This window comes from Lutjanus erythropterus, chromosome 11 (genome assembly GCF_056507025.1).
Source record: "Lutjanus erythropterus isolate fLutEry1 chromosome 11, fLutEry1.hap2, whole genome shotgun sequence".
NCBI classification, from domain to species: Eukaryota; Metazoa; Chordata; class Actinopteri; order Lutjaniformes; family Lutjanidae; genus Lutjanus; species Lutjanus erythropterus.
In genome coordinates, this window is record NC_139327.1 from 24,575,613 (window position 1) to 24,859,202 (window position 283,590).

General features: G+C 39.3%; 3 protein-coding genes across 3 annotated transcripts; 2 read left to right on the forward strand and 1 right to left on the reverse strand.

The window, feature by feature from the left end:
* Nucleotides 1-23,823: 23,823 nt before the first annotated feature.
* On the forward strand, nucleotides 23,824-146,811 carry rtn4rl1a (reticulon 4 receptor-like 1a). Its single transcript, XM_084729781.1, has 3 exons — nucleotides 23,824-24,378; nucleotides 141,769-142,223; nucleotides 143,711-146,811. Exons 1-3 carry the CDS (start codon nucleotides 24,366-24,368, stop codon nucleotides 144,599-144,601), a joined length of 1,359 nt encoding a protein of 452 aa, XP_084585907.1. The 5' UTR covers nucleotides 23,824-24,365; the 3' UTR covers nucleotides 144,602-146,811.
* A 57,973-nt stretch (nucleotides 146,812-204,784) lies between these two features.
* On the reverse strand, nucleotides 204,785-264,870 carry LOC146319188 (replication protein A 70 kDa DNA-binding subunit-like). Its single transcript, XM_084729783.1, has 17 exons — nucleotides 264,719-264,870; nucleotides 264,143-264,190; nucleotides 262,847-262,925; nucleotides 262,212-262,320; nucleotides 262,017-262,108; nucleotides 261,826-261,924; nucleotides 249,599-249,890; nucleotides 246,576-246,678; nucleotides 246,380-246,448; nucleotides 241,540-241,732; nucleotides 232,286-232,422; nucleotides 231,550-231,698; nucleotides 227,346-227,475; nucleotides 216,586-216,762; nucleotides 216,329-216,436; nucleotides 216,010-216,096; nucleotides 204,785-205,182 (listed from the first exon to the last, which is right to left on the reverse strand). The coding sequence occupies exons 1-17, from the start codon at nucleotides 264,749-264,751 to the stop codon at nucleotides 205,081-205,083; spliced, it is 2,007 nt and encodes a 668-aa protein (XP_084585909.1). The 5' UTR covers nucleotides 264,752-264,870; the 3' UTR covers nucleotides 204,785-205,080.
* Nucleotides 264,871-265,864: 994 nt separating this feature from the next.
* Nucleotides 265,865-273,816, forward strand: smyd4 (SET and MYND domain containing 4). The gene is made up of 10 exons (XM_084729784.1): nucleotides 265,865-266,086; nucleotides 266,353-266,497; nucleotides 267,408-267,497; nucleotides 269,481-270,444; nucleotides 271,549-271,800; nucleotides 272,005-272,183; nucleotides 272,307-272,454; nucleotides 272,538-272,654; nucleotides 273,390-273,513; nucleotides 273,625-273,816. Exons 1-10 carry the CDS (start codon nucleotides 265,950-265,952, stop codon nucleotides 273,746-273,748), a joined length of 2,280 nt encoding a protein of 759 aa, XP_084585910.1. The 5' UTR covers nucleotides 265,865-265,949; the 3' UTR covers nucleotides 273,749-273,816.
* Nucleotides 273,817-283,590: the final 9,774 nt, after the last annotated feature.

Sequence of the window (283,590 nt, forward strand, 5' to 3'; positions counted from 1 at the left end):
GAACAAAGCACTGCTTAATGCACCAAAAAGAGCAGGGGAGATTTTAACAGCTTATGGCAGCTTAGGATCCACAAGGTAATATGTAAATTTGATTTGCTAGTTCTTCTACCAAACATGTTTGGTGCACAACCAAGACATTTTATGCCACTGTGGGAATACATTTTAGTTTAATTATTGTCTTTATTTAAAAGACAAGCCTGTATATTACTGTTTATCAAAAGCAGCAGTTCATAAGTTCATTAGGTTGTTCAGCTAAAACCCAAACTGATTTTTTTTTTACTGAAAAAAATCTTAACAAACAGCAAAAGCATGTACAATGAAAACAGAGAGGTTATTATGTGTTTTGTCTGGTATTGTTGGCTTGTGAATTCCCTGTGGTATTCAATTAAACATTATTTATACTCTGCGTTTGAATTATTCATGAAGCTTATGAAGCTTATTATTGCTAAAATGTTTGAGTGAAAACTATTATCTTATTATGTAGGAAGTTTGAAAACGACATTTGAAAATGCTAAATGTTAAAGATGGGATGCGCTATTTAAAACAATTTGTGAGACAGCACTGCATTCTGGAAATATTAAGTACTTGCAGAGGAGGAAATGTTGGGGGAGGCTAATTACTGGAGGGAGATGGGAGTTATGTGAATTATAGTTGTTTGCTCTGGTCTGTGATATTTTGCTGTTTATGAGCAGAATAAATGCGTGAAGCAGTGAGGTGCCGAATGGTCGCTTGGCAAAGAAAACGCTGCACTCTGTGGTGGGTGATGTACTCAGCTTGCAAATGTTTTCTTGCAGTTTTCATATCAGTAAGATAATTGCGCCGTCCAGCAGTCCTTTTCCAGCTTCCTCTTTAATGGTGACACTTTTGCCCCGCAAGCAGTGTTTTTACCAAGTGCTGCAGAGAGGCTGGAAGAAACGTAGACAACATGTCCACATAAAAGAGGACGGGTGGTGATATTACAAACAAAAACTCAAAAGTATCGACCTAAAGTCTGCATGAGCTCGCCACAATACACACGACAATTTTCACACATGGATCCACATAAGATATAATCATTTTAATAAAAGGAGTCTTTTATAAAATACTCTTAATAAATATATTGAAAAGACTGGTAATACTCTAATTGTTCTTATTGTCAACAAATCCCAAGGCAACTATGACAATATCCCACTAATGACCAAAGCCCAATAAAGCTTATTCTTCTGTGGCACAGACCTCCATTTTTGTCCATAAACTATTACCAACATATCAATATTTCACACTGTAGCAGTTAGTTCCTTCATTATAATGAACATGAGCTGTGTAGTTTGTTTTGAGTCAATCCAGCACATCATCCTGCTGTCAGAATGCTCATAAGTGCAGAGTGTGTAGTAATTCACAGCTGAAAATAGTCCCCTATGAATTAAGAATTTACTTCTGTTTGAGTGACATTATAAAAAAGTAACTTCCTGTATTACTTGACTTTTAAATAAATAAAACTATATATTGTATGACCCATTTATAAAGACAAATATTTTCTGTAGGAATGAAGAAAACTATAGAATATGCCAAAGTTATCCTTTAAATTATGGTATATTCACTTAGAATAAGATCCAATAACTGATCCAGGTGGGGAAGCTTTGGAAAATAAAATATTTTATATTAAATATTATTGGTGGCAGAGAAAAGCATCTATCTATCCATTACATTTACACCTTTACATCAGGTGACTCTGTAAAACTAAACACTGTATTCAGATCAAATCGGGCATTTAGTGCAGAGTTGTGCAGCGATGTAGGAGGTTTCTCACGACTCGTGCTCCCTCTCTTCATTCAGTCTCTACCTTGCTAGACTACTGCTGTGCACTCTCTCTCTGAAAAAAAGGGCTACAAACCAAAAGCTTCTTGATGTGCAGCCAGACCCCAGATGTCGAAACTGGGTACATGATATAAACCAAGTGAGGACACAACTGTGAGAATATCATCATTTAGTCCATGTACCCCGCCTGGATAGTGCCCGGTTTCAGTGATATTTCAAGCAGATTGTGGAGCAGTCTGATCACCCGTTCTTGATTGGCCACCACAGCATGACACTGGGTTGCGTTTCTCTTTTGCCATCATCTACAGTGGACCCACCGTCGTGGCCTAAACGAACTACCTCCATTCAGAATGAATCAGATGGCTGGCATTTTCTCCACAACACCTGCCTGAATGTGTCCATATAGATAAACCTGCAACATAACATTTACATATTATTGCATTTTAAGTTGGTGGTGGACCCCAGGCGCTGAACACCGGGTGTCCACTGCTCCTAATATTAGGATGGGTTAAATACAGAGACCGAATCTGACTGCGTAATTGCACTCTGTATGATTGCATACTGTATGTCACATTAAAGCTGACCTTTATTTACATATCCAAAAGTTATGGTGCAACATTATCTTTCATTTGGAGGTGTGTCTCCAATTTTTCAATAAAATTATTCAATAAAAACAGCTGCCTGCTGCAGCTGAAAACAACATTATTAGAGCAGAAAGAGTGAACCAAACTGGTTAAGTTGTGGACCAGACAGTAAATTTGCTTAAACTCACTCTGAAGCTCCATAAAGCTGAGGGGAGCTCCATATTCAGATCATAATTTGCTGGAGGTTCATCAGTAAAAGTGACTCCTTTCACATTTTCCTCTCTCAGACCACTTGAATTTCACTATGCTTAAAGGATATCGTTGAACTTTTTCTCAGTGACACCAAAAATAAACTGCCTATCCCTGCTTTAAGTTGATATGGTGAAATTGGTAAAACTAATTTAAAAGTTGTGGAGCAACATTATCATTCAGTGAAGTTGTATTTCCGTCCATCCAATGAATTTGAGTCCAATATTCACTCTCTTTTAGCTCTGTTTCTGGTCTCCACCACCTCCTAAGTGAAATATCTGGCTCTTTAGTCGCTTAATGCTCCACTATGTTTACCAGCTAGTCGGTAATCAGGTCTGTCTGCTGTTTGGTGTTGAGTTTGAACAGTGGGAGTTTACGGTGTTTTTAATTTAAAAAAAGCTGCCTGCTGTGGCTGAAAACAATGCTGTGAGAGCGGTGAGAGTTAACCAAAACAGTTCTGGGCCAGACAAAAAATAGCTTAAACTAATTCTCAAGCTCCATAATCCAAGGGGAGCTTCATATTCTGGTGATAATTCTCTGCAGGCTCATCATAACAAGCAACCCCTTTAACAGTACACACTGCCACTTGACAGATATAAAAACACTGATCACATCCACTTTAAAAGCAGCTCAGTGTTAATTAACAGAATAATAACTGGTGTTTCTTGGCCTTTAGGATTCAGGTTTACAATCTGTGTGCCCCCATTTGTCTTCTGCAACCCCTTACATCTCTTGTGCATGTTTCAGTATGAGAGCAGGAGCGTGTTTGTCTGTATCCGCACACCTCAAGGTGAAGGCTGTCCCACAGGGACCAACAGATGCATATTGCTGTGAAGCTCCACAGTAAACACACATCTTTGTCTTCCTCTCTCCCTCTCACGCTCTCCCTCTCCGTATCTCATTTCCCCAAACCCTGTAAAACAAGATAGACAGCGATAAAATACAACAGGGAGAGAAAGATAAACGATAGGACAAGTGAAAGATATGGATTGGGGGAGATAAAATAACTCCTTCATTTGGGTTTGGTCTCAGAGGAATAAATGCAGTGTGTGGGCAGGCACTGCTGCCGGTTTACAATCTCGCCTATAGTAACCGCTTTATATAATCTATTGAACATTTCCATCCGCAGCTGTGGCATTGTTCCCACCTGGAAGGAAGTCCAACTGAGCAGTCGATTGACCGCAGAGGAGGAAGTTGCATTGTGAGCTTGCTTGGTGGTCTTAAAATGTTATGTGACAACCCTGTCTTTATATCATTTTCATCAATCAACACCCCGCCTTCCCCCCAGTGACTCACTTTGCCTCCCCAAATGACTCACTGCCTCTTTGTGGTTTTCTGGTATTACTGGTTTTATAATTCAGCTGCAATTGTGGGGTTGGAAATGACATAAACAAGGAACGACATACTGAAATGCAAAGAAATAAAGCAAATGAAGGAGTTCGCATGAAGTGAAGGCTACAGGAACTGAAGAGTAATTGAAGAACATACTTGGTGTGGAGTCCACAGTGAGGACACAGTGAAATGTAGGAGAACGCAACTACAAATTTGCTGTGGTTAACAACATGGTGGTCGATAAGCCTCATCATGTTACCCTTCAGAAGCAAAAAGGGGAGATGGGAGATGGGCTGCTTGAGGTTGAGTGTTGGATTGTGTGTGTGTGTGTGTGTGTGTGTGTGTGTGTGTGTGTGTGTGTGTGTGTGTGGTTTAGCACTGCTGCAAATGAAGGCAGTGGAAAAGAAGTACAAGTGTATGAAGAGTGAGTAGGGAGTGGACCTTTCAGCTGAAAAGGTCGTCCAAATAGCTCCAATTTTCAGGCTAATCAGAGAGGGACGGCGTAGACACTAATCGGCTGGTCAGAAGGTCGTGAAAGGTCACTAAAAGGTTGTAGAGGTCACGGCGGCCCGGCGCGGATCACCTGTCCATCATCTCTGCGAATGACCTATCCTTGCAAGGTGAGCAGGGGAGCGAGACAGAGAGGAGTTATTAATGTCTCTGTGTTGCATACATTTTGCTTAGGTGAGGCTAACACAGCATTTACTGAAAATAGGCACAGCTCATCTGGTCAAGGAAGAAATTAGCCTCACAAGAGCAGATAACAAGAGGGGAAGCAAGTAATTTATAGCAGTGATGCAGGGATGCTGGGAGAGACACATGGGAGGGCAGAGGTAAAAAATACATTTGCAATTAAACAAATCCAAAACTCAGATAACATGCTGGGAAAAAAGGACTGAACAGGGCACATAATCTCATATTAACTAATAAATATATTTCTCAGGAAAAAAGAACAGGAACATAACAAACTACCAATTAGAGGGATTCAGATAGAAGAAGAAGAAGAGTGCACTCAGTAGTGTGCAGATACTTGGCAACAGATGATGAAGCACCTACTGCAATGCCACCAGAACTACCATATGCAACCAGTGGAGATTTGCAAAGTTTTGCCAACATTAACATGACTCCTACATAAACTGCAGTTTACATGCTTGCCCGTCCAGACTCATATAATGTATGTAGTGAATGTTGTGAAGGAATTTAATATGGATACTCTCACTATGTTGACCTGTAACTTTGAAGGATTTTAATAAGGGTATTAAGTGTTTGGGCTTTTTTTGGGGCAAAATGTAGGGCTGACACCTTGTGGCTGGTGGGTCAATTGGTTGGTCGTTATGTTCTTGTCCAACCAAATTGTTATTGGTCAGACAGTCACTGGTGTTACTTTAATAAGGAGAGAAGTGCTTTGTAATCCATCATTGTCAGGGGTGTGAAATATGCAGACTTGATTTATTTTACTTTTGAGAGGCTGTTTACTCAACATTTACTGGCTCCAGACTAACTGACAGCATATCAAAGTAGCAGCACAAATCACTACAACAGCCCCCAACCTCAGAGGACAGAAGTTGAGAGGATAAAAACTTTATTTTTGATGACAACATGTGTGGATTTTACTCTGCCTGAGTATTTTCTTAATGAGTGCCTGCTGGTAATGTTTCAAGCTCAGTGATGGATAAATACCAGCTGTTCACGACCCAACTTCAAAGTGGAAAGCTGTGAGTTGTGCTATGTTTTATGCTGTTTTACTGTTTATTCCATAGGTTATCATGTTGAATTTGGCGTTAGCATGTTGCTAATGTGGCTACAGGCAAGGGTAATGTTGGACTTATGTTGTAATATTGAGGGACACTTAAGAGAAACTGTTAACGTTAAACCTCATTTGAAGCAACTGAAGAACAAGAGTACTAGCTCAGAAGCTGCAACTGTTTTTCTATTTTGATTTTTGTGGAAGTTTATACTGCAGCGTGAGCTGTGTTAGCACTTAACCTTGTTTACATACAGAAACCGGTGTCACCCTCATCCCCAGTGTGTGTGTAATACATATGTATGTGTGCACTTAATTCACTATGGCTAATTTAGTTGATAACATGCAGTTTATTTTCCCCACCAACCAACTGACTGGTTGAAGAATAGGTAGAATTTCAGTCATCCAAGATTTTCTTCGGTCGACTACAGCCCTAGCAAAATGGAAGTTATCACTATGCATGTGCCATTCAGGTCAATAATTTCCAGTGAGAAACACGATGTCTTCAATTAGATACTAGTTTCACAGAGGAGTACACAGAACTGATAGAGAGCTGAACATTATGTCACAGTGAAGTTGACCTTTCGAATATAAAATGTCATCACCTCATCATTTTATCCTATTGTACATTTCTGTGGAATTGTGTCATAACAAATGTATGAATTCTTGAGTAAAGGCCAAAAATGTGTTTTGTGAGGTCACCATGATTTTGACCTTGAGAATGGGATGGATATGAGGTCACAGTGACTTTGACCTTTGACCGCCGACCACCAAAATCTAATCAGGCCATCACTTCTTGTTCTTGAAATATCACATTCACTCGAATGGGATGACCTGAAAACATAATGTGTCTGGTCATTAAAACATGAAGGCATAAAAGTGATTTTTCTTTAAAAGAAAAAAGTTTTTTTTTTTTTCAAAGTTTTGAAAAAATTCAGAATCATAGACTGTGCACAAAACAACTGAGCAGATCGGTCCAGTAGTATTTGAGATTAGCAGTGGGTTAGATGTTGGTCCAGTGATCAGATATACATGCATACATGCACGCACACACTCCACTCTCTCCACTCGCTCCCTCACACACTCACAGAAGTGATTACACGGTTTCCCTAAAGGAAGCTAATGTGAAACGGTCAATCTGAGAGACTTCTTGACATTGATTGAAATCTGAAACAGGATCCCTGATGACCTTTTTCACCTCCATTACACAGCTCCTTATCAATACAAGCAACTGCTACAGTTCACGAGCAAAAGGCCACATTTCTCTCACAGATATAAAAAGCCTTGTATGATCAGGGTGTGTTACAGTTTGATATTTCCTGGTATTTACTAAAGAGCTTGATCGTTTTACGCACCAACCAGCTTTAATCATGAAATACAATCCCCGAACAATGGTTGGTTACCTGCCAGAGGTACCAGTAAGTAGATAATACTAAACAATATTTGGCAGATGAGTGACTGGATGGACAGATGGCGGGTGACCGGTGTTGACATCAAAATCAGGAAAAAGACCACATTTAGGCAAAAGATATCACACACAGGAGTCAAACCTGTTTCGGAGATAATTTATTCGCTTTATATTGTTGCATAACTGCAGATCCTATTTTGATAGGAAATAGCTGTTGACAGGAGGTGTGGATGTTATGAATAAATGGATGAGATGATCTGTTTGTTTTTATATGAGAAGCACTTTTTTTTTGACTGGCTGATGCTCAACTGTCAAGTACCAAGAGGTGGCTGTTTAAAGATACCCTCCAGACATGTTTTAAGGCATTTAAAAGCACTATGCTTTGAATAACAATTAGTGTCAGATGTGGTTAAATATTCGTAAAAACACATCTACTCCTTCTCCATCACTGAAAAATCTAGAATCTATGAATAAAAAGACTGTTTTATGTGAACGTGCACTGGCTTCAAGTTTCCACATTAGTCTTGTACAAGTTGCATATTGGACCATTATTGGCTCAGAATTGGTTGTGATGTTACCAAAATCTTATTTGTTAAACTGAGATTTAAGAGAACTGTATTTGAGAATTTTTGTTTAAAGTGGACAAATTATGCTTTTTGGAGTTTTCTCTTTTCTTTATGTGTGTGTGTGTGTATATATATGTATATATATATATGTATATATACATATATATATATATGTATATATATATATATATATATATATATATATATATATATATATATATATATATATATATTTATATATATATGTTTTGCGTTATATCGCTTTTTGTGCCTGTGAAAGGTCTGCAAAATCACAAAGTTCATACTAAAGGGTGTTACTCAGTCCGACAGGAAACACTCTTCCTGAACTGCCTGATCCACCTCATTTGTAATCCCGCTTTTGTTCTGTTACTTGATGACATCACTATGTAACAGGTTCGCATTATGTGCAGCTATTTTGGAAAGGAATTTGGAATGGGTGTGGGACCTTAAAGAGACATGAGCTAAAACTGAGTGTTAGATGGAGGGTTAATTCACCATATTAACACAGCACCCACTCTCCTCTGAGGTCACACTCAGGGTGGGAAGCTCAAACGGGGTACTTCTGTGTTCCAGATTTCAATGAGCAGAATCTGACAAATTGTTATAATTGTTATAAACTAAAATAAGATATCTGACAACTCATTTCCTGCCAAATCCAACATTAACATTCAGCCACGTTACTATTAATACCACCAGCATTACAATACGATAGGAAAGAGGTAAATTAATCCTGAATATCAACGCATGTACCACTAAGCCTGGATGTAAAACACACAGAATATGTAGAAATAACAGTTTTGACATTATGTTAAATACGTCTATGTATTGTGCTGCAGAGATATTTATTGAAGTTAGCGCGCTGATCAGCTAGCCCTGATCCGTCCTGCCTTGTAATTCCACTTTGGTATCTTAAGTGGGGACAGTGAGTCATTAGAGTGTCTATCCTAGCCACAGTCCAACATAGAGAATAGAGAAAAGAGAAAGTAGCACTGCCCCGAGGGCAAAAAATAAACACATTCAGCGGCAAAGAAAAAAGTGATAGAAACAGAAAAAGAGATAGGCAGTAGTAGCTCAGTCTGTAAGGACTTAACTTGGGGATCAGAGGGTAGGCAGTTCATGTCCAGCTCTGACCAAAACCTATGGAGAAGACTGATAGCTGGAGAGGTGCCAGTTCACCTTCTGGGCACTGTTCTGCTTTGGGCCTGTTTCTGGGCAGCATCCATTTCTCTACCACCTCTCCTACACAAATTGCAGTCAAAAAAAAAAAAGAAAAAAAGAAAGAACCCCAACTCACTCAAGGTGGACCAATAAAGGATGTTCTTCTTCTAACATTGCCATTTCTTTCCACTCTTGGAAACAGCACTTGGTCAGTGAAGGGATTAAGTTTGAGGCTGAATTTTTTCAAAGTTTCTTACAGACTGAACAACTATTACTGTTAATACTGGCTACTTTGAGATAGATAAGAAGTAGCTAACTGTATAACATCACTGACAGTGTTAATATGTTTGCTAAGTTAGCAGTTTGGTGAAAGAAAGCAATGTCCTCCTTGTTTCTAACAACGGGAGTGAAAACTCCAACTTCCTGGTGATATGCTGCCTAAGTTTGTTTGAAGTATGAGTTCAACACATGGCCAGTTTTTACACAAAGCTCCTTTAAGGTCAGCAATGGTAAACTTTCTCCCTTCAGCAGATGAATTTGAGAACAGCTTTCTAGTGTCGAGCTCTGCGTATCCATCATTCTGCACAGTGAAGGTCAAACATCCAAGTGAAGTGTTTATACACAGAACACAGTTTTAAGTGGAAGGTTAAGATCTCACTCGCCTATCTGCCGCATTTCCAAAGTAGATAGACAATCAGTCAGTGAGTTTTTATTGTCATTTCATACCAAACATTTGGCTCAACTCATTACTAGACTGTCAAATGTCAAACATACAGCGAGATTATCTTCCAGGAGCTTGTATAGAGAACTAAAGAAAGACATCATGCCATTATATACATGTACAATAAGTGAAATGTATTTATGTACTTACTTGAATTTCACATAAATTGTTCACCAGACAGCAGACATAAGAAACAACTTTTGTAAAACCAAAACATCCGCAGCACCAAATGTAAATTTAACCCATGCACCCTGGTAACTCTGTGGTTAGCACAGTTGCCTCAAAGCGAGAAGGTCCCAGGTTCAGGGCCTTTATGTGTGGAGTTTACATGTTCTCCCTGGGTTTGCATGGGTTTAAAAAAAAACATGTAGGTTGGGTTAATTCTCCTGCCCTTGACCAGGGCACTGGCTTAGAATTGGAGCTTATCCAATGGCTGCTGCACACTGCTCACAGTGAAATGCAGAGGGCAAATTTCACTGTAGACCGTACATTGCACTGTGTATGGTTGCGTAAGTGACGTTAAAACTTGATTCCATCTATTCTCATTTGTATATGTGAATAGCCACTCAGTGTTAGTGCATTTCAACCGCAGACAAATCAGTTTTATGTGTGGTTTCCAGTAAAAAGAGTAATAGAAAATAGATTTTTTACATTTTTGTCTTTATCTTAAAAAAGGGATTAAAGTCAATACTGGAGAACCATTCCATGCATCCTTAGACTGTATATGTCACCCATTGGTTTTTAGGCTACAATTGTAGCTTAGTTTGTTATAATGGCAACCATGATCTTGTTTTTTTGAAGCCAGAACTGACCATATTTAGATTGGAACTGGGGAGGAAACACCTCTATCCTGATCCGACAGAGAACCTGAGGACTCGCTGTGGTAGCGACTTGTCAATCACAAGGTAGCCACGCCCTAAACCACACCCTGCTTTATCGTCTATTTTACTATAAATTGAACCATAATTTACTAAATAACCACCATGTTGTATTGAAGAAGATGGGAAACTAATGATTGAGACCATAAACTCATCAGGAAACCTTTTACTGAGGTAATAAATCGAGTAAGAAGTAGTGTCATTTTCTCATACGCTCACATACATTCAGACTTATTTTTGCAACCAGTGAAGTCCGCATTGGCTTCACTTTTCAGACCTGGAACCTATACTCACTAGGGCTTGGCAATAGGGCTTATGAATAATATCTCAACAATTTAAGCTATTCCCCAATATACAATATATATTTTGACAAACACATCTTCTCTTAAATAACCATAAATTCTCAGTGCAAACATCACTTGAGTCAGTTTTCACTTATGCAATAGTACTCACCAGTAAACACACTTTGATTAAACGTTCCCTTTAAATGACTGGTGTTTAGGATTTAGTGTCATCTAGCAGTGAGATTACAGACTGCAACCAGCTAAATACCTCTCACCTCACCCTCCCCTTTCAAGTACGTAGGACAGGCCTATTAAATTATTTTATTATTATTATATATTTTTTAAAAGTGCCAGATTTGAGAAAAATAAAGCACCAAGGGACAAACTTAAGAATTTAAATGTCTAATAAAATGATGATCTTAATGATTATTTTTTCATACTTAAATAAATTATCAAAGGGCCAAATTCTGCATGGTGTGGGGGAACCTATGGTGGCTGTGAAAGTCAAAAACACAAGAAAGGTCCTCTCAAGAGTGAGTGTTTAGTTGGTCCATTCAGGGCTACTGTAGAAACATGGCGGTTCAACATAGCAACCGAGGACCCGCTCCCTCCGTAGATATAAACAGTTCATTTAAAGGTAAAGGAAACTCAACTGTTCTTTTTTTTGAGGTGATTGCACTAATGAAAACATACTTATGAATATTATATTCCCTTTCTGCCATGCATATTCTGCCAATACATCTCCATAAATCCTACACACTGGGTCTTTAAATGTATAATACTGTAGCTTCATGAGCAAATTCCCTAACACATAATTCACTCTACTGTAATCACATTTAATATCGTATTTAATCATCCTAAATTTTTTATGCATCTCCAACCCTGACTACATTTTTGATCTTCCAATCTTCAGATGTATCAGATCTCAAACATCGACGAACAACTTTTCAGACAACTGTGAGTATTGTTTTAAAATAACATCAAACTTTTAAATGACGTATTACAGTCATTTAATGCTGAGTATCAACACTGGACCATCAGAAGACTTATTACTGATTGCATTACTCAAGTAAATCTTCAAATCTGTCATCATCTTAATTTCATTAAATATGCACATTTATTCTAATAGGGCCCAAAAGCACATCACTTTCAAGTATGAAATTGATGTATTAAGCTAAGTATCCAGCACCCATACAAATCACTCTGCCTTCCCCATTTGCTCATGATGAGCTGCTGAACTTGTACAACATAATAACCTGGACACATGAGAGTTGTATTTGACACATTTTTTATGACTTTTTAATGCCAAAAACGAGATGCATTATATTTATAAAGGAATGCAGAACATCATCTATTAGGCCACTTACACAGACATTTGTCTCACTTCAGCATAATCAAAACAAATGTGTCGTGTGGATCTTTGCTTCACATAGGCCCATGTTTTATACAAGAGTCCTTTTAATATTCTTGCATGCTTTGACCTGCCATTTACAATAGTTTTAAATTTAAAATGTCCAAAGAAACAACAAATCATGAGAGTTATAAAATAAACAGAGCCCGGGCTTAATGAGGTTTGAGAATTGACTGGAGCACTGGAGAACTGACTGCAACACTAGACAAAAATTATATATATTCCCTTTCTTGTACACTAATAAATATTTGCCTGTGTGATATTTCAAACTCAAAACATGAAAAACTGAGGGTCTCTCGACCTGGACTGAAGATTAATTTCCCCTCAAATTTTATGGTTGTTTTATTAAAAGCAATCAATTCAGTCTGCAGAAAGCTCAAGTAAGAACAAAACACTATTATGCTGCAAACCAGAAAATTTGCTTGTACTATTATTTTTTCTGTAACATTTTTTTTTGTTGTTGTTGTTGATTGGAGAGTTGTTTGTCCATTTAGAGCTGATTTGGCTCTAGGGCAGCTATTCAAAAACTATGTAAAAGTTAAATTAACTCTGATGGACTGATACAAGCACTGCTGAAGTGTTTATTTTTACATTGCAGAGAGGAATTATTAACTCTCATGATTTGCATTCACAAACAGATAGTATTCCTGTGCCAGTTCATAGCCAGGTTAATAGATATAGTGCCTTTTTGCTGTATTATTCCTATACTGTGTTGCAGTTTAGAGAAACTTCCTGTTCATTGTGCCCAAATCACTCAGAAGGAAGTCTATTTTAATGATTGAATATAGGACACAGACATCCGACTGCTGTTCCTAATGAAGCTCAACTCTTTGGGGGTGGGAAAATGGAAAGATAAATGGGTTGGAAAGAGGACAAGAAACAGATGAGATGCAGAGGAATGTACAGAAATGTTAAAGAAATAAAGAAACTCAGAGAAAGATGGGGTAAAGAGGAGAAGAAAAGAGTGCATGGGGCTCTGACACGTCTTCAACTTGTGGGAATGAAAATGTTGTGGACTATATATCCTTCAGTAGTCTCATTAAAGCTGCTACACACCCACAGTCCACCCACACAGATCTTTATGTTGCCTGATTAGCAGTCTTCTCAAGACTTTGTGTGAATGCGGTTGATTAACAGCTCCCTCACTCTGCTGTTAGTTTTGTTGCACCTGTTAGGGCAGGACAGTTTACACCGACGTCTTTCTGATAACTACACAGCGTTGACAGACAATTCCCACCTGAGCTATAACAAAAAGCCTTATTTGAGCTCCACCAAACCTCAACCTGACTAGAGGTGTAATCAGCCACAGTAACTGAATTCACCCGTGTGGGTGTGCGCAGCCTTTAAAGCTACTACAAGGAATTTTTGAGTGTTTATGAAACTGTCTCAGTTTAATACTGATGCCTCTATAGGACCTTCACAAACAAGCAAGACCATCAGAGAGGAGAGTGTCTGTTTCTAGTACAAAGGGGTGCAATGATTAGTCAACATAGACTAAAAAATCGATGACAAATTAGTTGCCAATGAATTTAACTGTCGATCATTTGATGGTTGTGTCATCACGTGTTTTTAACGCTGTGGAGCTAACTAAACGTTTTTCCGCAGCAGATGGAAGTAGTGAGAGCGCTATCTTTATGTTCTTTCCCATTTCAGCCATGCACAATAGTGGCTGGGAGAGGACTGGTAAACAAACCAGAGCAAAATGGCTAAATTCTGGGAACATTTCACCCTCAACATGGAAAAGAAAAAGGATTTGCAAGGTGGATGTTACTTATTACGCCGGTAAGAGGAGGCACGTTGAGCATGTGGACATTGTGGACTCGGACTCGGCTCAGTTAGATAGCTTGTTAGCTCGCTTGCTGTTAAATACCAAGACAACTCTGTCTATACCTGCGTCCAGGAGTCCAGAATGAAGAACAAAAAGTGTCAAAATGGTTGTTAGTTGCAGCCCTATTTCAGTGGCTGCCACTGGCTCAGATTCTCCTTGAAATCAGATGAAAAAAGCCTTTGCCAGTATGTACCAGTAACAGTAACAGTGACCAGTTAAAATAGCACAGTGTGAGATTTTTATTTCCATCATTTTATTTTGGGGGGTATTTTGTATGTTTGAGGAAATCAAACAATCATATTTACAAGTCAGGAACAGCAGTACTCATTCTAACAATAACTTCTTTGTATTCTGAACAGTTATTTGTATGATTATCTACTGATGGTGTTAAATTTACTAGTTTTGCTCAGTGTAAAGGTTTGTAATCAAGTATTCTGCTTAAATGGCTGCACATTGTTGAATTTAGTGTTTATACATGCCCTTTATGTTTTTTTTAATGAATTTGCAGTTAGATATATCAGTAGATGTCCAGGAACAAGACTGTACAGCCACACTATAGCAGCTCAGCGAGGCTGTGGCAGAACAGGCTGCATTGTCACAATAACCGTGTTTCCATGATTGCATTTTTATGCACATTTTGAAGTAAGGCGTTAGAAAAAGTTGTTGAAAAGGGCACATTCGAAAAAACTTCCTTAGTGTTGTTAAAAAAAAAAAAGATTTTTTGCTCACTCAAAAGAGAAAAGTGCTTAATGGGATATGAAAACACTTTTCCCAAAAAAGTTCTGATGTACCAAATATTTAACTCACATGACTGATCAGCTGTTTCTGCTCTGACAGTCTTCTCATGGGTCCCATGGCTCTATAATAAATTCAGGATCGCTCTACACTGATCTGATGTGACCTTTCTCATATTAATACATTAAACAAACAATATGTCATATTTGCATTGTGTTTTCATCATCATACAACAAGTAGTTCTGACCACACAATCTGACTGGTCAATTATACATTTAGAATGTGCTTTATTTAAAATGACAGCACACTGTGTTCATCACTAAAAATATTACTCCGTCCAGACAGGAAACGTTTTTGACTTGTTTTTATTCATGAAAGTGAATCACAAAACATGGCGGGCCTATGTAGACTATGACCTCCTGCTAGGCTATTTCCTGTAGCTGTGACTGTCACTAATGAACACAGTTTATTGTGCTGCTACACCGCCCCTTAAATACAGGTGAATTCCCTGTATGCGACAGGCCAGAGAGGGCACAGAGAACATGTTGTTTTCAAAGGATAAACGCCAGCAAATGTGGAATATGGATATTTTGGAAATAAATCTTTTTTCAATAAATTTTGACTTTTGGACTTTACAATGCTCTGGAGTTATTGCGAATGTCTGGATCACACAAAATCTCTGTTCAGCGTCTTTCATCAGCTTCATCATGCTTAAGGACCCTGCATCACTGTTGTGCTAATAATGACATTAAAGCACACCCTCTCGCTGTTATTCACCATTTGATGCTCTTTGAATTGTGTCATCTCGTTTCGCCCTCTTCTCCTGCACTGATAGCATGGTTTCCCAACTGAAGGATTTCTACTACCTACTGCTTATCTCAGTGAACCAAGTCTTAATAATCGCATTACGGTAGTGGAAAGAAACAAGCATTCATTTGCATTTTCTTTGGTTGATTGTGACACATTTGGATGGAAACTGCGGTTAAGCAGGTATAAAATTTATCATGTTTATCGTCAGCTACAGCTAATTAGTACTAAACACAAAATACAAACACAATTACAAAAGTGATTTCACTTCACCCTAAAGGGGTCATGAGCGTTTGTACCAAACATCATGACAATCCATTGGTAACTGTTGAGACATTTCACTCCGAGCTACAAACGGGAGCCTGTGGCTGTAGAGGAAAAGTGAGGAGATCACCAGAGTCTTTAGTTTTCGTCCTGTGGGAATCATGAACTCCTGCACCAGATTTCATGGCGGCTCCTTGATGTTCGCAGTAACAACTTTATAAGGTGACAGTGTGTCAGCGTTTCTTGGCTGATACAAATTTAGATTTTTTTTTTCACTCTTATTTTTGCTCTTCATGTTTTCTTTGTCTAAATTATTTAGGTGGAGGCACTTACAGGCAGTCATCTCTTGTCTTGATGCTAAGACCCAGTTTTTCCTACACTGTACCCGAGGAATCCTTTTCTACCAACTAAGACTAAGTTATGATGAATCTTACATTTGTCTTCAGTTAAATTATACACTATTCTACACTCTATCAAAGCTTGTTTTGTATGTGTGTTTGACCAAATACGAGACATCTGGAGATTGCTTTTAGGCATTAAAGAAATGGATGCTATCTGTGGGGGGGGGCACAGCTTCATCATATTTGGTGACCCCTGGTGGGATTCTCTCTCAGGCCTTACAGTTCAGTTGAAATTCAATGTTCAGCACACAGTATGACTCTAAGAGAATCATGGAGCGTAAGATTGTAGGTATCTTTTATTCCTAAATTCCTTGCCTGGGCAGATAAGTGTACAAAAAGGCACATGTCCTGCACCAGTATGAACAGCCTCTGTGTTTTTCAATTTTATCATCACTTTTTTTTTCATATTTCTTGTCAGTATACACTCTGATACTATCTATCTATCTATCTATGCTATTTTACCTGAAACTAAGCTCTTTTTGATGCTAAGCTGACATGTGCCTCTTTCATTCCCACTCGACACCGTGAACACTTGTTCTTGCACTATGTAAATTGGGTTGAACAAGTACAATCCCCTGTGAGAAGTGCATAACACTTTACAGAACTACATCACACACCACCAACTATGAGTCCTCAGCTAGCTATAAGTAGAAGCTAACTTGGTCAGTACATGATGTCTGTACTTGTCAGTACAGACATCATGGTGGAGGGGAAGAGACCGAAGAGGACATAAAGAGAAAGTGACCAAGCAAGAGGCTTTAAAAGAGGCTTAAAAAAAAACAAAACACCTGTTTGGAACATTCGGCAGGTTAAATGATGACAGGTGAGAGTATAATGTTTGGGTATGAACGGCCCAAATGATGCTGAAAGGCACATACAGGTACGAACAGATTTTGGAGCAACATATACTGGCATCCAGGCAACGTCTGGACTGTGGTGTTAGTCTGCAGCGCAGATCTGTCTCCCACTGAAAATGCGCGGCACATTATTAAGTGAAAAATGCAACAAAAGAGACACCAGACTGTTGAGCAACTGAAGTTGTATATCGAGCAAGAATGGGAAAGAGTTTTGCTTTCAAAAATTAATCAATTAACATCCTCAGTTCCCAAACACTTGCAGAGTGCTGTTAAAAGAAAAGGTTATGTAACACAGTGGAAAATATGCTCCCATCCCAACTTTTTTTGGAATGTGTTGCAGACATCAAATTCAGAATGAGTGCATGTTTTCCAAACACAAAGTTTATCAGTTTTAACATTAAATATCTTGTCTTTTATGGTATTCTATCGAACATAAGTCCAAAAGGTCTTACAAATCATCGCATTTGTTTTTTTTTTTTGTTTTTTTATATTTTCCACAGTGTTGCAGCTTTTTTTGGAACTGGAATTTCCATTTCTGGATTCCCAAAATCATATAGTCTCAGATCTGTCACAGGCTATAGCATGCAAATAAATAAATTATGTCACATCAAAAAGTTTCTTTAGTCTTTATCAATTTTTGCAAACTTGCAAACCTATCTCACCTAGCGTGTAATTAATTACAGTGTCCAATGTACAGTATATTATGTGAAATATAGCCTTTATCATGTCTGCAACATTTAATTACACATATACTCTACATTCAGATGCTTAACAAACAATGTACATGGTATGAAAATGCTAAGAGTAGCATTTTCCAGCAAACTTCCTATTTTTCTTTTTTGTATTCTTTTTGTTATATTTGTGTCCATCTCTGTTTCAAAAATTAAAATTATGCAGTCATACTTGTGTAAAATTATTAGTTGACATGGTTCTTGGTTCATGGTTCTGACACTGTCTGTGTCGGTTCCAAATTCTTAATCTGTTCAGTGGTGTAAAAGTGAATTGCACTCCAAAAAACTGTAGCAGCACCGGGTCGCCAAAAGTACCAGTTGTTGTAAAACAGGGCTTTAACGGCAGGTAAAACAGTCAGTTAAGAGGAAACAGACAAAAACTCATGAGCTGCAGAAAAAACATATCCCTCTACACAGTCTGCTCATACAGAATAAATCCACCTCAGTGTACATTCACGCCCACATTTAATCCTAAATGCACAACAGTCACATCACAGATTCCCACTGTATATTTAATTTGCATGTTTGCTTGAATTCCCATTTTGTATTCTACAGTTAAAGTTCACTGTCTGTTCAGGCTATGTTGTTTTATGTATGATTTGTGGCTAATGTGCAGTTAAAATATTAATGCTAATATGAGAACAGTTTTTAATTCTTAAGAAACAGAGAATATGAAACACTGAGTTGGAGAGGTAAAAACAGAGCAAACATGGGAAGATTCTGGATTCTAAAACATTTGTCACAATTTAAACAATAAATCCCTCATCAACAAGCAGGCAAAGTGATCAGGCATAAAGACTGGACGACACAAAGATAAAGCTGGCAGCAGAGAGAAAGCAGAATGTGTCAGTTCTACCCTCAAAATGAGATGACAGACAAAGATTTTCTAGTCCAGTGTAGCAAATATAATACAGAAAGGGACCAAATCTTTGCAAAAAATACAAGTCAAATTCAGACAGAATGATACTGACCAAATCAAAATGCATTGCCTCCTGGGAGAGAAATCCTACCCAGAGACAGCTAAATATATCAGCCCACGGCACAAAAAAAAAAAGAGTAGACCATTTGAGAAGGAAAACTGTAATTGCTGTCATCAGCATTTGCCTGTTTGTTTCCGCTTTCAGTAGTCCTCCCATGATTGAAGCTAGCCAATTACTGTTTTGTTACACATTCAAATACACAATCAGGAACATTCATCGATACAAACTGTCAGCATCATTCAAAGAGAGTTAGCCATGGATCATTTGCTCGGGCAGTTTCACAGCAGAGTTCATTAAACTTTACAACTGCAGATGAAAATTGGAGAAAAAAAAATAAGACTCATGTAATCTGAACCAACAGGTAGCCAAAGATGAGAAGAGTACATCTGCCATTTGATTACCGGAAAAACTCAAAGTAAACGCAATGCAAACAAGAAACAGACAATACAAAGTGGCAGCGACGATACCATCTGGGCAGTGCGCGTGACCAGAAACTGTGAAAGACATGAGGTAAATTCAGACCGAGTAACCACAATCTGGCCATTGAGACTGGTGGACATAGACAAACCTGGCAACCCAGGGAAAACAGCAGGTGTCAGTTCTGTCTACGAGAAGAAGAGAGAAAGACACTTCCAGCTCCACTGCAGCCTGTATAAAAACATAATGTCTGTACCAAAAAATTTGGTTCTCTTGTGTAAAACAAACATTTGCTGTTATTTACTTTACTACATACATACACACACACACTCAGCGGCCACTTTAGTCAAGACATGATGCAGAGCCAAATAAGTGGAGCTGCCTCTCTGGACCTATAGAGACAGAGCGCAACGCATCGCACTCTGAAAACCACCCCCACCGGCTGGGAAAACAATTGGCACCACAATCTGCAATCAGGGGCTGAAATGCTAACAAGATGACTGTAACTAGCCCAAAACATTACATTCCAGCGAGTCAAAGGATTATTTTAGCATATTGTCTATCAGACAGGAAAAGATATACTGACAAACTCAATATTGCCTCTAAATCTCGGTGCCCCTTCTCCTTACCTTGCTTTTACTGAGGAAATGATGAAGTGAAATAGTTTGATATTAACAACTATTTTATTGAATCACCAGGTAAGATTATTATTTAACATTACAAACAACCTCTCTCCGTTATATTCCCAAACGGATGCATACACAGGCCGCTATGGACACCACAGGTGCTTTCTGGCGTCTGCTTGGAGGAAGTGCTCTACATGTGTACAGTAGTTTGGTGTCTAGTGGCCACATGTAAAGGTCCATGGACAAGTCCACACAGTTACACTGTTACAACAAATGGACAGCACTTTCATATACACCCTCTGGATCCTTGTACACTTGCAGACATGGAAAGCATAATATCAGCTTAACTTAGTCACACTGAGTGTCAGGATCCTACAGTTTTTCCAACCATCCTGCTGATGTTTCACGGATGTATCCACTTTTGTCTGTGTCCACTGCATAAATCACCTTGGGACTCTATTGCCTGTTGGTCTCAGAGGCCAGCCGTGCGTAATGAGAGACTAACTCATTCACCTTGGTACTGTATTCATTGTCATCAAACTAGACTGTCTTTCTTGGGTTAAGAATGGACCAAAGTTGGACCTAAGCTGCACCTTGAGGAGGAGTGGGACCAGGCCAAGCTCCACCGACTGGCTCTGCAGAAAACATCCTCTCACTTTATTACGTCCACCTGTAAAATCTATAGCAATACAACAATCACAAATTCTACTTTTACAAAGATAATTATAGTGGTTTGTGGTGGTGTTGAACTGTACAGAGTGCGTGAATCTGGGCCGCCCTGCCAGTGTGCCACCTTTCCGAATAACTGCATGTGCACATATGTATTCAGGCCTGCGTGTGTGTAAAAAATTAACAAGTGTGGAGTGAAAATGTCTCAATTTCCCCCTAGGGGGATTAATAAAGTATGTATTCTGCTGTTGTACTGAATTGCATTAGATTGTACATATAGAAGGTGATATGTTAATTATTAAGAGGGAATATGGACCTGGTTTGTTTCGTTCGCCTGCAACAGGTGAAATGACTCATGAACAGCTCTTATAGCTTTAGAAAATATTTTAGATCAAGACAAAACTGGCAGAAGGGTGGGTTGCAAAGTTACAGTCACAATTAAACTTGCCACTTTAGCACCATGGACAGCGCCATGGGTTAGTCAATACCCAGCACAGTTTAGCTACTGACATTTCAGAGCCATGGTCAGGGCAATAAATCTTTCACAAACCTCAGTAAGAAAAAGGATCAATGAGTCTGCACTGCACTCTCTCTGCCACTAGGGGATGGAGAGGGGGGGTGACAAGTTAACAAGGGGGATGCATTTTGGTCATTTTGAAAATTTCCCACCATGTGTACCCCCATTAAAGCTGCTGAGTGAAAGCAAAGAATGGGCTCTATAAGAAAGTCGTATTATTATATGACATATGAATAATATTTTAATGTTGCAGCTGAGAGAGGGGAGCCTATTTTAACCCTTTTTTTCATTGTGCCAAATGGTTCAATCCACAACTATGCTTTTTATAAAATGATCAAAAGTTTTGTATGTAAAATCTTAATCTGCAAGTAGAAAGTAAAGTAAAAAGAAAGCAGGACTGCACAATTAATCAAAGTATGATCAGAATCACAATACGGCCAAGTGCAATATCCTAATTGCAAAAGCTGCAATTTTTGATGAAAAACGTGTGACACATAAACATCATAATGAGGCTCTGTAGTGCTGCAGAGATGCTCTGGCCTACAAATCTTGTCTCCAGATGTGATTTTTGGAAGAGGCCCAATCAAATATCACATCATCATGATTTTAACAGATTTGTTCAGTGAAAATGGTTCCCCACTCAGCATGAATCATCTCAATTGAAATATCTGTTAAAAATAAACAAAATATATATTTTTTTTACCATATCATGGAGCCCCAAACAACACTGTAGCTGTAAGATAAATGTGAGGGAAGGACGGCAATATTTCTCTGTGAAATGTTAAGCAGAAAAATAGAGTGGCATAAAATGGAAGGTTAAGTAGATGCAACCTAAAAATTTTACTTAAAGTTGACATGAAACGGAAATCAGTGCTATTTGCTAACGCTATGAGTGTTAATGCAACATACAATACCAGCCATACAGTGACAGCACAATGGTCCATTAACCTAGCTGACTCTTCCCAGACTGGAAACTCGGTGAGACTGGGACTGAACACCACCTTCAAGACCCTATTGTCCACTAACAGCAGCTAATTTAGAAGAAATTCTGACCAAGGGTTGAAGCTGAGCAGCCAGGGGACATCAGAGGGAAAACCTGAAAGCATTTTCTCCATAAAATATGATCCAATTTCGATCAAGTCAGCGAATAGAGTCATTAAGTTGTGTTTTTGCACGGTAGAGATTATCAGTGAGGCTTGGCCTCTGGCACATTGTATGCTCTGTAAAGCTAATGTTAGCTAGCCGTTGACGCAGTCCACTGCCTCGTGCATTATCTGCTGTCACAGATATCACTTCACGAAATGGAATAAATCCTAGCCAGCGACCCATAACGACAGTATTTTGGGGAAACACAACAAGATTTGAGGCGGCGAACACGCGGAGACACACTGATATACTGTACTCTTGCTTATAAACTAACTCCTAGCTTCTCAAACTGTGCATGTACGTGTACCACTGGTGGTATGCAAGCTCCCTCTAGTGGTACATGAAAGAATGTGAGAAATATTTTTTAATATTAAATAAATTCATTTAAAAAATGATAAAATACCAATTTTTTTTTCTAAATGAAATACATTAAACATAAGAACACTGAAATGCTATTTAAAATAGGATTTATCTTTCTTATATTTTTGTTTCAATGTCAGTCTGATTAACAGATGGTAAGATATTAAGTAGAGGTAAAGTGAAGACACTGAAAATGAATATTTCAAGTGCACTGTGGCTCTAAATGGAAACTGTTACAAAAATAAGTTCAGATCAGAAGGAGGATATTTTAAGCGAGCCGTGTTGAAAATGAAGTGGACAATAGTGAACCGAGCACCGATGTTAGCAGCTACTGAAAAAGCACCAGAGACGTGTCCGAAGCCCCTGCAAGCACCAAATGGCACCAAACAGTGAGGTGGTCCTAGAAAGCTCATTTTTTTCTGAAGACGTGCAAAAGTTTGAGAAACACCGAGCTAACTAATGAATCTCTGCACAGCTAAAAGTTGAAGAGTGATTGACAGGTGAATGTCATGATATTATTAGTTGAAACTGGTTGGTTGTACTTTACCTAAGCATCATATTTTGTTTTAAAGGAAGAAAAAATGAACAACTTTTCCATGAATATATTTTTGTATATGTTTTGGCATGTATTTCTACATAGGTGCACGATATGAGCGGACATGTTAACAAGAAGGGTTACTCTCGCCTTCAGTACAGAACTTGAGTAAATGTCAATGCATTATTGAACTTGCATTGTAAACCTTGTCTAACATACTTTGGCAATACTGTAGCCTACTCAATTTAATTATGACCATTATGAAATTTGTTTTAAATGGATTTGATCAACAGTGAGACAGAGTGAGGGTAACAGAAGGAGAGAAAGGGAATAACTGAATTGTAATTGAAGCGGTTGGTAATATTGGCAACATTCAGGACCATTCAGCTGAATTGTTGAAGTGAAATTGAATTGAGGGAGACAAAGGAGACTGTTGGAAATGAGTGTAAGAGTGGAGAGACGGTGCAAGAACTGATACAAGGAGGATTTTAATATAACTGCTTCATCAACATATAGCTGTGGTTCTTTCCTGTCATGCCAATAAAGCAGAGCAGCCTATTTGAATTTGGAGAGGAAGAGGAGAGAGAGAGAGAGAGGGAGGGAGAGAGAGAGAGAGAGAGAGAGAGAGAGGGAGCTGTTCTGGCTTTCATCAGTCACATCTCGCAGTGGGAGGGGGATTGAAGCGGCTGCCTCGGAGCTCTCCGGTAACAGAGACAGTAGACGGTACTGACTCACACCGACCGACCATCCACACACACACACACACACACGCACACACAGACACACAGCAGCAGCAGCAGCACATTGTCGACTCTACCTGACCCGCAACCTGACAGGAGGAAGATGATGAAGACATAAAGGAACTTTGCTCTGCTTTTTTGGGCTCTCTTCATCAGCTCTTGACAGCATATTTCTCTTAAATAAAGTCAGAAATGCATGTTATAGATTCATAAACACCAGATGGCGGTGAGTTGATATATCACTATCTGAGTGTGTCGGGACGGGACAAGGTGTTTTTTCCACTCACCTCTTTCGTAACAGCCGCGGACGAGAAAACTTCGTCTATTTTCGTCCTTAATTTTTTGCCAAACATCCTCCGACCCCCTTTTTTTTCCCTTCCTCCTCCTCAACCACCACCACCACCTCCTCCTCCTCCTCCTCATCCTCCTCCTGCAACCGTCTTCACTTGAGAAAACAGCCACCGAGGAGACAAGACTACAGCCTGCCTGCCAGCGGTCAAAGGGAATCAAAAATAACAATTTCGGCTCAGGATCGGAGCCTCACAAGGATGCTACTCCCGCACAGACACCACTAGACGGTCCAAACAGCCGCTGCCAATATGTTTAGGCGAGGTAAGAGAAGGAGGGATTCACTTGTTTTTTTTGTTGCTGGAGATGTGGAGCGCGTCTGGCTGGAGCTGTGGTTGTGTGCGCGAGTGTGAGTTGGTACAAATTCTTGGAGTGTTTTTTTTGTTTTTTTTTTAATTATTTCGTAATTTTGGCTAAATGGAGTCGCGCAAGGAGCCTCTCGGTGCTGCTTTAAACAACTTACCCGCCGCTCTTTATCCACTCTGACGGCCGGGAATGGAAAGTGAATTAAATATTTATCCACTTCATGTAAAAATTATTCTTGAAATAGCGAAGCGCTGCAGCCGCACTGCAGTTTGGAGGACTTACCTGCTGGTGCCGCGTGCGAGTGCGCGCGAGAGAGAGACAGAAACGGGGATCGATTGAAATTGTTTGGGGGGGAAAAAGTTGATATTTGTGCTTTTTGTTGCAAAAGTTTGACCCGTTTGGACACTTTATGTGCGCGCTGTGTGTGTGCTTACATTGGCGTGAGAGCACGAGGCGGCCAGCCGACCAACAGCAGGATATTTTGACTTTAGTCTTCACTACAGGGAGAGAGAGAGGAGAGGGAGGAGGGAGGAGAGGGTGACTCTCTCCCGGTGGAGGAGCAGCAGCGCGCACAACACCCTGTTTACTGTCACACTGACACACTGGCTGTTTTTGTGGTGAGAAAACGTATTAAGTTTAACCACCGTGACCTTGTCTTGGTGTGTGTGTGTTTGTGTAGGTGTGTGTGTGTGTGTGTGTGTGTGTGTTGACTCCTCAGATTGCCTCCTTTCTGTGCAAACATGCGCACATGAGCGTGCACGTGTGTGACAAAAACGAGGTCTAATTAATTCGCTTTTAATAAATCCTAAGAAACCGGTTCACAGCATGTGTATACCACGTAGGACTGAACAATATATCAATATTAAATTGATATTATGATATGAGACTCAATATCATCTTCAGTCTTGGACAGAGCGTGACCGATATGGGATTTTTGAGACCGATACTGATTTCATAGGGGAAAATTTTACTCATTTTATACAGTTTTCAGCTGAATTAAATGATTATGCACCTTTTTTTTTTTTTTTTTTTTACTGCTGTGACTTTACAAAGGTACTCAGAAGTAGGGCTGGGTATTGATGCTCAGTACCTTTAAGGTATGAACCAAAATATTCCAGTACCAAGTATCGAAAATTCTCCAGTCAAACGCTGCCTGCGTTCGATCCTTTCTGTACCCAGATCTAGAAAAAGTATTTGTATAGTTTTGATCTCTGTGTTCACATTTTAAATGTGTAATTGGCCCACTAGTCTGCAGTGGTGAAGTCGAGCACGGTGTATCGGACAGAGTTGGCGAGGCAGAGCACCAAAATAAAAGAACAAGTATCAAATGAAGTAATCTCTTGGTATCAGTATCACTTTAAGGATACTATTATTGGTACTGGTATAATTTTTTTTTTTTAAATGAGCCCTACTCAAAGCTGTTTTCTTAAATAACATTAACAGGTGAAATAATTTAATATATACAAGTGCCAAACCAACAGGAATACTGAACATAAAGAATAAAAAAATAATAATTTAATAAATATGTCAAAAAACATACTGTGTGGTATCTATCAATTGCTGAATATATTAATATTGTCATTCAATTAGGAGCAGGTTGTAAAACAAGTAGCAGCTTTTCAGCATTTACACCTGCCAGTGAGCTCCTCTTGTCCAGATAAATATTTCCCATATCGGTAAACGTAAGTGCCAATACCGCAATATCCTAAATAGGCCTATATAAGGCCAATATTGAGCTGATATATATTGGTCAGTCAACAAATCAAGTAGGCTCTAATTTTGGATAATGCTATGTCATAAGGGCCTGATCAATACTGGATTTTTGGGAACGATGCACAAACACAAATTGAAAAACAGATGTAAATATATTGAACTTGAATCTAGAAAAAGGATCAGATATACGTAAAATGTTGCCCATAAAACAAAGAAAAAAACAAACTTACCATACTGTTCTAGCTGTTACTTTCTTTTAACCATTTAGACATTATTCTCACATTACTGATGAATATTGATCAAAAATCTCGTGTTAATATTTTGTGAAAACATCAGTAGTCATCCCTACAAATATTGCCGCAATATTGCTAAATATCAATACCGATTTTGGTAAAAAATATTGTGATATTTGATTTTGTCCATATTGCCCAGTATTAAGTGAAATTATAATGCAAGGAGCTGCAACAATTAGTTGATTACTTGTCAACTATTTAGGTAATCGCCAATTATTTTGATAATTGATTAATCATTTTGAGTCATCGTTTAAGAAAATTATGTACAAATTCTCTGATTTCACCTTCTTAAATGTGAATATTTTGGGTTTTTTTACTCCTTTATGACAGTAAACTGAATATATTTGGTTTGTGGACAAAACAAGTCATTTGAGGACGTCATCTTGGGTTTGGGAAACTCTTATCAACATTTTTCAACATTTTATGGGTCGAAGAACTGATTGATTAATTAAAAAAAAAGATTGACAGAGTTAGTTGGAGCCCAAGTACACACACACACCACTGGCACATAAGTATTTGTGGAGCGGTGACTCATCTGCCAATCCCCCCCCCGACCCCACCACCCAATAAATGCAGCGTGGCGTCAGTGAAAGTCAGATTGTCATGGTTTTGTGATGAGTGAAGCGCACGTCTGACTGAACCCTGCAATACATAATAGAAAAACATTCTTTAATAGAGACACAGGAAGTCTGTCATTTGTCATTCCAATGCTGCTTCCAATGTCGAGGAGGGGGAGCAATGCTCATACATCCGTGCACATCATTATCTATTAGCTCACTTGGTTGGCCCGAGTCGGGGCACAAGCTGGGCGATCTCCTCATTAAGGGTGGGACCTAATGGGCTTGACAGAGGGCTGATTAGTGCTGTCGTCCTGTGTGTGTCTGTGTGTGTGTGTGTGTGTGTGTGTGTGTGACCGAGCAAAAGAGAGAGCTTGCTGGCTAGAGGGAGACAAGCTTTAATTTTAATCTTCCTGTAATTTCAGATGGATAGCACCCACCCACCCACACACACACACGCACACACACGCACACACACACACACACACACACACACACGACGCACAGTGATGATGGCTGATGCGTTGCTTTGTATCTCCTCCTACAAATATGTGTCTGTCAGTAACAATAATAAAATTCAGAGTAATTGTGCAGTCTGCCTGAGATACAGTTATCTATGTCTGTCACCTTTACCCACAGTATCTCTCTGCGGTGGGATGAAACAAGAGCGAGAACGGGAGGAGAAGGAGGAGAAGTGTTTTTGTGTAATGAAAACTCCCTCTCTCCTCTCTTCCTCTCTTTGTCTGTCTCTCCGTTCTTCCTCTATCTCTCTGCTTGGCCAGTTCCCGCTGCCGTCCTCAGTCTGAGAGCAGAAACAGAGAGAGAGGAGAGAGAGGAGAGAGAGGAGAGAGGGGCCTGGCAGGCTGATTGGCTACTAGCTGGCTGGTTTGGGTAGCTGCCGAAGCTTTGTTTCCCAGCTTGTTTGAAGCTGGATTTGTTTCCCTTACTTGACTCTGCCTCTGCCTCCAACTCTTCAGTCGTCTCCCGTTTTTATCTACAGCTTTTCACAGCCACACGTACACACTCTGACACTGTGCGAACAAAAAACATGCCAGAAACCTTAAAATTTGTTATGAAAAGAAAAGCACTTTAATTAAGAAAAGCACAAAAGAATGGCTTTATTATGCTCCGCCACTGCCTGGAAAAGTGCACACATTCACAGTTGCATTTGGATTTTTATGTTTTCAGCTAGGCTTGCAATGAACAATTGTTTGTGTTATCGATTCATTTGGCAGCTATTTTCTTGACTAACAATTTGTCTATAAAATGTCAGAAAATTGCTTATTATAATGTCCAGAAGCCCAGACTGAACTCTTCAAGTTGCTGTTGTATTCCTGTACATGTTTACTGTCTATGCTGGCACGGTGGTTGGCACTTTTGCTTTACAGCAAGAAGGTTATGGATTTGAATCTCTGTTTGGACATGGCCTAACTGTGTGGAGTGTGTTCTCCCCACGCCTGTGTGGGTTTCCTCCAGGTGCTCTGGTTTTACCCACCACCAAAAACATGTATGCAAGGTCAGTTCTTCAGTCAGTACCGCTGATAAAGTGCTGACTTAGAACTGGAGTTGGTCTCTAAGCTCCTGCTCGGGTGGTTTAAATGCAGAGAATAAATTTGACTCTATAATTCTACTCTGTAGAGTACTTGTCCTCTGTATGATTGTATAATCACAATAAAGTTGACCTTTACCTTTACCAACAATACAAAACCCAAAAATATTCAGTTCACTATCACATTTGACCTAGAACAGCATGAAATTCTCATTTTTAAGAAGCTTAAACCAGCAAATATTTGGCCTTAAACTTGAAAAGAATGACTGAAATGATTAATCAGCTTTCAAAATAGGTGCAGTTTCTGTCGATGGCCTAATTCATTTATCAAGCATCCACGTCAGCTCTGTTTTCTCCAAACTCCATCATGTTACAGTCTAAATATATTAACGTTTATAAATAATTGAATCTACTACGTGGAACTTTTATATCTTGTTGATTTTGGACGCCCCCCTGTGGACAAAAGTGTTTCCCGAGCCACAAAATATACTGTCAAAAATAAAATGACGTAAATAAAAAATCTCCTCAGACTCGTTTTATCTGATTTTAAGGAGAATTCGACCTAGTGACAGGCAATAAGAAGAACTATACAGAAATAACCACAATAACCATCTTCTCACAGATGGTTAACTTTTTTAGGTCATGTTGAGGCATCAGTAAAAAACTGAGACTGTTTCATAACCAGTTAAAACTCCTCGGAGCAGCTTTATATGACACTTTTCTGTTGTCTTGCTACATGTGACTACAAGCAAGGATTTGTGTGATGTTCTTAATCAATCAAACCCACTACTCATCGAAGTTTCTTTTCTTTTTTAGAAAAGTGCTTTGAAATTTGATTGAATGAGTTTTTGGCCACATCAAATGCACAATTACACTCACAAAGCGCAGGATTTCCTGACAGTGGTGGATCAGACAAACAAATCTACAGTCATTGATCAATACAAAGATGTTTCTTAAGGTTTTAAAAGCATTTCGACGGACAGGCTTTTCTGTAAAGAACTGGAAAATGGCTTTGCGCCATCATACTCTGCTGCACCCCAATCATTCCACTTTCAAACGAGGCAATAAAATCCCATGCCGTTATGGCATACTCTTTTAGAATAAAATATACAGTAAAAGTGATGGCTTCATTTTGAGGCGTTCTTGGGAGACTCCTGAGAATATTTATTAATATAAAACTGCTATGCTCTGGAATTTTATGTTAGGAAGTTTCAGAAATGTCTGAGATTCAAACCCTAAGATAAGAGTATGCAAACATTTACAAAATGGCCTGTGGAAATACATTTTATGCATTACATTCTGTTGGCTGAGCTGGTGTGAGAAATGAACACAATGACTTTGAAAACATTTCAATGCATTTTGAGTATAAGAGATAATATAATCTGGTTTGGTCCACTGAACTGAGCTGTGTCAAGAATTAATTAGTGGTTATCAATCATCAAAAAACTATTATTTGAAATAGATTTAAAGGTCAAGTGTGTACATATTTAAAGGGATTTATTGGCAGAATACAGCAGACATGGAGTATCATATTGGTAGTCATGCTTTTATTAGCATATAATCACCTGAAAATTAGAATTGTTTTGTTTTCGTTACCTAAAAACGAGTCATTATATCTACAGAGGGAGAATTATATGCAAAAAATCATCTTGTGAATATTTTTCCGGGGAGTGCAATTACAATATGAGTCACAGTTTTAGTGGGAATGGTAATTTTTCACTTATTTTTCAGCCTGTAGTTGTTTACATTTTGACAACATTAAAGGTACGCCAAATTAATGATTAGGTGTTCATGTTTGCAATATACCCATGGATGTACTGAAAACTAGCACTGGATTCATTTAACACTGAAGAAAACCTAGAAGTGTGACGATTCTCTGGGAAGTCCTGGCATGATATAAAGAGTTTCTTCTTTCTTTGATTTCCTTTGAGCATCTCTCTTTTTTGATTAAACATTGCACTGATAATATTTTGATCGATTGTTCAGCGCCGTTGAACCAACATGTTTCTACAGTGGACCAGAATGGACAAAACAAACAATGGCTCTAGAAATAGCCTTTTGTGTTTTTCACAAGTTTCTTGGCCACTGTAGTTTCTCCTACATGCTTGGAGGGGGAGGGGGAGGGGGAGGGGGAGGGACGCTCACTGCCCCTAATTAAAAGTATGCAGAATTAGCTATTAGGAGTTCGTGTCTGCAATAAAACCATGGATGTACTGAAACCATCACTAGATTACTTTGAAACTGAAGAAAACTTAAAAGCATGATGATTATCAGGGAAGTTCTGGCTTGTTATAATGAGCGTCTTTATTCTATGTTTTATGGACATTTATTCACAATGGAATTTCAGCAGTATGTTACGTCTCTCCCTCCTTTGACTACGATCTACATAATTTATGAATACAGTAATTAACAGCAACTCAACAACAACAACACTATGGATTATGTCACATTAAGACACACAAATTAAATTTCTATGGCGCACAGCCTGATTTTAAACAGAGTTTTGTATGTGCAGTGTTAGTTTGATATTTTTGTGGAATAATGTCATGAAATACATGTAAACACCTGTGAATAACCACAACTCCTACTTCTTGAGTCATGAACTTGAACTTCCAAAGGCGCGACACCGTCTCTTCTACTTCCCTTCTTATCATTACTTCTTAATTTGATTTCATCTCCTCGCCTTCGCTCCCGCCTCGCCCTCCGAAGAATATACTGTAATCCACGAAAAAAAATTTGCAATATCTGGAGTAGTGAAATGTTCTGCGATATTACCTTCAGCCATGATAATATATAACTAACTTCAGCTCAGTACTGAAATTCACTGATCAATATCAATATATGATGGTGAAATTGCAAGTCACTGTTCATTCAGACTACAGCCTCAACCTCGCTCAAGGGCCAGTGGCTTTCTCTGGGCCCAAATGTGAATAAAGTCTGGCCTGATTATGAAACTTTCCAGCAGTGTTACAGAGTTCCCGTTCAACTTGAGCCTAACCGACTGAGAAGTTTGTCCTGATTCAACCCAAACACTCTCAGCTCGTACTGTATGTTCATGCTGAAATGTTGTCCTGTGTACAAGTCATTAATGCTAATTAGGCTGAAATAAAGTGTCGTCTTCAAACATGCTTGAATTTCATTTGACGCTGTTATAAATATATTATCATACGGTGTATCTGATGGCACTGCGACAAAGACTAATGGCACATCCTTTCTTTTGTCTCTCTGAGCTGACAGTTGCGTTGGCACACATACATTTTGCCCGCAGGCCATTGTCAAATCTACACTCAAACAATTAGAAGCTGCTGTTGCTGTTTTGTGTCACTCTACGTGTGTGTGTTTGCTTGCATCTATGATAGCCTTGGTGGATGATAATAACATATGGATTAGTGACAAAATGTTTATTCGGGTCGTGAAGCACCAAATGGTGGGATAATTGAGTGCTGAGATTGATCCAAATTTGCTCTTGCAGTGCCGCCATCCTGAGGCAGTGGACAGATTTCACCGATTAGGCAGAGGGACACAATATACAGCGAGTGTGGATATATTATATTAGATAACTAAATCATCTTGGGATTTGATGACTGGAATGGAATTCATATGATAATCAATTACATCTCTAAAGCAAGTCACAGTGGAGAACAGGATGAAACGCATCACCACACTCACCGCCACACACACAGCGAGCGAGCGAGCGAGCAAGCGTCCGTGCGATGGCCGTGCATATCAATGACCTTTGCAACTGCTCCTTCTGCCTCCTGCCTCAAGGTCAAACACAGACTCCCTCTTTCTTCTGCTGTATCCGGAGCTCAGTGTGGTCTGCCTGCTGAATTCTATTTTATCATTAAGTTGCACACAACAATTTTCCAGAACGTGCAAAGCATTTGCAATCGATACACCGTGCTGAAATGCGTTAAAATAATTACGGGGACCGATGTTTTACAGCTCTGAGCTTCGAAACTGGCAAACTCTCACAAAGACAATGCGAAAAGAAAAAAGAGAAAGAAACGGTGAATGAGCAGGAATTGTTTTGATGTTAAATAAACAAACACCAAGTGCAACAAATTATGCAGCGCAGACCATGAAATGGCATTTCACAATGGCCCTGTGGTGTTTTATTCCAACTTTCTTGCTAAACAAAGCTCTATCACACATTTATCTTTATGTGCAGACATACAGTTTTTACACTTTCAATATTTTTCACTACAGTATGTTACATTAAAGAGATAGTTTGGACTATTTGAAGTTCTTATCCATATTCAGTGTATTACCTACAGCAGATGGCAGTCAACACACCCTCGGTTTGAAGAAGCAGAGACGAATACCAACATGGAAGCCATCCAATGAACTGCTGTGGACAGGGTCAGCAACAAAAGGTGTTTTAGCCACTTGAAAAAGTTCCACCTAGAAAAAAAAATCATTATCAGTTTAAGTGTACACCGTATTGATATTATTTTCAGAGCTTAACCTTGCTGTCAGACAGCCTTTTCTGTTGGGAAACTGCTGTTATATAAGCCAAATATTGCTTTCTCCAAACCAACCAAGTAACAGCTCAGTAGTTTTACCTCACAGAACACAAGAGTTTCGGGCCTACAGCTGTCTTGATCTGCTACTTTGTTTGTATTATTGTGTAACTCAAGTTGAGTTGAGTGAGTGAATCTGAACTATTCTTTCAAACTAACAGTAGAATGGCTGATTTGACCGTTTGGTTGGTTTAGAGAGAGCTATATTTAGATAATATAACAGTATATAGCAGTAACAGTATCAGAAAAGGCTGACAGACAGCAAAGTATAGCAATGGAAATATTCTAAATGTAGTGCACACATAAACTGATATTGATAGTTTTAGATGGATCTTTTTTAAGTGCCTTTTGTTGCCAACCCTGTCCAAAGTAGTTCATTGCTTAGCTTCAGTGCTGATACTCCTCTCTGCTCCTATAAATGAGCAACATGTCGACTGGCATCTTCTGTAGCTACTGATCTCTTCTCATCATAGGTATCTCATACAACCCCTCTTCAAATAATCCGGACTATCCCTTTAATGGAGCCAGCCATAGCGAAGAAAACAACACTCTGCACATTTTTACATTATTCAAACAAGAAAAGCGGTGAACACCATAAGACTAACACAGCAAAATTAACAAATCAGAAGTGGTTTATGCCTCAATTGCCTCTAATTAGACTCTCCTTGTTTAATTGCAGCTGCAGTGGAGTTATAGCTGAATTGTTGGTAAATATGGTGCTTATGAATCTCTGCGGTTCACCTTGAGAGCCAGCTGCACAGCGCACACACAGCAGGAAGGTCCTGTGTGAATAGAGTGCCCAATCAAATGAGACATTACTCCCTAACAGGAGCCCCGTGGAGGCCTCTGATTGCAGGTTCACTTAGCAACAGCTCGGGCTAGTTGTGCATGTAATGTGTGTGTGTTTGTGTGTGATGCATGGGTGTGTCTGCTCTGCATATGTGAGTGTGAGAACGTTTTTTGATGAAATATGTGTGATCACATGGCGAGAACACGGCGATCATAAGGGTTTTGTGCGTGTGTGTGTGTTTGTGGGTGAGCCTCAGGAATCATTAGTGTAAATGTCAGAGCTGGAAGACTAGAAGAGTTATACTGTATACCAAGCAGATGCTGATGCAGAAAGAGAAAAACACACAGAGACAGAAAGATGGACACAGGAGGAAAATGAGCGATTATTTGCAAACAGACTTCACCTGGAGGATAACAGGAAGCACAGAGAGAGAACCAGTGGCGAGTGAAAACTGAGCTGAGGGGAGCTGATTGTGTGTGTGTGTGTGTGTTTATTTTCAGTTTCTCCCTCTCGGGCCCAGGAACTTTGGTATTTTCGTGTCTCCAGAGGGAGAGACAGTTGGACAAGCCAATGGCTTCCAGCAGCGTCTTTGTTTGTTAACTGAAGTGAATGAGCCTCTATTATTTGTTTTATTGCTGGTATGTCTTATCTAATAAGCCAGAAAATGAAAGGAATAGACATTTTTGAAAAGAGGTGTTTCTTTGCCTTCTTTCTGGGAGTGAAATGAGAAGATGGATATAAATGTCATACTGTGTATTAAAGCTACGACACAGAACATTCATATTTTGTTCATTTTGAAGCCCCTTGTGGATGAAAGCCCACCATCACCACTAAATCCTCCTAAATGACCGTTTTTATCTTTTTTATTTAACCCACACATATATAGAGATTTAAAAATGATCATTTGTGACTGTATGGGGAGTCGGCCTACATGTTTGACCTGTTTCTTAAAGGGAAGTTTCAGCACTTTTCTGGTGGATGCCCAGTCAGTGTTGATGGTACTTGTAGTCAACTGAAGGAATAAATTCCTCAGTGGTTTTATATTGACCAAGAAAACTGAGATTTCCTCCTCATAGAGCCATGCAGCAGTGCACATATGTACCGTGCTGCCGTGTTAATCAAGCCTTGAACTGCAGCGTCTTTTTTGGAAGTCCATGATGACAAATCAAACACTGAATGTCCTCTGTGATTATTTAGCCATTTTTCCTCTTGAAAACAGTTATTGTGAGCATGTTGTTATCCATCCACTGTCGACCAAGGCTGTATTCCTGAGTTGTGTGTGACAGCTCTGATTCTTAGGCTTATTAAGAGATCAGTGCGCTTTGAAGGTTGACCCTTAAAAATAAAACTCAGATTACTGTCACAACACTACAGACAGGTTGCTTGCAGGCTGCAGGGACACTGAACCACAACATTATACTGACAATACTAAACAATCTAAACACAACCAGGTGTTTAGAACTCTGTCAGTTGTCTGTCAATGTAAATTTAAGCCAGTTATCTTGAAAATAAAAAAAAAACACTGCTCTAAAAGTACACATCCTGAAGTTGGAGTTCAGTGACTGCCTGCCAGACACCATTAACATATTGGTCAGTTTAACTGTTGATCTACTCCTTCTACAAACAATGATTTCTTACAGCTCATAAACAGACACTAGATTTTGTGGCATCACCACTAAATGCCACAAAATCCTGCACACTGTTTCTTTAAAGCGCCAGATTGATTTCTCAACAATGAGTCTCATTTTCCCAAAATGTTCAACTAAAGACATTTATATTGACCCACAGGTAATTGTCAACTAACTGACATTTGGCTTTAAGTGCCATATTTGTTTATTGTTGCTTGATGCATTGGCCAGAAAGTAATGGCTGCATTATCGATGAACGCGCACCACATAGCATGTGTCTGCACCACCACACCCCACCAAAATAAAAAAAGGAAAAAAAAAAAAAAAATCAAATCCTTTGTGTCTAACTCCCATGCAGGATATATCTCCTCTATCCCCCTCTCCCCTCAAATCTTCTCTCCTCCCATGTCTTCTCCTCTGTAGCTGGTTCGCTCTGTACCTGTTGAATAATTGATAGCTGTTTTGGTTTCCGATAAGGCGTTTGGGGTCCACAGCTCTCAGCAGTATGGGCTTGCTGCTTTCCTCACAGCAGATCACACGGCTCAGTCCATCCTTTCACTCCCCCTCTCTTCCCCTTCTTCACTCTGCCTCCGCCATCCTTTTTTATCTCATCTTTTTTATTATTTTTTTTATTCCACATGCCAGTTATTTTGATATATTCTGCCACTCACATTCTCTCTAATATGTTTGCATGCATGTACTGGATTGTAGCCCGCAGCTGCTGTTCCAGGTTTTATTCTATAAGCTTTTGATATGTATCTTCTTCTCCTGATTACAAACAAACATAAATAAATTGATTTTTTTTTTCTGAATATTACCATGGAAACAGAACTTGTAGAGACAGAAAAATAAGTAAATAGGATAAGGTATTTAACACGCCCCCATACACTGGCTCATGCTATCACATGCAGGTTGCTGCATTTGATCTGAGCTTCACCTCTGTGTTTCCAATAGCTAGACAAACACAACGCGAAAGATTTTCAACTTTGAAGTGGCTGAGTCATCAGAAAGGTGTGTCAAATCATTTGCATGCCAATTAGCTCCCTCTGTACTGTCCATCATAACTCTGCTGGTTGGTTTCAACCTGACACTGCTGTGCCTTTGAGATCAGGCCGAGTCTTGAGGCTGTCCTCACGAGGAAACAACAGGATTACTTGTTTGTTCATATGCCCTAGGCAGTGTTCCTCATTCATTTGAATGGGACCGCTCGGTTGGTGCAGTGAGGGTGCCAACGCAGAGGGCTCTGGCAAGAAAATGCTGAACCTGGCTCAGTGTTTGCCAGAATGCTTTGAGATTTGATCAGCCAGATGCTGCATTGGCCAATAAAAAAGAAGGTACAAGCACACATTGCTGTAGGTTACCTTGTACAGTTGTCACAATACCAGAATTTTAAATTGGGCTACAATGGTAGTCTAAAAACTTGATACCTCTGTCTATACCTTGACAAAAAGGGAAAAAAAAAAAAGTCCTAGACACTAAAAATAGCACACTGACACTCACACTGCTGGTAGAGAAAAAGTCACTGAACACTTTCTGGTTTTGCTGCAAGCCAAATTCCAAGCAGGACAATAAAGACTGAACTGAACTTGGGTCTTGAATGAGCACTTGGAACATTTTTTAAACACACAATAACTTCTGCAACTAAAGGGCTCTCTCACATTAAAGCTACTGCAAGGAACTTTCATATGTTGTTGATTTTGGAAGCCCCTGTGGACAGTGGTGGTGTTTCCACCATAATGACCACAAAATATAACATCATTAATAAAAATTAATTAAAGACAAATATTGCACTACAGTACTGATTTTAAATTCTAGTCTGTAAAAATGTAAACACAGGCTTGGTTCCTCTGATTTCACAGAGGATCTGACCCAGTGGCAGACATTAAGAACAACTAGACAGAAATAACCATGGATGGTCTTGTTAACTTTTGTAGGTCATATAGAGGCATCAGTGTTCAACTGAGACTGTTTTATAACTAGTTTTTAACTTAAAAACTACTTGTAGCTTTAAAATAACAAGCTATAGTTTGATGACATCTAAAGCCATGTGGGATCATGGGAGTTGTTGTCCTTATTGTTGTGACTGGGTAAGGGCTGCATCTACCCTCTCAGCTCCTGGTCACATCATCATAACCCAATTTGGTTTTCAAATAAAAGGCTTACAGCTGTTACCAGCTTGTAGTTGCATTATGAATGCATTTTTTTCTGTAGCACTGCTGTTTATAGTAAAGGCTGTCTCAATGAGAGTGTGTATGCCAACAAAACCACACAAAACTTGAGTTATTAATCACCCAGCCAAATCTGTTTTTTTGCACACTCTGTCTTGCAGCTTTATTGAACACATTCAGACATGTTTGAGCCTCCAGAGCCAGAGAAGGGTGACAGGTTTTACAGGTTGTTAAAAGTGAAGTGAGCTGAAGTGAACTGCTGGGCTTGTTTGGACTGAGAGTTGCTTAAGGTACGTTTGTAACTGCATGTTAATGAGGGTGACAGGAGGGGGAGGCGGTGTCGCTCATGTATTGATTAACGGGGCTTATATGGTCTTGGGTAACCTTGGTTCCGGCACATCACCGAGCCTTGTTTTATTTTGGGTCTGCCCAAAATACGTTTACAAATTACAGAGTTCTCAGTGTTTTCCTTTACACGGACTTTAACCAGGTCATTTGTGTCCTAACAGTGCCTCAACCATAGTTGCTGCAGAACAGAAAAAAGACATACGAATCATATTTGTAACAGTGATCTGCAGAGTTTTGAAAGCTCTGACAGTGTGGTCCTGTGCAAAGAGGCACCAGATCAGAAAACACTCGTATGTGTCTTTGTGGAAGGGAATTACAAACAATGTATTGTGTCATTCGGTTCGGAGGATGTGTTGGTCTCTGTTTGCCTCATGTTGTCCTGATTTTTGAATGTTTTCAGATGTCAAATTATTTAGCGGTGTTATTCTTGACCGATGAACTTGCAGTTTGAATTGCAGATGATTTTGCCCCCATGGAGTCCTGCTGTCCTCATTATGCATTTAAAAGGCTCACATCAAAATTCTCTTTTATATTAACAAATGCTGTACATTGACATTCAACCTCATGCGATTCATTCACATTAAAGCAGTGTTTTTATAGTTAAAAGTCGTTTTTCATTTATTATTTATGTTGTTTTGTCTGGCCCCTGCAACAAATAGAGCACTTGAGTATCCCAGAATGTATTGGTGTATTAATATGCATGTACAAAAACTGCCTTACAACCTTTCTTCTTTATTTGTTCTTTTCACTTCTGAGCCTCTCTGCTCCTCTGACTCCCTCTCCTGTTCTGCTCCCTGTGTGCAGTAAAGTGTTTAGAGCCTGTATTGGCTGTTACTCAGCATGTGGGGAATTGAAGGAGATGGGTTAAAGAGGGAGAAGAGTTCATCAAACCCAGGACAACAAGTCAATTCATCCTGATTTACCGCATCACTCCCCATCTGTCCCACAGTGTTCCTATACATACACCTGACACGTGTGTGTCCGCACATACATAATCGCTCGAACAGACACATGCGGACACACACAGCGACTTACTCACAAGCTCTCTTTTACATTTCCTCCCTCCCTCTCTGTACTGCGGTACAGACAGACAGGAGCGGCAGCAGTAGCGGGTCTTACATAACTACATCACTGCATTAACGAGCCCATCTGCCTCTGACTGGTGCTTACACTTCCAGTTAGAGCTCTGTTAAAATGATACACACTTAATACAAGTGCACAGAATATGAGAGCACCTGAACTGTCCGCACAAGCACACTGACCAGGTGGAAACAGACCAAAGATTCCCCTTCATTTGTCTCTACTGAGCACATTTTCACCGTTCAAAGTGAGACCTACTCCAAATAAATGCGTGTGCTTGGTAGTTTTATTGCCACTTTTAACTGTGAACTTACAATTGAGGCAAAAAGCTATTGGCGTATACACTCAGTTGCCATTTTAATAGGTACTCCTAACTCAAGCAATTACAGTCTAATACAACGGTCCTGCAATAAATCCTGCCTTCATAGAGGGATTTAATGTTCCATGTTTGTCAAAACTACAACAATATTACTACAACCTCAAAAATGACCAACAAAGACATTTCAGAAAAACTGCATCACCTCTGCATCTCTGTCTTGTGCTGAAATAATAGCGATGTTTCCATCCAATAGTATTGAAAATTTTAACTGAATTTAGAGTAAATTGGCAAATGAAAACATGAATGAGTTCTTCTTTCAACCCACTAAAGTTATGGGATTGTTAGGAGGAAAACAAGCTACGTAAGGGATCGGTGGCAAGACACACTACAACAAATAAAGATGATTGATCCAAAAGCATTCAAGTTGTCCACTGCAGATAGAACCAGGCCAAGGCATAAGTACACTAAGAGCACTTAGGGCTTAGGGCCCCCTGGCCACCAGAGGGCACCCAAGAGAGCGTGAGTTTAAAAAAATTCTAAAGAAAAAAAAAAAAGGCAGCAGTGTCTGAGATGTGATGAGACTGATCCAAACATGCACAATGAAGCACTGTGGTTCATTGACAACAAAACAAAACAAACAAACAAAAAACACTTTTCACTGTTTTTCTCACAGTTTTTTCTCACAAAGTTATGACTTAACAATCTCAAAGAACATTCGTTTTTTTTCCTTGTAAATTTGTGTGTTTTTCTTCTATTACATTTGTGACTTCTATCTTGTTTTTTTCCCCCTCAAATCAGTTCTTCTCCCTTGGCTTTTTTTTCACCAACAATGGCCCTAACATGACGTCACTGTCCCATATAGACATTCATCTGTGCTTTTTTAGCGATCTTGGTTGAACACCAACAGACTTCCAACACACACACACACACACACACACACACACACACACACAAAGACAGAAACACATACGTCACACACACAGACATTTGCCAGGACCCACCAGTGGGTTTAATGAAGTTCTTCCGGATCCTTTTTTTGCTTATGCTAAATCCAAATCCTGACTAAGTTCCTAAATTAGCCCTAGAACAAATAGGGAAGAGCCAAAAATGACTTCACAACACAAAAAGCCCACGCATAGGTGCACCAGGCGGCACAACACACAGAAACACTGACGCACGAAAATGGCTGAAATTAGAAGAGGCTTTTATTTTGTGGGAGTTTGTGTTTGATGTGTGCTTCAGAGTGACGAGGGGAAGTAAAGATGGAGCGATGTGAGAGAAGAGGAGTTGAGGGACGTGTGAGAAAGTGTTGTTTGTCTGCTGCCACGGCATGTTTGTGTCTTCAGCTTGAGTCCTCATTATAACACCGCGGCACTTGTGTGTGTGTGTGTGTGTATATGGGCGTGTGTTTTCACGTGTGTGTCTGTGTGTGTCACACTTGCTCTTACGTAACAATCGGATGCTCAGCTGGGGACACTGTACCGATGAATCCCATGACGCCCTTTTATTGGATCTAGTGTGGAGGTTTTCTGGAACACAACTGAAAAAGTAATCAGAGACGAACTTTTACCAAGATGGAAAAGTCATAAATGTGTACTCAATCGAATATTCAAGTAAATCAGCACCATTATTATACATCGCTGCACAATCCCACAGTCGTTTTCATGACGTTGCATTTATATTTTAGGCAGCACTGGGGCTCTTTCCCAGAATGAGTGAGTCAGAATACTTCAGATGGGCTTTTACATATTTAGTTTTTAGCTGTTTTTTTCCCTTTGCCATATTGAATTCAAGCCTGGAAATGCTATTTTTATAGCTGGATAATAAAATATAATAAATGAAATACTATATAAAGTATATTGTACATTTTAAGACAACCATGATGCCATCTGCTCCACATTCAGCAAATTGGAAATGATTTGTACATGATCAGCTCAAGGTAGAGGCTGCAATAATCCATAGTGAGTTTTCCTTTTATGAAGCAAGCTTTGATTTTATGTCAGTAATCATTCAAATGGCGTCTCATGGCTGGGAATGAAACATCTCATTTATAGCATGTACACAGTGGTACAGTACATTTCCCTCTGAATCATGGAAAGATTACTGCAAGTAGATATCACATAAGAGTGGAGCTGAATGTTTCCCTGGGGTTACTCTTGGAAATAAGGGTTCCAAAATAGTTCTAGACTTTCTACGCAGGGTCATTTACTCCTGAGAACCTTTTTTTAAAGAGAGGGTTCATCAAGGGTTCTCTTTAAGACTACTCATTGCATTAAGAACCCCTTTTAGAAGAAAGAGTTCTTAAGAAAGATTGTTGAAAGCGTGGGTATTAAAATATTTTTACTGCCAAATATATTATATATTTTAGTTGGAATCCCTTTAATCAGTTAATTTCACTTGTGTTCTTTACCATCAGTTCATACCATACAATAGTACACTCTTAGCGATATTCAGGCCAGGTCATCTATGCAGCGCTGCAGGACCTCATTAAAATGCTGTTTTCTCAAACATTTTTTCTTTTGCCAAAAATTGCAATTTGGTCCTGGTTCTGTGATTTAGATATTGCACTTGTTTTTATTGCAATTTCGATTAATTGTGCAGCCCTAGATTTTATATTGTGGTCGTCCATCATTTTATATGATGGATGACAGTTATTAAAAGTGACAGTTACCATTATTTCACACCAGTGCTTTCAACAATTCCTTAAAGAAGTCTGTCTTCCAAAAAGGATTCTTTGGATAAAAAGGGTTCTTAATGGAACCCCTACTCTTACAAAGAACCCTTGACAAGGGTTGTTCAGATGCAAATGGTTTTGGGTAGAACTTCAAGCTTCTGAATTAACCCTTTTGGGACCCTTATTTCTAAGAGAGGAGCTCTGCTCCAGTTTGTAGTGTGCATTGTAGCGATGGCCCACATTTCCCATCATGCCTACTCTGCTGGCCTGAGTAGTTTGGTTACATTGGTTATTGTCATTTTTGTGCTGGTTTATAGTTTAAACAACACATCGGATTCAATATTTTTTTTGTCTCATCTGTAGTGTGCAATATGGTTCTTCATAGAACCCTCAGAAGACAATCTGGACATGGATGAAACCCTTGGAATACAAAAACATTCTCAGTAGAACCCCACTGAATAGCCTGTCACAATCTCTCTTTAGCAGAAGACAAAATCACTGCTGTTTTCACTGACTGTGAGGAAACCCCGGCTGTCAACCCTGCTGACTGGATGGCTGGTTGATCCACTGCAGTCTTTGGGCCAAGAGAGACTTCTGAGTGCAACCATTACACTACAGAAGGGTTCTTTGGAGAACCTTCCCATACAGTAACTTTCAGACTTTCAGTGCCTGCTCAGGTACAAACAACAGGCCTGAAAAGTTGGTTCCCAGCTTCATCCAAAAAATAGCACGTTTTCCTTGAGAACCAAAGTGGGCATGTCACGTTCCACAGGTTGCTGTGTGTAACGCCCTCTGTTGATGACATCCTTGATTACAATGCTTCCACTGAAAACTAGTGCAAACATGAACCAGTTCACTGGGTAGAACAAAGGTTCCAAGAATTTAAACAGAACCGGTTCAAGAACCAGAGCTAATATGGTGCAGAAATGTCTTGAGCAAGTTCTACATCAAACCTTTATAAAAGGCTCTACCAGGAACAAAAAAAAGTGGTCTGAAGAACCCTATATGGTTCTAGTTAGTACCTTTATTTCTAAGAGTGTACAGTATTTGCTGAGAGAGACAACATTAAATATAGTGAGCTTTAAATAAAAGTGTCAGGATGGTATAGCCATTGTTGATAGAGCTGGTTTATGGGTGTGCTGCTGTCCAGTGTAAGTGGTGTTTATGGGAGACGTGTCCCTGCAGCATCTGTGTCAGAGGCTACCGGCACGGTTAATGTGGAGGTTTGGGGTTAGAGGATTATTACCACAACGTGTGCTTGTCTCACAGTCTTACAGAGTGTTGCAGCGGTGAGAGGGAGGAAGGGTGAAGACATCCACAGTGCACCCTCCGAACTCTCTCACCCCCTTTAACCAATACTGCATTAATCTTCTTAAGCTGTCAGCATGACCTAAAACTGATGATGCACAAGTGCGCAGAGAAGAGGGAAAAACTCCCAGCGAGTAGACAACAGCTTGTGACTAATAGTGAGTTTAGCACAGCTCACCAAGCTCATAACTGAGTTGTAGCACCGTCACCTTGGCACAATTCAATTACTGCTTTGAGAAAGGTGCTTACCTCAGATGTTTCGGCTCACTCATAAGTCAGTCCAACTCCCCGCCTGGCGTGAGTGCGAGTGTGTGTGACCTCGCTGTGAACCAGGGCGCACCGGAGAACGCCGACTTTTGAGACCATTTTTATCTCCAGATGTGCAATTTAACAGATGGCACCACCGGCTCATAAGTTAACGTCAGCTCACCCCCACAACGCGAAACACTCATGCGGTTCTGCAGGTGTGAGTTAATGAAAGGTGCGTGTGCAGAAGCGGTGTGAAGCAAATGCTGCAACACCGTGGAGGATGTGTGAAATAGTGAAGAAAGGAAAGAAAAGGAGACAGAGGACGAGAGGTGTGGGCAGGAGCAGAAACATTAATACGCTTCGACTCCACAGGACAGCATTTTTACACCTTTGCTTGCACCTGATATTTAGTGATATAATGACCTGAGAGGTAATCAGAACACAACAGATGCCTGCCTAATAATACAGTGAATTCCAAAAAGCCTGTATGACCTGTGTTGTTGTTATGATTACAACAGTGCTACTGCCCCAATAAGGATCTGGCTACACTGCAGCACAGCTGTCATGAAGATGGGCTGCCTGCCCAACTACACCAGCTGTGCCAGCCCAACCATCACTTAATCACCCTGGGAGGAAGGGAAGGAGGGAGGGGACAGGAGGATGAGTTGCGAGGTTAAAAAAAGAAAGAGCAAGTTGTGAGGGTGAGGAAGTTGTAGTCAGAAGAAGGGGGTTAAAGGAAAGCTGCAGAAAGCAGAGAAGAACAATGGAAAGAAACAGGTGAGGAGGAGGGGGAGAATGCAGATGCTTAAAGGGATAGTTCGGATTATTCTAAGTGGGGTTGTAAAAGGTTTCTCTATTTGGCGTATTACCCATAGTAGAGGCGGTCAACACGCACCCAGTTTGAAGCAGAGAGGAGTACCAGCACTGGAGCTATGCAATGTACTATAAAAAAATCTGTATCAGTTTAGGTATATGCTATATTTAGAATATTTTTATCACTTTACCTTGCCATCAGACTGCCTTTTCTGATGGGAGACCGCCGTTCTATAAGGCAAATATTGCTCTCTCTTCTTAAACCAAACTCCATAGAAAAAATCAGTAATTTTACATCACAGAACACAGGAGTTGCTGGACTACTGCTGCCTGGATCTGTTAGGTTGTTTGTGTTATTGTGTGACTTTCATGTTTTAGATGGGTATTTTAGATTCACAGAAGTCACTCAGCAACACAGACAAACTAACCAGTTGATGCAATGGTAGACCAGCAACTGCTGTATTCTGCAAGGTAAAATTACTGATTTCAACAATGGAGTCTGGTTGAATGAGAAAGAGGGATATTTGGCGTATATAACTGTGGTTTCCTGTCAGAAAAGGTGTCAGACAGCAAGTTAAAGTGGTGAAAATATTGTTTTTTAGATGGGCCGAAAATGGCTAAAATACATTTTCCTGCTGTCTCTGTCCACAGCAGCTTAGCTTCTGGTACTCCTGTGTATATCTCATAAAACTCCACTTCAAATGATCCAAACTAGCCCTTTACACAGGAAGAAAAAGGTGATGGGTTTTAAACATAAAGGGATGCAAAGAAGCAGGAACTGATGTATAAGAGAAAACACAGAGGTGTGAGACACCAGAAAAAGTGGATCAAGAAGTGAACCGAGAAGTCATGACGGATGAGTGGTGTGGTGTCGGGAAAAGAGTGATGGCAGTGCGAGTGATAACACGAGGAGAGAAAAGGTGAGAGAGCGATTTGTAAAAGTAGGTAGGGAGCTGAGGTGAAGGAAAACGGCCTACACTGTAGAATGATGAAAAGGACAGAGGGCATAGTGTGAAAGAGACGGAGCGGGATGGAGGAGAAGATGATGTCAAACATGTTTTAGGTCGATTTCTCAGCCGGGTCGGATCAATACCACTGCAATCAGTCTTGTAATAGCAAGAGCAGTATGCAACCACACAAAATGCAGCACACTCACTGTATTTAGCAGACGGTAACTTTTGACAAGCCGCTTCAGTGCAAAGACCAGGCCTCGAGGTCTGACCGCAGTTAACATCTCTTAATGAACTCGACCAAATGCCACCGTAAACATTAAACTGAGGATGCATCAGTTGACCTTTGAAACAAAACAAACATCTTTATTGTGCTTCTCTGTCTTTCTCTCTTTGTCTCCGTGCACCGCCTATTTGAAACTCAGCGATGTTGTTTCCTGTGAACTTTTATGACTAAAATGTCATCTGCAGCCTTTGCAGATGAGAATGAGCTTGGTCGGTAAGAGTATCATGTTCAGCAGTTTGAGTAATTAGTAAGGTTGGGACTACACACAATTTTTGTTTGCTTTTCTAGCACTAGACCATGGGAAAAAGTTGAATCATTCACTTTTAGAGATTGTGTAACTTAATTAAAATGTACAAAAACAAAACTCATTACATGTCAGTCAAATTTGAGTTTTATTACAGCTTTATTGCTCTACTCTCCCTCTCTCAAAAATGTTTTAGAAATAATCAAAAAGGCTTCTCTTAATAGCCTAATTAGCTATATACCCCTAATTAGCATAATGATTTAATTAATTGCCAGAAACTGAAAATAACTACAATTTTGCGGTCATCCAAGTCTAAGTCTATATTTGTGGTGTCCAGAAATCCCAAAGTCCTGAATGTGTCATAACATGTTGTAAATATTTTTTAATGAGCAATTATGTGCCCCCCCCCAATAACCCACCCATGTATATTACTGCAAGCACAATAACACAGTAGTAACAACATCTTTAAATAAATACAGTGTTATTGATGATTAATATGGTAATAAAGGCATGACACTGGGTCTAGAAATGTTGTCTTATATTTTACGTGCACTTTGCACTTCATTAAAATAAACTTATTCTGGAAAGTCTGTGACGATTTTTGATTTTCTTCTCTATTTCACCTGATAATGAGGTAATTATTTTAACTGCTTAAATTGCCCAACATGCAACTCTTAGAAACCAAATTGAATTTCATCCACTGGGCCTGTAGATGACATTTTAATCATAAAAGTTTATAGGAAACTCCATTACTGGGTCCAGGAAATTTCCAGTAGACTGCTATCTACTGACCGGCCATTCCTCTCATGCCTTTTCTCTCTGAATACATGTGACTAACATCATATCAGAGCAAATTATCTGTCCCCAGGGCAAATTTGTGCCACACTGCTCAGGATTTAGGGCAATGGGATGAGTACATTTGTCTGTATTGTAAAGACAGGTTACTCTTATCTTCACACTGACTGTGCTGAAAGGAGAATCACTGACACGTGAATATTAAACTTTGCTATCAATGTAAACATGTTTTATTGCCAAGATTAGTGACATAAGGGAGTTACGACTGGGCTCTAGTGCAGGCTATTATAATGGGGCCTTGTGCACGCCAGTGATTTAAGCTTTGACATCAAAATACATGATGGTGATACATGATTCAATTATTTGAACGTTTTTATATAGTTTGTGTAGCATTGTATTTTTCATGGATTACTAATGACTATTTGACCGAAAAAAAAAAACAAAGAAGGAGGAGAAGAAAAGAGGAAAACCATGACAGAGATGGGTTTGCTGTTTTTAAGGGAACGTAAACCAAATGGCACCATTTTAAATTTAATGTAAGTTCTTGTTTGAACACAGGAAAGTGTGTTTCCAAGGTCAGAATCTGGGCTGATTTTATGCCCAACATATTGTTGGAGAGGCCCCTATCTATCTCACTTTGCCCGAGTGCAACTGCACTGCCTGCATTGTCTTGATTTATGCTCCAGGCCAAGATAAATATATCCTGTAACTTAAAGGAGAAGTTAATAGTGTAACTATTGCATGTCCAAAAATTGAGCACTGTTGTCCAAATAGCAAAGACCACTGACTGTATATTAACTGAGTTGAAATCCTATTTAATATACAGTCTGTGGTTTAGACTAGAGACTTGTTCCCCGCCCCCTCCTCCCCAGACACGAGGAAGTTAAGGCAGGCTGCAGGAACATCCTAGATGTTAGAGAACAGCAAGTCCTGCACTGTAAAGTGTCTGACAAAGTAAGTTAATCCTGTTATCTTAAAATCCAAAAGAAACTGCTCTGAAAATACACACTGGAGTTAAAGTTCAGTGACTGCCTACCTTACTGCCTGCCAGACTCCATTAACATATTGCTCAATTTAAAGTCTCCTCCTTCTAAAAGATTATGAATGATGAATGATCATTTGGCATTAATTTGAGTTCCAATTAATGTGAAATTGACAAATGATAACACAAGTTATGGGCTGGAATACAAACTTCAAAGGAGGCTGTAGCATTGTTGTCACAAAGTGAGTATTTCAACTTAGGATGTTTCCTTACTCTCTGATGACATATCATGGTAATTTTATTAAAGATTCCTCCTTTCAAGTGAGTTTTATGCCCTAACCTGATCAGTCAGCAGCCATTGATCAGAGCACATCCTGGAGAGCTTTATGTTTGCCTTGAACAGAACCACAGACACACACTCATTGACTCAGAACTTGCAAAAACTAATTGATATGGACAACTCCCAGGAACTGCTGCGGTGCTGCAAAGTCCAGTTTAATTTATTTACATGGAAAATTACCTGGGGCCTTGAGGACTGCAAGGAACAAAATATTGATTTATCCTGCTAATAATGGGCATCAAAATAAACTCATTTTTTGTGCTGGAAAACAGAAGACTAATCCGTTTTTATTCACTATTGTGAAAAAACGAATGAAGGATGAAATGAAACATGAAAAATGTTATCAAATTGAATAATGGTTTCTTGCATCCTGTCATAAATGTAAAAAAAAAAAAAGTGAAACAATTATAAATATGACACTAACACAGAGTGCCAGGGTTCCTGCCTACCTCTCAGGATGTGTTTTGGTCTGTATTTGCCTCTGCCTCCTCCTACCTGCCCCGTCTCTTCCCATCTGTCTCCTCTGCTAGTCTGAGGGACCTTACACGCTCCGCTCGGCAACAGATCAAGACAGCTACATCTTCTCCAAATGTCATTTCACAAGCATTTCCCCAGACACATGGAAGAGGTTTTTCATGTAGTCACATGTGCATGTGTGTCGCTGGTTGTACAACGTGTGGGAGTCGAGTCTGCTCCTGAAGACGCCACATTTTTGTCCTGGATCAGTCAGAGTGATAACCAGTTATGTCTCATGTGTGTCATCTGTGGGTTAAATAGATGCCATATGTTTCAACGGTGAGAACAGAGGCAGGATGTTCAGGTAAATAAAGCATTGTGTTATTAAAACGGTGGAGTCAGATATGGAAGGACCTAATTCCTTCTTAATCATCCTAACATGTCACCAGAAAAGAGAGTAATAACATGTAATCCACTTCTTCAATCCCGTCTCAGTGCCACAAGTTGTTTGGATGCTTGCTTGGTGTTTTAATAATGGAGTGTCTATTTACACGCAGGTGAGAATAGGCACATGGCAGCTATCCAGCTATTCACACCTGACCCCCTTAGTCTAGCTATAAATAGCCACAAATCTGCTGTCAGCAAGAAGCTGCAATGCATGAATGGGTAGGATCCTCCTCTGGTGTTCAACTCCTGTCCTGGGAAAGTAAGATTTTAGTCTAGTGTGAAAGCAGAAGTCAGTATGAACTACATTTTTAGACTTTGTTGAATGATTAGAGTTGTTTAAATTACTGTTTTCAATTTTCAGGTATAGACAACAAAACTACCTGGTTAGGTTTAGGAAAAGATCATAGTTTGTCTCTGCCATGTGGGTGTTATGTGGCTATTTACATCCTGGGTGAAAATAGCACTGTGACCACGGACAACTGGGTACTTGTCTCTGCCATGCTAGGCTCTATATACTGGCTATAAATAGCCACACTGGCTATTCCACCCCACGTGAGAATAGCATCTGCCTTTTAATAATGACAAGAACACTTCAGCAGAGGTCGATACATTGGATTAAATGTGTGAAGATACTAAAACTAGAAACACGACTCAGTGAGCATTTTTCCATTGAGAAGACATTTATAAATAACTATTGTCACTGGTGAACAGAAGTTCAGAATAGGATCCAAAGTGGCAGATTTTGAAGATGTTGATTGAACATTCACAGACCATATTTTACCAGGATTTGTTCTTCAGTGTGTAAATAACAGCCCAGCATCATGTTGGACCCTAACAAAGAGACTACATCCAAATTTCTTAAAAAAAATAAAAACTTTGACTTACATATCTCCTTCCTGCTCATTTAATTTTTTTTGTTCTTCTTTATACTACGTCCTGGTGCAAATACCAAACACATACAGATGCTGACTAAACAGCAGGATTATTACACAGGTGTGCCTTGGAGTGGTCACAATAAAGGGACACTCTAAAATGAGCAGTTTGACTTGGAAAAAAAAAAGCAATTTATTAGTCACTGAACTATGGCTATTTCACCCTAGGCTACAGGTTTTTTTCCCAGGAAAAAAAAATTCTTCAACTCATGAAAAATGGCAGCAAAAACAGAAGTATTTATATTTTTGTTGAGTGTACTTTAAAAACCTCTCCCATTAAATCCTACATCCTGGCAGCCTGTATAGTTCTGTATTTATCATATTTTATATCAAACACTTGGAAATTACATCTACCAGTTTAATATAGGCCTACAGTGTCTATAAAACCCAAATATATTTAGTTTAATACACTAATATACAGAGAAAAGCAGGAAATCTCTATATTTGAGAGGCTGAAAACAGCATTTTTCTGCCATTTTGCATGAAAAATAACTTTTAATGATTAATCAGTTGACATAATATGTTAAGTTTGGTTTATTTTACCATTAGCCCAGCTGGACAAGTGAGTTGCCAGATTTACTAGCTTGGCCTCTAGATTTCAACTAGAAATTAACATTGAAGTCCTGGTTGGTTCTCACTCGAAAAACACACAACACAACTCTTTGCTGTGTCATTACTTTTCCCCTTTTTAACCAGGTATTGTCTAGACACCCCCACCACACTGCAAACACCCCCCCAATTTCTCCTTCCCACTACAATCCCTCTGTGTTAACCCGAGAGCCCCCTTCAATCCAGAGGCGACGGAGCACAGGCTTACCTTAAAGAGTTAGCATGGTAATACCTTCTGGAATCGGAGTCAGTCAGCCAGGCCGTAGCAGAGTTAAGCCCCTGCTCTGCTCACATCAAAGGGGCCGGGCCGTCCGCAGCAATCTCCCAGAGAGGGAGAGAGGATGTAGGAGGGGGGGGGGGAGACGGAGAGGAGGAGGGGGGCTGTCATATATTCCCTTTATCACGGGGAATTTTATGGTTCAGACCTGTGATTCTGAGGGGAATTTTATGGCCTAACCAAAGATGGGCAGCTTCAATTCAAAAGTAGAGCTGTCTCATCACTTCCCAAGATGTGTGTGTGGAGTGTGTGTGTGCGGTTGTGTTTGTGAGTTTGTGCCAACTTTACCTTTCTTTACTTTAAAGGCATATTTTATCATCCTGACAGCTTATTGTTTATCAATCCTGCTTTGTACGAGCTGATTCATGCACTGCTGTTGCCTTCCACTCAGACCTGCATTTTTAATTGAACACTTCTCCACAGGGGCAGGTAGAAAAATCAATTCATTTTGAGGGACAAGGAAAGTTGTGGTGCAGGTAGAGTTGTCAAGATACCAGAATTTTAAACTTCAATACAAAACTAGTATGAATTCAATAGCTCTTTCAATGCCACTGCAAAAAAAAAAGTCCTATGCACACAAAATTGGATAATTTCATTCTCTTTTTAAATTAACAACCTGCACACAGTGCTGGGACAGAAAAAGTCACTCAACACTGGTTTTGCTGCAAGCCAAAATTCAAGTGGGACAGTAAAGACTGATCTGAAATAAGGGCTTGAATTAGAACTTAGATCATCTTTTCATAGCTGTAACGTTCTCAAGGAGCGATATGTAGCAACTGTGCGTCCAAGTGCAGTCTGCAATCCAAAAAGCGAGTTAAAGCCACAGACTGGAACACTTCAGGAGCACAGGACTAGCACAAGTTTATCATTTTAAAATAACGAGCAACAAAGAGTCCTACTCTGTAAACTGATGATCTGTTTATAACTATCATTTGTTCTTATTATTTTGAGTTCAGCGACTGCCTGTCTCACCCCATTAACATATTGCTCAGCTTAACCGTTACAAACATCTACTCCTTCTAAAAGATTATTAATGATTTTTTTTTAATCATACACAGACACTTACTCATTCAGCAAACACCCGGCATTAATTTTACCTCTAATTAACATGAAACAGTAACACACAAGTTACAGGATGGAACTGAAATTTCAAAGGTCACAGCGGCTGTCGCATTGTTGTCAAAGAAGCAAGTATGTCACGGCAAGTTTGGCATGTTTCCTGATGATCTGATCTCTGGTGACATATCATGGTCATTACATTATTTATTACAGTAAATATATTACAGATTTCTCCTTTGAAATTGAAAAAGTATCAAAATGCCAGTACTTTTGACAACCTTAGTTGCAGGCTGTCCTCTCTTTCCTTGGACATCAGCTGTGTCATTTTAATGTCCACCAGATCGGCACTATTACTTCTAGATGCACTCGCGATGATTTATGGATGGATTATCAGATTACGGATGTTTTCAGAGCTTGACAGAGATGTTATTACAGGATGACGTAGCCACAGTGACGTGTCATGCAAAAAATGTTGGAGTAAACGCACCAGTTACATTGCGCTAATGAATCATGTTCCCTAGAGATTATTCACATTCAGTTTTAATTATGAGATGGTCTCACTACACAATAAGCTTCTTATCTGACTGCGAGCATCAGTTTATTTCTAAATGAGCCACTGATATCCAAAGCACACACACAGACACACAGACACACATATACAGCGTCTAATGCAACCATTTCTCTCTAGAATTATGAGCAAATCCTTAAGTGCTAATTAATTAGCATTAATTTACAGTCCCTGAAAACACATTTTCTCAATCAGCTTCTTTCTATGAGTGAGTCCTACACCAACACACTGCATTCTGCCAAAGTTTTGCATCACGTCACATGATTTCATTTATCTTTTTGTCCTGAATTTTCTCACTGGTACGCTCGACAACAATTAGAGTTCAGCGACATTTTAATCATATCTCATGAGATTAGTTTGCTTATGTTATACCAGCTGCTGTCAGTGACATCTGATCAAACCAGTCTTGATGGAGATCAGCTGAATTTTTTAAAACTTCTAACCACAGACATTTTTCCTGACATTTAATGTTGATTGTTGTTCATTTAGTCATGAATATTTAACGTTATAGAGAAATCGTTTAGTTTGTCGTGGGGCTTTAGTACATTTTGGGAGAAACATTACACAGATTGCTTTTATTATGTTAACATAATAACAAAGCATTTCTTTTGAATATGTGCAAAATGTTTTCTGCCAGTGCCAACAATTTTGCAGAAACATTCACACACCCTATCTGCAAAGAGACAGGAGATGAGTTCCTGGGAGAAAAGATTGGCGAATAATTACATATTTAATCACATAGACACTGACTGTAATCATTGTGGTCATAAACACACAGCGACTGTGTCCTCACAGTGTATGTCAGCTGTCATTAATCATAAGTCAGTGGCACACATTTAAATATTTCTCCACATAATTAGATTTATGCAGGTATTGACCGTGCACTTTACATCACCAATAACAACAACTTTCCCAGATGAACGTAATGTCACACAGCAGTGTTTCCAGTAGAGCTAAATACCAAAAACTTCAGTGAAATTAAGTTTCAGTCAAAGGGCAAGAGCTTCCCACTAGAGCTGCCATTTTGAACAGCATTTACAGAGGCAGAGATGCCAATTTCTTCATTAACAGTAGCACCAACAGACCGTGCCATAACAGATTGCATATGTGTGGTCAGACATCAGCACTTAGTGGATATTCGACACCAGCCCACAGGGTCAGATGTTTAAATGTCTGTACTATAAATACCACAAACTAAAACACTGTACCTTAATGACAGGATGCTAAGGATGCTATGAAATGTATTAGGGCTTCTGATTATTTTTTCAATAAATTGATTAGTTGTTTTGTCTGTAAATGTTTTTAAATGTCTAGTTTTAATTGATCAGCTGTCCAAAATACAAAAATATGCAATTTGCAGTGAGTTGAATATCATCATATTGGAGGAGGTGTAACAAGCACATTTATCGCAGTTATGTTTACAATTAGAAGATCTACAATTGTGCATAAAAATTGAATCATAATCTTAACATCAACCAGAGATTTGATCTAAGAGGGTTAAAAAGGCAGTTTTCATTACAGATTCATTTTTTGACAATTAATTATCAACAAATTAACAAATTGTTTCAGCGCTACAGTAGGTCTTTATTTAGAATTTAGATTTCTTTTTTTTTAGATTTTAAAGCTAGTGCAAAGAGCTTTCACATTTTGTTGATTTTGGAGGCCCCTGTGGACAAAAGTGTTGGCGTTTCCAAAAAATAAAATTAAATTATCTAAAGATAGATCTCCTCCTGTGTTTTTTAATTAGCTAATGTACAACTCACTGTAACTCTCCCTGAGAAAAATTTAAACAGAGAATCTAAAGAAATAGCAGGTTGTATCATTGATAGTCTTGTTAACCTATGTAGGTCATATAGAGGTATCAGAAATAAATTAAGACTGTTTCATAACCGTTCAAAACTCCTTACAGTAGCTTTAAATGACTTGTTCAATTAAATCGTTTTCTGTAGAGTTTGTGGGTTATGACACAAGTTAGAAAAGACAAACTGTCCTGACTGGTGTGGGAGGTCATTTGATCTCTAAGGAAGGGAGAGATGACCAGTTCAGACTGGGTGGAGCAACAACAGGTCACACGTCTCTGTTCCAAGAGCCCAGGACGGTGATATTTTTCATAATCCACGTGTGCTTATTACAGTAAACACAGTGAAACAGTTTTCTCTTTGGTTTCTTGTGCAGAGAGTGATGCATAAATAGAAGCTTAGTCTACCATAGTGCTAATTGCTAAGTACTCAGTGTAAGAGCATCATCACAGTAAATAATAAATGCACTGACGTATTCTCAGATAAGAGCTGTTCACTGTGCTGCATTCTATTATAGAAGAGGCTAGACCCCAAAAAAGTGCTGCATTATTTTTAGTCTTTCAAACTCGACTGCAGGTAGACTGTCTGTCTCAGTCTCTCTCAAACACACACACACTCACACACACATGACGACGACAGAGTATTGGCCATATTGAATGAAGTTAATTCTACTGAGTATGTTCATTGACTATGTCACCATGGTATCTTGAATAAACCAATCAATTCCCCTTCATCTATGAGGAAGCTAGAGAGGCACTAAGCCTGTCTACACAGTGACATTGTGCATTAGGAGACAGACCAATTAAGAAAGGGAGACAGAGCTCCGGATGGGGATGAGACAGTGAGGAAAAAGACTGAAATGTGGGAAGACGTCTACACAGAGAGAGACTATGCATAAAGTCAGATTGATGGTGTTTAACAATGAAGTGATGGAAAAAGAATGATCTGAATAGATGAGAAGGAAAGCCAACAGGAAGAGATCGATGCAAATGAACAACGTTAGAGTGTATTGGAGCGGAGAGTGGATTTTTGCAGTGGTCCAATAACTATCACTCTTCCAGCAGGGAGGGAGACGGTACAGTGGAGTGGATGCTGCTGTTTTAGAATATATAAGCACAGCTGTCGCCTACAGCTAAAGCAGAACGATTACAGCTTAACTCCGTAACATCTGCTGCTCCCGGGCCGGGGGCAGCAGACCGCTGGAAAATACCGAAGAGACAGGAATTAAAGACAAGGGGTAGGTGCAGGGCAGGGGTCCTCTACGCGGTGTCGGGGTGTCCATCTTTATCTGTGTCACCTCTACTTGTGATCTGCGACGTTGTCCCACTTTCTAGAGGTGGGAACGTCAGGAGAAGAAAGACTGAAACGGGGAGAGTGAGACGTGTAAAACACTGACAGATGGAGAGGAGATTTTGCACCAAAGCCACAAGGGTCTGCAACACCACCCTGAGAACTGATCGGGTGTGAGCGTGCATGCATGAGTACATCTGCACGTGGATGGTGTGTACGTGTGTGATATGTGTGCAAAAGCGGAGGTTTGGCCTCATTAGGAGCTTGTTTGGGTAGGACTGGGCAACGCTACCGTGAGAATGAGGATCAAGAGGGAGCAAAGAGGAAGCTTGAAGTATAGCGGGGATTGAAGGCAAGTCTCTGCGAAGACTGCAAGAGAAGGACATCAAAGAAATGCAAGAAATACAAAGTTAATGGGCTCGCTCATATGTGCAGGGCCATTCATGTAGCCTTGGCTGAACAAAACCTTTTAAGTGAGTGGAAAAGCAATGGGGATCCAGAGGAAATTATTTCATTTCCCATAATAGATACATTTTACAAAACCATAAATAATTTCAGTTATTACATATAATGGCTACTTTGAATCCTGCAATTAAAATAGTGAGGCTTAAGGTCTAAAAACAGTCCTAACACTCCAGGACATAAAGTGTTGGAATGACTAACATACCGATGACTTCACAAGTTTTAGAGCTTTTTCAGTAAAAGGGCCAAAATTGTTTAAACTGAGAGTGGTGCTTGAGAAGAGGCCAAGAGATCATTCAAATCTAAAAAGGTTTATCCCTGTGATACCATGAACGTGCTCAGCACTTTTCCTGGTAATCTACCAATCAGACTAAGGACCATTTGAAGTCCCCAGGAAATGTGATGTAACTGCGGAGCTTTGGTTTTGATATCTAGTAATGTAGTTCACAGTTTGAGCTGAGGGTGACACAGATAAAAGTTTGTGGGGCTGTAGTCAACCAAAGAAAACTCCCTGACTATCTAAATCAGCTACACTGAGTGACTCTACCTGGTAGCCCAAATGGGAGCTAATCAAAGTAACACAGCATTGCCAAGCAAATGAATTCCTGCAGTCTGACCATTTCGTTTTCACGTGGAGCTTTATCGTTACCTTCAAAGCATGTCTATCAAATAAAGTCACCAGCATCAAGCTACTACTACTCTCTTAATTAAGTTGGCTTTAAATGAGGCTTAATGTTCAGTTTCCCTTGACTGCCCCTCAATATTACAGCATTAGTCGCTGCAGCTTGTGGGAACAGCCACATTAGCAACATGCTAACATTAAGTGAAACAGAATAACCTACAAAATAAACAGAAAAAAAATTGCAGCCTTCCTGTTTGGAATCAGGTCACAGACTACCAGGATCAATCTATCATTGAGCTCTAACTGTCACAGAGCCTTGCTGATAACACAGTCCAGCGAGGTAAAATCTATATTCATTTATCCTTCTTTATATTTTCATTCTTACTATGTTGTCTTTGTATGTGTATTTCAACTCAATCAAAGCTCTCAATCACATTTAATTGAATTAACTTTAATATCTAAAAAGTTGAAAAGTTAGGATAACAGTAGAAGAGAGATCATGAAGAGTCCAAACCATCAAGATTTCATCCTTTCACAAGCACCACCACACACTTCTAGTGGGTCATCAGTGATTATTCAGAGGGCTTATTCCAATATGACTCTAGACACTGTTCTTTTAAGGAAAATGCTGCATAGTCTGCCTTTAAGGAGCACAAAGAAGTCCAACAAATTTGAAACTATCAGTTCATTGGGTTTGATATTTCTTTTCTAAGTGGAAGATTTTGCCAAATGGTGGCACAACAGTAAAGTTGGCCGCTATTAATGTCATTATTTTTTGATACCTAGTCAGGGATACCCCAGGGTATGATGTTTATATGGCCAGTAGTGATGAAAATATCATGTTGGTGAGTAGTATTGGACGAACTGACAGACCTCCGCTGACTCCATCCATCGACAGAAGGTTGAAAAATAACATACAAGTGCTGATGACTCATCAGTAACATATTATGAATCAAAATGTAAAGAGGCTGCATTAAATATAAGCATAGGTGTAGATTCAGGAGGCGAGGTGGGGGTGTTGAAGGGACACGTGCCACTCAATATTTAGAACACGTGTTTGTTCCCCTCAATATTAATATGAGAAGACTTTTATTTTGACTTGCCTGAGAGCTTCACTGCATTACGTTTCATTAGATTTTAAATTGTTTTCCTTTACATAAACACAGACATTCACATTATACATTAATGATGGTTGTGTGATGCAGAAGAGGCACAAACTGTTGCATTAAAAAAATCACCAGAATGCAGGAAATGAAGTGTTTCATGTCCAACCTTTTTCTCATTGAAAGTAAATTAGATGCAAAGTAGATCTAAAACCTGTCAGAGATTTTTTCATGCCCAGCTTTATTTACAATGTAAGCTTTAGGAAAATATGCTGTTAGGTTGTGGTGTTATGACTTTCACACCCACAAATTTTCACACTCACGCGCGCACATACATCCCATCATGCACTGGACAGAAAACGGAGATACCCACTGAACAGGTCATCAGTCCAGCAGCACAGACAGAAAATTATTGCTCGTACAGCAGTTCATTTTACCACTGGCTCCGATGTGTGAAGACGGTTCATGATCTGTCTGCATTTATCATGTACTGACCAGATTTGTATCAGACAGCAGAAACTGTATATGGTCAGCGAGGTCTATCACACACCCGCCCACAATGAGGTCGTGGGACTGGCGTTTATGTGCCTCCATGCCAGCGACAGCTGTGGGTGGAAGCATTATGTTTTCGGGTTGTCCGTCTGTCTGTCATATTCTTGTGGACACAGTATCTCCAGAACTTTTAAATGGGATTTCTTTAAACTGGGCACAAGCACCCACTTGGATTCAATGATGAACTGATTAGATTTTGGTGGTGAAAGTTCACAGTCACTGTGACATAATGTCAGTCTCATTCTTGTGAAAGCGATATCTCAGGAACACCAGACTGGAATTTCTTCAGATTTGGTACAAACATCTTGGATTCAAAGCCAAACTAATCAGAATTTGTAGGCCAAGGTCAAGATCACCATGACCTTGCGTCCCTCCCATTCTCTAGAACGCGATATCTCAGGAACACCTAGATGGAATTTCTTCACATTTGGTACAAAAGTTCACTTGGATGTCTACGATAAAATGATAAGGGGATGATATTTTATATTAAAAAGGTCAAATGTCAGCCTCACTGTGACATTATAATGTTCAGCTCTCTATAAGTCCTCTATTCCTCTGTAAAAATCGTCTCAAGGTGAAGACAGCATGTTTCTTAGTCAAAACTATTCACTGGAATCATAGATGTCAATATAGTGATATTTTCTTTTATTTACTGATATTTTATGTATTATTCTGGATAAGTCTGGACAGACATGGACGTAAACTTGAACTTGACTGGCTGATGGAGGTCTTACAACGGTGAGGTGGGAATTCTAGTTTGAAGGGGAACTGCAAAATGTTGCAGAAAGTCCGTGAAAGCACAGTTTTAATTTATTCTCTGATGTCACTACTACAAAAGTACTGTAGTTCCAATGGAAATGGGCACCTTAATACACAATTACTTGTCTATACTTCTGGAATCAAACAGGAATTAAAGTCTTATTTTGTTTGCAAATAAAGAGACAAAATTGTGAAAATGCATATTAGAAAGATTGTGTGATTTTAAACTGTTTTGACTAATATTCCTTACAGCATGGCCATCACTGCAACTGCAAATACTCAAAAATACAATAATATACTATTCTGATTTTATCGTGTTTGCCATAACATAGCTATTTGACCATTGTGCACATCATAATACTTGTACTGTGAGTGCAGTAAGATCAAATTCAGGTCTAGTAATCTTTGTCACAGAGGCTAAGTAGATGGAGAATTAAAAACCACAGCGAGAGAAGAGAGAAAAGGGGAATTTGGAGCAGAATTGATGAGGTGTAAAAAGAAAATGGGGCTGCGGTGGCTTTGATGTTTTCACACAGCATCCCTGACAGCCATGCTGCAATGGGACTAGGAAATTTTCCCATTATTTAAGCTGTGAATGTGGAGAGTCTACCTAGTTAACATGGAGGAAAACTGAAAATAACCATGTCAAAGCGAGCAGGCTTCAACACAGCGCTCTGGTTTGTCCAGAGGTTTCTATTGAGACAGTGTGTTGGGTCTGAGTGGCTGCAGAGGTGGCTTACACGCACACAGTGTTTTATCTGTGTAGTCATATCTGAAGAGTTTTCGGAGTAGTGTAGTACTCTTAGCATTACAATATTTGTTTACATCGTTTTAACAGGCAGTTGGCTCCCCGCATATAAAGTAGCTCAGCAACAGTACTCCTTTCCCTGGTGGATTTTATTTTGTTAACATTTTATTTTTTTCTGCCTCCTCGTCTCAGTCACCCTGCACCCTTCTCCTTTTTTTTTTTTTTTACCTACTGCTGCTTCCTTGTGAAAAAAATGTGATAAAAACACACCCTCACAGACACAATCTGGAGTCAGTAGTAACACTGCAATATGAAAATGCTTATAAAAATAAGAATAAGTCCCACATTCAAAACTTTAAGTCAAAGGAAATGTGTGGTAGCAGCAAAAATAACAGTATTCACTCAGCAGAGCAGTCCTATTCAGAGAGGTGAATTGGTGGTGGTCAAAGAGAGGCTTTGTTTGTCTTCTTTACATGCACCTTAGCAGCTGGAAAGTTTAATGTACAGCAAAGGTAAAGGTAAAATAACATTATGGTTATTTTGAGATCAGGAAAACAGAAGGTCAGGGTTCAACTTTGGGGGTGATGGTCCAGTCTTAGGGCAGGTTTACGCCGAAATGTCTGGTCCTTGAATAAAACCAATAAAATGAGGATACACTGGCTATGTTTACATGCACACTAATTTTCAACTATTATTCAGAGTATGACAGTATTTTGAATTTGATACAGGTCGTGTAAACGGCATATTCCATTTGGATATTCTGAACTAGGCTTTATTCTGAACGTATAATTTTCAAATTAAGACGTGGAATATGATACTATTATTCAGGTTTTAGGAGCATTCTTCAGGCAGGTGTATATATTGCATTCACAATATGCATCTTGGTGACCAGGTGGCTCAGTTGGTGAAGCGTTTGCCCCACATGCTGAGGCTGTGGGTCCTCTGCAGTGGTTGTGGGTTTGACTTCCGCCTGTGGCTCTTTGCATGTCGTTCCCCAGCTCCCTCTCCCCCTGTCCTGTCATATCTTCAGATTTCCAGTAAATCTGAAGGCATAAAAGTTTTACATTCTAATAGTAAACGGACTTAGGTTACCAGTCAACAAAGCAGGAAGATTAAACGTTTTCATTCCTCCATGCCGCTAACAGCCGTGGCCAGGGGACTTGGCACAAATGTCCACTTGGACTTAAGGGTGGACTGATGAGAATTTGGAGGTCAAGGGTCATGAAAGGACCGGAGAGTGGTTGTTTGGTTGACACCAGAATTTGAGCCCAGCATTCAGATTCAGTTCAACTGGACTAACCAAGGCTGGTGTGAGACAGAGACAGAGACAGAGGCAGAGTTTGTTAACTGCACAAAGGGACCAAATAAATTCAAGAAAAGCATCTTTTAAAAGTGTCACAAAAGATACATGCTCCGAAACACACAAGCATAATCTCACACAAACTTTATGAAATGGAAAGAAAGCACGCACACCAACAGGTAGACAGAGGAATGAAAGCAAACAAATTCTGTCTCTCAACACACACACACACACTCACACAGACCTGTGGAGGTTAAAGAGGACATGCTGCTGATTACAGGGAGGAGGTTTCATAACACTGTCCAGTGCCAGAGTATACAGAATTAGACACAGAGTCTGCAGGGCTTCTGTTCTATAATAAGGACTGAGGAGCGGGATAAGGAGAAAACAGAATCCCCCCCCGTTTCTTTCTGCGTAAAGAAAGTAAGTGTTTTCACACAGATGTGACTGCATTGTAGTGTTTCTGTCTGAGGGTCAGGGGTTGGGATTGCATAGTTGTTTACAACTCAGCAGCTGTTTTGATTGAATTAGGATTGAATATATCATGAGAGATGTCAGATGTTTTTCTTTACTGCTGTATTACAGTGTTGAAAATCCATGAGCATGATTTCTTTATTCAATTCAATTCAAAATACTTCACTCGTCACTAAACTAGACAGTAAGTCAATATGTGATTTCCAGGATTTTTGTGTCAACGTGACCTCAAAGATGCACGATGGAGTTTTTGACCACTAGTACTGCTATGTGGCAATATTTCTATAAGCAGAGCTCCATTTTGAATGGAAAAGTAAAGCCAATACATAAGAACCTTAGACCTGCATTCATTCTAAGGGCCAGCAAAGGGCAACTCCACTGGTTTCAAAAAGAAGTCCGATTATGTGTACGGCAAAATGACCATACTTCTCATTTAATTTATGACCCCGGTAAACACTTTCCTAATGACTTTATGGTCTCAATTGCTAGTTTCAAGTCTTCTTGAATACAGCATGATATTCATTTTGTACATTATGGTCCCATTTAGAGTAAAATAGATGAGAAAGCAGTGTATGCTTTAGGGCAGGGCAACTTGGTGACTGACAAGTCATCCACAGTGAGTCTGTTCAGTGCAACACAAAGTTACCATAAAACTCAGATCAAACTGGCAAACTAGGCTGTGCTGATCAAATATGAATCAAGATTCTGTCACGACATTGCCCATTTCTCACCTCAGATGTTTTCAGAAACATTGAATATTTTATTTTGTGTGAATATTTCAGGGTGTTTTTCAGCCGTGACCAGGCAGGTCGCCATTTTTTCCCTGCTGGATGAACGAGCCTAAACCAAGCACCACCCAACTCGTACCACCCTCTGCCTCCTAAAGATCAAGATGGCAATGGTCTTAATGCCAAACTCGAGGCTTCAAAACATTAGTCAGGCAGCTCTAAATGCAACAAGGAGAAAGATGGGTTTCCAACCTGACCACTTTATTGTGTTATTTGGTGCTCATAATAATTATTAAAGCAAATGAATGTCATTTATGTTAAAACATGCAGCTTGAGCTTGATCAACTATATCAGAAGGATGAAATACCAAGTTCACTGCCTGTGATCTGCCTGTGATCTGTCACTTCCATGAGGCCACTCAGGCCGAGAAATGAAATTCATAATTTGGTGATTTCAAAGTCACTATTAAGCTGAGGCGGATTCCATATGACCACATGCAGCTCACCCCAATGGAAAGCTCAGAACTGTGCCTGCTGTAATGTTAGATATAGACCTAATAAAGTCAAATATTATTCAGAGTTTACAAGCAAAACTCTAAAAAGCTCTCACTCAATCGGTGTCAGACTTTGGATTGATTTTTCGGGAGATCATGACTGTTTTTATTCGGTGCTGCTCAGAGAGGTGGATTTATCCTAAATCTGTTACATGCTTCGATCTCTTCCAGTATTTCATCCAGGAGTGTTTTGGATAAAGTATGAGTTCAGTGTTCTTGCACACCTTGGTGGGCTTTCATGTGGAATTTTGTAGCTGCAAAGTGCTTGTCAAATCTCCAGCACATTTGATCCCTCGTTCAGAGTACACACTTTGCACGTTCATTATTCAAAGTTTTGTACACGCAGAGGTGGCAGAAATCACGGTGTGTTAGCCTCATTTAGATGGCAAAGCCTACATTTTACCATACTGACTACATTCACGGTCAGAAGTGTTTGAATTCATGGTGCTTTGTCTTTATTAATTAAAGCTTCTACAAGAAACTTTCATATTTTGTTGAATTCGGAGGCTCCTGTGGATAAAAGCAGTTTCCAGTATAATAACCACAACATGAAAAATAAAATTATCTCAATAAAAATCTCCTCCTCCTTCTTTTTAACTGGCTAAAGTACAGCTCACTTTAACTTTGCCTGGAAAACATAATCTCGTTTCATCCAATTACAAGAAAACTCAGACCTAGTGGCAGGCATTAAGAACAACTAGAAAAATTGCCATTGCTATCATGGATGGTCTCTGTCAACTTATGTAGGTCATATAGAGGTATTAGTAATGATTTGAGACTGTTTCATAACAGTTAAAAACTCTTAATAGTGTACTTAAAGTGGGGTTTCCTGGAATTAAACCCTAGATGTCACAGTGAGTTTATGCTTGGTAAAATACAATGCTGGTTTTAAAAATGTTTAAAAAAAAATCGACTTTTCCTGCAAAGGTTTTTATGAAGAAGGAAATCCTCCTCAAGGACACCCACAATGTGTTTTGGTGAAAACACTTCTTATATTTGTGTGAGTGAGAGTGTGTTTTCTTGTACACAGATGTTTAACTCAGCCCAACTTTTTGCAGCCAACTGAATCCTCCTTATGTAACTCTGTTTCATATTTCATACTTTTCTATTTCAGCCCCTCGCTTGACGTTGGAGGCTCCGTAGATAGGAGATGAAGAAATGTCTGAGGTGTGACAGACATGTTGAGGAAAGAAAGGGGAGGGAAGGGAGAAAGAGGGTGAAAGAAGCCGAGGCAGACGGCAGAAATAGGAGTGGGCTGAAAAAGTGACTAAATGAAATACTCAGGCGTGCATGCAGACCTGGGTCAAACAGCATTTATAGTCACTTTTCATGACTTTCTGAGATGCCAAATGTAGAGATTTTGCCACTCGGAGGAGAGAATTTTAGAGCCATTTCAGCCTACTTTCGCGTGACTGACTACTTACCTGATTTGACCTGACGGTTTAAATCCCACACATCTGGTGAGGTTAACCCGAATGCTAATATTTACACGAGAAAGTGATTTGTGCCAGGTCTTTAGGCGTTTTAAGTCAAAAAGTTATCTACGTGATGTGACATCATGCCTGTAATCCTATAAAGACACAAGCAGGGAGAGTGAATATTGTTCAGCTGTCATATTCATCACAGTCTGATCCCATTTGTGGGGATCAACACCCCAGGAACATAATCTCACAATAATCTCTCTCTGTTTATAAATACAAGTATCCCACTGTTTAAATCTAATGTATTTATGTAATAAAACAGAACAGACTCACATTTTATTGTATGTTAGTGTCCAAATCAAAAACACAACTTCTCTAATACAGTAATATTGGCTACTTAATGCCTTTGTGTGAGAAGCTTTCTCATCATCTCTCAGTCTCTATCGCCTGGAGGTTCGCATTTAGTCGTTTTCCCGTATGCCACAGACAACAGCCAAAACACACACGCACACACACACACACACACACACACACACACACACACACAGTCAGAGACGCAATCTAATCCTCCTTTATTGTCCCCATCCACATCTCCTTTCACAGGGCCGCAGGAGGAAGGCATTTATGCAAAACAGGCCCAGTGCACTAATATGACAAGCGCATTCACACATATGTTCATATCTACACACGCGTGCACATGCACAAGCTCGCTCTCTCTCCAAGTGTGTCCCAGATGAAAATGTGCCAATTATTACAGCAGTTTTACAGCAGATTTCATTGCTATCACTTTATGCAAATTTCAAACTTGTTTGAAATAAATGCCTTCCCCCATCAAAAAATAATTTGCTTTGTTACCTCTCCCTATTTTTGTCACCACAATCAGACACACTCAAGCACGCCAGCAGCACGTCAACGCCGACAAACTATGAGAGGCAATAAAAATCTGTCCAAACTGGGAATGATAAGACAGCTGTGGCAGCACATCACAGCACTGCAGCAGCATGTACATTTGTAAGTAGCCTGCAGAGACAAAAGGACATGTGTGAAGCATGCATGGGCGTAGAATATGCATGTACAGTACACAGGTGTGTTATGTGGCTTGAAAGCAGACAAATACGCATAGATTAAAATTTATTGCAGGAGGCTGAGAGCAGGTTGCTTGCAGCAACACAGCCCGTTTCAAGGTTGAAAACAAAACAATTACAAGGAGAGATGACAGCGTGCAGTCAGATACAATCAGTTTTAATGTCAGAAATTTCAATTTCAAATGATTCTCACAATTACAGTTTTTTCCTCACTGAAGAACAACTGCACTGAAAGTATCCTAAACAAAAATATAAATGCAACACTTGTTTTTGCTCCTATTTTTCATGAGTTGACATAAAAGATTTAAGCCTTCTTCACACACAAAATATTTATTTCTCTCCAATTTTAATCACAAATTTAGTCACTAGTTACAATTACTAGTTACTTTTCTAAAAAGTAATTGAATTACTGTACCAGTTACTACATTGTAAAAACTATTAGTTACTGGGGAAACTAGGAAACCTACTAGGGAACTTTTACATCACTTTTAAATAGCAGATTTAATTCTCTTATTAATGCAAACACAGCTATATTCTTTTAGTGTGGCTACATTATTTCAGTGTACTCATATCCTTTTAGTGTAGCTATATTAATTTAGGGTATTTATATTTTAGTGTAGCTTTATTCTGCTTCTGATTGGCTAACACACATTGCTTTTTCTGTGCAATAATCATGTTGTTTAATCAGCATCTCTGTATTATCTTGGTAAACGAGAAGTTCTCACTAATGCAGATTTTAATTTGTGAACACATTTTTTTAGAGAAATAAAAACGCAAAAACAAGTGCCATGTTTATATTTTTTGTACAAAACATCGGGGAGATCTGCCTGATTTTGAGCTGCTGTCACATTTTAATTATTAGAAGCTTTTTACCGTAACCCATCTGCTTCTGCTTAGCAGCGTGTTTGCCTGTTCTGTTTGACTTTGTGATTGATATTTAATAAGAGAACTCCATAAGAGATAATGACTTTTGCCTGGATTCACCTCATCAGTGTACTTGATGAAAACAGCTACCATCCTTAATGTGCTGCACACTCAGTGCACAGCTACACACCCACTGTGACTTGAGAAATGTGCCGGGGTCCCGTCAGCTGTGGCAGCCCGGTCCATTTTTGTACATCAGCAAATCACACTCTGGAAATCCTCTCTATTACTACTGACAAATGTAACTTATGTCGAGATTTCCCCCACACCAAAACAGACACAGTTCCTGCAGCCAAACGGTTTTTCTCCTTCATCTTCTCTAACCCCTGTCAGCTTTCACCTGTGTGACAAACCTCTCCTGTTCTCAAATCTGTGAGATCTCAGCCACGGACCACGGCAGACTGGTTGCGGCGAACGTGAGAGGATGCCCAATAGAGTCGTGACCTCAACCATCTGAGTCACAGCCCTTCTCCCAGCACTGCTCGGAAGTAAACTGCAGAGAAATTGAAAATTCATCCTGGCCAAGTTCCTCCATCCCAAACTTTTTGCTGTCACACACTGCCTGAAGCAATCTGCATCCTAAGTAAACACAGACCCATTTCCAAAAGCTGTTGAACATTTTGTTCCGTCACAGCTATAAAACTTAACTTGATGACTTCTACCTACAGCTGCCACTTTCAGAGTTAAACATAGCTCAACACATTTAGTAAGGAACAACAAAAGTTTCTCCTGCGGGCAACAAGTTAAATGTACTTGAAATTGGAGAATTGTCGTGGTAAACACTTCATTTAGGCAAAAAAACAATGCATTGTCCTTTGTCTGCTAAGGAAGAAAAGTAAGTTTGATGCACAAACAATAGGACTGCAGCTGTGCCTGGCAGTGGTTGGTTGAAGTGTGGGAGGTGTAAAGACAGTTAAGACAGTCCTGCTGAAAAACACTAAAACATTTAGAGCTCATAAATACCTTATTTCTCTGCACCGGTTCTTTCAAGTTTTAACTGAGGTGACAGGCAATTTTATTTCACCACCGTTCACTCAATTTGATGATATTAAATATAAAAAGATGTACAAGAAAACTCATTGTACCATGTTGATCAAAGTCAGCTGCATATTACAACTCATTATTGTTGCTAATTAAGAGCAACACTAGTTTAAAGGAGCGGTAAGTGATTCTTGAGAAGGAAAGTAGATTGGTGAGCTTCAAGGTTGTAAAATACTGATGTTTTGGGAATAAGACTCAACAATCAGCTATCTTACTGACCGGTGATTGGCCAAAGTCTTCCTTCACAGGATTTTCTCAAGCCTGAAAACTGAGCCAAGAGGAGGATTTTCTCTAATGGTGTCCAGAAACTGTGAGATTTTAGCAATTTTATAAGTTTACTGCAAACCATACTGTGTGACATAGAGCTAATAAACTCATACTTTGATGTATGTAGACTGTATGGTGATCACACCAACTGAATCATGGGCTACGACGCAGGTCATCAACGTGCAGCATCAGCGTGTGTCATCTATCCGTGCCGCTATAATGGAAAACAATGAAGCTAAGCAAGAATCGAGCCCTGTGCTATTTATCTGTATGAAACAGTGCTGTCAGACTAGACAGTTCAACATCATGAACAACTGAGAGAAAGTGCTACATGAACCTAGAGCTGTAATACAATTTACATCGTCTGTGACTTCTGCATTAACTATCTTTGTTCTGTCACGTTGGTCATCATTGTCTGAAACAGCTCAAAATCGCGGAGTGTATACCCAGGCTTTAGACCACATTACATTATCTTTAAAAGTTATTAAAGAACTTTTTTCAACGGGAATCATAGTGAGCACCACAAGTACAGCATTATAATTTATTTCTTATTATTCTTAAGTACATGTACACCAACAATATTATGCATTCAAATAATGGAACAAAGGTTTGCAGTTTATAATGCGGATGGTTTCTGAATACAAAAAGAACATATTGCAAAAATTGTGGAGAAAATTCTTTGATGTTGATGATGATGATAATGGATCTTTCAGCACTGGAGGGTTATGCACAAGGCCAAACCCATCTCAGGGTCTCAGACAAAATCTCAAAATAACCTTTATATCAAACAAAGAGTGTCATCTACTGTAAAAACTGAACGCTAGTAGGCTACTAATTGATTTAATGTGGCCAGTGTAAACTATACAAACGGAAGAATTATCCACCCGACATCACAGTGCAGCTGCTGTACGGTAGTTCAAGTTCAAGGGTTGTACTCTCAGACCAAGCTGTGCACGAAGCAGAGATTCTCTGGGTCATCAACACATTACATCAAACTTTTTCAACTCCTGTTCGGACTTGTCTAACATTCCTGAGCAAATGTTTCCAGATACTGAACTTGCAAAGTTATATTCATGTTGTACAGCAAAAACAGCTTTCCTTTCATGTTTTTGTCTGTCATCTTACTTCAGAGGATAGGCACTCAGCTATACCAGGTTGTCAAAAAGCGATGTCATATCTTTTGAAGAGGGTTTAAACAAAGTGACACTGTCTGAAAAGATAGTTATACAGTGCCGGGGTGTTAAAGAAGGAAAGGTTGTTCTGCTTTACCTGGATCCAGAGCTCATACGTAGATTTATAATCAAACTAAAACTTTTTTTTTTAAATGTCCATCTTTAAATTCTCCAATCTGTTTTTTTTTAAGATATTCTAAAAAGCACAGAAGTCCTGTAGACCCAGAGACGTCAGAGTTGATCAGCCTTGGCAGCTGTGGTCCACAGTGCATTGCGGTTTTCATTAACAGTGGAAATAGACCAAGATTGGAAGCTGGAAGACACAATGCCCAGATGTACTCAAGCTGCCGTGTTGCTGCCATTTATCTGCATTTTCTTGCATCTGGAATTCAAACATGACTCATTCAATATAGTGGAGGAAACCGCACATAGTCACAATGTCAGAAATTTCATAAATCTGTCACTGATCATACCCACTGCACATTAAAGTTGATTTTAATGAAATCAACCTCTGGTTTCTATGCAGAGTATTTGCATTCAGTAGATATATTTGTTTTAGTAATTCAGTATCACTGCTTGTAATTTTATCTCACTGACATCAGCCTTACTGTTTATAGGTTGCTCCACACCATATTAAAACTCTTTCACAATAAGTTATTGCAACTGGAACATTTCCTCTTGCCGCTGCCATTAGCACCAACCACAATTATTTATCTAAATGCGTCTACAAAACAGTAATTTTTGCCAGTGGGTCAGTTTTAAATATTGCATATTGGCTAATGGAACAAGAAGGAGCAGCCAGTGAGCGGTTAGATGAAGAGCTGTAGAGAACAGGCTGCACACATCCAAAATCTCAGTGTGAGTTTGTTTGGCTGCACTGTAAACAGATTAATCAGCTGCTCTTCTGTCGTATTTCTGACAATGTAGCAGCTTAATGAGTATTGCAGAAGATTATTAAACAATAACTCTAAAACCTAGCACTTAATTTATTATCTTATTTACCATTTAGCAAATATGATTATGGTCTCAATCACTGGTTTCAAGTTTTCTTCAATACAGCATAATGTTCATTTAGTAAATCCTGGTCCCATTTAAAGTAAAATAGATAATAAAGCAGCATATGATTTAGGGGGTGGCTACCTGGTGACTGAAGTCGCTACCACAGTCTAAACAGGATCGAGGTGTAGCAATGCTTATCCTCCCCGGCTCCATGCTATCCACCAGCAGGTGTTACTGTTCTATTAATATTCAGTCTGTCCATGCCACTGCACGGCGGGGTCGCATTAGGACTCAAGATGTAAGCCAGTTCAGATGGATGAGAGCAACACTTTAAGACTGTTAAAAACAACCAGAGACAGTGAGAGCCCTGAGAGCCACTTGGCAACTCTTCCCTAATACACCACTAGATGTTTTTGCACATCACTATTTCCCTTCAAAGTTTTGTGTCAGTGGATGGTTGAAAAATGTAAGAGTTGAGGCGCATGCAGGAATTCATTCACAGCCAGAGAAAAATAAAACTTGCAAAGCAGAATATGTCAAAGTGTCCTCATCCAGGCACCTCATCAGCATCCTACAGTACTCTGGAAAAGGCCACTGCTGTGCATGCACTTGCATGGCACGACAGCAGGCCCCCCAAGTGGATATCCCTTTGAGGCAGAGCCACAGTTTTTCCTTTGTTGCAGTGCGGCTAGAACATTTCTGAAATTTCAGATAGATGCCCCAGCGGTAACCTTTTAGGTAAAGGAACTGGAACACATGGAGGGGGCATCCTATTAATGCTGTAGATCTCCTTTACATAACAGTGCAATGAAGCCATACAAAACAGCTTTTGCATAAAAGTAGGCTACAGCATCACAAAATCACCAGAAAAACCAGCACAGCTTTAAGCAGATGAAGACCGAGTGCTTCTCCCCCTCTGCCGCCATCAGTGAAAAGTTGATTGAGAGAGCTGCTCTGATGTGTGCTGCCGTCAGACGCATGAGCTCCCTTGATCCTGTGTTCATGGTGCGGCATGCCAAGCGGTTGGAGAACGTCCTATAGGTTCTACTTAAGTGTTGATCTGCTTCCCAGGGTGGCGAAATCTTAACCGAATACAATCCCTTTGTGACAGAGATGATTACAAAGTACAAAGCACTGTTACATTTTGTTTACAGCGTCTCCTGCTGAGCTGCATGATTGAACAGTAAGAAAGAAGCCATCTTCACGTTCTGATGGGCTTTTGAAATCACACATGCTGCATAATGTTAAAAGCAGAGGTTCTCAGCCACCTACATGCGCAGCATTTGTCACACAATCATGTCTTGTGATTTGAAAAAAAAAAGAAAATCTGGTATTTCTCATCTGAAACATTTGCATGCATTTGCGCTTATGCATTCTCATCTCCTCTAATGACGGGTGAATCATCAACAATTAGTTCAGTCTGAATCAGTCGTTCCAGTGAATCTGCTGGGATAATGATTTCAGTTTTACATCTGAAGCTCGAAAACCCCTCTGTCTACAGGCAACACTACTTCGGTACAGGTGTGTGTGTTTGCCCAACATTGTGATTTTGCACAATGCTAACCCTATGCACCAAAATAATCCAGAGTTGATTGTACATATTCTACTTATGAAAGCAGAGCCATAATTACTCATCAACACAGCAGCAGAATGTTGCTTATGACTCATGTGTGTTTTGTAACCAGGCCTTTTTTTTTCCAAGACAGTCATTAACATACATCGTGAAAATGTTGTTTTGTTTTCCCTTTTTTTAAACGAGAAGCAACATGTTCTTTTTTAAACAGCTCTTGTTCTTATACACTCAGGTCAGTGATGTGTGTGGCACAACTACAACCTTCTGCAGGTGTTCCTGTTGATCTTACTTGCAGATCGAGGCTTTTCAAACTCCTGCTCTCTCTTTAAAACCTTACTTATCATGTATTTGTAAAGGTACATTATTGTTTGTTTATCTGTTGCTATAGTCCTTCTCCACACAAAAATCTGTTTTGCTCTTTGTTACTTGACAAGGATGTTTGTGAGTTTTACACTAGACGGCTGTTTTCACATTAATCTCTTGAAGCTTCTAGAGTTTTCGCAAGTGTTTAACACATAAAACTCAACAGTAATGTCTTTGAGTTTTAAAAACCACAAATAATTTATATTACAAAAACTTTTAAACCAAAGTGCATAAAGGTTAATAATTTATTATCTTCAATTACAACCATTTCATTCAAGCAACCGAATAATGACAAATCAGCTTCACAGCTCAGTGTGAACAGTTTTTGAAATACAATTTTTTGGGGGGTTTTAAAACTCAAAATAAAAGTTTATCTAAAGAAGATAAGTAAATTATGTCAGCAAACTTAAAAGTTGGAGTTTGATTCAAAACTCAAAAGTCTAGTGAAGGCAGCTGCCTTGAAATTATGTTATTTATTAAAGTGTATAAATATAATAATAATGAGAAAGTCTAAATTTAAGAAGACGAAGTATCAGTCGCAATGGTTTATGGGATGAGCAGTTCCTTCACTCTTAAAATAATTATGTACACAGTCTAGTTTGTCTTGTCAATCTTGTCGTTTTTACAGTTTTGCTCTAAATCAAAGTCAAGTCAAAGTCTCAGTTCACAGTTATGAGAGTTTTTATTTTGTAAAAGCTCTACTTTAGCAGCCAATCATGGTAGGGCTGTTCTGACACACTGTGTCATTTAATAGCCTCTAAACCGTATCCTGCTACTTAACTTCTCTGGAAAACACATATCTGACACAAATTATTATGTCAAGCACAGTATTTGTATGTGTCTTAAAACACATCTGTGAGGATATTTAAGTGTGTTTGTAGTGAGATGTAGCATAAACAAATAGGCCTATAGAAATGCTAAAACTGAACTAAATAATGAGAGTTGCTAGTCATGGCTCAGATTGGCCCTGAGGTTACAAATGTATGGTTTTGTTAAAGCCATTACAAGGAACTTTCAGATTTTGTTGATTTTGGATCCACCTGCAGACAAAAGCGGGAGCGTTTGTGCCGTAACAAACACAAAACGTAGTGTCAAAAACAAAATCGTAAATAAAAATCTCCCCTTGCTTCATTTTAATTGGCTAACATACAACTCACCGTGTCTGGGAAAATGTTAACACAGGCCCGTTTCATCAGATTTTGTGGAGAGTCTGACCTGATGGCAGCCATTAAGAATAACTATACAGAAATAGACGATCTTGTTGCAGAAGGTCTCGTCATATAGATGCATCAGAATTAAACTGAGACTGTTTCATAACCAATTAAAAACTGCTTGTAGTTGCTTTAAATAGTCATTGCTCTTACTCTTTCAACTACTGCAACTCAATCACTCAGTACATCATGTAAAAAGGAAGCATGTCCTTGAGCTACAGAGCAAATCTGCAAGTCTTTCAGTGAAATGTGAAGAGACCGTCCGACATGTCTATTTAGCATATGTGAAGTACATTACAGAGCTGATGTATCTCTTTTCCCTTTCAAATGTTCCTCATTGTGAAAACTGTCACATATGAGGTCCTCGGGGCATCCTGGTGGCACTTGGCTCGGTGGTTAACATGTACCAGTGATGTCCTGGTTTCAAGTCTGGTCTGTGACATTTGTCTTATGTCAACACCCAGCCCCATTTTTTTTCTGAAAAAAAAGACCGGAGAGACTGTCAAAAAGGAAAAAAAATGATGGCTATAAATAACCTGTAAAGAATGGCTCTTGCATGCTCAATGAAAATATATTTCCATCTGCGACAAAACGTTCCTCTAACACCATACTTAACACTAAAGACGTGCAAAACTAGAATTTGAACCACTGTTCTTCCAGCACGCACTGCAGTCTCCTCTCTATTGCTGTCATGCTCCACAAGGACGCTGCATTTAGTACTGTCAATGCAGCTGTAAGCTCTGACCTTTTTAAGTCTATTTCCATCCCATGGATCTGTATCTTCAGTGGTTAGTGTGCACGCCTCGCGGAGCAGAAACTCTATTCCCCAATAAAGCAGAGAAATGACACAACAGTCATCTCATGCTTGTGTTTACTGTGCACTTTATAATCTCAGGTCAGAAACAGTTGGACATTTCAGATGATTTATGTTCACTTTGGTGTGCTCTACATTCATCACAGTCAAATATTTAGGCTTCAGTTCTACTCAAAATACTTTGTTTGTCCCTTAAGTAGTACACAGACAATTCAGTTATGACATAAAAGAATCACTCTAAAAATATAAATATGACAAATATTAAACATAAACAACTAATATCAGATGTCAATCTAAAGTCACTCATTGTACTCATTCTATATATATAAAAAAAAAATCAACACCACAAAGGCACATATTATGTAAAAGTGTAAGTGCATTTATTATTCTACAAGGTAAACTGTCCATTAGGAATGAGCAAGTACACTATTATCTACAGGGCAGGGCTATTGCCTGCCAAGGCGAAATGACACACTTGTCTTTGGCCAAATTTCAGCCTCAACCAATAGCAAGGTTCACACTAAAAAGGCTGGTGCACATTCTTTTATACGGACATGGTTCTGGTTTAAAAAGACACACAACAAACAGAAACCTATAATCTGTAAATTATGTCAGGCAACAGTGGTTACAAGATGCTTGAGAAAAGTTTATTTTTTTATTTATTATTCCAGTTTTGCACATTAAATGTTCTTAAAACCCTAATTCCAAAAATAAAAAGGGCATCTTTGAAGGGCTCTGTCATCCATCATGGGTGGGACGAGGTTCATCCCAAAACCATAATAAATATCATAAACAGATTCGGAAAATCTGGAGAAAACTCTACAGGGTTAAGGCTGAAAAGCAACACTGAATGCCTGTGACCTTTGAATCCTCAGGCAGCACTGCATTAAAAACTGTATTAAAAAACAACTATCAGCTACCAGCTACCAAATATCAACAACATCCAGAGACGCCGCCAACTTCTCTGGGTACCAAGCTTATCTGAGATGGACTGATGCAAAGCAGAAAAATGTGCTGTGGAGTCCACATTTCAGATTGCTTTTGGAAATCATGGACATTGTGTCCTCTGGGCTAAAGAGGAGACACCCCATCAATATTGTTTACCAGCGCTAACTTAAAGAGCCAGTGTTTGCGATGGTATGGGGGTGCGTTGGTGCCCCTAGCATGGCTAACTGTCACATCTGGGAAGGCACAGTTGATGCTGAGAGGCACATAAAGGTTTTGGAGCAACACATGCTGCCATCCAGACAACGTCTTTTTTAGAGACACCCCTGCTTATTTCAGACATTATTACAGAGACCCCAGACTGTGAGTCGTATATCACGCAAGACCGGGAAAGAATTTCACTTTTGAAAACGTTCCCAAACACTTCCTGAGTATTGTTAAAAGAAAAGGTGATGTATCTCAGTGGTAAACAGGCATCAAATTCATGAGTGTATATTTAGAAACAAAAAACATTAAGTTAATCAGTTTGAACATTAAATATCTTATCTTTGTACTGTATTCAATTGAATATAGGTTGAAACGTTTCTGCAAATTATTACATTCTGTTTTTATTTACTTTTATTTACATTTTATACAATGTCCTGACATTTTTGGAATTGGGTTAGTAAAATACCTTTGCAATGTGAAATATTTCTTTGTAATACAATTAACAGTACAGTAATAGTTGCAATGCAGTCGCTTTATCAGTGTTTACCCTCTCAGACATATTTACATTGAACTTTTAAGGGTAGCTAATATAGCATGCTTCAACATGTACCGTGATATAAATTTTACTCGATACCGCCTAGCCCTAAAATGTTTCCTAGTTGAGGCGATGCAGCTTGATCAGTTTTCCTGCTGTAATTTCAGTCTCGGGTCTGTTTTCCACTCTGCCGCACAATGAGCATCTGTCTATCGCATATTCACAATTGCAGCCTCTTCCGATTTTGTTTATGTAATCGAGCCTCTGTTTACATGAACACTGAACTTCATTGACCCCCGTTTGTCACATCCTCCTTTTTTTTTTTTTTTTTATCTTCATCTCCTATCATCCCACTTCTCTCTCTGTTTTCCTCCTGTCCTGCTATTATATCCGTCTCACCGTTTCCCCTCAGCTCTTAGCACTCAGGTACACTCATTATATTGCAAGGCCAGCTGGTAATTAGTGGTATTTTAACAAGCTTGTGAATTGCTCCCAGTCCCACCCCTCTTCACCTCTCTCTTTCTCTCACCATCTCACACCTCTCTCCTCCCCTTCAGCTACCATCTTTCTCTTGTCCCAGCCTCTCTCTCATGTCCTAATTTCGCACAACTGCTGAAATCAGGTATCAGATAAACACCACAGATGGAGTAGCTGTAGTGGCTGAACCTCGGCACTCTGCTTTCTCTTCTCATTGTTCCATTATCATGCTACCTTTGTGCATCCGCAATTAAAAACAGAGGAGGAATTTTTCATCACATCCGCAGTATCATATCATCTGAGCCTCTCAACGCTGTTTATTTGGCCACCTTTTTCGATCTGATCTAATCTAATCGCTGCGCACTGTTCTACTATTTGGCTTCATCATGTCTCCCCTGACTAACCCCCCCCCCCTCTATCATTCTGCTTGCTATGCTGCTCACACAGACCTGTCTAATTACAGTGGGAAGAAAAAAAAAAGAGAGACAGAACAAGAAAGAACAAGACACATCCCTCTATACACACCTCCAAGCCTCCTTCTCTCTTGTTCTCTCTGTGCTTTCTTTCATTTTATCCCGTTTTTTCTTCTCTGCCTCTCATCACACACACACACACACACGCACAGTTAAATGCAAACACACTTTGAGTTGTACCCTGTGCACATATTGTCCAGATGGGCGAGGAAGCTGAAGACGTGAGCTGTTGTCATCAGCAGATTTGAGTAACCGCTTATAAAAAAAAGAAAGAGGAGGCAGCGATGGGAGCATTGCTTGTCTGTGTGTGTGTGTGTGTGTGTGTGCATGTTTTTCTTGTTCTTCTATCCCTGTGGGGACTTTGAATTGAATGCACACTTGCCCATAGGGACATGCGTCAACGTGGGGACAAAAATTGAGGTCCCCGTGGGTAGAGACTGCTTTTTTAGGATTGGAAGACTTGGTTTTAGGGTTCAGCCTGTCCATTTTTCCTCTGTGAAGTAATGACAGTTGAACAAGTTTGGTTCCTCTGTCAACTATATAGTCACATCTTAAGTTATCTAATGTTTGCAAAATGCTATAAAATGCTATATTGCAGTCTATCGAGTTTTGGTACAGAGAAAAACACTATCCAACTAATGATTATTATATAATACTTGCAAATTAGTTGGTGTAAGATGTGACTATTAGAGCCAGACCAATATATTGGTTAGCAGATATTATTGGTCTATAACACTTCTATAGGTCTAGATTGGTATTAGCATATAGGCCATGTTATAATCATTATTAATAACACAATACACAAGTCATCTACCGCATGTGACCTTCAGGCAAAATCATCTAAAAGATAATGTCCTTAAGCAACACTCTGTATCTCTTCTACCAGCTGCAGGGATTCTGTTCTGTTCTGAGCTTTCCACTCAGATCCACACTCAGAGGAGACTTTCCCTAAAACTCTCAAACTGAAAACTACACATCAATACTGAAACTCAGTGTTAGCGTATTCGTGTTTGACGACAGATCCAGATGTGTGTTGAACCTGCTGTTGTTGCCCTTTGAGCTTAACAGACTGAGCCTGAGCATCTCGATTAGCTTGGCCTTTGTCTCACATGGGAGACCACAATTAATTTAAGCTGCTTGGCCAGGGCTGGTTGCCATGCCAATTGGTGATCAAATCACACCGGTGCCTTTATAACCTCTGTTCTTCTCATTGCATCCGATGCGCTACATTTAGCCCAACGGGCGGCAGTTATTGTGTTTTTCCCGGCCTCTATTTGCTTTGAACAGACAACATGTTCTCCTAATAACGCTGCTTATTTCTTTTCACCTGGATGAATACTGTAAGTGAAACCAGCCACCTGCTAGGAGGGAACAGGCGAGATAAAAAACAAGTGATTTCTTCCCCTCCAAACCATAGCTGCAACCAATGATTAACTAATTGTCGGCTCATTATTTTTGCATTTTAGTTTTTGAAACAAATTATCAGTGGGGAGATTGGATAGGAGTTTAACTATTTAGTTTAGTTCATTATTTTTCTAAATTACTTTTAGGCACAATCAGCAGCTTATTTGTCTTTTCTCATCATTTTTGTCTTTCTTTTTGATTGCCTGAAGCATGTTGTGAGATGTAAAGAGAACCGAACTTATTGTAAAAAAGCAGCGCACAGTGTCTTCTCTCACACAAGTTTAAAGGAATGGTTCAATATTTTACAAGGTGTATGTATTTTCTTTCTTTTTAAGAGTGAGGATCTATTGGATCTATTTCTTAATGACAGTTTATCGATCTGACTATGATGCTGGTTGCCAGATAAAGTTGGAGAGGACAGGTTTTGTTTTTGGTTTCTTTACAGACACAGTGGTTGAAAACCTGGCAACCTTCCTCTCGTGTCAAAGAGAAAACACCTGCACACTTACTTCATGGCCAAAAATGTATTTTTGATTTTATATCTTTGTCAGGTCTCAGTGTTTGAACAATGGAGACCACACCCATATTTATGCACCACACACTTCAATAGGCTGACGAGCACTATGGCGGCAGCTGTGGTTACTGTGTGCATTTATTGTTATCCAAGCTTCTCTGATTATCTAGGCTGGACCTGCATGAATGTTAATGCATGTGTGTCCCTCTCTGTCCTCCCCGCCTCCATTTTCAACATGGTGGCCTAGTGATTTCTCATATTACTGGTAAACAGTGCACCAAAATATATTTCTGAAAACATCTGAGGGGAGAAAAAGGCAATGCAGTTACAGATTTGTAATCTTTATTTGATCAACACTGCCTAGTTTGAGTCTTTGGATCCTCCTTGGAAAACTGGATCCGTCTGGTGACAATATAGCTCATATCTTGAATTTACTCAGCACTGCCTAGTTTGACAGTTTGATCTGACTTTCCTGAGCTGAGTGCGTTCAGATCAAGTCCCCAGAAGGAGTGCCAGGCTTTGAAGTCAATTTGACATAGTGGACAAACTGTGCAACAACAACATCTGACTTTTTTTTGAGCATCACAACCCAGACGAAACAACTCATCTCATTATCAGGATTTGACCTATTCAGTCCAGTAACATTTGGAAAGCCTAGAAGAGCAGCACAATTAAATAATTTTATTCCCATACATTTTAGTGTAGGGCTAAGTGAATGTCATGAATAGTGCCTTTTAACTAAAACCATAAAGGACACGAATTCCCAAAATATTCTTTTAAAACATTATGCAATTTTTTCTGCAAAAAATTCAGAAAATTGATGAGCCTTATGCACTTGAAGTTGCACCTGGATTAAGTCATGCGTATTTTAGGTGTGTCATCATGTGTGTGTGTGTTTTATCTTCAGAAATGGTATTATAAAATGTTTTATTTATGGCATTACTGTCATTACTGGTGGCAGGCAGCACTGATAAGAGCACACGTGCATGTGTGTTGTGCGCGTGTGTGTGCTTGTTTTTGGATTACGTTGGGATGGCAGAAGTGCTGAAGATGAAGGTTAGGGTTGAGCTAATGGTCGTTAAAGGCCCCAGTGTTTATCTTGTCCTTGTCAACATGAAATATACCCTCCCTCTCTGACTCTCTGTGTCTCTCTGTAGCTGTGTGTGTTATTGCTGTGGGTCTCGGTCGTCTGCTCACCTCTGAAAGCCGGATTCGTGTGTAGCCACCGCAGCGGATCATTGGGAAATTTAATTACCCGTCTGAAAGCTCTTTCAATCAGACAGATTACCCGCTCAGTGTGTGTGTATGTGTGTGTGTGTGTGTGTCTCTGTGTTTATGTGTAAGTGTGTTTGCAGGCGTATACGGTCAGTGCGTATGCGTGTGTTAGCAAAGGCTGCCCACTGAGCACCACTCCTGGGAGCCCAGAGAGGCAGTGAGTGGGGAGAAGCACAGTTTTTTAGAAAAAAATGCTTTTTTCTCACACAAGTGCGAGTAAGATTAATGGAGGGTGTATTTGATCGATTTCCGTCATGCAGAGACAGATTTCTCACAAAGAAAATCAAAAGAAAACTGAACCTTTGATATTCTAACCCCAGACTCCATTTTATTTAATAATGGTGCATGATACTAAGCAGCTCACAAAAGCAGCAGATTCCGTACCTTTGGCAAATAAAATAGCCCGAATGCCTTTGAAATGTACAGCTGGATGGAAAATCGAACACAAATCAATTTGGTATTGAGGTCTTCGCGATAGATCCTCGCAGTTTAATACTCGACCCTGGCATTCTTTGAGCTTTCAGCTGAGCCATAATCCCTTAGTCAAGTGGATCAAATATATGACATGTTGTTTTTGGGTGGCTGTTTTTTCTCAACTGGACCAAATAATTCCTGTTAATTATGCTAAAACACAAAAAAGGCAGAGTGTTCAGCTCCAGTGCAGAAAATTCGTATATCAGCCTACATGTTTTACCATTAAGATGAACGTTTCAACATCTTTCTTCATCATCTGTGACGTAAAAGCATCAGATTTTCACACCATCAGAGTGAAAGTGTGCATCCTCCTGTAGTTAATTTAATCAGCGGACCGCAGAGCTTCTCTCACTGGGCTGCAGCCACTATCTGGCATCATCTGCAACGCACACTCTGCACTCCTTCACGCCGAATTAAGAGCTTATTTTGAGCAAACCAGAGATGGTGATTGTTGAAATAGTGGAAAGAAAACAAGCATAAGCATCGGTGTCACCTGCTGTACGTGCTCTGCAGTGTGCTGTTGTGAAGTGCGCTCCGTTTCTATCACTCTTCTCTTCTTTCACCACAGTTATTTTTGGAGTTTGCAGTGATTTAGAGACTTGATTTGTAAAGTTTACAGCCTGTACAGCTCTGTGTACACTGATGCAACTAAAAAACACACATTACACATAAAATGTTTTTTTAAACATTGTATTTCAAGGTGAGAGATTGTGACATTAGCAAACTTTTTCCTCACAGTCTACACAGCTATCTATAAAACGCCGAGGAAAGAACATTCATAAACTTAATTTTACCTAATTACTTACTTATGTATGATGAACTTTATTATTCTTTTTATTTACTTTGGGGCCATCATTCTTTGTGTTTATGGTCATTTTATTTTTTGCTGTATTGTGAAATACTTTCTAAAGTCATGTTTTAATATGAGTCTTTCAGACTTTAATAGAGATGACTTGAAATAACATTGCTGCCAATGGTCTACAGGTATACATGAGTCAATGATATAGACACTATAAATAGCCAAAGCTGTGCATATATATCAGTCATGAAGAAAATGAAATTTAGGTCTACTCTATGAAAACAAAATAAATGAATAAAAAGAAATTTCACACTTTCAACGTTTTTACATGATTGGGTTACTGATACTTCAAAACTGTGTGCTGTTCGAGACCCTTGACTCAGATCAGAGAGACAAAACGATCTTCTCCACCTCAGCTGCAAGTCCTCACCACTGTCATCACTTCCTGGCTCTCCAAAGAGAATCTGGTGACAGGGCTGACATATCTCAGTCCACTGTTTAACTGATATTAAGGCTGGATTACTCACAAAACAGATGAATACACAGACAGCAGCTGCAGGCGTGAAGCGCGCTGCCCAAAGCTCTCCAATTAACACCAAAGCACATCCAGTTTCCGTACAATGCTGCTCAGCAGACGCAGATAACTCCACTGTGCTCGTGTGTGCATCAAGGCACCATCTCCACAGCTGTTGGCGTTCCTCAAAATCCATTGAATAAATGTCCAAATAATCTGTGATGCTCAGAATCTTGAACACGGTGGCCCACTGGCCGGGGAGAGGGCGGGTAGAGCTCATGACCGGGCTGCACCTGCTGCTCATCTTTTTTTTTCCTGAGTTTACCTATCAACTGTCAGTGACTTGTTGGCTTGTAGTTTGCACACAGCACTTAAGTCTTAAAGTCATATATATGGTTTTATATAGGTGCTTCCATGTGCTGATGGAAACATTCCTGGTACACACATCCAATTTAAAATCAAATGTGATTCATCAGCATACACATGTAGGTAAGAACAAACTCGGCTGTCAGTGCGCATTTCATGAATCCCATGTAGGATTTTTCATATTTTCCCCTTTTGCTTTTCTTTCTTTTTTTTTTTTAAGAACAATTATAAGAAAAAAAAATTTAAAGTCTTGCTTGAGGTCCATAATTATCTGTCATTCGATTTGGAGCACTGGTTGAGATTTTAGCTCACCATGAGCCATTAACTTAATTTTCATTCAATCATCCGGTCATCCCTCTAGGTTTTTTTTATGTTTTCCCACTAATAGATATTTCCTTGACTCTGTTAAGAGAAACATAATCCCTGTAGTAATGTGTTTCCCCAAATTGATTGCTTCAGTGATGGAAGCTGTATTAGCCTCCACACACACACACACAGTATTTCTGATTGCACTGTTAACATTTAGCTGCATGGTTTAACCTTCTGCTGCACATCAGACCTTTGAATCCCTCGTGAACCACTATGTAGCCTCAACTCCACAGGGTCGATGGTCCTGGTCTTTGTAAAGTCAAAGAGAAAAGGTGACCAGGTTTTTGTTGTCACAGCCTTGGAGCTTTGGAAGACATGTTGAACCAAAGGAAAAGCTAAAGAAAAATAGTTTCATCTTAATCTCCCTTTTAAAAGGTGCTTTCATGAAAATCTCTTCAGAGCTGTCAATTTGAGAATTTTCTGATTTCATCTTATTGAATTATCTTTGATTCCATCTGACTTTGAACCACTTATAATATTTTTTTGTGTGCTTTATCAAACCTGTCAATTTATCCAGTTTAGTACTACGTAAATGAAAAATCCTTTATTATTATTATGAAGAGATTTTGGAGGAAAAGTGAGAACTACCTGTGGCAGCAGCAGCACCAGCAGCAGCAGTGTGGCTTTATTTAGTCTGTCTAAACAAGTGGTTTCCTCAAAAAACTTTTAATTGGATTTCCATTAAACTTGGTGGGCTGATAAACCTTGAGAGGAAAGAACAGTTGATTAAATTTTGTGATGCGGAAATAATGCACTGTTGAAAAGAGTTAATCTAAGTCCAACTGCTTAGCTGAAAACAGTTAAGTCAACTCAATTTTCTATACAGCTTTTCTGATATGTTTTTGTTTGTTTTATGGTTATTGGGTTGTTGTTTTTTTGAGCCCAGTGTATTTTTAGTCAGAGGTGTCAGTCGAGCACATGGTTCTCATTTTTTTATTTGAATATGTTAATGAATTTTGCTATGTATTACATAAATGTTTGGACAACTAAATTGTGCCTGATAGATTACATCAATTACAGGATGAACTGTAAGTGTAAAAATGGAAAGTAAACTAATGATTTACTGAACAAATCGTCTTCTCTTTGACCATTACAGCTTCTCAACTGCAGTAACAATATAATGAGAGGTAGAGACTTGATTTTAAATCCAAACGGTCAAAAGTCAGTGTCACCTAAATTGTAATTGACAGGAATGATACTTTTAGGTGTGACAGCCGCTGGAGGATCGATCAGCATCCGAGATGTAAGCTCTGAGCGCATGTTAGCTTTCTGATTGATTAATATTGGAACACAATAGTTGATCCATATCTTTACAGCTTAGCAAAGTGTTCTTCTCAGCTTTGGTTTCCAGATGAGGTCATTTATTTAAAGTCGAGTCAAACATGTTGACTATATTGAAGCAATGGTTGATGATTTTAGTGATGCTTTGACCTGAAACAGCAGTGATAATTTTGTCAAAAAAAGTTTTGAGATTAAGAATTTGTTTACTTTAAGTTTATTACTATAAATGAAAAAAATACTGACATTAAAAATTAGGACCAAAGCTCTGTTCATTATGCCCTGACAAGTAGGGACAAAAGAGTTGGCTCCCTTCAGGCGGACAACCTAATTTAGATCACAGTAGTCAGCCATCTCACTCATAAATTAAGCTAGTGTAAAAGGTGCATGCCTCATCTTCACCAGTGGAAGAAAAGAAAAGAAAAGAAAAGAAAAGAAAAGAAAAGAAAAGAAAAGAAAAGAAAAGAAAAGAAGAGAAAAGAAAAGAAAAGAAAAGAAAAAGAAATGATTTAATCTCTATTCAAACTGAGAGAAAGATCTAAGTTTATGCTTCGAATAAAGATGTGCATAAAAAACAGTAAATTTGAAAAGACACCTGAAAACACACTGTCCCGTAGAGTCTGCTAAGGTAAATATCAATATATATATATGAGTTGATTGACTTGCTAACATGTTTGTACATTCCCTTTTAGGATTAAATTTAATGTTAGTATAGCTCAAAGTTCTGTTTAGATTCAGGCCGCATTGCTTTATCCCGTTATTTAATTGAACTGAGCAGTAAACATCTACTCCTTAAGGATCATTTATGATTTCTTGTGACTTATAAACAGACACTAGAACAGGGGTGTCAAACTCACTTTAGTCCCAGGCTACATCAACATATGGCTGCCCTCAAAGGGCCGGTTGTAAATCTAAGACAAGGCCTGTATAAATGAACAGTACGAAGGTAGAAGCTGAAAAGTTTCAGTTTGGTTTGCCTGTGAGAAATGTGTCAAATCCAAAATATATGTTTGCTTTAAAGTGAGATGATGGCACTTTGCTTGGCTGCTATTATTACATTTGTAGCTGCAGCCGCTTCGCTGGAGTGCCAACTGCTGGAAATGACTTTATGATATTGAGAAGCTATTTAGTGTTTACTGATATCCAACAGCCATCTCCAGTCCTGGATAACAAAGAGATAGTTCTGTAAACCAGCATAGAATTGTGTTTCACAAACTGTATTCTTTACAAACTCTTGCGGGCCACGTAAAATGAAGTGCTGGGCTCACGTGCACTAAAGTAAAACAGAGTTCTACTGAGTGACACATGACACACAATTCTCCTGAAGATCACAGTCATACATTAAGGCTATTTTGTCTTTAAATAAACATTATCAGTGTCTGAAAACCAATGATTTTACATCAGTAATGACTTATGCATTCAGTTCTTAAGGATATGAAAGAATGCATCGGTAGCAGTTCAGGGTATGCTCACTTTTTATTGAAATTCACACAGCCAGCAGTAATATACTGTAAGCTGTCTGAGAAAATTTATCAAATATTGACTAAAATGTAACTAAAATTAAAAAACTCCCACTGACTAAATCTTGATTAAAACAAACGAATAAACTGTGACTTTAACCAACTGCAATTTTCAGTAAGTAACTAAAACTAAATTCAAAATTCATGTCAAAAGAATCCGTAAAGTCCCGAAACAGTTTGGCAGTTGCAATAACTGCTGCTGTGAACTCCAAAGTTACTCGGTCTGGCCTGAAAGCAGACGACGCTCAGTGTGTCCATGTGAGAGGAGATGGAACAGACAAGCTGCATGACGTTCAGAAAATAACTCCACACTGTCACTTGGTGGACTACGAGCAGATGAAATTCAGGAATATCAAATCTCCTCGCTGTGCCTGACTGATCTACTGTTTGCCTGCTGCTCTGCATCCTTCTGTTGCCTTGGGCACACACAGAAACAGTGCAGATCAAAGAGCGAGCTAATGTGCAATGTTGCAACAAGATTTTAAACAAGATTGTTCACAACTTCTCATTTTGGCTCCTTGGTAAAATTGCAGCATCTTATGACAAAGCAAGAGCCAGAAATCAAAGTCTGAGCTGGCTGATATGCCGACAGCTACAAAACTATGATCGACACGGCAGGTGCAGGACAAAGACGGAGCGGACATGCCACACAAAAGTAGAAAGAAACATACTTGAATTATAGATTTTAAGTCCAACAGATTTGAGAGCATCAGGGAGAGAAAACACAAAATTGGACCCAGAATTTTCAACTTATTTTGCACGAATACGAAATATAATTTTAAGGATTCTAGTAACAAGTGCTCACATTTATGGGGGGGCAATGATAAGCAGAAGGCTCTCAAAGTTAATGAGGTTCATCGTTAATAATTTGATGCCGAATTTAGAATCTCCTCTGGTACCCCTCTGGAGAGCTCCAAAACTCCTGGAGGTACACTTACCCCAGTTTGGGAATAGTGGTACTACATACAATAGACTCTCTTCAGTGAAGAGGGGAGAAAACCCTCAAAAGATCCAGGGGCCTAATTTCAGATTCTCACACAGACACACACACAGAAGTCATGCTGCTTACTACTGAATTGGAAAATGTATAATTTTTTGACTTAATTTTTCTTACAGCCTCTGGCACTTTGGCTTTAAATGGTAAAAATGTATAATACACACATACACACATGCATATATACATACATACATCAAAGTTGAGTATCTCATAAATGTTAGAAAACCTAGTTCAAAAATTTTGCCGTTTATTCATTTTCCCAAAACTTTGTAGATATGACACATCATGTTTTCATGACTTCTCCAACAGGAAAACTGACGTGGAAATTAAGCAGCAGGGCAGCAGTGAAACATATTTGAACCACCTAAAAAGGACTATCTGAAAAAAAAAAACCTCATCAGTTGAAGTGTATGCTATATTTAGATTATTTTCACTGCCATCAGACAGCCTTTTTCCGATGGGGAACTGAAGCTGTTGTCTTTGCTCTCTTAAAAACCACCAAACTCCTTTGACAAAAACAGTAATTTTACCTCGGAGGACAAAACAAGGAGTCTTGGTGGCTGTGAAGAGAGCAATGATGGCGGCTTCAGTTCCCCGTCGGAAAGGGCTGTCGGTGAAAATGTTCTAAATATAGCGTACACTTAAAGGAGAAATCTGTAATATATTTACTGTAATAAACGACCATGATCAGACCATCAGTGATTAAGGAAACTAAACTGAAATACTTGCTTCTCTGACACCATCGCTTCAGCGAGCATGTTCTCCTTTCAAATTTATATTCCAGTCCTTAACTTACATTAATGCATTCCCATTTCATGATGATTAGAGTTCAAATTAATGTCAGATGTTCACCGAATGAGTCTGTTTATGAGCTGTGTGAGAAATTATTAATAATCTTTTAGAATGAGTAGATGTTTATAATGGTTAATTTGTGCAATTTGCTGATGGCAGGCAGTGACATAGGCAGTCACTGAACTCAAACTCCAGAGTGCGTGTTTTCAGAGCAGTGGGCTTTTATTTTCAGGATAACAAGTGTAACTTCACATGGTCAGACAACTGAGAGTTATAACCAGCTGATCAACTTATAGTGTAGGACTTGAAGTTACACGTCTAGAGATTAAACACAGGTATCATTTGACTGGAGAAGTTTTGATATGACTTGGTACTGGGTTATTTCAGTTGATATTCAAAAGGTATTGAGTACCGATACCCAGCCCTAAGCAGACAGGCAGAAGAAGCAGGAGGAGAGAGGTTTTGTTGAACCTATTTGATTGACTGATTTATGATTGGATCATGGAATTAATTGTGAAATTCTAGCCCAAAGAGTACAAACCCTTAAATTAAAACTTAAACTCATTACTTTAGATGCTTACTAATACGTTCATAGGACCCTAAATTACATAGTAAGAACAGAAGGCTATTGTGGATTTGGGTTTCCAGTCGTTTTAAAAAGTCAAGAGTTCTCCTTTTAATGATAAACTGCTGAGCTGCTGCTGCGTTTTTATTCCCACGTCCAGATGGTATAGGTTGAAAAACTCATTCTGAAAAACAACAAACAATGGGCTCGTGACTATAGGTTGATGCTGCATGCTTATTACGGTGCCAAAATGCAGCAAAAGCAGCTTTCTCCAATATGAATTCATAAAAAAGACAGAGGAGGATAGAGCATTACTCATTTAATAAAATTATCCATTCACTTTCCCAGCCAAAATATTCTCAGTGAGGGGATTCAAACCAAAAGGCCATGTCACAAACCAGACAAAATCATTTTCTGAGATATTTTTGTAGTGATCATCCACTGCACTCCATGGTAAAAATCAAAATATTTTATAAAGAATGAGCCCACGACTTGACAGTAAAATGACACGAGTGAGTAAAGCCGGAGTATGTGCTTTTTGAAGCGAGCGCTGTAAGAGAGACAGAGTGGGGAATTGTTAAGAAAGGGATATTATAGAATTATCATTGTTCAGAACATGTACTGCTGCATAATGTAAGAGTCAACGCTTTGATTCTTCCAACTGCCTGTATGCCTTAACTTCCAGCTGTACAGATGCTGTCTTTCAGCTTAAAACAGTATGCAAATGCACTTCTGGGAATCAAGTGCTTTTCTCCTGCATAAAAACATGCTTATTCTGGTTCAAGCCTGTTTTCATTTTGCCACTTTAACTTGAATTAATTTCCCCTAAAGCCTGTCTTGAGCCTGACTGCAGCAATTCTTCAACTTTAACTCTTATACAATGGCATATTTGCATTGATTCCTATGGTTATTTCCATATTCATATTCCCACTGTTATTCCTGTTTCCATAATTATGACTGGTACAGTAGCAATATTCATGCCATTGGCATCTGCCTGCAGCACTTCAGTACTATAGCTCATACAGTGAGTGCTGCAAGTATAGTAAATGGACAGTGTTTAAATGACTGCACACTGCAATGGTAAGCCAGGAGGGGACTTACCATTAAGCAATGGTCAGCAGTTGTCTTAGGACCTTTGCTACCAAGGGTCCCATAAAACACCTCATAAACTTGTGGTTAAGAGAGGTTTTTCTTTTTCTTGACTTTTTTTTATTTTTTGCTGGTTAATTATGTCTTTCTAAAAATCTAAAAAGTGGCATCAGAATATTTAATTCATGAGTGTTTCATGGCTTCCTCACTAACTTGGACTAATCCATTAACTCACTGTTCATCTGTGGAAATGGTTCAGGAAGACAGCAGCCAGCAGCTTGGCATGGTGTACAAACTGTTGAGAAAAGGAATCAAAGCTACCCCAACAGCGCCGAAAAAAGGAGGAGGCGGGAGGACACTAAAAGACAATACCCCCCTCCAGCCGTCTGACAAGAGATACAAAAGTATCTGCGGACTACAAAGCAGCGTCTTCCCCCAGGCTGTGAGACTGCTTCATTCATCCCCAGCACTCCTCCATAAATAAGTTTATTTTTATAACTTATTATTAATTTAAGGATTGAAAATGGGGAGAACAACAGATGTTGGGGGCCCCATGCCTGTGTTTGCCTCAGGCCCCAAATGACTAAACCCAACCCTGTAGTAAGCACACATTTGTATTTGTATGCATTATTTTTTAATTGTGTGCTATACTTGCTCATGCGCCACTGCTTTGGTCCATATGCCTCTCACATCACGGTTGACCCGTAAGAGTCAGCCAGCATGTATTGTATACATGTATCTGTGTTTGTTCCTGTTGTATGATGTACAGTCAGGACCAGTTATAGTTCAGTGAGGGACTTTGATGCTCAGTATGGGTGAGTCACAGCACTGCTGGTTCCTGTCGGTCACTGTTAGCTTCTTCAGCTCAGCTGCTCCACAATTGTTGTCAAGCTGTGTACTTATGCAGTGGTTCCTGAACTTTTAGGCTGTGACACTGTGACACACTCATGACCTTGGCCTATGCAGAAACGGCACTGAATGGGGGCATCACAGTCCTAAGTTCCCAGGGTCCTATGTATCATGATAAAGCCTAACCCTGACATAGAAATAATGCCCAGTTTCTTTCAATATTAAACCAGCCCCATTCCAGTTTGTGCACCCTATTATGAACTGTTCTGAGCATTTCCAGCAAAAGCAAATTGGTCTGGAACCTTGAAAGGATGGTTGACAGTTGGAACCAAAAAAGATTTTCCTTGGGAACCAAAGTCAAGTGGGAGAAAAGGGACTACTGAATACAATACAGAAGCTCTTTTTGATTAAAAACACGGTAGACGCTATTATTCATTCCTGCTACTTGTTAGCCAGACAAAGAAAATGTCTGTATAAGTTTTTTTTGCACCAACATCTGGCACATGGCTACAGATCATCTGTCTGTGACCTGCACATTTGGGTCTTTACCATGGAGCCGAGCTGAGAGTTTAGCACATGTTCCTTAAATCCCCACAGCGATGTGCAATTATCATATTCTCTTTCCATGTCACTGGATGTAGGTTGAAACTTTTGCTTATGCTGGTACTGTTTGTGCATTTTGCAGCTCAGTCACGTGTTATGACTTTAATGCTTACTGTAGCACTCAAGGCAATATGCCACTTACATGTATGCACACGAAGTCACACTGTGAGGTTGTGTTTATGTGACTTGTGCACATTGGGTTTGACAGTTTCAAGCTGACCTACTTGGCGTAATTTTTTATATTTGCCCTCTCCATCATGCATTTTCTCATCATTTTTTCCTGTCCTTTTTCCCTAACTATTGGCTCATTGCTCAGACCTCAGCTCCTCCCTCCTTTTCTTACGACTCTTCTGCTTTTCTTTCTCCTGTCTTCTCCTTGCTACCTGACCATGCAATAACCAATGCCACGCTTCATTAAGTGATCACGCGAGTGTGTGGAGATGAACATCTCCTGTTCTTCAAGAAATCGTTAGTTTTGACCTCTAGTAGGTCTAACATTTGCCACAGTTTTAGTCTCATGAGCTCAGAATGAGAGGCACGTTTTCAGACAATATGATTTTCACACACCCACTGATGTATTTTAATATTTTAAAATACTTTCCAGTGTTCTCAGAGTCCCTGTAAGGGTAAACTAATGACTTAATATATAAAGAAAAGAATTGCACTAGTTTTTAGGGATGTAATAATGCCCAAAACTCAAGGTAAGCAGGTCATTATTGTGAAATAAACCCCAACAGGGACCTGCTCACTCTACATTGTTTGTTGCTTACCAAAAGAATTCAATAATTTGCCACAAAAATATTATTTTTAAAATGATTTTATGTATTTAAATATTATTTTATTCCTCTAGAGTCGATGACTCGGAATCAAGTATTTAACCAAGTGATGTAAGAGAGAAAAATAACAACTTGAAAAACGTCCTTTATTAAATATCTGATGTGTGCAGCATTTTTTGTTGTTGTTTGTATGAAATTTGTTTTTCCTTTAAACTTGCTTCTGGTTTCCTTCTTTTATAAAAATAAGTCAAACATGACTGAAGCATGTGGAAAAACTTGGTATGAACTAATGCATGTTCAATTGCAAAACAGAAACTGCAGCAGTGGCAGCCTTTATAAAATAAAATAAAATAAAATAAAATAATATAAATGAAAATAATAGCATACGGTAATTAACCATATAACATCATGGTAAATATCACCACAATGCAGTTTGGGTCAAGACTTTTTTTTTCATCATGATAATGTGATATTCAATATATTGTTACATCCCTGCCCATTTCCTTGAACAGCCTTATCTCTTAAATATAAATGCATTCTTTCAAGGAACAAATCTGTGGCATTTTCTCTTAATCAGTAATCTGTGCACACAGAACGAGCAGCACAGTTAACAGGACATGATGTGCCTCAGCTGCACTGTTCTGCTTCCTCATAAGGGGGTCTTTCCATGTTGGCAGGCAGACAGGCAGGCTTATTTATTAAGCATTATCTAATATTTTATCATAGCAGTTAATCTTACTTCACTAATACCCGCATGCGTCAACTATTATATCCTAGTGTACTTAAGGCTTATGGCTTTATTAAAGCTTTTTTTCATACTTCTCTTCTATCTGCAAAACAGAAATCGCCTCACAAACACCAGTATGCATGTTCCTGTGCGCTCTGCCTGCAGCTAGTGCAGGTCAAAGCACAGGTAACACGCTGCCCGCACATGATGTGGTGAGCTTTTGATGCCATTGTGAGTGAATTTCTTCCTCACAGTTAAATGGCAGAGATGTTTACAGATGTGTGTAAAAGTGACAGTTCTTTTGTGAATGTGTGTGGCACAGCAGCAGACTATTGACTTCTTGAATCTATTTGGCATTTTAAAGGGATATATTTGGATAATTTAATCCGGGGTTGTATGAGGTACCTCTCAATAGTCACTGTGTTATCTGCAGTAGACGCTGGTTGGTACGCCCCCCAGTTTGGAGAAGCAGAGAGGAATACTGGTACGGAAACAAAGCAATGAACTGCTGTGGACAGTGTTAGCAACAAAATGTATTTTAGGCACTTCAAAAAATCAGTATTAGTTAGGTGTGTACTATATTTAGACTCTTTTTATCACTTTACTTTGCTATCAGTCAGCCTTTTCTGACACATAAGCCAAATATTTATTTCTCCTAACCAACCAAACTCCATATGTGAAATCAGTCCTTTTTCCTCACAGGACAGAGGAGTTGCTGGTCTAACATTGCTTCGAACTGTTAGTTTGTTTGCATTATTGTTTGATTTTTTTCCTTTTAAAATACTGGAGACACACAATAACAAACTAACAGAGGCAGCAGTAGACCAGCAACTCCCATGCTCTGTTAAGTAAAATTACTAATTTTGCTTATGGGGTTTGGTTTGTTTGGAAAGGGCGATATTTTGCTTATGTAACAGCAGTTTCCTGTCAGAAAAGGCTGTCTGAAAGCAAAGTAAAGTGGTGAAAATTAGCTAAATATAACGGACACTTAAATTGGCATTAATTTTTTTAGGTGGAGCTTTTTTAAGTGGTTAAAATCTTTCATCAAATCAAATCAGTTTATTGCTTATCTTCCACGTTGGTACTCTGTGCTGCTTCTCCAAACTGGGGGCACGCTGACCACTACCTACTTTAGGTAATAAACTGAATATCGACAAGAACCACATAAAACCCCACCTCAAATGATCCAAAATATCCTGTTAAATGTTCCAATTTTTTCCGTGATGGCTTCATTTAGTTTTACATTTGTTTCTGTGTGTGTTGTAATCAGCACTTCTGAGGACTGCTCTCTCCACATTCTACGTTTTAATCCTGCTCTAATTTCTGTCTCTACCTCGCCAAAGGTAGAAAACATCCCACACTAAATCCTATTTTTCTCTATCCTCGATAACCTCTGACCTTGGCTAAGCCAGAGAAAAGCCTTCTGGGAAATGAAACATGAAGCCAGTTATTTGACGCCTTTTTACAGATCCCTGCACACTAACATTCATAAGGGCCTAGAGACACACACACACACACACACACACACACACACACACACACACACACACACACACACACACACACACACACACACGGACACAAGCACTGACCTCTACACCTGAATGACTATAAGACTGACCATTTAACATGAAGATGATCCAGCGACCCTGAAGTAACACATCTACTCTTTGACATCACCGGTCAATTGAAAGTATTGATGTTGGTCTTCAGCCGATGACTTTGATCATGGAGGGCCTGTGTGAAGAAGACTTTGAGGGGTGGGTGGGACTCCATCCCCGAGGGAGCAGTTATTCTGAGAGGGGATGGATGGTGTGTCACATTGTGCTGTGTTGGGCAGAAACACAACAGTTTTAGTAACGGCAACCGACTGACCTTTCCACTAATGCCTGGACTTCCCCTCCTTCCGCAGAATCACAACATTCAACACCTCCAAAACAGCACCGTCTGGTAAAAATTTAATGAAATGCAGAAATTAATCTCTGATATGCAGATTGTGAACTATGCACGGAGAATGTGTGAATTCCTCTTCCCCTCAAAGAGACCTGCGATCGCCCGAAAATAACAAAAACAAAGGTTCTGGGGGGCGGGTTGGTGAAATTGAAACAGTGAAAGAAATAATGATTTTAAGAAATGTTGTTTTGTGCTCTTATGCATACACTGTATGTGTGGATTTCATGTCAGATGAGCGATCAGTAGCGATTGGCCTGTGAACTGCTAATGGGCCATTCATCAGGACAAAAACCAGACCTCTCCTAATCACTCTCTACCCGCTACCACCTCCTTCCAGTGCGAACAATAAGTGAAAACCTCATGGACCTCTGGTCAGCCACAAGCACACAATTTTAGAATAGAATCCAGAATAAAATAGGAGAAAGCGCCTCCAACAGCCATAATTAACAATTGTCCTATGGTATGAAAGACTAGTTGTGAAGAATAGGCTCGAATTTCTCACACAGACAGAAGTTATATAGTTATTTCACTGCAATTGATATAAGGCATTAAGAATGTCTCTTTTTCTCATCTTGAAGCTATCCACAGTTCTCACATGTTTTATCACCGACACGCCCCTGAAAGTTGCCAATATATTGGCAACTTTCAGGGGGGTGTCAGGGTGTGCCAATATATTGATTAGATTCGTCATTATTGAGTAAGAATTAATGTGCAACATAGCAGATGATCATATCGTAACATTCAAGTTTTCAGTGTTTCTGCCTCTATGATCATCTAATCTGACACAGTGACCATCATAACCGACAAAACTATCCTGTAGTCTGAAACCATCATAAGACGGTCTCAGTCAATACAGCTGCTTAGATAAAGGACAAGTTTAGCCTAAAGGTTTGGCTGTGTGAAGTCAATAAAGTTTGGCTGATGTCAGACTCATACTGGACAATATCTCATCAGAGGACATGCCATGTTTTAGCTAACAGTACTTTTTATCTCGACACTTCCCAGGGGGACAAATCAACTATTCCTGAAGATTTGTCTCAGAGCAGTAAAACCCTGAAACTGATTCTGATTCTCAAAAAAATAAAGTCATCGCCCGCTCACCAAAACATTGTTTCATGATGCCGCTGGCCAAAAACAGGTGAAGAAGCCTGTTTGCACTCTTGTCTCTCCTTTGTGAATTCAGTTCACCTCTCAGGAACATGTTGCAACTGTCTTGTGTGACAGCTGTGTGAGAAATGTCTTATTTGTATGCACATTTCTAGATGGAATTCATCTCTATTTTCAGAGCTGTCAGCCCCGGTTCAGAACCAATTATTATGATGCATTTTAAATTATTGGAATATGATATTCAAACAATCACGAATCCTCAAATTTAGACTCTGATTAACTGTGAACTGAGCAGCACCAGGATGTAAATCAGCATAACATCACAGACTAAAGTCTTGATTTTCTGGTTTCCAGCTGTGGGACAGAGATACACACAGACACACACACACACACAAGAGCTAATGGTGATGTCCTACTTAAGAAAAGAAAGAAATCACACTCTGAGTAACGTTGGCCTTGAAATGACACATCCGTGTGATCATTATAGTTGTTATGTTGACTTAAGAGTGCAGCTCTTTTTACTTATTCTTACATCCACGCTGAGGTTGACTTTGATCATTACCTTTTATGAACTGCCTTGATTTCTGCCAATAGCCAGTGAACTGAACACTGCTGTATTAATTATCGTCTGTGGGCGAGGACTGTGTCTGTCAGTCTCATCTCAAGGTAAAAACACTGGCAAAAAGGTAACATTTTTGAATGCAGCCTCAAACTTTAATCTCCCATCTTTTCATTTTGTGTCATCAGTCAGCAGGGAAGTTGCAGAGGGAAGACTTTCACAGAGAACCACTCATTCACACTATTGACCAATCAGGCACAAATTCACTGCTGTACATTTTGTCCTAGAGCCACTTTAGTCAAACACTTTGTGAATATATTAATGTAATAAGTCAGGGAAAACTTATTAGTCACTGAAAATGTGCTCACGTTTCTAATTCCTCAACCCCAGAAGTAATATTTACCTTTTAACAACTACAAAGCGGACACACACACTCACACACGTCACCTTCCTGCACCATTGTACATTTGATCTAATAAGCCAACAGCCAATACAGACCATGAGAGGTATTTTAATGACTGTTAACAGCTAGCTTAGCCCCAGATGGCTGCAGATGCCACTAAAGAAGTCATGCACGGTCACAACAAATTGAGAGAAATGTGGATGTCCACACAGAGCCTATGGATACACCCTCTGATGATGGAGTTGCCCAGGGCAAGCAAAATGCCACATCAGGCAAGTAAATCTGGCAACTCATTTGCCCAAATGGGCAAGTGGTAAAAAAGAATTGAACTATTAAACTTTATTTTTTATAATTGATCATTGTTAAAGTAATTCTTTATGAAAAATGATTTTAGACCGACAAAACGAGACATTTAAAGACATCACTTAGATGGACATTTTTCCCTATATTCTTATATTTTATAGATGTTGCGGCCTCAGGTTAAATATGCCAACAATTTTAGTGTGTTGTTCATTTATAACCTCTAATTAATAAAACAATTTGTATAGGGGCAAGTTAAAATTGACTTTGGACAAGTGAATTCATTAGCTACTACAGGCAAGTGAAAAAAAAAACAAAAACAAAACACTGACGTTGAACCCTGAATTACCGTCCCTGTTATTTGACAGTTGATCTGTCCTCTGGTCGGAGGGTAAAGAGCTTCTAGACCTCGCTGTCTCCCATTTTGCAGACATTTTGGGTTGTTGTTGTTCGTCTTCTGTATTAGCTGCTCAGTGCTGGTAACTGCTGTCTCAATCCCCTGGTGATGAGTCGTACACATACTATGCCCAATGTTTGATGAGGCTGAGTAAAAGCAGAAATTTGAACAGGCTGTGTGAATGGGACTAAAGACTAAACTGATGAATGAATGGGATGGGAGTCATTCTTTCAGGACTAGGAAGAGACAGGATTCTTTTTTTTCACTCCGTCATGGGATGGGACAGCAATATCCTTGTGGGAGTAGGATGGAACAGGAGTGAAAATCTACTCCTCTGTTATCCTCTAGTTTGGGTGTGTAACTCGATCTGCCCATTTCTACAGAATGCACAGAACGTTGACAGTGTTGGACTTGATAGCGAGTTCGCCGCCTGTTCTTTCTAAACAGCTCATCACGCAGCAGAGTTCGTTTTTATATTACCTTGATGTTATAACCGTCAAAGAACTGTGCAAATCTTGTCACAATAAAAGTAAACCCTGCTTCCAACTAATCATTACAAGAGACGGAAATTACAGTAATTTTGCAAGCGCGTCCATTTTTCATGTCTCCCTGGTGTCTAATTTTTCTTAACACATACAAACACGGGAAATTTTTATCAAAGCTTATGCCTTGTGTGTTTGTGTGTCTGTCTGTCTCTCTGCCTGTCTGTCTATGTGTCAGGCCAACTCTTTTTTTTTTTTGTCCTTGTCCCCTCTTTTCTTCCTGCCCTCCCGGCTTTAGCAGCATGTCAAATAGATAATCAATAGCCTCCTGCGGCTTTGTCCCCCTGCATGCTAGATAATGGTTAGAGTTGCCAGTGCGCTCAACACACCTCATTAACCACTGGTTGCAGTGGTTTGGCTTTTCCAGTGCAGCCCCAGCCCCTAGTCAACAGTATGACTGATGCACCTGACAGTCACGGCAATGACACACATATTTCAGCCGCGCTGCCACTGCACGGGTGACAGTATTCTCATCAAACTTGGAAATTCAGATGACCGCCTTTTCTTTGCTCGTTTTGCCTCGTCTATTATTTATTTATCTTGTATTTTAAAATGTACATAATTAAGAGCACATATGCCTTCTGTATGCGTGGTTGTATGTACATATGTGGGTTTCGAGCTGGATGAGAACCAGGATGTCCATCTCACACCCTCAGACATGCAGGTGCTAAATAGAACCGTATGGGAGAAGATTGCACCCAGAATCCTCTCTTAGGCCCCATTCTGGTTCAAGCACCTGACTTTGAACCATTTTAAGCATTTCCATCAAAAATAAAATAAACTGGTTTGGAACCTGAAAAGTTGATTTCTAGCTAGAACCAAAAAAATGAGCAGGTTTGGATTGCTGAGATCCTTGAAGAACTCTTTTATCAAGGGTTTGTTGTACCATGAGATAAAAAAAAAACTATTCTTAGTAGAACCCCCTGGGTAAAACCCATCCAATATAAAAAGGTTAGATGCAACCCTTGGAACGTAAAAGGGTTCTCAGTGGAACCCCCTGGGTGGGTTCTAGATAAACCCTTGGAATAGACCCTTGTTCTTCGTGGAACCTCCTGGGTAAGCTGGAGATAGCATAGGGTAGACAGCTTTTGGATAGATCCCCATACAATGTTTTTGGTGGAAGTATTACGCCATAGAAGAGTTCTCTGTAGAACCTTACATAGGAGGTTCTGGGTGGAACCAGGTATAATGCTCTGTGTTTGGTTCTAGGCATACTATTGATTCATACTAAGGTTTTGGACATACTAAGAAATCTGTTAAAAAAAAAAAAACCCACACACTGTTTAAGCGTACCAAATCGAAGACCCCCTATGGAACCATTATTTCTAAGGCTGTGTCACACATAATGTACCCACACGCACACATATGTACGTAAAATCAAGTCAAAACAACGTGAATGTGGGAGGCCGACTGCAAAATAAGCAGGGCAGACAAAGAGAGTGGAGAAATGGACACAGAGAGAGACAGCGGTGGTTGTGTGAATCGTAAAGAAGGATGGAGAAGCTCAGAGATAATCCAGAGACTGTTGTCAGCAGTTCTGCCTCAGTGCGTACGAGTGTGTGTGTGAGTGTGTGTGTGTGTGTGTGTGTGTGTGTGTGTGTGTGTGTGTGTGTGTGTGTGTGTGTGTGTGTGTGTGTGTGTATGAAAGAGAGGGGAGACCTGCATGTGGTGTTATTTAAAGTCCCATGTATGCTGTTCCTATTGTGGACTGTCAAGCCGGGGAGACAAACACCACCTCACATGTGACACCTGAACAGTGCGTTTGCTCTGAAAAGCTGACTTCCAATCGAGAAATCAATACATTTATTTATCTCCCCTGACAGCTGTGAATGTGAAATAGAAAACTTTGCCATTCTCTGTGTTGATAATGGTTTATTTACACATCGTATTGCACATTCTCACATCTAAAAGTCCTGCAACACGGACAGGCAGGGAAATAAGGGCAGACAGCTCAATACAAACAAAGCAATAAACATGGAAACAGCCAATTACAAGACAGAGTTGGCAGCACGAAAGGACTAATGTGCAACTGAAGATTATAATTATTATCCCCAGTTACAGAGATACATTATGGGCACGGTTTTTGTATGTAAATCATTTCAGTGATTCACTGAGATAAGAGAAATTTAAAACAGGATGTGTTTTATTTAGGTCTCCTATCTTTTCAGAACAAACCTCTTCTGTCATTCTCTCTCCATTTCTTGCCTCATATTCCACCTCTTCCTTTATTGGACAAGCTCCCTCACTGCAGATTTTGATTGGCTCAGGGAGCATTGTCGTGCAGCGTCTGTGTCATACGGAGACAAGGCAGCGGCGTCTCTATTTCAGACACTTGCGGAGGTGCACTCACGTTTGTGCATTTGGGAATACAAATGTGCATGCATGCAGTCTCTCTCTCTCTCTCTCTCTCTCTCTCTCTCTCTCTCTCTCTCTCTCTCTCTCTCTCTCTCTCTCTCTCTCTCTCTCTCTCTCTCTCTCTCTCTCTCTCTCTCTCTCTCTCTCTCTCTCTCTCTCTCTCTCTCACACACACACACAGGTTAATTTTTCTCCTCTTTTCACCCAAACACTCCACTGTTATGATATTGAATCTAAATAATTGAAATGGAGTCATATCTGTCCTCAGTTCCCCAAAGTAATTATGTGAAGCAGAGATGGAGACTGTGTGTGCATCAGGTCCGTCATGTCTTCATGTTAGTCATCTTGTTCATTCCATTTCATTTCCCTACAAGCAGTAATATTTTACATTGAATGCGATGCCACAGCACAGCAAATACACAAGTCAGGACATTATTTAGCTGCTCACATCATTTCACAATAATGTTGTGATTCTCTTGGTGGAATTGCAATAGCTAGAAAAAAAAATAGACTAAAAGCACAGGGAGGAATGAAATGTCATTTTCAAGGAATGATCTGATGATCTTTATTCCAACCCCCCCAAAAAAAATCCCTGTCGGAGCACAGTCAATCTCTGCTGCTCTTCCAGCTTTATTGTTCATTATTAAACAGTGTCTGCAGTCAGCACAGTATGGGAGATGTTACTGCTGTCACAGCTTTGTGCTGTGACACCTTACACAGATAATTTCTGGTTAGGGCTTTTCCTCTAAAAGAGTTATCTGGTGATGAAGAGAAGCCTGCAGTATTTTATTGCCTCCGACAAGCGTGTTATGTATCCAGTCCTGGTTGTTTTTGAAGTTTAAGAGTAGCAGTTCAATAGTTTACAAGTCTCTGTTGGTTGCCTGGCAACCTCACAGTGACTTCACTCCATGAAGTTACCGCGTCCAGCCCAAAAACTCCCTGACATTCATAACCCCCCGTGAAACTACAACTCATGTAGCAGTAGCCATTACCAGTGTTACACAGTGTTCAGGCAGACACAGCAGGGTTGAGTTTTATCTTAAAATTTTCCAACCGGCTATCGTCAGCCCATCCTCCGGCGGCGATATTTTCGCCCACCCCCCCAACCTCCTCCAAAGATGTGTGTGAGTGGTGTTTTTACTACCTACATCAAAATGAACTCAAAGTGTCAAGAAATGAAACATTCTCACACCTATTTTCCTTATTAAACAGAAAAATACAGCTGTACACCTTCAGCATCCCAACTTCTCCCTTACCGAACAAAGACAAGCCTAATTGGCTTGTTAACTCCTCGTAAAACACTTCACTCAAATTCAACTGAAAAGCACGTAAAGCTCACCAAGACTGTCTCCTTCCACCGTCCCAACAATCACAAAATTTGGTTCAGTAGAAATAAATCCTTAATTCACCACTTTAGATATTTAAAGACTCTGGGTCTACAGGCTGTTTTACACTCGGCTCTGGCTGAGTGGGTGTGTACAGTGCCTGTCTCTCTGTAGACCATTACATTAGAAAAATAAATAACAAATATTTGATCTGGCTCAATAATTGAATACAATTTGTATAATATTATATTTGCATGGCAAGCATGTATTGTTTATATGCATATGTAATTAACTATGTTCCACTATACGCATTACATGAGAAAAAGCTTATCAAATGTGCAGCAATAAGCCATTTTGTTTTCTTTGGATTTATTAATGTGAACAAAATTTTGTAAATCAAGTAGTGCCAGATGAGGTGCTCTGTGTAGAAAACACAACAATTCTTATTTTCAGGTGATTATACTCTGTACGTATGACTATTACAGTCAATTTCCATATTTTTCCATTAAAACCCTTTAACCCTGGACATTAAAGGAAGATATCTAGTACATGTACCCCATGCCTGTCTACAACTATCCTATTCTGTGTGTCTGCATATTAAAAATTCCCATTAAAAATAGAGGATTGTACAGCTCTAGCAGAGCTGTGGATTCTCTGAGTGCTTTCTAGATTGAAAAACATTTGGCTCTGGTATAAGACCTCCCTTCTTAGCAAAAGTTACAGACACAGCATAAAATAGCTGGAAACTGTGCAGAGCAGAACCAAAGCAAACAGAACTATGTGGGACCATAAGCTCACATCCTAAAACATAATCAAATTTTGACCTTAATATGTCAAATCCGACGATGAGACGCACGTGCTTCATTTCAGCTGAATCGTGACTTACTCATTTTAGCCATAAAGAGTTTACACGGTACAGCAGCAACTTGGAAAGAGAAATATATGAAATGAGAAGTGATAAATTATTTCTACCCACAGATAAGTTGCTCTATTGAATTCTTTCTACTTATCATCTATCACAGAAGTCCTGTGAGGCTGAGTAGAGCATGTTTCACTCTGCGGTATATCAGATAGCTAACTAACTGAGCTCCACTGAGCCGTTCTGTTACTGTACATCACATTATATAATCCCCTGCTATGTGATCCTGTACATTAGCATTTCCAGTACAGATGCTGCACAGACGAAATCCACAGATTAGAGATTATTTTAGCATTGTGAAATAAAAAGATGACAGGAGTAGGACAAGCGACATCCAGGGAGAAGTGGGAAGGCAGGAAGCAAGTGCTTGAAAGAGTGATGGGAGGACGGAGGGATACAAAGATCAGGAAGATAACTGTGATTTGGATTTGAATGACAGACAAGGCAGAGGTGGAAAAGAGGGAGGGAAAGTGTTCTACTGACAATAGATGATATTACCAAAAAGCTTGCTAGGCTGGGTTATGTGACATTTCCCCGTTACTCTAAATACATACATCTAGATCATTCTCCATCTATACTACTATAATTGAGCCAAAGACTCGACAGCCAAGCCTGTAGAACTTGCTAAGCTGGCAGACTTTGGGTTCAAGCTGCTGGTGCTAGATTCATTTTCTTTGTGAAGGCAGACTCTTGCAGCGCTGTCTTGAAGAATAACATTCGGTGTGACTGCTTCAGACAGGCCACATGTGGTTTGGAGAGTCCAGAAGAGAAAGAGCCGATAGCGGTGTGTCTGCATAGACAGGGACCAGTGAGGAGAGGTCTGTGCCTTCCCCTGTTGGGAGGCAGATGAGAAGAGAGAGCGAGCAATTGGGCTAGCTGGTCTTTGACCTGGCTGAGGATTGCGGGTCAGCCGCCTTCAACCAATGGGAGCTGATGGCTGGGTCCAGAGGTGTGAACACCTGGAGCCCTTTTCCATACACAGAACTGGCCTGGCTCGACTTGGTTTGACTCCACGGCAGGGGTTTGCATTTCCATTACAACAGGGCCACCCACTTGAAGGTGCGTCTTTTACCTGAAGACGAGCTTAAAACGGCTGTATAGCGGTGGATAAACCGTTCATATATGTCTCTGGGATAAACACACTGTTTCCTGAAAATCTTCACAATAAAAGTCCCCTGGTGTTTCATTATTCAGATGTTTTTATTATGAAGCACCACAAACAGGAAATGATTTCATTTGGGGGTTTCATCAGCAGTGACTCAACACGACTCCAACAAACTGAAAGCAGATATGAAACGGTAGAATAATGCAGACACCTGCAGCAGAGAAGAGAAACTACATTTTAAAACATAAAGATTCTGTTAAAAGCTACAAAAATACTGAGAGCTGAACATAAAAAGACTTTCAGAAATGTCTGAAAGTTGATATGCCACGTCTAACAAGCATCAAGCAAACACAGAGCAACATAAGAATACATCTGAAGTCATGTTCGTGTCCACCTGTAAGTCCAAAAGTCAGTCTTCTTTTAGCTTTAGCTTTAGCCTAGCTTTGGTCTCCACCAGCTCCAGAGGGAAATATCTGTCCCTGGTTGCAGAAACCACCTCAAGGAGGCTTTCATATCAGGGACGAGGAATAAAACAGTGATAGTGTTGTGCAGCTTGTTTGTTGCCCATGCTAACAGAGTCTGTTAGCATGGGCAACTTTGTAGCTAGCTAACCAAATGTTAATATAACTCTGTTATGTAACTCTAAGTGTCCAGTAGGATTTTCCTGTGCTGAAAAATGTGTCTTGGCATCTCCTCTTTTTCAATCACCACCTATTCAGCCATTATCATATGTTCCACATACTGTATTTCACTCCTACAGGTCATTTAAAATCATCACTAAGGACGTTCTGGCAATGCACAGTGAATGCTAAAGTAGTTAAGGCCTAACACTTAGAGATCAAATGGTTTTATCTTACAACATCCTAAGGAAATCCTTTGGGTTATTTTATGCAATTCATTTTTTCCTATGGCATCAATGGATAAAAAAAATGAACGAGAGCCTAAGTGGCTTTATGCAGTCAGGCAGTGGCTCTTTAGGAGCTGCTAAGTTCACCAGCTGGTCTGTAAGTGTGTCTGTCCAGCTTTTGGTGCTGGGCAGGTAGTGTACGGTTGATTTATCAGAGCTTTTTTTGCTGAAAACAGCTGCCTGCTGCTGCTGAAAATAACACTGATGCATTTAACGCTCAGTAGAGCTGAGAGGAACTGCAGAGTCAGGTGATAATTCTTTCACATTACACAGTCATTTGTATATTAACAATGGATGAAATATTGATTTTAGAGCAGCTCTAAGTTTTACTGGTGCAACCTGATGTAGTAAATCACGAGTTTAAAACTAGCTGGAAGCTACAAAGTACTTCAGAAGGACTTTACACACAAACTTGCAAATTAATTTAAAAATAGCTGGTGCAGTCCTGTGCACTTCCTCTCTTTTACATCTTCTCCGTGCCTTGTTTTCTACCACACTGACTTTCCCCCTGCTCATACAATCACTTACTATTTTCTCCTTCCCCTCAGCTTCCCCGTCTCTTTATACCTCCTCTCCCTGCTCTCTATTAAAAATGGCTGCCTCTTCTCACCCCTGCTCGGTTTTGCAGATTTATTTTTGGTCCTGTGCCTGTTAGCACAGCAGAGCACAGCACTCGTCACCCAGACCCTCCACCACTTTGCAGCCCACCCCTCGCTCCTCCGTCCTCTTTGCGCTGGCCTTAATTTTCTTCCTGGTCATCTTCATCCCCTCCTTTCTCTTTTGATCACTTCTTCCATTCTGGTTGGTCAGTTCAGTCTCGGCCGACTTGAATGCCTTCTTTCTTTTGTTTATCTGCTCTCTTCTTCTCCTTCCTCCTCGCTCTGTCCGTCTCTCTTCCTCCTCTCCCTCGGGTCATTTAGTAGGTATATTTTCGGCAGAGGAAGCGTGAGTTTTTTGGTATTAGCCTCCATGCTGGGGTTCATCAGTGCTGGGGTGCGAGGACTCAGCCTGAGAGGTTGTGCGGGGGTTACTGCCACTGTGGAACTATAATTACCGCAGCTGTCAGTCAAGCAGCAGTGCGACCACACACATTCATACACACGCACACACCCATATATATAGACTCTTGTGAAGTCAGTAGAAGTGTTTGAATCTTTTTTCTTCATGTACTGACACTGCTGCTGCCTCTGCCCTACATCCTGCTGTTTGTCAGTGTTCCACTTCTGGTGCCAACAAAGGCAGACTTATGAGTGACTAAAAAGAGAATTATCTGCTGTGTGATGTGTAAATGCGTGTTAATATTTGTGTTCCTGTTTGTATATGTGCATGTATCTGCCTGATTTCTGTCCGTCTGTCTCTGTGGGGCAGTTTTGTCTCTGCTGACTCATGTGTAAGACTCTGTTGGGTCACCACAGGTCATCTTTTTAGATCCCTGTTCTGCATGTGATTGCGTTGCTTGAGGAAACTTTCAGACATCAGAAAAATATAGAGCTAATTAGGGGGATTCTAGCTGATATTTTTGAAGGAATTTTCCTATAAGGCTATGCGGGGATAGCAGTGGGTGTACTACAGTATAAAACAAAATATCTGTAGGCCAGGGATTTGGTTTTAACTTAATGGTGTGCAGGATTTTCCAGAGAAAGACATCTTTGGGGTATGGCAATGGTAAATGGAGGAACATACAATGAAAATAAAAAACCCTACACTCCCATTTCTCCACAGATTGTGAAAATACCCTGTCAGTCACTAGAAACATCCATCATGAAAAATATTAAGCTGTTAAAATATCTTCTCCATGTTGTTTGGCATGAGAAAAGTGCAATTTCAGTTTGTACGAGTGCAAAACAAACCAATATCCAATTATTTTTTCTTCCCCAGCTGTGACAAGTACATCAACATTTTGTTTATATTTCTCTAAAGGGGCACATGTGCTTTCACTGGAATATATTTAGCTTGAATGCGCCTCATGTGTCAAATGGGTGTTATTGTATGTGTGTTGCAGCGTCCTGGTCTCAGCTTATCCAGTCACAGCGCTGTAATTGGAAAACAAAGTCAAATTCATTTTAAATCAAGTTTTGACCTCGTAAACCTTCAAGGCTGCCAATTACTGATGGGGTAGCGAGCGTGGTACAGCTGAGATAACATCAACATTGTTTGGAGTGCGGTTAAAGCTGCTAACATTGTGCTGCTTGTATGCTGAGTGTGGATTCAGTGAGAGCTGTGTTAAATATTTCAGCTGATGTCCTTGCAGGCGTTTGCTGTGCTGAGAGAAAGAGAGAGAGTAAGAGAGGCTATTGATGTGGTTAACAGCTGAAAGATGGATGAGGATAGATCAAACTACACCAAAATAGCAATAACAATACAGGCAATAACAGTTTCGCTGTGAAATTACTGCAGTTTAGAGCATCATTGAAAGTGAAAATGTTTTGGACTGGGATGGAGTGATGGAAAAACTGAGCAAGTGCTTTGTGATTTGGTTCCCAGCTGACTCCTAAACAACTGTTACATCAACAGGGAAGAGTTGATGTTGTGGAAAAAAGTAATCACTTCAGCTGTTGTTTCCTTTAAACACCCCTTTCACCATATTTTTCTTATTATCTCCTTTAAGGGCTGAACATATGCATATTTTATAGTTATCCTGATAACAGACTAGATATCAGCTTAGATTTTTGATATTGTTATATTGCAATATCGCATAAGTGCTGTTGTCGTCAGAATCACTATTTAGGTTGCAATACTTATACATATTGCTCCTTTAATATTACAGTATTGTCATATCAATAAAAATCAATGTCAAGGCATTTGGTCAAAAAAAATATTGTGATAAGGGCTGCAACTAACTACTATTTTCATTGCTGATTCATCTATCATCCATTTTCTTGATTAACTGATTATTTTTTTGGTCCATAAAATGTCAGAAAAAGCTGAAAATATTGATCAGTTTTTCCCAAGTTCCACAGTGATGTCGTCACGTCTTGTTTTGTCCACAACCACAGAATATTCAGTTTACTACCAGAGAGGAGTAAAGAAAGCAGAATGAATTCACATTTAAGAAGCTGAAATCAGAGAACTTAGACATTTTTTTTCATTTCATTAAAAAAGACCCAAAATTATCAATTGATTATCAAAATAGCTGTTATTACTTAAGTAGTTTACAACTAATTGATCAACTGGTTAATCATTGCTGCTCAAACATATTGTTTATAAGCCGTATTGCCCAGCTCTATCTCCTTTATCTCATCTTTTTCTCTCACTGTCACTGTCAGTGAACTGGGCCCCTTCATGAATACCTTTGTTTGTTCAGCTCAAGCGTTAATATCCAATAACACGCACAAATCTGATCCAAGAAGAAAGAGCCTTTTGCACCTCTGCTCGCCTCTCTCTTGTCTCTGTCTCAACAACAAGGTGGATTCAGCCTCAAATACCAACACACAAAGCAAGAGAGAGGCTGGAGATGTTTGCCCGGCTATTATTTCCAGCTCTCTCCATGTCGTAATATGCTCAGCGTTCTGTTTTGATGTGTACAATAAACTTACCAGAGGAGCACCGCAGGAGGTCTGCGCAGCACTGGGAGTGGCGCGGTAGGGAAGGCAGCTTAGGAGCTTATGGACAACCAACACAGCTGTTATAGACAAAACAACAAGGAGCTGCACCATCTTACATCCCGCTTGCTGCCAAGCATGGCAAATCATACCGTGCTGCTTTCTCATAACAGGTGCAAAATATTTATGACTGATGATAAATGAATGAAGGAATAAAGGAACTGAAGACGAAAATATGGTGAAACTTGACAAACTCTCTCTTACGGATACACTGCACCCCAATTACACTTGGTATTAAAATGTGACCTGTATCTGGAAATTATCCAGATAAGGAAAAACACATTAATATATGTATATGTATATGTATATGTATATGTATATGTATGTGTGTTAGGACTGGCTCTGGCCGACCACATGGAGGTCGTTTGGCTCGCACTGTTTGTGTTTGGATCTTAGATAAGTCTAAATCCATGATCTGTACAACGTGCTGCCATCTGTACAAAACACTGATACGGTTTTTAGCTAACATAAAATATAGGTTGAGAGACTGAACAAGCGAGAAGGATGAAAGAGACACGCATCTAGCCACAGATTATGTGTTTATTCTGTGATATGAAACCACCAGAAGATGCATTATTCAACAGAGTGGCATGAAAATTGAAAGCAATACTGGAGTTTCCTGGGTCCAGACCTTCAAATCCACCCAATCCAAATGATTAGCCATCACAGCCGATCAGCATCACAGGGTGCATTTAGGCCACTATAGATGCTTCTGTCGAAGCTGTCTGAAGTCACCTCAGGAAGAGTATAATAGTAACTGAAAGGGATTGTTGTGTTTGCTGCCACAGAAAAGAAAAATGGTCCAGCCAATCATCCTCCTAGGAGGGACTACTGGCAGCCAGGTTTTAGATGTGCATCCAGGGAAACGACTCATCTTGACTAAACAAGGGCAGCTCCTGAAGAGGTTAGCATAGTTACTGTGATAGCGTCACTTATATCAGAACTGGAGAGTATTTCTTCATTGAAATAAGTGCAAAGGCACTGTAGACACCGACACTGAATGCTTTTCTCAAAGGAGAAGACATTTTTGCTCTTCTCCTGACCAGCTTCGGCAAGAGTTTGATCTGATTGGTTGAAGTCAGCCCGTGTTAGACATGATGGACAGATGACTCATCCAATAGCCTGCCAAGTGTTCTTTGGAAAGTCCATGCCCTTTTCCAAACAGTTTCTAAGGGCGACTTCCCAGATGGTTCTATGTAACAAACCATCTGGCGTGTCAGGTTAACGGCTCCCAGCTCCGCAGCTCTGAAACATGTTTGGAGACCTCCGGTTTTAGACTATTTTAATTATCTTTGCCCAGACTCGTTGGTGCCGACGAGCTAATGTTAGCTTCTCACAGTGTGGACCAATTTTGTCGTGAGGAGTACATGAAGATGCCACGGTAACATCACAGGCACTTCTTGTTTCTTTTCTATGGCAGGAGACACAACACACAGTGGGTCTACACGCTTTATGACTGACTAAAGTAACATAACCACCCCGTACACACTAACTCTCTTACAACTGTGTGTATAAATGTTAATACTTAATGCAGAATTTAAGTGTGAATGACACCACACTTCAACTTATGATGCTTATACATGTATCACAGAGGTTTTGTAAAGGCGAACAAAAATCTGCCATTCAGGTTCACAGGTTCCCGGGCTCATCTGTGTGAGTACTGAGCCAGCAGTTATTTACAGTCCATCTTTTCTAACTTCCTGCTGTCTTTTTCCAATGTAACACAGTTCATCTGAAAGTAAAATGGCGCAGGGTGAATTATTACTGTAAACATTAATATTTTTAAAAATACATCAGGTGTGAGGGTTCCTTGTTCGATTTACAGCATTAGTTCTCTGAGAATCTCTTTCATACCCGAGCAAATAACTGAAATATCCATAACCAAATCCATATTAAATTGAATCAGGAATTGAATTAGGACCATGTGGAGCAGAATCGAATCAATTTGGTAAATCAGTGACGATACCCAGTCCTTTCTATTAATATACATGTGATGTTTCAGGTGCAAGCCCTTCTTCAACACCTGACACGTCACATGCTGGTTCATTAATAAATATTCATGGGAGCATCATCCAGTGTGCTGACTCTGTTTTTCTTTTTTTTTGACATACTTCCATCCAGTACCTAATATTTATCACTTTATTTCAAATTACTCACACTGGCGTAAAAATACCAGGTGTAAACACAAAGGCAAGATTAGATCATTTATTATTAAGATAATGTATCCAGAGATTCTATTTTAATACTGTGGGTAAAAGGGATGTTAGTGTCTGTTTCTGCAGTCATTTTGGAGTTGTTTTACCATTGCAGGGAGTCGAGGCTATAATAAATGATTTTTTTTTTTACAACTGTGTTGGTGCTCTCACTCATTTAATGATACACTTTGTGTTTCAAATGCATCAATTTATCCATATTTTGGGTGGATTAGCATCGCTCTGCAAAGTGCAAGAGAGCATAAACAGGTGCCAAATGTTGCACCCCAGAGTGCCTTTTCCCATTTACACAGTTCCCTGTTTTACATTCTTTTGAAAATCTGAGTGTTTACTTAGTTTTTCCCAGTCATTTTTGCTCTCCTCACCCGCCCTCCTTCTTCTCTCCTCTCTCCCTGTTTTACATCCCTTGTCCTCTAATCGGACTTTTTTTTAAAAGTGGAGAGAAGAGAGAACGTCTCCAGGAGATTTGAGAAGCCCATAAAGTAAAGCGGCTCTTTTCCAAAGGCAGCTAAGAGGCTCAGGGGAGGATGGCAGTCGCCGTCTTCTTCCAGAACATGTGCCTCAAAGCAGTGACATGGTGTCACAGTGAGAGAGAAGCAGAGAGGAAAAGAGGAGAAAGTTTAAAAAAAAAAAAAAAGCAGAGGGAGGGAGGAAAAGAGAAAGAGAAAGACAGAGAGAAAGAACTTGGTCAACTTGTCATCCATTATAGATTGCCTATTATTCATTCAGGCCCAACCCGCCTTGTGCTGTGCTGTTCTCCCTCTTTCATCTTTACTCTCTTACTCAATCTTTCTGTGTGTCTGTGTCTGTCTCTAGGCAGAAAACCCACTGTGCAGTATTTTAGGATCTCATAGGGCAGCTACAGTACAATTTACAGTAAAATGTAGCGCTGTGCATTCCTACAACACACGCAAAAATAAATGCATTAGACCAGTGGTTTTTTAAAAATTTTGTGCTATAGGTAAACTAAAGAGCAATCCAAAATCACAAAATCTGTATCATATCTGCACAAAATAACCTCCGTAACATGTTATCACTCTTATCACTCTGTGTTTAGAGTGATAACATGTTATGTCATTAATTATCATGTCCTTTATTATCCAGTTGGTTAAAAGGGGCGCAGCAGTGGGAGTGGCCTATAACAAAAAGGTGAATAACTCTGAAATGGATTCACGTAACATGACCAAACTCATGAACTTTTCGACGTAGCTGACGTAGTTGCCTCCCACATGGGTTCCATTAGTGACTTATTCCCGCCCTATACACCTTAGCCATGCCACCATTTCATTACTCATGAGCCATTTCTAATAACACTCTTTTGCGAGCTATTATTAGTTTTTATTTCAATTGTGCAAGTTAGCCACGCCCCTTTAATAACCCACAAGGCATTTGTATTGCCTTTTGGCAATGGACTTTTATCGCTGGTGTGACCAAATTCTATACCTTATAGCCGGTTTAGCCAGAGAGAGAGAGAGAGAGAGAGAGAGAGAGAGAGAGAGAGAGAGAGAGAGAGAGAGAGAGAGAGAGAGAGAGAGAGAGAGAGGGAGAGGCAGAGAGAGAGAGAGAGAGAGAAAGAGAGAGAGAGAGAGAGAGAGAGAGTGAGTGTGTGTGGATGTATGCATGCATGCATTTACGTCCATGCTGGTTGGAGCTATAGCATGCCCAATAAAATTTTGCAAACACTCTCAAACACATTCACTTTGAAGGAGTTTTTAAATGAATCTTTTTAAGGTACAGAATTTGCATCTGTATTAGGAAATGAATCCACATACATAGAGCGATAAAGAACACAACAAACCATTAATTTATATTGCATATGAAATACATTTATGATAAAAGAATGTCACAACAATAATCAAATTTGTTTCTCACCACCTGATAACAAACTGGCCATGGAATTGCTAGAGGGCTTTTAATTGAAAACAGATACAGGAAGTGTTTTATATCTATGGAATTTAACAGCATAATGCAGTCACTTTAATGGGGTAAATGGGAGCTGATCAAAATGAGACTTCATACTCAAATATTGTCATGACAGCCCACATGTCATGTCATCATGGCTGGACTGAGTAGTCTGTTGAGTTTGTTTTATGTTAAAGTTGATGATCCCTGTGTTTATGTCACTTACACTACTGACAGCTGCTTATGTCTGTCATTCTGTCACTATTTGAGAAAATACAGTTTGCACTATACTCTGCCATTTGGCAACCCAATAAAAACGGGTCCTTGACCCATTTTGGGTCCTGACCTTGAGTTTTTTGGAAATGGTACTTTTGAGCGACAGATTTAATGATCTTTAGCTCGTGCATTTCATGTACAAACTACCAGGACTGTCGTCATCTGACTCCTGTTTCTCTGTCTCTTCATCTACTCCCCATGCATTACATCTTAACAACCTCCTGTTCACGCATAATTAGATTTCTTATATGAAACGAATTATCTCCTTCACCCTGTTTATATCCACATGTCCACACATATACACATGCATACACAATTTGCATGAAATATGAGATTTATGCACAGATATTCATGAATTAACCAACATTAATTTGTACAGGCACATGCAAATGCACAGCACACAAACACTGCCCTGTTTTCAGATTTCTTGTAATGTTCTTTTAAAATAATCTAGTTGGTTTTTTAAATGGTTTTGGAAGTTGGAGAATTATCTCAGATCCATATCCATAAAGAAAGACTTAATCCTTCCATTTATCTCAGAAATGTAAAATTTATCAAATTTAACAGTGGCAGAGATTTCCCTCATCATCTTAGAGAGTAAGAACATTCCAACACTGTAATGTCACATAGGGACCTATAAGATCTGATTAAACCTCTCACATTATAACAAAAATTTACATTTATAACCTTACCCTGATGAACAGGCATTAGATATATGCAGAGTGGGTTTAATGGAAGACATTATGTTTGTGTAAAGTAGAGCTGTGGTGGACAAAGACTTGAAGTATGTCTGCATCTCACCTACACTCATTACTCGATATTTAGGTTTTTTTTTTAGACCCTCTATGTTAATGCATTAGATGACGGTGCAACACTGAGGGTTTCTTTTTCGTGATACGGTAAACATACAGCCAACAGCCTAAAAAACCTGCAAGCTTAAAATATATCAAATGTCCCTGTCTCTCTCAGAGTTCAGCATAACAACAAAAGAGAGAGAGATTTTGGCATAAAACTGATATTTAAAACATCATGTAAGTAAGATTCTTTAGCAAGTTAAATAAGAAATCTTTAATGCATTTACTGTAATAAATCATAAAATGACCATGATAGGTCATCAAAAATTAAGGAAACATTCCAAGCCTCTCCGACAGCAAACGACAGCCTCAGTGTCCTCCTTTGAAATTAATTTTCTTGTCTGTAACTTGTGTCATTGTTTGCCCAGTTCACATTAAATAGAGTTTCAATTGATGCTAAATGTTCACTGAATGAGTAAGTGTCTCTTTATGAGTTGGAAGGAATCACTAATAATCTTTTAGAAGAAGTTGATGTTTTTGACTTTTTCCTCACTATATCAAATGTAAAGTATCATTGTAACTAAATTCACATTTTATGTCACGTCTTTGTACACAGTTTGGGTTATTTTAGGCAAGGTTGTATGAAGTATTTATTGATAGTCAGTGCATTGCCTACAGAGGATGGCGGTCAACATGCCCCCAGTTTGGAGAAGCAGAGAGGAGTACCGGTGCAGGAAGCTAAGCAATGAACTGCTGTGGACAGGGTCAGTATAAAAACCCTTTAAGTGAAACTGGATTCAGTCTGATTAACACAGGTTTTTTGTTGCAGAAACATGATTTCATGGCTGTGTAAACTCTTTAAGAGGATTCTGAAAGTTTGATCATTTTTATGCAAAAGAAAGATTAAGTACTGTTTTGGCATCGGTGCAGTAGGCTTGTATGGAGGAAATCAGATTACTGACCAGATTATTACATGTAATGTTTGGTTTTTGCAGTATTTCAGCGCATGGAAACACCATATCTGATTTTTTGCCTTACGCCGACTTCTCACAGTAATCTGGTTTCTGCTGCGCATGAGAATGCAGTCGGTGAGAAGTCACTCCTGTCAACAGACGGGTGTGATTCAGAAGTCTGTGGTGTCAGCTGGAATATCTGCACCAGAGTTCAACTAAACCCCCTCATTCTGGATTTATATTCTGTCAGGTAGTTTTCATTCTCGTGGGCTAATTAGGGTGTGATTTACACCTGAGCCGACAGGTGACTGCAGCTAATTACAAGGTAGGACAGGGAATAGAACTGGATTTGGGGATCGCTGACACAGGAACATGCCTGCATATACTCTGACACATGACATACGCATGCAGACATACCTTGCCCACGCATGAACCCAGCACTTCCCACGGCTCCCTTCACCTTCTTGTCACAACTGAAGTTGTTGCATAATGGCCAAAAGACTATATGCAACTAAAACCCACCATACAAATAGTTTAACCTCAGGAGACCTAAGGAGAAACAAGAGAAAACACTCTGCTCTCTGCTTCTGAAGTGCTGTCAGACTTTGTCTTATCACCAGAGATGTCGCACAAAAGTTGCTCTTGAATTTGGAGTTGCGGGGGTGTCGTCCACGTCTCTTGTCACAGACGCAAAAGATTTGCTGTGTGTGGCAGTTTAGTCTAACATTTTCAGGTCTGTTCTTTGACATCTTTTGTTGCTGCCAGCACAACTTTAAGGGGCATTTCTGGTTCATTACCATCTCTTATTTAAGGCTTTGGCCATCATTTCTATTTGTCTATTGTTAACAAGCCAAAATTTCAGACAGATTATCTAAACCACTTGTTCTGGAGGTAAAACCAAAATGGAAATGGAAATATTGGTAATAATGCCTCACTACAGACTGTGCAAAAATGAAAACTGTGATGGATGGACGCCAGACAGTTTGGGTAATAATTTTACTGTTCGCTGTTGTTTTCTCTTCCAAAAAAGGTTGACTAACCTGAGGATTTCTTTAAAACCTGCATGACAGTTTGTCTGGCCCCTTCAGTGCCCTGTCAAACAACCTTTTTAGCTATCTAATATGAGGTTACAGGTTAAGGTTGGTGGATGTTCCAGTCCTGAACAGGTATTTTGAGTGTTGCCAGTGTACTAGAGTTTCGAGTGCTCTTTAGTTTAAACTGCAACTCCAGCTGCACTTTCATGTTTGACAAACATATCCATTATTCCTCATCATTATATATATTCTCATGTAAAAGTGAAGCCCAGTGTTTGTAAATACAAACATAAATGCATAAATCTAACCAATGTGTTGCTTTTCTAAGTTTTTCATCCACAGGTTATGTTACATTTTCTCTACTACTGTATTATACTATGGCTTACTAGCTACACTCTGCAATAAAAAAGCAAAACACATCCTCTACATTGATCATACATGGATCATCACTTAGCTAAGCATTTTTAACACGTATGTGGCCATTATGTGCATACTTACGACCTCTTTTAAAAGATTTCGGTTTTGAAACAAATTGTCCAAAAACAATAAAAACAGAGTTTTTAACCAAATAAAGCAGTTTTAGGGTTACCATGTGACCCACTGTTGTCATCGTGAACAGCACATGTGAGGTGCAATAACAGATGGCTCAAGAATAACAGTCCTTGAAGAACGCTATGGAACCCTTAAGCTGCATCAAAAATCATATTTATTGTTATTATTATTATTATGTTATTGTTGTTATTATCGTCTGAAGGCTTATTATTACACAGAACTGCCTTGATCACTGCCGTTGTCCGTTTTGTTGTTGCTGTTGTCATCACTACTGCATTGCATTATGCGATTTATTTGCCGGTTAGCATCCAGTACTTGCATACTGTAATATTTCCACAGAAATTGTATGTATCTTGTGTATTACTGATTTCATACTAAGGGTTTGGACGTATAAAAAAAAATCACAACATACCAAGTGGGATGTTAGTATGGAATTTTGGACTCAGCCTTATTATTGTGAACAGCATATGTGCAATTCAAGAACAGAGGGCTTGACTTGCGTAGCAACAGTAACTGAGGGGGGCGGGGCTTAGTGAATCTATTAGTATATAGGGCCTATTAATTTATGTTAAAGGATAATACTGGATTACTACAGAAGAGATGTAGTCATTGCTGAACATAACTAAGATATAGCCTAACGTTGCATTGTGGGCTTTTGTAATATTGATTTTTATTTATTTATGCATCATTTTCGCTGCATCTTCAGTCCGGGCCTATCTTCTTGTGCATATTTGTGTTGGATTGTGTGTGTACTTGTTTATGTGTGTATGTAGTTTGTCTCACCCTCCCAGCAGAGAAGCGTTGCTGTTAATTACTTAGTTGTTAAATGTTGTGAGGGCGATCCCAAGGCCTTATGGGATGGGATGTAAATACCAGCTGAACACAGCAGAAGTTGTGTGTATGCGTCAGTGCTGTAGTATGTGTGTGTGTGTGCGTGTGTGTGGCCGCAGTCTTACATGCATTTTGCAAAGTCAGAGTGTAATCGCCGTGTATGTTTTTGTAAGGGCCAACCAGAGAGAGACAGATAATGCACTGCACTACAGGTAACAAATCCCTGTGCAGTGAATACACTGAACAGGGAAATCTATGGAGTTAAAGAAGTGGACAAAATGGCTTCAAAATCCAATTTCCCAAACCTGCTCTGCATTCAACAGGGAATGCTTTTTTTTTCCCCGAATGCAGCATAAGTTAATTTTTTTTTTTTTTTGAAAGGACATTCAGCAAGAAGCCACTCATTTTTAGTACTTTTTTCTATTTCTACCTCTATCTGCCAGCACATACGTCACACTGTACATTTATGAAAGAAGCAGAGGTCATATGGAATATTGAATCAAATATTCATATGGAGACTGTATGTGTGTTAGTGTGTGTATTTATGTAGTCAGATGCACACTGATGAATTTATTCATGTCTCATCCGAGATCTGTGTGTCAGTACACGTGCATGTCTGCTGTACTGTAAGTCTATGCATGTTAATAAATGTAAAATGTATTTCTGGGAATTTGTGTGTGTGTATGTGCGTGTGTGTGTTCCCCTATTCTCAGCTCTGCAAATGCTCATTTATGGTTTTCCAAACGTTTGTTTTTTTAATCTACTTCACTTCAAAGGGGCACATGGAGAGCTGGGGGCCTTCTAGCATATGGGCTCTAATTGAAGGAGAGACAGACAAACAGAGAGATAAAGAGAGAGAGAGAAATGGGTTTCCGTGTGTGTGTGTCTGTGTCTGTGTATATATGTATGTGTTTGTGTGTATGTATAAAGTGGTGGGGAAGGTGCTGGCATACGTTCACCTCAGTGCAGTGAGACACTTTACCATCATGCAGAAACCCTGCAGCAGAAAACAATTGTAACAACCGTCTATTTGTGTGTGTGTGTGTGTGTGTGTGTGTGTGTGTGTGTGTGTGTGTGTGTGTGTGTGTGTGTGTCTTCAGGGCTGCCATAAGCTGGCAGTAGAAAGTGGCATTTCTAAAAGGCATAAGCACACACACAAACACACACAGACTTATATTACTGGCTCTGCCCACCAGCCCTCTGCTAGTCGGAGGGAAAATGTCAACCAGCTCTTTCTCTTCTTCTAACTCTGTCTCATGCACACATGTAGGCCTACATACATCTGCATCTGCATCTGCTGTTCACTTATGACTTACCAGATGTCCTACTTTGAGGAATATTTAATAATTTTTTTTAAAGACAAAAAAGACAGTTAAACTCCTTAAATAAATGTTTTTCATAAACCGACTACATCTTTTTTTCTCTGTTTTGGGCCTTGTCCACACTAAGACTGCAAATAACAATCATTTTCCGTTGATTAATATACCAATTATTTTCACAATTAATAGATTTTTCCAAAGAATATCAGAAAAATAGTGCGCCATTATATTTCTGCAGTGCCTAAGGCGACAATATTCAAATTACGGTCTAAAACCCAAAGTTTTCATTCATTATCATATAGAGCACGACAAAGACAAGGAACAAATCCTCTCATCTGAGAGACTGAAACTGTGCTGTGTTTGGCACGTTTGCTTAGAGAATGAGTAATCAATTGTCGAAATAGTTGGTGTTTAATTTTCTGTTGACTGACTAATTGATTAATTAACTAATTGTTTCAGCTTTGGTCCACAAAAGAATTTTTTCCCCCCAGTTTAAATCATCAGGTGCTCTTCTGAAAACACTCAGTTGGAGCGCATGAGCGCACTTTGGAGGTATAGCATTTACCCTACCAGGGATAAGACTGAGAAAATTACACACAAATATCTAATAGGACAAAATGATGAGGTGATGACATTTTATATCCAAAGGTCAAAGGTCAACTTCACTGTGACATCATGATGTTCAGCCCTCTATCAATCCCCATATCAGTATCTGTAAAAATAGTTTCTAGTGACTGGAATCATACATGTATAGTGAGGAACTTGCATGTTGCCCAAAAATACACTATACTGTTCATTAAACATACCTTTTATTGACTGAATTAGATGTGAAAATATCAGCGAGAGGAAGGAGAAGGAAGTCAGACATCACAGAAGCAGAGGGGAGAAACAGCATGTACAGCCAGAATGTTTTCAAATATAACTTGGTAAATAAATGGTTTATTTCGATCAAACAAGAGCTGGTAATTGTCAAAGGAGGGGAAAGACGAGCCAAGATGTTTTTGGTGAGTAGAGACGAAATAATATAAAACTTTAGATCATGATATAGTGACCAAAATTATCAAGGCTTGTTCAAGCGGTGCAAACTGTGCTGTGCCTTGTTGACACGCCGAGTCAAAACGAGTCGAGCCAAGCAGCACATGTGTAAAAAGGAGCCAAAGATACCAATGGAGTAGACAACCCTTCATTTCCTCCACTGAAAAGTGGCCAAAATTAGCTGGTCCACCCATTTTGTCATGTTTGCACCACTCACAGCTTGAGCCGATAAATAACCACAACTACTACAAAGTCATTCGACCTGAGAGAAGACAAAAGCCAGATGTTAGATGTCAGTGGGGTTTTTTTTCCCCAGTGTAAAGGGGGCTTTCGTTTCACTTGTGACAGCTGCAACACTCCCACTCAATACTGGACCAATTCTAAAATTACTGTCCCCATTAGTCACTTTGACACACAAAAAAAACAGGAAAATAAAAGTCCAGGTCGAAAAGTACCAAAGTTAGTCTTTAAAACACTAGTGAAGGCGGACGTGCAGAGTATAGACGCACACCCTTTCTATCAGTTTCTACTAATTCTCTCTCATACACATACACCACGCTGTTTTAAAAAAAAAATCTAAATGAAACATCAGAATTCAGAGCCACTCTGCATGGTCGACCCTAATTCAGGAGCATTTGGGAGGTGGAGGAGTAGAGGAGGAGGAAGATGAGGAGGAGTGGAGAGAGGGGGTCAGAGGAAGGTGGCACAAAGCGGGTGAGAAATTGAGAGGATTATGTAGCCAAGGTGATGGTGGATTGAGTGGACGAACACAGTGAGTTGCGAAGGAGGATGGAGTCGAGGATATGCATTCATAATTCATTCCCAGCTGGTGTGTGCATGTGTTTGTGTATTTTTGGTGTGATGTGCAATATGTGTGTGCGTGGGATGGCATGTGTTTGTGAAACTATGCGAGTAGTACACGTGTGTGGAAGAAAAAAACATGCATGCTTCTATGCATATAAATGTGGGTAGTGTTGTGTGTACTTGCAGTGTCGTGATGTGTGTACTTGCGTGTGGGTGTGTGCCTGTGAATGCATGTGTTTTTGCATTTCTGTGTCACATGTGTGCGTGTTTGGAGGTGTGTTTGTGTATAACGTGTGTGGCCTTGAGGAAAGAAATCAAAACATTTATGGAGTTGTGATGAGTGCTGTTGCCCCTGTGCTGAAAAAAGATCAGGGACACACAGGCTTCTCTTTTTTCGCTCCACGCCTCAGGTGAGGCACAGAGCGGAGTCACAGTGCCTGGAATAAAATGTTTTAGTTTAATTCAAAATCCTGAATCCTCAAGATGCCTTTTGTTGAAGAATCCTTGTCCTTGTGTGTGTGTGTGTGTGTGTGTGTGTGTGTGTGTGTGTGTGTGTGTGTGTGTGTGTGTGTGTGTAAAAAGAAATGGAATAAAGAGAAGCAAAAAATTAAAAAAAAAGGTTCAAGGGATTTTTTTTTTGCCCTGGGTTTAGCCTGCCAGGCAGCACTCACTACATGCACAAATTGAACCTGGTAGTCCCAAACCTAATCACAGCCCAAGTCTAACCTACCTATAATCTGCTTTTAAAGAGTCATTTCAACCAAATCAGGTGAAATATTTTCTCAATTATTTTGCGTGTGTAGATATTCCTAGTTTTATTTGCCAAGGCTTTGATACAAAACCTCTGCCACCTCGACACAATTGAGGTGAATTGAATTTTGTTTGAGATGTTCAAAGCGCTGAAAAGCGACATCTGAAAACCTCAACAGTGACATGTCTTTCCAGAAACAGTGTCCCAGTTACCCTGGATAATCCACAGACCTCTCTGTGAACTGTTTTCATTCAAACTACTCTCTACTGAAACAAATAGTGGCAATGAACTGAGAGAGCTACAACTGTGAGTAGAGAGAGACGGTAAACAAGGGAGCATAATAATGTGGAGACAAGTCTAACAAAAATAAGAGAGACCCTGAGAATGAAAGGAAAGTGAAGGGAAAGAAAGATCCAGGAATAATTTAGAGACACGGCAAGAAGGGAACAAACAGAGGAGAGTAAAACAGAATAAAGATGAATGATGAGTGATACACTTATAGTGGCTGGGTGTGGGACTATTCACTGTCAAGACATCTCAAGCACGATGCGAACTGATGCCACGCCACATCATTTATGGTTTGCACCCATTCAGACACTCCAACAATGTGAACAAAAGCTTTCTGCTCCATTTTTTCATGTTCAATTCAAACGAGAAGAACAAAGCAAAAACATGCTGCACATAAACTTTACAACTTCTGCTACTTTTCTGTCACCGGTGTATTCCAAGTCAAACGTAAAGGGGCAACATGTAACAACTGCATGTCCAAAAATGTTTACTGTTGTCCAAATTGTGAGTTGGAGCTATAGACCATATATTAAATAAGTTGAAATCCTATTTGAAGGAGAAATCTGTATTATATTTACTCTACTAAATCAGGAAATATGTAATCAGAGATCAAGGAAACATGTTAAGTTGAAATACTCGCTTCTCTAATAACAGCACTACAGCCACGTCAAAAAGTGTCCTTTGAAATTGTGTTTTGTATGTCCCGTTAATTAGAGTTCAAATTAACGCCAAATGTTCGCTGAATGACTAAGTGTTTGTTTATGAGTCGTAAGAAATCATCACAATCTTATGGAAGGAGCTGATGTGAAGTGAGTTAGTGCTGGCAGAAATCAGGCCGTAACTGAACTCAAACTCCAGAGTGTGTATTTTTCGGCGCAGTGGGCTTGTTCTCACTCATTACTGTCAATTTACGATGTTGCGTGCATGCTGCTTGTGCTCCGACAGTGTTCCCGGAGCTTGTCTGAGCTTTCCAAAGTCTCCTGAGGAGGGGTTGGGGTGAAACAACTTGCTTCAACCATAGACTGTATAGTGAATAGAATTTCAACCTATTTAATATACAGTGTATGGCTCCAACTCACTATTTAGACTGCTGAACTTCTGCACACATAAATGCTCCATTTTGCTCCTTTAGTATACAGTCTATGACTGAAGTAAGTTGTTTCTCCCTGCCCCCTCCTCCCCAGACTTAGGGAAGCTCATGCAGGCTACAGGAACTTTGCAGGAGCCCTAGACGAGCGCAAAATTGTAATGTGACAATACAAAGTCACAGCGAGTCCTACACTGCGAGGTGATCAGCTGTTTATAACTGTCAATGTAAACCTAAAGTCGTTATACTGAAAACATATGCCCACTGCACCGAAAATATACACTTGGATTTGGAGTTCAGTGACTGACTTATTCTGGCCCAGAACAGAGTTGTTGTGACGCAGAGCATATTTCCATGATCTCTAATGACATATCATGGCCATTTTATGATTTATTACACTACTCATATTACAGATTTCTCCTTTAAATATAGATATGATTATATGCACTAGTGTGGACACATCCCCTTAAAATAACGAAAGATTTTCAGATCAAGCAGTGGAGATGAAGTTCATTTCACCACTTAATCAACTCTTATCTTGTTATATCTCTTATTATCATATCATGTGGATGAGATCATCATAAACATTACGCTACAACAAAGCAATCAGTTAAATTCAGAAAATAATAAGTCCTCCAATTAATGTCTTTTAAACCTCTCTCTCGATGCCATTTATGCAAGCCTATATTTATACCACAGTAAGAGTGTCTCTGTAAATGTATATGAGGCCCTACTGCGTTTTTTTCCCCTTTAATCCATCTCACACTGTACAACAGAGAAGTTATTTAGAGAATGAATCTCGAGCTCATTTATTTTTAGAAATCTCACATTTCCAAACATTAACGCCAGCGTGCCTGTGGCTATTTTTAATCTGTGTTCTGTTAGGGTGCAAAATTCAACAAAGCCACACTTCAGATTAGAAATAAAACACAGAAAATCCACCCCACACTAAAAGATACATTTTATTATTGTTTTGTTGGCAATAGGGCAGATTATGTCCACTGACCTTGTCTGATGGCAAAGTGTTTGTAGGGCTCCATTTGGCCATGGCGCTTGTAACACAGCAGCGAGGGTGGGGAAACCTGGTTAAATGGAGTGCAGGTGTCTTATGAGGCAGCAGGTATGACGTTGAATCTGCTGATGATCAAACAGCAGCAGGTGGTAGAGATGCTGTTGTAAACTTTAATTTAATCTTTTGACAGCTTGTGAGTAAGACATGGTATATTTTCTGTTTGGATTCAGCCCATAATGGCTCTATTAGTTTTGTTTATGGCGTTGTAAGTACACATCATATTTTGTGTTTGTGTCTTGCAGAGTAGCCGGTTCAGGTTGGCGTAAGTGGCATGTGCCCTACTGTGTGCCAAATTCAAATGGAGTGGAAACCATGTCTGACAGGCACAGTGCTGCATTTGCAGCATGTACTCAAATGTGGTTGGAAATAAGCTTTGGCTATAAACACGTGTACAGTACATTGGACACTGCATATGCAACTGTCAATGTTTATCTCTACTTATCACCTAGAAATAAACTGATAAACTAAACCAAAGGTGGAGTGAGACTTGTCAGTCTGTCCAGTAGGGATAATAGTGCGCACTAAACAGACTCTCCCTGAAAGCATTCAATGCATGGAAAGTGTAGCTGTTTGAAGAAAGAGATCTCATTCAAACCCTGCCTCGTTTGTCACCACCGTACACCTGGCCAATCACTGCATCAACTCCACTGTGTTTGTCATACCGTTAGTACGACAACAGTTCAGATATTGGAAGACTGGGGAGGAAGATGGCGTTCAGCAATCGGGCACAGAGTTTGTCTTAAGAATATGGTCACCTTTACAAACATGATGGTGATTGGCTACGTAGGCAAAAAAAAAAAAACACCTTCACATCACTTGAAAATAGCCCATGTAAAATGCACAGTATTGATTTACACTTACTACGATTTCTGCAGTAAAATGAATGATCTTTGATGTCATTACACTCAAGTACAATGAAATTTCACATGGCTTCTCCTGATGTAGGTAAAATTAAACAAATAAATAAAAGCAGAATATTTAATATACTAATATTACACATTTAGAGAGGTTGAAAGTAGGGCTGGCGACAGTATGGATTTTTTCTTACTGCTGTGACCAAGCAGGGTGAAAAAGCGGGATAACAGGTTCACCACAACTGCCTTAATAATTAGGTTTTATTGGACCAATTTTAAGGATACTGTCATAAATGTAGCTCCTTTAAAGAATAGGACGGTATGCAAGTATGTAAACTTAGCTGTGTGTTGTCAATCTGGCAGTAAACGTACAGTACAGGTTACACTGTGTCAGTTAAAGGTGGGGTGTGCTTTTTTAATCCAATCCACTTTTTTATCAAATTCAGAAAATGTCTCCTCACTGTCCTGTAGCTCCCTGTTCTGCGAGAAAAAAACAAATGTTTTCACACAGCGCTGGTTCTGTAAAGAAATATAAACAAAGTGGCTCAGACCGAGCCACACAACACTATTCCAGTCAGTCAGCAACAGGTGACGTTCGTGCTCATGCGTAAGGCATCACATGACAACAGTGATGCTGAATTGTGGTTACTGTCACAGCCCTAGTTGAGAGTTATAAATAATAATAAATAGATGCTAAATCTTTGTATTTATAAATTGTGTCTGTGATAGCAGTGTGTTTTTGTGTTTCACAGTCTTTGATGTGTGTGTCTGTTTGTGTGTATGTGTCACAAAATTGTTTTGAGTATTTCCTTACAATATTCTCAGACAGGAACACTCATATCTTCATCACAACACAGTTAAAAGCCTTATTTCTGTATTGCCTCCCCAGCGAAGTAGTGTATTTGGTGATTTAATGACAGTCAGGATTGTTTGGAACACAGTGAGCATATAGCTCAACAGCACAAAAGATAATTGTGCTGCAGGAGTGGTTTGAAAGGTTTCTGTGAATGTTTTGGTATGTTTCACGCTGTGACTGAGTCATCACTGCAATCCATTGTAACTGCAGTGAAGCCAAGACGTACAGCTGCTGTCCTCGGTGGAGGAGTGAAGGCTGCAAACTTTTCAGAACTACTTTTCAATCCTATAGAAGGTTGAGTATTTTCTACTCAAGCATTTCTGGATTTTAAGAATTTCAGGGACAAGGTTACTTGGCCTTTGGTGTTGTTTTGAGGGCACAAAGGCCAAATGGAAGGGCAGCAAGGCCATCAAAGAAAAAGAAGATTTTAAGTCCATAGAAATATAATTTTTATCCTTTTTTCTAATTTGTTCATTACAAGTACTAATGTGTGAATAATTATAACTGCTCGTGCATAACAATGAGTTCAACATGGCAAAGTGTATGTAACCTTTATTGTAACCTTTTTAACATCTTGCTCCATTCCGGCTGTGATTCAGCTGCAAAACCTTGACCAACAGTTGGTGTTGAGGATCTTGAGGAGGAGGATGTGGGCTGGTGAAAACTCAAAGTGGGCCGGCGACACATCTCTCACTCTTGTTTTTGTAATGATGGGCTGCTCAAACAGCCCACAGAGTGATTTCTCCCAGTGCTCCCGATAGCCAGTTCAACTATGGTTTCTTGTCTTATTTGTTGGCTAATTCATCAAACTTTCTTACCTCGGGTCAGTCGACCTTCTCTCATCAGTCACAGCTCTGAGATGCTGATGATGATGAGCACATCTGGATGAGTATTAACATGTCTAAAAAGTTATTGTCAGTTGTTTTCTTGATTATTTGATTAGTTCTTTGGTCTATAAAATGTCAGGAAAAATCCTGAAACCCGAGATGACGTCCTCAGTGCTAGATTTGTGCTAGATTTGTGTCAGAAATGGCCCGGTGCTTCAACAGTTCATGCAAGGCTCAAAATTGAACCCACCACTGGCTTCACTTAATATTGCCCAATAAAAAAGTCAAAAAAGAATTGACAGTGGTGACTAAAACTGTATTGACAGGAAATAGGGAGAGGAGAAAGAGTTGAAATCAGTTGGGGCAGTGCAGGAGGGGCATCAAGGCCACAGGGCATAACATTTTTTGTTGGGCGTGAGGATAAACTGAGGCAATTCCTGCACTGTACTCAAGACAGATCTTGTTAAAGGACCAGTGTGTAGGATTTAGTGGGATCTAGTGGTGAGATTGTAGTCTGCAATCAAGTGAATACAGCTCACCTCACCCTCCCCTTCCAAGTGTGTATAAGAAACTACATTGTAGCGAAACTCAGAAAAACGGCCATATCCAGAGCCAGTGTTTTCTTTGTCCGTTCTGGGCTATTGTAGAAACATGGTGGTGCAACACGGCAACCTCCATGGTAGGGGACTCTGCCCCATGCAGATATAACGCACATGTGTCACAGTCAAGGCCCAGGGGCCCAGCACCTAATTTTATGTGGCCCCCAACAACTTGCAAATAATCTACTTTGCACAATACAGTCCTATGATGTCTCACATGTCCTATAACCAATTTTATCATGTACAGAGGCACTTATGTAATATGATAACAAGTAGATATATTTATATAGTCTTACATTTACAACCAGCCTTTTGAAGGGACCACAATGTTGATGGGTCCCAGGATTGACACCTTGGTTCTACGTTAAAGAAAACGAAGCAGTTCTTATTTAAAACATACTTCTGAATTTCATATTCCATACCTGCCATATTCTACCAATAAATCCCACAGTGGAACTTCAGATGTGAAAAGAGGACTTCCAAACTGAAAGGTCAAACCTGCCCATGATCAAAATGAAGGGATAAACAGAACACAACTGTACAGAAACCACAGAGGGATCAACTTAAACTATAAGCAGAGGAAGAGCAGGACGAGAGACACTTCCAGATGACTCTAACCTTCACAGAAGCCAAACGCTGTGACTGATTGCAGAAGTTTAACCAGCAACCTTCAGATTAGCCAGATCCGATGACTGATTGAGGGAGTTTCACCTACATGCGCTTCTCGCTTCATCCATCTCTCTTAAGCTGATGGAGAAAAGCTGTGACACCTCTTCCTGTTCTACCGTCATACATCCTTCCTATGCCTTCCACTGCCCTTCTCATATTTCCTGACTGATGTCTCCCCTCCGCTTCTTCTCTGTCATTCCACCTGAATGTGTTTTCCTCCAGCAGCGCGGTGTGAAAAATGTCAACGAGAAAAAGCGGACCGAAGGGGAAGTGTAGCACTTTGCTACACTAATATCATGCTAATGGTGTTGTGAGAACAGCTGAATTGCTGTCAGTTGAAAGCCATTAGAAACAGTTCAGTTTGACACTCTGGATTTAGATGGAGGGGGTTGATCCAGCAATTTCATTCCAGCACAGTGTACTGTATATGTAGTCGTGCTGTCAAGTCATTAATCATGTTGTTGCTGTAGGTCTCATATTTGTCAGCTGCTGGATAACTCATTTTGGAGGGAAACGGATCAAGCGCTGACAGTTCTATAGTGCTTAAAATCATTCTCCGTGGGGAACCCATTTAATGAGAGACCTGATGCCGATCTCCCTCTCTTGTTTGGGCCAATCAGTCTGAAAAATGGCCAATGCCTGCCTGTGATTGGCTCAGTCACAGGCGAGTGTGCAAGAACAGCGTGTTATCCGATAAAACAGCCCCGGTGACAGATGATCCCTCGGACATGTCAGTGCGCTGAAATCGCTCACTTCACTTGTCATTCTGGATATTTGGATTTGTAACCCTTCATCTCGCTCGCCTTCTGCCTCCTTCCCCTTTTCTTCTCTCTTTTCTTTGAATCTGTGCGTGTCTGATTTACAAGTGTAATCCCCGAGCATGACGGAAATTTTCTCGCTCTGAGAGCCTCAAAAACAAACACTGTGGAAACAAGGTGCAAGAGCGCAGACAAGTCATTGCTATGAAAGATTTATGCAATAATACATCCTGATGTACTTTTAACAGTCTTTGTAATAGAGACAGATGGGAAACTAAACGAACAACAGGGAGGAGAGCGGAGGAGGGTGACAAAGGGTGATTCATACCTGCGGTGTGGAGTAGAGAGCAGGGAATGATTTAGTCACAAGAAGAAGAGGAAGAGAGATTTTCCTCGTGCTGGGGGAATTGGACAAACAGCTATTAAGAGAAGAACCAGCTCGCCCCCATGCTGTACTTTCTCTTCCCCTTCTCATTGGCTTGTCGGACAGGCTCATTTCTCGCCGCTCTCCACTGAGGATATCTGCCAAAGAGCGTTCCAGATCCAGTGATGGCAAGACACAGGAGGGCAGCCTGTACCTCAGCCATAACTGCACACACACACACACACATATGGTGAAACTGCACACACACACACACACACACCATCTCAGCAGACACAGATGCCTTCTGCCAGATCAGGGTCAGTCAGCTGTGAAATTCCTGTGATTGGTGTGTACTGTATTTGCTCCATTGGGGGTATACATCTGTGTGCATGAGTGTGCGTATGTGTGTCTCTTTGCAACAACTTATAACCTTTCTTTTTCTTTCTTTTTTTTTTTTTTTTTTTTTTTTTTAACTTACACAGATTTATGCATCCAAACAATGGGCCTCATGCAAGAACATTTGTGTAGTCTTCTTTTAATTCTTTCTTTCCTACAACTGGTATGCCACCTCAGATTTAGTAAATGCATTAACTGTGTAAATGATCTGCCTGTGCTTATTGGAGCACAGGTGCATGTGACTCGTAAACTAGCATGAAAATGGCATCAAAGGTAACTTGATGTTGTTGCCTTCACTTAGAGACTATTTGTACAGAAGAGTACAGAGGACTGCTAGAGAGCTGAACATTATGATGTCACAGTGAAGTTGACCATTGCCTCACCATTTTATGCTGTAAGACATCTGTGCACAATTTTGTCAAAATTCTTGAGTTATGGCCAAAAAAATGTTTTGTGAGGACACAGTGACCTTGACTTTTGACCACCAAACCTTAAGTTAAGTTCTCTACTATCCCAGAATTGTCACAGACACCAAATCTTTGTGTGCTTTATGTTTTTTGTCCATGGAAGAATGGGACCTTAAGTTTGTGTACTTCCTCAAATTTGTGACTCAAGTCTGACCCCCACCTCTGACTAGCAGCTCAAACGCTTAGATAATACCTCTGTTAATAGAAAGTGAGGAGAAAAATAGCGAGATAACGCAAAGAAGCAACTGACTGCACAACTGAATACCTTAGAAGTAATTCAGAAATAAGCTGAAATACAGTTCCTTGCACTGCAAATGGTCATCTTAAATATAATGTTTGCACCTGAATTTTTGTATAGATTTGTTCTCCAGTTCTCACCTCTTTTATAAGTAAAATAATGCTCCCCAAAGTACAGTGTGTTCCTGTGTCGATTAAGGAGTGCCCGGGTCTTGGCCTCCTGTATCCTTGTGTGCCTGAATGAATTAGACTTTGATGCCTGAGGAGGAGGTGCCACACCTCCTCATCGAGGTCTGAACATGGCCCCAGTTTCTCATTGACACATGTCACCCTGTCGGCCTGTGTTATCATCGTGGTTTCAGTGAAGCAGGACGAGATGGGAGGGCAGCGGCGGTAGCAGCAGCAGCACTGTACTCCCGCTCACATCTTTCCTCCACTAATAGGCAGGAGTTAAATAGGGAAAGCTGTGACCTGCATCATCTGATTATGCATGTGGAGAGTGTGTGTGTGTATGGGAGGGAGGGATGGGCAAAGTTTTTCTGAGTATAATTAGAGCTTGATTAGTGTTGAGATAAGCTTAGCCTTTCAAATGACCCAATTACTGCATGCAAAGAGGGTAGAGGTTATTTTTGCATTTTCTCTCTCCTTCTCACTGTCTCTGCCTCACTGTCTCAGGCCCAAACACACGAACACACACACACATATACACACACAGACGTATGCCCTCACCCTGATCAGAGTAGAGTGTGTGTAGTTTTTAATGGGCCAGTATGTTGTGTGCTGAACAGATGTCATAACGCCGGGCCAGGGGCCGAGGGGGCTGAAGCAGAGGATCAGACCGCTGAGTGTCTGGCTGTGGAGAGAAGACCACACAGGACCGGCGCTAATTATAAGATACCTTGAAAAATAGCTTTCAAGCAGGCCTTCTCGGATTTGTTAAACTGGCGAGGTACCACTTAAGGTGCTTCATGATAATGAACATCGATTTTGCTTTCAACTTTAAGCACTTTGCTTCCCTGCTGGACAAAGGCAGACAACACCACTGTGCTGGAGATCCTAAGGTTAAAGAGTCTGCAGTTTCCCATTATAACACAAAATCTAAAGGACTAGAGCTGGCAGATTTGCATTCTTTTAGTGCTTTAACAATGGAAGTTTCCCATAATGTACCATACCGCAAGGTTTTAGATTTCATCCTTTACACGCAGCCACTGATACACTTGCTATAGGCATCAACTTCAAGCTTATCACAGTAAGCACTTCATTGCAATTTGACACTGCATGCTTGCAAGCGAGGACAATCTTGAAAACATGTTGGTGGTGTGTTCAGGGACACTTCAGTCATTATTCGTTTGATGTATTTTCATAAAACAGAACCTACAAGACAGATGATAAGCTAACATGGAGGTTGTAAAAGGGGTCATATCATATCCAAGACTTAAAGTCCCTGTAAGTTCCTTTTCATGGTGCCGTGTATGAAAACCACCTGCTGACTGGAGGCCCCGGTTCAACCAAAAACCTTAATGTGGTCTTTAAAACTGTTTCCCAAATGTGGTCCTTGGGAGCCACTGCCCTGCATGTTTTAAGCACCACAATACCCGATTCAAACTATGAACTACTAAAATATGAAAATAGGTCATTATCAGACTTCTGCAGAGGCTTGATGACGAGTTGATCATTTGATTAAGGTGTGACAGAAGAGGGAAAAATCTAAAACATGCAGTGTGACCCCCCCGGACAGGGCAACGTGAATACACATAAGGGGTTCATTATTTATTAAGCTAACAACCTTTTTCAATTAATTATTTTTTGTCAAAAAAAAAACAACTAAGTTCTGAGGAAAAAAAATGGCCATTATAGTGTCGTAGACCCAAATGAAATGTCTTTAAATAGCTTTGTCTGAAGAGGAAGCAAGAAGGTATTAAAATATAATGTCAAAAATAAAATTATAAGTAGTTACATATAATTTTACTTACTGACTGTAACTTTGTCTGTGAATATGTAAACACAGGCTTGTTTCATCTGATTTCAAGGTGAAACTGATCCCAATAAGCAGTATTAAGAGTAACTATAACCCACTATATAAAAGCAGCCAATTTCTTAATGTTGGGCTTGTTTTCTTTCGTAGGTCATGTAGAGGCATTAGTACAACTAATGATTATTTTCATCATGATTAATGTGTTGATTATTTTCTCAATTAATCGACTGGTTGTTTAGTCCACAAAATGTCAGAAAGTGGTGTAAAATGTTGATCAGTGTTTCCCCAAGCCCAAGGGGACATCCTCAAATGTCTTCTTATGCCCACAACTTAAAGATATTTAGTTTACTGTCATAAAAGAGTTTTAAAAAATAAAATATTCCCATTTTGGAAGCTAGAATAAAATAATTTTGACTTTTTTGTAAAACATTACTCAAACAGATTAATCAATTGTCAAAATAGTTGATTACTTTCAATTCATAACTCATTGAACATTGCAGCTCTACTTCAGTATTACATTGAGACGGTTTCATAACCATTTAGTACTGTAGTACATTTAAGCAGAATGAACCATCAGTTTCTGTCTTTTGTTTAAAATATTATTTAATCAAGTTATTGAGTTGTTAATTAAAGTCTGTTGATGGAGCAGGATAATCTTTTCAACTCTAATACGCCCAATTTGTAGTAAATGAGATGAAACATTTCTTCTCTCCATTCATTTAACTGCTTTACTTCACGAATAACATTTCTAAGACATGTCCCAAACTGCATAGCGAAGAAGACATGAATGAAACATAGACACGGAAATAAAGATGCGTAAACGCTTTTTGGGTTGTGATGATCTGTAAACACACAGCATCAAGGATGAAGGCAGGGATGTAGCTACTATCATGTCTGTTTCAGCAAATCAATTGTTACTCCCACTCTGCCCAGCCAGTCAGCGATTTACTTGTAAGCTTTGTTTGGGGTCACAGAAGGGGGACTTTAAATAAAAGAAACTTTTAAAAGACTACAAAACAGTAATTCCTAGGCCACAGAGGATCAGTGGTGCAGAGCCAGAGCAACATTGACCTGATTTGTCTCCAGTATGAAGATGGATGTAATGGTTATGTACTATATTACATGAGAGGGGAGGATTATATAGTGCAGAGATATTTCAGCTGTGTCTTTGAGGCAATGACGCCATTTAAATCTCTCATTAACTCTGCCAGAGATTTATCACCATTTGAATGAGCAACGCTAAATGATCTTTGGGATTATGCTAAGCTAAATCAACCACCAACAAGAGAGGAGCAGCATCTATATTGAGTGTCTGAGCTAGCCGCCGTCCCTGCTGCACCCTTTTCTCACTCTCTGCCTCGTCTCCTCACCATTTTTCAAAATTCCACTCTCCTTTTTCACTGTTTTGGTCTTGCTTTTTTGATTTTTTAAATACTTTCTCTGGTTAAATCCTGCCACCACTGCTTAATGAAGGTTGATTATCTGTGTCTGTATGTGGGTGTATGCATGTGCCTGCGGCCTGCATGCACATGTGTGTGTGTGTGTGTGTGTGTGTGCACCTGGATGCACAAGAGAATACATGTGTTTCAGTGTGACTAAATGTTTTTCTTTCTTTCAAGTGCTTGTGTGTTATGTGTAATCAATTTGCAAGTGCTCATCTGACTCACCTCGCAGAAGGTCATAGAATTAGTTGGCAATTCATCGGAAGTCACAGTTGTGTTCTGTGCGGAGCAGACAGACATTTACACACCTACCTTTATAATGGTCTACGCTTCGCAGTAGATCCCTGTCATCCTTTTTTAGCTACAGTCTCACCCGCTCTGCTCTCTTTCCCTCCCACACCGCCACGCTGTGCCTCTCTCCCCTTGCCTCTGCTTTCATGTTTTAAGAGCTCCTCATTCCCTTTGAGTATGATATTGCCCATTCCTCCCCTCCCTGGCTCCCCTCCTCTCCTTTTCCACCCCGCTCTCTTCCTCTCTCCTTGTGTTTGGCTGAATGAATGGCAGGTGTCTCTACCAGATGCCAAGTTGCAGTCGGGAGGCAGTTGTGATGATGACGGCCTGACAAGCAGCATGTGTGATTTCTTTTTTTAATTTTCATCATTGTGTCATGCACAAATAATGTGCCCAGCCCAAACAGTCTTACAAGACAGTATTATTTTAAAAAAAAGAGACCAGAAACCAGAGTAGAAACATAAAACACGAGTAATACTAAAATAAATGGCAGTTTTCCCAAGCTTTGGAAACAAAGGTAGACAGTTTATAAGCATTAGAATTAAACAACCATTCTACTTACAGCCCTATTCGAAAAAGTTGGGATGTGTAAAATATAAATGAAAACAGGATGCAATGATTTGCAAATATTTTTCGACTTTTGTAAACATGCACTTATTCTGAGTTTGATGCCTGCAACACATTTCAAAAAAAGTTGGGACAGGGACAACAAAACACTGAAAGTTGTGGAATGTTCAAAAAACACCTGTTTAGAACATTCAACAGGTAAAAATGTTAACTGATAATATGATTGGGTTTGAAAGGGACATCCTCTAAAGGCTCAATGGTTCATAAAGATGGGGTGAGGTTCACCACATTCTGCATGTATCACAACAGTAAAAGAGTCTGTGTAATAGACTGGCCTGTCTGCAGTCCAGACCTGTCTCCCACTGAAAATAGAACAAATGTGGACCCTGGACTGTTTAGCCACTGAATCTGAATGAATTTCACTTTCAAAACATCAACAGTGTCCTCAGTTCCCAAACGCTTATGGTGTGTTCTTAAAACAAAAGGTGATGTTACACAGTTCCAGCTTTTTTGAAACATGTCGCAGGCATACAATTCAGAATATTTACGTAAAACACAATGAAGTTATTCAGTTTGAACATTAAATATGTTGTCTTAGTACTGAATTAACTTGACTATAGGATGAAAAGTCTTTGCAAATCATTGCATTCTGTTTTTATTTACATTTTACTTTTTTTGAACTGGGGTTGTAATATAGGTATTCTTAACATATCATTCTTAACACGAAAATGTGATCCATTCTCAGTGTCTCCTAATTTGCATATTTCACACAACCTGTTGTCCTTTTCGATGTTTTTTTAAATCTGCTGCCTTCGAGGGATAAAGGAGGGATTCCTGTTCTCAGCTGTGCAACTAAAGACCTGTGACTCCTTGATCTGAATGTGTCTTTGTAATCTTGACTTCAACAAAATATAATTTAACCATTCTGCTGCAAATGTAGCCAGTAACTTTCCTAAGTAATTGTTTTTATGCTGCATGATAAACTATTACTATACAGTACATAGGGCTATATTGTCACTCAGCTTCCTTAAAAATAGCATGAATCTATTTAGCCCATGGAGAATTTTCCCATTTTCCAACATATTGAGCAAATGCTGCCATTGTTTTATAATTTCACATTTTTTCCATATTGAATGATCCAACCCATATCACCCTTGACAGCCAAAGTAGGAGCAAACTAAAAAAGCAGCGTGCTGCTCCATTCTGTATGTAAGGCCCCTGAATCATAGATTAATATGAGGGAGACACATTCATCATAAATTTGCGAGTAAGTAAAATGCCCAAGATCTTTTACATATTTTAAATTGGTTGACAACAGACCCTAATGTGTATGTGCCTATGTGTTATTTCCTTTTCTTTTCTGTGTGTGTCTGTGTGTACATTATGACTGGTGTGGAGGGACGTGAGAAAAACAGAAGAGGGAGACGGCTCTTGTAATTGAACCCTGGCTGTGCTTGATGAAGCTTTTAGCAAATATCTAGCCGGGGAAGCTAAGATGAGAATTTAGACAAACAACCAGCGGGAAAGGGACGCGCAGACAGAGAGAGCAGGAGAAAAATGAGAGAGGGAGAGGGACAGAGTTTTGATTAAAAAGGCATCACTTGCTGGAATGGACAATTACTGGTACAAAGTGAAAGCCGTGCTTGTATCGCTACTAGCCCAGAGGACAAAAGGACATCATCAGCCATGTGATTATGATCCAATCTAGCTAGAATTTGAACAGCAAAACATCTTTGACTGTGTGGTGAAGTAGATGGTAATCTATCATGTTTGTAGAAATAAAATTACACAATGTGTCACAAGTTTGTGGACACCCCTTTCCATATACTGCTATGTTCTTCACTGCAGCATACAGTGATATTTTAAGTCAACCTGAAATTTGTATTCTTCACACTTTTTGTATGAGCTACACTAAACTAAACATTACTTTTGGTTAATGATATTTCAAGCTGCTGAGTCACCAGCAACTCTCACACACTTGTGCTCATCCTGTATTATATAAAAGAGTGAAGTCTAGGTAGCATTAGCTGTCTCTCTTTCATGGCTCCAGTTGTGGTATTGACAAAGTGCATACCTTGTAAACATACATACCCTCATGTAGATACATAAAAATACCTTGGTGAATCCTTCATCTGGAAAGAAGCTTTTTTTTCTCACCTCCCATAATCCTAACCTCATCCCGCCAGTCAAACATGGTGTATTTACTTTGTATTTTAGTCGCTTATAAGAGGTAGTTTCTGATAGGACTGTGAATCATTCAGAGTTAGGACGGTTGCTCCCCCCTGCCCAGTGTCTCAGTATGACCCTGTTTGCTGAAATGAGAGCAGCCCACAGGTTTCTGAAGAGCCGTTGTGAAGCTCAGTGTGGTAACTCCAGCCATTGCCATATTGGCAGTGCTCGACTTTGTCTAACTCCCGGCTAATCCAAAAATGGGTGAAGTGGAGCGTGGGTGGAGCTGAAGCAGCTGAATGAGGAAGCTACCCAGCCGCTAGCCACCTGTGACGACGCCCACCTGTCACTCAGAGCGGCTATGCACTTAATTTTGCCATGAAGAAGCAATAATCCAATCCCGCACCAACCACAAGAAAATTAGTTTCTATCCGGGTGTCGTGTTTACGTCACTAATGATCCGAGCTGGAGCCAGAGAATACCCTTCACTCCTGCAGACTTGTTTGACCTTGGTGTGTATGCCAGTTGTACCCTTTCCAACTGAAGACAAAAGCCAGATGTTAGTGGGTGTTAGAGGATTTTTTGCTCAGTGTAAAACGGGCTTCAAAGACAGTGGAAAGACAGGAAATGAGGAAGAGAGAGTTGAAACAAAGGTCCCTGGCTGGACTCAAGCTGACACTGTGGTTCAGTGAGTGTCTTAACCCCGAGCTATGCAGCAGCAAATGAAGGGCCATGCTTCTGGATTAAGATAATCAAAAATTATGCATGCTGTGTGGGTGTAATGTTTGGGTGTCCGTACACTTGTACATGTACTGTACGTAGTAGGGCTGTGAATTGGCAAAAAACTGACAAGACATATCAGAATACAGGGGTTACAATTCAATATATCCTGATATACTGTGATACTTTAAGCAAGGTTTTTTTTTATTTTAGGAAAACTGTCATAGTATAAAGAACATACTACCATATGCATAGAAGTTCAGTTAAAAAAAGTTGTTGTTTTTTTTATCTGAACAGGGAAGATAGATAACAAGAGTGACATTTAGCAGTCTGGGGTTTAAACACATAATTAGCCACCACTGCATATCTTTGCATGTATCAAATTATGACAATAAAGTGTTTTGAGAATCAATACAGTATCACAAAGCATAATATCCCAATACTCGATGTCTTCTCACACCCCTTGTATATAGTGACTGAGTTTACTGTAATTGTCTAGCATTTTTGTTGAGGTTTTTTATACATGTTAAATGAGCGGAAGATAAATTATTTATTTCCTTTGATTGCTTCCTTTTTCACTTTTCCCAGTCATGTAATCAAATTTAGACGTGATTTAACTCCAGCAAAAATAAGACAATTAAGCTGCAGCCCACACACTGCTCTCCTGCTTTGTTTAACAGGGCACCTGGCTGACAAGATCACTGAAAATATTTCAATCTTAAGAAGATGTGAGGTATCAAATGAGCTTTAAAACATTACACCTCTCCACCAGAGAGTCACACCAGGCACGAATTGCTTTAATGGAAACTCACCCTGATTCATTTTCCTATTTAACGGCAGTACATGGGGAAATGCGTTATGAAGAATTACTGGTGAAACAGATTTTTATGTACCTTGATGCTCCTTACTAGAAGTTGTTACAGGTTTGAAGTTTGGCTTAATGCCAGCTTGATGCCTCAGCTAATTGCTGATTTGCAATTAGTTGTGTATTTATGTATTCCAGGCTGTGCGAGTAATGTGGAGCTGAAGACAGATGAAAATCTACAGTAGTAAATGCAAGTGTATGTGTTGACTTCGAGTTAAGACGTTTGAAAACATGTTTTTAACACTGGAAAACAAGGTATCAAGAATTTGTAGTTGATACAGGATTCAACTGCATTATCTAAATGCTTATAGCATTCAAACCTTGAACCACAAACCCTTTTCCCTCTTTTGTCGCCTTACTATTTAAAGCAGACTGACACACACTAAGTGAACAGAGATAATTCCATGTTTTAAGAGGCAAATTATATAAATAATACAACTGGATGCTGGTGGGAGATTTGCTGCCCCCAGTGTCAAAGCCATATGGCAGTCAGCAGCTTTTCTATGTAATATCATCACTTCCATCTCTCAATCTGAAAACTCTAAACACCCACAGCTAATCTGCAAGCAGAGATGTGCACACATCTGCACACATTCCCCTCAGATGGGCTCACATGTACACACGCACATTCATTTCTTCAAACACACATGTACCAACTATACTCCACAATGAGTAGCATAAGGATGGAGGATATAATTGGAAAAACTGAAAGAAGCAAAGAGGAGGAAGAGAAGAAGGAAGTCAGAGATAAAGCGATGATGATGAAAACACAAAAAGAAAAAAAATGAAAGACTGCAGGGGTAAACAGAAGGCAACGAGGAAGCAAAAACGATTGGAAATGCAAACTAACGCTAGAAGCACCATCATAAGTACATGTCAAGCAGACTTGTTCTGAAGACAATTTGAATGTTAAAAAAAAAAAAAAAAAACATTAATGGGACCAGTGGGAGCACCCCACTGGTGAGTTTAACATCATAAACTTACACTAACAGCTGAGAAAACACAATTGTCATATGTGACACAGCAAAATTGCGGTAATACTTCACTCTTATTTATGGAAGCCTTTCTAGTCACACACAGAGCATATTTTACCAAAACATGAAGACCTGAAAAGAGACAATTCACCCCAAAATCAAAAGTACATATTTTTCCTCTGGCTTGTAGTGCTATTTAATTCTGTTCAAAGTGGCTTTATTGGCATGACCACAATAAAGTATAGTATTGCCAATCATTAGTAGTAGTCCATCATAATTTCTGGAAAGAGGCATTGCTGTTGAGTTTTTCAAATGTATTTTTTGGCGCTTTGAGTACCACAAGCAAATCACACCAAATCAGTCTAAAGGGATAAATACTACTGTTGGTAAAAGAAAAATTATGTACTTTAGTCCCTTTAAAGTATACAACAAAGCGCTACATATCACCGTCATGTCACATTTTTACTGTAAAATCTAAGCATCTAATAACCATTGAGGCTAATTTTAAAACAAGCCAAGAAAATACAGCTCAGTCAGGTGCAGTCGTGATTTTCATTTACAACCTCAAAATTATCAGGGACACAAAGTCACAGATACATTTACATGCATGTGCAGTACACATTTTGACACACTTGCATACGCAAAGTGGCAAATAGCAGCTTTATACCTAATTAACAGACACAGCAGGCGGGGCAGAGCAGCACATGAAGATAAAGCTGTGGAGGAAGGGAAGTGTAAACGTTCTGCAGAAAGGAGGCAGAGAAGCATGAAGCAAAGGGCAACACAGATGAACAGATAAAGCACAGGAGTAGAGAAGAGGAGGAAAGAACAGAGAGATAAAATCACTCTGATACCCCGAGGGACTGAATGCACACTGTATGTTCCAGCTTATAACAATAACATTTGACCAATCAAACCTATGGGCAGGCTGGGAGAAAGAAAAAGAAAACAGTGTGAAACATGGGGTGGGGGTGGGCAAAAGAGAGACAGGGGAGGGAGAAGGTTGCACATGTGAAATGCTGTAAAGAAGCATCAATAATAAATGTGAACTGATCACTGATTAATATTTATTATTCAACTCTTCTACAACCCAACGTTGGGTCAAACATGTCACATGGTCGAACAGTTTGAACCAAAAGACCTTGTCAAACTGAATGAAAATGTGTATAAAATAGGATGAAAATAAAATGTTTTATTTGATATAATAGTCATAGACTATTTAAATATTTCACCTTGTACGATACAATTCAATTATTTACCAGCTATGGTGATTTAAGTCTTTACATTGGTTATTAATGTAAAATAAATTCACACACACACATGTATATAATAATTTTTGAAGAAATTACTTGATTGTTTTATTTTTAGGCTATTAAATCATCTTGTAAAGATGAAACAGTCTGAAAATTTCATATCACAATTAATGACCATTATCACAATTTTCTTAGAATGTGCTGAAAATGTTCAAAAAGTACTTACACACTGAAATTATTTCACTGAGTTTTAATGAGACGGTTGCTACCTTTGGACTTTGGTTGAGGCTGGAAAGAAATTAAACACGGTCACAGTAATTAAGATTTAAAGCCTCTGTACACCAACACATGTGTTCTCAGTTAACCAAGCTGATCAGACCTGTGCCCAGGACTGCATGGAAGTGTAGACTGCAATTGACTGACATTTTTTGGAGCTTCCTGTTAACTTTGTTATACCTGATAGGGTGGGATAAAACACATCTTTGTCATTCTTATTGGTAGATGAGATTTGTGACCTAATGAATTCCCATTAAAGCTCCAATCCACCTTTAACCTGAGGAGCGGTCTAACTGAGACTGGCGTTGTCATCTACAGGGCCACACTACAAATAAGCATTCCTTAAAGAATGTAAGTCTAAGACAGTACGACAAGGATGTGATTTTTTGTGGGCCAACCCAGAAGTTAGCATTGCCCTGGTTCTTTCGACAAAACGTTGATATGATTTTTCAATCAGATTTCAGGTTAGTGCACAAAATGAGCTCTGTGGGAAACACATTTTGTTGAGCAAGATAATATTGATAAATTTGCACCTTTTTTTTTTTTTTTAATAATTTGTGAAGCGTATAAAAAAATCACCAGAAGTAAAAACATCACTACCAAAAAGTGACTGGTGTTTGGTGTGAGAATTTTTAATGTCCTCTGACAACCTCTGTAGTATTATTTGTTTTAGACATGTAAAAGCTTCAAAATTTACAAGTAGGGTATTTAATGATGCACTTCATGTATGTATTTTATTAGGTTTCAGGGCTCATGCCTTATTGTAATAGATAATATGAACAACATATGAATCCATGAAAATATGATGATCAAATCAGTTATGTCGGCTACTTTTAGTTAAAAAAAAAAAAGGTCCTATTTTCTTTTGTAAAATATGTAAGTGTATTGTTGCTGTGTTTTTACTTGTGTATTGCACTGATTAGACTCATAAATAATGGATTGTTGATGTCATTTGACCTGTTTGTGTTTGTTTGAAAATCTTAGCTGCTGAAAAGACATTTAAAATGACTGTAAAATTCCAGTCACCTGTGCACAATGGTTCATGTGTCGTTTAAACACATCCACTGTGCTTCATATCCTCAGAATCTGAATTGCAGTCTGATGTTATTCTATATTATTCTATACATTTGAATCCTCATATGACACGCCCTGTCGCAAATTTCACCCATTTTGTTCTGGTCACCCAAGCCTGCAGCACTCTGTATTGGCTCATAGTAGAATGTTTTAGCTAAGGTTTACAATAAATAATAATCAAAAAAAAACAAAACATTATTATGTCATGTTTTAATCATACATCAAAAGATAAAGTTTGTTGTTTGTTTTAATTCATCCAGTTTTAAAAGACAATTGCACAGTATTGATTTGTTGACAAAAGACAGGCTGCTGTGACGGCAGCTGTTACGTGGTTTTTATTTGGGAGAAAAGGTCAGCCTTGTCAAATACAGAGACAACCTGCTCTCACAATATGTTTCAGATAAAATGTACCACATTATATAGAGAGACTGATGGCCAGGCGCATTATGGTACCTGTGTGTACATGGTTACACAAGTGTACAGAGCTATACAGACACATGTGTACCACACAGGATAATGCTGCTCTGTCCTCTGCTGGCATTTCAGAACATGTTGTTCTTTACAGAGCAGCAGTGTCCTGGTCAACCTGACATCTGTCCATCACATCTGTCCCAGTCACTGGTGCGCGCGCGCACACACACACACACACGTCAGCACATGCTGTTCATATTGTATCATATCCTTCTGTCTATCTGTTCGGAAATTACTGCGCGGATCAGCAGGTCTCCACCCTGATCTCTTTTTCCTTCTCCCTTTTTTCCTCTGCGGCCCCACAATACATCAAACACTGAAATGATCCAAGGCGGGAAAAAAAATCGAATGAATAAAGACTGAGACGAGAGGAATCTGAAAACAAAAAGTAATATCCACTTCACAGGCACGCTGCAGATGATTCCCGCTTCATCCTGCACCTCGTCTCTCTGGTTGTATCCCTCTTCCTCGGTTTGCCTTATTGTGGGAATGTATTACAGGTGTGGTACGTGTTCACTTGTAAGCAGGAGTAGCATCGATTTTCTGTCGCCTTTAGAGGATAACCAAAGGATATAACACTGTGATAGGATGGTGTGTGTGTGTGTGTGTGTGTGTGTGTGTGTGTGTATGCACGCCGTATCATCAAGATTGGTGCAAGGAACACATAAATAAAAATGTGCGTACCTCTGTGACAATCATACTAAAGCACAATGAAAAAAGACACAAAGCTGCACACACTCTGCTCATGCATACAAACACTTTTTGAAACAGAGCTCTTATACGTTTGCATGTGGTGATGAGGCAGCTCCTTGGTATTAAAGTTCCCATGAAATAGCTAACAGAGTGCTTATTGCTTATATGTTTCCAGCTAGGGTGGAACTTTTTGCATCCATTGATTGGTGTTTACATTAGCCAACAGGCCTGGGCCCCATTTCCCAGAGCCTTCGTAGCGCTATGTGCGTCGTAAGTTGTATTTTAAGGTCTCCCTTAAGGTTGTCCCAACTCTGGGAAACAGCCCGTAACCTTAAGGGAGACCTTAAAATACAACTTACGAAGCACGTAGCGCTACGAAGGCTCCGGGAAACGGGGCCCTGCACGATACACCCCTCCACCACACAGGCAAAGAATGGATGGATGGAGGTTAACGCTATTAGTTGGCTCTTCCCACACTGTAAGCTTCCAGTGAACACGGCCAGTCTGGGACCAAAACAGCTTCCAAGACGAATGGAGCCCTGTTTGACAACAGGGAATATGCCACATTAAAGAGGTGGTTTTCTCTCTGGGTACAGCTCCCAGCCCTCAGGGGCTGCGTCAAAGCTAACTCAGACAGGGCAGTTAGTGGTTAGATAACTTATTTACTTATTTTCCATCAGGAAACTCCATAAACAACCTCTGTGCTGTATTTCCTGTCAGTGTCAGAGGTCGTGTTCATCCTGGTGACCATTTATGTTCACTATTGTTACAAAATGAGAAATTCCAGTATTATGACAACAATAGTCTGTAATGTCTGCACCAGTGGGCAACTGCCTTCGTCAATACGTCAGGAATTGTAATCTGAGTTGTGATTTGGTAGCATATAAAACCAGCGCCATATTGTCACTGCGTTTCAGTACACAAGCCTATAAGTAGGTGCCCAATATGATTTGGGATGTGATCTAAAAGAGCTGAAAAGTCATTTTTCATTGTATCTCAACTTTTTGCAAAACTTGAAAAAAATGGTCCCCCGGGTTTAGATTTTGAAACAATATAAGATGAAGATAACAGTGAAGGGTATAGGCAAGGTTAAGGTAAAGGATAAACACTTTGGGAATGACTGAAAACAACTGTGGGCAACAATACACAAGTGTTTGTGTGCGTTCGTGTGGGTGTGTGTATTTGTACAAGATTTGTGTCAGTGTTGTAATTTGTCTGCACTGAACCATGCCTATTGTTGTCCTTGTAAACTGAGAGCAATGAGTTTTTCATTTAAGATGCATCTGATAACAGGAGCTCTGTTGTATGAATTCAATTAATTCTGCTTGTCTTTCACTCGCGCTCTCTATCCCTCCATCTCTTTGTATCTTTGTTTCATCCACCTCTCCTCTCGTCCCTCAGGTTATGGTGGGGTGGAGTTACTCTTGGTGCTGTGTGGCCTGGATCTCTCTCTGCCCTGCCCTCGCCACTGCATCTGCTACACTTCACCTAGCACCGTCTCCTGCCAGGCCCACAACTTCCATGCCGTGCCCGAGGGCATCCCCGCCCAGAGCGAGCGCGTCTTCCTGCAGAACAACAAGATCCAGCGGCTGCTTCGCGGCCACTTCTCGCCCACCACCACCATGTTGTGGCTTTACTCCAACAACATCTCCTACATACAACCGTCCACCTTCCACGGCTTCGACCGCCTGGAGGAGCTCGACCTCGGGGACAACCGGTACCTGAAGGCCATTGCATCAGACACCTTCCTGGGTCTGGGTAGGCTACACGCCCTGCATCTCTACCACTGTGGCCTGATCAGCCTGCCTCCAGGGATCTTTGCGGGCCTCCATAATCTTCAGTATCTCTACCTACAGGTACATAGATAATAGCCTCCTTTTATCTCTACTGTACATTGCATCTGCAGCCACAATCGCATTATGGTGTAATCTGTCCATCAGCCTGGCTCAGCACTTACTGCCTATGAATTGGATGCTGATCAAATGCTGGCTGTTATCCTAAGTGCAGGGAAAATACTACAAAACAGCTTTCACACTAAAGTAATAGCTTCTGTGGTCAACCACTGTCAGAAACCAGTACATAAATTGAAATCAAGGATTGAGTATTTGCTTTAATTAATTACATGGTGGGTTTATGAGGAGAAAATCTTTTGCTACATGCAAAGAACCCCCTATACAAATTATTGATTGGAATATTAATTTATATTGACACTGGGTGAATGGGCTAAAGGTTACAGCTCGAATATTTGACAGCATTCATACATCATCTATAGTGTTTTTTCAGCTTGTCAATCATACAGAAAACCACAGCTAGTCGTGACCAGATCAGCCGTGATCATTGGCCCTTGGCCCCATTACTTTAATTGAGTCCTTGTCCTCAAACGCACCACTCAAAGGGCAAAGAAAATAATTTCTGACCCCCTTTACTCTGCTAACCAATTTTTTCTAGTTACCATCCTCTGAAAGTTGTAAAGATCAGTTAATATCCGACCAATAGACAGCCAACAGTTCACAAAACTCACGGTTTGAATTAGGGCTGAACAATTAATCAAACTTTTATCAAAACCACCATATGACCTACTGGAATTATCAGATCATAGGAAGTATAATATTTGTGAAAGGACAAGTGCCAAAATACTATTTTCAATTAAATATTGTCATGTTGCAGAGATGTCCTGCCCAACACATCATATTCTGTGTTTAAGAAAACAAATCTGTTTTGCACAGCTCTTAGCAAAAAATCACATCATAATCACCTTCATGTTTTTCAATGAAAATGAGAATAATGATGTAAAAATTCCATTCAGATATTGCAAATGACACGGAAATTGCAAAATCAGTCAAAATAATCACAATTAGATATTTTTTCAAAATTATTTGGCCCTAGTTCGGACTATATCACAGTTTTGAGTCATGAACTGGCTCGGTTTTTGGATCAGTTTTTACTCTTTTAGAGTAAAAACAGTTTAAGTAAAGAGTCAGTGACAGAAGTAAACCTGTACTTCACACTATTCACTACTTTAATTCCTCAGTAGTCCAGCTATTCCCTGCACACACTGTGCTTTGTTAACGTAGTCTTTCTAAAGGGACAAGCCTATTTTTTTTGTTCTATAATTTATAATACTGTGATTTTCTTGGTGTGTTCTGTGATGTCAGAACTAAGCTAAAAGGGCTTACCACGGCAAAATCAATGCTACAATAGTGATAAAAATGTTTTTTCCAATAAAAGTATATCCTAATACTGAATGAATGAATCTAAGTGAAATAGTCAAAGTGATGTTCAATGCAATGCACTGCCATCCCATTTTAAGCTTCTGTTTTTATTTCTGTTTACGTCCTGGCAGGACAACCAGTTAGAGTTCCTGGAGGATGATCTGTTCGTTGACCTGTTGAACCTCAGTCATCTCTTCCTGCATGGTAATCGACTGTGGAGCCTTCGCCATAACACTTTCCGTGGTCTGGGGGTCTTAGACCGCCTACTTCTCCACCAGAACCGCATCCAGTGGGTTGACCGGCAGGCTTTCCATGACCTGCGGCGCCTCACCACTCTCTATTTGTTTAACAACTCCCTGACTGAGCTATCTGGTGGCAGCTTGACTCTGCTGCCAGCCCTGGAGTACCTACGACTTAATGACAACCCCTGGGAGTGCGACTGCAAGGCCCTGTCACTTTGGGATTGGCTGCGAAGATTCAGAGGCTCCACCTCCTCACTGATTTGTGTTTCACCACCAGAGCTGGCAGGGAAGGACCTGAAAGCGTTGAAGAAAGAGGAGTTGCCCAGTTGCCTGTCAAGCGAGGGTCACACACGTGGTGCCCCAGGTGGAGATGGAGAGTCTTTGAACCACCTGAATCATCACAGAAACCATCACAACCACCATGAGGGGCCATACTTGCCCCATGGGGACCAGTACAGCTTGCCTTCGCCCTCGCCCCTGCCACGGCCACCTAAGGGAGGCCGCAGAAACTGTACCCGCCGGGGCCGCAAGGCTAAAGGGGGACTCAATGAGGTGCAGATACTACGGGAGGAGGGTGAGAAAGACTATCCTCCAGATGGAGGTAAATATGACCTATCTGCAACTGGGAGAAGGAAGAACAAGTGCATCCCCAGAACTTCTGTCGGCCCACCAAGTGGGGTCCAGAGAGCCAATAATAATGCAAGGTCACACTTTGCAGATTATATTTTCTGTTTACCATCAGCTCTGCTGCTGTCACTCATCTCTGTGATCCTACGCTGAGACAGGAAAAAGACACTTTTGTTCTGGTGATGCAACCTTATGATTCATCCTCCTGAACCACCCTGCCCTGGCTCTTCAAATGAGGCATGTGTGCATAACTGTGTGTGTACATGACTGTGTATAAAGAACATTCTCAAATATCTACTGTCGAAGTATCCCTGCGGTATTTAAGGCAGGAATCCTATCAAAACTAATCAAAAACATGGAAGTCAGGGAAAATGATTTAGCCCATAGCTTTGATGATGTCACCAAGGGAAACAACAGGAAAACTTTACATTCGTCTGTGTTGCATCAACTTATAAAACTGTACAGCCACATAAAATAACAAGCCAGTGATTCACTGAAATAGTAAGGAGAACGCGCAATAAGGATCAAAACAGTTCAAGGCTCAGTCTCTATGTTTAGCCCTCTTGACACAACAGTGTTCTCTCAGCTCACCCTCCATCTGTCACTCACGCTGAGACAAAGGCACAGTCATTCATAACTGTCGCACTGCTCGCTCAACGACACCTTAAGATCCACAAACTAAATACTGAAGATACAAGTGGCAGTAAAAAGAGTCACCGTTTGAGCAGTAATAACTATAATCCCTACATATCTACTAATAACATGTCTCACAGCAAGGTGAACCCACTTTAATGCACATTTGTATCCTCAGTTTTTAGTCTAAACTGTAAAAAAAAAAAAAAAAAAAAAAAAACAAGAACACTGGAGTTGACATCTAAATGACTTTAAACTAGTCCTGTTAAAAGGTGTCTGTCGTCCTTGTCCTTGCACCCCATCAACTTAAAAGCCATTCAGAATTAACCTGTCATAAGAGCCAACCAGTCACAGTCAGTGTGAATGACCAAGTGAGTGCATGAGGATCTCTGTGTTACTGTTTGTATGAGTGTGCCCACTAAAAAAGAACAAGAAAAGCCATGCCAGTAGAATGACACTAGAGAGCAAGAGTGCCTAATGAGAGCCAGTGGCCAATGAGGACAAACCATGAAGGTATAACGGATGGTTTCATTCACTCTTCTGTGAATCACCTCACTGGCTACAAAACGGAGGCCTCAATGAGCCTGAAAGGAGAAGCTGAGGCTCAGACACCTTCTGACTCACTCAAACTGTTATGCACTTTCTTCTGAAATGCTATGGAGGATAATGGAAAAAATATATATCCTTTGAGCAGAGATTATTCAATCTAAATAGTCACAGGAGGCTTTCCAATGCAGGAAAAAAAGGCCCAACAATCAGGGAGGAGTTCTGATGACCAACACAGAGCTACAATATATCTCCAGGAATGCCGATAATGGAAAACAAAAGCAGTTCTGACTGACAAACTACTACTGGATTCCTTTCTTTGTCCTCTCTGGTGTGTTTCGTGTGCTCCACAACAGACAGACTTGACAATATGTAAGCCCTGATTGGAGCGTTGGATTTTAATGCTGCTATGTACATCCAAGAAGAGCCCTTTCTGAGGCTTGGGATTCTTTTACAGGAACTAACAAGGGCAGAGAGGACCATGGGATATAGTGCCCTGTATGAAATGGAGCGGTTCAAGCACACACACCCCTGATAAAGCCCGATCACCTTCACAGCCTTCCTGTCCCACCCCTGTCAGTCCACGGCTTTCAAATCCCAGAGCATAGCACCACAGGTTTTGACTTTAGACCTGAACTTTTTCAGAGTCATTCACCCAAAGTCTTCAAGTGCTCAGTTACAACCTGTACAGATACACACGGGCCGTCCGGGTACCTTAACTAGCCAGTAATGCTAAAAGTCTCTTTATTTCTCAAAGCATTACAAAAGTCTATTTTGAAAAGAAGCTGCCCTTGTATGCAAAGGATGACCTAGCTGGAAAAAAAAGCTAAAAATCATGACATGCTGACAAAAAGCACAAAATATTATTTGTTTGGTTTGCCGGCAACCTAACAACGCGTTGTTTGGATGGGAATCTGAGAGCAGGGGGCCACATTTTTGTACCCTGCTTGTGTGTATTTCCTGCCGAGGCCCGCCTTTTCATCGTGTCTATCTATCTAAATGTTGGGGGATGAACAGAAGCCTGTCGACTGGTGTCACTCTCCCGACATGTAGGATTAGAGGCCCCCTACTGGTGAACTTGTTTGTGCTGCTGTGAACCCAGAGGTGATGTAAATTGTGTCTGTTTATTCCTGTGAGGATGACTTTTTTTGTAGAAAACAAAAAAAAAGAAAAAGAAAAAGAAAAAAGAAAAAAAAGAAGCTCTCCTTCGTGTCTCAGTTGTTCCCTAAAAAATAAACAGGGAGCTAGAGGCTGGAACTTTATTTTTTATTTAACATGATTACTATCATTATGTTTTTTTTTTCAGTTCTGTCTTTTTTTTTTTTTGTTTGCTGACTCATTCAAGATAAACAGTACCACTGCACTGTCCCCCTCTGCTCCTCCTCAATTCTTTTCTCTCCTCCTATTCATCCCTCCGTCTTTCCCTCCTTCCTCCTGCTTATTCTCTTCCTCCCTCGTTGCTCCCTCCTTCCCCTCCTCTACCTCCTTATTCTTCTCTTCTCCTCCCTTCATTTGTGCAACCCAAATGTTTTGTATGTGGTTATCAAACAATGCCAGACTCAAAAGCTGTTTATAAATAACATTAAACAGAAAGTGTCCTCAAATGGCTGAGGTGGTCTCTGTTTGTTCGCCTCTTTTTTTGTCGGCGCATGTGCACATCTGTCTGTGCGTGTACGTGTGTGTGAGTGTGGCTAATAGACAGACCTCCAAAATGAGCCCTGAGGCTGAATGATAAGGCGGTGAAAGGAAAAGAAAAATGGCTCAGAACAGAAGTAAAAAAGGTAATGGAATAAGTACACAAATTCATCTAGTGCTGCCTGGGAGAGAAACACACCCACATTTAACCACAGTATATTTTGGCCTCCTTCATGTCCTAGTTTCACTCATACACTCAGCAGCCTCATATAAAATATGCATCAGAATGACTGTGAGCACACGCACACACACATGCACAGATACACACCTGTCGGGCTGTATTAGCTGTGAGGGTGCGAGGGAGGTGTCTCGTGTCAGGTCAAGGTGAGGTCAAATCAAGTTTTTGCATGTGCTACGTCCACTTTGATCGTTTGTTCACATTTATGCATGTGTGTTTGCACACAGCGCTGAGTTGCTCTATGTCTATGCGTGTGTGTGTTTGTGTACTATATGTGCATGTCCACCGGTGTACCAAGTATGCCCACTGTCACGGCAGATCCAGTCTGACAGCCGGCTAGGGCAGGGGAAGAGGTGTGCCTCTGAGAGACAGTATCACTGCTCTGTTTGTAAAACAAAGCTGACAATTGGGACAGAGCGGGAGAGAGAAAGAACGAGGAAAAGGATTTAAAGGCAGAGGGGTGGAGATATCAAGAAAGAAATCCATGAAGTAGTTATCAGCAGCAAACAGACCAGCAGCCAGGGGAGAGGAAGTGGGCATAATATGGGTGGCTGCAGTCTCAAATCACAGCATGTCTCCCAAAGCAAAGCCTGGGCTGCAGTTTACATGTGTTTATCCATGTAGAGATGCTACATGTGATGAAGAGCAGAGTTTGAATTAGAGCACAGAGCCGCTCAATGAGATCAGCGGAATCGGTTTCTAGAGCACAGTCACGCAGGTAAAGGCACATTAATTACAAAGGGACCTAAAAATACTGAATATGAGAGCGATAAAGAGTGACCTGTGAGGTTGAGAGAGGAGTGGTGAGAGAATGGAAGGAGAGAGGAAACAAACAAAAGAGCAGCATGCTGATTAAATTCAATAAAAAGCAACATTAAAGATACAACAATAAAGAGAATGATGAAGCAGGGAGGATCTCATTAAGGAAAAAGAGGGACAAAGGAATGAAGGGTGAAAGATGGTGGAAAGTCAGTAGCAAACAAAGAAATGTAGAATTAAGTTAGGAATAAAAATATTGGTAAAGTGAGGGCTATAAGGAAAGAGTTAAAGGATAACTGGTATTTTTCAGTCTGCACCCTACTTTATCATGTTTTGTGTCTAAGTGATTAATGAGGATCAGTTTTTGAAGTAATTGGTCCAGTATTGAGGGGACAGTGCTGCAGCTGTGAGAAGCAGAACAGACCCCTCGTCTAGGCAACAAATGTCACATCAGCATCACACTCATGTGACGAACTTGTCCACGCCACTCTGAAGCGCCTGTATGTAGCAGCCATCTTCTTTTGCACATTTCAAAGTGTGCATCAGCAAACGAAATTTTCTGTGTAGTTTTACTTCGTTATGTTTGAAGAAGTTCCAGCATCTTGTGCCCCAGCTTCTGGGTAAAGTGAAGGGAGAACCTGGAGCACACTCTCCTCTGCCTAAATTACACGGATAAAAATACAAAAAGATCATTTTTGATTAAACAGAAACAGCCCGTTTATCATTCTTGTCAAACTCATTAAAATTCCCATTACGGAAACATTCATTTTATCATTGTAAAAAACATACTTCATTCAATATTGACAGAAGCAAAAATAAAACTCACCAAAAAACACCTTGGCTCATTCTTCCATTGTTATAACAATCACCAATTCTGGTGGTCAAAAGAAAATCCTTAATTCACTGAGTTAGATGTTAAAATATTCAGGCTCTAGTACAGTACACTTCTCTGATATCTCATTTCACATCTAATGAAGTGAATTAAGAGTTTACCAAGACCAGAGTTGGTAATTGTTGGAGTAGTTGAAAGACTAACCAAGATGTTTTATTTTGTTTCTGATTGAATGAAGATGATGATGCAGATGATAAAATTACTGTTTTGTAAAGAGAGTTTGCAGAGAGCAATAAAAACAGCTTAAAATAACGATCTGAGCCTGTCAGTGGCAAAAGCAAGCACTCTTACTGGACGGTGTGCAGTTTACCATGACGATTATGTTGTAGCTTAGTTTTGCTTCTGCCAGCTGCAGCACTCAGCCTCAATACTGGACATGAACACAAAAAATATGACAAAATAGGGTCCAGGTTGAAAAATGCTGGTTGATAGAAAGACGTTAAGATAAGTGAGGGGGGATGCAAAAAGAAGGGCATAAGAATGAGGGAAGGATGATGAGAACAAAGGAAGGCAACATATAGGCCTAATGATAAATGACAGAAGGAAAGAGGGATGAAAGGGACAGAGCTGAGGGAAAAGAGGCGAGAAAAGGGATGAAGCAGAGGAGGGAAAGTGATAAGAGGCAAAAAAAAAAAAGCAAAAGATATAAAAAGCTGCTGTTGAGGATGACCAGACGAATGTGAGAAGTTCAGGAGTGCAGGAATTAAAGTAGAAAACAAGGTGGTGAGGAAATGAACTGTGGAATGAGGGATGCACAGGGAAAGACAGAAATCATCCACAGAGACGCATGTATACAGGCTTCATGATCAAACAGAAGAACAGCTCATCCACTAGTTCAGTCCCTAAGCTGAGGATCTGAAATAGCCGCATGTGAATATTTATATATGCCTATGTTCCCTTCCAAAGGCAAAGAGGCCAAGCAAAATTGATTTCTCTGTGTGAATCCCTGAAGAGTTGAGACTCAGCTAAAGAAAAGCTGAAAAGAGCAAGGGAGAGTGAAAAAAGAAAATAAAAAGCACTGCTAGAAAGAATAGTAGTAGATTTTGTGAAACTAGTGGAAAACTAAGAAATGGGAGACACCTTCAGTGAGATGCAAATGTAGGATGTTTCCACCAAATCTGACGCATACACCATTTGTCTTGCATTCACCCTTTCGCAAAAAGAATGCAGTCAGAGTATTCCCACTATGTGATTTGGTTTTCGCTCCCATCGCCATCCAAGCGCATGGCGTCTATCACGCACCAGCTCACATGCCTTACAGTACCTTCCTTTCTGTAAGCACCATTTAACACCAGTCATCTTTTCACTGCCATAACTCCACCAGGGTACATTGCACTCATTATGGAAAGATATCTGATTCTAATTACATAGAAGGTCAAAGTGTGGAACCGTAATCGAGCCATAGGAGGATGTGCAGCCATGAAACCACAAGTCTATGCCTTGCTAGACCCCTGTTATGCCTGTCTGTTTCAAGTCTAAACTCTCAGCACATTCACTCTCATTTTTACATTTATTGACAGCTCCTATTACTCCATCTCAGTCTCAACCCGCCTTCCTGAGTGTATCCTTTATTCTGTAAGTCTACAGTGCATATTATTGTCACTTGGCAAGTCTAAATATCACAGTTTTAAAAGGGTAACCAAAGTTCATGTGCATATTAACAAAAAGGGAAACAGTCAGCCACAGCTGGAGACATTTTCAACCTTTTGGCAGTAGTCCTACACAAGAAACTCTGAGAAATGACATTTGAATATGCAGCTGATGTCTTCATCATCCGTTATGCGTATGCATGGTGCACCAAACATGTGTCAGTGTGTTTTCATCAGTTTTGGAGTCTTGCTGCAGCTTTATTAAATGTTTCATCACCCTGGATTAATGTTTTAAATAAGTGAAGTCTCTGTATCTGCACTGTGTTGTCTCAGAAACAATATTTGTGTTTCTAACTACATTTTTAATGCACTGCTCCCTCAACCAAACAACTCCAAAGCAGATGTCTAAATTAATTCAAACACAACATGCACATGCATTATTGCCTCCATGTTGGTTCTCATCTGAGAGCTGAATAGCACTGCCAAACCATGTTCGAACAGGGGTGGAGCTTAGAAAGCATTTGTGGGCCTAAATAATGAATAATGTTGAGGGTAAAGTGAAGAAGAGTTGGCCAAAATGAATTTTGGACCAAGAGTGTACAGCCACACTTGCAGCTCTGCGAGATTGTACTTCAGCATGGTGTGTTGAGCTAAATATGCTCACAGTGGCAATTCAGTAACAGTTGATTTTTATCAGGTTGACAATGTCTAATATCTCAGTTAAGCATGTAAACATGCAAACATTTATTAATTAGCACTAAATACAAAGTACAGCTTAATGTGACAGGAATGTCATTAGTTTTTGTTAAGTATTAGGTATTTGGTCATAAACCAGTATGCTGTGTTGGACAGATTAAAACTTTGACCTGATGGATGTGCAAGGAAAAGTTAAGGGATAAGCAAAGTTGTTTTAATTCATTCTAAGGCTGAGAATACAAAATCAGATTTGAGCCCGTTTCTGACACGATTTTGGACTCACTTTAGAGTCAGAACAAATTTCAACATTATCAGGAGTTGTTGACCATGCTGTGCACAGAGGGAAGTGATCTGATCTGACATTGCCATGGCGACACAAACTGTCATTACAAACAGTAAAACATAGCTAGCTTACCTCCAATCCTCTCTTCAAAATGGACAAACCATACTGTCCATCTCTTGCTAGCTACCTGTGAGTACATATGCACTAGCACCTCATTTTTTTCCTAGAAATTTTGGCACACAGAATGGCACAGATGATCAAGGCAGCATGTGTCTGCCTTGTTAGCATTAGTGAATTCAGTTCATTTCAAGTTTCTTTGTATAACACCAAATCACAAAAAAGTCATCTCAGAGCACTTTTCATATAAAGCAGGTCTAGACCGTACTCTTTATAACAGTCATTCACAAAGTCTGTGTCCGAACCCACAGGTAGGTCACAGGAGATTTTATGTGGGTCCCCAAATAAATAAAAAAAACTATGGATGAAATTCTGCAAATGTAAAATTTGTATCTGCAGAACACCTCCTATAAAGCATTTAAAATGTATATATTGTTTTAGTAATGAGAGAAACAAAACAAGAGCCTGTTAATTCCATTTAAATGCACTTATTTTTTTATCTCATTTATGAAGTTGGCTAAAATGTCCTGTGTTATTTTCATAAGATTACCAGTTACCAAAACAATGGTAGATGGAAAATGGCCAGTTGACTCAGCCTAGATGAATTTATTTGTCATTTCTAAAGTTTTAACGTGTGTATGCCTTCAATAAAGTGTCATGAAAATACAGGGTGATGTGGAAATTGCAGTAAAAATGGTCAGGAATGTTCACTGAATAATGAGAATAATACCTGTAGTTCTACGAAGAAGAAGAAGAAGAAGAAGAAGCTTCTACCTGCCTTGGGGCTCTCAGCAAATCTCTAGTGACATTTGTCAAAAGCCAGAATGGTGCACTAAGTCAAACAGGCTGTTTTGTTTTCTACTTTACACGTACTGTGTGAGCACTCAGGTTGTGGCTAATGGCTACAATTTACTTGCACAGTAGGACTTTGAAATTAACAACATTTCTAAAATCATACAGTGTATGTCCAGTGTAAAAGTACGAATGTGTGTTCATGTCAATCCATCCAAAAGCTGTCGAGACATTCCACTAAAAATTCCAAAAATGTTAACCCCTGGTTGCACTTGAGGAAAAGTAATTGGGTCACATCATGGTCAGTAGGATTCATCCTCATGGGACCATGAATATCTGCACAAAATGTCATGGCAATCAATCCATGAAATAGTCCAATAATCACCTTGTTGAGATATTTTAGCCTGGAGCAATTGACAAACTGATACCAGCATGGCTAAAAAAAGGTATGTCAGTGTGAGGAAATGTTTCACTATAACATGTGGAAGTGAACACCCTTTGGTTGAGGTAACAGAAGCAGCTGCATGTGAACACCCAGTTATATCTCACAGTTCATCCCCGACAGGCTGCCCACGGGGGACTGTGCATTATTAGCTGGTTGCCTGAACAATGACCTCAGTGCAAGGTGTTTTCAGTTGGCTTGGCTGATTAGACCTCTACAGAAAAAGAACGGCTGTCCCACATTATACCCACTGAGATCTCAAATCAAGCTGGACACTGGTCAAGCATCAGTGTAAAAGGGTTGTCCAGTGACCTGTGTAGACGTCCCACTTTAAGTTCAGGGTACAAAAAGAAAAGCATCATCGTGGCAAGATTCACCACAGATGCAGAGTGCTATTAAATGTGATGCCATACGCCAAGCTCCTCCCTCTAAAATATTCCCTGAGAAGTATGAAAAAGACTTTTTCTGTATCTGTATTTTCCTACTTTTTTCTAAAAAAGAAGAAAAATAAAGTTAAGAACATCCAGAGCTCCCCAACTAATGGGGTCCTATCTATTATTCCTGGGTGCTCTGCTGTGCCGGGTGGTTTGAAACCATTCCTGGAGGAGACAGCATCTCACTTTTTGTCCTCTACCTGTCATCTAGATGTCCCAAATTAATTCCTACACCATAAATCCTTCTATATTATTAATTATTTGTACCTTTCTGACAGCGACTGATTCTCCTTTTAGTTTTTAAGGTGATTAAATTCACCCACTACATTGATAAAAATGCTTGTGTTGATTTTTGATGTTGTCACAAACTGTCCCAATTTCTGAGCTCGTATTCCTATCAAGTCACTGCAAATGCAATGAAGGCACAAGGAATTCTGCTTGGGTAATTTTAGTTTGTAGGGATGGTGCAATCATCTCTGCTTACTCAGAGTGAGAAAGCAGGATCTCATCATTCAGTTTGGGAGTACACTGATTGTTTATAATGTAAAAAAAAAAAGTTGTGACTATTTGTAAAAACCTAAATAAGAACATAATCCAATGACTTGCAAATGCTTGTATTTACATTAACCTGACCCATCTTCTTAGTCACATCCACACAACAAGCAATGATCTTGTTTTATTTATTCTGTTAATATAATTGCAAAGTGGGAGGAGCTGCAGGGCTCCAGAATAATTTCCCCACTGTTTATCTCACTTGGAAATTTCAAATACTGCACAATAGTTGGTTAGATAATTGAAAATGTCTGTGTAAAGAAGACCTGAAGCTATGAAGTTAAGCTTCTGCTTGAAATGGTGAAATTAGTCTGACTGCAGTTACAGTACTCTTGGATAATATGAATTAATAATATTGTAATATTGCAATATTGCCATTATCGTGATAGGATTTTTTATCATGAAAAAGTGACAATATATTGTGATATAATGTGAAAATCATTCATTTTTAATTAGATGAAGTAGGAAATTTTCATCAATTTATGAAAGAGACTGAGCCAGATTGGCTTGACTATTTGAAGTCACCTGGATAATTAAACAGCTTTATTCACAAATAGGAAGTACTACTGTCACGAACAAATATATGAACCTGTAAATCTTACCACTTTATTCATCAGTTTTATTTAATTTCTATTTAAAAAACAGCAATGTGGCAAGCAAAAAAACTGAGTTAGCTTTGCTTAAAAAGCTATTCATCAGCAAATACTCTCTTATATTTAATCCACACACCACACAGGTATTTTTAAAAATGGTGTTTTAAAACCAGAACGATTTCTATTCAGATGAGCATTCTCACACAGTTTCCGAAAAAAAAAATCTGTCTATGTTGACATGCCTGCAAACACATATCACATGAAAATTCACCAATATGTACATGCTGTTGTACATGTTTGTGTTTCTGCACGTTTCATGACATCCATTCTGTCAATGTACAAACTCAAATACTATTCTTTAAACTGAATTATATTTATTTTACAGTAGAATCACATTATTTTTACTGTAGGCCTAGAACCTTATTAGGGAACCACTATACAATACCTTTGTATTTGGCTCACCGCTAAAAGCTAACAGAAGGACAGTAATTTAGATGATGAGCTTAATGCTGAATAACACAAGCAGAATGAACACACAAACAGCAGACTGACCAAAGCTGTCGTATAACAGTGAATTTGTAATCACACAACACTTGTACACTCACAGAAAGTTTTCCTTTCTGTCCATGTAGTCTGTGGATTTAGCTCAGGTTTGTTTTACTTCCATGTGCAGTCAGTGCTGTGTGTTAGGTAAAAGTTGACGGCATCCTTCACTTCAGGCTCTGTACTCTGTGTTTTAATGTAATCTGGATGCAGCAAGATGCATCCACAGGTAGGAGAGCTGAACTATCCTTTCTAAACTGGTGCTGAATGCATCACAAGACAGAAATGCACACACACACACAACTCACAATACACAGCCAACTCACACAGACTAGATTCCTGTGAATACAGAGTATGTACGGAGTTGATATTTGACGTCTACGCTCTGATCTCATCATTTCCCACAAGCTCACACTGGGCTCAGCTCAGCTCAGCAGAGATCGCACAGTCATGATAAACTTCTTCCAAAACCACATTAGATACAGAGCCCAACACCAGATACTACACGGGCGTCATGTGGTTATTCCCCACAAGAGCAACTCCACCCAGTGCAGGGAAAATACTATTTAATGCACTGATACAGATCAGTCTAAGCCCAGCAATCCACCTGATTAGCAGCAGCAGTCTTAGACACATCCGGTGTACATACAGTAATTATTCACTTAGCATAAACACATTAAAAAGCACAGATTCGTGGCTTTGATCAGACAGCGAGATTGACAATGAATACAGCAGCAGCAGAAACCATAGAATAGAAGATACAATGTAATTATGATATGAATAAGTAAGATGTTACATAAACCCATTAATTTGAAATAAAATATTTATGTAATGCAGGTCTGAATGTGAAGTACCTATTCAATCTGTGACAAAAAACATTGAGTTTTCTATAAAGCCATTTGAATGTGCAGTGTGCAAGACAACAAAGTGCAAATATATGTGTACACACACACACACATATCTGTGTTTGTGTGTAAATATATATGCATATACATACATATAGATACATACAAACATATATATATATACATACATACATACATACATATATGTGTGTATATATATATATATATATATATATATATATATATATATATATATACACACATATACATATATATATATATATATATATACATACACACATATACATATATATATATACATATATATATATATATATATATATATATATATATATATATATATATATATATATATATATATATATATATGTGTGTATATATATATATATATATATATATAGATATGTGTGTGTGTGTTAAATTAGAAACCCTTGTTTGTACTAAGTCAACAAGAATTCCCTTAATAGCATCAGCAATTTATGGTGAATATGTTGTAAATCCGGTTTAGCCAATATTCACAATACACAAAATTACATTTCAGCACTTATAGATCAACAGTATGAAAGTATCATAATGCACCAGCCAAACAGCAACCAAATGAAAAGAAAAAATGGGCCACAAGAAGAAAGCAATGCATACTGAATACCAATGCAGACAATGCACAAAGACAGAAAGCAGCAGCAAGCAGTCACAAGATAAGTCAAGATATCAGACATAATGGATCAACAGTGGAGCCGGACCAAGACTGGATTTTTGAAGCAGATATTGATATTTGAGAATTTAAGATATCCAAAAAACAACATTTGTTCTTTTAACATAAATACATAGTATAAGCAATCATTTTTAAAAGGATCCCTTAAATGAGGTTATGAAAGAACTGAGACCAAGATGCTACATGCTACAGAGAGGCTCTGTGGCGCACCAACCATGTAATGGTGACACAGTATCTAAATCAGGGGTCTCAAACCACAAGTCATATCCAGCATCTGCTCCACCTCTCTCCAGCCTGCGACATCATGTCCAAAATATTATATAATTCACCCACAAATCATAATTTTTCTAGCCGATTTCAATTTAAACTACTCCTTTATATACATTTAAAATAAAGATTTACATAAAAATTGGGCTCTTGAGTAAAGTACAGATAAAACTAACAATACTCAGCCAGCTATTTTCATCAGGGGTATTCAAGCCCGATTTGAAGTGACACAAGAGTTGCTGAGTTTGTGATAGAAACTGCTGTTTGCATTTTTGTGTTAAGTGTGACAAAATATTTGAGTAATTAAGTGGTACATTTTCAGAAATATTGCACTTTCTTGTAGTACTTAAAGGCTGAAGTGATGCTCCTACTGTGTGTCATGACAAGACCAGCAGAGGGCCCAAGCCTATTTGAATTTGAATCCCCTGACCTAAATAATCCCCAAGAAATCTTTGGCACTATATTTAAGGGCCACAGGCAAGAGTTGAACCCACAGCCACTGCAGAGGACCTACAGCCTCTGTACATGGGGCGACCAACCGAGCCACCAGGCCACCTTACAAGTCAGTTTCTCATTACTTACAGACCTCATATACTCCAATGAGAATATCTAATCTTAAATTTGTGAATAAAACCATGTCAGTCAGAATCTAACAACAGCAAACAACACAGCTGGACAATAATAAAATTACCAGCAGCCGCATTGCCAAGCACACAAAAACACAGCATGTTAGCATGAGTAAAATACACTTTACCTTTTTGTAAAGCAAATCAGAGATCCTCTTGAATCGCAGCAGCTTCCAACTCGAGGTTAATAGGCAACATCCAAGCATGGGAGAGGCAGCCGCATCATAGAGTGGACACAGGATTTCTTTTTTCCTCTACAAAACCTCCTCCTGAAGTGAGAGTCTCTACAAAATGCTACATGAGCAGAAGCAGGAAGTTGATGACAGAGTTTGAACATGGCAGCAGCAACGGTAGGGCACAGCTGATTCGAACAGACCGCCCTACTGCAAGGGTGCGTTCGATTTATGTTTAACAGCCATCATTATATCGAGACTACAGTTTGAAACAGTGGACCTGTCACACCGGAGCAGTTACTTACATTATTAATAAACTGACAAGCTGTTAGAAGTGAAAGTTTTAGCTTCCATCCGTTTCACTGGCTGAAAATGATAAGCATCTGTCAAATGTAGCTAGCTGTAGCCGGTAGCTAGCTTAACTAATATCAGCCATATACTTCATGTAGCTTTGTGACGCGATTAGCCTAATTCCACGACTTGGCCAAACAAAAAGAAAACACGGCTTTAATTAACCGTGACTCATCTCTCTTTATAATTTTGAAGTTTGAAAAATATGAACTCGTCTTTTTGCCTTTCAAAAACACGAACAAAGTGGTGAGTCTTTCCTTAAATAAAGGATCTACGTTATCACGTCATTTCCAGGCCGTTAGCAGCAAACCTGACCTGTCAGGTGAAAATGGCTGATCTCCAGTGGATGGTGATGTGTTGTCGGAAAGACTCCAGTTAACTATCAGCGACATCATTTCATTGTTTGAAGCTTGTTGTGTTCATAGCTGTGAATCAATATCCATTTGCAGCAGCTCCTCCTATCAGTGACTGTAACCCTAACCCTAAAAATAAGTTTAATTGATCACATCACAATCGAGAAAACCTGTTTACACTAGTATTTACAATGGGTAAGTTACACTGAGAAGATTAGGCAAAATTCCTTCAAGAAAAAAAAAATGTAAATACTATCTGGGGCAAATTGACTTTTAGTATCCATCATTAAAACCTGTTTAGATGTAATGCATTTTTTGTAAAATGCTAAAATAAATAAATAATATTTCCTTGTAGCAATATGAGAATATGGATTGATCTGTGTGCATGAAATCCATTGGACTGTAAATGACTGACATAGCATTAGGCTACTCTGAGTCTATGTCTACAGTTTTTGAGTACATTTACAAGGGAAAACATTATTTTTTATTTCTGTTTTGTAATTGTGACATACCACTGGAAGTTGTAGTTTGAACAGAAAGGAATAATAATATGCCATCCAATTATATATACATTTATAGTCAATGTCCCCATGCAGTTTTAACAGAAATATTAAATGTAACTGTGTTATATAGTCCAGACAGTTCAGTAATTGAAATTGTAGGCAGCAGTTTGTGCTATTTTTAACTGTATAGCCAGTTTACATAGGTAATACTGCTTTCATCTATAGAACATGCAAGCCAGATTTCTCTATGGGGGAGGAAAAGAGTTTATCTCTTCCACCAGAGGAGAGTGAAGATGAGCTAGTGGGCAGTGATGAGAAGAACGATGTTGACATGTACCTGAGTGAGAGCAGTGACAGTTCAGAGTCAGACACAGATATAGAACCAGAGGCAGAACCAGAGGAAACAGGTACAGCCATTAGATAATTCATCTTCGAAGGTGTGTCTGTGTGTGTGTCTGTGTGTGTGACTGTGTGTGTGGATGTGCACATTACCATTCAAGATGAAAATGATTGGAAAAAAAATTATGCCCTAATGTCTTATTACAATTGAAATAGTGTTAATTTAACTCTATACATATTGAGTTATGCATTTCACAAAGCTGGATTTGTTTAGTTTAGTTTTGCTTTTTTTTCAGTGAAAGGACGTTTTTAGAGAAAATTTTGATTTTAAGGTACTTGCCATGATTATGCATTATGTGCAATATTGCAACAGTTTACCAACTTCCCCCTTTAAAACACATAAAAACATTTTTTATCACTGCAGTATCAGTAGTTTAACTGTGCTATGATAAATCCATGGCGCTGTCCATGGTGCTGAAGTAGCAAACATTCATAAATGCAACTTTTTCTGATTTGCTGTTCTATCTTCTTTTTTTTTTCCGAGATATTTTCTTTTTTCTTTCTTTTTCTTTTTTCTTGAATATTCTTTTAGCACTGATTATATTCCAATGATAAATATTTTTTCTGAATTTAGCCCCTTTGGTGAAAATACAGTACTATATAACTTGACAAAAGTGTCACTATTTGTTTCATAAGTATGTCGCGTGGGGAAAAGGACCGTCCAGATTGTTATCAGCACTAACTTTAAAAGCCAGCATCTTTGGAGTGCGTTAGTGTCCATGGAATCATGGGTAACTGTTCCGACTGTAGAAGCCTTATTGATGCTGAAAAGTACAAACAGATTTTAATGCAACATGTCCTGTCTCCCACTGACAATGTTTGGTGCATTATAAAGTTAAAAATATGACAACAGACACCCTGGACTGTTGAATACTTGAAGTCGTATATCAAACAATGATGGGAAAGAATTTCACTTTCAGAACTTCACAATTTAGTGTCCTCAGTTCCCAAACACTTACTGAGTGTTTTTGAAAGAAGAGGTGATGCATCACAGTGGTACAGTGGTTTTTGAACATGTTGCAGGAATCAAATTAAGAGTGTATATTTGCAAAAAAAAAAAAAAAACAATCATGAATCACTTTGAAGATTAAATATTTTGTCTTTGTACTGTGTTTAATTGAACATAGGTTGAAAAGTTTTAATTTTACATAATGTCCCATCTTTTTGGAGAATTTATTTGAGTAAAACTAATTTGGTTACACTCCACTGAAGTGATATGTCAGTGAGTGTTAGCTAAACTGGTAAAAAACAAAAAAACATCAACAGAAAACTTGACATTTATACAAATTGCTAGACTGAAAAGAAATTTGGAGCAACCTCAACAACATGCACCTCCATTGTATGGATTATTTTGGCTTTATGTATAATACAACAGTAATATGTAGGCCCTCAGGCCTTTACTTCAAAGAAAATTAATGCAATATAATTTTCGCAGAGCTGGTCAGGTAAATTACAATTAAACCTACCTGCACTAGGAGGCAAACTTCATTCTATTTATAATAACTGTCCCAGTGCAGCAGCTTCAGCACATTTCGAAGTGAAGGTTGTAATCATCTGGTTGCAGAAGACAAAGGCACCATATGGCCGACAAGAGTACAATACACTGAGCTTAGTCCTGTGAAAGTTATGAATTATTATGAATCTGTAGTCAGCAAACACTGGGTGATGTTCAGTCTTAAACTTTTCAGTCTTGAGTGCAGAGTTCGATGCTGTTACCAAACTGCACGGAAGTGGAATAAACAGACTGACAATAAGGTTACATTTCACCAGTCAGTGGAGAGTTGTGAGTATTTAAAAGTGCAGTAGGTCGATGTACAATAGGGCCAATCAGGCCCTCAGAGAACACAATGCTGAGGCTGTCCTCCTTAAAGTCAAGAATGACTTTCGTCTGTCTGTGGACACTGGATGATGTTCAGCTGTAATCTTCTTAGCCCGGAGTGCAGGTTTCAACTCTGCGGCGCTCCCAGTTTGATCGGCCGCTTCAGAAACCATCTGTAAGGTTACTTACACGGCTTGGGCAAAAACAAGTTTTCTTGCATCGTTACATCATCAATTTTCTGCAGTGTCTGTGGCTTTTGAAGCAGAGATTTCATCATATCACACACTGTAGTCTGGTTTATGACCGTGTACAGATTGACATGGTTATGTTTAATATGCTTTCAATTAAGCAGAGTGCCAGAGCACAGTCTTAGAACCTTAGAAGACCTGAAAAAAGTTGCAGTAAACTGTAAAAGTCTTTATAGTAGTACTGTATTTTCATTTAAAGTATTATTATTTAGACATCACATGCATGAGAATGACTTTAACCTTTGACCTCTAATCTAATCAATTCATCCTTGAGTTCAACTGGACATTTGTGCAAAGATTAAAGAATATTATGTCAAGGTATTAATGAGATACTGTCTTCACAAGTATGGGACGGACAGTATACATACAGAAGGACATACGATGTGAAGACATAGAGGCAAAAATAAAGACGTTTTCTAAGTGCATATTGGACAACATGTATGCTGATCCGAGTACAGACTGATATACTTCTGATAGGCCTCTATCAGGCCGATATATTGGTTGTGTTCTAGTATTTTATATAAGGTATCATTACTATTCATTTACAGTGTTGCTATTGCAGTATTATTATTGTGTTGTGATTTATTGTACCATCATTATATGTACAACTACTGTATTACTGTATTTTCCACTGCAGCCTTAGTTCTTTTTTCAATTACAGTGTTACATACAGTAATATTACTGTTTTTCTAATACTGTATTTCCATGACAGCATTCCAGTATTAGTACTGTTTTTCCATTACAGTATTATTACTGTGTCTTCATTTACAGTGTCATTCACAAATGTACAGTATATAAATGCAATCATTTTCTTTTTTTTTTACTGAGAATTTGCTTTAGGAATATATTCCTGTAAAAAAACAAAACAGAAAAACAATCCAGTTGCAGTACAGCACTGTAAACCGTAATTTCTTTTTTATTAAAAAACATCACAATTAGTCATGAACACACCTCAAAATCTAGAGCTGTTTTTCTAACTTGAGTGACACTTTTAATACCTGTGTACTACACAGATGTCTGAACAAATTCATTCACTTCAAACAAGGACAGTCCCACAGATGATGACAGAACTATTCAGAAATTTGCAGTTTGCACCATAGTATTTTAAGATGATTCAGTGCGGCGTGTATCTACGACGCTGATGAGAAACGTGTAGCATGAGGAGTGTAAGGCTTAGCTTGGGCTTTGTGTTGTTGAGAGGGAGAAAATGGAGCAGTCCTCAGGAGTAGTGGTTGATATTCTCAGGAATGCTTTCAATTAAGGGCTTCTCTCTTTCCCTTATTAATTAAAGCCTAAGCATTTGGAAAATTAAAACCACATAGAGGGAGAGAGAGGAGGGAGAGAGCGAACAATGACTTAAGTGTAGGTGGCTTGCGCCTGGAGCTTTTTGTGTGTGTTTGTGTGTGTGTGTGTGTGTGTGTGTGTGTGTGTGTGTGTGTGTGTGTGTGTGTGTGTGTGTGTGTGTGTGTGTGCACTTTCTTAGTGTTCACATAATGGCAGGCAAAACAGTCCAGAGGAGGGAGGAAGCAGGGTGGGAGCTGAAAATAAAGGAGAAACAAAAGAGCTTCTTGTCATTCTTGTGCTTATCTTCTTCTCTTCTTCATAACCTCACCCTGTTTATCTGACTTCTGTTGAAGATTCCCTGATCCATCATGGTTTAATCTGTTTTTTATGAGCCTGCCGGAGCCTTGTGTGTCCCAAACACCTTCGACTGTGTGTGTGTGTGTGTGTGTGTGAGTGTGTGTGTGGCAAGAGGCTGGTTACAATGAAGATTGCAATGTTTATTTGGTTATCATCAATTCCAAGTCACAAGACTACTCTGTGTGTCCTTAGAGACTGGGGCTAATGTAGCATTCATGTAATTTCTCAAGGCAGGAATACTGACAACATGTTGCCATGGTATTTATTGACAAATCCTTTGCAGGGGTGGTTGCCACGGTATTTATCATCATTACAGATAAGAATTTTGAGCGGTGGGCAGCTTACTTGTCGACCAGCAGAAAGTAGTTTAGGGACTAGTGAATGTAAGCAAGCATAACAGAGCTAATCCAAGAGATCATCACTGGCTCCAACACGTCTGTGTATCTCAACAATATTCCCTGCGCGCAGCAAACTCTGTGTGCAGCATCTGCAGTCATTAGAGAGGGTTCTCTTCTTTTTCTGTTCCTTTGTTCAAGCAGGGAAAAGACAGGCAGGTATGACAGACAGCATACTGTTAAACAAGCCATGGAAACTGCCCCCACACGACACAATAGACCACAGAGATTACTGTATGCGGTTAATGGAAACCTTTACAAATATTTTATTTTCTCAAGTGACCATACAAATAAAGGTCACACTTTATTATACAGTAAACTAACAAGCTGTACTTTGTATTAAATTAGACAAAAGCTACCGATGATATGTTCTTTATTAGTCAGTAAACAAACACAGCTATACTCTAATTAGGCATTAACAGTAGACTACTAAAACATACCAAGCTGTGCTTGTATCAAATTAGATAAAAACTAGAAAGAATATTAGACAGGATTAGACCCTTTATTAGACCCTCATTAGACTTTATTAGTTATTAATTAGGGACACATTACAACAGAACCATACTGTAAACTAAAGTGTATTATTTCCCACTGCTTGACCCTCATTAGACTTTATTACAGGGTAGTTAAGGACAAGTTGCACATTAGCGAGCAGGGACACTGCTGTTGGTGCATTACAAACCAATAGGAATTTATTTTAAATTCTAGTGGAGGTCCCAAAGTTTCCAAAGATACTAAATATGTCAGGCTGAAGTTGGGGTGAATTTGCATAAAATGGTGCATATCTAAAATATTGTTGTTTGATGAAAATGTTCTACCTTGTGCAGCCATAAAAATGTGGAGTTTGAATATTTTTATATAAGTGTAGGCATTATCTAGCGAAGAGTTGGCCCAACCTTTAAAAAGTGTATTTTCAGAGGTGAAATGCCAGAACAACATCATTCATTTTGATGCTTTTTCCAAATAAGGACTTCTTTTGAATGTGCAGATTATTACCGCTTTCTGTCATGGAAGGAGTGAGACCTCCTCAAAATCTTGTCTATAACTTTGACACTGGCTTCACCCTGTTTCTTGATTATTATGGTGAAAATCTTCACCTCACTTTAACCAAGTAGATTTTAAACTGTAGTTGCAAAAAACAGTCATATGAATCTTTTACATTTTTATTGGTTTTGTTTGTGCTCATACAACGGTCATGCTAAAAACACTGACATACTATATGATTTACCACATCCTTCCACAATAAACCCAACACATGGCTCATCAGCAATCAATCCATCTGTGTCTGTTTATAAAGGATGAAGTCCTCAAAGCTGCATGCCTATAAAATACCCTACTAACACAAAGTCATTGCAGGAACTTAATTGCAGTAATAATGAGTTAGTATCTCAAAACAATGAAGTATCTTAAGATAATGAGAAACCTTCTCAAAATAGTCACTGAATAATATTGAAAAAGTTTTTCATCATGTTGAGCAACAAACTCATTATTTTGAGACACAAAGTCTGTATTTTTGAGACAATAAACCATTATTTCAAGACGGTTTCTTATTATGATGACTTGCAGGATGTTTTTAAATTCTCATTGGCGGTAATGGGCTTACATAGAGAGAGAGAGAGAGAGTATTCATGATCAAAGAAAGTTTTAATCATGTCGACATTTCCATCCACACTTAAAATTAATGCAAAAGTTACTTTCCCCAGTAACTAATTGGTTTTATATGTGGTACTCATATGCATTATTTGGTAAAGTAATTAAATTACTTTTGAGAGAAGTAACGATTAACTGCAACTTATTGCTAAATTTCAGTAACTTGCCCAACACTGATTGTAAAACAATAAATATTAGTTTGGGAAAATATACCCAAGAGTGAAATAAAAATGTAGCATTAAAAACATTAATAATCCCTTTTTCCAGTGATTTTCTTCTTCTCCCATTGGTACTCTGTAAATTAAACCAGGGCTGCGTCGGTAGTATGTTGACCCAAATTAAAATGTCACGTATTGGTTTAGACACCAACTCTTTTGATACTTCTGACAAATCATTGAAGTTGTTATAATGAAGCTGAACCTGAATTCAGCCAGAGTTCAAACAGGCACGTCATCAGAAGCAGAACCTGCAGGGAGAGCCCCTCTGTAGTTTCAGCTCCCCTGTGTTCCCGCTCCTGAAACGGAGGCATGAATGAGTTTGAATGTGGCTCGACTTTCTTTATTGTATGCATAAGACTGTCTGAATTCTACAGAAATGGAGGGAATCCATCCATAACTTGCCAAACACAGTGAAGCTGTGAAATGCTCATACTCTGCAAAAAAAAAAAAAAAAAACTTGACAAGAAAGCGATTCAATACTCATTGTCACTCACTGTTTCTGTCTCTAAAGCTTCTCTCAGCCCCCCCCCCCCCCATCCGGGAGCCCATTAATATCTGACGAAAAATGATGGAATTGAAATCTTTTTCATTTTTTATTTTATTTTTTTTACTGGACAGAAAAGCTGTCAGCAGATTATGTGGGAGGACAGCGAGTTGACAAGATTTGTCACATTTCACTCTCTTCTTCCCTCCTGCTCTCTCGCACACACACTCAGACACATCCAGGCAGGGAAAGCCTATCACCCTTACAAGATCTAACCAAACACATGAGAGAGCCACGACGAAGTACATAAGGATAAACATGCTGATTTAAATGTATTACACCCTGTTTTACTCTGTCTCAGCTCATCATCGCTGCTGGTTTTTGTTCTATCCATCAAACCCTCTCAGCTCCTCATTTTCTCCATCATTCTGCCTACTTTTGTCTCACTCACCCACTCTCTAACTCTGTCACCTCTCCTTATGTCTCACGTCTCAGTCCCCCCCCTCCCTCTCCTTCGCTGCCAGATGCCTATGATTCACATTCGAAGTGTTTATACCTCCTGCTGTTCCTCTCTTTCCTCCCACCCTCACACTCTTACCTCATCTTCACGCTTTCTCCCGCTTGTCGGGCTCTGTTCCTCTCTGTCTGTCTCTCCCTCGTTCCTTTGCTCTTCTCATTTCTTCTTCTTCTTCACCCACTGTTTTTCTCCCTCCTCCTGTGCCTCTTAGATAACTGTCTTCGCCGCTGACACTTTCATCACTGTAAGACCAATGGAACCAGGGGAGGGTGCAACACCCTTCTATGTCACCCTGTCACTCCCCCTTCAACCCCTCTGTGAAGATTCCTCCCATCTTTTCTTCTGCAGCGGCTTTCTTAGATCCATCACTTCCTCCGTCCTTGTCAAGCAAATCACCTCCTTTTCTCCGTCTTACTCTGCGAGACTTTTTCTGTGGTCTCCTGTGACAAAGTTATTTCAACATCTTGTGACGATGGCCCCAATAGCAGGATCTGAAGTTGCTGTATCTCGGTTCAGTGATACACCAAAACAAACAAGATTACCAAAGAAATTCTTCTTTTCAACACACAATGCATCAGCAGCAAAGAGCGGGGAATGGTGCAGTTTTGTGCTGAGTTTGAATTTTTCAGCTCTGTTTTAGATTTCTAACCTGTAGCTGTGTCTTTATTTGCTCCATAAGTAGCAGTGAGGGCTAAAAAATTAGGTTAAAGTTATGATTATCTTAATAAAATACAAATCACGAGTTTCAAGTTTTGGCAAAGAAATTTTTTTTTACCTAACCCGAGACTGCTTTTCAGGCAATTAATGAGCCTCTAGTGACGTTTTCAAACAAAAAGGAAACAAACTTGAGTGAAAAACTTCTGAAATATGCGTAATGATAGAAGTAAACAAGTACTAGTTTTAAGTTACAACAAGGAACTTTCATATTCTGTTGATTTTGGAGGCTCCTCTGGACAAAATGGAAGTGTTTCCACCACCCTAACCTCAAAATATTACAGAAAATCTTCACTTTAACCAGCTAACATACCTGTAATAGTGTTTTTATACCAAAAGTTTTTAAACATCGATAAACTCACTACAAATAGATTTAATCATATTTGTTTGTGTGTTTGATTTTAAGTGTTGTTTGTCTTCTGGCTCGCTGTTTGTATTTTCACATATCAGCTTAATTTTACTGTTTCATGTTCGTTATGCGAAGTTACTGCTGAAAAAAAAAATCCTGATGCTGCTGCTTCATAATAACAGCCTTTACATGACAAAATAACAACTCAGCCACTCAACTAAAGACGAGTTCTTCATCAGTAAATACACACCTTCAAGAGGGTGCAGACTCTGCTGTGCTGTCAGAACGAGTCACGCCAAACAGCACATGTATGAAAAAGGAGACAAAGAACCACAGAAGTTACCAGTTAGAAGTTAGTTCATCACTTTTTGGGTAAATTAGCAAAACTGTAACTGATTTTTTTTTTTTTAGTTTTTGGGGGATCATCGATTCACAAAGACTTATGTACATTGACATAGTTTTTTTTTTTTGTTGTGCCGATGGCAGGTTTTCAAATGATTTTTACCTGACCTTTGATCAGTTCTCAAACTGACCATCATAACATTATGCTGGAAATACGTACAACTAAATAGTGCTAAAACATCAAGATGAGCTAAATTATTTGTAGCGTGGACCGAGACGATCACAGAAACGAGTGTGTACTTTTACACCCAGCTAAACCACGGCCATCTGGGTTAAATAACACGTTTTTAGGAAGTTAAGGAAAACCAGAACTGTGATCCCATGTAACTTGACATGATACACAATGTATTAAGTCTATTTCATTAAAAACATTAATAATCGCTTGTTTCCAGTGATTTTCTCTGTACTCTGTAAATTAATCCAGGACTGCGTTGGTAGTATGTTGATCCAAATTAAAATGTCCAGAGGTCGTATTGGTTTGGACACCAACTCTTTTGATACTTCTGACAAATCATTGAAGTTGTTATAATGAAGCTGAACCTGAATTCAGCCAGAGTTCAAACAGGCACGTCATCAGAAGCAGAACCTGCAGGGAGAGCCCCTCTGTAGTTTCAGCTCCACTGTGTTCCTGTGTTGAGTTTGAATGTGGCTCGACTTTCTTTATTGTATGCATAAGACTGTCTGAATTCTACACAATGTATAAAGTCTATTTTTACCTGTGTATTGTATTTTTCTATATTGTAAGCTATAATGTCATTTTGCTAAAAGCTGGCATGTTGTATTTTATGTTTATTGATGTTCAATTTTTGGATTCTGGTACTGCCAAGTGTTCATATATTTGAAAAGGAGCTCTTATGTCCAAGCCAAAACCATGGGTCTATAGTAATTATTAGGATGCAGTTACTATTGTCTTTATTTTTAAAGCTGCTACACAGTGTTTATATATTATTAGTGGCTCAGGAGACTGTCAATACGTGACCCTGTTCACATACACACAAACCCACAGAGAATTATCACCTGATTCTGCAGCTCCCGACAGTTCTGCAGAGTGTTTCAGCATTTTCATTTAACTCATTGTTTCGGTTTGGCAGCCAGCAATTTCGCAGTTTGGTTCACTCTCACAGTTCTTATGAGTGTTTCTTTCTTTCTCCTGCAACAAACCCACTGTAAACAACAGCACAACACTCAACAGCAGACAGACACAGTTAGTACTTGCTGGTGATGGTAGTGGAGAATGTAGCAGTTAAAGAGCCAGATAATTTCCTCAGGAGTTGGTAACACCGAAAACACATCTAAAAGAGAGTGATTATTGGACCAGAAAATGAAAGCTAGATGCTCTGTATCATAGAGACTGGATTTATCAGCTGGGTGTGTAAATAAGGATTGTTTGCAAGTTCACCATATCAGCTTAAAAGGTCAAAGGTCAGAGCTGAGCTTATTTGTGTTTCTGCTAATACCAAGTGGCCAAAAAATAAAACCCAGTAAACGCAGGTTTAAGCATACCTTTTCTTCTATATTTCAAAATATCTCACAAGAGGCAACAAACAGGATGAAGCTGTCTTCTGTGATTTGTGGTCTCTTGTGTGCTCTAACTTGTCTTGCATCCCCTGATTTATTACCTCTGCACATGTGAACAGATGTTGAGTGAGCTGCTCTGCTGGGCACTCACTGTATGTGCCACTGGATTTCAGGAGTCACTGATTTAGACTCAGGTAGAAATTTTTTTTTATGTTTGTGTTTTTACGATATTATTTTGTTGTTGATTTGTTTAATCATGTTTTTCATTGTGTGATGGTCTACACTGAGATTAATCAATCAAAAATAATTCTGTTTTAATTGTTTCAACCCTGATAAAAGAAACTGTGATGCTGGTGCTTGTCAGGTGTTGGTCAATACAGAGAGCAGGATGCTGGCTATGAAAGTCGTGAGCATATTCCACAGGATCCTAAAGTGTGGATCCTGGGAGACTTGAATCTGTTAAAAAAAAAAAAAAAAACTTTGTCAAGCTCTTCGTCTTACATACTAGCACAGCTGGAAAAAATGCATTTCAGTAAACTGGAAATCTGACCTCCCTCCTTCACAAAGACACTGGATCATTGAATTAATATACTTAACTCCAGAGAAGATTCTCTGCAATGTTGGAAAAAGGCCCACGATGTTTAGAAAGATTTGGTTGGATGCCTGACCTCGTCTCAAATGTGATGGCCGACACGTTTACACTGACTGCTGTTTTACTTGAAATTGGACCTAATTTTATTTTATATCCAAATAGATTATCATATCTACATCAATAACATAACATTTCTTGTGGTTTAATACCACTGTAAGTGCAAAAAAACCCAAATCAAATACAGGGGGTTTGAGGAGGTGGAGGGTTGCTTGTCTTTCCTTGTCATTATTTCAAGGAAAGAAAGAGCATGTACATTTCTTTTTTGATCCTTTCTGTGATTTATTCTTTTTTCTCTTACTTTGTAGTTTGTTTGTTTTTTATTGTTGAAAAATGTTAAACACAGAACACTCATACTCTGTATTTTTCACCAATAAACAAATCATCCCAAAAAAAGATGCTTTCACAGCAAAAATGTCAGTAATACTTACTTGTAATTGTATAAGACTTGGTAAAGCGACAAACCAGGAGCAATCGCTGATGATTTTGGAGGTCAGGACTGAGTTGTTCACCGGCAATTTGTGAAATGTCAAACTAAGCCTAACTAAGACAATGTTGGACAAACAATGTGCGGCTCAAACCTTAGTGCTCTTGCTATCTTGGTGCTTGCTGTGATAAGTCTGGCAAACTGACCCTGTTTTTGTTTCCTCTGATGAATTTTTCAATTCAAATGTCAATCTCAGTGTTACAGTAAGTCCAGTCACAGTTCACTGCCATTACAACAACTGTTCTGACCCTGTTTTAACATTATGCATATCATGTTTGATTGGTAGGACAAAATCTGTCAAAACATTCTTGATTTCAACCCAGTTATTATTTTGGGATTTTCAGAATAATAGAATAAGGTGCATCACATTCTAAAAGCAGTATTGACTTCATCTAAAGTGTGTTTAGAGGACTATATATAGACATATACAGACTTTTCTTATGAGGTGTTTGTTCAGTGTCAGTAGATGAACAAAGTTTCAGCCTCAAGCCAATCAGAGGCCGAGCAGGCTGGGTCTCGCCTTCGCTATCCTGGGAAGAAAAATACAGCTAGTCTTTCCTGCTCAGCTTACTTTGAGGCTAACGTGTGTCACTTCTCCAGCAGTTAGGAATCAGCAAACAACAACTCATTCACTTGCACACCGCAGACACATTATGCATCGCCTTATTCCTTAAAGGAGCTATATTTATAACAGTATCCTTGAGTAATGTCGAATAAGAGGTAATTATTTGTGCAGCAGCAGTAAACTGCTGTCTCATGGGAATATGTTGCTTTTTTTACCATGGTCAGAAAATATCTATACCGTCACAGTCCTTGCAGCTAAACCTTAAAAAAATAATATACCCTGCTAAAATAAAGGCTTTTAACCTACCTTTCCTCCTTGCTCTGCCCAGGATTGAATGAAGAATGTGTCTTTTCTGAGTAAAAATAGTTGTTCTCACTAACAGCCTTTGTTGTTTAAGCACTTCAGCCTGATGTAATATTTGGCCTCACTGCAGGCAACATATTACAGCATCCAATAACCACATCCAGCTTCTCCACAATCACTTCATGCTATGTGACTGCTGCGTGGCTTTTGTTCAAAATTTAAAAGAGAGCTCAGAGAAACCCAGAGAAAAGCATTTGCTTTTCATACAATTTCCTACAATTCACAATGAGTTCGAGCTTAAGTCGCTCACACACATGCAAACACACACTCGGGTGACTCAGACAATGTGCTCTGGTGATACCAGATTGGGGGGGGTTTACAGCAGACAAATACAGCTGGCCATGCTTGTACACTCCACTAAACCATTTGTTCTGCAAACACACATGTCAGTTCTCCAGACACAAAAACAAACACACATTCACAAATGCCCACATGCGCGTGAAGATGCTCACTTAGCACCAAGTTCTGTCAAAAAAATCCCATGATCACTTATGTAACATTCCTCAGTTGAAATGAAATGAATCTAAAAAAAAATTTCAGCTCATAATAGTAAAACACTGTTTATATAGTACAGTACACAGAGATGACATCTATCATAATCTTCAGCCCATTCAGGCTTTTTAATGATTTTACTATATTATTGTATGGCAGATGCTATTTGCTCCCAGTGCTGGAATAGAAATGTGGCTTTTTTACACGTGGGTGGATATAACCTATAGAAACAAGCACCCCTGTGTCCGTAAGCAAACAATGCTATTTGCACCTGGGGTGTAAATAGCCAGTGTAGCTTTTTTAACCAGGTGGTATATAGCCTAGCATGGCAGAGACAAGCAGGTGTCTGGAGCCAACAATGCTATGTACACCTAGGGTGTAAATAGCCAATGTGCCTATTTACAACCACATCACAAATTATGATCTTTCCCTAAACATTTTGTTACTTAAACCTAACCAAACTGTGACTGAAAACTGGAAATAGTCATTTAAAAAATGTACAGATTTGTAACATCCTGCTCAGGACTGGAGTCAAACTCCACTCTTCTGCAGGAAAGCCTTATACTTAACCCCTTCATCTACCACAGCATTTTATAAATTGTGAATTTGTCACTATTTATAACTAAAGTAAGGGGGTCAGGTATGATTAGCCAAATAACCACTGTGTTCCCGGATACAAGCAGACACTTCGTTATTTTATTCAGTCAACAACTATAATATCATTTTATCTGCTAAGACTACAGTAATGCTGGTCTGATGAGGCTCCACACTGTTACCATATGCTGCCTGCTGAACCATGTGCATGTTTTGTACCATCCTCTTGCACGGGCCTTCAGTCTGTCCAGATCAGCATTTTCAACATTAATAAAGATCCCTCTATTTTCAGCCTAAAAGAAACAACCGACAGAAAACTGACCCAAGTTTTTCTTCCACATAACAAAACACCGTCCATTAGAAAGTCGAGCAGAGTCATGCTGTGTGAAGCGAAGCTCCATCTGGCTCCGTCTTCAGTCCTCGTTATTTCTGCCTGCCCAGTGGCCCAGCACCACACAGGCAGCTATTTACTGATGACAACTAACTTACTCTGCAGGCCAGGGAACTTTTGCTCATGTTTTCTCTTAGGACTTCTGGGTAGCAGGCACACATACATACAGATATATGAACAAGGGTATACACACACACACACACACACACACACACACACACACACACACACATACAGTGTGTAAATCCACATACACATGCACACATTTTGTCCCCGGTGAATTGTCCCAGACAGATAGACCTGTTCCCTCATAAATGCTAACCTACATTGTATGTGCGTCCTAGTTCTGCCTGGTGGTCTGCACAGCCCCTCTATCTTATGAATGTGAACACACACACACACACACACACACACACACACACACACATATATATATAAAGACTTTCTTGGGTATTATTCTTTTGGCTTTAAAGCAGGTAACTTAATGAGCCCTCTAAACCAGTTTTTGGCTGAAATACTGCACACTGTGACAAGATGTTTCACACTGGACTCCACATTAAAGCAAAAAACTTCAGCCTTTTATCACCTATCAAAAATTAAAGACCGTGTGTCTCAGCAGGATTTACAAAAACAAAACAAAAACGTCCATGCTTTTATCTTCACTTGGCTCGGCAACCGTACCATTGTCTTCATGGGTTTCTCTAAAAAGTCCGTCAGACTGCTCTACTGTGGGTTTTAGATCTGGAAATTTGCTTCTTGTGTGATTATAGTCTGCTTATACAGTCCTCACCTTCAAAACCAAACATCCCAGTTACCACCAACTGGGATTTCAGTGCTAATTTGTATTTAAAACTTGGTGATATTTGCTCTGAACATCTAAGGCCTCTTTTCAAAATAAGGTTACAACATTAACTGTCACAAAACAAAAATTGTTTATTCATTGTTCAGATGCTTTTTGAAAGAGAGACAATACTGATTAGTGTGAGCAGCAGCAGCATTATTTCTATACTGCATGTAAAAGTGGTGAATAAAATACTTTTTGGAGTAAAGTGCTACATTTAGCTGTTCCTGCTCATCAAGTAGTCAACAATGAATAAAATAGAAAATCTCTCTCCAAATCTTTCTCTCTCCAGTCCTCTCCCGATTCATAAAGTAGTAGTACTTAGACACATTAGTTTCAACTTTGACTACTGCAAAGCTGCATCCACTGGGACTTGCAGTACTGAGAGACGTTATTTACGAGCCTCTCTGCCAGAAGAGTCAGGAAGCTTTCTGATAGAAAGGCTTAGGTTCTTAATGAAGGTCCAAAGTGATTATTAATTGCACATTGCAGAGAATCAAAAATGTTACTGTTATGCTGGGGTGAAGGAGCAGCATTTGGTTTCTATGCACCTCATATCTTGTTAAAACTCTGTTGTTTTAAACCAAAGTTTTAAAATTTTTCATTTGACACCACGTTTTATTTAATTACATTTGGGACGATTCATTTAGATCTAACACTGTGCTGCAACTTTTGTTTTGTTTTTTTTCACAAATTGTGAAAACATGTTTTTCACACCCCTGACTAAGTGAATTTCCTTTTGGGATGAGAAAATGAACTAGTTTCACTAAACTAACATAAAATAAACAATAGGGTGTGAGAACAGCATGCATGTGTGAGTTATGTGCTGTGGAGGTGTTGAAGGTGCGCAAGCAAAAAGAGATGATTCAGGGTTGATATCAGCTGACAGAAGTAAGGCAGAACTAAAAGCACATGGGTCAGCTTTTATACTCTCGGAGCTCAGGCGAACTAGATGAACCAATGATGCTCTGCTGCCAGCCAATGGTCTGTTTGAGCTTGACACCGACAGCTCTCTGGATGGTGGGAGGGATGTCACACCGCCGCCCAAGTCAAAGACACAGTAAGGCAGTGTGGAAATGGGTCTCTCGCATTTTCTTTAGTTTTTAACTCGTGGTCTTTCACGGGTGTCTTCATTAGAGTGGAATGGGTGTATTCCAACACATTAACATATAAGTGCAGCAGCCCAATCTTCCACCCAGCAGCCTGGGATCCAAAGGAGAACTTCATGGTCAAGGAAACTACTGTATAAAGCAAAAGAGTATCACATGACAAAAGTAGTTCATAGTCATGTTTTCTGTACCTCTGATGTGGATGTTAATAAGATGCAGTTTCCACCTCAGCTGATCTGTTTTTGTTTTTGCAGGGAACAGAAAAGTGAGGAGTATGGTCGGTATGAAATGGGATTAAAAAGGATAGTTTGGATCATTTGAGGTTGGGTCATATGGGGTCCTTTGTGCATTACTTTCAATAGATGACTGTCAGTGCTTTACTTTACCATCAGACATCCCTTTGTTTTCACTCCACATTTTCTAAACCCTAGTACTGATCCAGTCTTCCTGTGCACAAGAGTGCCTGCCTGTGTTGCACTGTATCACTCTGCAGATCAGCTGGTTGGGTCAGAAAGTCAAACTTTACTGTCCTAAAGATTTCAAAGATGGCTCATGCGTGTGTTTTTCTGGGCTGTTAAAACAAACAATCCTGATACCTATCTATAAAGTGAACACAGCCTACACAAATGTGCTTGTCTAATGGTGGCTGAATTGAAATTGGTCACCATTCGCCGGCATCGTTTGGGAGAATCTGCGACGCTGATTTTCTGCGAAATTCTAGCAGTGTTTTGTGGATGAAAAAACTTAACCCCGACCTTCAAAATCCCAAAATATTCTGGTGTACAGATGAGCAAAAATTTGTTTAACTGTTAAATTTCAAGTCAAATCAAGGCAAACAGCAATCATGCATGGCAGATTTACTGCGTTGCTTTGGACTATGAAAGTCCCTGACTCCACTTCTTATCGTATAGCCTTAACACTTATTCTAACGGCATACTCAACCAACAGATTGTAACAATTGTAAACCAGACAGGGAATAACTCAACTGCTCTGAGTATCACCTGGAGCTCAGTGGACCCTTCATAATCACTTGATGTTAAGTGGAGTATCATCACTGGACTATAGAAAGATGCTCAACTCCACAGACTATTCAAACTCAGCAGTCGAAGCCTGTACAGTCAAACACATCAAATAATTGCAAGAAAATTACAATTTTTTGAAACCCGTGTGTTGATTGAATCTTTTGACACAAAAAATGTCATCTGCATATATAATATTTTGTTCGTGTCATATTTGTTATGTCGGACATTCAAAATCAATTTATCACAATAATTAATATTTTAGAAACAAAAATAAATACTGTTGATTACTTTTGGAAGACAAACAAAACAAGAATTTTTTTATTTCATCTTGTGGTTGGCAAAAACAACATTGGTCAATATATTATACAGATTATTATGAGGAATTGATTTAGTAAAAATATTAGTAACAGTATAATTAGCTTTTTCAAAATTATCAAAACATTTCCCTGCCAAAACATGTGAGTTAACAGGCGAAGGCAGCCATGTTGTCTGTAGCGCACTGATGATGCAACCATGTTTCAGGTTGCAAAGATTTTCAGGAAAATATTGTTCATATTGATGCCGTAAATGTCTCCAAAATTTATGTATCCAGTATCATACAAATGCAGATATTGGTGTAAGATCATTAATTGATTCAGTTTATATTTAAATTCACTCATACAAATTATTGGGGGTTTAACATTTTTGGAAAATAGATTAACATCAAAACTTAATAGTTGACACATGTCCTGTAAACAAACACAGAATGGCAGAATTAACCTGAACCTCTGAACGTCAGGTACTACAGGCCTGTCAAACTTTACATTTCTCTACATGATGAAGTGGAGTTAATGGGGTGCTAAGAGAAGTGGTTAAATCGAGCCAAACTTGTATTAGTTACCATCGCATTTGCCAAACTCATGACTTATTCCCAGGGGTTACGTGGATTGTTTGAGGAGGAAGAGGAGGATGAGGGCTGGTGCAGGATCAAAGTGGTCTAACAAGGACACATCTCTTAGCTCTATGCTTGGTTAGCTTAGCTCTCATGCCGGCTCATTTCCAGAGGTGATCACAGTCCGTATTTTTATCATCTGACCAGTGTTTGCTGGGTTTTGCTTTTAGCCTTAGTCTTTTAGCGTTAACACTATATCATGGCTCTCATTTTAAAATGTCACTGATGTGACAGACTCAGTTGGAGACGGACCTTTCAGTTCAGTGACTTTAAGCATTAGCGCCTCCTTACATTACCCAGCTACACTTGTGAAATCTGCCAGCAAGAGTCGTCATTTACCCGACAGAATCCACAGCTGTCAACTAGAAATGAAAAGCTGCTTTTTATTACCTCAGTGTGGAATCAAAGGCCCGGTGTTTTAAAAAAAAAATTACTGCCAATTTCGATGTCAAATCTGCCCCCGTTGGAAAGGGATGGAACGGAAAGCTTGACAGACATAGCAACAGTAACTAAGGAGGACGAGGCTTAGTAAAGGGTCAATTATGAAGTAATGTCAGAGCCGTACTGTACTTCTTCCTCTGACTCTTAACACTGTACCATTCCTTACCTCTGTGGAGCAGAAGGAGGTGTGTCACTGAGCTTGAAGCAGCCTACTCACAACATGTTGCCTTCTGACTCAGTGCATTTGGAAACATAACCGAGCCATAAATCAGCTCATCATTTAGCGGCCACACTGATCATCTATTACCTTATGCCAGGTCTGTGCAATTACTTTTTAACAAGGGCCAGGTTTGATGTTTGGACATTTGCATTTTCTATGTCTGATCTGTAAAGTGAGGAATAAACCTCTTTCAAACGTAAGCAGGTTAGTTCAATAAAATAACGATGATATACTTTTTTTCCCATATTTATAAATGATCAAAGGGTCAAATTGAGATCATTAAAAGGCCAGATTTGGCCCACAGCCTTACACTGTGTGAGCCTGCTCATAAATGCAGCACATAACATACAGCAGTGGTTCTCAAACAGTGGTTCAGGAACCCCCAAGGGTCCATGGCACTCTGTCAGGGGGTCTGTGAAAAGTTTTCTGACTCATTCATTTAACAGACAATAATATAATTTTCCTTTCTTTTTTTTTCTTCAAAAAGCTTCATAGCTAAACAAATAATATTTTAAATTTGAAACAAAAATTGTTAGTAGATTTTGGTCTAATTAAACAACCTATAACCCTTAATAAAAATATATCATTCTTATATAACTCTTCCTCCTGCCAGTCACCCACACACCCGCACCCATCTCTCTGCAAGGCTCTGGTGTCAAAGCAGTCAGTCAGAGATCTGTAAGACAGATTTTTAAAATGACAGCTAAAATGAAATGAATGAAAAACAAAAAACAAAGCTAGGAAAGTATAATGAGGAGTAGGGTTGAGACAAAAACTATTTTTTAATCAATTATTGCCTAGTCTTTGAAAAAAAAATTATTTTCACAATTTCCCAGATCTAAAATTTGCATCTTCAGATTGATTCATTTGTACAACCAACAGTTAAAAACCCAGACTCTTAATTTACAATCATAAATGACAAAGAAAATCTGCAAATACTTAGATTTAAGAAGCTGGAATCAGAAAATGATTGACATTTTTGCCTGAAAAATGACCATAAAGATTAATCAATTACCAGAATACGATTAATCGATTAATTGACGAATCATTGCAGTTCTAATGATGGCTTATTGAAATTATGGGTAGGCCTGTCCTGTGTTAACATGGTGTAAATATTTTTAATACATGTCTCATATCTTTCTAATACATTTCTCATGTCATTCTGTCACATAATGAAGTGTAAAAACAACCCATCAGATCATTTCAAGGGACATCTGTGAAGGGATCCCCGGTATGTTCTCCATCTTGGCTGAGAAAAACTGGAGAACCTCTGACATACAGTCTGCGTTTCCTCCCTTGTCCCCGGCAGTGCGGTCTGAGGGACTGGAGGAACGAACAATATCCTTTGTGAACAATGTCCTCCCGCAATCTTAAGACAACACAATAAGTCAGTATTCCCCTGAACAGCCTCACTACAAGACTATCCATAATGAAATATGTTATTATTCCTCTGCGAAACACCTCTTCCTCAGTGTGATAACCTTCCCTCCAATTATGTCCACGCTCCAGAAACACGCTGCGAGAAGAGTTCTTTGTGTTAAAGTAATCTGCTGTGACTCTTGAGCGGGAGCAAAGAGAACGGCTGTATTTAAAAAAAAAAAAAAAGACAGACAGAGCGAGAAATCTTTTTACTTTTTGCCTTTTTTTTTCTTTTTTAATGAAAACTCACTTGTGAATGATCTCAACATTTCATTGGTTCCTAAGTGAAATGGAATGCCTGATTAAGCCCAACTCATTAGCAGAAGGTTCAGGATAAATGAGAAGGCGAAGAAGTGAGGAGAGAGTGATTCTAATTAGACCGAAGACAAAACGACCAGAGAGGATCTCGGTTACGTTATTACAAAGAAGGCTAAATTTAGAAAGGAGAAAAAAAGATGCCACAGGCTGGCACTGTTAAAGGGTAAGTGCTCCTATTAAAGCACATCCAAATCCACACTCGCTTTTTTTAAAATCAACTTTGATACCTCATTTTATGCAACAACAAATTTATTTAGCATCTTTTTGATATGTCTGAGCCTTGATGAATATGGATGCTTGCTGCCAAAATCAAGTTTGTACAATTTCAAGCAATGAAATATCTGAGAAAAGATAAATAAACATTTCAGTCAGGACACCCACGTCAAGGCTTTAACCATTTATCCCGACAATAATGTGCATTTTAGTCTGGCGGTGTGGCTCTGCCCTTGAATCGTGAGCAAGCTTGACACAGACTTTGACACTGCCCCCAGCAATACACAACATTTGATGAATATGTAAACATTAAAAAAAAAACATTCAAAATTCACAACTTTCAGCTAAATGCTGATAAAGGAGGCGGCTGGGGAAGTGGAAGGAGTTGCAGAGCTCAGCGTTGTTGTTTGGCCTGTGCCTCCTTTGTTTTGGCCCGTCACTGACAAGCTCATGCTTTTATTCTCCTCATTTTGAGAGAGCTGTAAAATCCTTAATGCAATGACTATAAAACATAAATTTTCTGTGGCTAAAAAGTACATAATCTGAGTTTTACTGGAATTTACAGCACAGTGATGTCAAGCTTCCCAATTAAATTCTAATAAAATGTCTTTTCTAACTTATGTCCCACTGATACTGCAAGTGATAAAAGACTGTACAAGGCCTGTAATACAAAGTCTGTAGTATGGGGACATTTTGTAATGATGTGTAACTGCTCAATGAACTTAATATAAAATATTGATTTGTTATTTGATCTGTAACATTGACATTTATTTGTTGACATATATTCATGTACGTACTACTGAAGGAGTGCTAAATGTTTAGGCTGTGGACAAACTTGACTTGAGCACATTTTGACCACAAAATGACTTCCATGACTTACCAAGAGGCTCCATTAATAATACTGTGTGAAAAGCTCATGAAATGAAGTGTGTAGCTAAGAAGCACTGTAAAAAAAAAAAAAAAAGGGGAAAAAAAAAGAGAGAACTCAAAATTTCAAGGCAACTTCATCTTTGAAAAAGTTGTAACAACCAGTAAGTTCTGTTGAGATGTTTTACCTTTTTTCCTTTAATTAAAAACTTTGAGTTTTAGAAATCCCCCAAAATTTTTGTTTCAGAACACGTTGATTAAACTCATTGAAGTGAAAGTGAGTAATGGTTAATAATTTAATATTGTCATCTGCAACCACTCAATTTTCAAGCAGCCAAACAATGACACCTCAGGTTGGCAGCTCACTGTGATCACATTTTTTGAAATACAGATCTTTGATGGTTTCCTTAAGGATTCAACGTTATCTAAAGAAGAAAATCAAATTATTTCAACAAAAGATTACAAGTTGTTTTTTACAGTGAGATTGTTTTTACACAGCATTGCCTTGTTTATCTTTGAATATGTGCTACAAATAGGACCATGCACAGATTTGATCATTGGTAAAATGTAATAAAGCTCTGGGAAGTAACTAATAACTGTAACAGAGTTATGTTATTAAAATACAAAATAAATGTAATCATAATTGGCTACAAAAATATGTAATTAAATTAGTTACTACTCAAAATATTGGTGATTACAAAGTGGCTACATACAAATGTATTATTTTCAGTAAAAAGCTTATATGTAGAATATAACTGCTTGGTATCTTTCTGCTCTGTATGAATGCCTTCCTTTGGCATATTTCCAGAAAATGTGTAGAATGGCTTACAAGAAGCTGTCTTTACATTTAGACTGGCTCCATTCACTGAGCAGTATACACTAAAATTTTAAGCATCGTTCTTGATTGGTTCTCTTGTTTGAATTTGCACCACCCCCCTTCTGCCAATCAAATCAATGCACATTTCTCTACTTAAATCTGCCATCCCTGCAACCGTGACCAGGGACCGTGTCAAGGTGTGTGGCCATACATACACAAAACATGCAAACACAACCAATTGTGCACGAAAAAATAGATTTAAAGAAAAGGAAAAGGAAAGACATACATGTGCACATGTACTAGCAATAATGAACACATATATCAGAGAATCACAGAAGAGCTCTAACATTACTGTGCAGTGTAACGCTTGTTTGTTTGGAACATCTGATGTCAAACATCAGTCACACTTTTTTTTACAGTACACTAATAAGACGTAACAAGCTGTACTCTGTATCAAATTAGATGAAAACTAGAAATAATGCCTTCTTTATTAGACTTACCCTTTATGAGACCATTACTAGACTTTATTAGAGGGCAATCAGGGACACATTAGAACTGTACTGTAAACCAAAGTGCATTGTTTTCCTCTGTTAGACCCTTATTAGACTTTTACAGGGTAATTAGGCACACTACTGCTGTTAGCACATTATAAAAGACTGATAGCAACCACGGAAAAACCACATAGGTGCATTTTTATAAAAACATGAAGAGAACATTGGGATCCATGGAAAGAGGAAAAATAGCAGCAACGTGGTCCCAGTCTAATGGAGGTAAAGTGGTGTTTGAGCTGAAAAAGATACGGTAAATATGCAACTTCAGACAGGAAGTGTACTCTTAGTCCTGCCCTGCTCGCCCACCATTGGTCAGTTTCAAAGGCAGCGGTAGTGCCCATAATGCCTCTGTCTGAACAAGCACTCATCTCCTGCCAAGAAGTTAATCACGTCTGGACAGATTCAAGTTCCTGTTGCTTTATTGGACTTTATTGTATTGACTTTTAACAAGCATGCTATCACTAAACATGTATTAAATGAGGATTATGTAGGTGTAATCTACTTTACAGGCAACAGATATTTCATGGAGTTTAGGATCAAGCCTACAAGATACTAGTCAACATGAATGATTTAAAGCTGTATCCCTAAAACTCATCATCATAAATATTCTGTATATCTGTCAACTGTAATAAGCAGGGTGTCTTTTACAAACACTAATACAGAAACAGTCGGTAGAAATGTTCTTCAGAGTGTGACCTTTTGTTGTTATGCATTACAGATCCTGTGCTTTTTCACTTTTACTCGAGTAAAGAAGTTGAATCAGTGCTTCTAATCAGTGCTTCTTCTTTTTTTTTATAGGGACCCAGTCTAAATGGAGATGTTGTCATTATTTTCACTGTTCAGTAAACATTTACTTCATAATGATAAGTTAAAAATTGTCTATATCCACTTTTAACTGTGTCTGAATCGAGTTGGGTTTGGGCAGAAATATGTGGCCAAAGTTGCAATCTAGTGTTTCAAAATGGGATTGTGAAAATGATTTGCTGTGCACTGCCTTCAAATCAGCCTGAAGATATTAAAAAGTTTGATTTAAAACCCCCAAAAACAACAAGAGCACCATGAGCGAGATATTCTGAGATGTCAGCCTATCAAGCAAAGTCACACAAAACATTTCCATCTTTGAACTCTGAAGTCCTATTGATTTTACAATTTGAAATGGCCCAGCATTACCGGACTAAATCACAAATGTGAATTTTTCTTTTTCATTTTTTTCATTTGCCATAGCAAAGGTCTGTAGATGCAATCGTCAGATTCATCTGTTTCCCTGACTAATACAGAAGTGAAGCTGCCAGCTAAACATATAATTTATGGAGGAAAAAGTAAAAAGATCATAATAAAAAAATAAATTAATATTTCAACATGTTTGTCTCACCAAAATGCATTGTGGGAATCCTTAATGCCTTGCAAACAACTCATGAAACACTTGCAAAACACCAAGAACTGGTTTCACAGACAGCAGGATTTAGATCAATCGAGGACATTTAAGCAACTTTCATGAGCGTGGTTTAAATTTGGCTCAGTAAATAAAGACAAAAAAAAAAGACTATGGAGTCCTGGAGTATGGTAAGTAACTAATGATGCTAAAAAAAACTTGACTGGAATAGAAAACTCCATTATTGGTGTGAATCTTGACATACAAGAGCAGAGACAAAAAGCATTTGTTCAAATAAACATTAGTGAGGATGAAAAAACATTACTAAAACAAATTGTGTCAAACCATCAAGTTAGTGAAAGTAAAAGCCAGACTCATGCCCTTTTACACTGCATTAAGGCCACTAACTGCATTAGCCTACTGCATATTGTATGTGCGTGTGCGTCCTCATACATTAGCGTGTGATACAAATAACAATAACGGCGCTGTTAGTGGTGAAAACTGTCCAGCGTGTACCCTTCAGCCTTTACTTTCAAAGTGCCTTTACACTCAGCCATATGTGGCCACCACTTGGTAAAATTACTTTCTAAAAGGATCCTCAAGTGTGTCCTCCAACAAAGCCGCGTTTTCCATTTTCCAACAATACTAGGACAGTCAGTGGGATGGAAGGGCAAACATCAATTTTTATGGCACAAAGAAAAGAACCAGGTAGTGCAGAGAGAAAGATATTTTGTGCTGTGACAGGATGCTTTCTATCTGTCGTTTGCTTTCTCGCTCTATTGTGCTGCTGGGTTTGTACAACACCCTGTTTTTTTAATAATATGTTGGTTACGTCTGTCACATGAGTGCTGTAACTGTCAGGATGCGGCAACATGCAGTCCTGGGCAAATTTCCCTACAGGGATAATTAAATGTTGCTCTCCTCTCCTGTCTTCTCGTGTCTAATGTGACTTAAAAAGGTGCTGCTGCAGTTCAGTGCCCTAAAACACAAAGGACCGATTTTACACTTTATGTGCAGTGGTGATAGGTTTTTGATTGGGGCTTTTGCTGTTATTCCAGTTTCTATTTCTGTGTTTTTCATCTGTTCCGGTGTGCGTTTGTGTGAAATTCATGATCACTTCAGCAGGCAGAAAGCAGACTTGAGGCTATGATGATTAAAAAAAAAAAGAGAGACATAACTGAGCTGAAATAATCGCAGCGTTTTCAGGGAATGATTAATTAATGGCTTTGTGTGTGTGTGTGTGTTTGCGTGTGTGTGCGTGCATGCTTAAATATGTGCCACAGACTTTTGTAAAACATGGACATATTCTCTGCAAGGTCACCTATAGATTTCTAGGTTTCTGCTCGGCGTGGTGGCTCTGGTCATCACCATCTTAGCAGTGACTGACATGAGTTAAGAGATGGAGCATGAGTGGAGCTGAGTGGAGCTGAAGCAGGCCAAATGACGCGGCTATCTAGCAGCAAGCCACCTGTGCTGACACAGACCTGTCACTTAAAGCAGCCACACCCTAAATTATGCATAACTTTGAGCTTTAAAGTTCCTATGAAGTCAAAATTAATGTCAACGTGCTTTTTTAACATTAATCTATGTCACCTATATGCCAGAATCTGGACCAGAGGGGAAATTAGCTATAGTGACCAAAACTATTTTCTGGTATCAGGCTGTAACGTGTTATTTGCCTGCTGTAGAGTTGGCCATTTTAATATGGGAGTCTATGGGAATTGATTTGCTTTTTGAGCCAGTCCCAAATTACAACTGAACAAACTGCAGTTCTTGGCGCTTTCATGTTTGTTTCATTTCTAAACTGAGGAGGTTACCACCAGGCTTGGGGAGAAACAAATAGATGTAACAGAGTTATGTAGTGAGGATACAAAAAAGGGGCAATCGTGTACCATTAACATTATGTAATAAAAAATATGTAATCAGAATAACGATAAATTTAGCAAATGGGGATTATTGGCTGGATTACAATTTTAAAGTACATTTTAAAATAAAAAACAATATGCTACTATGTGTTGTTGCACATATTATAAAACTTGAAGAGTCTCACAACATCACTCTAGTGTCACTGAAAGCAGCTAATCTTATAGTCGATTCATTATCATGGCCTCTAGGGAAAAACATGCTTCACTGGGTGGAAATTTCAACATTATTTTTGTCTCCTTAATCAGAAAACAGGATTAACATCACAGTACAGTGACAGTTCTGCCTTCAATCTGTGAAAATACTGTCATCATCCAAGAGTCAACATCTAATTTAAAGAACCATGTTCAGGTAAGAAGGTTACCTTCACAGACCAACCTTTAACGTGAACTACACCAACCAACTGCCACTGGCAGTTTACATAAGGTTGAGTGTGAATAACGTAAATTATAAATATGTGTAATTACTGCTATTAATCTAAGCATGCTTTTGCCCATAATGAAGATGAAATAGCTGGACAACAAATCTAATGACAAAAATAAAACATTATAGTGAGGTAACATATTTTAGGGCTGCACAATATTATTGAAATAGCAATATGGCCATGTGCAATATCAAAATCACAAATATGCTTTTTTTTTCCATATGATGCAGCCGTACCATATTTGGTATTGAGATAATCCAAAAGTAATAGGAAGTAGCCTGATCAAGTTATGTTAGTGTAATACTGTGATATTTAGAGGTTACTGATTGAATTTTTTAACAGGTAATTGAATTGGAACACATTTTTAAAACTAACCCTCCAACATGCACACATGCTACATATGAGTACAGGTAAAATTCACGCCAGAGAAGAAGAAAAATGTGTCTGAGCAGGTTGGCATAATAGCACAAGGAAGAAAAGATCATTTTTACACATTAACTCCACTCTGACAGCCTCTACTCTCCAATCCCCCATTTAATATAAGCTCTCTCCTGTTTTTTTTTTTTTCTTTGAAATCTAATTTAATACAAGGTTGCAAAATTTCCAGCAATCACCATCTCCGGAGGTTGTGTGTTCAGGAATGTGGTCTGCAGCATTGTTGCTCGCTACCTCCTGCACTGATAATCTGGCTAAATAACTGAGCTCCAGACATGTGGCACGTCTGTGATTAGCCACGTCCCTCTGGGAGAAGATTTATGAGCTTCAAGCTGCATTGTTAAATTCTAAGTCAGATACCAGGTATTGAAAGCTCAGTGGCAAGACAGGCATGTTCTATTATGTGTGCCTTTTCAAACGTCTCTTTTATTTTTTTCTATTAATCCTGTGTGAATGGTAGGCTAACATTTAAAGGGTGTTTGAATGCTTAATTAATTATTAACCTGCCCTGTAAGCTTCAAGAGATCTTACCCATAATACTTCACTGACATACCTGTGATGAATCCATGCACACACACTCACACACACATAAAAGAGACTTCACACCCTCCACCCCTCTCCCTCACATTCAGTACGTACTGCACACTCTACGTGTAACTTCCCATAGGGGTGTAATTATGTTTGTGGTGTAAACTGGGTAATTAGCCGTGTCTCCACTTAGCTCTCAGCTGGAAACATGGAGAGGAGCGAGCAAAGCAGCAGACAGAAACATCACCACATCTGCTGACTCTGGTTTCATCACAGTATAATCCAATTCCTAAACAAATCATTACAAAACACATGCTAGCATAATGAAAACTATCCATATGCTGCATATACAATCACCATGGCTCCCTTTCATGTTCAGCCCTCCCCTCGTGAAGCTCGCTTTGTGAGAGAACAAACGCAGTGTGCAGCGATGTCAACGCACAGTATGTGGATGTGAAGACGGTGTCCTTGTGGACCACATTAGATTCTGACAGTCCTCCATCTAATGTATCTGATTTGGTTAATTTAATCAGAATAAGCAAACTGTACCATTCATGCAACTGCATTTCACAATCGCAAGCTCGATCTGCTGATGAAGAGCTGAGACCATGAGATATGGAAAACAAGACAGCAACGTCTCATATTTATTTAATATATACAAATGGCTTTAGGCTGCTCAGAGTGTCATAATGATCTCAGTCGTTTCTTCTCCTTGTCCATTGTCTTTTAGATTCTGAGGAAATGTTGCATGTGGTTGGTGTTGTGTAAGTTTTCTATTTGTTTGATCCTTTGTTCCTGATTTCAAATGTGTAGATGCACATGTGGTTTTTATTCTTGGGAGCTGCACAACAAGCTGTTAAACCAACATATTATCAGTGTAACCAAAGAAGTAAATAAAGATGACACTCGGTGTAATTGTGTATGTGACCATAAAAGTTGACCTTTTGACCTTTGTTAGCAAGCAGTGGCCTATTTACACATCCAGCAGATACCAGATTCATTTGGAGTTCTGTTTTTGGCTACCTGACGAATATTCACTCTGTTTTTTAGCTCGTCCTATATATACTGTATATACTTCGAAGCAAATTCAACATAGTCAAGCCTTCTTTGTGTTAGCTGGCTCAACAAAACCAAAAACCACAACAAAGGCCCTTTTCCACCAAGTTAGCTCTGGTTCTTGAACTGGTTCCATCCAAGATTCTTGGAACCTTGATGCTACAGTGAACCAGTCCACATTTTTGGAGTGAAACCATTATAATCAAGTATGTCATCAACAGAAGATGTTGCACAATGTACAAACAAAATGAGGCAAAATGTTGTGCGCTGTTTTGGGACACGTTCCAGATTGAATGACATGTTTCCTCAAAACAGTGTGCAATGAAGTGCAACTGGCTTTGACGTCCGTTCCCTCTCATTTGGTGTACATGCCACAGTGCCATATTAAAAAGCCATTGCAGTGCACTTGCTATGTTTCTGTGAAACACACTTGAGAAAAACCTGCTATTTTTTTTTTTATTATTATTCCAGCTGGGAAGCAACTTTTGAAGTTCTGAACAAGTGCATTTTTGTGAAAATGCTCAGAATGGTTCAGAACTGGGGCATCCTTGTTGCTCAGCTGGTAGAGCCCATGTCCCATGTACTGAGGCTATAAGTCCTCTGCAGCAGCCGCTGGGTCGACTCCTGCCTGCGGCCCTTTGCTGCATGTCATCCCACTCCCACTCAACCCCCTTTCATGTCTTCTCGTCAGCAGTCCCTGTCAAATAAAGGCAAAAAGTCCCCCAAAAATCTTTAAAGAAAAAAGAATGGTTCAAAATAAAGTGCTTGAACGGGAACGGGGATGGTTCCACGTTGGTGGAAACAGCCTATCAGATGTCGACTTTTTTTGTTAACACAGGTTTCCATCAGGCTCCACATGGGTTCTCATAAAAGGAAGCGTTTGTCATGCCGTTTGACGCTTCTTCTCCACAAAATGGACCAATCGTCTTCTACCTACTTCACTCAAAAGGAACAGTTTGTAATGGAGAACTATGAACCTGTGAAACCTATTATGGCAAAACGCAAGAGTGTTGCTGCAAATAAGGCAAGAGAGGAATGCTGGCAGAAAAATGTTCATTGTGGTAAGATAGTATATTTATTTTACCACTGAATGCACTCTCAGTGCCTGACATTTATTTCTAATTGACAACCGTACATCAGAGCTCTTCACATACCTGCAAAGGAACAAGGAAGTTTTTCCTTCTAAACACATTATATATGTTGGAGGGTAGCTGCTGAAAGCATGTGAAAACTTTGAACTATGTAGCTGTGAACTGTAAAGTCACACTGGTTTCTGTGTTCAGGATTTTTTTGGGTGGACCTGAAACATGGCTCAGTGACGTGCCAGAGCCGTGGTCCCCCAACGCTATATAAGCCCCACAAACCCTCACACGAACACGGCCTCAAACTGCTAATTTTTTCATGATTTTGAGACCTAATTATATATATTTAGCATTTTTTTTTCTCATTCAAATTTATCTGGGTGGTTAATAAAACCTGTTTCTGTGGTGTGCTAAACTTAGAAGACACATTTATCATTGCTTTACAAGATCTCTAAACATTATACTCAAGAACTGCATAGTTCCATGACAAAAGTTATGTTTTTGGCCAAAGTGAAATGAAATTTTATTGAGTGAATATTCTCTGTGATATACCAATAGACTAATCAATTTCAGTGCCAGCAGTGTAAAACAAACTTGGCAGCAAATCCAGGCCATGTACCCAATACCATCTGCTTAACATGAAAAAAGGTCACACTTACAAGACAGAAAGGGTAGAGAAAGAAAAACTAAATATTCTATTTTGTTTAAGCAAGATATACAACCAACATTTCCATGTGACTAACTTTGTGTTTTACCATCAAGTGAAGCCTAAATATTATCATGCAAGGTAATATGAAGGTGGAACTCTATTCATGAATGTATGATTAGCTAAATTGCAGTCGTCTGTGCAGACTTCATTATAAAAGCCCACACCTCTCCTCCTCTCTCTACCTGGTAATGGAAAAGTAGAACTATCCCAGTAGGTATATCTAATCCTGCAGATAAGCAAAACAAACAAGGGGGAGTTATCGCAGTCATCTCTCTGTGATCAGATTAGAGGTTATGAAGATAGAGGCTTAAGACAGTTATCTGCCAGCTCATCCTGGAGACACTACAGGTGCACACAGAGACGGCATCACATGGACTGACTGAAAAACACTGAGCCACTAGATGGGTACTGCATCAGGAGTTAATGAACATCCTAAAAATAAATTATATTTTGAAATATTCCTTCATATCAACAGCTTGCAGAGTTGTAATGCTCCCACCACATCGGAATTTTAATAAAATGTTGGATTTTGTGGACCCAAATGCAGAAATCAGGCTGGGGGCTGAGAATTTCAGCAGACAGTAAAAACATACATGCAAAAAAAAAAAAAAAAAAAAAGGTGGTGGGAAGGTGGTTTGTTGTCGGTGGGTGGCCTGGACAATCTGACAAAAGCCAGCAGGCAAAATGTCAGCTATATATATACAGAGACACTAATGGTGAAATAAGGTGCAGCTGCTGAGGCAGGCAGCAGGTTACAGGGGCTGATGAGGGAATCAGCGGCAGGTGTGCAACACTGAGGGAGCCTAGTGGACAGGTGAGGAATGACACTGGCACCAGTCAGTGACGGTTCACCCAAATTATTACTAAGAAGAAGGAAAAGCATTTTTTCTCTCATACTCTGGTATCCATGCAGGAAGTTTGGGTTTATTTGCTCAGGTTTTGAGATGCATGACTTTTGCTTCTATCTTAGTACAATGTAGGTGGATGAATTTTACTGCTTTTTTACTTTTTGTACAAGGCAATAGTCATTTTTCATAGCAGCCATTTTGACATGAAATAGTAAACACAGCTGTTACTAATGATACTAATTAAGGTTCTATTCCATTCAGGTCAAACAGAGTCAAGTTGCTATTACACTAAATGGAATGATTGTTAATCTGTACACATGTTAACAGCAGCTGGAAATCTTGTCCTCACTGATGCAGAGAAGTTAAACATTGTACACTGTGACATCACTGTTGGGTGTGATTAAAGACAGAGGTGGGAAGTAATGAAGTACAAATACTTTGTTACCATACTTCAGTAGAGTTTTCAAGTATCTGCACTTCATGTTTTTACTTTTATTCCCTACATTTTGACAGATGGGACAATAACAAATAGAAAAGACCGTTCCTTGGTGTATCCATCAGTGCATATCACGCACTACAGACAAAAATGATGAGACACAGCGAGACAACACAAGTTGAAAAAGATGTAAGAGATGTAACAAGTCGAAAACAACATAAAAGACATAACAAGATGAAAACGACATAAAAAAAATTAACCATTAGAAAACTACATTAAAGGCGACACATGGCGAAAACAATGTAAGAAGACAAAAACAAAGTAAAAGACATAAGAAGACAAAAACGACATACAAGACATAACAAGATGAAAAGTAGGTAAAAAAAAAAAACTATATTAAAGACAGCGCAAGACATAAACAGTGTAAAACAGCAACATAAATTACATAGCAACACTTAAACAGCAACTAGAAAATAGAAAACAGCGTACAAGACATAATAAGATGAAAAACGATGTAACAGACATGAGATGCAAGCAATATAACCAAGACAAGGACGTAAAAGATGTAACAACAAAAGAGACAAAGAGGGAAGCTCTCTCAGCGGCGGACTTCGACCCCCAGTGTGCATCTGTTGAGTCAGACTATGGTCACGATGACCTCGCTCTCATCTGCAGGCTGGGTCTGTCCTCTCTGTCTCTCCTCTCTGATGCAGCAGCTTCCATCTCTAGACTCAGTTTTGTATCAGACGACACATTGCTAGGCTTTTACACAAGCTAATAAGTGAAGCTAAAACTTGATGGTAGCTATTAGTGGCTGCGTTTGCCAGATGTTTAAGATAACTTTAGCTAAATGGATCTCGATTAGTAATCTCCACCACCGTCGCAGGTGGGGGTGTACTTGTCGCAGCTTCATCTTTCACTTTAATGTCTTTTTTTTCAAATATCTGGAAATAAAATCCCTTGCGTTTCTGCTTCTCTTTTCCGTTTCCCTCTTCTTTTCTGAGCACCTGACGTTCGATGACTGAACGTGTTGCAGGTTTAGTGGGGGGAGTGAGAGGCTGGCTGATCTTAACAGACCAAATAACTTTTTGCATTATACAGAAGGAGGGTAAAATTGTTTTTGACCATTCTGTCAAAATGAACCACACAAATACCATACAAAGTTTTCACACGTATGGATTTTGAACAGATTATTACAGCAGATTATTTAAAGGTCAGGAGGTCGAGGAGAACTGACTGTGTTCCCTCCATGTCGGCTGCCCTGGTTACAGATACAGTAGCGCACACCTCTCACCGCACGCAGGCACAGCGGACTGGGGTTGGATAGCATTTAATTGAATCCAGTATTGAATCTGCTAATCAAAACTGTATCCTTTCAAATCCCTTTTCAGAAATGTAATAACTTAAAGCTCCACTCCATTACAAAAATGTATTTTTCTCATGGTTTCTCCTCTTGGATGTTTGACCTTCATTGCGCAGAAAGAAATTATTACAGTAGTGTTCAAAAGTTTAGAATTGCCTACAACAAAAGCTTCAGTATAGTCGGATGGCTGAGACACTACTCTATATTTTTGGAAGGTCTTTCATGCTTTTAGGCTGTAGAAAGTCCTCATTACAGGGGCATGTTATTTTGTATGAAGGATTTGCAAAAAAAAAAAAAAGTAATTTGTACTTGGAGAACAAAAACTGTACAATGGTTCGACCAGACTGACAAATGAAAAGGCAGAAAGAGCCAAAGATACCTCTGAGCAACAGTTAAAAAGGAATATAGGAACTTACCGGTCATTGGTCAAAGAAACTGTTAGTTTAGCATCAAAATCTGTGCAGATTTAAGAAGCTGGAATTAACAGGTATGTTGCTTTAGCAAAGCTATTCTTACAACTTCAAAACAGAAACAGTTTGGTTTAGGATTAGCAATATTAGAATATGATCACAGAATATCAGATGGACATGCTATGGACTGACAAATCATGGTTTAAACATATTCCCAAAGAAAAATATTTAACCTCCCCTACTCCTTGGGTTGCAGAAGTGATAGAAAAGGTCACAGTACACATTATTACACAATCATTATTGTTCTCATGCATACAATGTCTCTTAAAGGAATGAAAACAGAAGGGTTTCACAAAATATTACAGAGAATGTTTGGTAATGCAGTGGGCTTCAATAGCACACACATGATAACGATCAATTTTCATACCACAGTGTTCTGTGAAACCAGTATACCATGGAACGGGCACACAGACTATCTGCTGATCAGTATCAGCCTACGTGAGTCTAATATTTTTTGAGCTGATGTTCTCATGCTTTTCTTCATAATCTGTGATTTGAAAACATCAGAATACAGTTGAATTGTCTCTCCCGCAGTATTTGTTCTTTTTGTCACAGCCCTGTTCTGACACGCCTTCGCCATCTTGCAAAAAAAGTATTGCTGCTAAATCGGCACACTGGAGTCAGCTGATCTCCATATCTATCATCCCTATCTGCTTCCATCACAGTTTGTTAACTTGGAAACTCTGCATTGGAAAATTTGTCATACTAGCTACAGTATAGGCTAGTCTGACTGTGATGTGAATAACAGTCATCCAACAAACTTCACCCTATACTCTCTCTGGCATCCATCTGTCACAGTGCAACTTTAAACATGGACTGTGCATTATGGGTGTTCTGGCTCGGTGAAGACAAATCTGAACTTTTGCCACTGGTTTATTTACACTGTAAAGACGTCATACAGGAATTTATTGGAATCAACTAATACTAATACTACTAAAAGATTAGATAGATAATACTATTAAAATAATATTGATAGCCCTAAAAGGCCCCCTGTCAGGCCCGGGCCCGTAGAATCGTCTTAACTTTCACCCCCGGCAGCGCCCCTGAATGTAAATATACAAGTTTTATTTATTTGTGTTAATTGAACTTAAAATTTATATTCAAAACACTTTGGAACTCATAAACATGAGTTATTTTAATTCTAAGTCTTTTGACTTGAAATGATGAGTTGAATGAATGTACTGTACAGCGTTGGATCAACTCATCAAATTTAAGTTTCTAAAGAAACATGATTCACAGACTTCCCAGAATTATTTTTTTCAGAGAAAAGGCCCTCGTGACAGCCTCATTTCATAGTTTTAAGAAAACATGTATGATGAAAACTTGCTGGATGTCTGTAAGAGAAGTCATGGTCGCTTGTTTTCACAGAAATGAAAACTCTCTGAGCCATGATGAAGGTTAGTACTGAAATCAGTCCTGACCCCCTTATAATTACAAATTTATTGTCAACCTAATTTCTTGTGCACATTCATGACCAAAGGTTCTATGCTGAAGGACCTCTCTCTCTCTCTGAGTCACAATTTTTTTGAAAAAGCCTTGAAAAACCTTTTTTATGGCTCTACACCACAGCCCTGACCACAGGCATCATGTTTTCAGGTCATCCCATTCTTACAAACGAGCTATCTTACGAACGTATTGAGAGAATTTAATCAAACTTTGCACAAACTACCACTTTAAGGATAAAGTGATTACATTTTGGTGGTCAAAGGTCAAGGTCACAGTGACCTCACTAAACATATTTCTCCCCATTACTGAGGAATACATAGACTAATGACAAAACTGCACATAAACGTCTAATCGTGTAAAATGATGAGGTGATGACATACTATATCCCAACGTGCAAAGGTCACCTTCACTGTGACATCATAATGTTCAGCTCTCTATCAGTCCTCTGTAAAAATAGTTTCTAAGGAAAGACGTTTCTCACAGGAAATGAGTCACTGAAATCACACATGTATAGTGAGAACTTCCATTCTGCCAAAAGACACATGCAATACCTTTTATTAAATTCCTTCAAAGTTACAGGTCAATATAGTGGTAGGTTCCATATCAAATTCAGACAGAGATGTAAACTGTGACTTGACTGGTTAGTGGAGACACACAACTGCAGTGCAAATATCATCAAACTTTTTCTTACATCAGATAACGGCTGTCCTACATCAGTGCATGAATGTGTTATCTAAGCTAATTTAATTTAAGGTGCCACATATTCACTTACGGCGGTTCTGCACCTCCCACACAAGGACATCAGTTTCCTCTTGAGAGAAGCTTTTGTAGTGAACCCACTCCCAACTGTTTTTCCGTATCACAGAATGAGCTCCGCGAAGCAGCGCCCAAATCCTGGAGAAAAGAAAGGAGAAAAAAAAAAAAAAACTAATTTGATTGATGATGACTGACACGAGCCCCTACCACATCCTGATAATATATTTCTCATAATCACTCCCTGTTTCCAACTGCACTTCAATTGTGCCACACGCCTGCAGCAATGAAATATCCAAAAGTCAGCTGCCACAGCTTGAGCGCAGCACTCTGCACCATTGATTCTTTAGAACAGAGCCCAGAGACACCAATTTGTCCGTCGACAGCAGCCACAATAGACCAAAATATAATACAGTGTTTTGAGTAATGCCTGCTATTCACACATTTCTCTCAATCTGCTTCTTCTAAACTTATATGATTCTGCTGCTCTCATGATATTGCCGTTGCTCTCTTCACTGATATAAGTGCGAGATGTTCTCATCGTATCTCTGAGGGGTGCTGAAAGGCATTCTGGGAAATCATTAACCAAAGAGGAAGTTGTCAACAGTGTGTCCCAATTCAGTTCTATAAAGCTTATTATAAAAGCCTGTGCACCAATACAGTGTGTAATTTTGGCTATTAGTTGAGCAGAACAGACATGATTGTGTTTTAACATGTACTAAATGAGCCCCTTGGAAAGAGCGTGCAGGCATAAAGCACCATCATTCAAATTACACAACAAAATTAATTGTTGGTTAGGAGTTTTCTGATTTGGCGCCACTATTGACTGGACGGCATCACCAGCTGTTTTCTGGTTTGGTTAACTTTGAGCACAAGAACTATTTGCTTAGGTTTAGAGAAACATTGAGGTTTGGGTTAAAATTACTAGCCTACTTCGTTAAGGGCAGGGAACCTTCATCGTCAAAATATTTGGTGACTGTTAGGGAACAACCGCTGTTGTCGGTGGAAGGAATCATGTCCGTCAGTTGAAAACAGGAGACAAACAGTTATCTCACTTTGGGTTTGACCCTCAAACTGTGAAGATGGTGACCGGCGCCTCTCTGTGCTATTTTCACTTTCACTTTCTCGACCAACATACTGTGGTTAGAAACCAGAAATGCCTTCACACCGCAAGAAACCGCAAAACCATGGTGAGCTGCTAGAAAAGTTTGACACAACTAGCGAGCAGTGACAGCAAGGATAGTATTACCATGAGCGCCACCTGCACCTCCCGCTGAGCCCGCCCAGACGCCGTTAGAGGAGATGCTAACTACCACCATTTGTGGCAACATCTCACCTCTGAAAAAAAGGTGGTTTCTGAGCTTTGGTCATCAGTTGCTGAGTTGAAATATCCTGTTGTTGACATCAAAACTTTACTTACTGAGGCTGACAAGCAGAAATTCTCCCTGTTGGACATACAAAGTATCTCATTACAGCTCAAGATGAATGATCTTGAAAATCCAGGAGGAAGAATTTACGAGTTATAGTTATAGGGAGGGAATGGAAGAAGGACGGCCATTGGAGTTCATGTCTTCCTTCCTCACAAACGTTTTTGAGCTCTCTCTCAACCTCTTGTAATCAAGAGGGCGCACAGCTCTCGTCCGCTTCCACCACTAACCAGTGAAGAAGGAGATCCTATGTTTTGCACACTACCAAAGTCAGCTGTGTTACAAGGGGTCCCAAATCCGCATATACCTGGATCTGTCTGCTGATTCAGCCGGTCAAGTCAAGTTTGCAAGTGTCAAATCACATTTTTACAAAGCTGGAGTGAAGTCCTGCCACCTGTTCCTGAACAGGCTTGTCATTTCCTTTCAGGGAGCACAGCATGGACTTGTGATGCCGGCAGTGAGGTGATTCGATCTACGTTGAGGCTGAACAGCGATACTCAGTCCACTATGTGACATTCACGGACAGACCCACAGGGTAGCCCACCGGCTAATTGGAGGATCCAGCAGGCTCTGTTCATACGGGTCAGCTTGGGACATTACTGAGTTTTGTTACCCTGCTTTCTCTTCCAGTCTGGACAGTAAGACTGATCCATCCCAGCCAGGACACAGTCAACAGAGCTCCACATACACAGCCAGTATTTAAGTAAGTTCCCATCCACTCAAAAGTGTGTTTTTTCTTACTGATTGACCTTCACTGTGAAGAATAATGAACTAAGAGGCTGTTTTCACTTTAATCTGTTCTGCTACTTACTTAAGAGTGATGTGAAAACACCACACCTCCACAATATGCTAAGAAAAGACTTTTCAGTGAAGTAGTATCTTGTGACCAGCAGTTGAACTTTTGAAATGAACAATATTTTTGTATTCATAGATTCTGGATTTTCAATGAGGTAGATGTAGTGGAAAACACGTCTTCAAATATGTCTGGAGGGGACCTGCAATTACACTGTCTTTTCCATTTTTTGGGGTACAAACACAAAGCATAAGAATAATTTGCATTTATACAAGTAGATCACAGCAGGATGATCAGGTGTGTACCATAACAGCAGAATTACGAACTGCACCTGTCTGTCTAATTTTTCCAAAGACAAAAAGTTGCAACAAGCTCATATAAATTGTACATGTAATGGCTTTAGAATATAATATACGTAAATCAACATCAACTAAAGCCTGATTCATATCTGTGGTAAATATTCAGGCTAGTTTACATTTGTAAAAGCAAAATAATGCTTGATGTATCGTATGGTGACAGTACAAGCTTTCATTTCCAGGGAAGTCTGTGCCACAGTGACATTTAATGTAATGCTCCAACGCCCTCTCATAGCCGTCCTGGGAGTATTCTTTAATTTAATCATCCACTTATTAGGTATGCATGTCATATAAACATGCCAGTGTCAGTTGAATCTGCCAGTTGTACTTGTATTTCTATTCAGACAGGCCGCCAATGTGCGCCTAAAACATTATATGCCATAACTGCATCCAATAATTTTACCATTTAAGTCATGATCCATCATGTTGTTCACAGCTTTATAAACTGGCTCACACTGGCAATTTAAAATCCCTCTGTCTCTGAGGAGTTATCATGCATAAGTACAGGCACATAGCGTGCACGGTGCACGCTGGCCTTGGTGTCGGCATGGCCTCTGGCTCTCCAAGTGGAGCAGACAAAAACATACATAAATGCCCTCAGGCCAAATGTGTTTGTGATGGAGAGAGAGAGGGCAATAGGGAAGGTTTATTTAACTGGTGGTAGGAAGGAGAGAAACAAAGACAGGAGAAGATGAGAGGCAGCACACAGAGCGGAGAGAGAAATCGATGAGGAGCTCAGAGAGAAATGATGATGATGCTGGTGGAAACAGTATGAAAAAACAACAGATATTGTAGGTGGACAGGAAAAGACAGATGAGGAGAATAATAGAATGAGTAGGGCGCTGAAGGGGGGATTGGGTAATTTATGTAAAGAGCGGAAGGAGGCAAGAAGAGAGGGCTGAAGAAAAGACAGAATGGCCTCCCACAAGAGAGGAAAGTTAAGAGAGTCAGAGCCGGAAATATGCGCCTATAGCTCCCTGCTATGAACATGTAACATAAAAGAGTAAAGAATGCTGCAGGAATACCTGCGCTGCTGTCTCTGGAGCCCTTTTTAACTGGGATAACTCAGATCATACATACATTCATGCACCCAGCAGACACACTCACAGAAAACAGAGCCTATAAATACCCTTGTGAGAGTGAAGTGTCCTTGATAACAGTGTGAAATCCAGGCAGTCAAACTGTCTGTCAAAATGTTCTGTGAGACCAGCAACACAGATGAAGTTGGCAAACCGACGAGCACAGTCCTCGCCGAGCTTTGGGGAAAACACAGTTTCTTCTTACAGCCAGTGAATGCATGTCGTGGATTAAACAAGAATTTTTTAAGTTACAGTACGCACATCAAAGCACAACATGGAGATGGTTGACGGGATGCTGCGCTGGCTGCATTCAGTTTGTTCACAAACTTGAATCTGACCCCCTGGAGCACTTTTATGTTCACATATTTGTTTGATTCTTTCCAGATATAAAAACAAAAGATAAAAAGACGACAAGCCCTCTAAAAGAAACAAGATATTTGAAGTTTGCACCCTTTCCTTTGGGTTCAGACGAAGAAACAATCGCCTGAAGTTCATTTGTTCTTTTGCTTTTGTTGTCATATTTTCCTACCACAGCCTTTAGTTCTCACACTGCAGACTTTCTAGTCACAACTTGAAAAGATTTAAAAGTGGTGATTATTGATTGTCTTTGTTTTTTTTTAAATATTGTCCCTTTTTATTTCACTACTTTGTGAATATATTTCAGTGGGTGCATATTTTATCTTTCCAAAGCGTCCCTGCAAACCATATTTTTATAGTAAAACTTCATCCAGTAACAGTATGAACTGTCCAGTGTGGGACACGTTTCTGTTATTACAAGTTACTCTCTCAAAAAGTAGTGAAGTACTTTATCAACTACTGTAGTATAAAAGTAATTAATTACTTGGTTAAGTAACTTTTGCTTTACTTTACTTTTAAATGTCTACTTTAATTCTCTAATTAGTACACACAAAGTTATTTTATTTCAGCAATATTATTTTAATGTAATATTATTTTATTTTAGATATATTATTTTAGTATAGCCATATTATTTCTTTTAAGCTATATAATTTTTGTGTAGATTTTTTTTTTATTTATTTTAGTGATAAATTTTAAGTGTAGTTTTAGTGTAAGCTAAATGAAACAGACATGATGCTGTAAATGTCCTGTCATCAGAGGGACGCACAGCTGAAGTGAGTGAGTGAGTTAAAAATAAGACTGAGAGTTAAATAAATTCAGTTTTAATATTCTTGGTCAAATTGTTGGTGGTAAAGGAAAAGACATTAAAAGATTTTTTCTATTTTTTTTTTTACCAACTGATAAGGAAGGAAAAGATTTATATTTCTTTTTACAGATTTTTTTTGTTTGTTTGTTTTAAATATTTAATTGTATCAGTATCAGTATCATTTATTAATATATTTAGTTTTTGACCTATGACTGTGTCAGTTTATGGGCTCCTCAGATGCCCCATAAACGTCTTGTATTGTCTTACTTGTATTGGCTTCCGACCAACCATCTAAAGCCCTAAATTTAAGATGATATGAAATAAATTACAGCAGCAAATTTGTAAATCAGAAAGTAGATGTGGGAATACTTGTAAAATAAGACGTCTTCAACTGTTTGTTTGTTAAGATCCAAATGTTCTGTATCATTTTGACCTTGAGTTTCTTTCTTTTCCTCATGTCTTCTTTTCTTAACTTGGGTACTTGGGAGCAAAAAAAAATTGTGATCTTACAACAAGATGTTTTTTTTCTTATCTTAGTAAGAGTGCTCTCAACCAATCATAAAACTTCCTCTTACACAAGAGAAAAGCAAAAGTAGGAATCACTGGTGAATCTCAGATATCAGTGGGTAGTAAGTGGCAAAATCGTGAGTACGAACAAAAATAAGCGAAATATGTCAGTAAATGGCTTCCTGCATGAGGCTCTTTCTATAGTTGTCCACTATAGAAACTGGACTATAGTGGACTGTGGCAGTGAGTCATGACGCTCTTTCTGACAGAACCTGTCATTATGCTAACGGGTAGCTGCCCTTCTGAAGACAAAGTCACTCCAGGAGGCTGATAACTTCCTTCATAAAGTACCTGGTAATGAAAATGCTGTCATGATGACGTCAGTGGTGTGGAAAGGTGTGATTGGTAGGTGTGCTAAATCAAGAAATAATTGTGCCCAATCTTGATGAAAAAGCCTGTGGTGCATACATGAGCACATACTACATTGCATGTACGTGAACATAAAGGACCCTGGGGGCTTGAACATATGGTCACTCTAACTAAAACTAAGTATTTTTGTTGTGGAGCAGAGAGGTTTCTCTGTACCAATATGGCAGCTCCTCTGAACAGCAGCAGGCATCTACGTGGTATTTATGTGTGTGGTTGTGGTCTTTCTCACCCTCCTTTCAGTTTTTTGGCCAGTTTTCATGGTTATTATTGATATTAGGTCATAGAGTTCCAGATAGATAGAGCCACCTTACCGCCACCTGACTCGAGGTCTTATCAGAGTGATTGAAAACAGCCGTGTGGATGTGCACGGCCTTTACATGCAGGCATGTTTCACATTGGAAGGAAATGGCATTTGAATATGAATGTACAGAATACCACGATGAAAAGCATTATTCCATTGTTACACTTACAATACATGTGTCAGAGGCCTGACACATGTATTCAAGCCTGAGTCTCTGGTTCCAGGTCTTGGTGTAACAGTGTGCAGGTGCTACATGTACTACCGTAGTTCCAGAAAAAAATGAGATGGTGTGTAAAACATAGATAAGAACAGAATGCAATGATTTGCAAATACTTTTTTAGTTGTATTCAAATCAATACAGTGCAAAGTCAAGATACTTAATGTTCAAATTGAAACTTTGTTTCTTGTAAATATACACTCATTTTGAAATTGATGCCTGAAACATGTTTCAGAAAAGTTGGGACAGGAGCAGCAGAAGACTGGGAAAGTTGTGGAAAGGTCAAAAAGTATCTCTTTGGAACAATCAGGTAAATGAGTTCATTAATAACAGGCCATAGTATCATGAAGAGCATCCTCAAAAGGCTCAGTCGTTCTCAAGCATGGATGAGGTGAGGGTCACCACTTTGTGAAAAACTGCGAGGGAAAATAATCCAATTTAAGAACGTTTCTCCACAAAGAAAATAATAAAGAATTTAAGGATCTCATTATCTGCAATCATTTAAAAATTCAGAGAATCCAGAGAAATCTCTGCATGTGAGGGGCACTGCATTAAAAACCCACATAACTGCATAAAGTATACTACATGGTCTTGGTAACACTTAGGAGCGCCGTCGCCACTAAGCACAGTTTGTCACTGCATCTGCGAATGCAAGTTAAAACTCTACCATGCAAAGTGAAAGCCATACTGCGTATCAACAACACCCAGGATGCTTGTCTGGGTCTGGAGCTCCATGTGGCCTAACGAGTCCACATTTCAGATTGCTTTCGATCATCATGGACATTGTGACCCCCAGCCTAAAGAGGAACAGGACCATCCAAATTGTCACTGGTATGGCGTGAACTAGACTAGACAACTAGTCTATTGAATGTTGTATTATGAATCACAAAATACAACAAAGGAAACCCCAGACGGTTGAGCACCTGAAGTCGTAAATCAAACAAGAATGAGAAGGAATTTCACTTTCAGAACTTAAACAATTAGCGTCTTCAGTTCCCAAACACTTTCTGAGTGTACATTTACAAGAAACAAAAATAGAATAAATAATAGCTTGTCTTTGTACTATATTCATTTGAATACAAGTAGAAAAATATTTGCAAAACATTGCATTCTGATTTTATTTACATTTAAACATCCCAGCTTGTATGGAATTAGGGTTGTGTGTGTTCTTGGGAATGTTGGTCTCTCACAAAGTCTCTCTCTCTCTCTCTCTCACACACACACACACACACACACAGAGGCTTGACTGAACTACAGTGCGTTTCAAGATAAGACTGCGGTCAGATAGACTGTGATCAGGGCTACGACCTCCGTGATAAATGCAGCTCATTTCCATTTGCCGTCCTTGTAGCCTCACACACATTCTGCAGATAGAGACAAACTGCATATTCACCAGACTGAAGGTCCCACATTCCCAGAAAGAAGATATGACAACCTCACCAGCAGTTCACTTCACTACTGCTTAGCACGTCACATTCAGATAAAGTTCTCCAAGGATAATACAAAAAAATGTATTTCTCTTAATCTCTTCACTACGTCCTCCTCTGTCCCACAATGCCTTGGGGCTGCAGTCTGACGTGTCTCCATCTTAAGTCTCAATCACCAGCAAGGCTTTAAGTTGGAAATTACTTTCTGATCTTAGTGGGTCCTTTTTAGATTTGAACAGACACAGAGTTACACTCGCTGCACCTGCTTATGTCAGCAAATTAAAGAAAATAAGATTTCAGTTTTGACCTGGCAAAGTTTCAAAGTAAAGCGAACCACAAAAGTCGGTGTCATATGAGCCGTTAGTGGTTTGTGTGGGAACATTTACGTTTATTCATCAGTGACAGATGAATCAAAAACAACCTTTAATCATTCACTTAACTCCATTTATACTTTCCCCTTTGTGTTTGAAGTGCTGTCTGAATTAGCACGTTTAATGCATTAAGCCGGATTGTGTGGTCGTTGTTACAAAGAGATGATTAGAGGCTGCAGCCTCGGTCCACTGTGGACAAACAAAAAAAAAAAGAGAAGACAGAGATAATGGAAAAAGTTAAGAGAAAGGTGACACCGGGATGAAAAGATCAGTGTGTGCGTGTTTTAATCTCCCAAACCTACACACACAGCATGGCAGGCGGCGGGCAGGAGATGGTACCGATGCTGCTCGGAGTGATGGGAGCAGGCGGCTTGCTGCCAACATAAATCAGTGTCATGCCCTTGAGCCACACCTTAATAGAGACTGAGGCACGCCGCTGATGCACTGTGCCTGCTTTCCAGTGTCTGATGTACTCACAGTGAACAGAAAGTAGTCTGAGATGTTGATAAACATTTCATTTTAAAGTGAAAAACAGCTATGCAAGGTGCGTCTAAGAGCAGTACATGCCTCAGTTATTAGTAAAATGTGTATGATTCTATGTGTAGGATTTAGTGGCATGTAGCAGTGAGCTTGCAGATTGCAAATGCCTTGTTTCACTCTCCACTTCCAAGCCTGAGCGAGAACCTGTGCTAGCTGCAAAACTCCCAAATGGCCATAAGAAGAGCTGGTGTTTGGTTTGTCTTTCTAGGCTACAGATCGCAGGGGAAGAGAACCACTTCCTCTGTAGATATAAAAGGCTTATTTGAAAGTCTTATTTTCAGATGATTACACACTAATGAAAAACTATTTATAATATATAATATTAGTATATATTATAAATATATCCTTTATAGATCTATAGATCCTTTAAAATTTTTCACACTGGACCTTTAAATAAGCTTCATGCAGCGTTCTCCAAGTTAAACTGAAGACTTTTTAAGACGTTTTTAACACCACATAGAATATAAAAATATGAAGATATGACGACATGGCCAAGAATTACTATCTCTTCCAGGTGTAAGCCAAGGGGGGGATCATGCAATCGGACGTGTGTGGGTGCAGCTAATCTTGCACACTACTGGATCCATCAAACTTAATTTTTTTGGTGCACATTTATGACTTCATGCTCAAGGACAGAAATTTTGAAAAACCCGTATAAAACCTGTATTTAACCAATACTGACTGTTGGCTCCTCACTCCTCTTAACTGGCTAGTAGAAACCACAAGTCATCAACCACTGCTGGGCTTAAACAAGGCTTACTTACTAGTGAAGTACTGCTACAAGTTCTTACAATTACAAAATAAGGACAAAGGGGTTACATCCAAATATTCTTTTCAGGTTGTCTGGCAGAGATCTGCACTCTACTGAGTGACCTCTTTTAGTTTATCATTATATCATATTGTAATATATATTTTCCCCAGCAGTATATACAAAAATTCTTTATAATTCATTTTATTAACAAGACCTGTGTCAGAATAAGCAGCGGCTAATAAAAATTGATGAATTAAATTAAGTTCATTTAGGTTCTTGCTATAAATCAACATTATGAAACAGTGAGCTTAAAGTAACTAGTAATAACATTTTAAATTTGTCTTGAAGTAATTAGGAGAGCCATAAAATGACTTTTTAAATGAATAATGTGTTCAAGTAAGTGAGTTCTTAAATAACTTGCCCAGCACTGTTTTAGGTGTATCACATCTTTCATTCATTACTTTTTAAGACTTTTCAAAACCCGCAGATACCCTGTTAAAACAACACTAATAAAGACAAACACTTTTTTTTTGTCTTTACATCCTTTTAATCAGTCTTACCTTAGGCAACATTTTTTGGAAGACCGACAAAACAAACAGTTAAAGTTTTTTTTAAAGAAAACTCAAACAAAGAACAACTTCAACATGCAGTGAACAGTTTAAACAAATGGCAACACATGCATCTCCCACACTTTTGCCATACCCTCTTTTTTGTTTTAAACGAGACAATAAAAATTAAAAGAAAACTGACTCATCTACATCTTACTCAACTAAAACTGAGCATCAACAATACAGATTAGAAACAAAGAGATGAATCACTTGTGTAAAACAAGAGAAAACACAGATCTTAGTATGTATTGGAGAAATAAATAAAAAAAAAACAAAACAGTAAGCTGCTCTGAAACATAGTAATCAAAGAATCAAACCTCTTTGTTAAAATGTCATTAAATTAAAAGGTAAAAGTCATTTCTGTCACATTTCCGGTGTTTCTACACCAGCCTGCTGAAGGAAGTGAACAACTAAATACCAGTCTTTTGTTTGGCTGCCATTTGATCAGATGAATCACTGGCCGCCCCTCTGCTGCCTCAGTCAGATATGCAGTTATCTCGCTGGTGGAAAACGTGGGACACGCCGGTCAGAGACCAGTGGAAGACTCATTTAATCACCGGGCTGCCGATCATGACTGAGTTCATCTGGCCATTTTGCGGATGTTAGCGAGGAGTCTCCTGCTGTATTCCCTGTGGTCGACAGGTAGGACGTCCACTACGGTTACCTTCACCCGACTCTCATCCTGAGGAGGGAAGAAAAGCCTTCAGTCAAAGAGACACTTCTCACCTCTATGATCAGCAGAATTTAAGAAAAATGAAATGTATTCACTGAAACCAACGCAAGTGAATGTCGAAGCCTGTGTGAAGTCTGTCGTCTAACAGTGGAGGCTGGTTCTGGTGGAGTACTGAACTGTCCATCTGCTATTGGCTGGTCTTTGGTGCCACCTGATGTGACTTTATATAAGGTCACTGGTCGCAGAAAGCCAGTGCCAAAGTTCCTTAAAACTGCTTCATTTCGAATGGCCAACAGGGGGCGACTGGTTTCATAAAAGTAGTCTGATTGCATGTAATCTTATGGCCAAATGACCCCCACTTAATTTGACCGCTTGATTTATTGCCTCAGTCAACAGTTTCCTGATGAGTTTATGGTCTCAATCGCTAGTTTCAAGTCTTCTTCAATGTAGCATGATGCTCATTTTGTAAATTACAGTCCCACTGACATTTATTTCTTGCCTAAAACCAAGCACTGCCCAAGTTGCAGCACATTGCCGAAAAGTTCCACGCTCTCGTCGGTACTGTGTGATATCTAGTTGCAAAAAAAAAAAAAAAAACAAGATGGCAACACTCATAATGGCAAACTCAGGGCTTCAACTCCAATGGGTGACAGCACGGTGGGTTCACACTTTGTATTTTGCGATGCGAGGAAAAAGCGAGGTTGGACTACAATGATGGACAAGGCCTTGTCTCATTTCATTCTGTTCTTTTGATTATCTCACACTGTATTTCTTTGAACTATTTTTACAATTTCAAATCTTTCCACCACTCTGACGGTCACTATTTTTGCTTGCACACCTGGAAAATTCAAAAACATGACCTTAACATATTTTATAGGGTTGATTTTGTATTACTTAATTCTTCCATTTTGTGTGTTTGAAAGGGGAACATAAAAACAGTTAATGGAAGTATTGCCAATTTTTTTAACACGGTGAAAATGTAAGAAACTCACAGGAAATGAACAATGAAATTAAGAAATCTTGCTGTATTCCTGTGCCTATCATCAAGGCAACCACTGCTTTAGGCTACAGACGCCTCATACTGATCAGAAATTTCAGGGTTTCTCAACAAAACAAAATGTAGAAAAATCTACCCAAAAACAGTCAGACTCAATCCAAACAGACCTGAGGCTAATTAGACCCAAACTGAAATGAAAAGAATCCAAATAAAGAGAGAACAGCAACACACCGTGGTTGAAAGAAATAAAAATGTATGGTTTTTACCTGGACTTCACAGAACACTCTAGATAATATTTTTTTCACTTGCATTGTTTCTGTCACACAACGTAACATCACAATGATCAGAGGTGGCATCAAGTCCACTTAGTTCAACTACTGGAGTCGTAGAAATACAAGTCTTGTGATACAAGACAATCGAAGATTTCAACGCCCACCGATTGTTTGGGGATTTCTAAATGCAAATTAGTACAAATGGGCTTGAACCTATGAGCATTACTGACAACAGACACAGCGCTCTCCCCCAGTTCTCCTCAGTGGTGGTAACATGATGTCTGCATGTCTCCGCCTTAACATAAACCATATAGAGGGCCGTCTCAAAGACTTTGGTTTGGTTCTGCAGGGCAGGATTTTTAAATCTCTAATTGTTTCCACCCAGTTTTAGCAATGAAAGCAGGGAAGCTGTCCTTGGTCTCTACTGAGCGAAGCATTTAGAGATCGACTTGTGAGTCAAATCAGCATTTCTACACATTTTCCATTTCAAAGTTCCAGACTTTTCCAGACTTCTCGGTAGCCCATATTTGACATTTAGTTTTCTTTTCCCATTTCAAATCCTTCACCAACCAGGCTTTATATTTCACATTGTCAAGCCAGCCTTTGAAGAAAATGCACACAAACATATATGAGGAAGTACATTAACCAGTGCTACCTACAGTATCTTTGTATTATTTTAACATATTGAATAAAAAAAATAATTTTTCCTCCATATTTTTAGTCTCTTGTAAATAAAAAAATTAAAATGAGCTGGGAAAAAGTTACATAATTAAACTTTCATAGCATCTGTGCATGCTCCCCAGTGAAACATTTTGGCCGTAATAAGGCCAAATTTGGTGGGTTCTGGCACGTTCTACTGCCACCGTTCCATCATATACACCGATCTTAACTGCTGCATATTTTAGCAAGTTTGTCCACCCGACTGAAAACATGTAGTGAATTATTGCACGGGACAATTCGGCTGTGCTTTTCATCCACACAGTCTGTAAATAGCTATTAATATTTGAAATCACAACTATTCCTAACTGATCAGAACTTTTGCAATTACTAATCATCAAAACATGATTTGGGGCATTTGACATTAATTTGTATAATTGGTCAGTGGCAAAAAAAGAGAAAAGTATTGTAGTATGGGGCTCAGGCAGAGCCTACACTGTCCATATATATGACACAGGCCTGTTGCTTTGACAGCATTGCCTGTGCTGGCTGCCTCTGCTCTTAGCACTTATTCAGACCTGGAAATTTCTCAAATCAAATTAAATTCCATACTTTCCATACTGTGAAGAAACCCTGAGAAATAGGGATCCAAGACTTGCAACAACACAGCTGATTGACCTGCATACAGTTTGGGTCTGAGTTGTTCTTCTACTTGGTGTCTACTATGGTGACTGCAATTTGAGGGAAGGAGGAGGGTGAAAGGTGCAATTTCCACCTCTGAACGTCAACAGAAGCAGGAGGTTCAATCTGTCTTTATCTTCTCTTTAATTAACAAGATAAAAGGTGATAAATTTGCCTTCGACTTATTACACATTATTGTTGGAATTTCTAAGACAATGCAGATTTTTTTTTTTAAATGGAGATCATTCAGTCTCAACACTTTGTGGTGACAGCCACCATCAGGGAGATGTATTTCACACATAAATAATGATAAAAAAAATAAAAATAAAAATGCAGCAGTTTCTCATGAAGACATAAAGCCAAAAACTCATTTCCATTATAATCACAGCCTCTATAAGGAGAATTAATCCAGAGACAATTCATTAATCAATTAGTAATTCAGCCAGCATAACCAGCATCAAGGATTTAACATTTGCCCATTGTCTCATGTGATTCAACACCTCTATTAGTATTTTCAATTTGAATCTACCTGAGGATAGCAGGAAAATTAAACAATACGGGGGGCCGTCGAGACAAAGGGGCCACTTGACAAAAGGTGACAACTTATTTAAAATAATGGTCTTCAAAGGACCAGGGTACTGTGAGAAACGAGGCCTATTAATTGAGTGTGCACACACTAATATTCCAATCACATCTGGAGAAAACAATTACTCAGTGGCCTAACATTCACCCCTATTCTCTAACTCAATTTCAGATGGTGGGCTTCTTCCCTGAGGAATTCAGCAACTTCTGGACACTGACACACTGGCAAAACGCATAGACACACACACTCACACACATGCAAATAGCCGACGCAGCTCGTACTGATGCCACAACCTCGGAGAATTAATGAGACACTGTACTGTACTGAACAATAAAATTACATAAAGTTGAGGATCCCCGCAGAGATATTTGCATAACGAGGCTGTAAATAACATAATACACAGATGGGTTACATGTGAATGAGCATTACATCAAATTTACAAATGTACCTCCTCGAGCTTCTACATGCTGGTGACGTGGCGCTGTGGTTAGCAATGTCTGAAATTAAATATCTCAGCATATACTGGATGGATTGTCATGAAATGTTGTGCAGAATTGATATTAATGGTCTCCAGGGGATGAATGGCACTAGTCTTGACTCTGAGCTGCTCTAAGGACCGAAAAAAAAAAAAAACTCAGAACAAGTGTCTCTTTCAAAAAATCTCAACCCAGTTACTCAAGATAATCCAGAGAGCAGTTTCATGTCTGAACTACTTGTACTTTCTACTGCAGAAAGCAGTACCACAAGCCGAGCGCCGTTCAGTCTCATTACATTTGAAAGAGGGAAGACATCCCTACAGCTGATATCTCCAAAACTCTGCAGGTCACACACAAAGAAAAAAACCTAGATGATGTCCCTTTTCCTCCAGCGCCGCTGTCAGCTCAAAGTCATCCAGTAAAAGATCTCTACATCTACAAGACGGATTACCATGAAATTATGAACAGACGTTAGTGATTCTCAGATGACGTATCCTGTCTCGATTCCCCGACTTTTCCTCGAGTGACACCATGAAGTTCATACTTGTTTTGCATGAAATGCCTCAACAACTATTGGATGGACTGTCATGAAATTTGGCACATTCATATGCTGCACAGGATTAAAAGTAATTACTTTGGCGTTCACTTTTAATCTCACGCCCTCTATTAATCGAAATTTTATAGAAAACACAATAAGGCTACCTGCAATTTTCACATCGCAGGATTAAATATTGTCAGGCAAAATACAGAGACAGCACTGAATACAATACAGCAGCCCCATTTTCTTATCAGCGCTACAAACGACACTTTTGAACGTTCCCGTCTCCATAAAAAGCAAACACAATGAGCTTCATCAAAAATATACTGTATTGTTCAGTGTCCTTGTTGTTTTGTGCTCAATGTCAGATATTGTTAAGACTGTTCTCCGTAAGCCATGAAAGAGTCTTCTCAACCACTTTTCACATGCTCAGGGACAGTGAAAAAACCAGAGCGTGATATTGACGAGGTCTGCTAAGAGTGTGGTTTGTTGACGATAGAAAGTGAGTGTGTTAAGTGTGTGTGTGTGGCTCTCAGAGGCCTGTCTGTTAACATAAGGCAGGAAAAACAGGTCCCCTCTGACACTAATGTATTCATTGAGACAAAATCAATTAATTCACTTCAGACAGATGGATGCACTCACACACAGATACAGATATATGCACACACACACACACACGTTTGAAGCTCTCCTGCACGCACACACACATCTGTTTATACCTCCTCATACATTACTAATAGAGTGTAGGGTATATTACAGATTTATGACAAACAACCACTGAGCCTGGAATCAATATACTACATCTAGTTATAGATTAGAAATCATATGCATTTTCCCGAATTCTAAGTGCATCAATTATATCGGATTGTATTTTAAACAAATGCAAATGTTTCACAATTTATGTGTAAAATGCACTTATCAGGGCTCAGTAAGTCCAATCCTGCAGGCCAAATCTGATCTTCACCATCATCTGAATTCCATTAAGTCCACCTGTGGCAGAGTGAGACGGGCGTCTTCACCACTGAAATCTGCAGCACAAGTCTCTGATTAACTGCACACTCTGCTGCCTCTGTGGGGCTCCACCTTAATGAAACATGACGGACAGTTAAGTGTCTTTTGAGGGCCATTTTAGACTTTTATCTACATAGGAAATAAGATTATTTGATTGTTTAATATTTATCTGCTTTAGGTATAAACCAGATGTTGCCATTGTTATGGTGATTGTACTTTGTGCTTCCAGAGATCACTCGACACTCGTGTCTATCATGCTACAGTAACTATCTAACCTGTTCTTTCTAAACAAAACCATGCAGCTGTTGCCTAAACATATAAATCAATCGTTTCCTGTGTGGAAGAAGATTACTTCAAAACACCTGGTGTTTAACATCAAACATAAAAACTTCTCCATCCTCCAAAGCTCTGGACTCACGTGGACTACCGCATCAGTAAGGGGCCAGTATGTTTTCAAGTGTCTGTTGGATCTAAAACTCTCTCTCTCTCTCTCCACACCTTTCAGACTCCTGAATTGGAAGGCTGCCTCCGACAGTTTCTGTTTCTTCCCATGACTAAAAATATGACAGGTCGGGAACTTGATCATCTCTCTCTAGCTCTCCATTTTCCATAACAATGTCTTTTTTTTCCACGTGTAAAATCGAGTGCAACAGTTTGAATGACATCCAGGAGAGACGATCTAAAATTGTGCTTGTCCATGATGGTCTGCGTTTCAAGCCGTCTATTGGACAGACAGTTTATCCTACATATGTATTATCAGCCGATACTGATCTATCTGAAGCTTCCTCACCTGACGTGCCTGGATTTTAACATTAAACTGCTAAAAATGCTCCACTGGAAGAACAAGAAACTAATGAAAGACGTATGTAAGATGAGAAAAAATAGAAACTTTCTTGCCCATTGAAGTATAAATTTGAGTTTATGAGGTGCACTGAATGCATCATGGAGTCCTTGACCCTGCGTGTGTCAGACAGTTTTTTTTATTACATGACGATGTTGCAAACATTTACCAAGGGGGATAACCGTCTGTGATTTACTCGTTAACAAGAAATGTACATGCATTTGGCGCTTGGCAGGTGTTAATTTCAGACCCTTCCGCTTCATCATCTGACAGCCTCCATTAATCTATTTTAGATATTTCTTCATCTGCTGGTGCTTTAAACTGCTTCTTATATTATCGTGGCATGAATTTCCCTTCTGGTGATCAAAGTCTTGAATCACAATATCAATAATAGTGTAAGAAAACAGTTATTTACATGAAAATGTTAGTTAAACTCCTAACAAATCTTTCAAACTGCAGTCAACACTTCAAGATAGCCAAGTTTTTCAAAAAATGCCAAACTAAGTCTGAAAATCCCGGGAAGCAGCAAAGACGGCAGCACCACAGGAAACACCAACTGTGCAACACTTAATATTTATAGTAGGCAGAGAAAACTTTTGGGGATTTGAGCGCATTGTGCTTGTTAAATCAAAAAATCGTCAGTTTATCATCTCTGCTTTGTCCTAAAATAAAACAAACTTGAGTCTATATGCAAGAGAAGTTCAAACAGCAACATTAAAATATGATCCTAAGCTCAGTAGTTCTTCCTCTCTGTGTTCTTGTTATGAAAAATGACAAAGCACAAATTTTATAACTTCGTTAATCTTGTTAAGCTCTGACATTTCATTACATTGTTCTATTTTTATGACAAAAGTGTGGTGGATGTCTGATCTTTTTGTCTTGTGTCACACACACAAGTCTGTGGCAAAGAACTGAGGCTGAGGTAGAAAGACGAACTGAACAAGTGAATCATAGACTCTCTCTCTCTCTCTCTGTTCCGTGCTCGCCTTTTTGAATCACTGGCTTTGAAACAAAAACAGTCAACTTTGACTAACAGTCGCTGAAAATACATTCAGAATGCATTGATAAGCCTTGTGTAGAGTATGTATCTGCTCAGAGCTCATTATCTCTGCTGTCTGGAAAACTGAAATGATCATACAACATTGAATATTTGGGCTTTAGATCAATCCCTTCCCTAAACCTTCCTACAACAAAATAATACAAATTTCTGAATAAACAGATGAAGGTCTTGATATTATTTCCCAGAATAAATAAATACTTAATAGTTAAGACCTTGCGTCTGTATGCCTCTGCCAACCAGGCAAGTTCCAGTTTACATAATATATGTATTGAAGACTTTAATAAAAGGCACAAAGTGTATTTTGTAATCACTATGTTGACATGTGTGATTCCAGTGAATGATTTCCAGTGAGAAACATGCCGTCTTCACTTTGAGACTATTTTTACAGAGCAGTACAGAGTCTGATAGAGAGCCGAACATTCTGATGTCACAGTGAAGTTGACCTTTGGCCTTTTGCATATAAAATGTCATCACCTCATCATTTTAACCTTTAAGACATTTCTGTCAAATTTTGGCATAATTAGCAGATGAATTTCTGAGTTATATAGCCAAAACGTGTTTTTTGAGGCCACAGTGACCTTTGACCACTGACCTCCTAAATCTATTCAGTTCATCCTCAAGTAGACGTTTGTGCCAGACATAGTAAAATTCCCTCCAGCCCTTTCTGAGATATTGCGTTCATGAGATGCTGAACTTTGACCACCAAACTCCAGTCAGTTCACCCTTGAGTCCTGAGATATTGTGCTTCCGAGAAAGGGACGGACGGACGTGAGGTTACACGGACCTTCACAGATGTACGGACGGATACAAACAACCGAAAAACATAATGCTTCTGTCCACAGTCGCTTTCAGCACAAAGGCAAAACACATTATGTATTATATATCACACACAGGTATAGCTGTAGATTGCAGCAATGTGTTTAGCGGCTCAGTGACGCAACAGAGCTAGAGTTCACTAACACTATATACACCCTGCAAACTGGCTCATGAACAACACCACGTCCTTAAATGCATCTGTCTCACTGTCTCTGCCTCAGACACAGGCTTTAATGACAAGTACTCCATGTGCTTTGTTATGCAATTCATTAACGAGTTGTTATGCGAGACTGATTTGGTGCAGGTAATGTGAAGCTGGGCATATTTGTAACCTGCACCATTTGTTTTGAATGACCCCATGACTCTTCCTGTAATGCAGCCTTGAGGACAAACTGTATTTTGAACTCCTCTATGGGTAAAGCTGTAATAAAAACAAAATCCTCCGTATGTTGTTTGTTCTGACCAACACTTTTGTACTGTGGGACGTAATGAAAATTGCAGCCTCCAGCATCTGGTAGTGATGCTAAGTACCAGTGGTATGCTGACATTTACTGTAAACAGACAGCCGAGCTCATTTCACTTCATAATTGAAGGTTCCCCTTCACTTTAACAAAATATCACTGCATATTAAATCAGAGTGCAGCTACAGAAACTATGCAGTCGTGTGTGTGGAGACTGATCCTAATCTTTTTTTTTTCATTATTTTCCAGATTATTAAGAATGGCTTGTGAACTCTGCATTCCTCATAAGTTTTCTTGAGGTCAGGACACAAAGCTCATCCTACATCTCAATCATTCCACTCAGACTCTTGGTATGTGCCCCAAGTAGCAAATTAGCCTCTGAATAATTAAGCTAATTAGGCTTAGACAGACAATAGCTAAATGCTAATTAGTGCCTAATTAAGAGAAATGAATCCACAGCTGTATTTGTTTTCAGTTACCCAAAGTGCACTGGCTACATAACAACTCCCTTGTCACTGTGATACTAATTGAAATGATTTCGGATTCATGTTGTGTGACTGACATCGTGTTGTGATTCTATGGCACTTTGTGCATCTTGTTTTGTGGCTTCACATAACTTGGGACCACAGTTCAGCAGAAGATAATAACTGTTGAGGACTCGTTACATATTCACGGATGGCATGTAGCCCATTAATTAAAACAACACACCGCAATGCAGCACGCTTTAAAGCCGGGGTGCTTAAAGGTATAGTTCGGATTATTTGAAGTGGGGCTGTATGAGGTGCTTATTGATAGGCAGTGTATTACATACAGTAGTATTTCAGCCAACCTTTACTCTTGCATCTTAACACACTTATCATATCCTCCCATCTTCAGCAATATTGTTTTTCTCTACACTGTTTGTTTATCACTGTTCTAATATAGTTATATTGTGTATATTGCATACATATTTTTTAACATTTTATAATTCTATTTTTTCTCTATATTGTTGTATTTAGTAGTATGATGCACATATTTTTTCTTACTAAAGCAATATCAGTATAAGTGTATGCTATATTTATTTTTCCATCCCTTTACTTTGCCATCAGACAGCCTTTTCTGACAGGAAACCGCTGTTATGTAATCCAAACGTTGTCGTCTCCAAAGTAATAGAAACCAGACTCCTTAAGGAAAATCAATAAGTTCACCTCGCAGATAATGGAAGTTGCTGTACTACCACTGCCTCTGCTGGTTACTTTGTTTGTGTTACTGTGTGGCTTGAGTGAATCCGAACCTTTTAAAACACTGCAGTCACACAATAACACAAACAGACTAGCAAATCGAGTCACCCTTTAACCGACAACTTCCATTATCTGGGTCAGGTAAACAGACTGATTTCACCCATGAGTCTGGTTTCTTTGGAGGGAGAGACATTTGGCTTACATAACAGCGGTTTTCCATCAGAAAAGGCTTTCTGATGGCAAAGTAAAGCAGTGAAAATATTTGAAATTTAGTGTACACTTAAACCGACATTGTTTTTTTCAGGTGGACCTTTTTAAGTGGCTAAAAAAAATATGTTTTGCTACCGAACCTGTCAGCAGTTTATTGCTTGGCTTCTTTGCTGGTGCCCCTCTCTTCTTCTCCAAAGTGAGGCCATCTACTGTAGGTAATGCACTGACTGGATAAGTACCTCATAAAACTCCACTTCAAATAATTATAACTCTCTCTCTTAAACATAAAATAGTGAATGTTCACTTTGTCTTTTTGGTATTCACTGTGAACTTGTGAACTTGAACTCCTGCAAGTTGCTGCTAATCAGTCAATACTTTGTGCCAGTCAAAATACTTAATCTGTAAACAATGTAAGCTTTACCCTATCATCATGTTGCAACCATCATACTTAATTTGTCACCAGAAAACTTGGAGGACAGGAAGTGCCTCTTGGATCGGACAAAAACAGAACCCTTAAATGCTGCAATTTCAGATTATTGCATAACTGAAATGTGGCCATTGTCATATGAAACACACTAACACAAACACACACCACCACACACAGCTTAGGTCTATTTACTGAGGCTGGTTGCTACTTTTTGGTGAGATAGTGAAATTGACCCTAAATGAGACCATTTACTGTTTTTACAACAATACCACTTGTTTGCAATCCTGGTTATTTGAAAGCCCATTTTTCCAGAACCATTATTAGAGCACAGGAAGAAAAATAAAAAATGCCTGCTGGTGTATTTGTTCATAACAGCGATAAGACAGCTGTTTGTGACAGACATGCATTAGCCAATCCGGGTTGAGTATTCCTGCAAGGCAGAGATCACTGGAAAAAAATTCTCACAGCTTGCAGGACAATGATGAGCACCATCGTATGTCATTATCTTCTGCTCTTTCATTCCTGGGAAACTAAATTGCGTTGCATTGTATCAAATGCCATTGTGTGCCCGTTTATAGCTACTTACGTTGTACGTCTCCAGCTTGACTCTGTTTTTAAAGATGTGAGTTGTGAAGTTGGCTTTCTGGAAGACTTCATCAAATGCAGCCTCGTCCTCGGAAACACAAGCGCACACACAAAAACAAGGTAGATACAAAGTCAGGTCCAGCCGTTTACAGGAAGAAGTCTGTTAAAGTTAGACCTCAAGGAAAAATTGCAAAAGCAATTTTGTTGTCAGATGTGAAGAAACCAGTTTACAGAGAACTTTGTGTGTGTGTGTGTGTGTGTGTGTGTGTGTGTGTGTGTGTGTGTGTGTGTGTGTGTGTGTGTGTGTGTGTGTGTCTCACTGCGTCTCTGAGCATTCCCAGCGTTTCTGCGCTCTGACCTAACAGGACCTCAGCTGTCTCCTGGAAGCATGTCACCCACTGGTTATCCCCGAAGTCCGCTAAGTTGGCCTGAGAGTGAGACAGACAGAAGGGGATGATGAAGGAGGGGGCAAGAGATTATTCATGTCAGCATGTGGGATCGCAGAAGTGACAATATTCCTCAAAGTAAGCGACGTGTGACAAACAAGCATTAATGATATGCATTGTAATGCACTTACAGAAAGTATGAGTCTGTATTTGAAGTTGGGGAAGTCTCTGTTGCACTTCTCACAGCGGTACAGTCCGTTCTGCTGGTCAATGACCTTCTTGTTGCAGTCTGCAGATGGACAGGCCGGGTACAGACAATTCTCCTTACGAGTGTACACCACAGTTGCCACGCAGCTGAAATAGTCCGCCTGAGAAGAGAGGACAGAAATGGGAGAGGAGGAAATCTTAATTACGGGGACAGAATTGCAAGATCAATAAAAACTGCCAAATCATATCATGCTGCTGCAATTTGAACGTCCAACAGGCTGCAGTTAATTTGCAGGTGCTGGCCCCTTACACAATATTGTGCTGAGGAGAAATCAATCAATCTAAAAGAAAATAAAAAATAACCTTACACACTATCATTTAGTTAAAGTGAATGTTTGTACTTGTAATTCATATATTTTATTTTAAATTTGAAAAACCTGGCTGCTCCTGCATTATGAATGTGAAGGTGGCTGTCTGGTCAAATGCAATACCACCTTAACCACGCCCTGACTAGACAGGTTTTAAAAACACTGCATTAAATACAGGGTTCAAACTGCCAGCTATTTTACTTATTTCTATATTTAGATATTAATATATATTCATATTATATTTATATTCTTATGGATCCTCCTGAATGGATTGAACTCATATATACAGTACAGTGGCAACGATTACTGTGCCTTACGCTTGTAACAACAGAATAAATCCAGGTCTACAGTTTGTTCTTGCCACTCGGTAAAGTGCAGATCTCATGCAACAATTTGAGTAGTAACTGTAATTGAACTACATTTTTTTTCTCAGTAACGCAAATGGATTACAATTACATGTATTTTGCAATTTAATTACATGTAACTAGTTACGTGTACATAGTTACTCTTCAGCACTGTTAGTATCCTATTAGACATTTGTGTGAAAGTTTGTCAAAATTTGTGTATGAATAATTTGAATTATTGCCAAAAACTTGTTTTGTGAGATCACAGTAACCGTTGACAACCAAAATCTAATCAGTTCATCCTTTAAGTGTAAGTTTGCACCAAATTTCAAAACACTTTCTTCAAGCATTCCTGAGATACAGTGTTCAGGAGCAGGATAATAGGTATTACGTGTATTTTTTTGTGAAATGGAAGTTATAACTGTATTTATATGTCTGATTCCGGTGAATAATTTCCAGTGAGAAACATGTTGTCTTCCTCAAAGACTATTTTTACAGCGAAGTACAGAGTCTGACTGAGAGCTGAACATTATGATGTCACAGTGAAGATGACCTTTTGGATACAAAATGTCATCACTTTATCATTTTATCTTATTAGATATTTGTGTGAAATTGGCGCATGAATTCTTGAGTTATAGCCAAAAATGTGTTAGAGGTCACAGTGACACCTAAATCTAATCAGGTCATCCTTGAGTCCAAATGGATGCTTGTACTAAATTTGGAGAAATTCTGTCAAGGCGATCTTGAGATATTGTGTTCACAAAAATGGGATGGACAGATGTACGGACGGACAGACAACCCAAAAACATAAATGCCTCCAGCCACAGAGGCACAAACATCTCTGTCTGACTGTCTGACTACCTGACTGTTGACAGTTGTTGGTGTGGAGGCATAAAAAAACAGTACTGTTATCAAATGCCAACATAATTTTTAGTGCTGAGCAATGCAAAGGAAAAGACTTGAATAGAGTACAGAGAGCAAGACAAATGCATGATGACAACCCAGACCTGGAGTTCTTTCCCACTGAAAAGAAGGCAGAGTTGTGGATCAGATATCAACAAGGAGGAGGCCAAAAAAAGGCAGAGGTCTTATCCCAAACCAGAGTGTTCTGATCATGCGCAGTAACCTCAACCTTTACTGTTGGATGTGAGAATATAGGCCGAATTACTGCGTTGGAGACGGCTGGTTCAAGAAAAAAGTCTTGCATGTTGTTCAAGCTTAACAGACTTTCTAATGAATTTCTTCATTAAAACTTTATTCAGGAAATTGTCTCCTCCCTCTCCGCTTTTTTTTTAACATGGTCACACATGGATTAAATATATCACTTTGGCAACTAGAACTGCAATGGCGAAATAATTCTTACTGGAGCTGGGAGAAAAGACAATGCAGTGGTATGATTCACCAGCTAATTAACATTGGCCCCTTGAAAGCATAATTCAAGTCCCTAAAAATGTGGTAAATTGACAGACTACAGTCCAACTGCTGCAGGAGGCAGGAACCGATGACAGAGGAAGAGTTTGGATACTGGTGTTAATAGATCATCTAGTTTCCCTGTTTAACTGGCAGCTTTTTCCTTTGAATGTGTTGCTTGTAGTACTGGCAAATGTTAAAATCACGAAGATAACTGCAGCTTATCCTTGTGACTGCCTCATAGTCGCCTTGTTTCATTAAAATTTCAGAGCATACCCATTTGATTCTTTTTTTGGAGTCTTAGACTTGAGTAAAACTGTGTTACCAAGACATTTTCTCCAGTTGCATTTCCAATATGAAAAAAAATATTTTCTTGAGGAGTTCTAGCCAAGACCATTTATGCACAGATATAAAGATTCTCATCTCAGGCTGTATGCGCAAAGCCACGTGCCTTATAAAGAATACAGCCAGATGCACATGGGACTACTCCACTCATGCACTTGCATAAGATAATTATGAACTTAAAAATTCTTATTACATCATAGTAATCTGTAATATTTATGAAGACAGAGTGCCTTTACTATTTGCCTTAAAAAAAATTCTAAAATTAATTAAGTAATTTTTCAATGAGCACACCAGCTTAACATTTTAAAAATGTATTTTGATTTTATAAATAAATATTCAGTAGGATCTGGACAAGTTACCATTTGTCACCTTTGTCTCATTTTGAGCGATGGACAGAAAAATCCTGCCCATATAGAAGAAGTGGATTCTCTCTTTCTCTCTGTACATGTCATTACATTAACAGGATATACTGTAAACAGATGTGATTTTGCAGATGTTAAAAATGCACGTGTACAAGTCTGAGCATTGCAAAGATCATCTTAAAAAGATGTACGATAAACACAGCGGCACAAGACGTCTCATCAAAGCGTTTGTTATGTAGGAGGCTGCATCTTGCTCTATGAACAAGATGCCAGGTGGCTCTGGCCGTAAGAACACAATGAGTAATCACTGGTCCACAGTACAAGAGTCAAAATCACATGATGGTGGTCGGGTACAATGACCAATTTCAGAGGACACGATGCTTGAAAGTACTGGGTGACTGATATGGGTTGTTCTTTGGCTGATGACAATATTTAGAGAGCAGGACAGCTGGTGACCGATATATAATGCTGACATCAGAACAAAAGAAAAGTCATACACAAATCCATTATTCCATGCACATTACAATCTCCGAACAGTTTCAGTAGAGGTTCAGTGAATAGTGATTAGTTATTAAAAAGAGATCACATACAAAAGCCTAAATGTGAGATTTGATTAAAGAGACGGTTCAGAGACACAGTATTGAGGGATTTTACGGTTTTTCCCACTTTCTCAAAGTAAGAATCCATGCAATCAACTTACATAATCATGATCCCACAGACATCCAGGAATTGAGCAAAGCTAAGCAAGTAAACTAAGGGGAGGTGCCTTTTTCAAAGCTTTGTCTGAGGGGAAGCCCACAGTCAAAGACTTGGCTACATTATAACTTAGCACAGTGTTTCCCCACCCTGCTCCAACACACGTAATTCAAATGATCAGGTTGTTATGAGGTTTCTGCAGAGGCTTGATGATGAGCTGATCATTTGAATCAGGTGTACTGGAGCAGGGAAACTCCTAGAACATGCAGGACAGGGGTCCCTGAGGACCAGGGTTGGGAAACACTGACTTAGCATATAATAGCAGCACATGAAAAATAACTGAATGGGTCGTCTACTGAGCGGCAGATTGATGGCTTGATCCCTGGCTCCTCCAGTCCACATGTTCAAGTGTCCTTGGGCAAAATACCCAACCTTAAATTGCCTCAGATGGCTGTTCCGTCGGTGTGTGAATGTGTGTGTGACTGTGTGAGCAAATGGGTGAATGTGACATGCAGGTGTAAAAGCCCTGAGATAGACTAGAAAAGTGCTAGATAAATGCATGTCCATTAACACTAGACAGTACTGGTTTTAGATTAGACTTGCTTTCATCTAGGCTGGGAGAAACATGAACCCTTCGGGCAGACATTTACAGCAGGATGCATGACAGTTACAGTAAAGGGCTTGAGGCTAACTTTCTCACCACCTTTGCAAAAGCACTAACATCGTTCTACAGCATCCACACTGACACTGGTTGCCTGCAGTTGTTGCTGTAGACATTTTTTGTTTAGCGGCCTTGTGAGCAAAGGAATCTGCAAATGTCAGTGATCTCAAAACACCAGATATTCAGCCTGATCAATCAGTTTATCATTACTTCAAAGTCTTTCACAACAGTACAACAGTAGACAGTCCCTCCAGGAAGTTGCAATGTTGAAATCGCAACAGTTAACTAATTTTAACAACTAATTAACTAATTTCTTTCAATCACTGCAACTTCAATCATCGTAGCTTCCCTTGAGTACAACCAATCATAGCAGTCCCCTACGCAAAAGTCAGAAATTCAATCATACACTGAACTGACTGAATGTTTTTTTATTTAGGGTTGTTTTTTTGTATTTTTAGTTTGAGCTTCAAAAAGATTTTACCTCTTTGTGGAATACCCCCAGGTTCACTTCACAAAAAAAGCCCCCCACCATTTTCCTTTTTTGTAATTCTGACCCTACTTTAGAACACTCAGAACAGAGTTTTATTCTCACCAGAACAAGCTGCCCTTGACATAAATTAATTATATAAAAACAAACAGAAAAATTGCATCTTTTGGGGGCAATTTTAATTTGCTTCCACAATTTCGTTGCAAAAAACACCTAAAAACAATGCATTAAAATTCTTTAGAAAAGCTGCAGTGAAGTCAGGCATTTTACGCTGTAATAATCACAAGAAAAACCTGCGATATGCTGGAGGCACTGAGTAGACTGCCTCAAGAGGCAACTTTTCCTGTCTACCATAGACTAAAACATGTTTCCAGTGGGTTAGGAAACTGTTAAAAAATGAAAAAAAAATCTTGTCCGGTCTGGGGAATCACAGTTGACACCATGATGATGGTGTCTTGTCACGCACATGCATGGTAACTGTACAGGCAATGTTCATTTATTCATGACCATCATGTTGTTTCAGGTGATATCATGTAGCTTCAGGGGTACTATGAACAAAATAACGCTCAAAATCAGCAAACAAAGAAAGTATGCTGGAATGGTTCATGACAAAGCTGTGATATTAGTGTCATTAAACAGCTCCGGACTAGATTTAAACACAAAGAAACATTCACTCATCAAACCTTTGGGTGAATAATCTTGGGTCGGTGCTCTGTTCTCATCCAAATGGCAGGATGAGTATTCTTTTGGCATTTTCTTGTATTATCATTATTGGTATTTTTATACTTTGCATCACGCAACAAATGTCATGAAACTAAAGCCAATCGAACTGAAAGGAGGGAAAAAAAAAATCAACAAGACAGGGGGAAGCAAAAGTGCTCCTTCTAGTACAGGCAGCACAATCCTTCACCGGTTTAAAGATGGCGAATAAGCTGCTTAGGGTGAAAAGAGAAACATTAAATAAAATAAAAATAAAGTCAGATCAAACTTGGCATCATCAGTAAAACTGTTGCCAACAAGTCAGTCCAGCTGGTAGATGCATGCTGTTTACACATCTCTATTTGACTTCCAAACAATCTTGGAACAGTTTAAAAAGAGAGCAGAGGGAGTTTGAGAATTCTATGCATAATAGATGTGAGATGAGATGAAACTCTCTCCCTCTCTAATACATAAATTGTGTTAATGTACACACACACACCAGTACACACACACACTCAAACACATGGCTAACATGCAAGGTTATATGCAAAGACTCAAACTTAGACATTTGCAATACAGATACGACGAGCTAAACTTCTCTCAGTTTTGAATTTAAATAAAAGTGTACACAGTCAAACAGAATCAAATTAAAATGCAGAGATGCTGCGGTAATTTAAACAGATATTAGCACCTTAAGCGCTAGAACTCACACTGCTAAAATCAACAGCTAAAAAGGAAAGAAATGCTAATTCTGGGGGAAAAAAGGCTATTCTCTCATCCTGTGGAGGAGCACAGCATTTGATTTCCATAAATATAAATATAAAGAATGCACACAGCAGATGAACTGTGTCTCATTGGGAAGAGGCACACGCATGTACACGCTTGCCTGCATGCAAACATACACACACAACGTGGACGCAACACAAAGCGATAAATACGATATACACGCAGAAGTGAGGAAACATGGCAAAAATCCTTTTTTCTTAGCGTCACCAGAGGGTAATTCTGCTACCAGGAGAGCAGGCCTCAAACAAGATGTTGGAATTACAGCCAGAATTTAAAATGAAATGCTTTAAAATGCATTCTAAACAACAACTACAAGCTTGAGCTGGGCCAGACTCATTACTAATGTTGGCCTAAATGAGTCTATCAAAGACTCTCTCTAGGACGCTTGCCAAAATCACACACACGCACACACACACACCGACTGAGCATTGCCGTTCCTTCTTTATACAACCCACACTTTCTGTAAGAGTGTTCAGCAAGAGCATTGAATGTGAAAAGGCCATTGTGTTCTCTGCATCTCTTCTGAGATTGGTTGATGCCATCCTGTGTCCCCGCGACCTCTGGAGATACTGTCAGTCAGACTTAGAGCTCTGTGACACTTCCTTCCCGCTAGCTAACACTGACTCACAGCCTCATAATCTGTCCACCCATCCATCCACCCAGCGCCCATGCCACACAGCGAGAACCCCTCTGAAACACTTACTAAGGAGTTTTTTTTTAATTAGGAGAATTTCTCCCGTTAGCAACGTCCCCCCCCCCCCCCCCCCCCCTTAACGCTCCACACCCATGTTTCCGCCCGCATGCCTGCCTCATCACATTTTGCAGACTTGGGCAGATTGGAGCGCTGGAAGGCTGGAGAGGTGGGAAGGCGATTGGTGGGGAAGGTGGTAGGAGGACACTTTTCTTTGGGGGCCTTGTAGAGGGCTCATGATGTTGGCAGATGCTGAAGCTAGAGGTCAGCAGGATCTGGACCATAGTGATTCCATCACAACTAGACCACTCTAAATAAATCCCCCCCTTGTGTTTGTCATCATCTCTCCTCTTTCCTGTGCTTCTTTCTCCTTCTCCCTCTGTATTCCAGTGTGTACACAGAAGCCTTGGGGCAAAGTCTTAACCTTAAGCACACTGAGGAGAACCTAGAAGAGCAGCATGACTAACGCTGCACACAAAAACAGATACACAAAAACACTCACAGACTTACCTACAGATTCACACGCATAAACACACACGCCCACACACACACACACACACCATTCTGAAAATAGTTTTCATTCTTATCACACCAAATCCCTGTGTCACCTTCTGGCACCTCAATGCAATTAAAATTTGTATGTGGAAGGGCAACCAAGTGAAAATCTACTTCACATAATTGACGTGGCTGCACATGCCAACTTTAATGCTTGTCCCAAAATCCCAACACACACACACACGTTGCTACATTAATTAGAAATGGCTCGTACACTTACATCCACCACACACCCACACACACAAACAGTCACAGTCACGCACATACATGGAGGCAAACAGGTAGAATGTCAAATTAGGTTCCTTCAAACTATAAGCTTAATGATTTGGATTCCATTATTATTAGCGAAGCTGCAGCCTCAGAGCATGTGATAGACAACCTCCTTAAAACTGTTCAATTACAGAAGCGGTCGGGGGTATGCAGGGCAGAGAGAGAAAAGAAGAGAAGACAAAGAGAATAAGGGATGGGGGGAAAAAAAAACAGAAAAGAGGAGGAAAAGAATCAGAGCTTGAATTATTTACACATTCTCACCTTTCAACTCCTTTCCCCACATCTGCCAGTTAGCTGTTCCTATCTGTATCCTTTCCTCAACACCCCTTGTCACTTTTTCTCTCTCTAAGCCACCACGCTCTTCACTCCTTTTTTTTTTCCCGTGGTCTTGTTCCCTTCCATCCATCAGTGCAACTTTGTAAGTGACATGAAGTCTAAGTGACTCTGCCTGGCGTTTCTACCCGTCTCTCACTCTCCCACGTTCTCAGTCCACGCTGCTTTCCTTCCGGTGATGTTATGCCCTATAGGCTTCCTCCACCTCCAACGCATAATTAGAATTTTTTATTAGAAACGAAACTGATCTTGAAGCTTACTCGTAAGTGGCTCCTAATTAAACGTGAGGGATGAGGGAGACTAGTCGGAGATAAACCTAATTAATTAGGGAGAAAGTTTATGAGTGGCACATACCACTTACATGCTCTCTACTTTTAGTTGAAAGAATGATAATTCTGTGCGATAACACTTCTTAAAATGGCATATGATCAATTTGAGAGTTCTCACATGCTTCTCCAGCAGCTAAAATCAGTACTGCTAATATGTGAGAGCTTCACTATCACCCTCCCACAGCTAAAACAAGAGCTCCATGACTCTAATCCATGAAGTCATAGTGAGGCACAGCCTAGAGCTGCTCTATTTACAATGAATAGGAGGCTGACTGTGGATTTGTGTTTGTCAAAATGCTTACATTCAAATGAGACTGAGAAGTCAGTTTTTAAAATTACTAAATCCATGTCTGTTCACACAAAATCTTCTCTGATAGTTTCAAATAAGAGGCCTTCAGTGTAATCTCTATATGGCTAAACAAACACATCAACGTTTAGCAGCAGGGGTTGTTTTTGGCATACCTTTCCTGAATGCCTTTTGACAGTTGGATTCAGCTGTTGGTTACACTCGATGTGCAGCTACAGAAGCATAAGCCATAGTGATATGGTAAGAGTAAGAGCAGGTAGTCACAAGTTTGCCGTCAAAGTCCATCAACATGATGGATTCGTCCCCTGCGACTGCAAAACTTTTGTGCAAAACAGTGAAGCTCCAACTCTTTGATTCTCAGGGTCTGACACCGAAACTCTGTGTTTACTGTTTGTATTACAATGCTGAAAGATTTTCTGCTAACACGCTCTGCTGTGCCATAGCTATGCTGATGTTACATCATCTGTAGAGGTTTTTCTTTTCATTCGTCTTCAAACAGTAGCCAGTTGCCCGAGCGAGAGAGGGATTTTCTGACTCACATATCAATCTGCTTCCAGCCAAAGTTTTCATAAAGAAGCCGGCTCAGAGATCTGACTAAAACTGCCACACAAATAATGAGATTTACTATTTGAAGTTACACACGTCGCAGCTTCATTACCACCTGATCTGCTGTACATCCTCAATTCTGTGACTGACTAAAAACTTATGCTATACAGCCCTAAAAACATTTCAAATAAAACTTTACCAGCCTGTGGTTGTATGCCTCCGCCAACCAGTGAAGGTACACTTTACCCCTATGTCTGAAGAAGTATTACCCCTTTGTCTAGACTGCAAATGTCACATCAGCATCACATCAGCTCGTGTGTCAACGGTGTTCACGCCACACTGGAGTGTTTGTTTATATAGGCTCAACTTGTCCTTGCATTTCACAGTGTCCAGCAGAAAACAAGCAGCCAAACTTTCTGTGCAGGGAGCAGTTTTCCTTTGAATTGTGTGAATATTTCTGATCTTGTTTACCATCAACAGAGAGAGAGAAAGAGAAATAAAAAAAAAATAAGCGCCAGAGGCTGCGTTCAGAGCAGACAGGTGTTGGTGATCGGTCTAGCGGCAGTAAATGTACAATTTGCCCATAAAAACACTACAATAAAGTTTAAAAAAAAAGTTCTGGGGTATTGTTCCCCATCTCCTGGGTAAAAGGAGGGTCTGTGGGATTAAACCAGAGCAGAGTGTGTGGGCTCTCTGGCTCTGGAGCACACTTGTCTCCCGTCTATGAGCTGGTGAAGACAACTGCATGGATTAAAATGAGAATGTTTCTGTTGCGTGAGGCATGAGTGAAAACCTGTCTGACTTGCTTATGGTGGAGACAGGGGGTTAAGTGTATTTTTTGCCATTATATTGACAAGTATGATTCCAGTGAGTAATTTCTAGTGAGAAACAAGCTGTCTTCACTTAGAGACTAACATCCTCAAGGCGTTCTTGATCTATCATGGTCAGGAGAATAGTAAATATTAATAAACATTTCATTAACACAACATGTGAAAATGTTGGGGAGGGCAAATCAGTTTGCATATTCACTAATTTGCATTAATATGCAATATAAAGGCCAAAATTGTAGAATTTGCTGGGGTTGCTTATAATCATCTCTGGGGTCTATGAAAACTACTATAATTCTAGTGATATAATCAATTAAATGTCTCACTGGATTAAAAAAAAAAGAGTCAAATACAGAACAGTTTTGTCAGCATACTATTGTATTACATTATACATTTTTATAACAGCTTGGGAGTTTTTGATGTTTAATTTAAAACATTGGTTTATTAGTTAATTGTTTAATTTATATGGATATATTTAAATTATCCATTACTCCAAATTGTTAAAAAAAAAAAAAAAAAAAAAAAAAGGGAAAGGGAAAAAAAAGCACATTTCTCTCTTACCTCTAACGGTGCAACGCCATGGAAGTAATTTTGGTTTCATCTGCCTTGGTTTGTAGATTTCTATGTTTAACACTGACCTCTTTTTACATGAATGCCCTGCTACAAGGTTATGTGAGGCTTTATATGTAAGTATGCATGTCTGTATGTGCATCATGTATGCACTGCACCTTCTCTCCATGTCCCATGTGTTCACTCTTAACATCGCTCAGCGCTTTCCAGTTCATCTTTGCTCCGCTCCCCACCGACCTCGTCTCTGTCAGGGATTGGCTGTTGAGCGCAAAGCCTCCTTGGTCAAACCTACAGTGTGGACATTAAAACACACGGCACACATATGTACAAATAAATGTATGCACCAACATGCCTCTGCACCAAAATAAACACATACATGTGAAATATAACATATATTATTTAGAGTGAGGGGAGACAGAAAGAAAGGAGAAAAAAGGGGGGGTGGGGGGGTTGCTGAGTTGAAATGAAAAACACAAACATGCATGAGAAAACGACTAATTATCACTGGATACTGAGGTGATTAAACTACACAAAGTACATCATCGATACTAGCAAACGTGTGGTTGTTTACATATAAGAACAAGACTGATTTTTCCTGTGAGGGAGGTACAGCACTGTATCACACACTGCTCTATATTCTCTGTTATCTGAGGAAACCATCTTCAGCCATGTCTGAATTACTCCCCTAATCCCTTAACTGATTTACAGCCACTGCATCTGTAGCCTGCAATCTATTCTATCTGACATATGACTGTCTGTCAGGGACAAATGCATTCACATATCAATCACCCTGCATACATTTCTGTCCAGGGGTACCATTTCATCGCTGAGGACAAAAGGAAAAACTAAACTTTTCTATCTCTCTCTCTGTCTGTCTGCTTCATCTATTAATTTATCTACCTTTTTAATATTCCCTTTAAAATCTTAATGCATCAGCGTGACTCCTGCTCTGTATTCTAACCGAGCACGGCAATCTAATCAAGGCATCATCCAAATTCATCAGTTTCCTTCAATTATGCAAGCAAGCCTGGTCAAAACAATCCAACAAAGCACCACATCGCCACAGGAACTGGAGTCAGACAGGCGGTTTTTGTCTTTGTAAAGCGCAGACCTAAATGTTAAAAAGGAGTGGAAAACAGTGCGTCTGCTCCTTGAAAAACATTCATTGTCATTCGATCACTGCCGTCAGCATGTATACTGGAGTGAGGGGGACCAAACTGCAGCGGAGATCAGGGGGGAAAAGCTAGGGATTAGAGAAGAATGGAAGCAGGAATGAAAAGAAGGAGGGGCACCGTTTTTTAGTTATTTAGCCCTTTGAATGTCTGATGAGATTGTGTATTGACCAGAGACTAATAAGACCAAGATTAAAGCTGGAGCAATGGAGCCTGCCCCTCCTCTCTCCCCCTCTCTATCACACACACACACACCAAACTAACTGCTATAACCAACAACACAAACACAAAAATTGCCAAAGCTATTGTTCATGGAGCAGTTAGCTAAATTTATCTAACAGACATAAACGACTGAGAGAGAGAACCAAATAATGCCCACAGGTACCAACAAACACACCTCTTTATTTACTGTATTCACACTTTGAAGCTGTGAGCATGCCGTTTGATGTAATTTTTTCCTAAGAATAGCTTTCACTGTAACACACAGGCAACCGTATGCACGCTGAAGCATCAATATGTACACACACAGGGAAAAAAAAAAGGAGAAACGCATTTATATTTCAGCTGTGGCCAGCGTTGGGAACAGCCTTAATGAGTGAATGAGTCATAATTTAAAATCCCTCCACAGGAACTGCTAATAAGAATCCAGTTTGATGCGGCTCCATCTTTCTGTACACGTAAAGTAGCAGTTCAGAGCTGGGATCCAGAAATATCCCTGTTCTGCTTTTTCTGTTATTCCCTCACCCGATCCTGTCTACATCCTGTCTAGAGTCCCGCTGGGATGGAGGAGGCACATGCCACCACCACTCCTGACACGTGATCATCAGGGCTTTACATTTAGATTTGTTCCTCTGTGTGTGTGTGTGTGTGTGTGGCTGGATTATTTTACGTACAGAGGCATCGCAGCAAAAAGAAGATACAATCTCTTTGATTTGTCTGTTTACACCACAGACAGTCGAAGAAGAACTGCGATCCAGAGGAACTGCAGATCAAGCTGTCAAACTAGACAGTTCTGATCAAATATGAATCAGTGCCCATTTCTTACTTAAAATGTTTTCAGAAACATAATTTAATGATTGCACAACAAGAAAGATCATGACCAGGCGACCTGACCATGTCTAGAAGGGAACCCAAGATTTCCTCTTGCAAGATTTGTATTCATTGTTTCATCACTTTCCACACGGCACAGACTAATAATATTTAATAATGCAACACTGCTGTGGTTAATATATGGGTAAGTTTAGGGCAAAAACACCTGGTTATAGTTAAGAAAAGATAATGGTTTGAATTAAAATGCTCACTAGACATGACCTGGTGGCCACCATTGTGTTTCTAGTTTCAAACTGTCAAACTAGACATCCTCCCGCACTCACAGTCTTCACATATATCTTATATTTCTATATATTACAATCTCTATCTGTAATTATTGTACTTTTGTGATTTTGCTCTTCTGCTCTGTACATCTAATGCACATCTGTTCAGGGGAAGTTTAAAGTTAAAGTTCCTTCCTTGTGAAGATTGTAAAGCCTCCTGGGGCAAATTGTGATTTGTGTTATTGGGGCATACAAATAAAATTTGACTTGACTGGACAGTGTTGATCAAATATCAGTCAATATTCTGTCACTACATTGCCTACTTCTCACCTAAATTGTTTTCACAAACATAGCTTAGTGACTGCTTAGCTGTGATATGAGAAAGACTGCGACTATGCAGGCCCCCATTATTTCCTGCTGAATGGACGAGCCAAAAACCAAACACTGCCAAACTCGCAGTACGTCACGAACCAGCTCCACGCTCCCGTCTGTACTGTGCATGCTCCGGTTCCAGAAAAAACAAGACAGCTTCAAAACAGATGTCCACAAACCAACAGGCGACATCTGGTGGCTCTGTCCACTAATTTACTGCCGATGGTTTACACATACTATGTCTTGTGTGGTGACTGGAGGTCCATGTTGGGAAGGTTACTTTTAAAATGTATTTCACGTCAGATTACTGAATATATACCCGAAAAGGTCATTTGTAATGTATTCCATTAGATTACTCTAAATACTTTAAAATACTTTTTATTCCAGGCAACCTCACACATACTGCAACATAAACAAACTAAATGTATTTTATGTCCTCATTGTGCTCTGAATAAGACAAAAAAAATCTTAAGGACTCGTATGAAGGGAAGTTTTGAAAAACGCCCAAACATGCCTTTTGTTAAATTAAAGGCATTTTGTGAGAAGAAAGCAGCAAACCTCACACACGTTATTGTTACTTTAGAATTATATTCACAACTGCCAAATTGGCCCCTCAAAGTTTTTGAGGGACTCCTGGAAAATGAAATGATACAAACTTTTCACTACAAAGACACTGCAAGAAAACCCATTAGGTCATTTTAACCCACTTGTGCATCTAAGGATTAAGAATTTCCTTCTGCACAATCACTGTACGGTATTCAACTCCATGTCTCATGTAAAACAGTCTCTGGTTGATTTGGGCAGCACTGAACCCTTTGTGTGGATATCAGAGAAAAAAGACGGGCATAAATCAATTTTTTAACATGCTGGCAATGGGAAATTGTGCCGGCACTGATTTCAGTACTTTTCAATATTTTCCCCCGCTTGGATTTCTTAAGACTTTTGATATGTTGATGACAAATTCATGAGACTAGAACAGCTGAAAGAGTTTCTGCTGCAATTTGTGTGAGGTCATGTTGTATAACGCCAAAACTATGTTTTGTGATAGAGTTTGATGCTTCAAAATGTGTCACTCTCTGTAAGTAGACTTATTTATCTAAAAATTGAGCAGTTCAGTCAGGTAGCTATTTATTATAAAGGTCACAAAACCAAGCTTTTTATCCAAAATCCAATTATTTTTCCAAACCTTGAAAACACCACATTATAACTCAAGTGTTTTCAAGGATTTCCAGCACCCGTACAAACCTGAGGCGATGGGACATGCATGTCTCATATGAATTTCAGAGCAAATAAAAAAAAAAATCTGTAATCCCTTCAAGTAATTTATTCTTAAAGACAGTTATTGTATTCAGAATATGCATATTCAGTGTTTTTAAATATGTACCACCGTTACTCGTCAGCCCTGATGCCAGTGTGATCACTATGTGAGGACATTTCTTTGTGTGTATGAATGTGTGCGTGTGTGTGTGAGCGTTGGTGCATGCACACACACCAGCATGACTCACCAGGCCCTCAGTCTAAAGGCCTCCGGTATGTCTGGGTTGACCATGACTGTTGAACTGAACAAAGCAGAGAGAGATCTGCCCCCGAAATCAGACAAGCGAGCTCCTTTGATGGCGACCACAGGCTGCCCTGAGCCGTCAAACTTCTCCGCCTGAAGAGAGGGAAAAAACTGTGTCAAAGACAGTAATTGAGGAGAGGACGATGGAGAACAAGAGACGGCTGAAGTAGTTGTGTTATTGTCTCTTATGTGTTCAGTCTGCAGCTTGTTGGAGAGGCCAGAAAGTAATATGTGGTATAGTTTGCTTTTATAATTGGACAACCTACAAGTTAATTTGAAAGTCATTTTTGGATTTTGGAAAAGAGGAGGGATTAGCTCTTGGAGATTGAATGAGCTTAGAGAAGAATAGTGCCATTTCATGCACATTCGAGAGTTATTTAGCCTTTCGTCTCAAATCAGGGACTCTGGTCCAAAACACTCCTGAAGGTCACGGGAATGATTTGACCGATCCAAATTTAACAGCCCAGAAAACCCAATCAAACGGCTGCGTATGCAAGAGCACACACAAAGATATGTTAGTGACACGGACGCATAAGCACGTACACGGATGGGCACCTTCATAAACACACGATTAATTGCAGCCTGGTGTACGTGTTTTAACGTTAAACCGCAAATCCATCCCTGGATACACAGAGAGAAACAGAGGAAAAGAGTAGACAGAGAGAGATTATAGTTATTACCTCCTCTCCCCACAATGTGACTGCCACTTCTTTGCCGGTTGTGTCTATTAGGTTGAGGGCCCTCTTGGAAACTTCTCTGCTGGTCTTAGTGGTGATTCGGGATACATCCTCCACACTCTTACACACTCCAATCACATCTACAGACAGAGAGAATCATTTCATCTCCATAGATCTCATGAATACATGTAGACAAATAAGCCTACAACGAGGTAAGAAAATGGAAGTAATAGTTGTGTAAAAATGCCTCCTGGATATACTCTACATAATATGAAGTGGTATCACATCAGAGGCAGTAAAGAGATGCAACACAGCAGAAAGCTGACACTCCTCTGATACTGCCAAGTCAGAGCAGACTGACATAAATGTCATAACAGGCTGGCTAACACCCAGGCCCACACTCCAAATCACAACAAACACACTCATTCCTCATTCATGTTTCCTGTCATGCTCAAGGCCTAAAAACTTCATTCAGGATTACTGCACTGAGGAGCAGCCACTGCCGAGCTGTAAGAAGGTGAACTGCTTGGCCTAGCATGACTAATATTAAACACCAAATCAGAACAAATCAAATTAATTTCTAAAGCGCTTATTGTGCAACAAATAGGATTGTCACAAGGGTACTGAAAAACAAAGGAAACAAATAAAGATTAAATCAAGAAATAGTGCACAGAGGCAGGATTAATCCATCTCAATAAGTTACACAGAGCGTGTGTACATTTTAAAGTCCCTCTTTTTTTGATAAAATCAACTTACACCAAATTTTCATATGCATGAAACACAAAAAGCAGCAGAGGTTCCTCATTTTCTGTTACTGAACAGCTTCAGTTGGCCTCTGGAGTTTTAATGTAAACAAAAAAGTTATGTTTACATTCAGTGTCACTCACCAAAACACACTGTGTGTATCCTTGGGACATGACAAATGTGTTGAATGCATTTCCGTACTAATAAAACATTTGTAAGAGATTTTTGAACATTTTAAACTGTGTTCAAAGTCATGTTTTTGAAAAGTACAGTCTTCTTCCTTGCATTTACTGGTGCATTGCTTTGTAAATCAGTGGAATAGCATCAAACAGGTGTGTACAGATGTACATACAGATGTGTACTCCACTGTGTCCCCCACTTGTAAATAGAGTGGGTCTAATGCAAGAACATTTTCGTATTTTTGTCTTAACTTTACTCTCATTTTTTTCCATACAGTGGGCTTGTACAAGTGTGCCATACCAGATTCAGTAAACACCGCATAAAAGACCCACCTGTGCATATTTGAACACACGCGCCTAAAAATGATAAATTAGCACAATAAATGCCCCAATAACACCATATTCCAGGATGTTCCCCTGGACAGCAACTTCCATAAACCTGCATGTGAAGATACAACCAGTACAGCTGACAGTAATGGTAACAGTCATTTTACATAATGATTATATCCATAGGCGATATGAGTATCCTACATTTAGAATTAATTTGATTTGCAAGAGTCAGAGTCTTGATGGATGAGAGGATTTTGTCAATGTAATTATGAAGTGTAACTTTACAGGATTTTCAAACTCAAAATTGCTTTAAAGCCATGAAACATACAGTACAATCAGTTAATGAAAAACTTCTGCTTGGATAACAGCACACTAACTGCACATGACTCCTCCGACAGGTCCAGACCACGCCACATGCAAATTGTGTTCGCACCCAAGAGAAAATTTAAAGCACCAAGAAATTTGTGAATGTGGCCAGTTCCCCTAAATCACTTGTACAAATCTGTTCTTATGAGTGGTTCTCGCATGAGATGAGATTGATGAGATCTTGGCTGATTCTGATTTCTGATTTATTCAAAGTCTGACCTGCTGATTTTGGCTGATTCCAATTTTCTGTCTTTCTACGAACAATAAGTGACAGAACAAACTTATTTAATAGAAAAGTAAAATTGTATGTTTATAATAAAACACTAACTAACAAATAGCTTTTACATTTTCTCCAAAAGTTCTCCAGGGAGCAGCCAGGCCTTATATTATTAAGATTTTGCACCAGAGGGAAACAAAAGATGTTAACAAAACCTAGGCTGATGTGGTGCAACAACCTGCTTTAGTACTACTTTTCAGTGAGAAATAACAAAAGCAGAAATTAAACAAGTCTGGATGACAAAACGTTTTAGGGAGACACGGTCAACATCAGCTGGTTATTCTTCATCAAGAACGAGAGGTGAGATTTTAACTACTGCTCTGTCAACAGTAGTCCTCTGAGAGCTAATGCTAGTCTGAAGAGCTAGAAGGTTTACCGTTGTGTAGCAACACAGTCAGCTGTTCAGCTACTCCTGTATGCTCAGTCTTATAGACTCTCCTCTCTCTTGTCTTTGTCCTGTAATTGGAGTCTATCAGCCCTCAACACCGACAACATGCTAGCATGTGTGCGTGTGTGTCGTGTGTGGCTGTGACCAGCACAGTTGAATATGGCTGTGAAGTTACTGCCTGTCTCGCTGTGCACATGAAGTCAACAACACGATGCATGCATGTAGTTTGACTGGTCCGGAATCAGATATCTGACACTAGCCAGTCAAGCTGAAAACCGCCAGATTCTGGTCTCTGGCTAGTTGGTCAGCACATGCCGACTACTAGTGGTCAAAACTGCACAGGGAACTTTTTAATGGCTTAGCAGCAATTTTCTGTCGATCATCTCATGGTGTCAGAACTAGTGACCGTGCATTTAATAAAATGACTGAACAGAATTATCATATAGATTCTGCAAACCAGTCCTCTGAACTCCATCCTCCTGCTGTCTGCTACCTCTGCTAACCTTTTTCTAAACTCTCCCTCTCCTCCCCTCCTCCCCTGGTCCTCCCTTGCTCTCCGTCTGTGCTCTCTCAGCCCTCCTTAATTCCATTATGATTGAGACGATGTCATCCACCTCTGAACTCCATTATCACCACAGGAACAGGCTGACAGTTCTCATTACCATGTTATAATCCCCTATTTAACAAAGGAGCAGGCAGAGAGGGAGTGCGGAGGGAGAGAAGGGAGAGACAACAGATGTCACACAGGACATGTAACGCTGCCCCTCTGCGACCGACACAAACACACTCCTCCAGGTAAACCGCTCAGTGCAGCTCTGAACTGTGCAGTGTGTTGCTGTGCCGGCTTGAATTTCTCATAGTTTACACCAACGTAATCAAGCGATGAACGTAAACCTACATAAATCCTCCACTCAGTAGGTTATAGCCTGTTGTTTATACTTCTTTACGACCATTAATTTGTTCTGTAATATGGCGTGTCTGACACTTATAAGAAATAATAGTCCTGCTTGTGCTGCACTCCAACAGTTGCTGTATGCTCTGCTGACCCTCTGCAATACAGCACTGCATTAATGTGCAATGCAAAACCACATCTTGGCGCAACAGACGTAAAACCTTTCAACCCACACAGGTCAGGGCAGAATGCTTTTTATCCAAACCACATTCAGTGTGAGTGTGAAAGTCTCCAAATTCCACTGTTACAATAATAACAAGTTTTATCTTGATATAATAGTACATTGATTCGTTGGACAACAATATGATATTTGCTGATAAGTCTGCCATGATACAATTTCGATTTGATTGAATTCAGGGGTCTGCGATCGAGATGAGACAATATCAAGGCTGCAAGTACTGGAAATTTTCATTGTCAATCCATCTGTCAGTAATTTTTTCAATTAATCAATTCGTTTTTTGGTCTATAAAATGTCAGAATATGGTGAAAAATGTTGATCAGTCTTTTCCAAAGCCCAAGGTGATGCCCTCTGCCCACAACCCAAAGACATTCATTTTACTGTTATAAAGGAATAAAGAAACCAGAAAATATTCACATCTAAGAAGCTGAGAATTTTGACTTTTTTCTTAAAAAAAAAATTTACTATCAAAATAATTATTTAATAATTAATTCCTAATCATTTTGATATCAATGTCAAAACTCAAATAGATCAAGTTTTTAAAATGTAAATGATATGCAGCCTTATACATAAGTGACAACAAAAACAACTTTGAAAGTCTGAAAAGTTGAAAAACTATAGCATGCTGCTCTGTATCCTCACCCACAGACGTGCAGCCAGCCCAAGAATTAAAAATGACAGCCTCATTGCCATGAATACAGAGACATCACTGTCACACCTGTGCATCATCTCACTAATCATTTTGAGCAGACTGCCAGGAGCACACTGTTGAATCACTAATTTCAACCCCAGTCTGCACCTGGACCATCCTAATTTACCTGTCGCAGAGATAAGACGTTCCTGTCAGGTGCGGAGGGCAGAAACCACAACTAACCTTCATAAAAACAGTGGAACGAGCATTATCCTCTTTTTATCTCTCGTCTTTACTACATGCCTGAATTAACCTTCCCTCTGACCCAGTCATAATGTATTCTTCCAGGACACCTGGAACATGACTGTCACGTGCATGTCTACTAGCTCAGTTTTTTTTTTTCTACAATCTGCATCTATAACTTGGGATTGCTGAGCAATTTTGAGAAATGATCCAGCAACCCAGCAACTAACGTGTCCTAACCTGACAAAACCAGCTGAATATTTTGTGACTCATTGGGCCTTATGCAAGAATCATCTGCACAAACAGATTTGTTCTCAAAGGTACTAAGTGGAACTTTCTTTAAAGCCTTGTTATTAAGGACATGTTGGCCATTAAGTGAACTGCAGTCAGCATCTTAGTGTCGGCGAGCATCCAGGAATCAGCCAAAACAGATACGTAAGTGACATACGTGAGACTGAACAGCAGAAATTTTACGGCCGCCATGCTGTCTCTGTTTGGCCTTATGTTGCTCATAAAAATTACACGCCCTGTGGCTACAAAGGCCTTGATGCCCCACCCACACTGCCCCAAGCTGATTATGCCACTTTCTTCTCATTTTCTGCCTCTTGCCGTTTTTTAGACACTACTGTCTTTTGTTGAGATTGTAACTGGACAATATCAAGTGAAATGCTGCACACATAAACCAGTGGAGGGTTAGATTCTGAGCCTGGTATGGCCCACTGGAAAACCGGGCTGATTCAGACTCGCAGTAGAGACAGAGCACTCAGGTTGAGTGTGAGACAGGGAGTGTGTGAACATGGACAGAAGTGTTGATGTAATGTAAACTTCCTTTCATCATAAAGCCTGATGCTATTCTATAATTCTGTGGTTTACACACCAGACTAGAGTCTCTGTTAACAGTGATAAACAGGTAGACCCACACTGCATATGATCGTCATCTTCGCTGCGCTGCTGGATGTGCTGCCTCTCTCTTTGGAAGCCCATTACGGCCAATGTGATAAAAGAAAAGAAATTGAATAAAAATAGAATCATCATAGACCCTTAAGTGAAAATCATTGTTTTAGTTGATGGTGCTGCTGTCCTGGCATGTGGCCTTGTTGCCCTCAAAAAATTGTGTGCACAAAAAAAGGCCATGTCCCTGGACGTTTGTTGACCTTAGTGGACTCAATTTCTAAAATAATGTTTGCTAGTGTTACACACAGCAGAGGAGCTGTCACTTCCTTTCTATTTTCCTGGAAAAACAGTCTTGAGGACTACATTACAATCATTATTATGTTATGTTACGTTATAAAGCATTATTAAAAGTGAATGGCTTGTAGGATTGATTTAACCAGTTTTCTCCTACTTAAAATCATACAACTCTCTCTCTACAGTGGGAGAAAGAAAACACTATTCTGACCTTTCTGCTTTCATCTTGGTTTTAATATGAAATTGAAATTAACTCAAATAAAAAAAACACAACCAAGCAATTACCATATCATCATCATCATCATCATGACTGGTTCAGTAGTTGTTAGAAAATTCTCTTCTTCCGACAGCTGCTTCAGGATTTTAAGCTGGTAGCTGTCAAGTATATTCCTCTTTTGTACCCCAACAGCGTAAAATCACCTACTGCAGACTATAATATTATTTCGTCTAATATTCCAGAAACTGTCATACAACCACCTTTCACATTAGCCGTGGACCACTTTGCTTTAGAAAGACATTTTTTACCATTTTACTTAATCTCAAAACCATTCACTCTGCCACAGCGCACCGCTGCTCTGATGACACGTCGTTGACAGCCGTACTATTAAAATTTTCAGGTCCTCTTACACCATGACTGATGCTGATAAACTTATCTTGTCATCTGATTTCTGACAGCAGGATGTGGAGCTCCATGGTGTGAAAATCTTTTTACTCTTTGATAATATTTTTGAGAATGAAACCTCCTTAGGAACGTGCTGCATTCATCAGGCTGAAAGCAGCTGTTTTGACACAAACCGGTAAACTGAGTGTTTTACATGGTTGACCAGGATTTAAACATTTCAGGACTGAGGCAAATATATCTGGCAGTTAAAGTAATACAGATATAAAACTAGAAGAGTGCACTCAGTAGAGAGCGGATCCTCGCCAGGAAACAGATGAAGCGCCTACTACAATGCCGCCAAAACTGCCAGATGCAAGCAGCAGAGATTTGCAAAGTTTCGCCAACATTAACATGACCTCCAAACACGCTGTCTCTAGCTAAAACAAGATTTCAGACTGAAGCATTTGTTTATCACTTGTGGCCAGTTAAGAGGAGTGAGAAGTCAGCTGTCAATGGTTGCATACTGTACAAAGAGAGCAGTCAAAAAGAAAAGAATTACTCCCTCACAGTTGTTGGTCTCCACCTATCAGTTAAGTTACAGTTTACATCCGTGTCTGTCCACACTGCATTTTGTATATAGCGAAGACTCTGAAGGAATTTAATATGGAACTTGTCCAGTTTCTTCTCCAGTGAGAAACATGCTGTCTTCACTGTTTTTACAGAGGAGTGCAGAGGACTGATAGAGAACTGAACATCATGATGCCACAGTGTAGCTGATCTTTGTCTCTTGGAAATAAAATGTCATCACCTCATTTTATCCTGTTAGATTTATGTCAAGTTTACTGAGTTAAGAGAGTTTGGTGAATCTGATTCGTACAAGGAAACAGAAGAAAGAAGGTTTAGGATACAAATACAAAACTGTTCTTGCACGATGCCCAATGTGTCCTGGCAAGACTTTTCTTTACAGAGACGTCAGTCCAAGTAAGCTGTAGTGCAAAAGATTATTGACAGCTCTCCTCACAGATACACACGAACCTTTTCTTCACCGGAGTGGACCAACGCAACACTCTCTGAGCTGTTGTTGGCCTTTGCTTTTAATTTTAGATGTTCTGTACATGGCAGCCACTCAGAAATGTTGGAAAAAAAATATCTCCCTAACTATACACAAAAATCAATATCTGAATGAATTTGTCGCAAAAAGAAAAACATGACACACACTTTCTGAATCACACTTCATTTTCTATCTTTACAGCTTGTTCAGTGCTTGTTGACAAAGTTTGGAGGGGGAGTGAGTCATGTCATTATCCTAGCCCTCACCACAGATTGCTGATTGGTTTGACACATACATATCGGGATCAGTTGATTGTTCATGTTTTCAAGTTTTGATTGCAAAAATTTTGCTTGTGACGTCTGGCTTTGTCAGGCTAAAATACACAAGCAACCACATCTCCTGCACTTGCCTTTTTCTCCAACTGTTCTAGGCACTTAAGCTCTTCAGTAGAGTTGAACTCTAAAGCATTTCTTGCAACAAATGCACAAATTAGGGCGCAATCCCAATGGCCACACTCACAGACTCGCAGACTTTAAAGCACATTCCTGGTAAGTCTGCAAGGGATTAGGGCTGTCCCATTGTCAAATTGTTAAGTCCACCAGGGCTCTCTCGCAGACTTTTTGAACCCTTTTTGCACACTCTCTGTAACTGTGCGTTTCTGCAGATTTTGCCTGAGGAAAACTACCCAGGATTCATAGCATGGTGATGTTAAACATGGAGAAGCCAAGAAGTGTTTAAAAAATGTCAAACACATGGGAGAAGCAACTACAACTGTACAAGACAAACAAAGTTAACGTGTACGAGTATGATGCTGTTTTAACAAAAATTAATAAATTGATTATTTGAGTGTTTTACATGGTTGACCAGGATTTAAATATTTCAGGACTGAAGCAAATAAATCTGGCAGTTATAATAATACAGACACAAAACTAGAAGAGTGCACCCAGTAGAGAGCCGATCCTTGCCAGGCACCAGATGGTGACGTTCCTACTGCAATGCTACCACGACTGGACCACCACGACGAGATGCAAGCAGCAGAGATTTGCAAAGTTCCACCATTATTAAGATGACCTCAACATACGTTGTCCCGAGCTGAAACAAGATTTCAAACTGAAGCAGTTGTCGGTCACTTGCGGCCCCTGGCGGCCAGTTAAGAAGAGTGAAAAGTCAGCTGTCAATGGTCGTATAAAACAGAGCAGTCAAAAAACAGAATCACTGCCTCACAGTTGTTTGTGTCCACCAACCAGTCAAGTTACAGTTAACACCGTCCAGAGTCATATAATGTATATAGTAAAGACTGAAGGAATTTAATATGGAACTTTCCACTTTACTGACCTGTAACTTTGAAGGAATGTAATAAAAGACATTAAGTCTATTTTTTGGCAAAATAGAAGTTATCATTATATTGACAGGTGATTCTAATGAATGAGTTCCAGTTAGAAACATGCTGTCTTCACTATTTTACAGAGGAATACAGAGGACCGATAGAGATCTGAACACTGCGATGTCACAGTGTAGCTGATCTTTAAAAAGTCTTCACCTGGTCATTTTATCCTACTAGATATTTATGTGTAGTTTTGTCATAATTAGCTTATTAAATCTGGAGTTACGACCAAAATGTGACTGAGACCTTGAACTTCGATCTCCAAAATCTAATCAGTTCGTCCTCGAGTCCAAGTGGTCATTTGTGCCATAAAAACATAAAGGCATATAAAAAGGTTTTTCTAAAATTTTGAATCAGACGTCCTTCAACATAGTCATGAATGTGCTAAAAATACAGGCTTACTGGTCAAGCAGTATTTGAGAATAGCTGGAGACAAGCTGTAGGTCCATTGATCACACACACACACACTTTCACTCACTCACTCACACACACACACAGAAGCGATTGCATGATCCCTACCAGGCATAATAAAAGTTTTTTTGAGGCACATTTTAAGAAGTCTTCTAAAAGATGTCACTTTGATATGTCATGAAGTGTCATCCTTGTCCTGTTTATATCATTTCAAGCCCTTGCAGCCTCTCGCACTCAAACACTACAAGGTGTCGTCAGCTGAAATCTGTGAGGGTTCAGAGCTTAAGGCTTTTGGGGGGGGGATGAAGTCTCACTGATAAACTTCTTCTCTTACCAATGATGGCGTCTTTGTCTCTGTTCTCCAGCTCTGCGATGGGCACAAAGTCACAGTGCACTGTGGGGATGCCCTGACCGTCATCACATGGCACGATGGATGAATGAGCGTGGAGGGTCATCTCATAGTCGTTCTTCAGTGTGGTGTACTGCTTGTTGGCCACCTTCAGCGTCGCCTTGGAGATGTAGTACACCTACAGAGAATGAGTGAGGGCAAGGTGTGTCGGCATCATAAAATTAAACCTAATCAGACCGGTTATTTCCTGTGACTTGGAAGCGGCTATGACTGATCAAATTGGATGAGCACTTTATTGATCCCGCGAGGGAAATTATTATTATTACAATCCAGCTTCTGTTCTCTTAATAAGAATGGAAAAAACCTTCAGGTCCAACTAAGACGTGGTGTCATATCAGCCCCATCACTTCTCTAATTCACCAGAAAATAAGAAGCAGCTGAGAGCGAGTCAGCTAAACAGCACAATTTAAACTCAATATGCGAAGCGCTCTTCTTCATTTACTCTCCCAACTCTCCAATATCTCCTCTCTCTCTGCCTCTGAGTTCGTCTCTATGGCTTCCTCTCTCTCTGATTTACCCCACACAGAGATAGGAGCATGAAACTAATGTGATAAGCATTCAGGCCGCTCTGAGCCAGTCACACCCACTCACTGTTCTGTCAATACTCAGATCACGAAGGGAAGACGGATTCATTCCTTTATTTATCTTTGGAGGGCAGAGGGCACAAATTGGATCTGGGGCTGTGCTGGGAGTGACCGCCAGTGGCTGATACCTGAGCCAGTATGAGTGGCAAAACGATGGCCAGGGTTAATTGAGTTATTAAGCTCTGTGGGCCAGACTGAGTTTAACATGTGTTCTAGCTGTCAGTAATTGCACAGGTATACAGGACCATGCAAAGGGCACGTTCTTAGTGTTCAGACGGATTACCGCCCATTTTAGCACAAACAGCTTTTCTTTCAGCTGCTCCCTGACACTGGTGCTAACCCTGACTTTATCTATCTCTCACTGTCTGTCGTCATGCATCTCAGCAGTGGGAGATCTGGCCAAAAAACACTATCACAATCTGTTTCATTGCAATCATGACCCACAGTCTAAATTGCAATCTTTTTTTTCTCAAAAACAGCTTATGAATCTTTCCATTTACACAACTGCATGAAGTATACCACGTGCTTCAAAATGGCACATAATGGTAACCTGAGTTTAATCTTAAGTTGTTAACAGAAGCCAAAAATAACAAAATCATAAAATAACACTTTAAGCCATCAGAACTAGGGATGCAGCACTTAAATATCAGGGCTGATAAAGTGCAAAGATTTTTTGTTGGTTTTATTTGCTGTAATTGCTTTGATTTTTTTTTTATTATTATTATTTTCACTGACAGTCACTTTTTTCTGATTTTATCGGTTTTATTTGCTTTTATTTTATTGACTATCCTTTGTGATTTTCTTTTTTAATTTGCTTGGAAATTGTTGTTATGATCAATTTGTTTGTAGCATCTGCTTGTTATGAAGTTGCTGCCGTGTGTGAAGCACTTAGTTTGAAAGTGCTCTCTGAATAAAGATATGCAATACATATTATTACTCTTAGTAGTAATAACTGGCTGATATTGGCCTTTCGCAGCTTTATTGGCCTTCTTCTCAATAATATCTGATTTGACAAATCATGCCAAAGCATTTAATCTGAAGTCTTAGGCAAAATGCTCTTTAAAACTAAATTAATACTAGTTTAAGATTTTTGATGAACTTCACTATAAAAACAAATAAACATTTCAGATCAGAACTGTTATATGTTTTTGTTTTCATAGTGATGTCTGTTACGATTGGGCTTGGTCTTGTTTGTGTATGTATATTTCAGGCCTGTTTGTGTATTTAAAAAAATAGTGAAAAATGTACTTTCACCCAAGGAAATAAGGTGATGTGAAATTTGGAAACCGAGGTAAGAAGATATTAAATACCAGTATCACTACTATTCACATGAAAAGTAGATTGTAGAAGCCATAGAGAAACAGTCTTGATCTAAAATCGTTTGATGTAACACCCCTACTGGTTCCTATAAATTTTCCATTTCAAAATTCCATACTTTTCCAGTCCCAAAATTTGGATTTAGAAATTTGACATATTTCTTCTCCCATTTGGAATCCTTAGCAAGCCAGCTTTATATTTCAAACATCTCGGCCCGAAGAGGAAGAAAACTAACTGTTACTACCTATACTCATATTATTTTCCCTTATTATACTGCATAAATATTATATGTTTGTTCCCCCCATATTTATTAGTCTCTTTTATAAATGAGAACAGCGTCTGAGCAGCCTTGTTTTTTCACCGTGTCTATAGAAACAATGAGCGAGGCAGCTCTAGATGTATGGTTTCCTTAAGCCTGATACTAGACAGAACTGTCAACTCATTACCCTCCACTGGTGAAGTGGGCAGACTCGAAGGTTTGGACCCAGACAAGTTTCCTGATCTAAGAAAGACAGCCTGTTTACATTTCTGATTACTAAATCACTGCATAACTCATGTCTAGGACTGTACATTCATTTGACGCCTTGTACTTCTTGCCTTGATTTCGACAGCATCAAGCTCACTCTGGCCGATGCTCTCTCACACGGCGGTAAAAATTTGGCTGCGCTGGCTGCCTGCTCCAAACACCATGAAAAAAAATCTGCTTGTATGATCAATTTATGACAACAGACCGGAAACAAACATTTTTCCATATTCTCATTCTTTTTTCCATATTTAACCATGCCTGGAAATGACTAAAATCAGATTCTATTCTTTTCCATAGTGCGTAGGAACCCTGAATATATACTCAATATTTGAGCTCTCATTTTATTTGAAGTCAGCATTTAATTTGTCTCCTTGCAAGCAGTTCTTAAATATGAACTATTCCCTCATACTCATGGTTAGTTTAAGGATCCTACTGTATATACTTTTATTCTTGTACCAAATTCAGATTTGCAGCCCTACAGCGAGGTCAGAGGTGAGCGTCAGTGTCAGTTATGCAACATGAGCTGGAGCTGGAAGGCATTACATTTCTCACTAAAGGACAGTAAAGCAGATGCTTTCTGACACACGGGGCCCACTGGTTGAAAGATGATCCTATTAACTAATGCTACATCCAAGATTCTTTAAAACAAAAATGATTCATATGAATTTACTCTAATATTACTCTATATGATAAATGTAAGAAAACATTTTACATAGGTTCTTTTTCAAATAAATATCAATACAATATTTCCATACAGAGTTATTGGTCACTGTAATCAGTCCTCCTGTCCTCATACTCGCTCTGAAGGGCTCCACTTGTGCTGTGACTACACTGAAAGCAAAGGGTGACCCAAAGGTGTCCTTGTCCTGCGCAAAAACTTATCTAAAATTTCAGCCAAAGTGAATATGAAGCTTCATCAGTGGGTGTTTTCCAAGTTGACAGACTTTTTAGGATGAAATTCCCTCTTTTTGTTTACCCAGACGGTGTGTCCTTCCTGAGCCATGGCTCATATATCCTGGCACTTACTTTGCCAGGACACAACACTGGCAGTAAACCTATATGCGGCAGCCAGGCCAAATATACCGACTTAATAAGCCGAACTTGGACTGTTGAAGCCTCATACCAGCTTTTACCAAACTTTTGGAGGCATTTTTGCACAGAATAAAAACTTTTTTCCTCCCGATTTCTTCCGGTGTAGTGGCTACAAAGGGATCACTTCACCACGAGCCGGGAGAGGAGGAGCGATTACAGTGACTAACAAATCTCTCAACATACATACGACATAATGTTGTATGATCATAGCAGGGATACAACTAGCAAATATTTTTAGTGTTGATTAATTTGTTAGCTATTTTCCTGGTTAATCATTTAGTTGTTTGGTCTGTACAACATCAGAAAATGGTGGAAAATATTGATCACTGTTTCCAAAAGCCCAAGGTGACATCCTTAAATGTCTTATTTTGCCCAAAGATATTCAGTTTACTATCATAAAGTAAAGAAATGAGTAAATATTCACATTTCTGAAGCTGAAATCAGAGAAGTATTACTTTTTTTTCCTTAAAAACACACTCAAACTGATTAATTGATTTTCAAAATAGCTGGTTATTAATCAAATATTTTGTTGCAGCTCTACTCTGAATATACATATGACATGTAAGTGTATGACTACAGACTTCAATCCTTCTATCCTTCAATATCTCACATAAATAATTGAATTAAAAATTAAAATCTCTACAATGATTATTTATGCCAGAACAGAAGCTTCATAAAAGTATCCAGCATGAAGAACAAAGCCTGCGAGACTGGCAGCCATTTTTGATGCCGGAAAGATCACACTTAAACAAATGAATATTCATGCATTAGATTTGACAAGTTTCCTCACACTATTCTCAGGAGCATATATCCACTCAAATGCTTAATATGTCTCAAACACACTGTATATATTTCAGTAAAATATGAGTTATTAAATCCCTTCCACAAAATCCTCTAATACTTGCCTCCGGCTCATTCATTGGCCAGAAGTCCTGCAGGCATGAGAAGACTTTCAGAGGGGTTTATTAGGCACCATTTTACCAATTATACATCTGTTTGAGGTGCTATGGACAACTGAGACTGAGGTGATTTGAGGTACAAGTGTTTTGCGCAATTTTTATAGCCTTTCAATAATGTCTTATTGCTGTTAAAGGTTTGTACGCTCCTTTTTTTAATAATCTGAGCACAAACATTTCCTTGCAGCATTCTCAGCTCATGTACAACAGTTATCATTTTTAAGAGAAGTTCCCAAGAAACTCTTATCACTTCAAGTGAGGATGGATAAGGGTAAGAGCGATCTGCTCACCTTGCCTTGCTCCAATAGAGAGAAAAACTTGTCCACTTCCTTGTTGAAGGCTGTGATCCTGATTTCTCCCTGTTGACCGTCACATTTCCATTAAACAACATTTCGTTTCAAAATGAAAAAACAGCCATGTGTGACATATGTTGACATGCATGCATATAACACACAGATATTCAGGCCTCCACACTCCTCTACTCACACTCTCATCCACTATCTCAAAAGAGAAGAGCTTGCCCTCCCCTTTAGAGTTACTCCAGTTGCGGATACTGGACTTGTTGGTGACTCGGCCTCTGACAGTCCACCTAAGAATAAACACAGAAGATACCAGATTTTTCTTTATAACTGGCATGCATGTTTCTGAATTCTGAAAATGTTCAAAATTAATAAACAAAGTAGATGACAACCTGAGATGTCTTCAGAAAAGGATCAACACACACACACACACACACACACACACACACATTACGGATCACAGTGGATCTACAAATGCACAAAATCTTGATGCATTTTAGAACTGAACAACAATATAGTATTTTACCTCTTTATGATTTAAACAACTAGTCAAGAGCTAGACATTCTTTACATTTTTCAGACATTTCCTCCCCTGTGTAATAATGCTGCATCGCAACACAACACCAGGTGTGGAAGATAATGAGGGAAAAGGTTTGGCAGTGCCTCAGCAAAAGGGATCCACCAAGAAGAATTCTGGTACAAATTGTTTTGTACTGAAACTGCTGATTGACAACATTTTGTACAGTGTTCAATACCTTTAATTATGACCACAACACATCTTCACTGTGGTTTTAGAGAACTGTATTCTGGTCAGAAAATAAAGGCTGCTCTTCAAGTTTTAACACTTTGTAAAACCTGTGGGCCAGATTGGACTCTTTGTCAGGCTGGTTCTGGTCCCTGGACTGTATGTTTGATACCCCTGATTTAGATATTTGATTATTTCAATTGATTGGAGCCCTTTAAAATGCACATCGTTCCTTGGGTGAGCCTGATAATGTATTTTTGTTTCATATATTTCTACACCAATGACATGAAAGTTCATAGGACCTCATGGTACTTTTATACTACAGACATAAGCTATGTCTAAAATAACTTGAGTGTTTTCTTTTTTTTTAGCAATATCAAAAGGAATATAGATATTGTGTGTTTTGGCAGTTCAGGGAATCTTGAATGAAAAAACTGTTGTATATGAACATGGACACAACTCAGCTGTGGACTATCATGTAATTATGGGTAGTTTTTAAGCGATATGTCATTTTTGATTGAAATATCTTAAGAAAGGTCCTTGTGAATGAAATGTCAGCACATTTTTTAACAAATAAATGCAGAGTTGAAAATAAATATGTGAAGGATTTTTTTTTCTTTTTCTCAGAATTCAATTTTTGGGGTGTATGTGATTCTCTGCACCACAAAAGAGACCAAACAAGTTGTGTACATGTTGCCTTTTTTCATCTTGGATATGGGGAAAAAACATCCCATTACTTTCCACTTAAAAAATACTTTAATCAAAAAATGCCCACTTATCAAAATCTAAGCTTTGCAAATGTGGAAAGAAGTTACATGAGGGCCTTCCATCATGTTTTCATTTTCTATTCTAAAATAATTACAAAAAAGTTTTCTTTGACCAACACAGTTATGTGGAACTACACTAAAGGGAGTTGCAGTCTAAAGGTCAGCACAAACAGCAAAGAATGCTGCAGAGACACTTTAAAAAGCTTCCTTTTTTGTTAATGAGCATCCCAACTCGGCTCACATCAGTCACTAACGTGAAACACACAACTGCGCAAAAAGAACAATTCCCAAGGAAATTGGATGAGTGTCTTTTTAAAGTTCCATGAAAAGGAAAAAAAAAGGCATCCAGCAACTTTCTTTTCAAAGACTGAACTAGGTGTTGTACATCTGCCAACTCCTGGATGCATTTAAAATGTGCTTCTTGTTCTGTTTTTAACAACAGCCAGCCAAGCTCGGCAGTTTATGCAGCAGTGAGCTTTTTGACTGCGTTGATAATTGTGCAGTGGAGGATATTCATACCATAACTTTGCCTGCAATTAAATCCCCTATCATGAGAGCAGCTGCTGGCCCACAGTGAACCCCATTTCCCTGCTCAGTCTGGATAAGACTGCAACACCAAGGTTTATGGCAGCCAAAAGCCAATTATAGTCTGCTCTAGATGCTATTACTTAACACCAGGAGAATGGGATGAGAAAGCAATGCAAACGGCCATAAAAGACCTTGTGCACATACACGGCACCCCTATATAATCTCCTGCCCGTAACACTTTGTGTCACACACAGACGCACAGACACACACTTTTCATTTCACGCAAACATACATAGAAGAACAGCTGCTGAAGTCATCTGTTTTACTCACTGTAGGTACTCCCCCAACTTCAAAGTTAGAACAGTCATCAGTTTATTACAACACCTAGAGGCACAGTTATCTTTACAGCTTGCAATTTCAAACAGAGCTACGTTATCAGAACCCAAACATGGAGCGAGAGAGTTGACAGGGTGCCTTTACTCCAATCTGGACAACAACATCTTGCTGTACAGTTCTCTTGTCTTTTTGTGGCCAACTTTAAGGTCAGAGACACAGACTTAAGCCAAATGAAACGATAAGAAGCGAGAGGGGGGGGGGGGCTGAAGTAAAACGGAGGCCCGGAGGTGGTTAAGAAATTGTGAGAGGGAAGGAAGAGGGGGGAAAAAACGAGGCTGGCCAAATCCCCACCAGGCCAAATAACAGAATCAAAACCTCAGCAGCAGACCATAAAGACCCAGCAGTACCTGCCGTTAAAGTGTCCAATTCTGAGGCAAGATCGGTCATTTCATTTCATTTCCATGCAGATGGGCTGACTATCATGCACACGCACAAATCCACACAGCCACACGCGCATTCATACAGAATAAATTACTGCTCACACATGCATGCGCAAACACACACGCACGCACACATTTCCAAACATGCCCCAAAGTGCTACTCAGAAATGGCGGCAAACAGGGATGTAGAGTCACAGCATGAGAGGAAATAGTTTAGCTGATGAATGAGCAGAAGGGGAAAAAAAATCAAGTGAAATTCATGTAAGTCAGGTTCAGTGTGTTATAACTATTCACGACAGAGTGTAAGTTATGTTAATATTATTTTATAGATGCTGTACATGTACATGAAAGCAGGTACACGCAGACATGGACACACACACACTCTTAAACTTACTTGCTTTGGTAGGGGTTGAGCTGAGCAATAGGAATTACTGTTGTTGAGGAACCTGGAGAAGCACCGGCAGCCTTTGAGGGTGAAAACTTTGAGGGTGAAAACTTCGAGGGCGAAAACTTCGAGGGCGAAAACTTCGAGGGCGAAAACTTCGAGGGTGAAAACTTCGAGGGCGAAAACTTCGAGGGTGAATCTTTCATGGGTGATGCTTTCATGGGCGAAAACTTTGTGGGTAAAGTTTTCATGGGCGACTTTCCCACATAACCTCTGCCACGGCCTCGGGGAGGAGAAGAAGCTGTAGGGGATAAAAAAAAGTGATACACTTATAGGAGTACTCCAAATTGGCAAGATGATCATTTAAAGGATCAGTGTGTGTGAGGTTTAGTGGTATCTCAGGGTGAGCTTTCAGACTGCAAACATATCATCTCACACTCCCCTTCAAAGCAAGTAGGAGAACATACAGTGGCCACAAAATCTGCTGAAAAGGTGAAAGGCTGTGTTTGGTTTGTCTGCTCTGGGCTACTGTAGAAACATGGCGGTGCAATATGGCAGCCTCTGGAAGAGGACCTTCATGCTCTGTAGATGTAAACAGCTCACTCTAGGACAGAGATACTTAACTTGCTTTGCCCAGGGGCCACTTTTGCAAAATGACAGATGATCAGGGGCCAGTAAAAAACAAACATTAATAATATCAATAATCAAATAAAATTAATAAACATTAAAAAGGCCCATGACTTGTTTTTTTTTTTTTTTTCAAATTTACTGACTTGTTAACTGAACTCATTACTGAACCTAACTTGGATAGATTCCACAGATAAATCTCATACTTTACTTCATTTATAACTGCAACTGCATTTTAGTTGGATATGATTCAGTAACATTTGACATTAAACAGCTGGAATAGTAAGATGGAACCTTTTCCATCATGCAGTCTCTGAAATGTCGATTCATACGCCTAACATGAATCACTTCTACCAGGGACAAAATAAAAAGCACATTTAGACTCTCAGTGGAAAAATACATTCATGGGATCTGAATTATCCTCATTTGTGTGCAACTTTTGTTGCTCTTGAGCAAATAGTTGTCTTCCCCTGCAGAGCTCACAGTCTGATCCTACTGCACTTTGCACAATCTGAAAGGTCATCACACAAAGATCAGCCTTCTCACTTAATAACAGCCTCATTTAACCCATCAAACAAAACTGGCATATTTGTCCCTCCTTCTTGGGAATCAATTTATTTTCATTGTGAAATAGAAAATGGTTGGAGAGCCACCCAGCATCCTGTTGAGGGCCAGATTTGGCCCACAGGCCACAAGTTAAATACCACTGTTTTATGTAACGAGAACACAAGCATTCAGCATTTCAGGTGATTATACACTGAATGAAAACATACTTATAAATATTATAATCCATTCCTTTCGTATTCTGCCAATAAATCCACATAAATCTTACACTCTGGACCTTTAATAATACTGAAAGATCAGGTAATTAATCGACAGAGATAGACAACAATTTTGGTAATTGATGTAAAACACTGTTATGCAAAAGTACCTAACATTGGCTGATTTTAGCCTGTAAGAATGTTCTGCCTTCCCGGTTTATTTCCTGAATATTTTTGGGTTTTGGACTGGACACAAAATGAGAACTATGAAGATTTTGCCTTAGATTCTGATAAAATTGTGGTGAACTTTCCTCACTGTTTTCTGGTATTTTAAACAACAACTTGTTAAATAATAATAATAATAAAATCATAAACCAAACACAGATAGATCGATGATGATAATTATCAATGTAGAAATAACTACAAAAGACATTCAGTAATCATTATGTATGTATTTATTTTACCACAAAGTTAAAACAAAAAAGTTAAAACAGTTAAAGCCTGGATTACAAAGCTCTTGAAAGGGATATGATCGCCCCAGAGCTGGCGATGTTTAGGTATAATGCTAGCTTTAGCATTGGCTTAATGTTAGCCTTTCCAGCTCAGCTAACTTCCAGGATGACCCTGTCGCGTTTCCCGGTCTTAAGAAGCTGCAGCATTTATCAACTGACACAGCGTCACTTGTAACTTACTAAGTTTAAGATTTTGCTCCACTATGAGTATTGTTGACAACAGAATTCAATAAAGTCCGATTAAACAAATTATTAAGGCGGTCGCAGTAAACCACCATCCCATCAGACTATGTTACTTTGTCACAGCAGTAAAAAAAGAAGATGTTGTCACAGCCCTGAAACACACTACCATTTTTTGTGAAAACCAATACTTAATACTGTACTTAATTATTCATGCCATTGTCACTAATATGCAATGAAATTGAACAATTCACACTCCTATAACGATGTTGAACTTGTGATGGACAACTGAAAAACAGGAGTATAAATACTGATGCAGCAGATTCTGAGGTATTGTCTTTTTTATTTCACACAAAATTCTTGTTTGTCAAAACCTGGCGCCTACATTACACACAATGCAAATTAAGTGATGACAGTCTGAAGCTAATGTAGCCTCAAGCTGCTAGCCTCGAGCAGAGATGAGGAGCGGGTTACGGAGGTCTAGTAAACTCACTTCTTTCTAACTCCACACCCTCGGATTTTTTTCATCTCCAAACTTGTAGTCTTCAGACCCACCGACGCTGCCTCAAGTGATGTCACTTTTATCAGACTTCATGCAGCTCCCTCTGGAGCCACAAGAGACTTAATACAACTTTTTTTTTCTTTCCACACAGTGCTCTGCAGTCGTGTTCCTCAAAGCCTGAAAACAGACTTTGATGTGCCAAATTGGTGGAGGTACTCTTAAAATGAATCTCTAGATGAATTATGTTTATTTACACACTATATACAAGTTCCACACATTGTGAGATAGTTATTACCTCAAAGTGCACAACAAAGTTTATCGATAACAGTGGTTGACGTAGACAAATTCATTTGCTGATGCATAATCGGTAGAGCACCTAGCAGTTTGCCATTAGGCAGCAGAAACTTAATTAAACACTAGTGGTAGAACTGTTATCTGATCATATGAGCAGCTGCCAAAATGATAAAATGCCTGAGAAAGTTAAACTCTCCCCACAGATCTCTCTGTAGAGTTACTAAATTCCCTGTTAACATCAGCCTGTGCCAATGAATTAAACTGTGTTTTTCTTCTTGGGCTGCCAATCAATTATTAATTTCATAATTACTGTACTTATGCCTTTCAGTCATAGGAAAAAGAATAATTAGGATTAGTTATCAGAATATCAGTCTTGTGGCCAAGACACCAGGCATAAATCAGTAAATACTAGTCTTAACCACATTCATGCATCATGACTGTTTTATATTTAGTTTAAGTTATAGAGTTAAAGACAAACTTGAGCTTAAGTTAACATTAAACTTGATTAGCTTAAAGTGGCACTGCATGTTTGCTGCTTTTTAGCTGTCAACTAAATGATATTACTGTTCTGTGTCTAGTTTGTCTCAACAGATCAGAGGAAATATGTGCTTGAGCTCACATGGAGTTTTAGGTTAAGAATGTGAAGTAAAATGGATCCATTTGTATAATATATTATAATATGTATAGCTAATACTACTGTGATTGTAGTGCTAATTTCCATTAGTGCGTCAATGGGAATTTCCATTATGTGTTAGCATTGAGCTAACATACAAAGTGCTTGTTATTTTATACATATGAAAATTTACTTAATCAAGGAGAGAATATTTTAATAACTTAATATGCTGTCCTATTTTGAACTCAATTATTATTTTATTATTTCTGATTAAGTGTGCACTTACTCAATCTACACCTAATATACAATTTCACACAGAAAATAAAACATCACAACTCTAAAAAAAAAAAAAGTTGAGAATAAGTTAACAACTGCTCAGCAATTTCTCTTTAAAAACAATGCCAGAACTTGAACAGTTCGGACCAGCCCACAGAATCACAAGGTGTTATCTCACCTCCCACAGTAAAGTAGCATCAGCCCCATCAGCAGTGATTCAGGCTCAGATAGTTGGCTCTTGTCAAAATTTATTTTATGCAATGCCTCATTTTGGCAAGAGATGATCTGCCATATTGAGCAACAGCATCTGAGGGAAGAATTGTTTGGGATAAAAAGATGCAATTCCACGGAGACCACTCCCCTGATTTAAGCTCCTGTTATGGAGCACAACAAACACTCACCTCCATGATACCCTCCTTTTGCGGGTGTGTATATGTGTGTGTGTCATGACCAAAATCCTTGGGGAAATCAGAGATTGAACAGCTATTTTCAGGCGAGGGGTAATTAACATCAATATTCATACGCACGCTATCCGGATGGAGTGGTAGAGAGAGGGAAGGAGCTGGTAGCAAAAGAAGAGAAGAGGAGATGATAGGTGGGGATGGGTGGGTGGGGTGAAGAACAGAGGAAAGATGGAGGCACAGAGGTTTATCAAGGATCCTCATTTTTTGTGATTAAGATCAGTACCGAGTCCTAATATGTATGCCGGTAACGTATTCGACAGCCCCTGTTTGCGAAGAGCGCTTGGTGGTGAGAAGACAGTAGGAAGAGAGAATGAGACAAATATATAGACAAGAAGAAAGCAATAAAGAGAGGAAGTGAGTAAGAAAATGAGTGTGTAAAAGTGTGTGTGTTTAGAGAGACAGAGGAAGAGAGGGAAAGAGTTGTGAGGACAAAGGAAACCTGCAGAGAATGGTTAGTGATGAATAATGAATATTTTTTTAACTGCACTTCAGCAAGTGCAGATCTCTTTTTGGAATTTAAATATCATCTGCGAAGCAGTTTGAAGGTAGTCTATTTCAAGGATAGCCGCTGATGAATATTTAAATGGGAACACAGAAATGCCTGTGACAACTGTGTCACAACCTCTGACTCCTAACCTACTGCTGAAGGAGTATTTTATTTTTAAGGAATATCAATATTGTGACTTAAAGGAGCAATATGTAACAACTGCACGCCCTAAAATGAGAACAGCAATCCAAATAGCAAGCTGGAGTCACAGACGAGTCATAGAACAGGTTGAAATCCTATTTAATATACAGTGTATGGTTGAAGCAAGTTGTTTCCCCCTGCCTCCCTCAGGACTTGAGGGGGCTACAGCAGGTAATTCGACAATGTCAAGTGACAACTAGTCTTAAGCTGGAAGTTGATCAGCTGTTTATAATTCTGTCGGTTGTCTGTCAATCTAAAGCTAAACCTGTTATCCTGAAAACAAAAACCCACTCTGAAAACACACACTGCGGAGTTTGAGTTCAGTGACTTCCTGCCAGATATATTTACTGTAATAAATCAATAATGACCATGATGTGTCATCAGAGATCAAATACAAAGCTACAGCCACAGTGCCCACCTTTGAAATTTTATTTTTGTATGCCTGTTTCATGTCAATTAAAAATTCAAATTAATATGAAATGTTAAACTAATGAGTGTCTGTTCATGAGTTTTAAGAAATCTTTAATAATCTTGTAGGAGTGGATGTCTATAACAGTTAAACTGAGCAATATGTTAATGAAGTCTGGCAGGCAGCAGGGAGCAGTGGATGTTTTTTCAGGGCTTTTCAAGGCTTAATTTAACATTGACAGACAAATCACAGTTATAAACAGCTGATCAACTTGATGCGGAGGACTCGTCGTTGCTTGTTATTGTCAACTTATGATCCTGTGTGGTCTTGCGTTCCTGCAGCCTGCCTGAGCTTTGGGGAGAAGTGGGCTGGGAAAAACAACTCGCTTCAACCATAAATGGTATATTAAATATGATTTCAACCCATTTACTATACCATCTACTCCTAAAAGATTATTAATGATTTCTTACAACTCATAAACAGAATCTACTGTAATTCATTCAGTGAACTAATTAAAGTAAAACAGGTAAACAATAACAAGCTACAGTCTGGCACAGAGATTTCAAAGGAGGATATTGCACTGGTTTCCATAATCTCTGATGACGTATCATGGTCATTTTATGATTTACTATAATACAGATTTCTCCTTTAAATATTAATGTTTTGTAACAGTGAGTATGCTGTCACTTGTGTGACTAATATTAACAGCTTAAAAACACTTTAGCACAAATTAATTCTTCCAACTCTGCTGAGACCAGAGGAAAAATGTTCTCCGACCACATCCTCCCACTCAGAGGATGTCAGAGGTCGAGGGTCACTACAGAACAGAACGCCTGGAGCTGATAGGGGGAGCATTTCATTTAGCTAATTACGCTTCCTCCCATCCTCACTCCTCCGTCCTCTGGCCTGTGACCTGGAAATTGATCAAGGTCTTCCACCATGAAGGATGCTCCAGTCCTTAAATACGTCCCAAGGAACTGTCTTATGTGAAAGTTTTTAAATCAGCAACACTGTTTCAATCAGAGTCTGTTCAGCTGATCGGCTAATCTGATGGGAAAAGCAAAGCTGCAGCGTTTGCATATTTATTCAGAAAATAAAAATGATGAGATGTGTGTTTGATCTGAATCACAAATTCATTATAAAAACTGATCAGCCATTCTTTTTGCCTCTTCTTTTCTGCTCCAAGTGCATCTTTGGCTTATTCAGGAAAAATGTTAATCTTAATAAGCTGCACAGTTGTGGTTATCATTAGTCGGTAACATTCAGCGTGAACAGGACAGACCTACTGTAACTGCAGACTCTCACAGGCAAATTACTGATTTTATTTACCGTTGTCTGTTCTGTTTTCTCAGTAATAAACCACTGCATTTGTCTGTTTGTGTCATTTTTACAACGGTCTGACACAGCAATGGGCCTGTTGAGATGCTGTACATCAAGAGTAGCAGCTGTCTCGTATAAATGACACTGAAGTGAGCAAGGATGTTCGATTTGGTAAATACAATTACTCCGTCTTTGCATCTCTTGGCCAGGAATCCTGAGGTTAAATTTAGCACCTCTTAAGACCCTTTCCTTAAATTTTAAGACCTCATTGCCACTTCAGGTTTTTACCAGTTACTTTTACAATAGGGTTGGACCAATGGACGATACCATTGTCCATTGGGATGCCTGAGAGACATCGAGCACTGAGTCCTCTAACATTGTGATTTAAAAGTCGCCCCCGAACCACACCGACACTGGGGGGTGCACAAACAGACGGGGACCAAAATTAAGACCTAGCAGGGGCAAAATGCGGGTAGATTTTAGAGTAAAAACTTGTTACTGAAAGTCAAATAAAAAGTTTAGCCAGAGAGCACAAAATGAAGGATGGGTTTATTATTCTAATTGATGTAAGAGCTTTTTGCACCTGATTTACCAAAGGAAAAACAGCTTTTTTAATCACACTGTTTACTGCCCAGTGAAAGCATGATTTAATTTAGGTAAAAATATGAAAATTGTTTGAAAAGCAACTATCTTTTTTTGGCTACACTGCTGAAGCACGCAACAGAAATACAACGACAGCATCATCCATCTTAATGTTTTACTGTGTAACTCATCATGTGCCACTTTGGTAGAAATTGCAGAACCCTAATCTGCAGTACGATTTAACTCATAGCTACAATACATCGATTATAAGCTAGCATTGCTCAACAGTCTTAGTTTGTGATAACTCCTTCAACCACTGTATCAGTGCAACATAAGATAGGTAGGGTGGGAACAAAGCACAAGATAATTAACTGAATCGCAATTTTTTGCATCTAGTGCTGCACAGATGCCCTGGCCTTGTTTTCCAGATCAAAGAAAACATGTTTGGTACAGCCCTTATGTTTACTATAGGGCTGCACGACTCTTGATAAAATGTGAATCATAATTCTTCTCCCTACAAATTGTGATCACAATTTTTTCACATGATTCTTTTTTTTTTCTAACAAAAACACTGATTGCACTCTCAAATGCTGAAGTAAATAAACGTGCCTGAGAAGCGTGACGTGGCTTTAAGCAGACGACATATATCAAAGCGCTGGACTCAAAAGTCTCTTCTAACAAAAAATACCTCAAGTCTCTTCTCCTCTCTCTCTCTACTCTCTCTCTCTTTTTTTTAGAACACTTAATCAAAGTGATAACTGTTACATATTGAACCTTTAAGACTCTCTAAACTTGCTTTAAGAAAAAATAGTCTCTTCCCTGTGGTCCTTTCCTGCTGGAAGGAGCTAAGATACAAGGGAAGTGAAGGAAGCAAGAAGTCACATCAGCCAAATGGAAGCAGCCAGGGATTCAGTGTGTTTCTCAAGGACTGCAAAGATTTTTAAGAGCCTTGAACTCAGACCCTCTAATAAAATACCCACTCTCCACATCATTACATTACCCGCACCTCATTGGAAACACTTAATTTGTGGCACTTAGCAATTTTGTCAAGATACACAAATTTAACAAAAACACAAAACTATTGAAAAGTAATCAAACACTGAGCCACATTCAGTAGGAGAAAATACTTTCAGGCTTGTTTTTGGCTCTAAAGATGGACGCAGGACCATTTCATCAAGAGAACAATTAAACGGAGCAGCAGGTTTTCTACACTGGCAGGATCTCGGAGGTAACATGATTCAAAGAGTACAAAGAGGAAAGAGTGTGATGAACTACTTAATGCAGCGCCTCATCTTTGCTGACTCAAATTGGTTGACTTTCTCTCGCTCTCCCTCCGTCTGTGCATCGCTACGAGGGGATTCAGTCCACAACACAATATTCATGAAGCCATGAACTGGAGGAGCCATCGGCCCACACAAGCTCCCTCAGTCACAACACACACACACACAGACACCTACACACACACACACAAACACACGATATATACCAAGCGCTCATTATCCACCCACATGGTTACATCCTCCACTGAGGAGGACTATTGGTATGTTTCTGCCACATAACAAAAATCAATGTCGGTGCTGAGAGCAGCTGGTGGTATAAAACAACTGAGTGAAACAAAGGCTACGCAAATAAAAGAAGATCCAATAAAACATGGGCTACTTAAGGCATGATTCACGGCACCAGCCATTTTGGCAGAAAACCAACCATCATTTGGAGGCTCTGTTCTGTTATAAAAATCTGGTTGGTGGTAAAAACAGTGAAAGGTGAGAGTTATGGACTCCACCAGCCGCAGTGGCCAGTGGGCAACAAGATAGTTTCCCGCTCTGATTGCAGAGCAGTAAATATGATAAAAGTGCACAACGGGACATAAAAATTGGGCACTTAAGCTGAGGGAACTTCTATTAATTTGGCACTTCCTGTGGCTACCTTCAGCTGGTTGAAAAACCACCCTGTGCCTCATGATCCTGTTTTATCTAGTTCTTATCCCACGCTCAGACACTGAAGTGCTGTGAATATTAAAGGGATGAAACCAGGATTTACTTTTCAGTCCATAGTAGTGGTTGAAGTGTGGTATGGTGAATGAGATTGAGAACTGAACAACAAAGACTCTGCTGGTCTCCAAATTATGGCTGCAGAACAACAGTGCTGAGGAGAAAAAACAGTGAGAGGACTGCAAATCATTCATCAGCACCCTGCTCTCAGAGGGTACATGGCTCCCTCTGTTGGTGAGATGAGGATTTTCTATAAAATAATCTAACCAACCCCTAAAAACTACACTAAAAACTACCCCTCATTTCTTACCCACAGTGTAACATACCTGATAAGGACTGATGTAAACAATCAACAAAATATTATATTATTAAATTGAATTCTGAGAAGCAGCCAGTTGTTTAAAGTAAAGACTCAATAACTCATCATCTGACCGAAAAGCTCAGATTTCACAAAGTTATGTTGAATTTGATGTTACTTCAAAATGGTCCCTTTTGACTTCCTTGATGTCATATTATTATTCATATATATGGTTTGGTCCTCCATTAGCACTACATTTCAACAGCTCCTTTTGCATGACTGCAGAGTAGAGCTGCAATGATTAATCAATTATGAATCATCAGTAAACTAATAGGAAACTATTTTGAGAATTGATTAATCAGTGAGAGTAACTTTTTTTTTTTTTTTAAAGAAAATAAAGTTAAAATTTTCAGCTTGTCACATGTGAACATTTTCTGGTTCCTTTAGTTTTCTCTGAGAGGAAACTGAATATCTTTGTGTTGTGGATAAAACAAGATATTTGAGGTCATCACCTTGGGCTTTCAGGAAACAGTGATCAACATTTTTCACAATTGTCTGATTTTGTATAGAGCCGATTGATTACTCAAGAAAATAATCAACAGATTAATCAACAATTAAAATAATCTTTGGTTGCAGCCTTACTGCAAGATTAAGAATAAACTGTGACTTCTAGTCAATTAAATTGTATTCAGGTTCAGTAACGCCCAAATTCTCAGTACATCCGACTTGGCTAAATGAAGAAATTAGAACTTGTTTATATCAGTGCGGTATTTAATTGTTGTAATCTGCTCAGCAAATAAACAGTATTAATCTATCTGACATGTAATATCCGTGAACTCGGGAGCTGCTGGGTGCACTGTTTTGTTGTTTAAAATGATTTATTCAGACATCTCTGCTTTGCAGACAGTGGCTTGTGAAAGCTTCCACATGTACTTATGAAACTATTGTCAATACTCAACATGTACTACTGGTTTAAAACACAAAACACAAACAAAAGTTCCTTTTAAAAACTAAATGACTGTGCAGGACTCAATAATAAGGATTGGCTGCTTGCCTGAGGTAAGTAAAATGCCATGTCAGGCTAGTAAATCTTGCAACTCACTTGCCTGGGAAAGTGGTAAAAATGAACTGAACTACTTTTTAAACAAAAAAGGCAGAAAATACTATTTTCACCCTCTCAATATGAAGATTTCCCATTTTTCTCTGTTTATTATCACATTAAATTAACTTAATTTGATTTTTAGACTGACAAAACTAAACATTTAAAGACCTCACCTTGCACTTTGAAAAACTGGGATGGACATTTTTCACTATTTTCTGACATTTCAGACACTGCAACTTAGGAATAAACATGACAATTAACATTAGTTTTTGTTGCTATTTAACAACCACAAATAAATAAGACAATTTGTACAGGAGCAAGTAAAAGTGGACTATGGGCAAGTAGATAAAATTAATGTTGACTCTGCTGTGACAGCTAGAGATGCAAAGTTTGTGTATTTTCTTCAACCATTAGGTTAAAACTTAAAGAATCAATAATCAATTAATTATTAAGAAGATACAAAATGCATGTCCTTCTCAGTTTAAGATTTATTTAAACAATTCTAGTGGCACATTAGTTATGTGCAACATTAATTTATGACGCACAAACAATTTAAATGAACAGAATAATAAAACATTAAGGCTCTTGCTCAAAACAGCTGCTCTTGTCTGACTGTCCTCATTCAACAAATGGCTCAAAACAACATAAAAAGCGACACAATCCGTACTCAAAGTAACAAGGCAGACCAAACTAAAGTGTGCAAAAACCTGTGAGCCCCATAGAAATGGTAAACATTTGCTGCCGATTAATAAAAACTTGATCAGCTAAATTCTTGACAGCAATAAATTCACTAATAATTAATCATTAACATCCCCAGTGACGGCTGTAACAGCCTCTGCGTCTCACTACATTGTATTTAATTTGCATCAGCCTCATGCTGCCTATTTGTGCACTCGTGTGCCACTTCTCTGTACTGTACAATGATCTGCTTAATTTTCTTTAATTAAGTGTTGTTAAAAAAACAGAATACCCTCAGTTGGTAGGGCGTGCGCACCATGTGTTGAGACTATCAGTCCTCTGCAGCGGTTGCCGGTTCGATTCCCACCTGCAGAACATTTGCTGTGTGTCATCCCCCCTCTCTCTCCCCCTTTCCTGTCATATCTTCAGCTGTCTAAATAAAGGCAAAAAGCCAAAAAAATAACCTTTAAAAAAAAAAAAGAAAGGTTACTTCCACCATGTACAACAATAAACAAGCAAGAATAATCTGTTGGATTTTGAGCCGCAGCTATTATCTTTATGATCAGTTTGTCCACAACCCATAGATATTCAGTTTACAGTAATAGAAGACTAAAGAAACCAGAAAAAATTTGATGGTTTTTCTTTAAAAAATTACTCAAACCAATTTACAAATGAGAAATATAGTTGGCAATTAATTTACTTAACTGTTAATGTTTAACTAAACATTAACAACTGATCGATCTGCAGCTCTAGCTGGATTTGTCCTGGTCAAAAACCAACAAAAGAAATGCATATCTCAGTTATAAAAAGGCTGGTTTATCATTAACAAGGCACTAAAAACTGTCCCAGGATTCATGTGTAACAACTGAGAGGACAAGTGTTATACTGTACAAATACACACAAGAATGAAAAATACAAAATCTGTGACATGGAACTTACTGCGGTTGCTCTGATAGGAGGGTCCAGGTACTGCAGCATGTGGAGGGGATGGCGGGACGGAGGTACTTGGGGCCGACATCTGTGAGGATGATGGCTTACCTGCAAGTTAAATAAACACCATTAAAGGAATTTGCAGAAGCTGTTTGTTACTTTTTCAAAGTTCATGCACGTGCTCTTTAAAAGGACCATACCATCTGGATTGTATGGAGTGGGATTTCCAATCTTCCCTCCAGTTTCTTCAGGCGACTGCAATATTTCCATATCTATCACAACCACCACAATCCTGGAACAAAAGAAGAAGCAGTTAGCAGTAAGTCCAGAGGAGATTACAGGTGGAAAACAAATAAAAAGAAGAGACAAAAGGAAACAAAAATGAAAACACATACCTGCCATCTGACAGTGTGTTGGTGGTGGTGTTCTTCACCTTACACACACACAGAGGTACCAGGAGGTTCTCTTCTGGCAGGTGGTTTAACTGTGTGGCCAGCAGGAAGGCTACATACACAAACACAAATTCACACAAATATATACACTTACATTTTATTAAACTGATTTATCTATCACTGGTGATTGGTTATCTTCTGAGATTTTAAACAGCACTACTGTTTATCAGAATCAGAAATCAGGAAATACTTTGTTGATTCCCCCAGGGGAAATTAAGTCATGTTACAGTTAGTCCCATTAAGAATATAAATACATATATATGCATTAACAGTGCTTATACTACAATATACAAAACTACATAGACAAAATTTTTGTAATACAACAATACATACACAAGAGTGTGCTCATACACAATGTAAACATAAACAGTAATGCTGAAGACGGGATATGTCAAGATGCAATAATATTATAAATAAGAGTACAGGTTGGTTGAAATGTAGAGAATAAAGATAGATAAAAGGCAGTATTGAAGTATTATAATTCATGGTTTTACGGCTACTGGATTCAACGTGTCTGTTTATCAACAAGAGGCCATGTGTACAGCCTGAAGGTTTTCTGGCTACTGCAAGATACTCACACGACCAAGAGTGCTGACCGTCACTCATCATGAGTCGGAACCTGGGTGGACCGGAGGCACTGGTGATCTGACGGATGTTCTGACAAACACAGAAGAAAGGAGGGATTTGATAAGCAAAACAACAAAGCAGCTTGTCCTCACATGCATCTGCAGGAAGGGGGAAGTTTCTCTGTGCTCATCCTAAATCTATGTATTTCACAAGTGTGATGTGGAGCCTTTAGTTGGTTGAAACTCGGGCGATACTAAGTTACGTGGTATAAAACCCTTGTGGTGTAAAATAGTCTGCACCACACTTTACACTTCCTGGAAACTCTGCAGCAACAGGTGCAAAACTCTCAACTTTGTGAAACTAGTTTCATGCAACAGCCATTGAAAATGCTCATAACATGCCAGATGATAACATCAAACATTAATAATAACTTTATTCATATAGCGCCTTTAAAAACAGTTTCTACAGACAAAGCAAGAGAGCAGGATACCCAGGAGGCAATATAACAGAAAGCCAACAACAGAATGAGGCCAAACATTAGTTAGACATAAGCTAAAAGCTACTTCCACAACTCCAACTGATTTCTACTGATTAATTTCAACCTGACAACGGCTCATCAACATGAACAAAATAATAAAACAGGAGATGATACCTTAGACACGTGAGGAGGAAAATTACGTCATTGACATTCACACAAAATTGGTAACATTGTCATCAAACAAACATGAGTGAGGCAAAGTTTGTTTACATTGCAGTTAGTTCCTTGAATAGAGTGTGGGAAGGTCCATTGGTCTTTTTTCAGTAGTCATTAGGTTGTACTTTTAATTACAGCATATCAACAAGCATTAATGGAACCATAGCTCTCCTTCTGTTCTCCGGGAGAGCCAATACCAATCTAGCAATCTAGCTAGCTATTTTTAGTGAGTAAAATGTGTTGCATGATACTTTTGAATTGCTTCATGTAACTGTCAAGTTGTAGTAAAATTATGTGTCATGCAATTTGCAACCTGCAGCTAGTTGTGATAAAGTCCCACCAAGTAAAGTCAGCCAGTGAAGTAAGAGACATCTCACATATTCATTGACTCTGGAGGGGCAACAAAGTGAAAATTTCAGAATTTCAGTGTTATTCAAAGCTTTTTTTTTTTTTTTTTGACATGCCTTAAAACGTGTCTGGAAAGGATCATTTAAAAGAGACTGGTCTCACAGGGATTTTATTCATCTTGCACACTTGTATCACACACACAGTGGATTTTTAAATAAAATATGGTTGGATAGGTTGGTCACGTGGACTCCTCAAAGGCACTTACCAGCAGTTGCAGCACTGGATTGTTCACCTCCGAGCCTTTGAACAGGGCCTGGACAATAACACATATGGACTTGTTAGTATCCACTGCCTGACCCCATCCTGTCCCATCACATTACCAAGCTGCTAATGCAAAGGTACAGTCTAACATTAATTCGAGATTAATGAGGTGGCAATTATTTTGTTCCGCCCCTAGCAGGTGAGCCTCATTGGGTAAACATGACGGGACTGGGTCAGACTGTCCTGTTGTTTCCATCAACTCTGGACCCCAAATATTTGTGATGAATTGAACAAATAGTCAGACTTTAGTGTGACCACATAACTAATGTCATGTTCTAGGACAAAATTCGAGTAAATGAGGCGTGCCTGCATTTATTTCACCATATGAACTTTCCATTAGACATTACAAAATAAAACAACTGACACGTTTATACATTTTGATCTGCAGCTGTTACACTAAATCTCGTTAGCTCACAGTGCTAGCAGCTGCAGCTAGTCGCTAGCGTTATATTGCTAAATGACAGCCTCAAGACGAGTCAAGACAAAGAAAACCATGAGCTGTGTTAATATTCATGCTTACTTCAACTGCTCCCCGAGTGAGTTTCACACTCATGTTTCCTGGGTACGTGGTGCTCAAAGCCAGCAAACGCCTTTCTCAGGTGAAGTAAAGTTAAATGTGTGGAATTTATCGCGAGAGAAACGAAATAAATGATACTCTCGTAGCTGCTTAATGGTACGTCAACGCAACGCGACCTATACCGGATATAGCAGTTATGCCTTCAAAATAAAGACGTATATTTTTGTCTGGATAGTGTAAGTGCAAACAGCTGTTGTATAATATAATTTTATAATATTCTAAAATTAAATCTTAAACACCTGGAGCAGATCTTTGTAATGTAACTTAGTACATTTACCCAAGCATTGTCCTTAAGTACAAATTTATGGAACTTGTGCTTTATTTGAGTACTTCTGTTTTATGCATCTTTATGCCTCTACTCCAACACATCTGACATAAATATCTACTTTTTACTCCACTACATTTGTCTGACAGCTTGACACTGGCTTATCACATCCATATTGGTCTATATCAGCATCAGCATAAATGTTACCTGATGCACTGACATGAAAACCTTTTTACAGAACATTAAGCAGACCTTTTTCTGTATAGGCAGCATTTTATGTATATTTGAATGTTTTTTTACTAATACTACTTCAATACCCAAAAATACCTTTTTTTAGATTTTTTTACTCCCAAATATCAGCATCTTACATTCATTACTGGAAAATTACTTTTGATACTTACCTACATTTAATAACAGATACTTTAAGGGTTTTACCATTCATATGGGTGACTTTTATTTTTACAGCATAAATATGACTTTTGGATCCTTTTAAACACTGAGATTCACATATCAGTGCAATTACAAACATAAAGACACGAGATTCTTAAGTTAGAATGAAAAAAGTAACTTTGGGTACAATGTAAAGAAATGTTGCATGAACAAAAAATATGGATTTGTTATTAATTTGTTATTAACAATAAGGAAAAGTTCACTTTTTCACGTCCTGAGTAACCATCCTTGCTTTATACTTCATGACAATGAATTATATAGGTGTCCAGGTTGCAATGGGTTTTATTTCACTAAAATCCTGCAATGGGTTTTAACTGTGCAGCTTTTATTTTGAAGGATGGGGTCGGAAACTCCTATTTGATCTACAGTGACTTGACATTACTTCCCTGACTGCTGAGAAACGAACTCAAAACAAACCCCAAATTATCCTCCGGTGCCCATGTGGTCTTGTTGTAGTTCATGATGGATCTTCCGTGTGTCCAGTGGCAGGATCGTGTTGCTCAGAAATGGACCTCGCTGGACTCTGAGCAAAGGGAACAATTTATATCCCTGCTCGAAATAGATGATGTCTTTAAATACACCATAACTCTGACAACGTGAGTAGCTAGCTTACTACTGTAGTTTTGCAATCGGAGACGATAGTTTATATTATGGCCTTTGGGCCATCAGCTGTTTCACACTTACATATGAAACATAGTGTCTGATTGGACTTGTCTCTTCTGATGTCTCACTGTTACAAATAATATTCGCTTGGCTAAAGTGAGCACAGTAAACCCCAACTTTCCTGCTGCTGGGGAGCATTCAGAGGCACTAATTTAGTTGCTTATCATAGATAAAGTTTCCCTCCGTTTCTGTTTTACAGCCAAGATGATCTGGACTTTCTACAGTCCATCTCTGCAGGACACTCAGTACAGAAGGACACAGAGAAAGCAGCCAAATGCAGGGAGAGGGGCAACTGCAGCTTCAAGACCAGAGACTACACTGCAGCTGCTCTGCACTACTCACAGGTGATGTGAAAATAACATTGAAAATCTAATTTTATTGTGCAGATATTTACTGTTATCTTTTAGTTCTGGATCCAGTATTGCTAAACATGTCATATAGACCTGCAATGATTATTTCCTGGTTTCTTTATTCCTTTGTGACAGTAAATTGAATGTCTTTGGGTTGTGGACAAAACAACAGCTGTGCAATATATTCATATATCAATACTAGATATCGTCTTGGTTTTTAAGGCTGTATTACAGTAAAGTGATTAAACTATTATTTGCCTTATAACCCACTTAGTCATTATATTCAAATTACTGATGATTATTTATCAAATTTCTCCTTGTGTTAATATTTTGTCAAAGCACCAATAATCATCCCTACAATGTTTTTGCAAGATAAATAAATATTGATACTGAGGTATTTGGTGAAAAAAATGTTGTGAACCCTTGAATTTATCCATATTTCCAGTATATTGAGATATGTATTGTATATCGTGGCATAACCTAAAATTTAGGAATATTATTTAGAAGCCGTATCGCCCAGCCTCAGACTAAATAAGACATTTGAGAGTGTCATCATGGGTTTTGGGAAACAATGGTCAACATATTCACCATTTTCTGACACTTCATGGACCAAACAACTAATTGATTAAGTTAGTTATTAAGTTAAGTAAGTTAGTTGAAGCCCTGAAGTTGTATATGATATTATATTACAGCTTAGCGATAGTATAATGAAAAAAATGATGAAAATAATAGCTGCATGAACTGGTTCACAATCAGATGTACTGCAATATGGTGTTTATATTTTTCACGCTGAAGTGTAAAAATGTATTTGTGATTATATGGCAGTGTGCCTTAAACGTGGCACGTCTCCCGGTCCTCATTAATATGCATCAACATCCAGCTTCTTTGTCTCCTGTCATGACAGGGCATATGTTTTGCTCCCCCAAGTTCGGAGCAGCTGTCTCTGTGCTATGCCAACCGCTCTGCTGCACTCTACCATCTGCGCCAATACCAGGTGAGCTGGTGCCATTTTCAACAATTAAATAATGAGGTCATGCCGTACTTGTGGTGTCATTAAAACCTGTTTAAGACAGTTCTGCGTCTTATTTGTTGACTGTGGATGTTTAACAGATTGTGTCGTTGTCAGTTTGACTGCGAGAATCCCGCAGGGGAAAATTATTGTTTCATGATTATATGGAAACATGCTGTCCACACAAAAGGCAGATGATTATCAAGAGTATATAAATAAGTGATTTTGTAATTATGTCACAGGATTTATGTCAAAGTCATAAACAGTTTTGTTACTTGATTTGACCTTTTCACACGAATCACTGACAGTAAAGTAGATCTACAAAGATTAGTTGATTAATTAATTAGTCAAGAAAAAAAAAGAGGAGAAAGTTGGTTGACAACCATTTTGAGAAATGATTAATTGTTTCAGGCATTTTTCATTAAAACTGTCAAACACCTGCTGGTTCCAGCTTCTTACATGAGAGGATCTGTTGCTTTTATTTGTCATTTGTAACAGTAAATGAGGAATCTTTGGGTTTTGGACTGTTGGTTGGACAAAAGAAGGAATTTAAAGATTTTTTTTTACATTTTATAGGCTAAACGATTAATGGCAGATGAATCATTAGTCGCAGCCCTACATTAAAAGGGTATTCTTCATGTGGTCACTCTGGTAAAATCTGATTTTCGCTCTTCTAGGAATCCATGAAACATCACAGAAAGGTTATTGGAAACCAGGGGCTCTTCTTCTATAATGCTTCATTTAATTGAAGCCTATCAGCCACATGATTGGCTCAGTGACTTAACCTTGTTTCACTAATTAATTTTATCGACTCTAATAAAGCAAGCCATTCCAGAGTCTTTTATGTGCTGTTGTTGCCACTAGTCTAGGGCTAAATGAAATCTGAAATGTGCAGGATAATCAGTCATTCGGTGGCCTTTTGAAGTTTAAATAGACCCGTGATAAAGCTTCTTCCACTGCTGATGCCAGAAAGGCCACTCCTCACTTATTGTCCGGCAGAGACGGTTTTATTATTCCTTTCTCCGCCTTCTCAGATCAGCATCTCCTGCTTTAAGTTTAGATCTACGTTCAGTCCCAGACTTATCTCAACATCTTAAAGATAAAATGCTAAAATGTCCTAACAGAAAACGTATTAATTTCAAATCAGTTTGGCTGCAAGTAGTGCAAGTTACAGACTGAGCCGACCTTATTGAAATTAAGATATTTATTTGCTGGAAAAACTGACATTTTCATTAAAGCTGCAAGTCAGCAGATTTTAGTCAAACTGGACCAAAGGGATACAATACTTAAATGTAGGATTGCAAATTTTGTGCATGTTCCTTAATTACTAGCTAGAAACACACACATGATTAATCATTAATAATTCATAAGATACAAATTTTTCTCATTTTCTTTTTTAAGTTCAAGTTTAGTTGTAAATAAAGTCAAAGTGCAATTGCTGCCAATTCTAGACTAGTGATTAATTATTGATTAATACATTTTTAATTGGTTAAATTCTTACTGTAAGCACTGTCAGTTGTCTGTCAGTTTAAAGCTAAGCTTGTCATCCCTGAAAACAAAAGCCCACTCTTCCAAAAATATACACCCTGGAATTGGAGTTCAGTGCCTACTTTCTGCCAGACTCCATTAAAATATATTACTCGTAAACGGACATTAATTTATTCAGTTAACATTTGGCATTAATTTGAACTCGAATTAAACTGAAACATGCAAACATTAACACAAGTCAGGGACTAGAATAGAAACTTCAAAGGAGGATGCCATGGCTGTAGTGTTGTTGTTAGAGATGCAAATATTTCAACTTAACATGTTTCCTTAATCTCTGATAATATATTATGTACTGCAATAAATATATTACAGATTTCTCCTTGGATAGCATAAATGCTAAAATGTCAGTCATCTTTATGTTTTGCTCTCAACCTTTGATTTTGCAGAGGCTCATTCTCCAGTGTTTCTGTTTTTCCTCAGGACTGCCTTAATGACATTGAAGCAGCTCAAAAGAACGGCTATCCCTCTCATCTTTTACACAAACTAGAGGAGCGCCGCACACAGAGCCTCAAGCACCTCTCTGCAGGTCAAAAGGCAAAAGAGGATCATCACAACCCTGTTTCAAAGAGTCCAGACAGAGATGCACCTCTGAGATTTGGGATTTGTCCTCAGGCTACTGTTGGCTTCAGCCCAGAGAAAGGTCGCCACCTGCTGGCTGCAGAGAGAATAGCAGCTGGGGATGTGGTCCTCACTGACAGGCCATATGGCTGTGTCCTCATACCAGGGATGGAGGAGGTGAAAGGGAGTGGAGGAAAGCAGGATATGGGGAGAGGAGTGCTGTTTGGGACGGAGCACCGGCGGTGTCACAGGTGTTTGACTGAAACGCTGCGTCCTGTGCCGTGTGAGGGGTGTAGCTACAGCCGATACTGTTCAGATTCCTGTCGGAGAGACGCCTGGGAGGAACATCACCGCTGGGAGTGTCCGCTGGGAGCAGATCTGATGGCGATGGGAGTGATGTCACAGCTCGCTCTGAGAGTAACACTGAAGTCAGGGTTGAAAAACATCCAGATGGCCAGGGAGCCAATCAGAGACGAGCGCATTAAGCCAAAGCCAGAGTCCAGTGATCCGTGTCATACGTCACACTATGGTGACTCCTACCTGAGCGTGTTCCACCTGCTGCACCACCTGAATCACCACAGCCCTGCTCTCCGTTTCCTGTGCGCAGTTACTGTAGCGACACTCTACCTAAAGCTCAGCAAGGCGGGACCTCCACCTGCATCCTGGGACCTCGGTAGACCCTCAGTGGCAAACGGCCAATCACCTGATGAGGAGGGAGGTGTGACAGAGTGGAGCTCCGAGCTGTGGCAGCTGGGTAGTGCAGTTCTGAGGCACTTCCTGCAGCTGAGGTGTAATGCCCAGGCAATCGTCACGCTGCAAGACACAGGTGATTACAGTACAGATTTCACAGAAATTGATGACTGTGTCTAAATGTCAGAAACATGAAATCAGTTTGTTCCTCTTGGAAATGTGAGTGTTGCATCAGTGCAGGGTGGAACTGAGCTGGAAAAAGACACAGATGAAAAAACTAAAGATGATTTCACAGGCATTAAAGTCATTTTTGTTGCTCAAAGTTTGACAGCACATTAAAAAAAGCTTATTATTAGACATTAATATGTATATTAATAATGATTAGAAGTATCAAAAGTATTACCATGGATTTTCATGAACAGTGACTGTGTTTTCATCAAAAAAGATGATACCAGCAAAAAATGTATAAACAATAATACCCTAACCATAAATGTAAGTTTCAACCAATTAAAGGACATCTCTACTGACTGGTGGAAACTGGTAACGATAACTGCCTGGAAGGTCTGGTTCAAAAATCCAAATGAAGAACAAAAACTCAACTTGAACTGGACTTGGATTTTTCTGTAATTTAGGTCTGCGGGTAACAATTATTTTCATTTTCATTCAAAATTACTCTGCTGCTTCATTAATCACTTAATTATTTGGTCAGTAAAAAAGTAAAAGAAAATAGTCAAATCTGGGCCCCTCAACTTTCCAGCAAGGTTATTATTAATTAAATAAAACTAAACAGAAAACTAAAACCAGATATGGAAAAAAAGACATTTTAGTTAGTTGAAATAAAACCAGCAAACGAACTGGAACAATTTTATATCCTTACATGCATGAACAGGCATGTGTGAATATGTTTATTGAGACTGGGACGTCCACATTACTGTGAGTCAACTACCTTCACAAAGTTCTGTGTTTGTGTTATGATACCTTGTCTGAACTTCTTAAATCTTGTCCCTGACTAATACTAAAACTGAAATAAACACTGTAACTGTGGTACATGTACTATAGCAGAATTTATGCTTTCTAATAATTGCATCTTCTGATCTGGCATCAATGTGATTTTATTTTTGTACATAAATTTATACCTTAGCCAAAGGGCTTTTATGTAATAAAACCAATAAAACTAAGGTTGAATAATTGCATCTTCAGCTATAAGTGACCTTTACTTTATGGTTCTTGCATCTCACAGGAGCAGCAAACTCACCAGTGCAGTCCAGCAGGGAAATCCGCATTGCTACAGCAATATTCCCGACTCTTAGTCTTCTGAATCACTCATGCTGTCCCAACACCAGCCTGGTGTTCAGGACTGGAGCGGCTGCTGATCCGTCTGCAGACCTCAGTGAGAGTGCAGCTGAGGACAGAGGCACTGCCCTCGGAGTCACTGTAGCTGTCAGAGCCGCCAAAGTTGTCACTGCTGGACAGGAAATCCTGCACTGCTACGGTAAGAAGAAGTGTCATTTTCTGGAGTAAAATGTGTGCAAAATGACTGTTTGACTGCTGGTATATTTCATAGGATTACAGGTACATTTTACAGCACTCTCTGCTGAAATTAATGTGTCATTGGGTCTAGTTTGCAGTGTCGTTCTATTTCCGTCTTTTGAGTTATACCTTGTGATGTTGTGCTTCCCTGTCCTCATGCCCTCAGGTCCCCACAGCAGTAGGATGGTGACCCAAGAACGCCAGCGTCTCCTGCAGGAACAGTACTATTTCCTGTGTGAGTGTGAGGCCTGTACTCTGCAGCAACAGGAGGAGGAGGAGGAGTATACAGAGGGCAGTCCACATGAGTCTGGACTCCTGTGTGGAAAGTGCAAAGGACCGCTCAAAGTAGGTGTTCATTTGTGTTTTTGTGGATGTTTTTAACTGTTGTATATGATTAATTGTATTACTCATTGATGAAGTCCTTTTTTGAGATTGACCTTACTATTGTTGACCCTTTATGATTTTCAGAAAAGCAGCGAGAACAGAGGAAAAGGATTTACCTGTTTGCAGCCATCCTGCGGTCATCATGTGCCTTCGTCTGAGGTGAGCCGCAGGCTGCAGGAGATCAGGGTCGACCTGGAGAAAGCCGTGGACCTCATGGAGAGAGACAGGCCAGGTAGTTGTGATACAGCGTGCAGATGTAGTAATGTGGGAGCGTGTCTGTTGCTCAAGAGGCCTTTTGTTCTTCGTCTCCTTCAGACGAGGCTCTGAGGCTGCTGAGAAGGACCCAGAGTCAGTCTGGACTGATCCTCGCAGAGACACACTCATTACAGGGGGAGCTGGCAGATGCCACAGCCAGAGCGTATGCTACCATGGGTGAGAATAATAATGCATGAGTATTTGCAGATGAACTTTGTAGTTAATACACTCCTACTGTTTCATGTGATGTTCTGAGTGCCCATCTGTTTAGGTACATTTTCCTACACAGGTGGGTTTCTGCTCTGTTTTCATGAAAAGCCTCTAATAGTCCCCACTAACAATCCCACCCAGAAGTTTGACATTTGTCCATTTTTGTTAGGGTGAAATGTGACTCAGACCTTTGTCAGTCAAATCAGATTTGGCTGTCCAATACGAATATTCGAGGATTTGTCCTTCTTTTTTTTTTTTTACTTCAGTGCACTAAACTCCAATGTAAGCCTACATGAGTATGTTTTACCAGTCAGACTCATGTTTAAGACCTTTCATCCTCATCCATGATGTGAAAACATCAGATTTCCTCACAGTCACAATTACGTGTCTGTTCTCCTGCTCATAGTTCAGGCATGGGGGGCTGACAGCACGTCATCTCAGTTTGTAAAGTTTACAGCCTGCCATGCTGTTGCCTTGCTTGTTTATCAAACAGTCATCTCCAGCGCACAAATATATATTTTTAAATAAGTGTGCCAGCTGATATAAAATGGCATTCATGATTCCCCTTATTTAGAATTTCTTTTTCTTTTCTGTTGCCACTCTACCAAACAGCAGGCATGTTCATCAGTCTGCATAGATTTGTCTCCATGTTTTAAATTCTCCTCCTTTAAACTCCTCTCTCTGCTTTGTTTCATTCTGTAGGTGACTGGAATAATGCAGCTTCACATCTGGAGCGAAGTGCTGTAGCCATTGGCTCCCAGTACGGACAAGACAGTATAGAGCTGGGTCGTCAGCTCTTCAAATTAGCTCAGCTGCACTTTAACGGGTGAGTGAAATGTACTAACAGTATTTATAAGTCCTACTATTTTATGATTTTGACTTACAGTGTTAGTAGAAATAACAGCTCTTCTTTCTCCTCTCCACCCTCTTCGCCCAGTGGTTCCAGAGGCCCGGCGCTCTCTGTCATCCCCAAGGTCAGACGCCTGCTGTGCCTTCACTGTGGCCCTCACTGTCATGAATTACAGGAGCTGCAAGCTATGGAGGAATGTTTACGAGGATAGTCTTACTCAGAGTGAAAATTTTGCTGGTATAATTGCAGTTTTTACATTTAAAAAATGATTAAAATCTGTTTGTTGTGCCTTTGTATGAATTAAGCAATTGATATATTTCTGTTTATAAGCACTTATATGTGTATATACAGATACTCTTATAGTGATGTACAGTTTTAGAGGGGACATGCAAGTCTGCACAGCTACTAAATGGCCACAGGTATACATGCAGGTGATTGAGGCTCTCTGACCTCTTGGTGTCAGAATGTATCCATCAATAATTTCAATTTCATGCTTCAGTGGGAGCCTTGCAGTGTGGGGCAACTTATCCACCAGGTGCTTCCAGGTTACACATATTTCTCTAAATGAGGCTGAAGCAAATGTGTGCAGTTTTCACGACTGTGGTTAAGAAATGGTTTACACCCCAGCAAGTTAATCAATCTATACGATCTGTAAATACCCTCAGCTACTATGTACAGATATAGGTAGGTCTCTGACCTTTAGGTGGCAGCAGTTATCCACCGACAAATTCAATTTCATGCTTGGGCGGCCGGAAAGCAGAATGTACCTCTGACTCTTGAACCTACAGTATCCACCTCATGTCCTTTATACATTCACCTTTAAAGTCTTTATGAGTCATAAAGCATTATGTCAGGTTTTTAGGTTTTTTCCCCCCTTTCTCAATTAGTAATCTGTGTAATTGGTGTATGAGGAATCATTTCTACATAGACAGCTAGAAAATAAGAGATCCAGTCACTGCTGTAGAGGTTCATTGGTTTTCAGAGATGAAGGATGGCTCCCGTTGAGCGAAGACAATCAAATCTCGATCGCAGCTGGAACTCCTGAGGCATCTGCCAGTCAGACATCACCAGAATCTGGAGGGCAGCCAATTTCGACAGACGTGCATACGTACTTAGAGAAAGTCAAGGTCAAGTCAAAAAACTCAAGAGAGGCAGCTGGTGAAATCAGCTGGGGAGTCGTGTAACGGTGAATCAAAAAGGCTCCCGGGGGCAGATTTCTGCTGATTATTGCTGTGACGAGGTTGCCAAAGGTCCAGGGCCAAATAAATTAGAGTCATTTATGAATCGCTTGAACTAAACTGAGGTCAACTTTGACTATATCACAGGTCTTTCAGAGAAAACTGAGATCAAGGCTACAATTATTTTCATCATCCATTACCACCAGAGTTTTTAACTGACCTACGACCTACATAAGCCAATGAAATCATCAAAGAGAAGTTTTCTAAACAGCTCTTGGCTGCCACTGCATTGGATTCCCCTTGAAATCAGATGAAACAAGCCTGTGTTTACATTTTCCCAGACAAAGTTACAGTAAGTAGTGTATTAGACAGTTAAAAAGAAGCAGGGGGAGATTTTAATTAAGATCATTTTATTTTTACATTATATTTTGTGGGTATTACAGTGGAAACACAATTGCCTTTTTCCACAGGGGCCTCCAAAATTAACATAATATGAAAGCTCCTTGTCAGAGCTTTAATCTGATGATGAATTGCTTTTGTTTTGGTCTATAAAACATCAGAAAACATTGAAACATGTCCATTACAATGTCCTACAGCCCACGATGGCATCAGTAATGTCTTGTTTTGTTCAACAACTTCAAACCTCTTGAGTACTTGGTATTTTTGCTTGAATGAAACAATTGTAAATCAAAATATCTGTTACTCATTTTTTTCATTGATTAACCAGCTAATATTTGTGCTCTGAGATTAGCCAAAAGGTTGACCAAATAGAAATAGAATAGAAATTGTGCAAATAGAAACACGCATCTTCTAAATCAATAATTATTATCAAGATTATTTTGTATTTATATTATTATAATGTACATTTTGCCTTATAGTAAAGTAGATGTCCAGACCAGCTGGCTTGAATGTTTGACTGACTGAACCATGCTGAAGTACAGTTTGGATCTATTCCACAAACAGTTAATTTTTACATTCAAACAAACTTGATATAGTACTTCCTCCCCACTTTCACTTAAATCCCTCTTTTCTACAGCTTGTCCTCTAATGAGCTGCTGTACATAACATGTTAACTTGATAATGTCTTCTTACAGTCACTTAAAATCTGCAAACATAGAGCCAAAGATAACAGTGATTTCATAGACAGAAAGTGCTGCAGCACACAACAGCAAATGGTCAGAGTGCAGCTTAACATCCCCTAATGTAGAACTTGTGATTAAATCATAGTAATCCCAGACAAAAAAGATGCAGTATTTGAATAGTGTGTCCAGTTATATTTCTCTCTAAATATACTGATGAAACCATAAAAAATGCCTTGATTATAAATCAGGTTCCAGTTGTTGTCATGGGTGGTGTTGAGTGTGTGTGTGTGTGTGTGTGTGTGTGTGTGTGTGTTAGAGGCAGCAGGGGAAGGACCCTAATGTAGATAAAACAGGCAAACAGGTAATCAGTTCACTACACTGTAAAAAAAAAAAAAAAAAAAAAGAAAAAAAAAGATTACAACTGCCTTCACTAGATTTTTGAATACTGAATCAAGTAAGTTTTGAAGTAAAAAAAAAAACAAAAAAAAAAACAGTTTTGCTGACCTGTAATCCTTTGTTGAAATAATTTACTTTTCTTCTTTAAATAAACTTGAATGAAAAAAGATGTGTATTTCAAAAAATGTTCACAGAGCTGTGAACCTGATTTGACCTTATTTGCTTGAAAATTAAATTAACTATTATTCACTTTCACTTCAATAAGCATGCTCAATAATTTATGAAATACAGATTTTGGGGGGATTTCTTAAACTCAAAGATTCAAGTTTATCTAAAAAAGAAAAGTATTAATGCTAAAACGTTTTCATAACTTTTCTTTCTTCATTTTACTGACATTACTTTTATTTATTTAGCTTAGGAGTCTATTGTAGCTCCATCAAATATTGTAAACAGACACAGGATATGCCATGGTTGTGTGAAATGGGAAAATCTGGATATGAAATAACCCTGTATATATTAATTTGAATATGCCCTGCAATATTATGGGAGAGGGTCAGGGATGTAGATGAAGTGTAGATGGAGGTTACAATTTTATTTTAATATCTTCTTTCATTTTGTTTTTTTCTTCTTATTCTTGTTAAATGCATTGACATCAATGTTTTTATCATTTGTCATATCCTGAATACACAGATATATGTACAATTTTTTTGTACTTAGTTACTTATTTTTGGTATTTCCTTCATTTTCACAACAATATGAGAATGAAAAGCAATGTACAGAAGGTTTATGGGTTACACAAGTGAATAAATGTGCTACGTACATTCAGATTCATTCAGCATTTTTATATGAATTGTAACCTCCAAAATGAAGAAACAAAAACCAATATAAACCTGGTCACAAAAAAAAAATAAAACTTAGGAGTCTGAGTTGGGCTTTTATTGCCTATAGGGATATATAGGCTTACAGACAGGTACTGTGTCAGAGTAGGTGTCAGGATTACTTTCAGTGGCTGAAAAGCTAAAACAAAGGAACATGATAGCTGTGTTGGTATATGACATACGTGGTTGACGAGGGAATGAGTGCAGGTGGGGAAGCTCAGGTGAGGGAAAAGAGTGGATTGCAGCCATTGTAGGTCAGATGGGAGTGACAAGATCGAGCAAGAAGGAAAGTCTGAGGGCATCTGGTGGTCTGGTGAAGAATGGCAACTACAGAACCCGAAGAAGTGGAAATACAGCTGGTGGCAAGGACATAAAGCCATACTGTGACGGTTTGTAGTATTTGTCTTTGCACTACCTACACAAATTCTGTACATCTCAAGAGCTAAAATCACACAAACAGCTCATTCATGTTTTCTGAGATATTTCTGTTTGTTTGTTTGCATTTGTAAGCTAAGCCATGTGTGTTTCTATATCAGTCAGCAGCTCAGGGAAAAAATGTGGGCTCATGTTCAAAAGGAAAAACACAAGCAAGCTAAATATTGTGAAGTATGGAGGGAGAGGGAGCATGAGGAAGAGAAACACAGCCAGCATGAAAAGAACTCCAGACATCTCCTCGCTGCTCCAGTATCAGATCACAGGTTGCTTATTTGACTGTCCAGTGCCATTTGAGGCTATTTCCAGTGGCTTATCAGATGTCCTGCTATACATAATGCAATCAAAACTGGCCAGACCGCAAACAAAAAGCTGTCTTGTGTGTATTCTGTAACAAGGCCTGCGTCAATATCTGTAACACAGACCGACAGAGTTACTAACAGCTGAGTCGGCCTGACTCAGCGCGTCTCCTGTAAACCGCAGGTCATCAACATTACAACCAGCCCGGCATTAATAATACACGCAACTGTAACCATAACAATGAACTCTGACCTTCAGTGTGAAGGTGTGGCTGGAATGGTAAAGTGAAATAAAAGACTACGAAGTCCTCACCTGACACTAACACCAGTGGTTCTCACAGTGAAATCATCAGAATCATTACAAGCCGCCTGTATATACTTGGAAAACAGCAAGCTTCTGATTCGATATACTCACACTTTTATCACTTATGATGAAAAATAGTTCTGATTATTTGAAGTGGGGTTGTGTGAGGGACTTGGCTGCTTGTTAGTGTATTACCTGCATTAGTTGGAAGTCAGCACACCCTAAGTTTAGAGAAGCAGAGAGGGGAACCAGCATGGAAGCTAAGCAATGTGCTGCTGTGGACAACAAAAAGTATTTTAGCCACTTAAAAAAAGGTCCACCCAAAAAAGTCAATATCTGTTTAAGTGCACAATATTTTCACTCCATTATTTTGCTGTCAGACAGCCTTTTTTACAGTGGAAAACCACTGTTATATAAGACAAATATTGCTCTCTCCAAACCAAATAAACTCCACTGGCAAAATCAGTAATCGTGCCTCGTAGAACTCAGGAGTTGTCACCTATGCAGTTAGTAAACTCCTATGGAGTTGGTTTGGAGAGAGCAATATTTGGCCTCTTTAAGGGCATTTTCCTGTCAGAAAAGGTTGTCTGACGGCAAAGTAAAGCTGTGAAAATATTCTAAATATAGCTCAGACTTAAAATTATATTGATATTTTTGAGTTGGATCTTTTTTACATAGCTAAAATACCTTTTGTTGCTGACCCTGTCCACAGCAGTACATTACTTAGCTTCCATGTTGTTGTCCCTCTCTGCTGCTCTAAACTAGTGGGGTGCCGACTGCCACCTACTGTAGGTAATACACCTTCTATTGATAAGGACTTCATGCAACCCCACTTCAAATAATCCAAACTAGTCCTTTAAGCCCACAACACACCAATCAAACATTCTCCAACAAACACAGATGTTTGTTTGGTGTCTTGTGGCTGTCTGCCCTTATTCGGAATTGTTTGTTCATATTGGACATGTTCAATACATGTTTGATGAGGTTCGGTCAGTTTCCCATGCTTTCTCACAGACAGTTATCCTCAGCAACACAGCTGCTGTATGCCCAGTATTAGAGGTAAACTCACTGGACCAGGTGTGTGTTTGTTGTTATGGTGAGTGAAGCGATTTAGCTGAAATGGCTTTGTTTTGGAGGAACTCCTTGTAGAGCTGTAGTAATCAAATAAAGAGCAGTATGATGTGTCATCTCAGCGATTTCCCCACTGAAACAGCCAGATAAACGCAATCAAAGAGACTGCTGAAACACACAGGACTACTGGTACAATCAACCTCAAAAACTTTGCTCCCCTGGAGAGATGCAGCCCCTGTAATTAATATTTTGAGGTCTTGTAAGTAGTGCAATCTTTTCCAACAGAATGAAGGGCTGTTCTGGTGTAACTCCAGAGAAGATTATCTTGTGTTGTCTTCTTAATAACCAAATGATTGCACCATTTTTTCGACTGATATTTCTTGCATGTTAGAAGGTGTCTTACACTAGTACAAGGAGTGTCTCTAAGTTATTTGAACAGTATATATCCTCTTTATTCTCCACTTCAATTTATGTAATTTGTGAAGTCAACTGTTGGACCTTTAAGCTTGGTCAACTGTTTTGTTTTTGATTTGTTGGGACACAGTTTAAGACAACTGCCAACAGTCTCAAACTCTGCACTCCCATTGTCTTTTAGATTTTCCAGCAAAAGCTCCAAGCCCTAGCCAACATAACCAGGGTTATTCGCTCAAATTTGACAAAGCTTCTCTAGAACCTCAGCAGACATAAAACATCTGTTTTTCGCAGGTACTCCTCGGGCTAATAAACTCGCCTTTTGGTTTGTGTTTCTAGTTTGCTTTTCTGTGCTCGGTGTTCAGTTTATCTGACCAGCAGAGGATGACACAAATGGTAAGCGGTCCACTTTTAGGTTCTCAATCATATTTTTAAAGCTGTGATAGTTTTGGGCTGCTGTTACTGTTGTTTATGATAATCACTTCCTTTCATTTTGGTACCAATCCTACTGATCTCCCTGTCACCACTTATCCATTAACCTGCACTCCAAGTTCTCCCTGTGGAGGGTCTCATGTTCACCTTTATCAGACAAAAACAATCCCCTCTTTCCGCCTTCCTCCCATCCAGTTACATGAGCCCCTCACTCTGCGCTGTGAGAGCTCCGACCCCCTCAAGCTCTCCAATGTCTGCATCTGCTTTTAAGTGGATTTGTTCCTGGAGTCGGTCTCCTTGATGCTCCATCTTTCAGACCGTCTCTCCACAGCAAAGGACATCTGATACATGATGTAGACGATGGTAATGTGGCTGGTGCTCATGCAAAAATAAAATCCCCATCACTCTCTCACACAGGCGAGGTTATTACAGACTATTATGAAAATGGATGACAGTAAATAATTGTCATTTAAGACTGAATGTTAAGCACAACGATGTGTTTGAAACCGTTTGGAAAGACTCTGGTTGTTCTCGATTTCTGCTGGAACGAAAATAGAAACATTTGTTTGTTTTTGCTTGCACTTGCAGGCCTCAATTTCAACATCCAAAACCATGATTGTAAAGAGAGAGAACGGGCTTGTGGGTGGAATGAGAATCTTTACGTCTGGGGGCTGATCTGTTTGAGAGGTGGGGGCTTGCTAAATCTGGCACATATACAAGAGAGGTGTGTACACTACTGGACAAGGTGAGGGGAAAACACACCTTCCATCACTCTCCTGAAACAGTTCACCTTGCTGGAACACAGTCACACACCTATGACTAAGCAACTCGAATTATGCAAGGTTGGGGTTTGATCGGCACTCCAATCTTCTGTATTTTTAGCCGTGCTGGTGTAGTTGAACAGCTCTGGGGATTTCAGTCGGAGGGTCGATACAAAATTTTCGTCCCAACTGAAATGCGTCATCTTGTCAAACCCCAATTTGGACTCGAGGATAAAGCAATTAGATTTTTTTGTTCAAAGGTGAAAGTTACTGTGACGTCGTGTCCATTCCACTTTTGTGAATGCGATATTTCAATTTCTACAAACTTTGCACAAATGTCCACTTGGACTAAAGGAGGAACTGATTAGATTTTGGTGGTCAAATGTCAAGATCACTGTGACCTCACTCATTTTTGGCCATAAGTGAAGAATTCATACGTTAATAATGACATAATTTCACACAAATGTCAGAGTAACTACTTAAATGTAACTAATTAAATGTAATTAAATGACAACATAAATGTAATTGTAAGCCATTAAAGTTACTGACCAAAAATATGTAATTGAATTACTGTTAGTAATCAAAATGCGGGTGGTTACAAAGGGGTTACGTCAAAATACTCTTTTCAGTTTCCCTGGTGGAGGTTTTCACTTTACTGAGCACACTCTTCCAGTTCATAAATGTTGTCATGCTAAGATGCTAAAAAAATTGATGATGATGATGGTAAAGATTACACCTGCTTGGCATCTGCATGTTTACGTCATTGTGAGCACATGTATGTGATTAACTTGATCTTACTGTATATAAACTGATTGTTGTCATTTGAATTCTACAGTGTCTGTTTTTTTTTTGCATAATTTTAATTGAACTGCCATCACATCATCTTTCATAATGAGAAGAGCTGTTGACAAACTCTACAGAGGAAAGCTTTCTGCCGTCCCTGGACTACTGTCTGCTCGCTTGTTATGATGTTCCCAGATATGAAAGCTGAATATTGCTGACATTATTCATCCCACTCCAGGGAACAATAACCCAGGTGACATAGTTCAAACCTCAAAAAGAAAATAAAAAATATTGAGAAGAACTCGCCCTTGGGGAAGTTTATTTATTTACTTAGTTTATATTCTGTGGTGTCAGCATCCCCCTCTGCCGCCTGGGGTAGTAAATATGATAACTGAAGAATAACAAGTCTGCAACTCTTTTTCATCCTTTTTTCATCACTACCATAAAAGTACAGTACATTTTTATCTGACAAAGCAGTGATAATAAAAGTAGGACATACAGTATTTTGTGTGTGTTTGATGAAGCTCTAGTCGGGCTTGGGTTTTCTAAAACAGGCTCATATAAAACTGTAGATCTATCTTGTCCAACCAGAGGGGTAAAAGCTAAGAATAGGTCTCTCTCTCTCTCTGCTCTCCAGATAAAAATAATGACCTCCCCTTTTTAATAAGCTCCGCCATAATAAATGTAAGATAATCTCTTCCTCCTCCTTGTCCATCTATCCATGCCTGCTTCTCTCTGCAAATGTCCTCCTCTGCTCTCAGCCGTAATGACACAAGTATTTTCAGCACCGCGGTGAAACGTGGATGGATGACGAAGACATTTCCCTCTATGACTGCTCATGCTTCTCCTTTATTAGTTGTCTCTCCTCCTAATGTGTACTGTGATCCTTTATTGCTCTCTGTAGGGAAATTTCCTTTTCACTCTCTCCCTTCACAAAAACAGTGCAGGATCAGCTGCAGAGCATGTAGGGATTTGGTGTCTTGTTCAAGGACACTTCAGCAGGGATAATACTTGCTGGTCCTCTTGTTGACAAGGGGTTTCCCGTCTGTCTTTCTCATTATATAACAATTACTGTAAGGTTCTTTTTTTTCCTGAAAGTCAAATGCATCTTTCCTCACTGTGAGTCTTAACAAGCTTGTCCAGCTGATCATCGGGTGGCAGTGGTGGATGAAGTATTCAAATCTTTCACTTAAGTAAAAGCACCAATACAATAATGTAAAAGACTCAAATACAAGTGAAAATCAGTTAAATGTACTAGGGATGCACAATATACTTCTGACAGGTTTTGGTGCCTGTTTGTCTGTGTAACTTTGCTATCCATTTCAAACACTTCAGAAACTTGTTAGTTAAAACTTTATCTTATCTCCCTGTTATATTGGCAGAAATGCTCATTTTGGCTCGAATACAGATACAGATATTTCATTTTAGGGCCTTTATTGGCTGATACCAATGATGTGGCCACGTAGAAGGAATGTCCCCCTGTGACGGATGTATGATTATATATGATATTATTGGTTTACTGATACTGATGCATCAGTGTGTAAGCAATATTTTATTTTTGTATCTGACTGCTGGCAGAACTAGTTTTAACTACTTTACATACAGGAGCAGATAAATCCGTGTAGTCGTGATGTGATTAATGAGGCAGGAATGAAGAAAAATTGAAAGTCAGCTACATGAATTTGTATTCATCTTTTGGGTTTTTTCTCTAATCTTTGCTTTTGTCTGGTTAAATACTGGGTAATTTAATCTCTGTGGGGTTTGAACAGTTACTTAAATAAAACTCAGATGTGTAAAGAGGAAATGTGGTGGAACTGCTAACAAGGAATGTGACAAGGGCCCAACAAGATGCTGCTTTTTAGGGTCACAAGCCAAAAAGTTTGTGAATCTCTGACAATAACATTGTATTTTACAAGCTTATCATATGCGTTTAAAATGCAAAGCAAGTAGTACATACAGTGGTCAAATTAATGTCATAAAGTGTACAATACCACCTCTGGTATGTGGAGTAGAAGTATAAAGCTGG

Coding starts and splice junctions, on each gene's coding strand:
- rtn4rl1a (XM_084729781.1), top strand. Junction 142,224..143,710: donor TTCAGTATCTCTACCTACAG/GTACATAGATAA, acceptor ACGTCCTGGCAG/GACAACCAGTTAGAGTTCCT.
- LOC146319188 (XM_084729783.1), bottom strand. CDS start 264,751: ATGAGTGTGAAACTCACTCGGGGAGCAGTTGAA. Junction 249,891..261,825: donor CTCCTATCAGAGCAACCGCA/GTAAGTTCCATG, acceptor TATCCCCTACAG/CTTCTTCTCCTCCCCGAGGC. Junction 246,679..249,598: donor CTCAACCCCTACCAAAGCAA/GTAAGTTTAAGA, acceptor GTTTATTCTTAG/GTGGACTGTCAGAGGCCGAG.
- smyd4 (XM_084729784.1), top strand. CDS start 265,950: ATGATGGATCTTCCGTGTGTCCAGTGGCAGGATCGTGTTGCTCAGAAA. Junction 270,445..271,548: donor CGTCACGCTGCAAGACACAG/GTGATTACAGTA, acceptor TGCATCTCACAG/GAGCAGCAAACTCACCAGTG. Junction 272,455..272,537: donor CATGGAGAGAGACAGGCCAG/GTAGTTGTGATA, acceptor CGTCTCCTTCAG/ACGAGGCTCTGAGGCTGCTG.